Source organism: Mauremys mutica, chromosome 20, assembly GCF_020497125.1.
Source record: "Mauremys mutica isolate MM-2020 ecotype Southern chromosome 20, ASM2049712v1, whole genome shotgun sequence".
NCBI classification, from domain to species: domain Eukaryota; kingdom Metazoa; phylum Chordata; order Testudines; family Geoemydidae; genus Mauremys; species Mauremys mutica.
In genome coordinates, this window is record NC_059091.1 from 18,192,709 (window position 1) to 18,440,110 (window position 247,402).

Here is a 247,402-nt window from a genome sequence, read left to right on the forward strand (position 1 = left end):
CATGGTTAGGGGCAGGGAGGGTTGTGGGGCATGGAATGGTACCCCTTCGCATACTGAGGCAGGGAAGGATCCTGGAAGGAGCCTGGTGCTCCGCTCTTGGGCGCACCTTCAAACATTTTGTTTGGGCCCCGCTGATGGTTTGGGGGTGACCCTGCCAGCAGGTAGGGGATCTTGGGGGACAACTACTGCACTGGTGGGGTGCAAAATAAACTTTATTAAGAAAATGCAAAAACAGGGAAAATTCAATAGTGAGGGGTATGGGGTTTGTTAAGGTAGATAATTGGGGAGGGGTTTCTTTTAGTAACTAGTATAGGGGGTTTCAATAGTGGGGTACAATACAGTGGGGTACAATACAGTTGGTAACCAATTAACACTGAAGTATAAATGTAACGGGTAGCTAACAATTTCTATGTAAAGGGTGTGTCACAGCAGCATATAACCAACTAACAGTTATGGATAAAATATGTTAAATAGCAAACAATTTTAGGTAAAAATGTGTCACAGTGGTGTAAATGTAGAATGTGAGGTGTATCAGAGAGAAAAAGGGTAACCAATGGGGTTTTATGCTAGATTGGGATGGGGGAAGAGGAGCACGTGGTGGAACAGAGACCAAAGGCAGAGGCGCTGCGGAGGGAGATTTAAACTCGGGGAGACACAGAGAGCAGACAGGCTGCAAGTTTAAACAGCAGAGAGACTGCAATGAGTGACTGGGGAGCTCGGGGGGAGACACGGGCAAGCTCGGGGGGAGGGGGGTTAGGGCAGCGGGAAGACAGACTTAACCACAATTATACAGAACACAGCAAAATCTTATCTATGATCTAACTTAACCAAGACTACACAAATTAGCAAGCAACAGAACACAATGCAACAACTTTTTAAACTTAACTTACAGAGCACAATACAAACAATTCTCTAAACCTAACTTAACCACAGCTATGCAAAATGAAATTACAACTTATCTAGACTAAAGGCTAAACCTAACCTAATGGGTGCACCTTATGCTAGGGGTAGTTTCAGAGGGCCGAGTGGTGTGTGCCCAGGATACAGCCCCAAGGGGGGGGGGTTAAGGTGGTGACTGCAGCAGTGGGATGACTGCAAGCCTGCAGCCCAGGAAGGCACAGCTTAGCAGCGGCACAGGCTTATTTCTAGCAGCAAAGGCGCTGCGGAGCAAGAAACAGATTACAGATACAGACCAAGGAGTTAGCTTGGGTCTGTCTGCTGGGGAAACAAGGCCAGCAGCTAGGACAGGGGGAGTTTGCAAGAGGGAGTTCTTACCAATCCCCAGGACAGCAGCAAGCACAGAGACAGGAACAGCAGTTTCAGCATCAGAGGACACAGAGAGGACTCAATTCGCTCACAATAATCAGGAGATCTCCAGGCAAAATTCATTGTTCGTGGGAGGGGAGTTTAAAAACGGGGGTACTCTCAAAAACAAACGAGAGCGGGGAGAGGGCCCCCCAAAGACCCCTAGCTGATCAGACCAGGTGGCAAAGCAAGGACCTTCTCCGCGGTCTGATCAGAAAATGTCTGGTTTTAAAGGCAAACTCAGGCAGTATCCCGCCAGTAACTTTGATTGGTTCCCCTTGTTAGAGGGGAGGAGAGGAGACTGCAGGTGAGCACAGAACATGTCTGGGCAAGTTCTGAGTCACAGGTATGACTCATATACTCAGTTATTTGGCTACTTTAGGTCTTGCATACCTGGGCAGAGCACCCTACACCGAGCCGGGTCCGAACAAAGAAGCTAGACAAAGGAGCAAAAAAGCCCCCCTCCCTGAGCAGATCAATGGCTCCAGTCAGTCTGCACAAGCCATCCCCAGGACAGCAGGGCCAGGCTGTGACTTTAGTTAGCACAATGTCCGGGAGGGGCGGCCACACAGGACAAACAGAAAGGAGAGGGGGGAAAAGGAATGCAGCAGGGGGACAGCTGTAACAGACGGGGAGACCCTGGTTCTGGCCTGTCTGTGGACCAGACTGTCTCCGCCTACCACCCCAGCCACGTCTCCTAGAGAAGTCTTGTCTCGGCTTGGGGTTAGGGTAGGTGCGCTGCAGTTGGGGTCGGAAGGGCCTACGTTGTGTCACCGGGGTATGCATGCCCAATGAACGCATGATGGCTCTGAAGCCTGGAGTCCGTCTTCTCTGAAAGCAGACTCTGGCCATCAAAGAGTAGGCCCTGTATGGTCTGCTGGAGTTCCTGTGGGAGACTGGAGACATGTAGCCACAAGATGTTGCTCATAGCTACGCCCAAGGCTAGAGTCCTAGCTGCCGAGTCTGCCGCATCTATTGAGGGTTGTAAAGATGTCTTGGCTAACTTCTTGCCCTCCTCTAGTAGGGCCCCGAACTCCTCCCTGGACTCCTGAGGAATAAGCTCTTTGAACTGCTGCATCTAGTTCCAGGTATGATAATTGTAGCGGCTCAAGAGAGCCTGCTGGTTAGCCATTCCGAGCTGCAAGTCGCCAATGGAATAAATTTTGCGCCCGAATAAATCCAGGCATCTAGCGTCCTTGGATTTAGGAGCAGGAGCTTGTTGGCCGTGTCTTTCCCTCTCATTAACGGACTGTACAACTAGGGAGCACGGCTGGGGGTGAGTATACAAATACTCGTAGTCTTTGAGGGGGACCAAATACTTCCTCTCTACCCCTTTGGCGGTAGGAGGAATAGAGGCCGGAGATTGCCAGATTGTATTGGCATTAGCCTGAATAGTCCGGATGAAGGGCAAGGCTATTCTAGTAGGTGTGTTGACAGACAGAATGTCCACTACCGGATCCTCTACCTCTACCACCTCCTCCACCTGGAGACTCCTCCACCCTGAGGAGTAACTCCTGGTGGGCACGGAGGTCTATAGGTGGGGGGGACAGAGGAGGACATACCCGCTATTGCCTCATTGGGTGAAGACAAGGAGGATACTCCTGGAACTAACGGGTCCTGGGGAAGGTCTTGCTGGGGAGGGTCCAGCTGCCCTAGGTCTACCATGCTAGGGACATGGGCCTGAACTGGTGGCAGGGTCGTCGCCTCCAAGCCACCTGGGGGAGGGTGACTCACAGTGGCCTCCGGTACCACGGGCTCCGAGTGGGCAGAGCGAGAAGCCCCCGAGGGGACACCCTGGGACTGATGGCAAGCCCAAGGGGTCCAAAAGGACCATTGTGGAGGTCCCTGACCAGGATCCTGGCCCTCATCCTGCCACTGACTAGCACTGTCCACATCTTGGTCCTGGACATGGTAGCCACTTCCTGCTTGGGACGACCTCGAGGCGGAGCGGGATGGCCAAGGTGGAGCTGAGCGCATTTGCTGTGTCACCTTGTCGTATGGTACCACACTGTGCTGTTGAGATGGAGATTGGCACCATGGTCTCGAGTGGTACCGCGATCCCGATCAACAGTCATATCGGTGCTGGGAGCCAGATCTGGACCTCAATGAAGATCTATAGGTGGAACAGTGCTGGGATCAACTCCGAGTAGATCAGTGCTCATACCAGTGTTGGATCGGTTCTGGGAGCTGGACCAGTATTGACCGTACAGAGAAGTAGATCTTCGTGAGGCGATGCGGCGCCAAGATGGTGATTGGTGCCGGGACTGCAAGCGGTGCCGTGAACGAGACCAGCATCTGGATCAGGATGGTGACCTGGATCAGGACCGGGATCGGTGCCATGTTATCTCACTCTGCGACAGAGGGCGCAGCATGGAAGGCTTTCCTTTTGAGGGAACAGCCTGTACCGACGGTATCGAAGGCTGCAATGGTCGTGGGTCAGTGAGCGCAATTAGGTCGCGCGCAGGGCCGGCTCTAGGTTTTTTGCCGCCCCAAGCAAAAAATTTTTTGGCTGCCCCCCCCACCCCCAGACATGAGCCCCCCCCGCCCACCAGTACCCCCCACTCACACCCCCTGTTGCCCCAGCACTGGCCTCCCCCCCAAATGTGGGATCCGCTACCAGCACACTGCAGCCGAGCCCTGGCCCAGCTGCGACTCCGTCCCCATGCGGGTGGAGCTGCTGGGCAGCACAGAGCGGGAGTACTTCCAGGTGGCGGCACGGCTACGGGGTGGCGCAAAGAACACGGCCCCATCCCTGGGCTTCGCAGCACTGCTGGTGGCCAAGGTGGATCAGTTCGTGCTCACCGCCCTCACCCTCGACATGCTGGCGGCCAAAGACCTGGAGAGCCCCCTGGACCTGCTGCTCTTCAGCCTCACGGTGCCCTGGCCCAGCCCCGGCAGGAGGGAAGGCAAGGATCTCCGGCTGCGGGGCTACCTGCTCAGCACCGACGAACCCAGTCGGCCGCTCACCTCCTCACACACTGCAGGAGCCCCTCGCCACCATCGCAGCCCGGGCTCGGCTCCAGGGGACCCCGTTTCCCTTCCTCCCCGGCTCCTCACACACACTGGGTAGGGCCGCCCAGAGGATTCAGGGCAAAGCAATTTTGGGGGCCCCTTCCATAAAAAAAAGTTGCAATACTATAGTAACATGTATTTGGAAATGTAAAAAATAACTAGTGAAAATTAATTTGTAATAATTTGAAAATACACCAAATACATTATTTAAAAACATTAAATGCTTTAATGGTCTGTATACATTTGCAATTAAAAAATGGGCTGTTGCTGGGTGATGGTGATGGTTGGTGCCAATGGGCTGTCACTGCCTGGAGGTGGTGCTGTTGTTGCCCAGGGCTGGGTGGGGAGCTGGGCTCTGGGGGGTGCCCGGCTCACAGGGGCTGGGCTCAGGAATGTGAGGAGATGGGGTCGGAGGTTGTCTGGCTCAGATGGGCTCGCCTCAGAGCTGGGGGTCTGGGGTGGGGGGATGGGGTCGGAGGGTGCCCACCTCAGAGCAGCTGGGCTCAGAGCTGGGGGTCAGGGCAGTGGGGGGAATGGGGTGAGGGGGGTGTCTGGATCAGAGGGGCTGGGCTCGGAGCTGGGGGTCAGGGCAGTGGGGGATGGGGTCAGGGGTGTCCGGATCAGATGGGCTGGGCTCAGAGCTGGGGGTCAGGGCTGTGAGGGGAATGGGGTGAGGGGGGTGTCTGGATCAGAGGGGCTGGGCTCGGAGCTGGGGGTCAGGGCTGTGGGGGGAATGGGGTCAGGGGGTGCCCAGCTCAGAGGGGCTGGGCTCAGAGCTGGGGGTCAGGGCAGTGGGGGATGGCGTCGGGGGTGCCCAGCTCAGAGGGGCTGGGCTCGGAGCTGGGAGTCAGGGCTGGGGGGGGAATGGGGTGAGGGGGGTGTCTGGATCAGAGGGGCTGGGCTCGGAGCTGGGAGTCAGGGCTGTGGGGGGAATGGGGTCAGGGGGGTGTCCGGATCAGAGGGGCTGGGCTCGGAGCTGGGAGTCAGGGCTGTGGGGGGAATGGGGTCAGGGGGGTGTCTGGATCAGAGGGGCTGGGCTCAGAGCTGGGGGTCAGGGCTGTGAGGGGGATGGGGCCGGGGGGGTGCCCAGGTCCTAGGGGCTGGGCTTGGAGCTGGGGGTCAGGGCTGGGCCTGGGGGGTAATGGGGTTGGGGGGTGCCTGATAAACACCTCCCTGAGACCCCCCCAATCCAACCCCCCTTCCCTGGCCCCTGACTGCCCCCCCCCAGAACCTGTGCCCCCTCCCTGCCCCCGGGACTCCCTGCCCCTTAGCCAACCCCCTTAGCCCCGGCTGCTTACCCCAGGCTGCTTACCCCGGCTCACCGCGCGGCAGTCGCATGGCTCCGGAGGGGGCTGAGCTCTTCCCCGCTCAGAGCCGCGTGGGGAGGGGGCGGGGCCGCAAGCTCCAGGCTCAGCTCAGCTGCCTCCCCTCGGCCCGGAGCTTGTAGCCCCGCCCCCTGACCACGCAACTCGGAGCGGGGCGGGGCTCAGCCCTGCCCCCCCCCCAGCCAAGCTGCTGCCGGGCTGTTTAGGACCCGGGGAACAAGCGGAGGAGGAGCGGCCCGTCCCCTGCAGCCAGGCGGGGCCGCGCTACCGGTAAGGGCCCCCCCCTCCCCCAAGCGGAGCCGGTAGCGCGGCCCTGCCCGGCTGCAGGGGACGGGCCGCTCCTCGGCTCGCAGCGGCAGGATGAGCTGGGGCCCCAGCCCCAGCCTTTTGCCGCCCCCTATATTTTGCCGCCCTAGGCAGCAGCTTGTTTTGCTGGTGCCTAGAGCCGCCCCTGGTCGCGCACCGTGGAGAATGTCTCCAGAGTGGACGGCAGCCCAAGCTTGACCACGGTACGCACTGGGGAGCTTACATGAACAAGACTCGACGGCCCTTGGGGCGCCAGAGTCAATGGTACCGGGATTGGTGCCTTTGTTGGACGCTCCAACACGGGATGGGGCTCCGAGGGAGGCACAGGTGGCGCTGGCAACTGCAAGGGGACAGCAGATTGCTTGTGCTGCTTCTTCGGTCTGGGAGACAGGGAGCGATGCCGCACTGGTAGGGGTGCCGGAGACGTCTGGTGCCGGGAGTCCTTGCCAGTGTCCAGACGTGGCACTAACCCTTCTGGTGCCGCAGGCGTGTGCCGAACAGACGAAGTCGATGCCCGGTCTCGGCGCGGGGCCAAGGACATCAGGCTAAGTGCTGCTTCTATAAGGAGCTGCTTCAGGCGAAAGTCCTGCTCCTTTTTAGTCTGAGGATTGCGGCACATGTCAGATTGATGGGATTCCCCCAGGCACTTCAAACAGGAGTCGTTGGGGTCTCCCGTAGGCATGAGTTTAAGGCAGGCTGAGCACAGTTTGAAACCCGGAGCCCTAGGCATCAGCCCGGGTACCGGGAGGGAGGGAAGGGGAGAAGCCCCTTACCCCTAACTACTACTATTTACACTAAGAACAATAACTATTAAGTACTACTAAAGAACTAACAACAACAACTACTTAAAACTATTTACAACTATAAACAAGTGCTACAGTAGAAGCTAGGGAAGTGGAGTTCAGCTAAGCCGTGCTCCACTGTTCCAACGACTGTCATGGGCGGTAAGAAGGAACTGAGGGGGGGCTCTGGGTCGTCTGGGCACCATTCCAGGGGGCGCCTCAGCCGACCCACCGAGTGTTGCTATGGCAAAAATCTTCCGACGATCGTGCACACCTAATTGGAATCGATATGAGCAAGCGCTTGAAGAAGAACCATAGGTCTTGAACTGAGGTCCACTGGACTCTTAGGTGCTTGTAAGTGCCACCCAGGGACCTGCTAACAGTTGTGAGGGTAGAAGCTGAACCCTGACAGAGGACTCCAATCCTAGAACCTGATTGGCAGACTGCTGGCGGCCCTGATTGGTCCACAGCTGCTATATAAACCCAGCACAGGACCAGGAAGCTGTCCATGCAACTGGGATTCATCCTGTGCTGTGTGCCTCTTCCTCCTGTGCCCTGGGCCTGACTTTCTGGCATCCAGCTTGCAGTTCCAACCTCTGGTTTGTCTCCTGCCTCTGACCCCCTGATATTCCAACCCAGCCTGGTTACTGATTCAAGTTTGCTGTTTCTGATCTCCTGGTATCCTGACCTGGCTGACTCTTGACTCCCATCCTGTGACTGTGGACCCTGGCTCTGACCATTTGGTCTGGCTGCCCATGACCTGGCTCTGATAGTCCCGTTCTTTCAAACTATCACTCAACACTCTAAGGTGGCATGGTCATCTGCTCTGAATGCCTACCTGCTGCCCTGTGAGAATCATCTTCAACTTTGACTCTATAGCACGGTCTCAGTTGGTCCGCTGAGCTGCTGGGGGCACGGCAGGGAGCTACTGCCTCACCGAAAGGCCCTGGTCACACCTCTGTTGACGGCGAATTAGCAGAGGGAGGTGCGACATCACAGTTGGTGCAACATGGGAGTGCTGGCAAGAGTCTGTGGCATGCCTCCCAGGCAGGGGAGCACCAGCAAGAGTCATGAGCGAGTTTCAGGACCGTCCATCGATGAGCATGTTGGGTCCAGACTTCTTGAGTCTCAGTCAATGCAATAGAGCCAATCGTGATTCAGTTCGAACCTAGGCGATTGGGTCGTGCGCTGGGCCTCAACGACCTCACTATCCACCTGGGCCAGCTGCTCATAGGCAACCACAGTGTAGGGTCTTCCCTTTGGTCTCGACTAAAGTCTGCAAGGCCGGTAGGGGGATCAGTAGCATCCAGGTGGTCCCGATCAGGTGTGGGAGCTGGGGTGACTCCAGGGTCAGACATTGTGTCCAGGGCTACCTCTGTCTTGTGTGGCATTCCCTCGAATGCCTCTTCTGTTGGTGGGGATCGGACTACCTCAGTGAAATTCGGCCAGTCACAACCCAGAATAACCAGATAGGCCAAAAGGGACGCCAGCGCCACAGTAATTAACTGGGTTGCCCCGTTTACCATGAGAGAGACCCAAGCCATGGGGTATGGTTTCACATCTTCATGGATGCACTGCATCCAGACCTCTCCAATGGTCTGCTCAGTGTCTGAGATGAGTGCCTGGCAGACAAGGGTCTGCCCACAGCCTGAAATCAACTAGGCCAGTAATGTGGGTCCCTGCAACTTCCATAGGGGCCATCAGCTTTGCAGTGGACTGGTGACGGGCCCGTGACTCCCTGGTGTACACCCGGCCGAAGTCGCAATCCATTGTATTACATTCTAGCTACAGATGTCCATACTCGCTACACTGAAACAAGGCCCTACCTCTGGATGCCCCGGCTGTGCCGGGGCATCAGTTTGACCCTGAGGTTGGCTAGGGCCTGGTACCTGGGTCAAGCACCCAGACATGGTGCAGGCTCTGGGCGTCAGAGAGGTCGGTCCTGCCGCCCTCTGGTCGTCGAGTATGGGGCAGCCCATCAGGTTTGGGTGTGGGCCCCTTTTGGGGCTTCTGTGTGCTTGGTCCAGGGGGCGGGGAGGCAGGCTGCTGGTCCTATCAGGGTCCGCCACTAGGAAATCCTCCATAAGCATGATTGTGGGCTGGTGCCACAGAACCTACACCCTCCCCTGGATCGGGAGGATGTGTATGAATTGTTCGAGGATGACCTGTTCAGTCATGTAAGCCGCTGTCCGACCCTCGGGCTGTAGCCATCAGCAACAGGTGTCCTTCAACCCTGGCCCGTGGCCCAGGAATTAGGCACCCAGTGGGTAGACCTTCTCCTGAAAGCGTTGCTGAAAGGTCTCCAGGGTAATGTCCAAGGCGTCCAGAATCGCCACTTTCAGCTGGGGAAAAAAGCGGGCCTCATCATCCAGAAGTCCCCGGTAATTCCTCTGAGCGGGCCCCCTCAGATTGAGCCCCACCTGGGCCAGGCCACAGGGCTGTGAGTTTCTGGAAGCATTGTTGTTGTTGTTCACGGTGCTGGGCCGCCAAAGTCTGAAGCAACTGCTCCTGTTGGGCGCCCAGCTGCTGTACTAGTTATTGCTGCTGCTGTTGCTGGCTCTCAGCCAGGAATTTGAGAAGCTTATCCATCTCCATGCTTCGATTAGGGGAGCTTCAGAGGCCACCTCGTTCTAATCCCTTACTGCAGGGATAGGGTCAGCTGTCCACATTCTCCACCACGTGTAGCATAGTCTCAGTTGGTCCGCCGAGCCGCTGAGGGGTGTTGGGGAGCTACTGCCTCACTGAAAGGCCTAAGGTCACACCTCTCTGTCAATGAGAAATTAGTGGAGGGAGGTGTGACGTTGCAGTTGGCGCGACACAGGAGTAGTGGCCATAGTCCGTGGCACACCCCTCCTGCCGGGGAGCACCGACAAGGATCCGTGGCGCACCTCTCAGGCAGGGGGAGCACCGGCAAAAGTCCTTAGCACTTTTTTGGGGTTTTGCCACCCAGAGGCGGGGTGGCAGGGGTAGGGGAACGCAGGCCCACCCAACTCCACTGCATTCCAGTCCAGGGACCTGACAGTGTCGGGGGGTGGGATCCTGCCCTGGGTCATCAGGGATCTATCTGCAACACACTGGCCAAACACCAACTCATCACACTGTCCAGTTCTGCCCCTGGGCTACTTCCTACCCGGTCTCTCAAGTGGGTAACTCTGGTTCCTCCAACTCATCAGGGTATTCAGCCGCCAGTAGCCCTGGTAGCGCCAGCTCACCCTCAGCATCGGGCTCAGGTCGCTGCCCAACTCCTCCAGTTCCTTGGGATACTCTGCAGCTGGCAGTCCTGGTAACCCGAGTCCCTTCTCTGCATCAGGTTTCCCCAGGTCCAGGGGATCCCCTGGGTTCAGCAGCAGGGTCCACAGGGAGCAGCCAGCAGCCTATGTCTTTCTCCCTCCCTGGTGCTCCCCTGAATGGGCTAAGGGCTCCGCCTTTTGTACTTCCTGTTCCACCCCTCCCCTTCCTGGGGGTGGAGCTTGATCTGGCTCCACCCACTCAGGCTGAGAGAGTGGCTCCTCACCCTCTGGTTCAGAGAGAGACCACACCGGCTCCCTACAGACCCAATGAATCATTATTAACGTGTCCTTACGACAGCTGTGGAAGTTATGGAATAAGCATAATTAAAGATTGTATGGTGCTCAGACACTAGTGTAATAAGGGCTCTCTAAAAACCTAGGTTAGTAGGGCAAATGTTCTTAACCTTGAGATAGCTGCCACTCTGTCTTTCCCGTATTGCTGAAAGGTGGGGGATCCTACCAAGATTGGGGAGGGGTTCTGTGGTAGGGTGTATCTTCATTTGGGATAAGGCATCCTGGTATGGAAAAGACTGAGAACCACTGTACTAAAGTAAATCTTTGATTGCGTTGTCATGGATCCACAGGATCTGTGCTATGTCCCAGCTTTTAACAGTCCCTTGGAGGAGCCCCATCAATGTATCAGGCCCTGAAGGGTCCAACTCTTCCTTAAGGGTAGGCCATGCAGTCTCACCACCTCTGAGACTGGGCCTGTGGACCCCAGTGAATCCAACTGAGATAGATTCCTGTGCTGAGACATTTTGCCTTCTACAGGGGTCAATATACCTCAGCAAGTATTTGCAGTGACACTAGGCAGCCTTTTCTAAACAGAGTAAAGTTTATTAGTCAGCTGGAACACAGCATGGAAAAGTCCTTAGGTTAGTAAAGTAAAGCAAAGATTAAGACACAGTTCATACTGGCCAAACCAGTGCTCCCTTGAGTCATGCTACTGAAGGAACCATCTTGGTTTCCGCTCTATCTATCTCTCTGTCCCTTTGTCTCTCTTTCTCACTCAGTCATAGATGAGAGCTGCCTATTTCTCCCAAAGGCCAGCTCTTATCCTATCCTCCTGTCTATCTTGGTCCGTTGTCTTCCTCCTGCAGACTCATGATGAGCTCACATGTTCTGCTTGCAGGAGTTTTCCAGGGATAGGTATCCATTGTTCAGTCCTTCAGGTTCCCTTTCCCATTGTCTTTCTGGATTCTCCATTGATAGGGGCTGGTTTCAACCAGTCCTTTAACAAACCATTCATACCAACCCCAACAGTTACACGAATGCCTCATGTCTCCTCCTTTGCCCTAAGAGCAGCTTCTAACCCTTGTACAAGGGTTTGCCAGGGCTCGACCCACTCTGGGGTGGCAGGGAGCCACACTGGCTCACTAGTCGCGGTTGACACTTGGGGAATTAGTCTGTTCACGGGGGTCTTCCTCGGCAGCCCTTGCAGTACAGGAACAAACACCGTAAGCCCAGGCCCTGGCTCAGGGCGGGGCAGTGAAGAGTCTGGAGCTCAGGCCCTTGGGCCGAGCTGAGCAACAATAGTACAATTAGTAGCAAGCCCAGGCCCTAGGTCAGGGCGGGGCAGCACAGAGTCAGAATTCAGGCCCTCAGGCAGGGCTGAGCAACAATAGTAGGCCCCAAGCCTCCAAAGGCCTGAGAGAGGGGGAGACTGCCACCCACGAGTTGGGTGGCAGGGAGGATGCAGGCCCTCCCACTCCACTGTGTCCCAGCCCGGGGCCCTAGCAACAGCAGAAGACCCGCTACTTAGTCAGTGGAGATCCTGGCCGCAACACACTGACATGGGCTCTGGCAGTGCTGCAGCCAGATGAGGCTCCACTGGGCTACTTCCAGACTCCCCCTCGGTTAGTACCTGGGTCTGGGTGGTGTCCTCTGGGGGGTCCAGCACCATAGGTTCCTCTGGGTAGTGGGCAAGTGGCAGGCCCAGAAACTCCTCCAGGTAGCGAGTGTAGGGCAAGTCAGGCCAGTCCTGGCCTGCAGCTTGGGCCGCAGGGGTTTCCCAGTCACGGGCTAGACTGGAGACATCTGGCCTCTTCAGCAGCTGGGGCCTTACTGAGCTCTGAGGGCGAGCCTTTATACTTCCGGGTCACTGCCTGACCTGCTGAGGAGCGGGCTCAGAGCTCCCTAGCTCCGCCCACTCCAGCCTCCAGATGGGCTCAGCACCCTCTGGGGCGGTGGGGAGCCACACTGCCTCACTACAACCCTTTACATATTCCTTGCACCGCAATGCAAAGCATAAAGGAAATGAAGGCACACATAGGAATCATAAAAAAAAATACCAAAATTCCATCATTCATCACGTGTGAAATCAGGGTACCCAATTTTGCTTATTCTCCCTGTGGTTTAATTGTCCACCTGTAACACTCTGGGAAGTATCACAACACTTGGGGGAACTACCATGATCATCCCAAAGTTTCGGATGAGCAATTGAGCCACCTGAAGAAATAAAAGACTTGTTCAAGGTGACAGAAGATGGTGGCAAAGCCAGGAAGTAAATCCAGGTCTCCTGTGTCACACCCTATTGCCTTGGCAACACCACACTTTTTTCTCTCTAATTTTGCAGTGTTACCTGGCTCTCAGCCACGCTGTCAGTGTCACTGTCTCTGTTGTCCACCCCCACACAGTAGCAGGAGTCCTGTCCATTCATTCAGTGCAGCAGAATCTTTGTGTGCTCTACATTGCCCCATTCCTAGGGGGACACGTTCTGCTGATGGGCTGAGACATAATGAGCCAAAAGGGGGCCAGCGACGGGTCTAAGGGCTGTGAAGTTTCAGGGCAATGGAAGGGGGTGCAATTTAAGCTCATACATACCATGCCTCACAACTGACCAACTTTCAGAGTAGCAGCCATGTTAGTCTGTATCCGCAAAAAGAACAGGAGTACTTGTGGCACCTTAGAGACTAACAAATTTATTTCAGCATGAGCTTCCGTGAGCTACAGCTCACTTCTTCGGATGCATAGAATGGAACACACAGACAGGAGATATTTATACATACAGAGAACATGAAAAGGTGGAAGTATGCACACCAACAGGAAGAGTCTAATCAATTGAGATGAGCTAGCATCAGCAGGAGAAAAAAAACCTTTTGAAGTGATAATTAAGATGACCCATAGAAGGTGTGAGGAGAACTTAACATAGGGAAATAGATTCAATTAGTGTAATGACCCAACCATTCCCAGTCTCTGTTTAAGCCTAACTTAATTGTATCTAATTTGTATATTAATTCGAGTTCAGCAGTCTCTCTTTAGAGTCTGTTTTTGAAGTTTTTTTGTTGCAAAATTGCCACCTTCAAGTCTGTCACTGAGTGGTTAGAGAGGTTGAAGTGTTCTCGCACTGGTTTTTGAATGTTATGATTCCTAATGTCAGATTTGTGTCCATTTATTCTTTTGCGTATTGTTTTATTCTGTCTGGTTTGGCCAATGTACATGGCAGAGGGGCATTGCTGGCACATGATGGAATATATCACGTTGGTAGATGTGCAGATGAATGAGCCCCAGATGGTGTGGCTGATGTGATTAGGTCCTATTATGGTGTCACCTGAATAGATATGTGGACAGAGCTGGCATCGGGCTTTGTTGCAAGGATAGGTTCCTGGGTTAGTGTTTATGTTGTATGGTGTGCGGTTGCTGGTGAGTATTTGCTTCAGGTTGGGAGGCTGTCTATAAGTCTATAAATTGACCAACTGTTGCTAGTTAAAGGGCAGAATTAAGGTTGTGTCAGGAGAGAAAGGGCTGAGGAAATGCTTGGGGCCCTGACACTCCTGATCCAACCCCCTATGGGCTCCTTGGGGATCCCCCACGTTCTCTGGGAACCCCCACCACCCCTCAGGGCCACCTCCCCCAAAGCTCCCCTGCCACCCCTCAGAGCCCCCTCCCACAATGCTCCCCTGCCATCTCTCAGGCCCCCTCCCCCATTGCTCCCTAACCCCCTGCCACCCCTCAGAGCCCCCTCCCCCAATGCTCTCTGGAAACCCCCTACCAGCCCATCCATCTCCATCCTCTGACGAACAGAGGCTAGGGACACCATTCTTACCCATCCTAGCTAATAGCCATTTATGGACTTAGCCACTATGAATTTATCCAGTCCCCTTTTAAACATTGTTATAGTCCTAGCCTTCACAACCTCCTCAGGTAAGGAGTTCCACAAGTTGACTGTTCGCTGCGTGAAGAAGAACTTCCTTTTATTTGTTTTAAACCTGCTGCCTATTAATTCCCATAATTAATTGTATTACGGGAATAAGTAAATAACTTTTCCTTATCCACTTTCTCGACATCACTCATGATTTTATATACCTCTATCATATCACCCCTTAGTCTTCTCTTTTCCAAGCTGAAGAGTCCTAGTCTTTTTAATCTTTCCTCGTATGGGACCCTCTCCAAACCCCTAATCATTTCAGTTGCCCTTTTCTGAACCTTTTCTAGTGCTAGAATATCTTTTTTGAGGTGAGGAGACCACATCAGTACACAGTATTCAAGATGTGGGCGTACCATGGATTTATATAAGGGCAATAATATATTCTCAGTCTTATTTTCTATCCCCTTTTTAATGATTCCTAACATCCTGTTTGCTTTTTTGACCGCCTCTGCACACTGCGTGGACATCTTCAGAGAACTATCCACGATGACTCCAAGATCTTTTTCCTGACTCGTTGTAGCTAAATTAGCCCCCATCATGTTGTATGTATAGTTGGGGTTATTTTTTCCAATGTGCATTACTTTACATTTATCCACATTAAATTTCATTTGCCATTTTGTTGCCCAATCACTTAGTTTTGTGAGATCTTTTTGAAGTTCTTCACAATCTGCTTTGGTCTTAACTATCTTGAGCAGTTTAGTATCATCTGCAAACTTTGCCACCTCACTGTTTACCCCTTTCTCCAGATCATTTATGAATAAATTGAATAGGATTGGTCCTAGGACTGACATCTGGGGAACACCACTAGTTACCCCTCTCCATTCTGAGAATTTACCATTAATTCCTACCCTTTGTTCCCTGTCCTTTAACCAGTTCTCAATCCATGAAAGGTCCTTCCCTTTTATCCCATGACAGCTTAATTTACGTAAGAGCCTTTGGTGAGGGACCTTGTCAAAGGCTTTCTGGAAATCTAAGTACACTATGTCCACCGGATCCCCCTTGTCCACACGTTTGTTGACCCCTTCAAAGAACTCTAATAGATTAGTAAGACACGATTTCCCTTTACCGCCTGGTGAAAGGTAACTAAGGCAAGGCAAAATTCCCTTCAGCAACGTGACTTAAGCTACTCGATGCCCCATAGGTTGAGACCCTTGTCCGTCTCCCGCTCGCTACCAATTAGACTCTTCCCCAGCTCAGAGGTCAGCGACAGACCGGGACAGCTCACGCTTCACAATCCATTGGTTTGCCGAGCTACCACTCCGAAACCTCCCTGTAACTGATCAGTTTGGGTACCTGTCAATCAAAACTAGACTGCTAACGTATTGGCCCTGGGAGCAAGAGGTGGGGATTATTGTCTTCCATCACAGAGCATGGCACGCCAAAGCTTTTCTGCACTTGATAGGTGAAGAGACCTGTCTGTCAATTCCTCTTGCGATTCCTATTGGTCTCTGGAACAAGGGGAGTCCCGCTCCCTGTATCCTGCCATTCAACGTCTTTTTCAACGTAGTAGGTGGGAAGTCTTGTCCATTAACTATCCTCGGTGTCTATTGGTTAATCGTTTAATAGGCGTGGCTTATATCCCCGCCCCCACGCCCTCCTTCCCCTCTCGGATCCGCAGTTCATTCCCTCTCCGGCTGCTGGTGGGTGCGGATACGGTCCGGTTGTCAGCCCTGAGCTCCGATTGGAGGATGTGGCTCGGTAGGCGGGCTCTGAGTGTACTTTCTCGGGGCGGGGTTGGTCAGTGGGGCGGGGAGGAGGGCGGAGCCGCCTGTCAGTCAGTCCGTCTGGTCCGGGCAGCCGGCGGGGGAGGTGGCGGTTTCATGGCAGCTGCGGTGCCCGGCGCCCCCGCCCCTCTTCATGTGGTGACTCGGGGAGAGAAGGCCGGGCCCGCGGGGTTCGGTCCCCCGCCCCCCTGAGGAGGCGGCTGGGGAGCCGCTATGGCAGCGCCGCACAGGTAGGAGGAGCAGCCGGGGGCTTCCCCCCAGCCCGGGGGCGGCTGGTTCCCAGTGCCCTTCCCCCATCCAGACCCCCTGATCCCTGTGTGTGCGGGGCCCCACCCACCCCGGCGGGGTGCCTGCTACCCCGCCCCCCGCTCTAGTCTGATTGGGTCCGGCCACCTCCCCCCCCCCCCCAACCCCTGTCAGAAAGATGGAGGGGGGTGTCTGCTCCCAGACTCCACCTGCCGCCCCCAGCCAAGGCAGGCCCCCTCCCAACCAGCGGGGCCTGTTCCTTCGCTCAGCCCCGACTGGGATAGGAGTGATTCACCCAGCCCCTCCTGCATTGGGTTCTCCCTCCTCTCCCAGCTAGGTGAGTGGCCTCTGTAACCCCCTCCCATGACATGCCCTCCCCTCTAGGGAGTGTCTGGTCACTTGCCCAGAGACATGGATACTCCCTGTTCCCTAGTGCCCTCCTTTTCCCCCACCCACCAGGAGGATTTCACATACGCCCTGTTCCCCCAGGCACAGTGTTACACCCATCCCAAGAGGTGGTGGTGGTGGTGAATCTGCCCACAGCCCTCATATCCCTGTGAGATGGGCATAAGGAGAGGAGAGTGCCAGATCCCCTCTGTTTCCAGGGAAAAGATGGTAGGAGCTGGCACATCACTAGCTTCTGGCCACTGAAGATGTGTCTCTGTGATATGAGGTTTTCATTTGTCTCTGTGTCCCAGTCCCAGAAGCTACCATCTTCTGGGTTAAAAATATGTAAATCTAGGCCAGGGTGACTTGGTCTGTTCTAGAAGGAGCCCTCCCCTTGCATCCTTTTCTGAAATGGTATCTGCTGCTGAAACTGAGATATTCACTCCCCAGTTCTAGCTGTTGGGCGGGCCTTGCTCCTTTTTTGGGCTGTTAGGCCAGTATCCAAAATCCTTTAGTTGATGGCTTTGCCGAGCCGAGCACAGACATGAGGAGTTGTCTCAAGGTCTAACTCAGTAGTTCTCAACCAACGGTCTAGGGTTCCCTAGGGTGCCTCAAGCAGATTTCAGAGGGGCCTCCAAGCAGGGCCAGCATTAGACTCTCTGGGACTGAGGACAGAACGCTGAAGCCTAAGCAACGTGATTTCGTGGGAACCCCTGAGGCAGGGGGCCCCAGGCAGTTGCCCTGCTTGCTACCCCCTGATGCCGGCCCTGGCTGTTATATGCAGAAAACCAGTTATTATGGCACAAGTGGGCCATGGAGTTTTTATATTGTGTTGGGGGTGGGGGCTCAGAAAGAAAAAGGTTGAGAACCTCTGGTCTAAAAGGATACCACTTGGCAGGTGTAATGGCAGCATCCACTGAATTGTTCTATAGCTGAAGGTTTGTTATTGTGCCCATTGTGTTCATTTTTAGTGGGATTTAGTAACCGGTGTAGAAACCTTGGACACAGCTTGACCCTCTTGATATAACTTTAAAAAAAAATACACTGCCAACTGACTACCTTTGAATGAAAGGTTGCCAAAATGCTGTTAAATGCTCCACTCTTTGGGTTTAAAATTTCTCTATTCAGTATGCCCAAAATGGCTAAATTACGAAAAGGAAGATATCTGCTGTGACTGATTTGCTTGTAGAGTATTTCTGAAAGAAAATGCCTCAAAATGGCCCAGATGTTTGTTAGCTGCTTAGTAGGTTGCTTGCAGGAAATGAAAATTAGGTTGATTTTGGTGTCCATGGGACTTGCTGTAGTCAGTTCTGGATCAATGCAAAGAAAGCACTGCTAGTCTGAGATCTTGCATATCACCAGACTAGGTACCAATGGAAAACTTCTCAAGGATATAAAACATTTGTTGTTAGCCTTAGTTGCAACTTATTGGGACCTTTTAAAAAAATCAAATTATTTTGATCACCATCCTGTGTTGTCATTCTCCACTTGACTTTAGGGTGCATCTGCACTTGGAAAGCTGGTACCTGTTTTTAGCAGTGACACAAGCATTCGGGTAGATGGGGCTTTAAGCAGTTTTACCACTCTTTCACAAAAGCTCACTCTGAACTTTGACTATGGCATTGGACGTTCACCTCCATCAGTGCTAACAGTGTTGAGAGCCCTAGTGTAGACAATCCTCCACTGCCAGCATGGCTTTGAAAACTATTGCTCAGACTTGCTGTGGGCAGATCCCATGAACAGTGCATAAAATGATGTTGGCAGCTGGCAGGCTATTTGTGTAGACGAGCTCTTAGTGTAAACAATTTGTTTGTGGTAAAATGGGCTATGAATCTGGCCCATGCTAGCCTGCCACAGTCTGTCAGTGTTGGAGTGGTTAGAGTGCTTTAGGCCAATAGCTTACCATTTCAGTTTGCTGCAAACTAATTGTTCTTGTAGAAAAGGCCTAAGGTATCTTTTCCGTAGTGTGGTCACCTCCAGCAAGCTTAGCCGATGTAGTAAAACTGCCAGAGGCTAGCCTACATTAATTCATATACAGTTGCAAAAAAATGAGTACTAACTTCTGTAAAATAGATAGGGCCTTAGCAGTTAGAAACTGGTGCCATTTACCATTTGAAAGTAGCTTGGTGTCTCAGCCTTCAAGTAGTGTAACAGTGAACCGCTGACATTGGAGATTATGAGATGTCAGCTGCTGAAATCATGTCAAAATTGAAGTGGAAAGAAAAGAGAATTTGAATGATGTGACTTTTTTTGGTCAACTGATATCAAGGTTTCCAGGATCAGTTAATGCTTCCAGATATCCTTCCTGGACTAGTGAGCAGAAGAGGGAAATTTTTGATCCATGGCTGTGGAGTTTCTCTTCACTATGCTTTATTTTTTTTCACATTAATATACTTATTGATACTCAGAGTATAACAGCCAAGATATGAAGTCACATCAATCTAATACATGACATACATACTGTTGACAAAGTCCTTGCCAGTTGTAAATTATGAATGGACCTGGTTTTGCAGTGGCATCTCCAATGGAAAAACAACTTCATATTTGAAACAAAATTGTTTTTCTGCTTAGTAGTTGAATCTTGTATGTCCATTTGTGAATTCCTCTGATGGCAACATTTTTGTTTTAGAAAACTTCAGAAAAGTGTGCTGAAAATTTCACGCATCAAAAAAAGTCCCCAACCCTCCAGAAAAACCCAATAACATTTAAGTTTCGGATTTTCAAAGGAGGCTAAAGAAACTTTAAAGCATTATTTACTTTCACATTTAGTAATAAAGTAATCAAGTCCCGGGTTGCTTGTGACATTGATCTCAATGGGACTTTATAGGTGTGCTTAGGAGTAATAGATTCTTTGGTAAATACTGGCAGCCAAAGACTGAGAACTAAGGCTTCCTCATAACCTTGAGGTTTTTCTGAAGCATACTAGCAACATTACATCATTCTAATGTTATAAAATGTATATTTAAAGGTGTTCTTTCTAAACTGACCTATATGTGGAGTCCTGATGTATTGACTCTGGCAACACTTATAATTTGTCATGCCAGGAAACTTATTGAAATTGGATTGCCTATACTTGTGAGATGCTTAGCACAATGAAATCTTTGCATACATACAAAGACTGACGATCTGTGTTGAAAATGAATTGTGCAGAATGAAATTGGGAGGAAAAGACTTTGGAATCAGAGAGTATTAGGTGGTAGACTGTTCATTGGCTACTTAGGTGGTTGCCTTAAAGGACAGTTTTTACAGCACCAATTCAATTTAGCTTTGCCACATGCTGTTTGAACCAATGCATCTTGCTGCTGCCCTGAAGAGAAAACCTTTGGGCTTTAGAGTTCAAGACCTGTTGTTCACTCAGTCCTCTAAGACCTCCTACAACTTTGGGAGTTTGGAGGTATTGAGGGCAATTTGATTAATAGGGATTATGCCATCAGAGTAGCTGTCCTAGCTATATAATTCTAGTGTGCCTGTACTGTGGTATTTTAGCACCTTGCAAGGCTAGTGTGGTAAGGCTTTGAATGAAAACACTGATGGTGTGTTCTGAATTTTTTTTTCCCCTCTCTTCCATACTTTTTGGCATGTTGTTACTCAGAACTCCCACTGAAGTGAAGATGATTCTTGCACCGTAGAGTTCACTGAGTTTTTGCCTGGCAAGTCTAACATAGTCATAATGCTAACATTTAGTCATATTACTAGAGCTGCTTCTGTGTCTGACATCAGCATTGTTGCATGAGCAGTTCGACACTGGATACAGTCTCGGTTAAATCAATAAAAACAAGAAAACTCAGACCTAGGGCTGCCATCGTATTCCCTCTGCAGAAATATAGATTTTAATATAGCATTTAAGATTGCCCATTGTTTAGATATTGTTTTGAGGCTCATTACAAAGTGAAATGACTCTAGTGAATGACAAACATGAATTGTCTTTCCCCTGGGTCAGAAACCAGATTCACTCCACCAAATGAGAGTGTCACGAGTCCTCAAACCACCTGTCTGAATCCCATGGCACTTTTAAGACTCCCACCACCCTCAAGCATCCCACATTGTAACCCCTGGCTGGAGTAGCATGTAGCTTCCTTATTGAGCCAGCCAACAAATGAACATTAGAATATTAGGGTTGGAAGAGACCTCAAGAGGTCATCTAGTCAAATCCCCTATTCAAAGCAGGACCAACACCAACTAAATCATCCCAGCCAGGGCTTTGTCAAGCTGGGCCTTAAAAACCTCTATGGGTGGGATTCCACCATCTCCCTAGGTAACCCATTCCAGTGTTTCACCACCCTCCTAGTGAAATAGTGTTTCCTAATATCCAACCTACACCTCCCCCACTGCAACTTGAGACCATTGCTTCTTGTTCTGCCATCTGCCGCCACTGAGAACAGCCTAGTTTCATCGTCTTTGGAACCCCCCTTCAGGTAGTTGAAGGCTGCTATCAAATCCCCCCTCACTCTTCTCTTCTGCAGACTAAATAACCCCAGTTCCCTCAGCCTCTCCTCGTAAGTCATGTGCCCCAGCCCCCTAATCATTTTTGTTGCCCTCCGCTGGACTCTCTCCAATTTGTCCACATCCTTTCTGTAGTGGTGGGACCAAAACTGGACACAGTACTCCAGGTTTGGCTTCACCAATGCTGAATAGAGGGGAATAATCGCTTCCCTCGATCTGCTGGCAGTGCTCCTACTAATACAGCCCAATATGCCGTTGGCGTTCTTGGCAACAAGCACATACTGCTGACTCGTATCCAGCTTGTCCACTGTAATCCCCCAGGTCCTTTTCTGCTGCTTAGCCAGTCAGTCCCCAGCATGTAGCAGTGCATGGGAATCTTCCTTCCTAAGTGCAGGACTCTGCAGTTGTCCTTGTTGAACCTCATCAGATTTCTTTTGGCCCAATCTTCCAAGTTGTCTAGATCAATCTGGACCCTATCCCTACCCTCCAGTGCATCTACCAGTTGAACAAAACTGGCCCTGGAGCACTCTGCTTGATACTGGCTGCCAGCTAGACATCGAGCCATTGATCACTACCTGTTGAGCCCGACAATCTAGCCAGCTTTCTATCCACCTTATAGTCCATTCATCCAATCCATACTTCTTTAACTTGCTGGCAAGAATACTGTGGGAGACTGTATCAAAAGCTTTGCTAAAGTCAAGATATATATCATCCACCACTTCCCCATTTCCACAGAGCCAGTTCTCATCATAGAAGGCAATCAGAAACATTAGTTTCTCTGCAACGGATTTGTTTTTTGCAAAACTATGCTGGTAGGATAGTGAGGGTGAGCTTAATCACTCCTACCTCTGTATAAATAACAGGCCCTGCTCTCCCCCATAGGATGTGTGTGGGGGGGGACCAATAATGTGGGCTTATTAGTGTCCTGCTGGTAGCTGGAGTGACCTGTCTCTACAGGTTAGCCCCCTGAATTGTTTAAAGTGAATTTACTACCATGGAAGAAGCCAGATTGATAATGTCTTTGAGACTTAAGTCCGCTGTCTATCCCCAGGACAATAAAAGGGCAATCTTTGCCACATGCTGCCTGCACCAATGTACCTCACCTCTGCCTTGGAGGTAGCGCTGGGTGTTCAATTTGTCTGTCTGTTCAGCCCTAGCCTCTCTGAGACTGTCTACAAACCTTTACATAGCATCAAATGTGATAGTGGCTTGATACAATGCCAGGCTCCTGAGAACTATACAGACCCCCAGCTCATTTCATATAATCCCCTAAACAGCCTTCAGATGGCTGTTACTTTTGGTTACTATGGTCAGAAATGGATTTGAACCAGCAACCTAGAAGAGCCTACATCTTGGATGATGTACAGTGGCTAAATTAAGACGCTGTAAACTTCAGAGCTAGGAAGAACAAAGTGGGTTTTTTTATTTTATTTTGAGCACTTGTGGCAATGTTAGATATGTGGATTGGACAGTCATACTAAAATGAAGGGTTTATTATATTAAATATATTCTTCTCCTTCTCCTTGCCTGAACATGTGATAATTCAACCAGGTACTAAATTAACTTCTGGAATTGTGGGTGGTAGCTGCTAATGGTTAACTGTACTGGTATGAATAAACCAGTAGCCGTTTAATCTTTGCATACCCCACGCTATAGAATTCTGATGTCCTTGCCATGGTGGAAAATTTGAGGGAAATTTTTTTGTGTGCAAAAGGTCATGTCGTTACTGTAGAACTCTAGGCATTGCAATGAATTTTAAGCATGTTATCAGAACATAAGAACATAAGAGAGGCCGTACTGGGTCAGACCAAAGGTCCATCTAGCCCAGTATCTGTCTACCGACAGTGGCCAATGCCAGGTGCCCCAGAGGGAGTGAATCTAACAGGCAATGATCAAGTGATCTCTCTCCTGCCATCCATTTCCAACCTCTGACGAACAGAGGCTCGGGACACCATTCTTACCCATTCTGGCTAATAGCCATTTATGGACTTAGCCACCATGAATTTATCCAGTCCCCTTTTAAACATTGTTATAGTCCTAGCCTTCCTAACCTCCTCAGGTAAGGAGTTCCACAAGTTGACTGTGCGCTGCGTGAAGGCTATCACTTGCTTCTGAAAACATGTGTTTTGTTCCCTAGAGATATAAAAATAAGGTCTGTTCAAAACAATTTAAGGAAGATTTTATAGGCTGGCTGAATCTATGCAAATTTACTTCAAGACTATTATTTCTTAGGCATCACAGAATAGTTCAACAGAACCATAGAAGTGATCTTTTTCACTGTATATGATATTGAAGACTTCACAGAGAGCTCCGTGAAGTCTTCAGTATGGCTCTTCTGCTTTTAATTATTTTTGAGCATAGAATTTAATAATTCACAGAAAATCGTAACTGCAATGGAGCAAGAGTAGTAGTGTCAGTTGTACGGGACCAGTCTGAAGCAGATCATGGAGTTGGAAGCAGAATTGCTCAACCTTAATCTAGGTCTTGGGGTTTTTCCTTTTTTTTTTAAAAAAAACAATTACTAACCAGCCCCTTTTAATGCTGCCACTTCTGTTAACAATTTAATTCCCATCTTTCCTCTAGGGCCAAGTAGCTGTGCCCTTTAGACTTGAAATGTTTTGGTTAAACTTTGCTGAACTTCAGAACTATTAACCTATATGGTAACACTATATTCCAAACTGAAATAACTTAAGTTATTATGAGGTGTTGTCTTACTTATCCACTCTTTCTGTCTGGCTGTTCCAGGTTTTTAGTGTGTTTAGTGTGCCCACTTTCCAGGGCCGGCTCTAGGATTTTTGCTGCCCCAAGCAAAAAAAATTTAGGCCGCTCCCCCCCTTTTTTTTTTCATGCCCCCCGGCCCCGCCCCAGCTCCACCTCTTCCGAACCCCTTCCCCAAATCCCCAGCCTGGCCTCCTCCCCCAGGTGTGCTGCATTTCTCCCCCCATTGCTTTCTGGGGGTCCCCACGACCTCCCACCCTAGCTCACCTCCGCTCCGCCACTTCGCTTCTTCCCCCCTCCCTCTCAGGCGAGGGATGGGAGAGAAGCAGAGCGGCGATGCGTTCAGGGAGCAGGCGGAGCGGAGGTGAGCTAGGGTGGGGGGCACGCAGGAAGTAACGAGGGGTAGAGGAACCACTCCTTGCTCCAGCTCACCTCCGCTCCACCACTGCCACCTCCCCCAAACGCCCCACCGCTCTGCTTCTCCTCCCTCCCAGACTTGCTGTGCGCAAAACAGCTGTTTCGTGCGCAGCAAGCCTGGGAGGGAGAGAGGAGAAGCTGAGCGGCAGTGGCGCGCTATGGGGAGCAGGTGGAGGCGGAGCAGAGGCGAGCTGGGGCCACAGCGGGGGCACTTTTTCCCCATGCTCCGGAGTCAGCACCTATGATGGCCGGTGCCAGAATGCCGCCCCTAGAAATGTGCCCCCCCAAGCACCTGCTTGTTTTGCTGGTGCCTGGAGCCGGCCCTGCCACTTTGCTTCTGATGAAGGGTTGGAAGCTGTATAAAATGCTGCTCCCTGACTAGGATAGTCAGTTCAAAATTATAGCACAACTTAATCCTTCTTGAAGGAGACCAAAGCAAGCATCTTTCACAATTGGCAGTCACTTATTCCTATTCTGATGGCATCTGGTTTGCATTGAGATTGAATTAAACCTGATGCAGGTAAATAAGGCATATTAATTATTAAAAATACCTTGTCTTCCAAAACCCTGTTTCTCAGGATGGTTTGGTTGTTTCTCCTCTCAGCTCAGAGCTGTTTATAACATTTCTGTTACTGTTTTGTCCACTGGTAGTTACTGCAGGTTGTCCTTACTAGCAATAGGCACCATCTTGTGCCAGGAATCAAATTAGGGCCCTGCAAGCTCAGTGCCATTCCCAATGTAGCACTGTAGCTTTTGAAATGTCATGATTGATTTGGTTTTCAGGTTGCCTTTGTCATGTGTTCCTGTTTGTTTATGACCTTATACTATTCTGTAAGGCTGAAAGTGATGCCTTTTCAACCACACCTTTTGAGCAGTGCAGGTATCTGCTTATACCTGTCCTTCTCAAAGGGTTGTTACCTGTAACAAAACATACTTTATTAATGTTATAAACAATTAGCTAATGAGTCCTGACCTCTGATTTATAACCAGCTACATACTGTGCTAGAATCTGTCACCTAATCATACTCCTTGCATAATGCCCATTTTTGTAACAGTGAATTGTGTAGTGATCACGATTATTCAGAGTTCATATGGAAACATGAAAGAGGTGTTTGTGTTCAATTGATTACAAACATGAGTGGGTATAATTATGAAGAGTCTTGGTATCCTGTATAATTTCCATTGTTATTAGGAGCTGTTAAACTAGATTTGCTCCTTGAGCTCCTCCCCGGAAGAAGACTGAGAAATGTACAGTGGCAGAGGCATTTTTGCATAGTGACAGGGAAGAGATGGTCAAATGCTTCACACCCAGCAAGCGTGTTTGCAGTGAAACCTTTTTAGATCTAAGAATGAGAAGCAGGATTGTGGCACTGATTGCTACAGTGTACCTTGTCAGTGCCTCTTCCTTGCATCCAAACCTGCACATAGCTGCCAGTTGCCTGTTGTAACAGGGATGCTCAGAAGAGCTGGGTGTGAAACAATGCTCAATTAACCCAAAAAGCATAAGAGATCACTTATTTAATAGGCACTAGAAAATGTTCCCTTTTAAAAGTGTCTGGGTCTGTTAAAACAGGCAGAACTGCTGCATTGTTCATGGTGGTAAAATTAACTTTGCGTTTTTCAGACATGGAGCTTCCAGTCTGTGGATAATAGTTGTAATTTTACAGTAATGCCCTGGTGTCAGCAAATAAATGCGGCTGAGATTTATAAGAACATGTCATACTCTTCCTGTATTAAGGGAAAGGGGGAGAAATTGAAGCACGTTACATGTTTGCAGCTGACAAATAGCTATAAAATTAGTAGGAGCCAACATAATCATTTATCACTGATTAATCAGCCCTATTATCATAACTAGGACAAGGCATGATGGATTTCTAGAGGACTACACATTACTGGACAGAGGTTGATACAAAAGATGGAGACACCAGTTAGGTCCAGAACCAGTGCCTTACTGAGAAGCTCTGCTCCACCACTTCCAGCTACTGGAGAGGATGAGGGGAGGTCCTTCCAAGGACTCATTTATTTATTTATTTATTTATTTATTTATTTAATATACATCTTTATTTTTCATACCACATTTTGAAGCCTCTTGCTTTCTGCACTCTCCACAGATCCCAAGCTACTGGAAGAGATGAACTTTCTTTCCCCTTCCACCCACATTCCAAAGTCTCCTAAATACTAAGGAGGGGTCTCCTGTTCTATCCTTCCTCTAGCCTCGGTGGTGGTGGTGGTCTTTTTTTGGGGGGGGGGGGGAAAGAGGGGGAACGATGACAAGGAGGATGGTTGTCCCTCACAAATAGTATCACTGCTTGCAGCTACAACAGCCTACATTTTAATTTGATATTATCAGTTTACTGGCTGCCTAGAACAACCATGATGAAACTAGGATGAGTCTTGTTAATTTCACTTTGCTGCTTGTTTGGAAAGCAATGGGCAGGGAGAGAGGTACCAGATCTCTGTCTATAGTCTCAGGGAAACAGCCCTGTATGGGTCCACTTTTGGAAGGTTCTCCACAATAAATGCAAGCTAAAAGCCTTGTGACCTGATTTTCAGAAGCACTGAGCACCTGCAGCTTTCACTCAACTCAGTGGGAGCTGTGGCTGCACAGCACCTGTGCAAATAAGATTGATGTGTGTGGGTTTGTTTTTGTTTTTTTTCTTTAAATGTGTGTTTGTGCTCAGCAGAAATTGATGCTTAGGTCCCCTTTGCCCACCAGGGTCTGCCACTGATTTAGATGCATCTCAGTGCTACAGACCTGATGCTTCAGTGTAATATACGAGCCTCCTTGGCCTTATTTCAGTGTTTTATCCCCAGTATGAGAACAATATACTGAGCACCTTTGTTGCCTTCTGTACTCCTAAGCAGTATTATGAACCTGCTGTACTTACAGAAACTTTTCAGTATTGTGATGTCTTTCTTTCCTGAGGTATTCATATACTCTATTGGTCTTCTCAAGTTGAGCTCAGTATGCCAGACTCTTCATCCTAATTGGTAGGGTGGCCATATTTTCCCAAAGGGAAAACAGAACACCCTGAAGCCCCCCTTCCTTCCCCATGCTTCCCCGTGCAGGACCAGCCTGAAGCCCTCTCTCTCCCTGTGCCCGGAGCTGACCCGAGACTCCCCGTGCGGGACTGGCCTAGCATAAGCTGCTCTCTTGAGCCCTCCCTCCTGCAAGGGGCTGCTGGTGTCACTCCTCCCGCACCCCACCCCACTTTTTTGGCAACACTGATGATCAGTTGGCAAGAGCAAACAGGATAAATGCCCAATTTTGCCAAAAAAGTTGGGACGGCCGGGATGAGGTTTAAAAAATGTACTGTCCTGGCCAAAATGGGATGTATGGTCACCCTACTAATTGGGTAGAGGTAGCCAAATTGCAGGTTAGGGTAGGGCAGAATGAGATCCTCTAGCATTCCTTATGTAGTTCTGTCCGAGTCTAACATCTTGGATCTTCATGTGTGATTTTCAATGCCTGTTTCAGCAAGTACCTTTTGCCATAAAGTTAATACAGGCACAGGCTGCACAAAGTGTTGATACAGGAGTATTCTCTTCCTAAAAAGGTGTAGGAAGTGATAGGGGAATTGTAATGGCAGGGCTACCAAAGACTTGACTGTTAGAAGTTGTCAGAGAGAGGGACAGCAGCCCTGAAAGCATTTTCCTGTCAGAGCCTTGTTCTGATTTCCCCCCACCCAACCCCATCTGTCCCAGTGGTGGCTAGTACACTGTTCCTCCAACTCTTTCATTCTGCAGACCTCTTTGACTTGTGGACACATCTGCCTTCCAACCATCCCAACCCCACACTCTAGCTAGTTTTAAAAACATTTCACTCTGTATGCCATGAGGAAAGGCCACTTAGTTAGTTGACTACATGTGGAGTGTACTCTTTTAGATTTCATATGAGGGAGACTTGTTGGAGCAACATTGGAAACCTCTAACAATCACTTGGCGGTCAAAATACCTTACTTGGTTCCTGTGTGGAATGCCCTCAATGGTTAACTCAGGAGACATTGATGCAAGCTTCTTAGAATAAGAGCAGCAGCACAGAGGGTTTAAAAATATACCTGAGCAGTGGGTCCAGGTTGAAGGGATAGCCATTTGTGTCCCTGGAAAGTGCAGTGCTCTGCCAGCTTGAGATCAAACTTAAGAAAGCGTATGTGAGCATGAGGAAATATCCTTCTGCATGCTACTAATGTTTGTGACGTACAAAGTAGACTCTGTGGACTGCTCTGTCTCAATCACTCTAGTCTTGCCCTCCCCTGGGAGGAATTCTTCTGTAAAATATTGTATTAATACATAAACTAAACCACATTTTAGTAACCTGAAGGCTGACAGCAACCAATAAAATTAATTCATAGCTAAGGCTGCTGTTGTCTGTCACTTTCCAACAAATCATTTCTGAGAAACTTGACTGAGGTTTTTAAAATTTTAAATTTACAAAATCCATAGATGGAAGAAATGCTGTGGGTGGGTATAAACTAGCTGCATGTGACTTCCCTCTGTCTTGAAAAACCTAATTCAAATTCGCTTGCAAACACTATCCTATGTCACAGAAGTGTTAGGATAAATATGCTAACTGTTGAGGGGCACTCAGATATCATGGTAATGGGAGCCATCTAAGTACCTAAAATAGTACGGTCTGCAGCCATACATGAACTTGGGCTGTAATCTTGTCAGATCTTGCAAGTAATGGGAGTCAGGCCTGGTTAGTATTTCGGTGTAAGCCATCTATGGAAAACCCATAGTGCTTTAGGTCCACCAGTAGAGGTGCTGTCCCCTCTGAGTCCATGTCCTACCAGGATGCTAAAACATTGTCCATATTCAAAGTTGCACCAGTTTAACTATAAGTATGATTTAAAAAAAAAAACTAATTTAGTTAAACCAGTGCCATCAAGAGTTAATACTCTCAAATCTCAGGATTTTATCTATTTGTGAAAGATAATCTAGAATAAAATAGGGTGAGAATTTAAAGCAGATTAACTATTCCTGGTTAACTCCATGTGTGGATATTGTTATTCTGGATTTAAGACTGCCTGATTCCAAATTAGCTTAATCCAATTCAGAGAAACTAATTTGGAATCAGGCACTCCTATTCCAGAATAAGGGTGTCCACACATGGAGTTAATCAGGAATAGATATTTCAGAATAACTCTTTGTGTGGACAAGCCCTAAATCTGGTTTATTGACTTGGCTTAATTAAATTAATTATTAAGTTAATCTTAATAGACTTTAAACTGACTTAAATTTAATCGTGGCTTATGCATCAATTTATGTAAATTGGTTTTTAAACAACATAAAATTAAACCTGTACAAAGGGGCAGTTTGTTGCTGGAGATGTGGTCCTTTCAGCTCACCCTAAAAGCTCCCTTATGGTGAAAGACTGCAAAGAGTGGGTGCAAAGTCTGGAGTCTTGGGCCTGGGAGAGACCATGACAGAAGGCGTTGGATGAGGCCAACATGGACATGAATCTCTGCAATGGGTAGTTGAGCGGTTCCTAATGGAAACAAAGGAGCATGAGACTAGACCTGGAGTGCTGAGTTGAAGATAATCTGCTTTTCAGTCAGTACAGTGTTGGGTTAGCATTAGGGCTGTCAAGCGATTTAAAATCATAATTGCGATTAATCGCACTGTTAAACAATAATAGAATACCGTTTATTTAAATATTTTTGGATTTTTCTACATTTGCAAATATATTGATTTCAAGTACAACACAGAATACAACATGTACAGTGCTCACTTTATATTTTTATTACAAGTATTTGCATGGTAAAAACCAAAGAAATAGTATTTTTCAGTTCACCTAATACTTAGTCATCCGGGTTAACGTTGTTTCGATGTTAAGTTGCTGATCAATTAGGGAACATGCTCGTTTAAAGTTGTGAAATGCTTCCGTCTAACGTCATTTGGCAGCCGCCTGTTTTGTCCATTGCTTGCAGGAAGAGCAGCCCATTGCAGCTAGCTGGTGGGTGGTTAGAACCAGGGTGGACTAGCAGCCCCCCAACTGCTCCGCACTCTACTAAGTTCCCTGTGCAGCAGCTGTCCCTCCCCCCACTGCCTTGTGCTGCTCCTGCTCTCTGTCTTGGAGCTGCTCCCAGAGACTCCTGCTTGCTGTACGTGGGGAGGGAGAAGAGAGGGCTAATGTTAGGGTGTCTCCCCCTCCCCCCTGCTCCTGTACCCTGCTTACCCCATTTTCCATAGAGCTGGGAGGGGGGGGGGAACACATGTCGGAGGGAGGGAGCTTCTAGGCAGTAGCTGCAGTCTCAGGTCTCAGCAAACTGATTTAATTAACAAGGCATTGTACTTAAGCCTGGGGTCAGCTACTTAAAGGGGAAATGCGCATTTTTCTCTCACACACAGGGTGTCTCTCTCTGTCTGCCCTCCCTCTTTTCCTGCTGCCTTGCAGAGTGTTGTGAGAGTTACCCCTTCAAGGCTCAGTCAATTGCTAGTTCATTTAGCAGTAAGGCATTCCCTGGGAAATATCCCACCTTCTGACTACTCCGCCTCAACCAAGCTTCACAGTCGTCATCACTGTGTACCAGTATTAAATTGTTTGTTTAAAACTCTGTGTGTGTGTGTGTGTGTGTGTGTGTAAGGAGAGAGAGTGTCCTTGGTGAAAAAAATTTCCCTGGAACCTAACCCCTCCCCCCATTTACATTAATTCTTATGGGGAAATTGGATTCACTTAACATTGTTTCGCTTAAAGTCACATTTTTCAGGAACATAACTACAACGTTAATTGAGGAGTTCCTGTATAGACTCTGGTGCTGTCCATGTGTATTGATGCTGCTTGTTCACTTCCAGATGAAACTTTGACTTTCCTGAAGGGTGTTCCTGTGGATTTTGCGAATGAACATCCCTGATACCCTCAGCTTTCCTGAGATGGCAAGTCCAGCAGTCAGCCCAGACTCTTCCTCCCACGAGGCTCTTTCTTCTATCAACTCTGCGCCCACCTGCTCCCCCACCTCAGATTCAGAGAACCTAAGCCCAGATGAGCTGGAGCTGTTGGCAAAGCTGGAGGAGCAGAACAGGTGAGGGAAGCTTAAAGTTCTAGTGTATCCTTGTTGCTGAGGAGGCCAAGGCTAATAAGTGGTAATTTATAATCCAAGGAGTCTGTATGTGCTGTAGTGTGCAATGCATCATCACCTGTATCTGAACCGTAGTGTGAAACCACCAAAGAACAATACTGCTAAAGTGCTCTAGCAATGTGTCTCAGCCCTGACCTGGAGGGATTGCCTCTTCAAGTGAAAGGACAGCTTGGCTTGTAAGGCCCATACCATCCTTAGCCTCACTCCTGACTATCAGTAAGACATCAATTGCCACTAGCACAAGACTGTGTCAGTCACAAGTGTATGCAAGCTTCCTTCCCCCACACCAACGGATCACTTCAGAGATCCCCCTACAGCCAGAAGATAAATGGTAGTGACCAAGAGTTTTTACTAAACTGGGTCACTTTTGCTTCAGTGATCTAGAGGTGATATATTTCAGCCAATCACTTGAGTTACTCTGTTCAGCGGATCTCATTCTTTCTGATGTTTCCTCTATCTTGAGGTGCCTACCACTTGCTCCATAGTAGGTGTCGTTCCAGTTGGGTAGCTGTTTACAGAACACCTCCACCTCACACAGTGCATCGTGTCCATAGTAACAGACAAATTATCTGATCTACAAAACTGGGGGCTGGACATCTTTTCCCAGTCTGCCTCTTAATCTGTAGCGTGAGGCAAGTCATTTCACCATTCTGTGCCTTGTTTTACCCATCTTGAAAATGGGAGATAATAATACTTACCTTCCCCAAAGAGGGGTTGTGATGCTTAATTAGTTTGGGCCAAGTTCTGCCCTTGGAGACATGCACCTGAGTCCCCTTAAAGTTGGCAGATGTTACCTCTGAGCATCCAAGGAGAAAAATTGGCCTGTAGCATTTGTCCTGGGACAAAAGATCTCTGGAAGGATAAAGGCAATGGTGTCCTATTTCCTGATTAATTTAATATCTGCCTCATCTTCAGTTTCTGATGGGAATGATTCCCTTGTTGGTTCTGTGTTTTTATAATACAAGTGAACATGTTCTTTAACATCTGACCCAAACACGAGAGGTCTGGATGCTGGAAGTGTAAAGAGTCTTGCTCAGCTCAAGTTTCCAAAACAAAGGGGTAAGGGAAGGCATCAACTTCCCTGTGAGATGTGGGTGTTTCCACAGCTTGTTTTTTTTAGAATGGGGAGACTTTAGTGTTTACACTCATGGTAATCTAGCTCATGGCAGCTGGAACTTCTTTTGTCAACTGTCCATACAAACAGTCGTCGATGATTCTCTGGGAAACCAAGCAAATAGCTGCATTTTAACAAAGTACAAGAATGTTGCTGACACCTTGTAATCTGCAGCCTGTTGGAGATAGGGATGTAAATATTGTTTTAAAATGTTAATTATGTACGTGTAAACGATTAAAATTGTATCTAGGCCTGTCAAGCAATTAAAAAAATTAATCATGATTAATCATGCGATTAAACAACAATAGAATACCATTTATTTTAAATATTTTTGGCTGTTTACTACATTTTCAAATATATTAATTTTAATTACAATACAGAATACAAAGTATACAGTGCTCACTTTATATTTGATTACAGATATTTGCACTGTAAAAAAGATTAAATTGTATTTTTCAATTCACCTCATGCAGATACTGTAGTGCAATCTCGTTATGAAAGTTAATTCTATATTTGTAAATTCATGTACAAAAAAACTCTGCAGTCAAAAATAAATGTAAAATTTTAGATCCTGAAAGTCCACTCAGTCCTACTTCTTGTTCAGCCAATCAAATATGTTTACATTTGCAGGAGATAATGTTGCCCCCTTCTTGTTTACAATGTCACCTGAAAGTGAGAACAAGTGTTCTCATTGCACTGTTGTAGCCGGTATTGCTAGATATATGAGCAAGATGCACTAAAGAGTCAAATGTCCCTTCATGCTTCAACCACCATTCCAGGGGACATGCATCCGTGCCGATGATGGGTTCTGCTGGATAACAATCCAAAGCAGTACAGACCGACACATGTTCATTTTCATCATCTGATTGAGATGCCACCAGCAGAAGATTGATTTTCTTTTTTGGCGGTTTGGGTTCTATAGTTTCCATGTTGGAGTGTTGCTCTTGTAAGTCTTCTGAAAGCATGCTCCACACCTCGTCCCTCTCAGATTTTGGACAGCACTTCAGATTCTTAAACCTTGGGTCAAGTGCTGTAGCTATTTTTAGAAATCTCACATTGGTACCTTCTTTGTGTTTTGTCAAATCTGCTGTGAAAGTGTTCTTAAAACGAACATGTGCTGGATCATCATCCGAGACTGCTATAACATGAAATATATGCAGAATGTGGATAAAACAGAGCAGGAGACATACAATTCTTCCCCCAGGAGTACAGTTACAAATTTAAAGGATGCATTTTTTTTTTTAATGAGTATCATCAGCATGGAAGCATGTCCTCTGGAATGGTTGCCGAAGATGGAAGGGCCATACGAATGTTTAGCATATCTAGATTGTATATACCTGGCAACAGCGGCTACAAAAGTGCCATGCGAACATCTGTTCTCGCTTTCAGGTGACATTGTAAATAAGAAGCAGGCAGTAGCTCCTGTCAATCTAAACAAACTTGTTTGTCTTAGCGATTTGGCAGAATTAGAAGTAGTACTGAATGGACTTGTAGGCTCTAAAGTTTTACACTGGTTTGTTTTTGAGAGCAGTTATGTAACCAACAAAAATCTGCCTTTTTAAGTTACACTTTCAGGATAAAGAGATTGTACTTCAGTACTTGTATGTGGTGAATTGAAAAATACTGTTTGTTTTTGTTTATCATTTTTACAGTGCATATATTTGTAATAAAAAATAATATAAAGTGAGCACTGTGTACTTTGTACTCTGTGTTGTAATTGAAATCAATATTGAAAATGTAGAAAAACATTTCAATTGGTATTCTGTTGTGTGTGATTAATCACGATTAATTTTTGAGATAATTGTGTGAGTTAACTGCGATTAATTGACACCCCTAATTATATCGGTTAACCGCTGAGGCTGGTGCGGTTGGGGTTGGGGCTGCTCCAGCTGGCCCACGGCTGAGGTTGCTCTGGCCGGCGCCAGCTGGGGTTACTAGTTAGAGCAGTTAACCTGTAAGACTAATGCTTACCAGTTAACCGTTTACTATCCTACATCCCTAGTAGGAGACGGAGGGAGTTAGAATCATAGAATCTCAGGGTTGGAAGGGACCTCAGGTGGTCATCTAGTCCAACCCCCTGCTCAAAGCAGGACCAAACCCAACTAAATCATCCCAGCCAGGGCTTTGTCAAGCCTGACCTTAAAAACCTCTAAGGAAGGAGATTCCACTACCTCCCTAGGTAACCCATTCCAGTTCTTCACCACCCTACTAGTGAAAAAGTTTTTCCTAATATCCAGCCTAAACCTCCCCCTCTGCAACTTGAGACCATTACTCCTTGTTCTGTCATCTTCTACCACTGAGAACAGTCTAGATCCATCCTCTTTGGAACCCCCTTTCAGGTAGTTGAAAGCAGCTATCAAATCCCCCCTCATTCTTCTCTTCTGCAGACTAAACAATCCCAGTTCCCTCAGCCTCTCCTCATAAGTCATGTGCTCCAGCCCCCTAATCATTTTTGTTGCCCTCCGCTGGACTCTCTCCAATTTATCCACATCCTTCTTGTAGTGTGGGGCCCAAAACTGGACACAGTACTCCAAATGAGGCCTCACCAGTGCTGAGTAGAGGGGAATGATCACATCCCTTGATCTGCTGGAAATGCCCCTACTTATACAACCCAAAATGCCATTAGCCTTCTTGGCAACAAGGGCACACTGTTGACTCATATTCAGCTTTTCGTCCACCGTAACCCCTAGGTCCTTTTCTGCAGAACTGCTGCCCAGCCATTCGGTCCCTAGTCTGTAGCAGTGCATGGGATTCTTCCGTCCTAAGTGCAGGACTCTGCACTTGTCCTTGTTGAACCTCATCATATTTCTTTTGGCCCAATCCTCTAATTTGTCTAGGTCCCTCTGTATCCTAGCCCTACCCTCCAGCGTATCAACCACTCCTCCCAGTTTAGTGTCATCTGCAAACTTGCTAAGGGTGCAGTCCACACCATCCTCCAGATCGTTAATGAAGATATTGAATAAAACCGGCCCCAGCACCGACCCTTGGGGCACTCCACTTGATACCGGCTGCCAACTAGACATGGAACCATTGATCACTACCCGTTGAGCCCGACCATCTAGCCAGTTTTCTATCCACCTTACTGTCCATTCATCCAGCCCATACTTCTTTAACTTGCTGGCAAGAATACTGTGGGATCAGGAGTTCCCAAACTTGTTACTAAAATGACCCACTAACTGCATCTTGCCTTTTTTCTATGACCCACACAGGATCCAAATTCATGGGAGGGCCAGTATCATAGGCCAGCATTCTTCTACTCCTCTGCCAGTTTCTCCTCCTCCTTGCCCCACTGAGGAGGCACTGACCACCTTCAGCAACACACTCCATCCTGGCACTGCAACCCTAATCCCAGTCAGGTGCAGAGGGGAGGCCCCAAAGGCAGGGTTGGATTAGAGTGGTAGGCCACCCACACTCACCTCACAGCCAGGCCAAACCTGAGTGGCACTGCAACCCCATGCAACAGCTCACAACACCCAGAGCAGAGTGCCAGGTTCACCCCCATGGGACAGGAGCGGCTCTGAGGTGAGCATAGCGTGGGCTTATTCTCCTCTTCCCCCCCGCCCCCCCAGGCCTTCTCGTGACCCATTAATGGGTTGTGACCCATCATATGGGTTAGAGGATCTGTTGAAGAGGACTTTAATAAAGTTATTTCCTTAAAGTATCTGCCAAGGACCATTTGAAATAGCATCATGTGCTGCATCTTACCCTGGTAAAAGATGGTCCAGATAATTCTTGCTTCCAAAAAAAATCCCATCTCCTGTGCTTAAATGCAAATTTCAAAGTTTAAAAATAATTAGTTTAAAACTTTGATCTCCACTGTTAAACTTGTAGTGGAGATGAGTTAAGCAAGTAATTGATTATCTTCTACTCTGCCTTGGCAAGAAGCATATCCTGCTAACAGGAGATTCTGACCAAGGGCCCAGCACTACACCCCACGAGAACAAATGTGAATCCCTGTATGTGCATTCAGTATCAACACAGCACAATGGCCACATTGCCAACCTGAGTTCCATCCCCAGGCCTCTTCTCATTCTCTAGGTGAGATTATTTTTTTTTTCCTGAATGTAAAATGAATGGTTTTGTTAGTGAGGTCTGTTCTGATAAAACCATTCTGAGGGCACCAGAGTTGCTCTGAGGAAGTTCTGACCTCCTGTATAACACAGGTCATAGATTAGGTGATCACAATGGTGCCTGTTGGCTTTGCATAGTTCCAGCCCTGACCCTATAAATGCCATTTTCCTTCCTTTCATCATGAGTGGGAGGCTAATCTTCCCTTTGTAAAAGGAGGGAACTCTAGCAAACAATTCAATCTATGATTCTCTGTCTTAAAGTATCCAGGCCACAAAAGCAAATGCTTCTCCTAGCTCTCTGATTGCACTATGGCAAGGATGCTGCTGGAGGAGGTTCCTATCAACAGGGTGACATCTGGGGGATGCAGTTTGTGGTGGGGAGGGGGAGGAATTACACGGTGTGAAGAAGAGGATGGAGGACACTGACCTTGTCAGGTACTGATCATCCTGTTTCCTCAGACTTCCCTCTCCCTGTTCCTCAGCAGCAGCCAATCAATCAGTCCCTGATTTGATGACACTGAATCAAAAAATGACAGCCAACCTTGCCAGCTGAACTTGAAAGCAGAAAGGTGCAGCTGTTGGTAGGATGAATTGATATTCAGAAAGGCACCAGATTCAATACCCTTTCCCATCTTTTAGAATGTCCCCTGAAACTATACTGTATCCCCTGTGCACTGAAACTGCCTCCATTCTGCTTCTCTGTGTCCCACTCAACCCCATAATATGCCACATTCTTTTAATCAAGAAGGTGACTTTTCTTAAAGTGACGTTGAGCATTTTTAGAAAGGGAGACTCCTTTTCTGATCAGATTCATTGCTGAGCTTAGTGCTATATTAAGGGTAACTATTAGTCTCAAATCAGGAAGTCGCTCTACACAGCCCTAGCTTGTGCTGCAGATAACAAAAGCCACTTTCATTGCCCATTTCTGCCCCAACAGGCATCTGACTCTGTAGGTCAGTTGTAGATTTCCTTCCCTCTCCGATTGCTCCGAGGGGGTGCACCTGGGTGTCCCTGAGCACATCCCATTTTAGTTGCTGAATGTTTAAAAGGAAACACAACCAGCTCTAAGTTCTATTGTCTGAGTGACTGGAGGGAAAATGCAGAATCCTGATAAGGGTCCAGCAGCTTTGAACAATGACTCTGTCTTCAGATGAAATGGAAAGCAGAGGTCCTGTCTGCTTGTGGTGGTTGCAGATCAATGGTAATTCTAGCAAGAGTGGGGGTGATACCTCTGTTGTCCTGGCCAGATTACAAATTGGGTTACTGTATCTTGCATGCTTAAAACTCCCTGTGCAGTTTAATTTAGCTCATCTTCATTTCCTGTCCTAAACTATAACATGGTGTTGCTGTGTGCTGTTAAACACCTGCTGTGTCCCATCCCAGGGGTGGTAGCATTTCGCTGAAAGATGAAGAGCTCTCTTCTTGCTTTGCCTTTCAGTTTCCTTGTAAGAAAGACAAGGTGGATGAGGTAATAAGACCAACTTGTGTTGGTGAGAGAGAAGCTTTCGAGCTTACACGGAGTTCTCCTTAAGATCTGGGAAATGTACTCAGTGTCACAGCTAAATACAAGGTGGACCAGATTGTTTAGCATAAGCAGCTAACACATTTCAAGGGACCATTCAAGGTGAAGTGGCCTGTTTACACCTCTCCAGTCATGGGGGAATAGGAGTTGTAATAAATCCAGTGTCCGTTCAATCCATGATTTTGTTTGTGTTTTGCAAAGTTATGAATTTGCTTAAATTTCCCAGCCCCGAAGAAGAGCTCTGTGTAAGCTTGAAAGTATTGTCTCTCTCATCAATGCAAGTTGGTCTTACTACCTCACCCACTTTGTCTCTCTAATCTCCTCGGACCAATGCAGCTACAGCAACACTCTGTAAAACACTTCTGTATCCTGAAATGTAGGGCCAGAATTTCAGCTGATTTAAATTGCCCTGTTGCTATTGACTTCAGTAGAGCTATGCCGATTTACACCACATAGCCTGCAATTATATTAAATGGCCATGTGGTGGCATCAGAAGGGAATAATGATTTAATGCTACAGTAGCCCCAGCCAGGGTTGGGGCCCAATTGTGCCAAGTGCCATGGACACACAGAGTGAAAGGAGCTCTGATTCTTCTTCTGATTCTTGCTAATATCTCCTATATAAGGTCTCCAGACATCTTCAGTTATCATAACACCCTGTAGTCCAGGGTCATCACTTTCTGAATCATTCACCTTTTAGTCTGATACCTTCTAGTTTGATCTCCAAATCTTTGATTTTCAAAGTTTCAAGTTTGATCAGAATTCCTTCAGGCCAGGGCATGAGAGTTCAGCAGTGGAGCAAGAATACATAAAGCCACAGAGGAGCATGGAAAGTATGTTCACTGATTAACTCCAGACTTCTGTTTTCCTACGCAATGAAATGCAAAGGCCCCTAGCATTAGGGTTGTCAGATCACAGGCCCAGGAATAAGTGAACTTGGCTGTGTTGTACATAGGCTGATGTCAGTTTATTCTTTCCGTTATGAAATGTAAACTTTAATGTGGTGTGTTCTAACAACGTAACATTAAGGTTTACATTTAATCTATTTTTAAAAGTAGTAATGTGCTGAATAGCCCCCTCTCCCCACCCCCCGCTAGATTAAGAGGGGTATCAAAACAGATTATTAAAGTGACTTGCAAAAGGTGACATGCTGGAGTTCACATTGCCAGTTAATTCTGACTGTATTTAAAGGTTGGTATCTTCCTTTGAAACAGAAGACAAGAAGGGTTAAAGAGCTTAAATTGGAAATTGACAGATTCTAAGATCCTCCCACAGGAGTACAGAGGGTTTGCCTCTGATTGCACTCCTTACCCCTGGGGGAATTCTGCACCACTGCACAATGCAGAATTTTGCAGAAATTAATGTTGTGTGTGCAGAATTTCCCCCCACCTCCCCAAATGGATTGCAGTGCTGCTAGCCGCCTCTAGGGCAGGGGCGGCTCTAGGATTTGCGCTGCCCCAAGCAGGGCGGCACGCCGCGGGGGGCGCTCTGGTGGTCGCTCACAAATAGAAGACAAGGCAGTGGGAGGGAACTGGAGGGTTCCCTGCAAGCCCTGAAGGAAGAAGGCAGCGGTACGCAGGAAACTGTGCAAGCCTGGGACCAGGGCCGGCACTTCCATTTAGGTGACCTAGGCAGTCGCCTAGGGCGCCAGGATTTGGGGGGGGCGGCATTTTGCCGGGAGGGCGGCAGGTCCACCGGAGCCGTGGGACCAGCAGACCCTCCGCAGGGACGCCTGCGGCAGGTCTACCGGAGCCGCGGGACCGGCGGCAAAATAGGTAGAGCCGGCCCTGCGCCTAGGGTGCCAAAAACCCTGGCACCGCTCCTGCCTGGGACCCAGCATCAGGCTGTTTATCCTTCTGGATCCCTGCGCTCTAGGAGTAGAGGGTGTGAATGCCTGGGCTGGGGCAGGGGGCACACAGTGTGTGTGTCTGGTCTGGGGGGCAGGTTGCAACTGGGCTCTGGAGGGGAGAGGGTGTAATTGTCTGGGGTGTGGGGGTTGCCCTGCAGCTGGCCTCTGGGGGGTAGAGGGTGAGAGTGTCTGGATGGGGTGGGGTGGGGGGTTGCAGCTGGTCTCTGAGGGGGTGTGAGTGTCTGGGCTGGGCCATCGCTGGGCTCTGGGGGCTGGGGAGGTGTCTGGCCCCCTGGCTGGGCTGTGTAGGGAAGGGGGCAGAGAAACAGGATCTGCGTTGTTGTAGGAGTTTAACTCTCTACTCCTGGGGGAAATTTTGTGTGTTTGTGTTGTTACAGACATACTTGCTGAAATAATTGAAACTGGCATGATTATATAGTGTTTTGCAATTAAATTTTGCAGAATTTTAAATTTTTTAGCGCAGAATTCCTCCAGGAGTAACTCCTGGTGTAAATTCCCTCTCAAAAAGCTCTATTGCAAGTCTAGTTAAACTTTGTTCTTAAAAGATCCCCTGACAAAAAATGTCTGTGTTCCATGATGGAATCTTTGAGTCCGAATCACTTCCTGGAACACACAAACTTGAACTCTTATTTTTAAAAATAAAACGTAGTAACACATTAAATGCTCCCTCCTGTTTCTGCTTTTGCTGCAGAGGTTGGTGACTTTAATAGCTCTTCTTCCTGCAGAGGAGCTTTTCTTTGGATGAGGAGTATTAGCTCCCTGCATGTGACGTAGAGCACCGAGGGGACAGGCTTGCTCTGGTGGTCTTGCTACATGGCTTGGATGGTTGCTTGGTTGTTGCCCTTGTGGCTTTGCTTCGTGGAACCTGGAAAGGGGTGGCAGTAGCTCTGGTCTCACCATGGTGGTGGCATCTCTTGCAGGCTGCTGGAAGCAGATTCCAAGTCCATGCGCTCCATGAATGGCTCCCGCAGGAACAGCGGTTCCTCCTTAGTCTCCAGCTCCTCAGCCTCCTCAAACCTGAGCCACCTCGAAGAGGACACCTGGATCCTATGGGGGAGGATTGTCAATGAATGGGACGAATGGCGGAAGAAGAAAGAAAAACTGCTGAAGGTGAGGAAAGAGGGCAGATTAGTGAGAAATTGAGAGGCTGATAGCACAGACATCCCCACCCCCACCCCTACCCCATGCTCCTCCCCAGCAAAACCTGAGATCCTTTTCAGGATCAAAGGTGGTTTGATTTCCTCTGTGGCAAGTCCTAGGACAGGGTTAGAGCCACAAACATACTTTCCCTACTCACCCCCATATCTGTCCCTCTCAATCACAAGTGAGAAGGGATGGGCCCTTTTCAGGGCTCTCTGCAGCATCCCAAACCCTTGCCAGCAAGTGCATCAGCACAAGCTCATGCAGAGAATTGAACCCCACTCACCCCTTGTGGCACAAAGAGGGGCCATATAAAATACCAGGATTTTGAAACGTTCTCCCATGCTGCCTCATGATCTGCCATACCTTGCTTTTCGCCAGGAGCTCATACGGAAAGGAATCCCACACCACTTCCGCGCCATCGTATGGCAGCTGCTGTGCAGTGCCACAGATATGCCTGTCAAGAACCAGTATTCAGAGCTGCTGAAGATGTCTTCCCCCTGTGAGAAGCTGATCCGGAGGGATATAGCCCGCACATATCCTGAGCATGAGTTCTTCAAGGGACAGGACAGCCTAGGCCAAGAGGTCCTTTTCAATGTCATGAAGGTAAGAAGGAGCCACCTGTAATGATCACGTTGGAGGGCAGTATCTAGCATATGAGCAGACTGTGTATGTGAGCCATGGCAGCATATGATGCAAGCACTGCACTCAGAGTGGGTTACAGTCAGAAAAGTGACTCGGTGGAAGCTACATAAATTCCATTTCACTGTTTTGAACGCCAGGTCTGTGACAGAGTAAACTCTCATATTGTGGGGGGTGGGGTGAAAACCCCAAGACCTGTAAGGAGCAAGTCTTACCAGGAAGTTGTCTGAAGAGAGTTTGTGCCTACCTCAGGTTAGGGTGTGATCCATCTCATTTCACTCACTGTTAGAACAGGGGAGGGAGCCTGGGCTATTATTAGTCTTTAGCAAAGCATGCTGGGAGTCAGAGGAGTCTGGGCCCTAAAAAATACAGGTACTTCCTAGTCAGGAGGAGGGAGAGACAGCACCAGAGAAAGGGCTGCTTGCTAAGGGAATGCTTAGAGGAGTAACACCAGGAAGGGGACACTATCTGAAGGATTTGGGAAGATTAAACCTGTGGGTATGTACAGAATAAGGGGTTGGAGAGGTTCTCTTGTGTAAAGCCTGTATTGACTGTGTATCAAAGATGTTGGAGGGCCGGTATCACTGAATACTTCAAGAGGACTGGGCTACAGAGCGTTCTCCAGAGAGTATCCTCCATCTGTCTTCCCCATCATTTTCATAGTGTCCTGACCCATCAGTGAGAAGGTAGTGACTACTTCAGCCAGGGAACTCTCTTCCTCCAACCCCTCATATCCTCCCCAATGATGATGTCTGACAGGATGAGGAAGACTTGTATCCAGCTGGCTCTGCTGTAACTTTATGGGTCTTGCAGGCCTAACAGGAACCTGGGTAACTGGTCAGTTTCATCTGACTTAGGGAGATCGTGTAAGAAGGGACCATGTATATCAAGTTGTACTTCTAGCTGTGAAGGCGAATTAAATGAAAACACCCTATCGACTGCAAATCACTGCAGCATGTTTTTCCCCTTAAAACCCTGTGTGTGTTTTTGCCTGTTAAAGACACAGTATGAAAGACATTCAGATAAGGAAAATGGGCTTAGAAAGAGGGGGCTAATAAAACACCTGAGAAATGAGAGGCAATTTCCCTTTTAATATGTTTCTCATTGCAATCTCAGGACCTTTGCCACAGCCTGGGTGTCAGTTCTTATCTCTTGTTGCATAAATACAGTGGAGGGCTGTATACAGTGGTTTAACGCTCTTCAGTTTTCTCTGGTGAAATTATGGTTTTGGTGGCACATCAGTAAAGTGTCTCAATTATTAAATAATGGATGAAAGCACATCCATTCCTCTGGAATGTAAAGGTGTTGGAGTTTGAAGTCTTCTAAAGCACTTTGAGATCTATGATGAAAAGAAGAGCTAGATATTATCTCACCAAGAACGGGTACGGCCCATGGGCAGCCACCATACAAACTTCCCCTGCCAATATGCTGCCTTGTTCTAGAAGGACTCTCGAGGGACTTCAGGATCATCCAGTCTCCATAGCCCATAGTTGTCTCTGAGGCTCCCAATCAGAAGGTCAATTGCAGTGATGGTTTGTGGGTGCATGGTAGTCTACGACAAACCAATTGAGCCCACAAACTCACTTCCTGTGGCCTTGACACAAATCTGAGACTTCTGTGGAAACAGCAGAGTCCTGAAGGAGCCAATCCAGCTATGGGAGAACAAGCTGGATTCTGCCTCATGCCTGAACAGTATTATTTGGTAAATTCCAACTGTAAAATCTCTGTTACTGGGGCCAAGGGTGGAGGCAGGGAGAGCCCACTTGAACGTCACCTCCCAGTGAGAGTTTGCCAGCACTGGTGGTTACAGAAATCTTAATAAACTTAGTGCTGGGAATTGAGCAGTTGTGATCTGGGAGCCCTTGAGGGACAGTAAATACAGCATCTCACATTTATAATGCACCACTCTTCTTTCTGTCCTTTAGTAGCCATTTTTTTTTCAGCCCTACCTCCCAGAGGCTGCCATGCATTAGTGGTGTCACAAACGTACTGACCATTACCCGGGGCAGCTTAGATAGGCTAGTAATATAAAGCTTTGTCTCCATGTGCATTTCACAGCAATTCTCTTCAGCTTTCAGGTTGAGAATCTGACTTTGAGCTGCTTTGCTATGCAGCCAGGTTTCTTCCCTTACTGGGACATAACTCCTCGTTCTCATCAGTGGCTGTGAGGGGCCTGGCTTAAGGAGAGAACGGAATCCTTTAAATGTTAATGGGACCTAATCTTTGATTATGGCCTTCAGCTTGTTTGTTCTTTTCTATTTAGTTTTTCTCATGTCTTTGAATAACTGTTGTGGGAAAGGCATAGATTGTCCCCTCCCTTCCATTGAAGTTTTCTGTGGATTTAATTTAAATTTGTAGTGATAACTTCATTACATTCCAAGAAATCAATTCTTATGCACCTGCAGAGAGCGAGAGAGAGAGCTGTTTGTGCTATGGTTCTGTGGCTGGACTCTCATTAGAATACACCTCTGCCCCAATAAAATACTGTCCTCGGGAGCCAAAAGATCTTACCGTGTTATAGGTGAAAGTGTTATATCGAACTTGCTTTGAACTTGCAGAGCGCGCAGCCCCCCCCCCCCCCCGAGTGCTGCTTTACCGCGTTCTATCCGAACTGGTGTTATATCGGGTCGCGTTATATGGGGGTAGAGGTGTACATATGGCTGCAGTGGAGGCATATTAGAATCTGTTAAATGTCCCATGTGTGTTTGGCAAGTGCACTCTTTCTACCCAGTTGCTTTTCTGACAGTAACTGGATGTTGATATAAGTTCTGTTTCTTACCAGACCCGGCTATAGACAGTTAATGCAGCTTTATGGTATTTAAAGCACTACGTTTGCTGGCTGCAATCCCTGGGCACAGGAGAGTACATTGTAGGCAGGCAGTTTAATCTGAGATACAATTCTCTGCATGTCTGTGGGCGGGGGGGCAGGGCGCGCTGCATAGAAACACTTAAGTTACTTCCTGGTCCTAAAAAGCAGCATCCTTTCCCAAGTTCCTTCCTCTGGCCTCCAACCCCCATGACCCTTGGTTTTGTCGCCTTACTCCTTGCCCTTATGTTCTCTATTCTAAGTAATTCTCGCTTGTCTCAGTATGTTCCGTCAGAGCTCTTTAGCTCCCCTGCAGGACTCTAGAGACCGCATCCCTGCCTGTGTCACACTTAAGCACTCTCTCTTCCAGGCCTATTCCCTAGTGGACCGTGAGGTTGGATATTGTCAGGGCAGCGCATTCATCGTGGGATTGCTGCTAATGCAGGTTGGTGTGAGTGGAGATCATATAGCATGAGATTATGCAGCACCTGTCCCAGCAAAGTGGCTACCCCAAAGCTCTTCCCAATTCAATTAAATGCTGTGGAAATGCCACAGGATCTTTAACTTCTCCCCCCAAGACTTGGCAGAAGGGACTTAGTTTAATGGCTCACTCAAAGGACCCCTGCTGCTTACTGCACTGTCAGTACAAATGCAAACCCTGGGACCAGAGTTAGTGACCTTCTGGACTGTGAATGCAGCCAGCTTGAGCTGTGCTGACTCGTTTCTAGTTCTCTGCCATTTCTGGAAAGTGTCCTCTCTCAGGTGCCAGAGTGCCTTTTTTAGGGAACAGGAATTTTCCATTGACATTGAGCATAAAATATGGCATCCTTCCTGCATTTGTGTAACAGAGCAAAGCCTGTTTAAAAGCCCAAATCCACCACCTCACTCTGTGAAGCACATGCCGTGGAGGGTTTTAAGGAAGGACTTTTAAAGAAGAAAAGCTAAGTACAGTACTTGTTTTGTCATGAAGCCCTGCTGGAAATGCCTCTGAAACACTTCACAGGTGAATCAACACACTTAATGCATCTAGCCAGGAATTTAGATGCTTCCTCTCATAATCAGCAAACCACTTGGCAAATGTTTTGAATATTCCTTTGTTTCCTCTGTGCTTGTTTTGACCCTTATCTCACACTAGTGATCCCTAAAATTGGAATGAAAGGGGGTGAGTGGAGAAAAGTCATTGGGCCTCCCCTTCACCTTTTTAGAACCTCTCTGGATCAGACTAATCTGTTTGTAAAGTCCAGCATAAATTTACTGTATGCTTTGTACAAATGACACACAAAATCAGTGTAGACCTACTGGGGAGAAGAGGGCCCAGCATGGTAAGGTACTAGTCAGTATGTGAGTGGGATTACATTCTCCACTGGGAATGTGTTTTATGTAAGCAGTCGCTGGCCAAGCTATTTTCCTGCTGTTTCCACGTGATCGCTGCCCAGAAGTGTCAGGAATCAAAACCAAATGCAACGCATTGTTCTACGTAAAGCTGCTCCACCTCTCGTAACAAGTGTTTGTCTGATCTATGTTAGAGCATCGTTCTGGGGTGGTTCTGTGCCGGGTTCTGTTGCGAGACTAATGTGGGATTTGTCTCGTTTTGAACCTGTAGATGCCGGAAGAAGAGGCTTTCTGTGTGTTTGTGCGACTGATGCAGGAATATCGATTACGAGAGCTATTCAAACCAAGCATGGCTGAGCTGGGCCTCTGCATCTACCAGTTTGAGTACATGCTGCAGGTAAATACAGTGAGGAGACCAGAGTGATAGTAGCTTAGACAATGAGGCCATGTGATCCAGAGTAGTAGCAGGCTAAGTATGGGGAACTGGCCAGTGGTTTCTTTGTGCACATAATGGTCTGTGAATCCAGGCTGGAGAAGTCTGGCTCCTTTCCAGATTCCCCTGGGAGTGTTAGAGAAGACCGGGGCTGCTAATGGAATTGGTTCCTGCAATGGAGTCCTTAGCTCTAATAGTTGAGAGCCTCCTCTGGCCAAGAGACTCCCATATCCCAGAGGGGATGGTGGGACCCAGTTGGCTGTAATTATCAGCAGTAGTAAAATATCTGCTGTGTCTTTCTCATATTTAGGAGCAGCTGCCTGAGCTGAACATCCACTTCCGCTCCCAGAGTTTCCTCACCTCCATGTACTCGTCATCCTGGTTTCTCACCCTCTTCCTCACGACCTTCCCTTTGCCTGTTGCCACCAGAGTGTTTGATATCTTCATGTATGAGGTAAAGTGCTTTATTCCAGGACGACTGGGGGCATGAGCATGGGCTCACAGGGATTTCTGATATTGCTTTTCTCAGTGCAGTGTTCAAAGGCAACGATGCCAACATCTGGGAGGGATTAAGAACAAGATAAATCATTTTAAAAAGACACAGCTGCATTTTCTGCTTGAATAGAAGAACCTCATTAGATCTTGCTTAGGCTGCCTTGTAAAATAAGAAAGGGGTTTCCCTGCTACACAGTGCTTAACATGTTTAAAAACCTGTGTCCTGATTTTCTTTTTTCCAATGACCCTGAGCACCCCAGACTCCCATTGAATCTCTTTTGTTCCTGGGCGACTAGATGAGATTACACTGAAAATCAGCAATGATTAGCCCTGATGGACCAACAAGGGGAACAGCTTAGTGGCAGGAGCCCTATACTGCACTTCACTGAGTCTGGCCCTATTGGCTGAAGTATCCTTGGGCCATATGTGTATGGCTAGCTGTTGCGTGTGTAAATTGGAGTCATTTCTATGCTAGCGGTGGCCAAACTGCAACACATGGAGTTGTGGGGAGATAAGTCCTAGTCAGGCTTCTTGAGCTGAGGAGTCTTGCTAGGGTGACCAGACAGCAAATGTGAAAAATCAGGACAAGGGTGGGGGGTAATAGGAGTTTATATAAGAAAAAGACCCCAAATTTGGGACTGTCCCTACAAAATGGGGACATCTGGTCACCCTAGGTCTGGCTGACCAGACCTGCACTCAGGATGAGGTATTTGCATATTCCCATTTTCCGCAAGTTAGTTGTTTGCCCTCCCTGAGCCTGGCAAGTTGCCTTTAGGGACCATTGAGCTGGTCAGAGTTTGGGTTCCCCACACAGTATGTGCAGATTTGAGATGTAAGCTTTAACTTGTAGCTGATCCTAAGGAAACTGACACAATTTTCCCCCAGTGAGGCTTTTGTGTGACCCACTAGAAATTCAGGGCCTAATTCCCAGTTATGCTAAAGGCCCCTCTATGTGGCTCTGGCAGTGAAGTTCCTGTATCATCATTGCTTTGGCAGAGTAAAGGGAGCTTAGTGTGGGCATAAATTACATTTACTTTAAGGCTCTTTTTATTGCCAGAGTGATGTCCGGGCCCGGTTGTAAATGAGAATCAGGCCTTGGGTGCCTTTGCCTGTCCTCCTCCTCCTCTCTGCATCTCAGAGCTTGGGCACCTAATTTTTATTGCACTCTCAAATGCCACATGAGCCTTGTGTCAGGGGCTGAAACTTCTCTGTACTTTGCCATAGGGGCTGGAGATCGTCTTCCGTGTGGGGATGGCCCTCCTGCAGTTCAACCAGGCAGAGCTGATGCAGCTGGATATGGAGGGGATGTCGCAGGTCAGAGCAGCTCCGCATTGCACTCAAACTGCCCTCTAGGGAGGGATTTATACTTCAGCCATGCAGTTGTGGTAGAAAGAGCCCCACCAAATTCACGGTCCATTTTGGTCAATTTCACGGTCATAGGATTTTAGAAATCGTAAATTTCATGATTTCAGCTATTTAAATCTGAAATTTCACGGTGTTGTAATTGTAAGGGTCCTGACACAAAAAGGAGTTGTGGAGGGGGGTTGCAAGGTTATAGTACGGGGGGGGTTGTGATACTGCTACCCTGACTCCTGCGCTACTGCTGGTGGCAGCACTGCCTTCCGAGCTGGAGAGCGCTGGCTGCTGGCCAGGAAGTAAGGGTGACATGATATGGTATTGCCACCCTTACTTCCATGCTGCTGCTGGCGGGGGGGCTGCCTTCAGAGCTGGGTGCTTGGCCAACAGCTGTCACTCTCCAGCTGCCCAGCTCTGAAAGCAGTGCAGAAGTAAGGGCAATAACATGACATGCCCCCTCCTAAAATAACCTTGCAATGCCCCTGCAACTCCCTTTTGGGTCAGGACCCCCAATTTCTCCTCAGTGAAATCTGTATAGTGCAGGTTAAAAGCACACAAGACCAGATTGCATGAGGGGAGCCAGATTTCAGTCTGTCACATTTTTCATGGCCGGGAATTTGGTAGGGCCCTACCCATAATCCTGTTGAGCTCTGATTGGCTGGCCATGCCCAGTGTATAAGTAGAAGGTGCCCTGTATAACTCCCCAGGTCAGCCCATTTCCTAGTGACTGGCCCATGCATCAGCGCAGAGTGGCCTGGAGCTCTTGTGGGGTGACACTGCTCTGTGTAACACGGGTGTGCTTCCAGCCTGGAAGAGGCTCATCCTGCCATGCTTCGGAAACTCAGTGGGCCAGGAGTCTGAGCAGCCTCTCTTACATCCTGCCGCCCTCTAGTCCCAGTCTAGCCCAGAACCTGAGTCCAGATCTTTGGGAAAAGTGAGTTTAAGCAACTTCTCCAGGCGGTTTCCTTTTTCCTCAGGCACAGTGTCAAAGGTGAGATGGGAAAGAATCCCCAGTGATATTCTCACTCTCCAAACGGTGAAATAGTTGCCTGCAATGTGTAAGATTTATCCCCGCAGTGCCATGCACAGGGTTAATCTTACAGCCCTGTGACTCTTGTTCTGCTTAGACTGCAGATGATGCAGTACCAACCTCTTGGCTGCGTGGGACCCACTGCTGAGTCCAAGCAGTTGGTGGGAAAGGCGAATAGAACAATTGCATCACAAGAGAATGCATTACTGTGTTCAGTACAATTGGGCTTTGTGAGCCTGGCCCAACAGCAGTTACAGCTCTAACTCGCTGTGCTGTCCATGTCATGCACCAGCCAGAAGGTGAAGAAGCGCTTTCAGGCCTACTTAGACTGCAGAGTAATTTTCCTTTCAGTCCCCCTGCAGCCTGGGCACTATGAGGCATAACTTTCAGTTATTCTGTTGGATTTGAGATGTCCCAAGACCAAACACATGAACATCCTCTGTGTGTTTGGAGCTGACAGTATTAGATAAGCTCCTGTGCCTGCCTTGTGCAGGAGCTCGGATCCTACAAGTCATGTCAGCGGCCTGTGCCTCAGTTTCCCCTAACTCACCCCTCTGATGTTAAGATAAGAACTATAAAAATGCCAAGAGTGGTGCATTGTCCGTGCTGCCCTGGGAGCCTGTCCATGATCCTGGGCCATAAATGGGGGAAGGGGTGTAATCCCCTCCAGAATTCCTAGAAATACCCTCCTGTTTTTATCTCTTCCCCCCCGCCCCTCCTTACTGACTCCAGACATCCAGCTTCTTCTCATGCAGCTGTGCTCCCTGCACTTTTCCCTGGCTGCTGAAGCTGGAACTTTGGAGACTTTCCAGATACTGAACATACCCAAGTGCTGCTCAGGAAGAGTCCCACATTCCACAGGTGCACTTGAAACACTCAGGTCTGAAACCCCAAGGAACTAATCACTAGTAAGAGACTTCTAGTGATTGCTCAAGAAGGTCAGAAACCACTACAGCCCAGGTAGCACAGGGAAGGCAAGTTCCTGGGCTGTCTGCTCTGGCTTGAGAGTGGAAGCAAGTACTGAATGAAGAGGATGGGAGGAGATTTGGGGAGAGTGGGTAGAATTTGAGTGCTCAAAAGGGACTCAGAGAAATGCATCCTGCCCTCTGCTCCCTTCCCACAGTATTTCCAGAAGGTGATTCCTCATCAGTTCGACAGTTGCCCGGACAAGTTGATCCTGAAGGCATATCAGGTCAAATACAACCCCAAGAAAATGAAGAGGTAAGTTTGCTCCCTCACCCTGTGAAAGATCCTAGACAGGGGACTGGCAGAAAAATCCCTCCCTGGTCTATGCTGTTTCGAGGATCCTGCACTAGACTTAAGCAGGAGGACAGGGAAAGGGAGTGCGCATTGCGGGCTCTTCTAGATAGTCATTAGAGCCGCACAGCAAGCAGCAGTGAAAATAGAGAAGAGATGAGTGAGTGCTGTGCGGGAGGACTCACTAATAACAAGGGAATTACTGCCTTCTCTGACAGCAGGTCTGATGGGCTAGTGGGAGGCCATGAAAGCTTTCCCGCACTGTAGAGACAAGGCAGGCTGATGGCAACAGAGCTGCTTGGCCTTGGCAGGGACTCTGGCTTTGTTAGGAGTTGGGGGGCATTTTGTGTATCCAAGGAAGTGGGTATAGCTCCTGCCCCAAACTTCCATCTCCCATTATGCAAGCAGGGGATGCTATGACCACCTGTCTTCCTCTCCTGGAAGATAGAAACCTGCAATTTGAATCTCTTAAGTGGGGACAGTCATCCTGACACTTGGTACGAAGGAGGGTGCAGAAGATGGAAAGATAAAGATCAGGCAAAATTGGCCTATTCCAATTTTTCTTGTAGTTCAGTTAAGGGACTAGTTACTTCCTACCCCCGTGGTAGCCTACAGTAGCTGGTCTGCCTTATTGTAAATTGCCTGAATGACTAGTGCCCTTCAGTCAGGCTGGGTCTCCCCAGCTCTGACGGGACTGTGTAGTGAGCAAAACTGTCCCCTTCCCCAAAAGATGGGACAGAAAGGAGAATCCCTTTGGGAGCACACAGTACTGAGAGACAGATTGTTATCCAACAGCAGAACCATGAAACCTAGCCAAAGGGTTCAATCGGGGGCAGGGGAGGATTGCTTGGAGAGGTGAGTTTAAGGAATGGTATTGGGGACACTCCTAGGCGCACAAACTCTCTGTTCCTCTTGTGCTGCTGCTCACTCCTCACCACAAATCCTGATCCTCGGCCTGTGGCCGCCCACTGTGCTGCTCATCAGCTGATCTGGATGCCATGTTCTCTGGGATTGTGGCTCCAACTGAGGAGCAAGCAGTAGGAGCTGAGGAGCGGAGTGTGTCAGTGGTAGGTCTTTAAGTTGATTACGAGTGTGTAAGACCTCCACCCTGCAGCTAGGGGACTTAAAAATATAATACTTGGGTGAGGCAGTGTTTGTTTGTAGAAATCAGCATATATGTAAAACCCCCAATCCAGGGTCACTAATTTGCCCCATCATGCCCAGAAGCTTCAGTATGTATGGCTTGTTGCTGCATGGGCCTCAGCACAAGGCACTGCAGGGGAGGTGTGGTGTTAGCCTAGATTGTTAGCTCCTGTCCTTTGCAGGTGTACCCACTGACCCTGAGCACTCTGCTGGGGGGAAGGGGGATGTGGGTCTGAAACAGGTTTGATCCAACCTGGCTTTCATGTCTGTCTCAGGCTGGAGAAGGAGTATGCTGCAATCAAAAACAAAGAGATGGAGGAGCAGATTGAGATCAAAGTAAGTCCTTTCTTTGCTCCATGCCCTCCTTGCTCTAGTGTTGTCTGTATCACAGCAGCACACAGAGGGAAAGGTTATGGGAGCCACCTTAGTTTAACTCTGAGAGCTCATCAGATCACTGCCTCTAATGCTTCTTATCGGTGCTCACCGTTATCCAAAGTTAGACCTGTAGGGACAGAGATTACAGCTTTATAGACCTTTTCCCCTGAAAAAGATCCCATGTGCTTCTTATAAGCATAACACAGATGCCCCCTCTCCCATCTGGCCTTTCACATTTGTGTAACTAACTGCACTTGGGTACTGAAATTCCCCCAGCAACTTCAGTCAGATGTCCCCTTCATGTTTTGTGCAGTGGTGCTGCTTGCTGTTAAACAGCTGCCATGTTCCACCCCAGAGACAGCTGCACTTCAGAGATGACCGAGGGGATCCCTATATATACTGTCTGGGTTCCTAGGGAATGAAAGGCACTATGTAAATGTAAGAGATTACTCCTGCTTCATTCTTATGGCTGAATTTAGAACTTACCCCAAAGCACTGGCAAAGGGTTTTCTGCACCCCAGAAGTTCTCTCTAGGTCTCTGGTCCATCACTTGCTGTGATTTCAGTCTCTTCCCAGTAGAGGGCAGACCCAACCTATTTAATAAGGCCAGGCTTGCGCACAGGAAGCTCCTGTTGATGTCTCGCTTCTTCCTCTGCAGAGGCTCCGGACTGAGAACCGCCTCCTGAAGCAGCGGATTGAGACCCTGGAGAAGGTGAGAGGCGTGCCGGGCCGTGTGCGAATCCACCTCCTCCACTTCCAGACTAGCTTGGCTTCCAAAAACGAGGCCTTGCACAGCCGCCTGTCCCAGCTCACTATCAACATGCCCAGGAAAGGCAACCATTAGGCCAGGCCATGTAGGCAGCAGCATAAGCTCACACCCCTGCCTAGCATGTCAGTCTAATGCACTGTGGACAATAGTGATGGCTCCTAAAGGAAGGCTTTGGAGCTGGGTCAAAGGGCAGGGACTAGACATATGTTCAGGGTGAAGTTTTTGTGTTCAAACGTTTTGCAAGCTGGATGAGATGATAAAGCACTTTAAATCTTACTTGCCAGGTCACTGAACTGATGCTTAGATTGTGTTTTTTTTGTTTTTGTTTTTTTAAATCTTCAGCTGCAGAATAAAATGTATAGAGCCCAAGTCCTGAAGATATGCTGAGGTCACTTGTAAAAGGGTATCTCTGGAACTGAGCAGAGTGCCTGATTTCTTTTCCCATGTGGCATTGACCATACTTTAGTGTGGCTTTTAAAACTTATTTACTTGGCCTGCAATTGATTTGATTGCCCTGCCGTTGTGTTTTGTACCTCAGCCTCACACTGTGAAATACTTCAAACTGCTTAGTTCTTGTGTAAAAAAACTTACAAAATAGATTTAAATAAAGCTTAAAAGGAAAATCTACAGAACCAGAGAGAATCCCTGATTACCCTACGGCCTCCTGGCCCCATGCATGACCAAGGGTCATCTACTAGCCTATCCGCACCGCTGTCCTGCACTCTAGCACTGTAGTCCTGAGCTTCAGAGGTGCTGAGCACCTGCAGCTCCCATCCACCTGCGCGGGTAAATGTGTGTGTTTGGCACCTCTGTAAAATCAGGCCCTAGAGGCTAGGTCCTCTCTCTGACAGCACTTGCCAAGCTCAAGTATTTAGTATTATTTTTCCAGCTGGTAAGGACTCTGGCTCTCATGGATTTTTCCATTGCTAATTACTACGATCTTGTAGGGCATCACTGAGAACATCTTCAAGGTCTGCAGGCAGCATATGGCCCTAAAGTCTGTCATAGCAGCTCTCTATCCCTCTGGAACTGAAGGGTTCAGACCCAGCTAATCAATGGCAGCTTTATTGCTAGTGAACACAACGAGCAATAGCCTTCTATCGAGGGAGACACTTGTTGGACAAATTCCCATACAGATTTGGGGTGGCTTCTGGCAGGCTGCCACTGTTTACAACAAAAGGTAGTCGAGTGAAAAAGTTTGGACCCCCCCGCCTTAGCTGATCTGGAAGACTTCGCTTCTTGGGTGCACTTATCTCACTGGGCTCTGCTGGGTTCTCCTCCTCCTGCTGCTAAGTCTTGCTGTACTGTGTGCTTCTAGCTGTGGTTGGAACGCATCTGCAATGACCTTGTTATTGTCGTGTCTTTTTTTTTTTCTTTTTTTTCTTTCTTTCCTTCTTCATCTTTCCTTCCCTGTCTGGATCTCCACTAGGAGAGTGCTGCCTTGGCAGATAGACTGATCCAGGTACTGTAAAACCTTTTATTTTCATCTCTCTTTTCTTGGTTTTACCTTTCAATCTAGAAACAAAACAGCTGCACCCACTCTGTGTGTGACTTGCATTTGCTCCACATCTTTTTATGCAGGGTTAGAGCAGCACTCCCACGCCAGATTCAAAGGGTTACAAGTGAATCCTTCCTTTATCACAAAGCTTAAGAAGTCCCTTCTCCCACCAAAGATCTCTGAAACACAAACTTGAAAGAATTTTTGGGGCCAGAGCCTCAGTTGCTATAAATCAGCAAAGCTCTATTCAAATAAAAGGGCCAGTGGGTGTAAATTGGCATGGTGTGTTTGACTTCACTAGAGCGCTTTCAGTTTATACTAGCTGAGGATCTGGCCCTTGAGGCAGACATTCAGGGAGTGGCCCCGCTACGAAAATTATTACAGCCTGACTAGATAAGGCAGGCAAATCCTATCCTTGTTTTGCAGCTGGGAAACTTGAAGTGACTTGCCCAGGGTTCCACAGCAAGCGTGGGGCTAGAGTGGGAACTGGCACTCAGACCTCCTGAGTCTTCAGCCGCAAGACCATTCTTGCTGCTTAACTGACACCACACTGTAAGTTATGCATGTTGGCAGTCTTCAGCCAAGCATTGAATAGGGCAGAGAAGGTCATTCTGACAGCCCCAGAGCTGGCCCCTCCACATCAGGCAGGAGCCAGCGTGGGGTGTGGGAGGGCAGTATATAGACAGCACCATCTGCTACACCTGGCTAGAGGATTCTAGAAATGTCCAGCTGCTGTAAAGCATATTAGGGTCTCTTTAACCACTGGGACACAAGGGTGGGAGTGGGGAGTGCCTGAGCAAAGCGGGTCCCTGCTATAACTGTGGTTCCTGCAGGACTTACCACTGTAACTATGCCACTAGTGCAGGAAGATCTAAAGTGCCCTGCAGGGGCAGGTGGTTCTGTCTCAAATTACCTCTATATACATCCATGGTACGCCCCCATCTTGAATACTGTGTGCAGATGTGGTTGCCCCATCTCAAAACAAGATATATTGGAATTGGAAAAGGTACAGAAAAGGGCAACAAAAACAATTAGGGGTATGGAACAGCTTCAGTTAATCACACTGGGACTTTAAGAGATAACTAAGGGAGGATATGATAGAGGTCTATAAATTCATGACTGGTGTGGAGAAAATAAATAAGGAAGTGTTATTTATGTTTCATAACATAAGAACTAGGGGTTACCAAATGAAATGAATAAGCACCAGATTTAAAACAAACACAAGGAAATATTTCTTCACACAATACACAGTCAGCCTTTGGTAAGTAAGTTAATGGAGGAAAGGTCCATCAATGGCTATTAGCCAAGATGGGCAGGGATGGTGTCACTAGCCTCTGTTTGCCAGAAGCTGGAAATGGGCAACGGGATGGCTCACTTGATGATCATCTGTTCTGTTCGTTCCCTGTGGGGCACCTGGCATTGGCCACTGTCAGAAGACAGGGTACTGGGCTAGATGGACCTTTGGTCTGACCCAGTGTGGCTGTTCTTATGCAAGGTGGCTCAACTCTTGTGTGTGCAGTATACAGCTCCTAACTCTCTAAGCAGCCCTTGCGTGGCATTATCACCCTTCTCCCCTGCCTTCTACGTGAAGGAGCAATGAGCCTTATTTTACTCTCTGTCCTAGTCCACTCTAGTTAATAGCAGTCCTTGGAGCAGTGTGATGAAGAGGAGACCCACAATGCTGTGCGACGAGGGTGGGGGAAGACTCTTACTTTGATACCCATTGCCCCTGACTCCTAGAACTAGAAGATGGGATGGACCCAGCTATGCCTCACTTCAATCAAAACAAATTCAGGGTTGGAAATGCCCACCTCCCACCGCGATCCCCACCTGCAGTCACTAGGGGTGTCTGCATTGCCATCTAAACATTGGGCCAGGGTATTCAGTGCAAAACGGACTAAGGTGGGGCAATGGAAGCCACTGGCTAACAGCATGAGGCTTCTGAGGCCAACTTCCTGATTATATTGCAGCTCCCAGCTTTGCTGCTTCTATGGAGGCTGTGAGTGAGAGCCACTAGATCACGCTAACATTAAAAGTAGCAGTGGGTTTAGCACAGCCACTTCTGTGCATTAAGTATGTTGCAAAAGGCAAAGCTACGAAGCTAAACTACTACAGCTTAGTCTCCACACTGGCTTTACTCAAGGGGTGATGCTAAACCAGTGCAAACCCCCGGGCAGGCACTTAAATGTATGTAAACCTGGTTTGTATCAACTTAGCTTAAGTCAGTTTTTTCCTGTTTTAACCTATATTGACAAATTGGGTTTGAGTTACGTTTTATGAGTGGCTACATAACAGGTTTGCACTGATTTAACTGAAGTGGTTTTAGTTAAACTGAGGATACTGAGGCCAGTGTTCACACTGGTGTGCATTCCTCTTCTGGGAGCAGGGGTTGAGGGCTTTGAGTTCGTCATGCTATTCTTTAAGTGCCAACCATTCGCTTAGTGCTGTAGAAGATGCAAACTGAAGCGAGAAAGCAAAGTCACAGGAAGGACAAGGCAGGAATAACTAGAAATTCACCCTTGTGTAACTAAACTGCTGTAATTAAACCACTGCACACCTCTGTTGTGATGCAGTGCACCTTAATCTGGTAATTAACGCCTGTGTTAGCACCAGTGCTGCATACCATTAGTGGTTGTGCTGGTGCAGCTACATTGATTTATTTGTATTATTGTAACACCTTGGAACCCCAGTCATGGCTCAGACCCTCATTGTGCTAATTGCTGTACAAACACCCAGCAGAATGATGGTCCCTCTCCCAAAGAGCTCCCCATTTAAGACAGTGGTCCCCAAACTTTTGAGTCAGGCCCCTCCTTCCCCCTGTCCATCCCCCACTGCCCCTCCAGGGCCAGGAGCAGGGCTGCGGCTCTGGGGGGAGGGGGAAGCAGACAGAGTAAGGGGGATGGGGCTGGGGCTACAGCTAGGAGTAGGTCTGAGGCCAGAGTTGTGGCCAGGAGTTGGGCTGGGAGCAGAGCCACAGCTGGGGATGGAGCCATGTCAGGGGCAGACATGGTGCTGGGAGCAGGGCTGGGTGGCGCTCCCTCCTTGCCCCCTGTGGAGGCTGGCCTGGCCCGCCTTGCCCCTACGAACATTCCTCCGTGCTCCCCTAACGGGGAACAGCCCGGAGTTTGGGGACTTCAGATCTAAATAAGAGCCAGCAGATGAATACCAGCCAACAAAGCAGTACAAGGAAACAGGGAGACAGTACTGGACAGCCTGATAGGCAGTGGGCTCAGCACACCAGCAGTCTCCCCAGTGTCAAGGGTTTTGTAGAATTGTGGCAAAGGAGTGTTTGAAGGAGGACAGTGGCTTTGTGGGTATTTACAGAGAACTCCTCCTAAGCCTGGGGGTGGGTGGGGGAGAAAGGGGCTTGCTGTAGTGATCCCCCTCAATTTTGGTTGTGTACAGCCAGCCTCAACTAGGGCCACATTCTCATTTACTCCAGCGCCCCTTTACACCACTGAGGGTGCTCGCTTCATGCTGCCAGCACCGTGTTCAGCAGAGTCAGCCCCATCAGCTCTTCTTAGCTAAGAACTCTCCCTCTTCAGGGGTAGCACAGCAGTGGGGAGTCTGTCACGAGACCACTGGGCCACCCTTGTGGGGGTGAAGGGAGGGTCATGGACTCTTTAAGTCAGATCATGAAAAGTGTGACTCTTGGCTAGAGGAAGATAAAAGTCCCAGGGCAGTTTTCCTGGGCAGTGTCTCTCAATGAAACTAAACAAACCCAACCAGAATGACTCTTGAATTACAGCCCTCAGCCCCAGTGCATTCCTCAATGCCAAGTCCTCTGCCTAAGCCAGGGCTTGCTCAGGAGTCTCCTCTGCTGGAGGAGACCACTATGGCTTCCCTCACCTGGGAGGCTGTAACGATGCTGGTTCTGGCAGAACCCAACTGAAAGTGCCAGTTCAGGACAAATTGCTTAAAGCAGGGCAGTTACAGCCCAAGGCTGGGGTTTTTCCACCTCTAAGGCAAACCAAACCAGCCAGACAAAGAGGACTTTGGTCTCACCCCACTGGCTAACCACAAGTCACCCAAGCAATTCCGTTAGACACTCACCAATGCCACTCATTATGGGGACAAATGGTTATGAAAACCAATACCCCAGTAAAAGAAAAAAGGTTCTCCTGATCCCATAGGACCAAGCCCCAGACCCGGGTCAATATACAAATCAAATCTTACCCACAAATCACACTGTTGCCAATCCTTTAGAATCTAAAATCTAAAGGTTTATTCATAAAAGGAAAAAGATACAGATGAGAGCTAGAATTGGTTACATGGAATCAATTACATACGGTAATGGCAAAGTTCTTGGTTCAGGCTTGTAGCAGTGATAGAATAAACTGCAAGTTCAAAATCAAGTCTCTGGAGTACATCCCCCACTGGGATGGGTCATCAGTCCTTTGTTCAGAGTTCAGTTTGTAGCAAAGTCCCTCCAGAGGTAAGAAGCAGGATTGAAGACAAGATGGAGATGAGGTATCAGCCTTTTATAGTCTTTTCCAGGTGTAAGAACACCTCTTTGTTCTTACTGTGGAAAATTATAGCAAAATGGAGTTTGGAGTCACATGGGCAAGTCCCTGCATACATTGCTGAGTCACACGGTGTATCTGCCTTCTCTCAATGGGTCAATTGTGTAGCTGATGGTCCTTAATGGGCCATCAAGCAGGCTAGGCAGAGGTGACACCAACTTGGCTGGGGTGTCACCCAGAGGCATAGCAGAAGTTTGAAATACAGACAGTATAGATCCAATATTCATAACTTCAACTATAAAAATGATACACATATACAGATAACCAGCAAACCATAACCTTGTCTTAGACACCCTATTTGACCCCTTTTATACAAGATTTGGTGCCATTACAGGACTTTGGTTGCAACAATGATCTATATGGTCCCAGTTCATGTCAATAACGTCACAGAGGCCCAGCTATCAGTACCTCCTCCTATCAGCTTAGCAAGCCACAGCTCACATCTCCTTACCCTGGCAGACCAGCTTCCTTCATTGTGGCCAGAGAAGAGGTTTAACCCCTTCCTGCATGTCCCACACACCCATGTCACATGTGAGGAGAGGTTTGAACCAGGAGAAGGGGCAGTGGGTAGGTGAACCAGGCTGGAGGGTCTGCTGCATACAGAGATGGGAGTGGGAGGAGACGTGGGGCATGAAGGCTGGCATCATTTGTTGAGCTGGTGTGATAAGGTGTAACGTAGCGGTCATCTCGTTAGTACTAATGCTTTACATTTCAAAGTATTTCTCATGCCAGCTGCATACAGCTCCTCTGCAAACACAGCCACCTCTGGGGTGGACAGAGGTAGCTAGGGCAATGAGGGCAAATGTTGGCTAGAGACTGTCACTGAGCCCACTCTTGGTGAAAAGTGCAGTGGTTCTCTTCACCAAGTAGAGGGGACCCCGTGTCTGTACCCTGGTGAACACTAGAGAACCCGATTGCCCTCAGAGAGACAGGGCTAAAGCAACCGTGTGGAGCTGAGAACAGAGGCTTCGAGGGAGGAAACTGAGCTCATCCACCAGGGGCGCAGGCACTGCCAGCTCTCAGCACCATCATGATGAGAATTTAACATTTAGATGGTCATAGCACCTGGAGCCCAATCACATTGGTGCCTTATTACGCTAGGCACTGCACCCACCCACATGCAGAGTAAATGACTCCCATTGGCAGCGTGTACACACCCAAAAATGACCACGCAAAGTAAATGGCCCCATGCACATGCATATGCAGAGTTTATGATCTGCATTGGGTGAGGCAATTTGCACATATGCACAAGGTAAATGACCTTTTGTGCAAGTTTTGCACCAGTCCCTCTGCCCAATACAATATTCTAGGGCCTTTCGATTTCTTACCCATCAGGAAGTCACCAATGCCTGATGTGCATTCTTAGGATCTCTGGAATAGAGGATCCTCCAATCTGGTGACAGAGAGTCAGTGGGAGAGCCAGGAGCCCCTGATTCTCAATCCCTCCCCTCTGCTCTAAGCACTACACCATGCTGCCCCCCCCAGTACAATAAAAGCAAGTCAGGTGACCTAGTTCCCTGTTCTAACCAGTAGAGACATTGTCTCCCAGCGTTGGGAATAGAACCCAGGAGTCCTGGCTCACTGGTGGCACTCATCCTCTTGCTAGCAGGGTGTTCACAGGCCAGTCTGATTTGGAGGGGGTGTTTTGTCCAAACACATCAGTGACCCAATGGACAGGACAGGGTGCTAGGCGTGAGGTCCCCTCTATGTTCTAATCCTGGGCTTTCCACTGACTAACAGTCACTTCCCCCCTGCCTTTCTGTGCCTCAGTTTCCCTAGCTGTAAAATAAGGATAATGTCATTAACTCACTATTCTAAAGCACTGTCTGGCCTGTGCATGAAAACGGGTCTAAAAGGGATGAGCGTTAATATGTTGTATGCCTCCTTGTAAAGCAGGCAAGCGTTTGTGCCAAGGTCAAAGTTGTGGAACCCCAGAGGTCCCCCACTCTCACCACTAGACTGCACTCCCCTCCAAGATCTGAGACTCTAATCCAGGTGTCCTGAGTCCCATCCCTCTGATCTCACTCGATCACACTCTTCTCCCAGAGCTAGAAATGGAACCCAGGAGTCCTGACTCCTATCTCTGTATACTTTAGCTGAAAGACACTGTGGCAAGTGGTAGCCTTATACACAGAAGGGGTAACTGGCACTGAAGCATTGGCAGCGGAAGGTTGGGCAGCTGCTGACAGAGCTGTCTGAGGCATAGGCGGCCCCTTGGGGAATTCACTTCTTTCTAGTAAATCTGATCCCACCAGGCTGTGATCCCAGCCACTGCATGAGGCCCAGAGAGAGAATTCCCATGCAGATGCACATGGAGCATGTTGAAGGTGTTTCCTTTGACATTTTCTTTCCCTCTCCTCTTCCCCCTCTCCCCGCCAGGGCCAAGTCACCCGCGCGCAGGAGGCCGAAGAGAATTACATCATCAAGCGAGAGTTGGCGGTGGTGAAGCAGCAGTGCAGCTCAGCCACGGAGAACCTGCAGAAGGCCCAGAGCACCATCCGGCAGCTGCAGGACCAACAGGTGAGGAAGCAGGCTAGGGTGGGACCATGACACAGGGTGTCAGGTGGCACTAAAAATGCAGGCCTGGGGATTTGCCCTGCTTACTGGAACCCCTGGACTAGACGGGCAAAGCAGCTGTAAGCCCTGATGTGCACCCGCGCAGCTTTCCCTTGGGCAAATAGCAGCTGAGCCCGCCCATGCTAGTGCAGCTGCACATATAGCTGGGTACGATTTAGCCACATGATGCCATCTTGGGATCCTGCATCCCAGATGTTCAGGGAGCTGCCATTTAGCTGCAGCAAGAGAATGTAATATTTGTATTAGGGTAACACCCAGAGACCCTGACTAAAATTGGGGCCCTGTAGTGCCAGGCACTGCACAGACAATCCCTGCCCTGGAACTTACACTCTGATGATGCAAAGGAAGGATTAATAGTCCCATTTTATACCTGGGGAAACTGAGGCACAGAGCTATGCCCCAGAAGCCTTTGGTAGAGCTAGGAATTGAACGTACATCTCCTGAGTTCTAATCCAGCACTTTAACCACAAGTCCATCTTTGGTCTCTGGACAGGGTTTATGGTGGATTGATTTAAATCAAAGTGATTTAAATAATTTATTTTAATCTTGTTTTGGGTTTGCACTTTTTAGTTATTGTTCTAAAGAGATGTTGATTCTCATGGGTTGGTAACCATTAAAACATGTTGATTTGCACGAAACTATAAGCTTTACACTAAACTTGGAACTTCTTTTTGCTAACCAGCAGGATACACTATATTTATACACATTTATTTACACAGTTATAGAGCTTAACATTCATTTATTCAGTCTCTTAATGTTTACTTTTTTATAATGTTATAAAATGGTAAATGATGCATTTATTTTCTACATGATTGATTTTTTATTTGTGAATTTTGTCAAGCTCTATTTGGATAGAAATTGGAGTTTAATTAAAAATGTGCAAAAAGAAGCATTTTAAAAAAAATTAGTTAAATAAAACTACCTTAAATGTGCTACATACATAAGAAAAACAAGTTAATCAAAACACATTTTGCATTTAAAACTAACTGATTTATTGAACAAAGAAAGTATCTGATAATGAGTTGAACTAACTGCTTCTGGTAAACATGTCCTTCAAGATTTTAATATGCAGTGTATGTAAAGCTTGTCTCTCACCAACAGTAGTTGGTCCAATAAAAGATATTACCTCACCCACCTTGTCTCGTCGAGATTTTAGAACCAGTAGATCTCATCCTCTAACATCTAGTTTTTATTCATAGTTTGAAAAAGGTAAACAAGCTTTCCTCCTTTTTCAACTCCGAATTGGTTTCTTAACTTTCAATGAACTAGTCCTTGAACTGAACTAGAATAAACTGAAATCAAGAAAATATTCTCTTTGCACCTGTAGAAGAAGCTACTGCTGTCAAAAACTCATTTAGCACTTCAGCAAACTCTGGTTGCAGGTGCTGAGCCAAGTGTCTTCCACCACTTCAGTGGTTTGACTTTCTTTAAAACTTTAGCAGCAAACTTGTACTGCTTAATTTAAATGTTTTATTTAATTTAAACTATTTTAATAGATTACAGTCAGTTTAGGCCTTAACATATATTGCTATAACTTCAATTTTTAATTTTAAATAGGTTCATTTTTAAAAGGAAAAATATGTACTTTAAATTTTTAAAAATGCAATATATGTTTTGAAAAATCAGTTGGTTTTTATTTTTATTTTTTTTAAATCATTGTTGGTGCCTCTGCTGGTTCCACCTTGGTCACTGTTGTCTATAGTCAAACACCCCTTCTTGCAAGAAGCAGTGGAGGTGAGCTTGTGGATTTCAGCAGTGGCCCCGGAGATGAGTGATGTAGCAAAGGTTGCTTTGGTGTTACACTGAATCCAGACCAGAGCCGAAATTCAAAGCTTACCCTAACAAACAGCTGGAGTGTGCCCTTCAGCAGGGAGTCCCCTCTCGGGGACTGCGCTTGCTATAACACAGTTAATATCCGTACTGTGAAAATAACTAGAAAGGAATGACGCAGGACGGCCTTGTAGTTAAGGCCCTGGGCTGGGACTCGGATCTAGATTCCATTCTCAGCTTTGCCACTGACTCGCTGTGTGAGCTTGGACAAGTCCTTGCGTGTCTCTGGGCCCCAGTTCCCCACCTGTAAAAGATGGATAACAATGCTCCCTTCCTTTGTCTGTTCAGGCTCTGAGCTCTTTGGGGCATGGACTGTCTCTCGTTCTGTCTCTGTGCAGCAATGGGGCCCTGATCTCAACTGAGCTTTCTAATTGCTGCTACAATAACTTGGGACATGTACTGTTGACAGCTGTGGGCATTAGAGCTGCTGCGAAGTCAGGGCTGAACCACTAAGTGGAGGTTACAGAGATGAAAGCAAAAGCAAAGCAAAAGCTAAGTGTGTGTGGGAGGGGCGCTTGGTGGCTCTGATGGTCTCACTCACACACACACTCCCATGTAAAGGTTACCATGTGCGCATTGCTGAGAGCCCAATCTCTTTGCCACCTGTTGCCTGTCTTCGACAGAAGCTTTTTGATCAGGGAGGGCTTCTTATGAATCTCACAGGTGTCCTTGCAAGTGGGAAAAACGGCCAAGCAGTAGGTTGTTTTTTCTTGGGTGGGGGGAGGGCTTTGAATCCCCCCCTTCTGTGTGCAACTGAAGTCTCTGGTATTTTACCCCATCAAAAAATACAGAGCTCTCACCAAATGGAGCAAACAAACAGTGAAAGCTCTCCAGGAGAGAATGCAGGGCTGTGTGGTTACAGGGAGAACAATAGTGCCTAGAAAGCAGAGCTGCCTACCGTGGATGGGCAGAAAAAAAGAACCTAGAGGTTTGTCTGCTTCATGAGCAATTCTGATTCATCCAAAACAGGTTCTTTGTGGGAAGAAAGGGCTGGTCTTCTGGTGAGAGCACGGAACTGGGACTCAGGACTCCTGGGTGCTGTTCCTGGCTCTGCGTGGGGAGTGGGAACTAGTGAGTTAGCAGGGGCCTGGGAGGTAGGACTCTTGGGTTCTATTCCTGGTTTTGCCACTGACTGTGTGACCTCAGGCAAATCTCAACACCTCTCTCTGCCTCAGTTTCCGCAGCTGCAAATGAGGATAACAGTTCTCTACACAACAGGAGCATTGTAATACTAAGTTACTTAACGTCTGTAAAACATGTTGGGCTGTTGGAGTGGGAGACAGGCAGTGTGTTGCTGTTAAATGCGGAGTGTGTTGAAGCACAGTGTTACACTAGAAATGTCTCTTCCATTCCATGTGCAACTGACTCATTTCAGAGGTACAGTCCTACAGAGGAGAAGTCTGATGGAAGCCATAGACCCCAGGGTAGGGAACTGATAGCTGGAGAGGGATAACTGTTAGCCTCTGGGCATAAACCAAAGGTGCCAGTTCACATGGACTGTCCCATATCAGAAGTCTTTTGCAAATGGGCTGAGTGAAATGAGGGAGTCTCCTCCCACCTGACCTTTGTGCGTCAGAGAGCTCTTCTCTCTTGGGCAGCTCCAGGGACATCTCAGGCTGCTAAGCAAAGCTCCAGACCATCCAGGGGAAGAATCCTACACTAGCTGAGGGGAGGATGAGAAGCTGTGACCCATCTTTAATTCGCCAGTCCTAGGGGAATTCACAGCTAGATTGATTCTGAGTTCAGCTTCTGAGAAGACAGGGCTTTGCCACACCAAATCAGAACATTAGCCCATCTACTGTGGCAGAGGCCACTACACGAGGCATCAGAGCAGCCTCTCCTTTGGACCATCAGTGGTGACAGCCCTTCCTGGCAGTTCTTTTGAGATCCAGATGGTGGCTGAGGAGGGGAATTGGAAGTGGGGAGCTGGGTCTCCGGAGACTGAAAGAACTGGAGAACCACAGCTTCATAGAAAGCGGAACCATCTCACACACACCCCCATGCCTCCTGCCTCCTTCCTCCTTAATGCACCTGGTCAATTCCACAGTGCTGCAGATGCGTGGTGGTGGGAGATTCCTTCCTGAGCCCATACCGGTAATCAGTGTGTGTCCCCAGCACAAGATCTGATAAACCCCATCATCTCCGTTCACATGGCAACGGCCGCAAAACTCTCCAGCCTGTCTTTAAACAAGCTATGCTATCAGGCTGTAACCTCCCCCTCCCACTGGCTGGAAATATGCAGGGTGATCACGGACAAGCCCTCCTAGGGCCCATCTAGTCCATCCACCCATAGAGGCCAGGGCAGGGGACCGAGGTCCCCATATCATGTTCCCCTTGGCAGGGACGGTTCCCTCCCTCACCCTAGCAGCATATTCCTCTCCTGTGGGGTGCTCTCATTGCAGTTGCAGTCACTCAGCATGAGGGGAACTGGTTGAGGAGGGTTCTTGCTTCACTGATGGGGGATGACGGTTCTGCCATTCAAGCTTGGTGCTGGGTAGGGTTGGAGTGGATCTGGGTTAAGCTTTGAGGCCAAACGGGTGCCAGGGCTAGACCTCAGATGCTACAAATTGCCACTGACTCTGATGCAGAATCCCATCAGCCGGGGATCTGGCCCTATTGACTCCAATGGAGTGATGCTGGTTTATACACCAGCCGGGGATTTGGCCCCATTGACTCCAATGCAGCGATGGCCATTTGCGCCAGGGATCTGGCCCTAAAACTCTGATTCCAGGGTGCTGAGATCTCACCCCCTGCTGGCGCAAGTCTCCTGTCCCAACCAAAGCAGAACCGGAAATTAGGCCGCTTTTGGTTTTGGATCCAACCTAAAACCGCAGCTACAGAGGGGTGGTTTTGAATGCGAGGCCTCCAATCCAAAGCGCTCCAAAATTCAAAGGGTGTTGGGTTGGAGGTTGCATCTGGTTGCAAGGAAGGGTCTCCACCCCTCCTCCCATGGGCTGGATTGGATCGCGTTTAATTCCCCCCCAGAAAACAAGCTGGTGTTTATCTGATGAACTGCCAACAGCTGCGATAGCACAGACGGTTACAGTGGGTAGGAGCTGTGCCAGCGCTCCCCCGGCCTTTCCCCCAGCGGAGGTTGCTGTGGTTGAGGCGTGCTCTGGAGAGTAGCACTCTGCTCAGATTGGGTGGGGTGGGGGGTGAGATTGAAGAGCCAGCTGGATCCCGCCACAGGAGAGCCTACAGCAGCCAGCAACGGTATCCCCGCCCAGCTACCCTCCTTGGGGCCCCAGGGTGTCACATAAGCAGCCTCATGGCCTGCCGCCTCCTTGGAGCGTGCCTAGTCCCCGCCAGAACTGTGGCCACTGGAGAAAAGGTTCAGAAGAAGATCTAGAGCAGCCACCACATTCAGGTGCTAGGTGTCTAACCCCATCAGGCAGTGCACAGTACAGTGACGGGAGTTGGGTCCATTTGTTCCCACAGGTCAGCAGGGATTGACAAGGCAGCAGTCAGCTGGCTCTTAGGAATCAGCTGCCCAGGTGTTATGTTAATGGGCCCCCAGAAGCTGAATCCTGAACAGTTTGGTCCAATGTGAAGCCTTAAGGAGAAATCTCGGAGCATGCTGCTAGGGGATACTGTGCTGGCCTTCCACGGGCTACCTAGGCACTCTAGATTTTTTGATGGACGAGAACTTAGAAATTAGCTGACAGGAGCACTGCATCTAATTCCTACATCAAAGAAAGAAAACACATATGCAAACACCAAGTAAAGCCGTATTTTCAGTGTATATGTAAATTTAGAACAATCAGGGAATAATACAGCAAGATATTCCCAATCCGAGCCTTGAGGTGGAGTCGAACTGTTCGGCTGTGTTCTGCCATTAAACCAGTGGTCCCCAGCCTTTTCGTCCGAAGGCTTATGGACATTAAAGATCCTCTGGCCCTTTCTGCAAAAGTGGGAGCGTTAACTCTGGTGCCCAGCTTCATTCACCTCTTACAACCTTCAGCTGTAGCATTGCTGTACATCTGTTACCCAGTGCCACATACCACCCCAGAGCTGCTGCACTGCAATGATGGGCACAGTAGTCACTTCAGAGGGCACGTCTATAGGAAGAGAGACTCCAGATCTGGGCAGCGAGTTGGGGGTGTCTCAAAGAGTGGCAGGGAAGGTGAGCAGAGCTGTCTGATCATGGGTGCAGCTTAACATTGCGCTGGGCCCCCAGAGTGCAGATCTGTGTCTGTAATCCTGCAATCTGCCTTCCTTCCCCCCCACCCATCAATGCTCCTCGGCCCTGCCCTACAGGGCTGCAAGGAGAGTTCCTTCCAGCGGCCTCTCACGTTGTCCTGCACTGAATATGGGGCGCAATTGTGGTTAAAAATTGGCGCTGTGTGCTTGAGCATGTCTCCCCCTAGAGGCTGGCCCCTTCAACGAAAACAGCCTTGCTCTCGCTAGAGGAGTCCCTCACTTGGTAGAGGCCTGTGGTTTCAGTGCTAAAGATCCCCTCCCTGGTTAACAATGCCTGGTTTGGATTTTTTTGCTTCCTCACAGGGAAACCCCCGGTTCACAGAGGAGTTTGTGAATCACCTGGAAACAGAGCTGGAGCAATCACGTCTGAGGGAGACGGAGACACTGGGCGCACTCAAGGAGATGCAGGACAAAGTGCTGGACATGGAAAAGGTGTGTGTGGAGAGGGAGAAATCCCTGCTCCAGCATCGTTTAAATATGCAGTGGGAGTCATGGGGGGAGCAGCTTGTGCCCCTACAACTTGCTGTGGGTCTGTTATTTTTATAGCATGGGTTGTAAAACCGAGGCCTCTGATGGCTTCAGGGTCATTAAAGATCCCATGATGCTTTCCATAAAAGTGGAGCTGTTAGCCCAGCCCTCCTGGGCCAGTACCATAGAAGGGTTGGTTTGAGCATTGGCCTGCTAAACCCAGGGTTGTGAGTTCAATCCTTGAGGAGGCCATTTAGGGAACTGGGGTAAAAAACTGTGTGGGGATTGGTCCTGCTTTGAGCAGGGGGTTGGAGTAGATGACCTCTTGAGGTCCCTTCCAACCCTGAGATTCTGTGATTCTAAGGATTCTGCCTACGTAGACCCTCTCCTCCCCGTAGTTTCAGCTGGATGTGGGATTTTCCATCCTCATCTGATCTGTAGTTAAATAGCTGCTGTGTCCCCCGAGAAATGGGCGTATTTCAGTGGGGAGTTAAGTGAACCCTGTGTAGTTTGCAGAGTGCATTGGGGTCTTTCAGGGTGAAAGGCATAAGGGATCAGATGCTCAGCTTCTGTAAATCAGCATAGTGCCATTGACTTCAGTGGAGATAAGGCAGTTGATGCCATTTGGGGATCTGGCCTGAGATATTCACTGTGGTGCTACTGATCTGTGCCATGTGGATTTAGGCTGGTGAAGTACATGGCCTGATGTTTAATTGTACTTCACAATCCTAAGCAAAGGAAGTCCTGAGCTAGACTCAGCTTTCCTTTTAGTGGGACCTGAATCAAATTGACAGCAGCTGCTGTGCGTATCATAGTGATTAAAGTGTGTGGGGGGCCTTCAAGCATTTGCATGTGCATGAGGAGTTGAAGATAAGCTGTGTTCCCAGAGGGCAGGGGTTCTCAAGCTTCATTGCACCGCGACCCCCTTCTGACAACAAAAATTACTACACGACCGTAGGAGGGGGGACCGAAGTCTGAGCCCAGCCAAGCCCCACCACCCCAGGGGTGAAGCCAGAGGGCTTCAACTCCAGGTGGGGGGGCTGTAACCTGAGCCTCGCCGCCAAGGGCTGAAGCAATTCTAACGCCAGCCCTGGTGACCCCATGAAAATGGGTTTGCGACCCACTTTGGAATCCTGACCCACAGTTTGAGAACCGCTGCCTGAGTGCCTTTCAGCCTGAAGGATCCCACAGCACTTAGCTTCGTGTGCAGAGATCACACCTACCCCATTGAAATGCAGCCACCTTTTGAGGGTGGAGCATTTGTTCAATGGCACCAAGCAACACTAAGGGAGAATTTAGGACAGGAAGTGAAGAAGAATCCCAGTCATGACCTGTGCAGCCTCTGGCACAATGGGGCTCTGATCTCACCTGGGCTTCTGAAAGGCAGTGCTTCCATTGGTACAGCGCCCCCGGGTGTTCCTTGGTGGTTTCCCATCCAAGTGCAAAGTTGGGCTGATGCTGCCTGACTTGATCACAGCACAAGGCTGCTTGTGTCTGCTTTTTGTGACTCTTACTTTATTTGCCTCACTCAGGCTGCAGTATCTCTAGTACATCTTCTGTTGAATCCATGTCACTAGCAGAGAGAGGCAGTGTGGGCCATGCATAGGAGGAGTCAGGAGACCTTTGAGCGTTTTCTCAGCTCTGCCACTGACTTGCTGTCTGGCCTTGGGCAAGTCATTTCCCCTCTCTCTTTCCGTGGGATCCCTGAACTCAGTCAAGACTTCTGGATGCTGCTATAAATTAGTAACTGGTGGCTGTTTTTGCTCAGCCTGAATCCTCTGCTGAGAACAGGGTTGTATCACACACACCCTCCTCGACTGTTTGGGGGTCATATTAAGAAGGCTTCCGACCCTGCACAGCATCCATCTGGACCCATTCAGTGTCCCCATGGACACTGAACCCAGGCAGGGATCTCATGCAGACAAGATTTTATGCCCACGTTTCTTTTTCCTTGGCCATCCTGCAATAAGTGATTGTACATTTGATTTATTTTTTCCTTTGCGGTCGCAACTGGGATTAGATTTGAAAACCTCTGAAGATGGTTATCAGAGCGTGATTAAAAATAAAAGCAGCTAGATAAACCCTCCCCTTCCAGAAAAGGCCTTGCCTTGTAACCATTTCCTTCCTGCATGGTTGTAAGTTGCACGCCAGCGCACTTTTGTGCTTCGCAAAACCAGACCAGGTCTGTCTGCAAAGCCTGGCAATGGGAAGGTTATGCATCTACTGCCGGGTCAGTTTCAGGCTTGGGCAGTAATCTTATGGGAGCAGGAGAGGGGCAGTTCAGAGGGGGAACATGGTTCTAGTGGAACTCTCACACAGCAGACCTGACCCAAAGCCAGCAGACTTAACTACTGAGTGGGAGATTGGTGCAAATCCAGTTTATATCACAAAACCCACCTGTCGGCACTAATCTGCTCCCTCTCAAAGAGCGTTGGAAGAAAGGCCAAGAGCTAAGGGGCCAGGGGGACAGAGCTCCCCTTGCATCAGGGTCACCGGTTACACCATGACCTGCTCACTGTGTTGGGGCCAAGCCCGACCTGGTTGCAGATCTGGTTAACATGGCAGAATACGTGCTCCCTGGCCGTTTGCTGGTGCCGTTCTGATCCTGCTGAGAGCAAGGGCGGTAGGAGGGAAGGAGTTAACTATCCAAGGCTTCTTGTCCCAGGCTGGGGTTGTCTCCTCCAATGGGCTCACTGAGGGGGATAGGAGCTGGCTGTATTGGAGCTGGCACGATCAGACTGGAGTATACAATAGTGCTCCGCCAGCTGTACTGTGCAAATTCAGGTCCCAGCCTCCCCAGTCCAGTGGGGTCTGTAATGTTCCCGAATGCACTCAAGCCTCCTTTCAGGGGAGAGTAGGGGCTGGGTTCAGGATATGAAGCCTTCAGCGTTAGTGGGAAGGGAAAAAGGCGAGGAGTGGCCTCCTCAGCGGACACTTAGGTCTGGTCTACACTACGGGGGGGGTCGAACTAAGGTACGCGACTTCAGCTACGCGAATAGCGTAGCTGAAGTCGAACTACCTTAGTTCGACTGACTTACCCGTCCAGACGCGGTGGGGGCGAACTCCGTGGCTCCAAGGTCGACTGCATCACCGCCGTTCGCGGTGGTGGAGTTCCGGAGTCGACCGGAGCGCGTGGGGAGTTCGAACTATCGCGTCTTGATTAGACGCGATAGTTCGAACTCTGAGAAGTGGAACTCACCGTGTCAACCCGCGCGGTAAGTATGGACCTACCCTTAGTAAAGCGAAGCAACCTCAGCTAAGTAGGTTGAGTCCAGTCCTGTACATGGGACTCCCCCATTGGATGCAGATGGGGCTGAATGCCACAGAGACTCACAAGAGGGTGCCAGGGGTCACAGCCCAAGAGCCAAAGGTTCCCCTCCTCCGCCACACAGCATGACTCATCCATCAAGGGCCCCAATCTGAGCACCTCACAGTTACCTATTGAATTAATCCTCCCAGCACGGCAGGGAAGGATCATCATCCCGATTGGCCTGAGGTCACCCAGGGAAAGCTGGGAATTGGCGTTTCTATTATTAGTATTATTATTTTTTAGGTATCGTACAGTAGCATCTGTCATGGCCCAGGACCTCCTTGCCAGGGGCTGTACAAACACAGAACAGAAAGACAGTCCCTGCCCCAAAGTTGGAAATCTGCTAAGTCTCAGTCTAGCGCCTTAATCGTAGGACCATCCTTCCTCTCTGCCTTGCAGCCTTGCTGCGATCTAGCCAGAGACTGGGCCCAAATAACCCCCCCTCCCCCATTATAAGTCCTCCAGACATTGGGGGTGCTTGAAGTCTGATGACAGACCTGGATCTAAATGCTGCAAAGGATCCCTGTCCTTATAGCAGGCTGACCCCAATGCCAGATCCCCAGCCCTCCACTTTTGGGGGTGGTCTGCCCGGATCTGAATTTCTGTACCTTACATCTAACCTCCAGCTTCTCTAGCTCAGGCTGAGCTGATGCTGGAGAGCCTCATCTTAGCTGATCAGCGCTGTGAGAATCAAGTCCTCCCACCCTTTTAACACCCCGCCAGGCCCCGAACCAGCCCTTCCTGCTGCAGCTTGCACTGCTGCGACCACACTGGAGCAGCATGTGAGAAAGCCCATGGGGGCTAGAGAGCTCAAAGAATGACTCAGGGCCTCACCCTCCACCCAACACATCAGTGTGAAAACCCCTGAGGCGTGGGGTGAGGAAAGAGCCGGACCACATGTAGCCCCATGTGTTTGTGTGTGACACTACTGCTGGGTCCCCATTTGTCCTAGGAACAAGAAGCCCCCAGTGTTTATTTGACTAACGGATGTTGCAGTCTTACCAGACAGATGTGTGATTGCTCCATTTTAAGTGAGGTCACCACTTCCCCCCTCTCCCATTACACACACACACATCTGTCCTCTCTCCCGATGGTCCCATGAAGCAGAGGGAGAAAGAGGAGCAGCTGCTTCTGCTCGGGACAGACCACTTTGCACACAGTTGGTGGCAGGATGGTGTTTTCTCACTGTTGATTGATACTATGGATTGACCTACAGGCTGCAATCGGTGACCAGGGCCCCATTGTGTCATGCGCTGTGCACACACAAGACTAAGATGTGCAGCACCTAGCACAATGGGGTCCTGCTCCATGCCTGCAGCTCCTAGGTGCTACCGTGGTGCACCAAATAAATAACACCACCTGTCCCTGCTCCTAGGAGTTTGCCATCTAAGTATAAGATGAGGGATGGCAGGTATATAGAGAGGGACAAGGGGGGAACCCAGTGACACTTGAGGTGGTTATGATTAGTGTCATGAGACGAGATCAGTATAAGCCAGGGAGCTTCTAGGAGTATTCAGCCCAGGCAGGTGAAGGGGATGACTGTGATTGTCTTCTAATGTGATATGAACCCCAGGGTTCATGGTGGGTGCAGGGCCCGTGGACCCCCCAGCACCAGTTCAGAACAGATGAACTTGCAATCACTAAATTTTACCCGGGCTCCCCCCCCCCCTTGCGCTTCCCCTGCAGCTGCCAGCATGTGATTTCTGCTCCAGCAGAGGTGAGATAACACCTCATCTGATTGCTTTCCTGCTGAGCGTGGGGGCGGTATCTGAAACCCACTGGAAGCCTCCCCCTGCCTGTGCTGTGTATGTGAATCACTCAGCAGTCACAGAGCTCCTTGGGTGGCTTTGTCTGCACTGGCAGCCAGAGCCTCCGCTGCTGTAAATAGGTGCAGCTCTATGGACTCCTATGGAGCAGCCCTGATTTATACCAGCCAGGGATCCGCTCCTGGGATTTCAGCCATGGGTTCAAACCCAGCATAAAGATGGTTTCCACCAGCACAGCTCCCCCTCGTGTAAAGCCAAGATGAGCTCCACCAGGTCTGCCCTTGTGATCCACACTGTTGCAGCTTCCGCAGGCTGAAACCACAGTGTAGACAAGTCCTCAGCTCACTGCTCCCTAGCGTGTCATAGAAAAGCCACTTGGTTGGCCACCCTTTCCAACAGTGCCCAAGGGCTGATGAGAGTTCAGAGGGGCGCTGCTCGGGCTGGGCCTTTTTCCTTCTGTAGCTGGGGGTTTGCAGAGCGCGCTCGGCCCTGCTGCAGTTGTTATAGTCAAGAAGTGGGTGTAAACGTGAGCCCCTTCTTGCTACCCAGGCTGGCTTGTCCCTTTACAGCAGTGGGGCTCTACGGACTCCAGTGGAATTCCATCATTGTGAGCAGAGAGCCAGACCCCAGGTCTCCGGCCCACTCTGATCTCCCCACTTTGTGCTGCTCCGGACAAATCCCAGGAGACAACATCTGTCCCATCTAGAGCCTGTCCCATCTCCTGAACCGTCAGCCAGTGGTCTGGCTTCTCTAGAACAGCCACCGTGTTGGGGACTTCGCTTCCAGCAGGGTCAGGTCCAAACTTGGCTCTCTCTAGATGGGACCGGGTTGTGTCCCCACCATGCCAGGGCTAGAGCTGCCCATTAGGCCATGCTGCTGTCCCTTCGTGTCAGGAGATCCCACCAGTAGGAAGCTTGGAGCCACCTGGGATATTCTTCTTTGCCCTCTGCTTACAGCCGGGGTGGAAGTGGGGCCTGCTGAACATCAGGGGGTGAGGGTGGCCTTGGGGTTTCAGGGAGCTGCTTCCAGGAGCTAGCTGGGGGTCACTCAGAGTAGCATGTCACTCTGCACCCCTGCAGCACTTGCAAAGGCTCCAACCCTAGCCCCAGATTATCTGAGTGTGGGGCTGTGGAGCTCGTTCCCTGCCCGTGCCCACAGAGCCTGGATGTGGAAAGGTGAGCAGCACAGTGCAGTGGTCAGAGCAGAGAAGCCTGTGCTGCTGAGGTCCCAATCTGACTCCCTCTGCCCTCACCTCCCTGCAGAAGAACAGCTCGCTGCCCGACGAGAACAACGTGGCCCGTTTGCAGGAGGAGCTCAAGGCATTGAAGGTACGCGAGGTGGCGGCGCTGAGCTCACTCAAGGACCTACAGCTGCAGGTGAAGGATCTCAACGACAGCTGGCAGGTAAAGCCCCCTTCCCCATCGGCTCCCCTCAGCACCAGGCCAGCTACGCATCCCCAACCCCAGCACATGGGCAGAGACAAACCCCCACCAGAGATATGTCTAATTAGCGAAAAGAACAGGAGTACTCTAAGGTGCCACAAGTACTCCTGTTCTTTTTGCGGATACAGACTAACACGGCTGCTACTCTGAAACCTGTCTAATTAGCGATTATCTTTGAGAACTCATGGAGGACAGAGGAGGTCTCAGAGGACAGGAGAAGGGCTAACACAGTATCTGTCTTTAAAAGGGGAACACAGAGGACCAGGGAATGATAGAACACTCTAACTTTGGTACCTGGAAAGATACTGGAACAAACTATTAATCAATTTGTTAGCACCTAAAGGATAATAGGGTAATAAGTAATAACCAACAAACAGTGCCAAACCAACCTAATTTCCTTCTTTGACAAGGTTACTGCCTAGTAGATGCAGGAAAGCTGTAGACGTGATATTGTGATGGGTTAGACCCCCCCTTTGGGATGTCACCTGATGTACTGGGGTCTCACTGAGCCTCTCCTGCTCCACCAGCCTGGATTTCCTCTCCCTGTTTTGCTGAATGAGGCTCTCCGGCCTCTTGCAGCACACACACACACACATAGATGGGTAGGACCACCCCCAGCTGCAGACACCGACTGAAGTCAGCTCTGTGTGAGAGGATTCACCCACCACTCACGTGCACACTCCTTGTGGGGGAATAAACCCAAAACAATACGAAGATTGCCTACTATCTGGCGGGCATTCCCCCAAGTACACATGTAGTTGTAATTGTTACATAGTCAATATTCCTAACTTCAGGTACAGAAACGATACGTACGTACAGATTGGATAATCACATTCAGTAGATCATAATCTTTCCAATGATACCTCACATGAACCATCTTGCATAAAGTATATCGTAATCATGCCATATTTGTTTCATAACCATATTTCTATGAAGAGTATGGGGTGTAACATCACAGATATGTCTTGATTTTAGTAAGGCTTTTGACAATCTCAAAAGGCATTCTTATGAGCAAACTAAAGAAGTGTGGTCTAGATGAAATTGCTATAAGGTGGATGCACAAGTGGTTGAAAGACTGTAACTCAAAGAGTAGTTATCAAAAGTTCACTGTCAAACTGGGAGGACGTATCATGTGGGGCCCCGCAGGGGTCAGTCTTGGGTCCAGGACTGGTCAATATTTTCATTACTGACTTGGATAATGGAGTGGGGAGCATGTTTATAAAACTTGCAGAAGTCGCCAAGCTGGGAAAGGTGGCAAGCACTTTGGAGGACAGGTTTAGAATTGAAAATGACCTTGACAAATTTGTTGAAATCCAACCAAGACAAGTGCAAAGTACTGTACTTGGGAAGGAAAAATCAAACACATAAATACAAAATGGGGACTGACTGGCCAGGTTGTGGTACTACTGAAACGGTTCTGGGGTTTATGGTGGATCACAAATTGAATATGAGCCAACAATGACTTTGAGGATGTCAAGTATCAGAGGGGTAGCCATGTTAGTCTGGATCTGTAAAAGCAGCAAAGAATCCTGTGGCACCTTATAGACTAACAGACGTTTTGGAGCATGAGCTTTCGTGGGTGAATACCCACTTCGTCGGATGCATGTAGTGGAAATCTCCAGGGGCAGGTATATATATGCAAGCAAGAAGCAGGCTAGAGATAACGAGGTTAGTTCAATCAGGGAGGATGAGGCCCTCTTCTAGCAGCTGAGGTGTGAAAACCAAGGGAGGAGAAACTGGTTTTGTAGTTGGCAAGCCATTCACAGTCTTTGTTTAATCCTGAGCTAATGGTGTCAAATTTGCAGTTGAACTGAAGCTCAGCAGTTTCTCTTTGAAGTCTGGTCCTGAAGTTTTTTTGCTGCAGGATGGCCACCTTAAGATCTGCTATAGAATGGCCAGGGAGGTTGAAGTGTTCTCCTACAGGTTTTTGTATATTGTTATTCCTAATATCTGATTTGTGTCCATTTATCCTTTTCCGTACAGACTGTCCAGTTTGGCCGATGTACATAGCAGAGGGGCATTGCTGGCATATGATGGCATATATTACATTGGTGGACGTGCCCGTGAATGAACCGGTGATGGTGTGGCTGATCTGGTTAGGTCCTGTGATGGTGTCGCTGGTGTAGATATGTGCACAGAGTTGGCATCGAGGTTTGTTGCATGGATTGGTTCCTGAGTTAGAGTTACTATGGTGCAGTGTGCAGTTACTGGTGAGAATATGCTTCAGGTTGGCAGGTTGTCTGTGGGCGAGGACTGGCCTGCCACCCAAGGCCTGTGAAAGAGTGGGATCATTGTCCAGGATGGGTTGTAGATCCCTGATGATGCGTTGGAGGGGTTTTAGCTGGGGACTGTATGTGATGGCCAGTGGAGTCCTGTTGGTTTCTTTCTTGGGTTTGTCTTGCAGTAGGAGGCTTCTGGGTACATGTCTGGCTCTGTTGATCTGTTTCCTTATTTCCTCGTGCGGGTATTGTAGTTTTGAGAATGCTTGGTGGAGATTTTGTAGGTGTTGGTCTCTGTCTGAGGGGTTAGAGCAGATGCGGTTGTACCTCAGTGCTTGGCTGTAGACAATGGATCATGTGGTGTGCCCGGGATGGACGCTGGAGGCATGAAGGTAGGCATAGCGGTCGGTAGGTTTTCGGTATAGGGTGGTGTTAATGTGACCATCGCTTATTTGCACCGTGTTGTTAGGAAGTGGACCTCCCGTGTAGATTGGTCCAGGCTGAGGTTGATGGTGGGGTGGAAACTGTTGAAATCGTGGTGGAATTTTTCCAGTCTCCTTCCCATGGGTCCAGATGATGAAGATGTCATCAATGTAGCGTAGGTAGAGAAGGGGCGTGAGTGGACGAGAACTGAGGAAGCGTTGTTCCAGGTCAGCCATAAAAATGTTGGCATATTGTGGGGCCATGCGGGTGCCCATAGCGGTGCCATTGGTCTGGAGGTATATATTGTCATCAAATTTGAAATAGTTGTGTGTGAGGATAAAGGCACAGAGCTCAGCAACCAGTTGTGCTGTGGCATCATCGGGGTACTGTTCCTGACAGCTTGTATTCCATCTGTGTGTGGGATGTTTGTGTAGAGAACCTCTACATCCATGGTGGCTAGGATGGTGTTTTCTGGAAGGTCACCAATGCATTGTAGTTTCCTCAGGAAATCATTGGTGTCACGGACATAGCTGGGAGTGCTGGTGGCATAGGGTCTGAGTAGAGAGTCCACATATCCAGACAGTCCTTCAGTGAGAGTTCCAATGCCCGAGATGATGGGGCGTCCAGGATTTCCGGATTTGAGGATGTCAGTTACTTAGCCAGAGGTTATGGGTCTGTTCCAGGAGTGGATGGGTGAGGTTCTGTGGCCTGCAATGTACAGGAGGTCATAGGTGCTGACTTGGTTTTGCCAGTGGGTGCCCCGTCTGGGCTCTGCCCCCTTCCCCAAGGCCCCACCCCCACTCCACCTCTTCCTGCCCCCGCTCTGCCCCATCCCCCTACACCACCCTGAACGCCTCCTGCCTGCCATCCCCCTCCCCTAAATGCCTCCCACCTGCAGCTCACTCCTTTCTGCCCCCTCCTGCCTTAAGGGTGAGTTGAATGTGCTGGAGGGGGGCTCTGCCCGTTTTGAGGGGAGGCTATTTTCAGCATATTTAGACACTTTCATTCTAGTTACTGAATGTGTGTCTATCATTGGTATCTCCTGATGTTTCCCACTTCTTGCTCTCCCACTGTGTCCCTTTTCCCAGCTCTCTCTCTGCTCCCCATCTCCTGGTGGCTCTGTTTAGTGCCAACTCCCTCCCACACACTCAAAGCAGCTCCGTCTCCCCCGCTCCAACCCCCTCCTCTGCGGCCAGCCCAGAAACTGCCCCCCTGAGACAGAGAGAGAAATGTAATTCAGCAGCCCAGCATAGAAATGGCCCATTCATTCATCCTGCTGTGTGGCTGCTGTGTCGCTCCAGCTCCTCCCAGTCCCCAGGGCTGCAGCCCAGCCCCGCTTTGAAGCTCGCTCCTGACTCCCTCACACGCGTTGCAACTTTTGTGGGAGGGGAGCCCCTGGTGGGACCATGGCCAAAGGCGAAGGGGTGGGAGTTGCTTCCTCCACCGGGCTGCAGCAGCCCAGCACCCTGAAGCAAGAGGAGCTCAGGTGTACCAAGCTGAAGCAAGGCAGCATCTCCCGACTTGAAGCTGATACAGGGGGATGGATGCAACGGAAGGAATTCCCTGGGAGCTGGAGTGCGGGGGTGGATCCCGGGGAAGGAAATCCATCCTTCCTGATGCGGGGAGGAGAAGACGCTGATCTGGAGCAGAGGGGGATAAACTTCCTCTCTGGGAGGAAAAGCGCCTCAAGCAGGCTTGATCTGGGCAGGGGGGATAGCTGTGGGCTGGGCAAGCATTCCTTTCCCAGGCATGAGCCGGCCATGGAGACAAGCCCGTGGGGAGGATGCGGCTAGAAGTACTGGTGGTAGGTTGCCCCTCCACACACCAGGGAAGGAGCCCCGGGACCTGTGTCAGAACCGGGGTTGGGAGCTCTCAGAGACCGTGGGGGAGGGGTCAGGGTCCGGGCTGGGGGAGGCTGCTCATGTGCACCTGGGGCTGCAGTGACGAGCCCCTCTCACCTTTGGCTGCTGCCGGGCGCACCCGACTGGCTGGACGGAGCACAGGGAGGGGGCGAGCTGCTGACCCCAGCCCAAATTCACTCATCAGACACAAGGGCAAACTTTTCTTAAAGGAGGTATGTCCTTTGGTTTGTCCCCCTGCCCAGCACTAAGGGGGTCTGCAGCTGGTTTCTCGTGGCTGGAGGGGGGCACAGATCCTGGAGGAGACACCAGGGTGGGCTGAGAATGGCTGGTTCAGTCCTCAAGAACCCCCCAGTCCGTACTCCTCCCCCCCCCCAGCAACCCTCCTGTGGCCAGTCGTCTTCCCCTAGCCCCCTGCCAAGAAACTGCCCACCCCTCCGCAGCTTGTCCCCCTAGCCCTGCTCCCTCTGTCCTGAAAATTAAAAGGATTCACCCCTGCCTGCAGTGGGAGGTGGGAGCCCGCTGGGAGCGTTAGCAGCCGCAGGGGAAACAGCTGATAGGCTGGGACTTCCTGCCAAACAGCTGATTGGCCGCGGCCAGCCAAAGAGCTGATGGGGGCTGCTGCGCATGCTAAATAGCTGATTGGGAGTTGCCAACAACTGATCTCCCCGGTGGGTGCTAAGCACCCACTAATTTTTTTCCGTGGGTGCTCCAGCCCCGGAGCACCCACGAAGTTGGCGCCTATGCAGACGGTCAGACTAGATGATCATGATGGTCCCTTCTGGCCTTAAAGCCTATGCGTCTCCTCTGAGTGTAATGTGATGCAGTTACGAAAACAGCTCTCATCATTCTGGGGAATGCTACCAGCAGAGTTGTGTATAAGACTTGGGAGGTAATTGGCCCCTTCCGCTCAGCACCTGTGAGGCCTCAGCTGGAGTCCTGTGTCCCAGTTTGGGGCATCATATTTCAAGAAAGATGTGGACAAATTGGAGAGATCTCAGGGAGACCAACAAATAATCAAAGGTTTAGAAAACCTCACCTGTGAGGAAAGGTTGGCGAACTGGGCATGTTTAATCTTGAGAAAAGAAGGCTGAGGTGGGGGATGTGATAATGGTTTCCTTTCCCAGTCCCTTTTGGGTCTCTCCATACCCAGCCCTGCTGCCCACAAACTCATCTGCCAGCCAGCCTGCACACCACAGATCTTTAGGCGTTCTGTCCACTGACCACATTTGAAGCTCATAGGGGCAGATCTCATAAAGTTTTTCCAACCCAAGCAGCATGGTGAGCCCTGCACCCTTACCCTATTTGTGGAGATATTCTCCCATCAAGATGCTGGCTTTCATTTAGGTCACACCCTCGGTCTTTTGCACACCCCAAAACCTTTTCCTATCAGCCTCAGGTCAATTCACACTTAAGCAGCAAAGCCATATTGATTAGTTCCTAGTCCCCAGTGTCAACCCCATCCATCTGGCTGCACGCCTCTATGGCTTTGGGACTGGCAGTGCAGGGATCATGATCTGACCTCATGGGAGTGCAGTGGGGCTGAACAAGGCTTGGGAGGTGCTGTGGGACCCTGGTTGGAGAGGCCCCTGCAGGCGAGGAGCAGGGAGCTCCGCAGGTTGGTGTGTGAATCCTGACATGGGGGGGCACATTCACCCTGTGCACCCCTCCACTCCCCTAGGCTCATCTGTCGCGGACAGGCGGGCGCTGGAAGGAGTCCCCCCGCAAGAACACCATGAACGACCTCCAGGACGAGCTGATGACCATCCGCCTGCGGGAGGCCCAGGCCCAGGCAGACCTCCGTGAGCTGCGGCAGCGGCTGGTGGAGCTTGAAACCCAGGTGAGGCAGTTGGCAGGGCGATGAGCCAGCTGGGTCTGGAGCGCTCCCATGGGAGATGGGCACACAATCCCGACGTACCCCCAGGCTAGGACCCCTGACAGCAGGGAGCAGTGGGGAGAGGAGTGGGGTTGGAGTGTAGTGGTGTGGGTAATGGGTGTGGGGGGAAGCATGCAAGTAAGGAGGCGGGGGTGTTGTGGATGAATAAGGGGGGCTGCAGTTGAGGATGGGATGTGTGTGGGGTGTGTGCTGTGTATAGAGAGGGGAATGTGGGAAGGGTGTGTAGGGAGGGAGATGTGGGTGGGGCATGGGCGGAGTGAAAGGAGGGAGATGTGGGTGGGGCGTAAGGAGGGGATGTGAGTGGGGCGTGTGCGGGACATAGGGAGGGGATGTGGGTGAGGCGCGGGCAGGGCGTAGGGTGGCAATGTGGGCGGGGTGTAAGGAGGGGATGTGGGTGGAGCATTGGGAGGGGTGTAGGGAGGGGGATGTGTGTGGGGCATGGGCAGGGCTTAGGGCGGGGGTGTGGGTGGTGCATAGGGTGACGTGTGGGCGGTGCCTAGGGACGGGGATGTGGGCAATGCATAGAGAAGGGGGATGTGGGTGAGGCGTAGGGAGGGGGAATGTGGGTGGGGCGTAGGGAGGGGGAAGTGGGTGAGGTGTGGGTGAGGCGTAGGGAGGGGGATGTGGATGGGGCGTGGGCGGGGAGTAGGGAGGGGGATGTGGATGGGGCGTGGGCAGGGCGTAGGGAGGGGGAAGTGGGTGGGGTGTGGGTGAGGCGTAGGGAGGGGGATGTGGGTGGGGCATGGGCGGGGTGTAGGGAGGGGGATGTGGATGGGGCGTAGGGAGGGGGATGTGGGTGGGGCATGGGCAGGGCATAGGGAGGGGGATGTGGGTGGGGCGTCAGCGGGGCATAGGGAGGGGGATGTGGGTGGAGCGTGGGTGAGGCATAGGGAGAGGGATGTGAGTGGGGCATAGGTGGGGCGTAGGGACGGGGATGTGAGCGTTGCATAGAGAAGGGGGATGTGGGCAGTGTGTAGGCAGGGGGATTTGGGCAGGGCATGGGTGGGGTGTAGGGACAGGGACATGGGCAGTGCATAGTGAGGGGGATGTATGGGGCATGAGCGGGACATAGGGAAGGGGGATGTGGGCGGGGCAAAGGGAGGGGGGATGTGAGCACTGTGTAGGCAGGGGGATGTGAGTGGGGCATGGGTGGTGTCTATGGAGGTGGTGTGTGGGCGGTGGGGGCATGTACTGTGTATTGGAGGGGAATGTGTATCTTGTGTTGGGGGAGTGCGGGGCGTGTACAGTATATTGGGGTGGGGCGTGTACAGTGTGGTTGTGTGCAGAGTGAGGAGAAGTAGGTGAGTGTGTGGGCATGTACCGTGTGTTTGGATTGGGAGGTGTGTACAGTATGTTGGGAGTGTGGATGTGGGTACAGTGTGTTGGGGGTGGTGAATTTTGCAGAGCATGAGCAGCGTGTTGGAGTATATGGGCATGTGTAGTGTGTTCGCGAGTGGGTGGGTGGGTGTGTGTGTGGTATGTATTGAGGGGTGTTGTGTGCACATGGAGTGCAATCCTGGAGCGTTGCGGTACTGGGGGGGTGCGCTAGGGGGTGACTGTTTGGAGCGGGTGCACTGAGTGACTGTCAGAAGCTGGGGCTGGACAATGATGGATCACTTGCTAATTGCCCTGTTCTATTCCTTCGCGGTGAAGCATCTGGCACCAGTCACTGTTGGCAGACAGGCCACTGGGCTAGATGGACTACTCAGTACTTATAGGGATGGGAGTGCAGTTGGTGTTGGAGGTGTCTGCAGGGGATGTGGGCATGTATTGTGTGTGCATGGAGCGTGGTGTGCATTGTGTAGGGGTGCAGATGGGATGGATGTTCGCAGGCTGGGAGTGTGGGTGTGGTGGGTATTTGGGGGGCTAGGGGAGTGGGTGTGGGAATGAGGATGCAGTAGAGGTGCAGTTGTGGGGCGTATTGTGGGGCTGCTATACAGTGGGGGGATGCAGATGTGAGGAGTGGGTGTGCATTGCATATGCATGGAGATCAGTTATGGAGCATGGGTGTGTATTCTGTGGGGGATGTGGGTGTTTGCAGGGTGGGAGTGGGGGTGCAGTTGGGGATGAGGGGGTGTATTGGGTGTTTAAACACACACACATTGGGGGTGCACACACCTAGCCATGGGAGCCATAGGGCTGGAACCCCACGTGTGCTGCGAGCAGGCATGGTGGAATGCCCTGTCCCCTGAGCGCTATTCCCTGTCTGTCTCCCCCCGGCACCCCAGGAACAGATTCACAGTAATCTGCTGAACCGGACGGAGCAGGAGTGCCTAGGGCTGCAGGAGAAGCTGCAATACCTCACTGCCCAGAACAAAGGGCTGCAGACGCAGCTGAGTGAGACCAAGCGCAAGCATGCGGAGTCCGAGTGCAAGGTGAGCGCCAGGCTGGGGGGCGCAGGGCCGACCTCACCCATACGCAAAGTACACAGCTGCGTGGGGCACCAGGAAACTTGGGCACCAAATTTCTAGGTGCCCTGCACAGCTGCATGCTGCTCCAGCCCCTGCTCCGGCTCTTCCCAGGCCCCCTGCCTCTGCCCGACCTCCTCCCACCCCTGCTCTGCCCCTGAGGACTGCAGCAGGGCCGGGCCTGAACTCACCGGCGGCGGGAAGTGCAGGGACCGGGACCTGACCCCAGCTGTGCCGCCGGTGAGTGCTGGTGGGTGGTTCCCCCCTGCTCTCCCCCAAGCCAGCCCACCCCCACAGAGGCCTGGGGCCAACCCTCCCACCCCCACAGAGGCCTGCCCCCCCCACGGGGGAGGGGGCTGCATATTGCCCCAGAATAGCTAGGGACGGCCCTGGAGGGGCGGCCACAGCAATGCAGTGGGGATGGCTGCTCCAGCCCAGGAAACTGTCCCCTGTGGTGCCCTGCCCCGCCCTGCCCCAGCCAACTCTGCTCTGCTTGGCACTGGGTGAAATTCACCTGGCTGCTTTTCAGGGCTAGGTGGCAAGAAGCCAGCACCATCAGCCCCCAGGTGTGGCCTCCAGCCAGTGAGTCTAACAGCAGCTGGTGCAGAAATCTCTCCCCAGACCTGGGATTCACAGCCCCCGATGCGCTGACTCAGGAACCTCTGCTGCTCTAGGGATGAGCTCTGAGGGGCAGAGATCAGGTGGCCCACATCTGAGCTTCCCTACCTGTTTTGAACACAACCCCACCTGTGTAGACTTGGACCCAGCAGGACAGACATGGTCATAGTGCAGCCTGTGTGCAGGTGGAGGGGGCTGTATCCCAAGCTAACGCAGATGAGTTTCCGGGCAGCAGAATCTGGGTGGTTTCTGCAGCTCTGACACACATTGGGGGTTCGTGGTGTCTTCAGCAGGGGCATGGCATATCCTCGAGCTGGGTCTTGGCAGATTTGAAGCCTCCCCTTGCTGAGTCCTGTTGTTCCCCCTGCTGTTGCGCTGGCACTAACACCATGTGTTTGACACCACAGAGCAAAGAAGAGGTGATGGCGGTGCGGCTGCGGGAGGCCGACAGCATGGCAGCCGTGGCAGAGATGCGGCAGCGGATCGCTGAGCTGGAGATCCAGGTGAGGGGAAATAACCAGCTCACCCAGGCATGTGTATCTGTGTGAGCACAAAAACCACACGTCTGCTCCAGGGCCTCTCCTGATCCCAGCTGGGGGTCAGGAAGGGATCTCTGAGTGAGATGGGAAAGGGAAACGACTGTCGCCTCGGCATCCCTGTCCCATCTCTGTTCCCAGTCGCCTTTGGACCAAGCCTGATTCTCTCCCCGCTCCCCACAGAGGGAAGAAGGGATGATCCAGGGCCAGCTGAACAACTCGGACTCCTCCCAGTACATCCGGGAGCTCAAGGACCAGATTGATGAGCTCAAGGCTGAGGTGAGTGCAGTCCCCACCCTGAGTGCTGTGTCCATTATGGGGGCAGGGAGCGACTTACCAGGGTCCCCCTTGGCCAGGGTCCTGCCAGACCATCTTGGTCCCCTGTGCCCGAGTTTAGACCTTGGGGTGAATAGCAGTGTCCTTCTTGCAGGATCCCTGAAACCACTTTCCGAATGGGGGATGCCAGACCCAGCTTCCTTCTAGTTGATCCCCCCTCAGCACAGTGGGTAAATCCAGATCCAGGCTTTTGGGCTGGCCCACAGGAAGTTGGGGCTGTTGACAATTTTTTGACCTGGATCGAGCTCTGGATTTGGGGCCGTTGAGACCTGGGCTTTTGTCTGCAGCCCATCTCTAGTTGCAACCCATATTATCACAACTCTCTGTCTCTGCCTCATTGTATGCGTATGTAAGGCACCATTCCCATAGACTACTCAGCCCTCTGTGCTGCGTAGCACAGAGCTTTGGAAGGGCCAGGGAAAGGCAGTGCCCCCAGCTCAGACCTGTCCTTGCAAGCGCCCTCTCTGCTGGTGACTTCTGGCTGCTGATCCCCGTCTATAAGACATGGGCGTAGTTTGGGAAGGGCATGGGGGGCGTGGCCCCCCCAAACTGCAAACCTCTGGCAGGTGCGGAATTTGGCCCCCACGCGCAGTCCCGTTGGCCCGGCTGGAACTGCCCTCCCAAATATAGAAGTCAAACTATGCCTTTGTCGTGAGAGCTAGGACTAGGATGGCACAGTGGTTAGGAACTCAGGGGACCTGTGTTCAATTCCCTGCTCTGCCACAGACTCTCTAAGTGACTTTGGGTAAGTTGCTTAGTCGCTCTGTGCCTCAGTTTCCTTGTCTGTACAGTGGGGATGATAGCCCTGCCCCGCCTCACAGTGGTGTTGTTAGGATAAGTGCATTAAAGTGCATGAGGTGCTCAGATACTACAGTGCTGGGGCCATAGAAGAAGCAATATACCCATCCCACATCCCCAATCCTCTGTAGCAGAGCCAGTAGCTGGCGGCTGTTTGTTCACCTCTGCAGCCTCTACAGGTGGCTGGACACATCTCCTTCCCCGTGAAAAGCCTTTGGCTTCGTGAGAAAGGGAGGTGGGGGGGCCACAGTGAGGCTGTCAGTGCTGCAGTGGATGGGGCAGAGCATTCACTGGATTGCCCTGATAGAGGGCGGGGCGGACATGTCATCGCGCAGATGGTGGGGTTTGAAGGTCCTTGGCACTGGGCTGTGGAGAGCGATCAGAATCCAGAGGGGCAGGGGGAAGAATCATAGAATTGTAGAATATTAGGATTGGAAGAGACCTCAGGAGGTCATCTAGTCCAACCCCCTGCTCAAAGCCAGACCAACCCCAACTAAATCCTCCCAGCCAGGGCTTTGTCAAGCCGGGCCTTAAAAACTTCTAAGGATGGAGATTCCACCATCTCCCTAGGTAACCCATTCCAGTGCTTCACCACTCTCCTAGTGAAATAGTGTTTCCTAATATCTAACCTAGACCTCCCCCACTGCAATTTGAGACCATTGCTCCTTGTTCTGTCATCTGCCACCACTGAGAACAGCCTAGTTTCATCCTCTTTGGAACCCCCCTTCAGGTAGTTGAAGGCTGCTATCAAATCCCCCCTCACTCTTCTCGTCTGCAGACTAAATAACCCCAGTTCCCTCAGCCTAAGTCATGTGCCCCAGCCCCCTAATCATTTTCGTTGCACTCCGCTGAACTCTCTCCAATTTGTCCACATCCCTTCTGTAGTGGGGGACCAAAACTAGATGCAATATTCCAGGTGTGGCCTCACCAGTGCTGAATAGAGGGGAATAATCCCTTCCCTCGATCTGCTGGCAATGCTCCTACTAATACAGCCCAATATGCCATTGGCCTTCTTGGCAACAAGGGCACACTGCTGACTCATACCCACTTCTCGTCCACTGTAACCCCCAAGTCCTTTTCTGCAGAACTGCTTCTTTGCCAGTCGGTCCCCAGCCTGTAGCAGTGCAGGGGATTCTTCCTTCCTAAGTGCAGGACTCTGCACTTGTCCTTGTTGAACCTTGTCAGATTTCTTTTGGCCCAATCTTCCAATTTCACAGCTGTATCCTATCCCTACCCTCCAGCGTATCTACCTCTCTCCCCAGCTTAGTATCATCTGCGAACTTGCTGAGGGTGCAATTCATCCCATCATCCAGATCATTAATGAAGACATTGAACAAAACCGGCCCCAGGACTGACCCCTGGGGCACTCTGCTTGATACCGGCTGCCAACTAGACATTGAGCCATTGATCACTACCCATTGAGTCCGACAATCTAGCCAGTTTCCTATCCACTTTATAGTCCATTCATCCAATCCGTACTTCTTTAACTTGCTGGCAAGAATACTGTGGGAGACCGTATCAAAAGCTTTGCTAAAGTCCAGAAATAGCACATCCACTGCTTTCCCCTCATCCACAGAGCCGGTTATCTCATCATAGAAGGTAATCAGGTTGGTCAGGCATGACTTGCCCTTGGTGAATCCATGTTGACTGTTCCTGATCACCTTCCTCTCCTCCAAGTGCTTCAAAATGGATTCCTTGAGGACCTGCTCCATGATTTTGCTGGGGATTGAAGTGAGGCTGTAGTTCCCCGGGTTCTCTTTCTTCCCTTTTTTAAATATGGGCCCTAGATTTGCCTTTTTCCCCAATCGTCCGGAACCTCCCCCGATCGCCACGAATATTCAAAGATAATGGCCAATGGCTCTGCAATCACATCAGCCAACTCCCTCAACACCCCTGGATGCATTAGATCTAGGCCCAGGGTCTTGTGCATGTCCAGCTTTTCTACATACACTTCTACCCCGATACAACGCTGTCCTTGGGAGCCAAAAAATCTTACCACGTTATAGGTGAAACCGCATTATATCGAACTTGCTTTGATCCGCCGGAGCGCGCAGCCCCCCACCCCCAGCCCCGGAGCACTGCTTTACAGCATTATATCTGAATTCGTGTTATATCAGGTTGCATTATATTGGGGTAGAGGTGTAGTCCTTAACCTGTTCTTTCACCACTGAGGGCTGCTCACCTCCTTCCCATACCGTGCTGCCCAGTGCAGCAGTCTGGGGACTCACATTGTCTGTGAAGACCGAGGCAAAAAAAGCATCGAGTACTTCAGCTTTCTCCACATCATCTGTCACTAGGTTGCCTCCCCTATTCATTAAGGGTTCCATACTTTCCCTGACCACCTTCTTCTTGCTAACACCCCTGTAGAAATCCTTCTTGTTACCCTTCACATCCCTTGCTCGCTACAATTCCAGTTGTGCCTTGGCCTTCCTGATTACACCCCTGCATGCTCAAGCAATAATTTTATACTCCTCCCTAGTCATCTGTCCAAATTTCCACTTCTTGAAAGCTTCCTGTTTGAGTTTAAGCTCACCAACGATTTCACTGTTAAATCAAGCTGGTTGAACACAGTGTATATTAGCTCCCGGGACTCTCGTACTAGTGTCTTTGTGGCAGACCACAGCCCCCTACGCATGGTAACGTCGAGTTGAGGAACAGCCTATGACTAAGGCTTCCAAGTCACTGATTTCCAGGGGAGCTGATAGAGATCAGAGGTTTGCTTCTGAGTCAGCCAGCCAACACCTTCAACAACACCCAGAACAAGCCCAGATGGGGAGCTGGGCTCAGCAGAGACTGTAGCAGCTGCTCTGTCACGCACAGATCTTGGTAGGCTGGAGTCTGACAGTGCCCAGTATGATGGGTCCCCAATCTCAGGCAGGGTTTGGCAGCGCCCAACACGACCAGGCCCCAGTCTCAGGCAGGGGACCCCAGTCTTGCTTGGGGTCCATGCAGTGCCCAGCACAGTGGGACCCTGGCACTGGTTGAGGCCTCTAGATGCTACCATAATTCAAACAACTCTGATGTCTCCTGTCCCATAGTCTGATGCCTCACCTGCTGGGCCATGCTCGCTGTGTGTCTGAGTTCTCTGATTCGCCGTTAACCTGTGCTGGACTGCTCTGCTGCATGAGCCCTAAAGGCTTTTGGGATTCACTGCTTGGGGGAGCCTGTCTGTCACAGTGTCACCCCGTGTGATGCTTTGTGCACGGAATTGTCAATTTCCCAGGTGACCGAGGTCACCAGACTGCATTGGGCCAGATCCTCAGCTGGTGTAAATTTCTGTAGCCCCATTGACTCCAGTATAGCAATGCTGATTTAAACCAGGTGGGGATATGGTCCACTGACTCCCATAGAGCCCTGCCCATTTACAGCAGCTGGGGATCTGGCTGTACATATTGAATCATAAAGGCAGCACTTGTCCCTGCTGGGGATCTGAGTCAAAGCACTTTGGAAAGAGGAATGAATTCAGCCCCACAATCCCACCCTGGGAGGTGGGGCAGCACTATTAACCCCTGAACAAACAGGGAAACTGAGGCACAGAGCGGGCATGTGACTTGCCCAAGGTTGTGCAGAGCCAAGACATTCTCTCAGTCGAATTTCTCAGCCACAAGATCGGCTCTGTGGGTAAGCAGCCATCCTCCTATGTCCCATGCTGGGGAGCTGTGTCTGCCCTATGCTGTGTGGGGCTCTCTGCTCCTCCAACTCCCCCAGAGCTCCCTATGTCCCATACTGGGAGGGGCTGTCTCTGCTCCCCTTCCCCACAAGCTCCCTCTGCCCCACACTGGGAAGAGGTAGTCTCCATAAATGTAACCCAGTCAGCCCTCTGCTATCTGAGGGAGCTGTCAGTACACTCTTTTTTCTCTGGGGGAATGGACGGCCGGATCCCCCAGTGTATTTCTGAGCTCCATCGTGCCCTGCCCCTTCCCATCCAGGCTAGACAGGCAGGGATGGCGAGGGTGCATGCACCAGCCCTGTCACTTCTGTTCCTCACCTCCGGTTCCCTGTGCCCTCCAGATCCGGCTGATGAAGGGCCAGAAGCCCTTTGAGGACTCCATGGGCTTTGATGGCATCCACATTGTGAGCCACCTGGCAGTGGACGAGGACTCGCTGCACTCCTCAGATGAGGAGCTGCTGACCAACCCCATGGTGGTGGGCGCGCTGCAGGACGTGTTGTACCCGCTCTCACCCTGCAATGCTCGCTTCCTGCGGGGCATGGAGAGCTCCGGCAAGGAGAGCGACGGCTCCACGGACAGTGAGCCCGAGGACCCCACCTCCACCGCGGAGGCCGACGGCGAGATGGAGCCGCAGATCATCTTTGGAGAGGCCCTCAGCAAGTGAGAGGAGATGCCGATGCCAGGGGGATCCTCCCATCCACCAAATGGGCACTGAGCGCACAGCCCGGAGAGAAGAGACTCCTCTCCTTGGCGCTCTCAGTAGCGGCAGGTGGGGGAGATCATAGACCCAATACAATGGCTGGGCACTTTGATTGTTGTCTGCACTGCCTTTCTCCTGCTCTGTCATCACCAGTAGTTACACTCCGACTCCATTGAGTAACCCTCATTCGCCCCACCCCGCCCCTAATGCCTCCTTCTTGTATTGCCCTCCCCCAAAAGTTTGCACACTTGAGAACTCAGCTCAGTGTCATTGTGAGCAAGGGTGGAAGCAGCAAGGCCACTGGATATCCAGGCCCAATGACCATCCACCAAGTCTGAGCACCTGTGGGCAACTGGCCAACAAACCATTCCCTCCCCTCCACACACAGAGGGCGGGAAGTTGGGTCCCTTTTCCTTTTATTTAAATGTGTGTCCCCGATGATCCCGAGAGCATCTGCTCGGAGAGGGGAGAGTTGGAGGCCTTCATATCCCTATTCCCAAGGGAGCTCTCCCCAGGATGGGAAGGGCCCGGTGCGGGGGATTCTGGATTGAGGAGCCTGCTTGGTTACGTGAGAGATTATATTTTATTTTTGTTCTCCAGATGTTATTTATTTAAACTGTTATGATGCCAACTGGGCTCCCCTCAGGGAGCTCCACACTAAGCTTTAAGTTCTAGGAAATTACACTGACGTGTCATAAGGGAATCTGTGGGAGCAGCGTTCTGCCCTGCTGCCTTCCTGTCCTCCATCCGTAATGGAGCTGCACCAGTCTCCTGCACCATTACGTTCTCCAGAAGGTGTTGTAACTGTTGCCTTTCTCTTCTGCTCCATATGGCAAACTGCAGGGTTTCCAACCTCCCTGTCTGGAGAGGGCTATGTGGAAACAAATCCCCTACCCTGAGAACCACCTGAAACCTCGTGTCCCGACCAAGATCTGTCTGGTACACAGCAAAGGTGCCGGGTAAGCAGGAGCAATTTTGAGAGGAGCATAGAGAGGAGTCCCCAGCTGGGAATCATCTGGAGGACGTTTGTTTCTATGCATGATGGGGCTTCACCTCCCTCAGGCAGCCTGGCCTGTGTTCCTCTGAACTGGCTCTCCCAGCTCTGCAGCTGGCACCATGTTTCCATAGCCCTGTGAGATGCCCCCAGTCTGCCAGAGCTGTAAGGAGATTTGGAGTGATGGATGAAGGGCATGCGCAGCCCAGCAAGTCCTGGTCAGATGATGGAAATGCCCACTCCTTGGAGTAGCCCTTAGTAGAGAGCTCAGCTCCTAATCAGAGAGGAAACCCAAGCTACTTATCTCCAAATGGGCCACCCTGGGTCAGAATTGCTGAACCATTCACCACTTCGAAGCCTGCCCGGTGATCAGGCAGCAGGTGAAACAGCTTCCTTGGGATGGAGCCAGTCTGCAAACGTGATCCCTGTTGAAGGAATTGTCCAATTAAGCTCTGCCTGCGGTGCCCCCACCTTGGCCAGCAGCATCGTTCTTGGCAGCAGTGCCCATCTAGTATCATTTCTATGGAAGAGCCGGCCAGGCCCACCACCACAGCCCTTCACCCAAAGAGCTTTGCTTGCAGTCTGCAAGCCAGCTCCTCAGCTGGTGCAAATCCCCAGAGCTCTGCTGCAGTAAATGGCACTACACTGATCTACACCAGCACAGGAGCTAGTCTGTTTTGTCTACAGCTCTGACTCCTAATTTCCACTACAAAAGGGTACAGATTGCGCTTCCATTTGTTTGTGACAGAGTCCGAGTATTGCATCACGTCCTGCTGGTGGAGAGATGCCATGGAGCTGCAAGCACCTGAGGCTGTAGTGTCGGGTCATTTCCACCCCCTCTGTGCAGCAGCAGCACAGCTCCATTCTAACACCCCTTCGGGGAGCACAGATGGAAGATGAAAGGCGAGATCTCCAGGACTGGCTGCTCCCACCAGGGATGGAAGATCTTGGGTGGCTGGGATGAAGGCTGAATTTCCCAGGCACCTGGATGGCAAACAAAGGCAGTGGGGCTCAGGACCAGAGTTCACGTGGTGCTGGGACATGGCGGGAGGGCCCTTTTGGGGCCATTGTCATGTCTCTGGGAGAGACTGATGCTGCTAGGCACCAGTGGCTGCTTTAAAACCTTGAGCGCATGGGATGCTTTGTTGCCTATTGGCTGTTCTATTTATGGAGAGCACCAGCCATCGAGAGCAGCCTGTGCACAGACCTGCTCAGGCAGAGAGAAGAACGATGCAAGGGGTGTGGAGCTGGCTGGATCCATCAGTCCCCGCGGAGATTATCTGGCTTGCTCTCTTATGGACTTGAGTTTTATTTCCTCTGGCCCTTTCTTTCTTTCTTTCTTTCTTTCTTTCCATCCTGCCCCTTGTATTTCCCTTGTGCTCTCTGAATTCAGTAAACCCGGACATCCAGCAGCTGAGGAAAACCCATTCCCATGGGTGGCTTGGCCTGATTTCCTCTCCGGCCGATTGCAAACGTCACTTTCAATGGACTACACCTCCAACCCTCCCCCGCCAACAGGTATTTCCAGAGCTTTCCCCTTCCCCACTGGCGTATTAAGTTCACTCGGTCTGTTTCCAAAGGAGGGATGCCGTGGACCTCCCAGCTTGGCAGAACCTTCCCCCATATCCTAAACCTTCCCCTTCTGAAATGGAAAACAACAGCCCCAGTGGACCTGAATGCTTGGACTGAGCCCCTCACCGTTCCATCACGTCACTGGACTGGAGTATTGTGTATACTTATATAAATATGCCTGGGAGGGGCTTTGGTTGGGTATTTATAATCTGTACATTTTAATATATATATTATATATATATACATGCTGCACTGTATTGCCAAATCCTTGTGATACCCCTTCCCTCCCAGAGAGCAGCAGCATCCCACACGAGCTGAGGGTGATTCACATGCAGGCCTTTCTCTGCCATCGCCGTTAGCTCCCGATGCCACTTTCCTGTGCTGAGGGCCCTGTTTGCAACAGAAGATGGCTGGGGAATCCATTTGCTGGTTATGGAGCTGGTCATGCGCGCCGCCTTGTTGTTTTATTTATTCTGTATAGCGCCAGCCGAGGACTAGCAGCTTCACAGAGCAAAGGCCCGAGCCCTTCTGGATAAAGGGTTGATTTGGAGCTCCTTCCCCCATTGATTTCAGTGGAGTTGCTTCAGATTAACGCTGGGATAACAGATCATAGGGCCAAGTCCTTCCTGTTCTCGGCATTTACCTGGGCCTTACCCAGCCAAGGGGCTGAGAGCTTTGCCTAAGGAAAGGCTTTGGCATTTGGCTCCTGTTAAAGGACTCTGCAATACTGTTCCTAAGTACTGCAGCTGGGAGCAGTGCTGGGGCCGCAGCTGGAGGACACCGTGCTACATCTACTACTAAGAGCAGTGTGTCTGCACCGATCCATAGCTAGTGCAAAACAGCATAACCCCATTGACTGCAGTGCACATACGCTGACTTACACCAGCTAGGGATTTAGCCCGTTGGCTCCAGCAGAGTGACACTAATTTCCACCAGCTGGAGATCTGGCCCTCAGTACGTAGGCAAAACATGTCTTTGAAATCAGTGGGAGCTTTCTGGAGTACGTCCTGAGTAAACTGAGTAAATCCTTCCCGGCCTCTGGCTTTGGCTCTTTGACTTCGCTGGGAATTTTGCTTTAGTCAGGATCAGGCCCTTATTTTCACACCCTTTCTGAGACAACGGTCCCCTCGGGCGGCAGAGACTTCGCACGTCGCACCTTGTGATTGGGCGTGACCCTGCTGTAGGGAGCAGACACTAGCCCTGCTGGGCTGGAATCCTGTCCCTACATGGACCAATGGTTTCAGTGGGATCACACTGGAGTCAGTAATGGCAGAATCTGGGGTGCAAGACACGTGGGCCCCAGATGCTCCCTTTCTTGCTGCATGCCCACGTCCACAGCTGCACACTGAGCAGTAAGGTGTTCAGGACCTGCCCCCTGCCCACCCCCACCCCCCATAAGGAATCAGCTCTCAGGGAGACCCAGACCCTCCCTAGGACAGCATCCCAACCACAGAGGTGCTGGGCCATGAGGAAGGGGGGGGAGGGGTAACATCATTCCCCCTGGACACCACCCCAAGAGGTGGCATGAGCTGACTGCCAGTTTAGCACCCCTTCTTCTTGCTCAGCGGGCGGGGAGGGGCTCTTCGATAGGGCGCTGCCTGCAGCCCACAGGAGGTCCCTGGTTCAAGTCAGCGTTGCAGCAACCTGCATGAACAGAGCCAGATTCCGCCATTGCAATGCCACTGCAATGGGTGGGACTGCGTGGGTGTAACCACAGGCTGGATTCCAGCCCAGCAGAGACTGCTGCCTACAACAGGCCACTGGGTTACTCCTTGACTGCCCTGCCCCCGGGGCTGGACCTGGAGAAGGCGTGGCTGCAAGGCGTGGCTGACCCCCCCCCCCCATTGCTGTCGGTCCGATGGCGTGGGAGCATGGGCTTGCAAATGACAAAGCTGTGCAGTGTGGGTGCCTTGGTGGGAAGGCTCTGGGTGGCTTTCCATCCACCATAGACAGGACCAGTTCAGCTGCAGGTTCCTTCCCAGGCGCTCCGTGCAAGCGGGGCAGCGGGGTCTCAGGTAGCTCTTCTGCGTGGATTAGTGGTGCAAGTTCAAGGCATCGGAGAAGGGGTTTTTTGAAGGCTCTCATTGCCTGCATGGGAGTTTGCCCGATTAAGGATGTGTTGCTATCGCCTCCATGACACGGACAGTGCCTGTAAATCCCACCTGCAGTGCTGGCTACTGTGGCACATGGAAGGGGTTGGATCATGACTAAAGCAAACTGACCTGAGTTTAGAAGGGAAAATCCACCGCCTCCCCCACTCCCTGCGGCTCTGGCGAGGTTCATTCTCGAGCTGCTCATGTTGGGGGTTTTGGTTTGGTTTTGTTTTTTCCTGTATGATTTTTGAGTAGCAACTAAAACAAGGTGCCTGAAGTTGACCGGCTCAGTGCTCTGAAGTAGGCTGCAGCCACATAGCTGCGAGAACACAGCACCCAGGACAGCAGGGCGCGCCTGCTTGGTGACACTCATGCATGTCCCTCCCCTCCCTGGCAATAGCATAAGTACAGCTCATCACGCCATGGGCAAACCTCAGCCAGACCTTTCCCCCTTCCCTCTAGCTGCCCCTAACCTGGCAGCTTTGGTCCCCTCGCTGCTGCTTCAACTGGCTGCCCACTGCAGGAATCCGTCTTCCTCTGACGTAGCTAGGACTGGCCAGTTGTAGACAGGCCTGGGTAGAGCACTAGGTTGATCCACTCTGGCAGCCCCTGTGTGTAGCACAGCCAGGGCTGTGGGGCAGGCTGCAGGCAGCGCCGATGAGAATGCATAGGTAGGGAATGGGTGCTGAGTAGCTGTTGGGGGCTTCACCTGAATTCTGTCCTTTAGGAAGGGGGAGGCATGGTCTAGTGGGTAGAGTCCGGGACTGGGAGGCCGGGGTCTCCGTGTTCCAATCCCAGCTCTGATTCCAGATCGTGCAATGCAAGTCACTTCCTCCTCCTTTCTGCCTCAGTTTCCCACTCTAGTGTCAGGATGGGTAACTCGTTATGTTTGTGGAATGTGCTGGATGTGTTATGGCAGTGCCTAGGGGCCCTAACAGATCGGTGCTGCACAGACCCACTTAGTAGGAGAGAGCCCCTGCTCCAAAGAGCTCACAGTCTAGATAGACGAGATGGAGGGCGGGAGGGAAACTGAGACCCACAGAAGGGAAGGAACTTATCCAAGGTCACCCCATAGGGAAGTTCAGAGTGGGCTTTAAACTGCTACTACTTTATTGAGTTCAGGACTCAGAGAGAAACGGAGAAGGGGGAGCAAAGTTAGAGCCTGAAAGTTCAGCCTGAACTCCCCCAGATTTTGGGGCACTTGGAGCTAGGGCTTGGGTTCAAACCCACCTCTAGGAAACACATTTTGTGAAACCCCCGAAGTTGGGGAAGCCTCAACATTTAAGAGCAAAAATGTCAGAATTTCTACAACTCAAGATCTCCTGCCTGTCCATTTTGTGCCATCAGCCTGCTCTTTAATAGAGGCTATAAAGCCATTGTGCTGTTGGGGCATTAACAGCTCCCACCCAGCCCCCTTCAGTTCTGCCCCACTTCTTAGCGGACAGTCCCGCAGGGGGCAGCCCGAGAGAGAAGAGGTCCACAGAGTGACCAGGCCCTGCCAGGATCTGTGTCCTAGGACTCAGCTGTCACACGGATTGACACAGGTTCAATCTCCCCACCTGCCTGCCAGAGAAGAGGGACTAGCTAGAACCTCTCCGTGCCCATCCCCATGCTGAGCGAGGAGCGGTGCTGATGGGGGTTGAATGGGAGACCCTGGAGGCCAGGAAGCAGAGAGCGTAGAAGATTGAATGGAGGAGATCATAAGGAGTTACAGATTCCAAGGACAGAGGGGACCATTGTGATCATCTAGTCTGACCACCTGGATAACAGGCCAGAGACCTGCCCCCAATAATTCCTAGAGCAGAGCTTTGAGGAAAACATCCAGCGTTGCTTTAAAAATGATCTGTGATGGAGAATCCACCATCACCCTGGTAAACGGTTCCAATAGCTCCTCTGGGAAGCAGGGGAAACCCCCAGACCCGTGAGGTTAGACCAGAGGATGTTGGCCTGTACTAAGACACAGAGAGGGATAGTTCACCCACTATGGATCAGCAATCACGGGACCGGTCCCCAGCTGGTGTGAATCAGCGTCGCTCCATTGGAGTCAATGGGCCTGATCCCCAGCTGGTGTAAATCAGCATTGCTCCATTGGAGTCAATGGGCCAGATCCCCAGCTGGTGTAAATCAGCATCGCTCCATTGGAGTCAATGGGCCAGACCCCAGCTGGTGTAAATCAGCATTGCTCCATTGGAGTCAATGGGCCAGATCCCCAGCTGGTGTGAATCAGCGTCGCTCCATTGGAGTCAATGGGCCAGATCCCCAGCTGGTGTACATTGGCCTCCCACTGGAGTTGCAAAGTTCCACCAGCTATGGAACTGGTCTCTCCAGAGAAGGTAACAGTGAAATGCGAGTGAGACTGAGGAGGGGACCTGGCAGGGCTTCCCACCAGTGGGCAGAGTTATTACCAACACCCCACCCCACAGGGAATACAGAACACCCGGGCGCCTCCCTCACTGGCAATCAGCATGCAAAGGCATGTCAGATTGGTGCCACCTCCTTGGCTTGGATGCTGCCTTCCCGTGAGGTGCGCATAGCTCAGCCATGGGGAAGCCCGTTTGGCTCCATATCCAAGAAACGCACTCAGGTTGCAGTGAATTTTGGTTCATTTTGATGGTACTGTAACTACCCCCGATGGTCTGACCGCTCCCAAACTCGTGTGTCTGGTGTATCCGTGTAGCGGTGACCCCTCCTCCTCTCTGACTGTAACCTTCGTCCTCTTCAGCCCACACCCATTTTAAAAAAAACAACCTGACTTGTGCAAAAAACATCTGTACTTTCAAAAAAAGAGAAAAAAAAACATCAAAAACAATAAACTATTTACACTGTCTTACTAACCTGTGCCTCTGGGCTCTGTAGGACGCTTCTGCTCCAGGATTGGCCGGGGAAGGCTAGCAGGTCAGCTCCTCTTCCTGAGTGCACCTGGAAAACGTCAGCACGTTAAAAATATTCACAGATTGGCCAGAAAAGACCATTGTGATCATGTAGTCTGGCCAATATACCATAAACCACATAGAACCGCGCCCAGTGTCTCCTGCAACCAGCCCATGTCTTGTGGCTGAGCCAGAGCACATGCACACACACAGAGGAAGATATAGCCACTGCTGAGTTAGTCTTCCAAGTGATGGAGAATCCACTGCACCTCTTGGGAAATCATCCCAGCAGTTCATTTCCTTCTCCATTAAAATGCACATCTTATTTCTAGCAAGCCTGAATTTATCTAGTTTCAGCTTCCAGCCAGTGGATCTTTTCTGCCTTTGTACTCGGGCTTGGATTATCACGCTGACGGGAGAAGGCTGCTCTTACAACTAGCAGCCAAAGGCATCATGCAGTCCAGTGGCTGGAATTTAAAGCCAGACAAATTTAGACTGAAAATGAGGTGCAAATGTTGAATGGTGAGGGGTGACTGACCACCAGAAATGACCTGGGGGCAGGGTGGATTCTCCAGCACTTGAGCAGAAGTGTTTTTCAATGAGCTGCAGTAGCTCAAGCACGAGTTATGGGCTGTGTGCTGGGAGCCCTGGGTGCGTTGCTCTGGCCTGGGTTATGCTGGAGGGCAGACATTGAGCATAGTGGCCTCTTCAAGTTTTTAACTCTATGCAAGGGAGTGAGGGGAGAACTGATATGGGACCTAGAGGGCCAGATCTTTAGCTGGTGTAAATCAGCATCACTCCTCTGACTTTAATGGGGCAATTCTGATTTACATCAACTCAGGATCCAGCCCAGAGCCTTTGCCATCTTAGTCACTGGTTCAGAGCCAGCCCAGCTCAGGGAGTGAATATTGATGGTGGCTGTTTGGTGGGTCTGAGTCCCAGTTCTTGTAGGGCTGCTGTCCATCTCACACAGACCAGTCCTAGTTGGCAGCTGCGGGACCACAGAGCCGTGACTACACCATAAAGGAAGGATAGTGGGGTAAGTGCCCCGTCATGGCCTCTCTGGAGGGCTGTCAGTCCACCCCCTTTCCCAGGCCCCGAATCCACTTTGCCCACCCCTAAGAATAACTCACACTAAGGGGAGATTCCCAGCACTCACATTCTGAGTGATTGCCCTCGCCCCCATGCTGAGCGGGCTCTCACCAAAGTCAGGCTGTCACCGGGGTGACCCCGGCCAGATGTCCCTTTGCCCCTTGCCAGGGCTCCTGAATTTGGTCATAATTCCTTCCAGGACTCCAACTCCTCACCCTGTGGCTGCGAGCCACAATCTGGCCCTACTAGCCTTTTGCTTGAGTTTCCCATTAGCAGGGAGCCTGCGAGCTTCCCCTCCATAGAGACGGGCAGAGCAGTGGACAGTGCATGCTGCTGCAGTTGGGGCCTGAACAACAGGGCTGGGCAGATGCCTCAGCGGAAATAGTTTCCCTCTGGCTGAGCTGGGGGGATCTCAGCTGCTTTAGGCTGGAATATCTAGTGAAGCTGAGTTGCTCCCCACTGTCAGTGGCCATACCTGCCAGGCCCCTACCCCGCCAGTGGGTGCCCAACCCCCCTCTGCCCCCAGCCCCGCCCCGACTCCACCCTGTCCATGAGGCCCCTCCCCTGCCCCCATTCCAACCCCTTCCCCCAAAGTCCCCGCCCCAACTCTGCCCCCATCCTGCCCCTATTCCGACTCCTTCCCCAAATCCCCGTCCTGACCCCGCCTCTTCCCCAGAGTGTGCCATGTTCACGCTCCTCCCCCTCCCTCCGAGAGCTGGCTACGCCGCCAAACGGCCCGGTGGGAAGCACTGGGAGGTAGGCAGAGGAGCGGGGACGCAGCATGCTCAGAGGAGGCGGGGCGGGGAGCTTGGCTGCCAGTGGGTGCAGAGCACCCACTAATTTTTCCCCATGGATGCTCCAGGCCCGGAGCACCCACAGAGTTGGCACCTATGCTCCTACCAGGTCAGCTGCCCCAGTGTTTGAGAACATGAGCCAACCTTTAGCTAATGGTTAGGTAGAAACTTCCCCTGGGAGCCAGTTATTCCATTAATGCCCACTAGGGTGCATCCTCTGCAACTGGCGGTGCTGGACACTGCCGCAGGTGGGATACCAGGCTAGATGGGCCCATCAGTCTGAGCCAGGCTGGCAGCCAATGGCAGATGGACTCACTGCACGCACCAGATGTTTGTGACTTGCCGCTCATGGGAAGGATTTAGCAGAGCAAATGCATCACCCATACTGCCCGTTCAGTTCCCTTCAGTTCTTGCACTGAGCCATCCTGCCCAGCCCAGAGCGAGATCTGTGCAACCAGCCTCCCAGCTGAGACAGGAAGTGGGCAGGGGAATCGGGGCTTCCATGAGTCAGAGCAGAACCAGACGGCAAAGGAGTGAAACTGGCACATGGCTGACACGGTGGGGAGGATGTTCAGAGGTGCACGTTGCAGGAGCTGCTTGGGGGATTGAGAGCTGGACCTGGCAATGCCCCATGCGGTCAACTATCATCCAGGCAGGTGGTTCGGAGCAGCTGACTGCAGGTGAGGCATTCTGTCAAGATTTTAAAGCCCTGGCTGTCTGCGTGTAGCCCTTAAAGATCCCTCTGCAATAGCAGTGTGTGTCCTGCCCAAAACCTCCCGCCATGACTGTGATTCAAGCTGGTAGCTCCACCCCAGAGGTGGCTGCATTCTAACAGTACTGGGTGTGCATCAGTTGGGATAGAGGGGCTGCTCCTGCCTTCTTCCCTGCCCTCTCTGAATTTCCGGGTCTGGAGGCGTGGAAGAGGCAGCAATTCAGGCCTCTTACTGTTCTGTTTGCTGGGGCCCATTCAGCACTGCTCTCATCCCCCATCCGTATCAGCCATCCCCGTCCATTGCAGGGCTGGGCCCATCCAGCGCTGCTCCCATCCCCCATCCGTATCAGCCACCCCCGTCCATTGCAGGGCTGGGCCCCTCCAGCGCTGCTCCCTTCCCCCCCCATCCGTATCAGCCACCCCCGTCCATTGCAGGACTGGGCCCCTCCAGCGCTGCTCCCATCCCCCATCCGTATCATCCATCCCCGTCCATTGCAGGGCTGGGCCCCTCCAGCACTGCTCCCATCCCCCCCCATCCGTATCAGCCATTCCCGTCCATTGCAGGGCTGGGCCCCTCCAGCGCTGCTCCCATCCCCCATCCGTATCAGCCATCCCCATCCATTGCAGGACTGGGCCCCTCCAGCACTGCTCCCATCCCCCATCCGTATCAGCCACCCCCGTCCATTGCAGGACTGGGCCCCTCCAGCGCTGCTCCCATCCCCCATCCGTATCAGCCATCCCCGTCCATTGCAGGACTGGGCCCCTCCAGCGCTGCTCCCATCCCCCATCCGTATCAGCCATCCCCGTCCATTGCAGGACTGGGCCCCTCCAGCACTGCTCCCATCCCCCATCCGTATCAGCCATCCCCGTCCATTGCAGGGCTGGGCCCATCCAGCGCTGCTCCCATCCCCCATCCGTATCAGCCACCCCCGTCCATTGCAGGACTGGGCCCATCCAGCGCTGCTCCCATCCCTCCGACCGTATCGGCTGTTCCCATCCATTGTGGGGCTGGCAAATAGGATCCACAAAAACCAGCACACTAGGGGAGGAGCTGCCTAAACTAGCCAATGGGGCAATGCTGATAAGAGGGGTGTGTCTGAAGCCCCGCCCCTCATGGAATTCGGTACAAATCAGGGCTGCTGGTAGGTGCCTCCACCCAGTAGCAATCCACAGCTGGGAAGCCCTCCCTGGGGGCAGGCGCCCCAGCTGTTGTGGTGAGCATCAGGGCGGTGCCTGCTTCACCACACGGCAGGAGGGGTGCTGGAGCCCCCTTACACCTTTGGCCCAGTGGCTTGAGCACTCAGCTGGGATGTGGGAGACCCCTGTTCAAATCCTCATTCCCCCACAGGCAGAAGGGGGATTGAACCTGCGTCTCCCACATCCCTGCTGAGTGCCCGTCCACTGGCCTAAAACATTGTGGGTGGTACCACTGCCTTCTCTGGCTGGAGTTTGAGTGGGACCTGATCCGGTGGGTGGCCTCCGAGGCTGACTATCAGATCGGGCCCTGCGGTTGAGGCAGGCACGCCTCTGCTTATCTTCCCGCGTTCACAGACGTCTGGTGCTTAGGCATCGGTCAAGTAGAGGGAGGCAGCAGTGCACATGCCCAGAGGCTGAAACTTGGTGCCAAAGGAAACTTTACTCTGAAAACACAGGTGCCAGGTTTAGGTACCTACAAGGTTTGACAGCAGCCAGCAGGGGTTTTGTGGATCACAAGGATGCATAAAACTGGGACTTAGGTAAGCGGCGGGAATGGTCCCGCTATTGTGGGGGACTTTCCTGGCTTATACACAACCCTGGTGGAATGGACTGGTGAAAGGATCCCACTTCTTTACCCAGAGGCCTGTCTGACCTCGAGGGCTCCCCTTCCACTCTCCTGTGTGGCAGAGTCCTCAGAACCCCAACAAGGCTGGGCCCAGGATTCCTGGGGGGCTCGACCCCCAACCTTGTCGTGGTCACTTAGGGCAGGGGCTAAGCAGGGTGTCTCCACTCCGGGGTGCTCTCTCTGCACTGGAGGCTTCCCTGACCCACTGATGATCACATATAGTTCAAAGCAAATACAATTTATTTAACACCAATCCATTTTTAAAATCCAAGGTGATCACATGACTCCACTCTGTGGCACAGGGACATCACAACCAGCCGTCTCTGGAATGTAAGGGCAGGTCACAGTCTGTCCCCCACATGCCCCAGGCCTCCTGCTCAGGCCCTGGCTGTGCTGCAGGGATGCTGTGGGTTGGACACTTGCTCTGGCAGTGGCCACATGCCCTCTGGCTCTAGGTGGCAGGATCCTTCTTCCCAGAGTCAGTCCCCCCCATCAGGGTTATGATCCCCCTCCAAGTCTGGCCTGCAAGGCCTCTTGGCTGGGGGCATCTCCCTGTGCTGCGCCCGCTGCCCAGGTTCCCCCTGGCTCCAGCTTCAGCCCCAGCACTGATGCTGCTCTGCCTCCAGCTCCCTGGGCTGCTTTTCTGGCCCCTCTGGCTCTGGTTGCTGCAGCTCTGCTCCCAGCACAGGTCTGCTCCCTGGGCTGCTTCTGTGGCCCTGCTCCCAGCACGGATCTGCTCCCTGGGCTGCTTCTCTGGTTCTCTCTGGCTCTGGCCGGTGCAGCTCTGCTCCCCAGCTCAGCTCAGGCTCCTGCTCTCTGCTTAGCTCAGCCCCACTCTGTACCAGGCAATTTCAGCTCACATGGAAAGGACCCCCCTGGCCTCCTGACACCCTCATTAGCCTGCCCTGCCTTGTCAATCTGGCTCACCTGGGATATTGGCATCTTCCCCATTGCCCCTGGAGACTGTCAGTCTCAGGGTCCTGATTTCCCATCGACCCTTCCCCTTTCTTTTGGGACGGGGAGCTAGCCAAGCAACACCCACCCACAAGAGTTTTAGTAAGGGGACAACAGTCCCCTTACACTTAGACACCTGAGTATCTCTGTGAATCTAGGCCTCAGTTTCTCGGCTGTAAAAGGGGGATTTTACATCTCTCCCATCTATTTAAATTGTAAATTCCTGTGAGCAGGAACTGTCTGTCTCGCTAGGCGTCTGTGCAGCACCCGGCATGACAGTGAGGGGGCGCGATCTCCAGCGCAATGATGTAGTTGGACTCGAGCTTTGCTTGGGCCGGAGGTTTTTGTAGGCTCTACACAAAAGCAATTCCTCGTGCTCCCCCTGCTGGCCCTGCAGTGAACTGCCAGTGTTCTCAGAGCACAGATTTCTGCCCAGGTTGGTACGTAAAACAGAGATGCCGTGCGTGCGTTATGGGCTGGCAAAAAGAGCCTGATCAACGGATGGACGCGGTCTCTAAGCTGCAGCATGAGGACAGTCTGGGCCCATCGCCTTGCCTTGGGGCAAGAGAGAGTGCGCCTTATCTAAGGCCCTTCTGCTGATGGCCCCAGTTAACTGCAACAGCCCCAGCTCCCTGCTGAATGCACAGCTGGATCAGAGACTGCTGCCACTAAACTCCCCCGCCCTCTTGCCTCCAGCCAGTGGTTTCTGCCTTGCAGCTGGCAGTTGGGCGCCTGTTCGGATCAGAAGGAAGCCAGCTGTGGTTTGCAGCAGAGAGCGTTAGCCCCCGTCCAGCAGCCTGATTGGCTGCACGTCATATGGGTGCTCTGCCCTGCCCCTGCTCTTGGGCTGAGATGGCAAAGGTGGTGGAATAGCCACCCGCAGAGGCTCCCCCACAGCGTGGAGGCTGCAGGTGAGTGAACCCTTGGGGGTGCAAGGTCCATGCGAGTGCCTTGCCACGGCTTCCTTGCTGCCGATGGATTGTGTCTGTCCAGACTGGGTACCTTTGGGGCTTCCACATGGCAGGAAATAGCGTGGAGATTAGACACATTGGGGTCCTTTCAGGCAGCACACCTTGCAGGGATGGGTGCCGGGAACAGAACCCAGGTGTCCTGACTCCCAACCCCCAACCTGTAACCACTAGACCCCACTGCCCTCCCAGAGCTTAGAATAGAACCCATGAGTCCTGCCGCACAACCCCCCCCCCGCGCTCTACCCACTAGACTCCACTGCCCTCCCAGGGGAGAGGATGGAACCCAGGCATCCTGTCTCCCAGCTCCCCACCTGTAACCACTAGCCCCCACTGCCCCCCAGAGCAAGGGATGGAACCCAGGAATCCTGAGCCCCAGCTCCACCATGCCTTAACCCACTACAGCCCACTCCCCCTACAGCCCACTCCCTACAGCCAGTTCTTTCTATCCCACCATCCTGACCAGCTGTGGCTCCGTGACCCTGACCCCACCTGACCCACACTGTGCTGGCTCCGGCTCTGCCCCTGGGGGCGCCGTGTCTGGAGCTGGTGCTCTGCAGGGGGCTGGCCCATAACTTGCTGGTGCCACTTACTCTATCGTCTCCCGCCCCGGGGACAGTACATACGGTACTTAGAGGCTCTAAAAGCAGCCAAGCCCCCAGCTCCTGGGGGCCAGTGTCGCTCAGCGGGCGCTGGGATGGATCCTGCACCAGTTTTATGTAGGAAAACTTCCTGCAGTACCATGGGCCAGATGCCAAACTGGGGTCACTCCATTGGCGTCATTGGGGCCAGATCCCCAGGCGGTGGAAATCGGATATTTTCATTTGGAGCCTGGTTGATTTACACCAGCCGAGCTCTGGCACATTTGTACGACACCTCTTGTGGCTGCTGTCTGAGGCACAGCTTGGATCTAGTCTACTGTTTCCAGGTGAGTGAGGGGAGTGGGTTTAGCAGCTAGATGGGGACTGGGAGTCAGGACTCCTGGGTTCATTTCCTAGCTCTGGGAGGGGAGTGGGGTCTAGTGGTTAGAATAGGGAGGGCTGGGAGTCAGGACTCCTGGGTTCTTTTCCTAGCTCTGGGAGGGGAGTGGGGTCTAGTGCTTCGAGATGGAGGGGTGGGCTGGGAGTCAGGACTCATAGGTTCCAGTATCAGTTTTGGCACTGTCTTGCTGCCTGATCTCACAACAGGTTTCTTCACCATCCGTTAACTGGGATACCCTGACCTGCCTCTCCGTGGGCCAGGCAGGTGTCATTATGACTAACCCTGAATGGTGTGAGGTGGCATCTGATTGTTCCTGGGACAGGCTCGTCAGCCCCATGGTTTATCGGGCACCCTTGTGCATGGGGCTGTACAAACAAATTCAAAGCCTGGTCCCTCCCCTCAGTACTGTCAGGTTCAGGGCAGGAAAGGGCGTCTGGAGCTCTGAAGTGAAGCATGTCACAGATCAGAGGGGTAGCCGTGTTAGTCTGGTTCTGTAGAAGCAGCAAAGAATCCTGTGGCACCTTATAGACTAACAGACGTTTTGCAGCATGAGCTTTCGTGGGTGAATACCCACTTCTTCAGATGCAAGTGGTGGAAATTTCCTGGGGCAGGTATATATAAGCAAGCAAGAAGCAAGCTAGAGATAACGAGGTTAGATCAATCAGGGTGGATGAGGCCCTGTTCTAGCAGTTGAGGTGTGAAAACCAAGGGAGGAGAAACTGGTTCTGTAATTGGCAAGCCATTCACAGTCTTTGTTTAGTCCTGAGCTGATGGTGTCAAATTTGCAGATGAACTGGAGCTCAGCAGTTTCTCTTTGAAGTCTGGTCCTAAAGTTTTTTTGCTGTAGGATGGCCACCTTAAGATCTGCTATTGTGTGGCCAGGGAGGTTGAAGTGTTCTCCTACAGGTTTTTGTATATTGCCATTCCTAATGTCTGATTTGTGTCCATTTATCCTTTTCCTTAGAGACTGTCCAGTTTGGCCGATGTACATAGCAGAGGGGCATTGCTGGCATATGATGGCATATATTACATTGGTGGAAGTGCAGGTGAATGAACCGGTGATGTTGTGGCTGATCTGGTTTGGTCCTGTGATGGTGTTGCTGGTGTAGATATGTGGGCAGAGTTGGCATCGAGGTTTGTTGCATGGATTGGTTCCTGAGCTAGAGTTACTATGGTGCGGTGTGCAGTTGCTGGTGAGAATATGCTTCAGGTTGGCAGGTTGTCTGTGGGCGAGAACTGGTCTGCCACCCAAGGCCTGTGAAAGTGTGGGATCATTGTCCAGGATGGGTTGTAGATCCCTGATGATGCGTTGTAGGGGTTTTAGCTGGGGACTGTATGTGATGGCCAGTGGAGTCCTGTTGGTTTCTTTCTTGGGTTTGTCTTCCAGTAGGAGGCTTCTGGGTACACGTCTGGCTCTGTTGATCTGTTTCCTTATTTCCTCGTGTGGGTACTGTAGTCTTGAGAATGATGTCACAGATGTCACAGATGTTAATGAACAGAAGGGGCAGTTGAGGCACAGAGAGGGGAAGGGACTGGCTCAAGGTCACACAGCAAGTGAGAGACAGGCAGAACCCAGGAGTCCTGACCCCCCGTCCTTCCCCACCCCCTCTCAAACCATGAGACCACACTCCCCTCCCAGAGCTGGGAACTGAGCCCAGGAGTCCTGACCCCAGTCCCGTCTGCAGAGGAGAATGACTGAGGGGCAGGGGACGGGAGGGGTCACTTAGCGACTTGCCCCTACTGGGACCTGCTACAGACCAGCGACAGGTTAGGCTGGTCCGGGCCATTCCCCACTGGCTCAGCGCCCGCCGCAGGCCCCATGGGGCAGGGGCTGGGTCGGCTACATAGTGATGCCGCCTCTCCCCATCCCGCAGCTGCCAGGATGCCGCGCTCCTTCCTGGTGAGAAGCAAGAGGGGCCCAAACCACCCAGGGCAGCGACCGGAGGGTCTTGGCGGTGAGTGGAGGGGTGGGGGAAGGGGTGAGCTGGGGCAGCAGGTGAGGGGAAAGTACCCGCAAAGGGAGAATGCGGGGGAGGGGGCAGGCAAGGGGAGAAGGTCGCCCTCTACTGGAGAGCAAGGGAGGGGCAGGGAATGGGAAGGGTGGGGCTGGGTGAACATGGAGAGAACCCCCCCAAACACCCCCATGATCTCACCTGGAGGCCGGGGGTTCGCCTGCCCTGCCCAGCCCAAGGTTGGGGGTGGAGGGGAGGCTCAGGGAATCTCACCAGCAAATCCTTCTTCCAGACCCAGCCTGGGAAGCGCCCCGAGCAGGGCCGGCGCCGGCCCAGCCCCCCGAGCTGGGGCAGGGGGCAGAGGAAGGGAGCAGAGCCCATCCCAGGGCCTTGGAAAGCTGTGGGGTGCAGGATGGGGAGGGGGCAGCCAGCCAGCCGCAGCGCAGCCCCCCCGCCAAGACGGACTTCAGCCGGAGCTGGGCCTGTCGGCCCCTGCCAGGTAACCCCCCACCAGCCCCATGCTCCTCCGGGGGGAGCCCCTCCCAGTCCCACACCAGCCCATCACTCCCAACCTCCCAGCCTCCCTCTCCAGGGGCAAGTTCCATGCCCCTCCCCACCCTGTCTGAACTTGCCCCTGGGGGGCAGTGGCAGGCAGGTGGCCAGTTCTGTGATGGGGGCACGTGCCCCACTCGGAACTGGACTGAGACCCACCAACCTCATTTTACACAATGACAACTACCCGTGTCCCGTTCCCCACCCTCGGAGCCAGCCAGCCCCTGGGGCCAGATCCGATCAGAGCCGGTGCCCCACGGAGGGGAAAGGCTCCATGTCCCAATCGCTGGCCCCCTGAACCAGCCGGAGCTGGCGCCCCCTGGAGGGGAAAGGCCCCATGTCCCAATCGCTGGCCCCCTGAGCCAGCCGGAGCCGGCGCCCCACGGAGGGGAAAGGCCCCATGTCTCAATCGCTGGGCCCCTGAGCCAGCCGGAGCCGGCGCCCCCTGGAGGGGAAAGGCCCCATGTCCCAATCGCTGGGCCCCTGAGCCAGCCGGAGCCGGCGCCCCCTGGAGGGGAAAGGCCCCATGTCCCAATCGCTGGGCCCCTGAGCCAGCCGGAGCCAGCGCCCCCTGGAGGGGAAAGGCCCCATGTCCCAGTTCCCCACTTGCTGTTTCGCCGTAGGCGTGAGCAGCCCCCTAGACGTGTCGTTCAAGCCCTTCTGGAGCAGCTACCGCAGCCCTGAGCTGCAGCACCTGGTGCAGAGTGTCCTGCCGCCGGCGCTGGGCTCCGGGAGGGAGCTGGGCGGGGACGCCGAGGGGACCTCTGGCCTCCTGGGATCTCTCCTGCTCTTCTCCAAGCCACCACACAGGTGCAGCTGCTGTGAAAAGGTAACGCCCCCCCTCCCCCCCCCAGCAAAAGGGACTGGGCTGAGCCCCTCGCCCTGCTGACCCTGGGAGCTGAGGCCTCCCTGCGTGATCGAGCTCCGGGAGCTCCATCCCCCTCCAGCGCTTGGCCTCCCCTCAAGGCTGCCAGCAATGGGGCTGTTCGGAGGCTCCTGCCCCTGGGAACTGGACGGAGAATCCTTCCCTCCTCACTTCACGCGGGCGCCACTGCCTGCCAGGGCAGGATCAGATCCAGCGCCCCCTAGAGGGGCAAGGCCCCATGTCCCGTTCCCAGCCCCCACCTTTAAACAGAGCTGAGTGAAGCCCTCTCCCCGCACCCAGCCTGGTGCTTCCCAGTGTGGGGCTGCGCTGCCCCATATGCCAGGCTCTGGCACTGCCCTGGGGCACATTTACCAAGCTGCCCAGCCGCTCCTGCCATCTGTGTGCAGTATCACCTGGCCTATGGGGCACTGTCACTGGGGGCACAGGGGGTGACCCATCGGGGGCCCGATACCCAGCACCCTTGGCTCAATGATGCACCTGGGGGGTCAGCGGGTGAGGCCTCAGCTGTGGCCCCATCAGAGCAAATGCAGCACAAGCCTTTCACCCCAGCAGGGCCAGCTCTGACCCCACTGAGTCCGACAGCCGAAGCCCTGCTCGCACTCAGGGGGTTGGCTTGGGGCTGTGAGCTGAGCCCAGCTGCTGGCTCTGTGGTGGCCCCCGTGAGTGTCATGAGTTTGGGGCAGGTCTGAGCCCCTTTCTCGGTGCATCTGTATCATCCCAGTGCCATTTCCCGGCCCCGCTGGCATTGTGGTGGCCGAACTGCCCCACCCCACAGGATGCTAGGGGTCTGTAAGCAGAGGGGACAGCTGGGAGGGGGTCTCTGGGGCAGGCAGACAGCATGGCCTAGTGGACATAACACCAGACTAGGACTTGGGGACCAGGGTTCTCTGATCTGCTTGGGTGAGTTCTTCCCCTCCCGCTCTGAGCCTCAGTTTACCCTTCCAACCTGTGTCTGTTTAGCGTGTGACCAGGGAGTGTCGCACTCTGTGCAGGGCCCAGTGTTGGTGGCTCTGTCTCCATAGGGGGCGCTCGGTGCTGCCGTGCTGTGTAGTGGAAACTTGCCCTGCTTGGGTGGAGGGGGCTGGTAGCTAACCGAGCCCCGTCCCTGCCAGGGGCTGCCCAGCTGGCCCCTTGTCCCAGTGTCGGATGGTGGGCGGGGGGGGGGTAATTGTGAGGTTTCCCGCTCAGTGTCACGAGCGGGTGGCTGTAGAACAAAGGGAAGCGACACAGGCTGGCCCCAGCAAACGTCCAGGCACCAGACGGGCTGGGTTCCGTCACTGCTGTGATGAGTTTGGGGAGGTCTCAGCCCCGCCCTACATGGCCACCACCAATTCCAGCCCGTACATTTGGGGCAGGCTCCCCATGTTGACCCCATTTCTGTCCCCACCCGCAGGGCCTCCCTGCAGCCCAGCGCCTCGGCAGCCACCTGAAATGCTCAACGCTCTGCAGCCACGTGGCCCCATGGGGGATGTGTGGCCACCCGGGCGGCCTGCAGCACCAGCCTGCCCCTCCCGGCCTGGGCAAAGGGAAGCCAGAGGTGGGTGAGGCCTGGTGGGTGGGGTGGAACGTGATATACAAATGGGGGTTTAGAGGTGGATCTTTTGCAGCAGTGAGGGGCTTTGGGGGGCTGGATGAGCATCCATTTGGGCAGGGGGCAGCCATGGGGCTAACACTGAGGGGGCCTGGCAAGGTGCCATGGGGTTGGGGTGAAAAGGCTGGGCTCTATGGGGGAGGCCACTGGAGGAGGCCGGGGGGTTCTGCAGTCCCCTGTCCCGTCCCGTCCCCCCCAGACCCCAGCTGACAGGTCTCCCTGCAGGTGAGGAGCTTCCCCTGCCGGATCTGCGGGAAGCAGTTCAAGCGCTCGTCCACACTCTCCACACACCTGCTCATCCACTCGGACACACGCCCCTTCCCCTGCCCCTTCTGCGGGAAACGCTTCCACCAGAAATCCGACATGAAGAAACACACCTTCATCCACACAGGTGAGGGGCAGCCGGCTCGGACTCCCCCAACCCTCAGGACAGGGCATTGGCAGAGATTTGGGGGGGACCTCACAGCTAGGACAGCAGGGTCTGCAGGTCAGGATTGTGGGGCGCTGGCAGAGTTGTGGGGGGAGCCCAGGGCTGGGACTGCAGGGGCTGCGGGTCGGGACTGGGGGGCACTGGCAGAGCTGGCGGGAGCCCAGGGCCGGGACAGCAGGGGCTGCGGGTCGGGATTGGGGGGCACTGGCAGAGCTGGCGGGAGCCCAGGGCCAGGACTGCAGGGGCTGCAGGTCGGGATTGGGGGGCACTGGCAGAGCTGGCGGGAGCCCAGGGCCGGGACTGCAGGGGCTGCGGGTCGGGACTGGGGGGCACCGGCAGAGCTGGTGGGAGCTCAGGGCCGGGACAGCAGGGGCTGCGGGTCGGGACTGGGGGGCACCGGCAGAGCTGGCGGGAGCCCAGGGCCGGGACTGCAGGGGCTGCGGGTCGGGACTGGGGGGCACCGGCAGAGCTGGTGGGAGCTCAGGGCCGGGACAGCAGGGGCTGCGGGTCGGGACTGGGGGGCACCGGCAGAGCTGGCGGGAGCTCAGGGCCGGGACTGCAGGGGCTGCGGGTCGGGACTGGGGGGCACCGGCAGAGCTGGCGGGAGCTCAGGGCCAGGGCTGCGGGTCGGGATTGGGGGGCACCGGCAGAGTTGTGGGGGGAGCCCAGGGCTGGGACAGCAGGGGCTGCGGGTCGGGATTGGGGGGCACCGGCAGAGGTGGGGGGCAAGAGCCCAGGGCCGGGACTGCAGGGGCTGCGGGTCGGGACTGGGGGGCACTGGCAGAGCTGGCGGGAGCTCAGGGCCGGGACTGCAGGGGCTGCGGGTCGGGACTGGGGGGCACTGGCAGAGCTGGCGGGAGCTCAGGGCCAGGGCCAGGGCTGTGGGTTGGGATTGGGGGGCACCGGCAGAGTTGTGGGGGGAGCCCAGGGCTGGGACAGCAGGGGCTGCGGGTCGGGATTGGGGGGCACCGGCAGAGGTGGGGGGCAAGAGCCCAGGGCCGGGACTGCAGGGGCTGCGGCTGCGGGCCGGGATCTGCTGCCTGCCTGAACAGCGGCACATTTGCTGCACTTGCCTCCAAGTCCTGCCCTGGACAAACTGGTCCCTCGCGCCTGCTCCAGCCTCCCGTCCCGCCGCCGCGCAACTCCATGGAGCCACAGCACCACCTGGTGGCCTGATCAGGGAATGGCAGGTGAATGGGGTCACAGGGGTGCAAGCATCGACCCCATGACCATAGATCCAGGCTGAGCTGGGCCCATGGCCGGCCGGGTGGGTGGGGGCCCTGGGCCCGTGGCTGTCTGGGGCCCTAGGCCCATGGCCGGCCGGGTAGGTGGGGGCCCTGCTACTCTAGAGTCCTTCCAGTCCTTCCCTGAGTGAGTTCTGGGGCTCTCTGCTGCGCCCTGAGGGATCCCAGCCCCCACCCCTAACCTCTCCCCCCCGCCCCCCCGCAGGTGAGAAGCCTCACAAATGCCAGGTGTGCGGCAAAGCCTTCAGCCAGAGCTCCAACCTCATCACCCACAGCCGCAAGCACTCGGGGCACAAGCCCTTCGCCTGCTCCCTGTGCCCCAAGGGCTTCCAGCGCAAGGTGGACCTGCGGCGCCACCAGGAGACCCACGGGCTCTTCCACAGCCCCGGGGGCAGCCAGGCACCGGGCGCCCTCCGCTAGGGGCCGGGCAGGCGGGGCCCGGGACACCCGGCCTGCAGGGGGAGCTGTGGAGGAGAAACCCCAGAGCTGAGGGGGCTCCTGGATCATCCCCCAAGCTGCCATCATGCCCCGCCCCCCCTCGCCTGGAAGGTGCTGCGGGGGCCCACAGCCACCATGTGACGGAGCCGGCAGGAGGACTCAGCTGCCTGCCCTTGGTGGGCCCCTCTTGCCAGCCAGACCCTGGGTCCCCCCATGGCTGAAGGTGGGCACAGTGGGACAGTCAGGGGCACTGTTTGGGGCGAGGGGGGAGCACCAGTCCGGTTGCCCTGGGGCTTCACTGCATCTGGCTCCCTGCATGAGCATCTCCCCGGGGGGCTGGGCTGGGGAAGAGAGAGGGGTGAGCTGTGGGCTGCACCCCCCGACCCAGCCGCAGGGGAGAGAGGTGAGCTGAGATCTGTCCTGTGCCCCAGTAAGCAGAGAGGGCTCCTCAGCCCGTCGCTGTAACCCTCCCCCGGCTGCCGGCAGAGAATTAAAGGACGTGAGCGGAAAGCAGCCTGTGTCCGGGCCCCTGGCAGCAGCGACACCGCGAGCAATAACACACAGGCAGCACCGGCACGTCCTCTGCAGTCACATTTATACCCTGAAAGCGCAAACACTAGCCACAGCCCCGATGCCACGCGGCCTGCCCCGGGGCCCCTTCCGGCCTGGGCGAGGCTGCCGCCCGCTGGCTGCCCGTCACAGGGAGGGGGCCCTTCGGGCCAAGTGGAGAGGCCCTTCCCCGAGTGGCCTCCCTGGTTGTGCTGAGCAGAGTCCGATGGGCTGCTGATCCCGGGAGCCGCAGGGCCGGGCGCCTGCAGGTGGTGACAGTGGGGCTGGTGCCAGCGTATTCCCAAGAACACGGACAGGGAGGCCCCTGTGAGCTGCCAGAGGCAGACAGATAGATGGGTCAGTGGGGCGCCCCCCCCCATCCACCCCATGCTCCCATTCCACCACCACCCCCCATGCTCCACCACACACCACAGCTCAATTCATCCCACACGGCTCAACGTCCCACCCTGCGGCAGGGAATCCCACCCAGGCTGGGGGATTTCTCCATACTTGCGGGACCACCTTCCTCCACTGGAGGGGGGGTATTTCCCAGGCAGCCCCTGAGGGGGCTTGAGCTGCAGCGTTCTCTTTTCTGTCCCTAGTGCCTGCTCTGCCCCAGTTCACCCCTCCCCCCAACCCTGCCCCCTGTGTGTCCCCTACTCCCAACCCTCCCCCTTGCTCCCATAACCGTGCGCCGGGGTATGCCTGGCAGCCATGCTGGTGTCTCCGGATTGTTCTCATTCACAGTAGAACCATCGAATCCCTCCCTGAACCCTGCTAAACTCCCAACTTCACAGAGCCCTTGTGGCAAGGAGTTCCACTGGCTCACAGCAAGGAACAAGGATTAAGACTGAATCCGCTGCCTCTCCCATCCTTTGAGTGTCATCTGCTGCCTGGATTCATCCCACACTGCCTTTGCCACCCCACTCATTAGCTACAGACAGCCAGTTTTATTTGACACCAGCTAAGCCCTTAGACCTCGTGGCAGGGAGTCCTGCAGGCTGTCTGTGGAACTTGGCACAAGACAGACCAAGCGCCTGGGGGAGGCTTCACTAGAAGGAAAGGCCCTGGTGTGAATCCTGGGGCCAGGAATGGGGCTGGCAGAGCTTAGGAGAAAGGGCTGGGGATGGCAGAGTGCCAAGGGGCGTTTTTGGGATGGGGGCTAGGAAGCAGGACCCCTTCGACATCCTGACTCTGTCTGCTCAAACCATTAGCCCCACAGGAGTCCTGGGCCTCAGCCCCTCCCTGCTCTAACCCACTAGGTGCCACTCCCCACCCAGAGCTGGGACAGAACTCAGGAGTTCTGGCTCCAAGACCCCCCTCCCCCGTCTCCTCCCAGAGCTAAGGGGGCTTTTCCCTGGGGCTCTGGGGATGTTGGTAGCTTTAGACTCCGGGGTACAGAGAAGGATTCCTGTGGAGTCCCCTGGTTCCCCCCCCCCACACACACACACACGCATGTGACACATGACAAGCCCACTCCCACCCCCAAATGTATTGGCTAGGAAGGAACCACTGGTCCAGCGGGGTGGGGGGAGGTATGGGCAGCAACTGGTTCAACGGTGGCACCATCCATCTCCTGACCCCCACCTCAACCGACGGCCACTCCTACCTGTCCTGGAGTGAATGAGCCAGAGCCCCCCAGTGAGAGAGACGCCGATGATGAAAGCTGAGAAGACGATTCCCACCACGGTGGGCAGCTCCAGGCCCTGGGGAAGGGGGGCTGTGGGGAATGGGGAGAGTGAGCCCCACAGCCACCCCCAGGAGCAGATGCAGAGCCAGTGCTGGGGTGGGGGAACCTAGGAGTCCAGGCTCCCAGACTCCTCCTCCACCCTGCTCTCACCCAATAGCCCCCCCGCCCCCAAACAGGGAATAGAACCCAGGCATCCTGCTTCCCAGCATGCCCTCTGTTCCCACTGAACCCCAGGGGAGCTATGTGCTCTCTGCAGCTTGCAAAGCAAGTGGGCCACCAGGTGGCTTGGGGGGGGTGATATCAGGAGGGCATCTCTTACCAGGGGTGTCTCTCCCTGCTCTGGCCGGGGTGCCTCCTTCAGCGCCTTCCCCCTCCTGCCAGCCAGAGGAAAGGGCACCGGAAAGGGATCTGCGGGGAGAGGACAAGGAAGCCGGAAACACTTTGAGAGACCGATGGAGACAGCCCCTGATCTCCTCTAGGGGGCGCTCTCCCCTGGCAGTCAGCGCTCACCCCAGTTCCCAGGCCAGTGCTAGGGGGCGCTGCACTGCAGGGCGATTGCGTCAGGGCCTTGGTGTGTTGCAGTCTCTGTGCCTGCTCCCATAACCAGCCCCAGCCCGTCCCAAGTCTCACCTGTTCCTGGGGTGGGTTTGGTGGCTCTGGCCAGGCGCCCCACGGTTACGATGATGGGCTTGGTGAAGGTGTGCTGGAACCGCCCGCTGCCCGGCTCCCCCACGCGGCTGCTGGGGCATGCCCCGGCCTGGGGCCCACACTGAAACCGACAAGGCTCAGACAGGCACCTCCTCCCAGTAGTGGATGCTCACCCCTCCCCCAACCTTCCCAATCCCAGCCCCAGCCCCTCCCTCCACCCTACTGGTCCCAGCCCTGGGGTCCCACCCCCTTCCTGAGCCCAGCCACGCTGGTTCTAATTGGTGTAGATGGACACTGATTTGTCCCAGAGAACGTCTGCCCCCCCACCCCCAGCTGCTTGCCAGGGGTCACAACTGTGGCCAAGAGTCCTGACTCCAGGGGAATGGGAAGCCAGGGGGCCTAGACTCCATTCTCCTCCCAGAGCAGCCCCTGCAGCGTTGGCCCCCTGGGGCACCTCCCCCCCAGCAGGGATCATCGTACTGGCCTGGGAGATTCAGCCCCTGTCCTCCAGGTGCTCCCAGCATTGCCTGCAGCCCAGGGTAGAAATCCAGCCTGGGACACAACCCCTGGAGGCCAGGATAGAACGGGCCAGTTCACGCTGCCGCCTGAGCTAAAGGAGACCCCCCTTTGCTGCAGCAGTAGCTGGGCTTTTATCCCCCCGGTGGCCTGCAGGCTAGAGCCACACACAGTGGAGCAGGCTGGATTCCATCCGGCAGCGTGGTACAGACCTTGGGGAGGGCGCCCCCATAGGCCCCAGCCTGGCCCTGGGGCTCCTGGGTGCAGAGGGCCAGGCGGCAGTGCAGGAATTGGATGGAGTCGTTGTAGAGGGGCCGGAGCAGGAAGCTGAGGCGCTGCAGCTCCTGGGAGCCGGGGGGCAAGGCCGGGCCTGCAGCCCCCTTGTGGGGTGGGTGCAGAGAGACGTCGGGGTGGGCCGGGCAGCCCCCCCGCACCAAGGTGTAGGGTGAGTCCAGCGAGGAGGAGGAGCTTGGCGAGAGGAAGCAGAGGCGGATGCTGAAGCTGAGCCGAGGATCGAAGGCAGCCAGAGCAGCCTGCACAGAGGGTTGGGGAGAGCTCAGGAGGGGATGGGATGCCTCAGGCCAGCTGGGTCCCACTCCACAAACATGATTCACCCCCAAGCCTGGAACCCAGGAGTCCTGGCACACACACCCGTTCTAATCCCTGATCCTGCTCCCCTCCCAGAACTGGGGATAGAACCCAGGAGTCCTGTTACCCACCCCCATTCTAATCCCTGATCCTGCTCCCCTCCCAGAACTGGGGATAGAACCCAGGAGTCCTGCCCCCTGCTCTAACACCACCAATCTCACCTCCTGCCAGGTTAATACTGTAATTTTCTCTACAGCTCCTGCCCCAGAGCCTGGATCAATCCCCCTGTGGGTTTTGAAGAGGCCTGGGGGACAGGACCCCACAGCTCCAGCAGGTTAACCAGCCTGGTGGGGGGGGGGGAACCTGGCTAGCGCAGCCCCTCAGAGATGTGCCCTCCCGTAGGTGATGTGGCCCTGGGCAAAGCCCCAGGCTTGCTGGGGCAGAGGGGAGGGGGATCCCAGTGCCATGGGGCTGGATGGTGCCTCCCCGCCAGTTACTTCCACAAAGACGCGGCTGTTGGCCGGCACCGTGCAGGGTCCCTGGGCCTTGGCGAAAGCCTCGGAGCTGTAGACCTCCAGGCTGAGCAAGACACGGCCCAGGTGGAGGGGCAGATCCGGGATGGGTTCAGCAGAGCGGGATGGCTCACTCAGGGCTGGGGAGGAGCAGGAGAACTGTGGGAGAGAAGCAGAGGGTGTGGGGGGGGATAGGGGGCATGGGGACCAGCCCTCAGAACTCCAGTCCCAGAGACTCCCCAGTTATCCCAGTCTTCCCAAACCCTAGGCCACCTCCCCAGCCAAGACTCTCCATCCCCCCACAGCTGCTGCCCAGTCCCCACTGAGCCAGGAGCCCTTGGGAGCCAGGAACCCCCAACCCAGCTCAGGGGGTTTGGAGCGGGCCCAGCGTGCTCCCCCACTTTGAGCTGCTCCCAATAGTTTGGGAGGGAACCCACCAATCCCAGGTCCTCCCCCACTGAAAGGATCTGAGGGCCCCGCCCCACAGCGGCGCCAGAACCGCCTGGCCAAAGACGCCTCCCCTCCCCCCTCGCCCACCTCAATGGACTCCGAGCTATCTTCAGCCTGTCCCACCGGGAGCGGGGGACCCCCGGGCGCTGCCCCTGGCCCGCTGCCCCAGAGCACCACCTGGGGGGAGGGGAAAGTGGGGGGAGGGGTGGGGCGCAACCGGCACAATCAGAAACATGGGAGCATCAGACGAGACCCCAGCGCCCCAGGATGGTGGGGGCAGAGCCAGGACCAATTCTCCCAGCCCCACAGAATTCCAGTTCCCCCAGTCCTCCCATTAACCTCAGCCTTCCCAGTCCTCATTTCTCCCACTCTTCCCCAGTTCCAGTCTCCCAGAGTCACCCTGTTCTCCAGCCCCCATTGGCCCTGTCCTGCTCCCCTCAACTCCCCTAACATTCTAGCCCCTTTGCAGACCCCCAGACTCTTTCACTTCACATCTCCCCCCCCCCATTCACTCTCAGCCCCACATTGTGCCCCCTATCCCCCGGCTCACCGCGTTCTGGTACCGCCCGACGCCCGAGGTGGGGTCCAGGGCCGGGATGCGCAGGGCGCCGCAGCCGGCCAGGGGGGACTCCAGCAGGAAGTGGGTGCCATTGGACTGGGCTGCACAGCTGGGGTCCCGCAGGGTCACTCGGGCTGGGGAGAGTCTGGCAGCCTGGCCGAGGCAGGTGGGGGGAGACTATGAGACTGATACAGCCAGCACTGACTGGGAGGGGAGAGCGCCCCCTGCTGAGCCCTCCACCTGCTCCCTGCAGCACAGCGCCCCCTAGTGCCGCCCCGTGGCCAGCACTGACTGGAAGGGGAGAGCGCCCCCTGCTGAGCCCCCACCCGACTCCTCACAGCACAGCGCCCCCTAGTGCCGCCCCGGGGCCAGCACTGACTGGGAGGGGAGAGCACCCCCTACTGAGCCCCCACCACACTCCCTGCAGCACCACGCCCCCTAGTGCTGCACTCAAGGAACTGTTTATACAAGGGGATTCCTCACCTGGAGCATGTCCTTGTTGACATAAATGGCCACCCTCTCGCTCAGACACGCCACAGACAGAGCTCCCGCCAGCCTCACAGTTCTCCCACCTCCTGGGGCTGCCCGGCTTCTCTCCCAGACCATGGGGGAGATCTTGGCGGGTCTGGGGAGCGGGATGGAGGGGTGGGGGGCCTTGGCGTCCCCTAGCAGGAGAAAACAGAGTGAGGGAGCAGAGAGGAAGAAGGAACAGGGTAAGGGGACATGAGAGAGAGAGAGCAAGTCTGCCCCCTGCTGGCTGGATTGAGAACTGCCAAGCTCTGTGTCCTAGTCCCCATATTCCCACCCCGCCCCTCCTTTCACCATGGCACTGGGGTTTTAGATGTAATGGTGCCCTGGGAGGGACAGACATGCCAGCCCTGAGGGCATCGTCTGGGGCATGAGCCTCTCCCACCACTGGGGGCCACCAAGGGTCTGTCTGTGTCTGGGGAGAGGGGGCCACAGGGCAGAACTGCAGCTCCCAGCTCCCCCCGCACTGGAGGTGGGGCAGGGTCTGAGTTAGGTGGGCCCCCTAATGGCCCTCCCATGCCATTGCACCCTGTGCCCATTCCCTGCCCCTAAGGAGTCACCTACCATCTAGCCCTAGAATGACCAGGAACCTGTTCACCTGCTCGGCCTCTGTGTAAGATGTGACCCCAGGCAGTCCCTGCTCCATTGCCCAGGCCATGGGGTCACTGGCATAGGCCAGGCCCAGGGACATGCTGCTGCTCACAGCCAGGTCCGGTTCTGGTTCTGTGCCGCTGACCGAGACCTCGTGGGATGCCTGTAAGAAAATGGGGGGCAGAGTGACAGAGCCCAAGGCCAACCTGGACCCTGCTCCAGCTCAGGGTGATCAGGCTGAGGCTGGAGCAGGGCATCATGGGTAACGCTATACAAATGAGCAGCACCAGGTGAACAAGGTGTCAGCGCAAGGAGTGGCTGGGAAGTTCCAGAGAGGGGCAGCTCCACCCCAGCCACTGAGTCAGGAGCCAGGGAGCTTGGAACCGGCGGAGCTGGGCTGGGCACCAGGACTCCTGGGTTCACCTTGGCAACAGGGGACACCAGGCCAGAGGGGGCTGGGTCCGAGAGGAGAAACCAGATGAGAGGTTAAAGGTCATGATGGCTCAGAAGATGCCATGGGGCAGCAGGCCAAAGGGTCAGGGTCAGGGGGGAGAGACTGGGAGGGGGGGAGGGAAGGGTCACAGGGGAGCATGTGCATGGAGGGGTTGTGGATGGGGGGGCTGTTCCTGGCCCTGTAACCCCTCTCCTGTCCCCAGGGAGCCCTTCTCTTACCAGGACTCGCAGGCGCCCGGCCAGGTGGGGGATTCGGACCAGCCAGCTGGTGGCCGCCTCACTCTTCAGCACCACGATCAGCTCCCGCCGGGGGGAGCAGCAGCCTCCGGGCGCTTGGAGCTCCACAGTGAGATGGGCTGGGGGCCTGGAGACACAGCAGGACCCGCCCCCATCAACTGGGCTGGGCATTTCCTGCCATAGGGCTGAGCAGCAAAAGGGGTGAAGGGCCCCCCCCAGCTCTGCCAGTGCCCTTCTATCCCGACCCAAAGCCCCCTCTGTCCTTGCTGTGGGCTCTCCCCCAGCCCCCCTCAATCCTGATGCGTAGCGCCCCCCCTCCAGTTATCCCAGCCCTGGGCTCCCCCCTGCTCCAGCTTTGCTGGTGCCCCTCCATCCCGACCCGCAGCCTCCCGCCATCCCAGCCCCGGAGGATGCTCTGATGTAAGGTTCGTACCGGGGCCTGGCTCCTTTGGAGAGGATGACATGAACTTCAGGGTCTGAAGGGGGGTCAGAGGTCAGGCAGCCCCACAGGGGCCGTGGTCGGAGGCCGGAGGCAAAGTGGGTCGGGGAGAGGAAGTTCCTGCGAAGTTTGCAGACGCCTGGCGAGACCCCATCTGGGAGCGAGAATGCAGAGGGGCTGGGGAGGTTGGGGGGTTAACCCCGGAGGTCCCTTAAGGAATGGGGGATTCCTGGGGTAAATCCCCCAACATCTCCCTGGGATTCCCTCCCTCGGGCACATGGGGCTGGGTCCAATGCCCGAGGTCCCCTCCCCCACTGAAATGGGGTCTGATCCCAAGCCCCCTGCGTCCCCTCCCCCCATTGACATGAGGATCTGATCCCCACATCCCCTGGAGCCCCTCCCCCCATTGACACGGGGGCCCAATTCCCAGCCCCCGATACCGTCTCCCAGCTGCACATAGACCATGTTGACACCCCGATATGCAGCCAGGGAGCTGACCCCGCCGTGCTCCTCATGGGCCCAGCGCAGGAGCCCTCGGGGGGTCTGGGGCAGCCGGGTCTCAGTGACAGTGACACCCCCAAGGGCCGAGACTCTGGACCCCGGGGAGACCTGTAAGGGGGGGCATAAGGGTGAGGGGTCGCAGGGAGAATGGACATCCCATCCCCCGATGGGGTGCCACAAACCCCTCACTCCCACCTCAGGTCCCCATCGCTCCCAGCCCCCACAGGACTCCTGGGTTCCTCACATCTCCTAGACCCAGGGGTAACTGTCGGGGGGAGGATTCTCCAACCATCAATACCTCGGCCTTCCCACCTGTGCCCCCACCCCCACTGCCCCTGGCCAGAACCCCCCAACCCTGCTGCCCCTTGGCCTGAAAGCCCCTCCCCCATCCAGCCCCCCTCCACCCACCCCACTCCTCTGACTGCCCCTGGGACCAAACTCCTCTTCCTCCAAAAGCTCCCAATTCCCCATCCCCCACCCTGCCCCTCTGCACCCCATCCCCTGCCCCACATCCAGAGACCCTGCTCCAGCCCCAGTCCAGAGAAGTGACCTCCAGCCCCCCCTTCCCACCCCTCCACCACCCCCACTGCTCACCTGCCCCTGCCACAGCTACCTCCATCCCCCCACATCCACCACAGCCCTCCCCTCCTCCAATCCCCATTGCTGGCCCCACACTTCCCCCCACACACCTGTGCCAGCTCCGCTCCCCACCTGCCCCAACCCTCCCATACCTCCTCCACCCTCACTGCTTGCCCCACCCTCCCCCAACTGCCCTGATGTCCCTGTCTTCCCCTCCCAGCCCTTTTACACCCCTTTCCCACCTTCCCCTTCCATAGCCCCCCACACCCAAGCCCCACAGCCACCACCACCCTCACCTGGAAGGTCCATTGCTCCCCAAGAGCCACCTGGGCTGTTTGGAGGCTCCAGACCACGGGCGCCGGGGAGCTGAGCACGAAGATGGGGGCTCTGCCAGGGGGGGCTGGGCCCAGTTCTAGGCTCACCTGGGAGGGAGCAGAGGGCCCTGCATTAGGGGCTGCAGGCCCATAGGGGAGGGGCCAAGGCCATGGAGCTGGGGGCGCAGGGAAGGGTGTGGGGGCTGCAGGGGAGGGGAGGTGTGGGGGGCACGGGCAGGCATGTAGCTGGCTGAGGGGCTGGGGCACCAGGGAGTGGGAGGCGAGGCTAGAGGAGAGGGGGCACACTGTGGGGGAGGGCAGGGGGTGAGGCAGCAGGATTGGGGGAAGGGGTGTGGTGGGGGCGCAGGCCAAGGGGTTGGGATGGGGGGTGGCCGGGACAGGAAGCAGGACTATGGCGCTGGGGACAGGACTGGAGGAGGGGGCATGGGGCACAGACTGGAAGGGAGGCATGTGGGAGGCAGAGCAGGGGGCAAGGCTGTGGGGTGCAGAGTGGAGGGGCAGGAGGCAGGGTGGGAGTACAAGATGAAGGGCAGGAAGCGAGGGGGTGGGGCAGAGGGAACGGGGCAGGGTGGGGGTACAGGGTAGGGGCAGGGAGTGAGGAGGGGTGAAAGGGCCAAGGTAGAAGGTAGGGGGTGGGGCAGAGGGAAGGGGCAGGTTGAGGGGCACAGGGTGGAGGACAGAGACCAGGAAGGTGGGGCAGACGGAAGGGGGCAGGGTGGAGGGCAGGGGGTGAGATGGTGGAGTTGGGGTAGAGAGCAGGGAGAGGGCACAGGATGGGGCTGAGGTGGGGGGCCCAGGGTGAGGCTGGAAGAGGACAGGGCAGGGTCACCCCTTCCCACCTACCTGTCTGGCCCCCATTCTCCCCACTGGGCCCCGTAGGATGAGTACATGCACCTCCCGGCCCGAGGCTGAGCGCCCCCGGCTGGCGCAGCCCGAGCCTGCACGGATCTGCTCCCAGAAGCCCAGCACAGGGTGGCGAGCGGACAGCAGGCCGGGCCGGCACAGGGCCCAGTGCCGGGCGGCTGCAGAGGAGAAAGGGCCCGGTCAGCAGGAGCCAGACAGGAGTGTGGAGCCCAAAGTGGGGGCAGCTGGTCTGTGCCCGGAAGGGGAAGCTCCTGCCCCCCAGAAATGAAAGGAGTGGGGGGAGCTGGAGCTCATGGACAACAGCAGCCAGGACTCCTGGGTTCTATCCCCAGCTCAGGGAAGGCAGGGCAGTCTAATGGTTAGAGGACAGGGGCTGGCAGTCAGGAGTCCTGGGTTCTACCCCCGGCTCAGAGAGGGCAGGGCGGTCTAATGGTTAGAGGATAGGGGCTGGCAGCCAGGACTCCTGGGTTCTATCCCCAGCTCAGGGAGGGCAGGGCAGTCTAATGGTTAGAGGATAGGGGCTGGCAGCCAAGACTCCTGGGTTCTATCCCCAGCTCAGGGAAGGCAGGGCAGTCTAATGGTTAGAGGATAGGGGCTGGCAGTCAGGACTCCTGGGTTCTACCCCCAGCTCAGGGAGGGCAGGGCGGTCTAATGGTTAGAGGATAGGGGCTGGCAGTCAGGACTCCTGGGTTCTACCCCGGGCTCAGGGAGGGGAGTGGGGGCTAGTGCAGCGGTTCCCAAACTGGGGGTCGTGAGCCCTCAGCAGGTTACAGGGAGGTTGGGAGCTGTCAGTTCCACAAGGCTCACAGTTACCCCCTTTTTAATTTATAAGGGGGTGACACTCACGGCTCGCTGCATGAAAGGGGTCACCAGTACAAAAGGTTTGAAACCCACTGGTCTAGGTTAGAGGGGAAGCAGGGCACTGGGGGACACATTAACCATTTGATGACACCTCCTCTCCCCCCATCGATCTCCCAGTGGGGCCAGACTAGCTTCCCCATTCCCCTGGCACCCACCTGCTGACTGGCCCCACAGCAGCAGCAGCAGGAGGATCAGGCTCCAAGCTGCCGCCATCCCCCGCGGTCCCGGTGTGCGGGGTTCCCCGATCTGACGGGGGGATGGGGGAGCTGGTCCTGGGCAGGGAGAAAGAGAAAACTGTAGTGAGTCCCGGGGGTGCTCCAGGGTGAGGGAGGGGGCTCTGGGACCCAGGGCAGAGGAGGCTGTGTTGGGGAGGGGCCATGGGGCTTCAGGGCAAGGGGGGGCATCCAGGGACCCAGTCATTCACAGTGTGTCTGGGATGCAGCACGTACATCCCCCATCCCCACACGAGTGGGTCAGTATTTCTCCCTGGCTGAGACCTGGGATCCTTCCCCCCCACAAGAATCCAGATGGGGGGAGGCATGTGAAACAAGGACACCCCCCAGGAGTATTCCCCCAAGTGGCACGGGGGAGGGGGGCTGCTACAGGGCAATAATGAGATTTCCCTCCTGGTATTTAGACACCTCCACCTTTATGGGACCCCTAGGGAGGGTGTCCCACTATCCTCCCAACTACCTCTTCCTGCTTAGCAGGGAACCCCCATCACCTGCTCCCAGACTCCCTCCCCCCCCCCGATTACCCAATTTGGGGTGGGGTGGGGGAGAAGGTTTACCTACACGATTGATGCATCTCAGAGCATTTTGCAGAGATTAATTTTACCTCCCAACTCCCCAGGCAAGGAGCTTCTTGCCTTTATTGCTATTTTATATATAGGAAAACTGAGGCACAGAGCAGGTAAGGGATATGCCCAAGGTCCCACTGATTTCCAGCCCCCCTGCTCTAACCACTAGACTCCACTTCCCTTTCCAGAGCAGGATAAAAAACCAAGGAATCTGGACTCCCAGCCCCCAACCCCCCTGCTCTAACTACTAGACTCCACGTCCCTTTCCAGAGTAGGGTAAAAAACTAAGGAATCTGGACTCCCAGCCCCCCTGCTCTAGCCACTAGACCCCACTCCCTTCCCAGAGCCAGGGATAAAACCCAGGAGTTCTGGCTCCCAGTGCCTCTTCAGTCTTGTTCCATGCAGAAACATTCCCCTTCCCTCCCCATTCCCGCTACCTCTGCCCCTCCGTGACATGCCGAGGGCCTGACTCGCTCCTGGGGTACCTCTTCTGGGACTGCCACACAGTCTGATCTGGTGCCAGCTGGATCCAGGACAGATGCAAAGTTGGGAACGGACCAGACCCCAATCCAGCCCCGGATCACATTCAACACCCGTGGAACAGGTTCATTGCAAACCCCACTCACGAGCAGGCTGCCGGGGGCACCTTTACCTCACAGCAGCGTTGATCACAGAACAGCAAGGAGGCTTGGGAGGGGGGCGGTTCAGGGAGCCAGGACTCCTGGGTTCCAGGTGGTTGTGGGCACAGGATGCAAAGGGATCTTGGCTCTTTTATGCCAGTCCAGGAAGCAGTGGGTCCCTGGGGCTTAGAAGCCCATGGCCATCGGGTCCCTTTGCTCTGGCTGGATTCATTGCTCCCTGCAGGGAAGTTAAAAATAATTGGAAGAATACAAATAATCTGGCTCAATGGGAGGTTTAAAAATAACAACTCCCCAGGGTCAAGTTACCGGAGCGCAGGGGAGGGGAGGGGAGGGGTTAGACTCCCAATGATTGCTTTTAAGGGAACAGAACCCAAGAGTCCTGGATCCCAACCTTCTCCTCCCAGAAATGGCCATAGAACCCAGGAGATCTGTATCCCAGCCCCTTCCCCTCACACACACACTCAAAAAGATGCCAGCCCCTGGTAGGGCACACAGAGAGAAATGCTCTTTAACAACAAAGTGACACACACACACACACACACACACCCCAGTCCACTGTTGATGTGCCTTACCCCAGAGCTGGATGCAAACTCCCAGGCTTGGTCTCCCCAGCGTAACTCCACTCGTCTGCCTGTCTGTAACCAGGCAAGCAGGAGGTGAGCCTCTGGCAAGGCTGAGCCCTGTTGCATTCATGTCGCCCTAGATGTTGAGTGCCAGGAGGTGGGAGGTCCCAATCTCGCCCATTGTCCCTGCCCCGGATGGAGGCCAAGAGGAGAAAGAAAACCAGCTGCCTAAAGGGGGAGTTTGGGTTGCCCCAGAGGTGGGTGGAGTTATGAGGCAGGGTGGGAGAGGTGCTGGGTTCTGGGCTATGCACTAACCCCCATGCAGCCAAACCCTGGGTCGCTGTGACCCGCTGCCACCCACACACGTGGGCGAGGGGGAGGGCTGCAAGGTGCAACACAGGTAATTTGCAGCAGCTTTCATGGATCGCTGGCTAGGACAATGAAACAACTCACACCCTTTCCCAGCAGCCTGGGCCTATCGCGTCTGCTTCACCCACCCAGGGCATCTCCCAGGGCCTGCTCACTGACACCAGCCCAACAAGCAGGAATGTGCGACCCCCAGGAGAGGAAAATGAGAAACAGGATCCAAAGGCCTTGGCCGAGGTCCCCCTGCCAGTCAGTGGCAGAGCTGGGACTAGGAGCCTTGAGTCCTGGTTCAGTCCCTGGCTCACGGCTGTTGTGTTAATCTAGGTGGAATAGAAGGGCCCAAAGAGTGAAAGATGTTAGCATGACCCTGCCCGTTTGACATGAAGCTTTGGGGGTTGGGAACCAGAGACATCAGCCTGCTTAGTCCCACAGCAAACAGCCCATTAAACACCCCTTTGCCCTTTTATTAAAGACGCAGAAAAGAAAGAAAAGCAGGTGATGCATTTGCACGTTAAACACATGCAAGAGTGGAGAGAAGACGCAAGTGATGCAGCTTCTCCTTCTGGCGTTGACTCTCACTTGCCACCTCCCTGCTGGAGAAACAGAGTCACAGCAGGGACTGATCAGCCACTCTGAGACCTGGCAAACTTGTACCAGCGTTGGGCTGTTTAGGGCATTGTTTTGAGCTGCCTCTGGCCACAGACTCACAGCAGCGTTGCAAAATATAGTCTTTGCCGGCTCAGGCAGAAGGCGCAAGGAGGGAAGAGAAGATGATGGGGAAGGAAAAAGACATGGCGGGGAAGGGGGCAGGTGAAGAAATGGTCTCACATCCCAGGTGGGGTCGGGATTTAGCCGGAGCCAGTGCAGGTGACGATGTCGTCTGGGTCACGCTCTCTGGCCCGGACATCTCTTAGGAGCAGGACAAGGAAGGCCCAGTCGTGTCATGGTGCATCTCGGGCAGGGGTGGCAGCCATGACAATGAAGTTCGCTCCTTCCCCTCAGCACTTGTTGCACTGTGGCTCCCTCTTCCACAACCGTATTTCCCCAAAAAAATCCTTTTTAAGGACTCCCAAAGGGAGACATAGGTGGCCTAGCCCATCCCCTCCGGATTTTGTTCCCCCACAAAGCCTGATTTCTGACACACCAATTTTTACTTCATTGACGTCTGGTCCCACACTCCCGTTGTTCACCGGGCATGATCGTAACAAGGTCCTTGAGTGGTATCAGGAGGCTTTTTTGTTTGGACTAATTCTGTCTGTCTGTCACCCTTTCGCAGCTTTTCCCATCAGCCTGAGTTGTTGTAGGTTGTTGTGACACTTCATGAACTTTTATCCACTTTCCCAGTTAGGCTCCCAAGAGCGGGAACTTGTAGGCCCAATTATTACTACACTGCTAGGACCCCCAGCATGCACCCCACTCAGGAGCCCTGGCTCAATCTGCTAGACCACACTGCCCTCCCAGAGTCCTGTCCGCCAGCCTATTCCCTCCGCCTCTAAACACTGGATCCACCCGCCTGCCTGCCCTCCCAGAGCTGAGAGAACTCAGGAGTCCTGACTCCCAGCCCTGCGCTTTAGCATCCACTGTCTCCTGTTGCTCTCTGGACCCTGTTGCTTCTAATTTTAGGCCCCAGAAGTTGTTTTGTCAAAGGGGATTTTCAAACCTGGCAGGAATAACAATAAAACTTGGATTTTTATTAAAAGCTTCCCTGCAGGGTCAGGAACCGTCACTAACAATTCTATCCTCAGGAACCCCTGTGCTGCCCCCCTCCCCCGATGTCCCCAGTAACCCCTGCATGGCCCCATTGCTATCAAGGGTAATGCACAGGGGCAACTGACAGGAGCAGACTCCAGATCACTCTCCTGTAGCTGCATTGGCTCTGCAGTTTGTCACTCTAGGCAGCAGATCTGGCATGGGCAGGAGCCCAGCTGGGTGTTAGAAAGGGTCGTTTCTGCTGGCTCATCTGTGCACAGAACCACACTGACACAGAGGTTAGAACTAGATGGGAGAGAAGGAAACCAGCTGGCCTCTGCCCCTGGAGCCTGGATTGGACGGGAACACCCTTTTGTCGTGCATCTCTCTGCCCAAGTCAGGCCAGCCCCGCTGCATCTAGAACAAGTCTGGGGGTGTCACACTTCAGCTACTGTCAGCTGGGCAAATCTCAAATTCGGGGCATTCCTGTCCAACAGCTCAAGATCTCACGGAAGTAGGAGGGGAAAAGGACTATCCAGCACAGGGAGTGAGGGCTCCGTCCATCTCTGTTCGCAGCCATAGCAGCCGCTTCACCTAGGGGCTGAGGCATGGTTATGTTTCCTGCATCAGGACAGATGCTGAAGCCTCTGGATTGGGAAATAATTTACCAGGGTAATGGAGGAAGTAGAATTCACAGAGGTTAAAGCCAGAAAGGACCGTTACATTATCTGGTCTGACCTGTATAGCAGAACCCATTGCGTATTTCACCCATTTACCGCTGAGCCCAAGAACTTGAGTTTGGCTAATGCACCAGCCAGCAAGGCAGCCAGTCTGGACTGAAAACTTTGGGAGCTGGAGAATCCACCGCTTCCCTTAGGAGTTTGTTCCATGGATCAATCTCCCTCCCCGTTAAAAACCTGCCTTATTTCTATTTGGAATTTGTTCGGCTTTAATTTCCAGCCACTGGTTCTTGTTCTATCTTTCACCACTGGACTGAAGAGCCCATTAGAGCCCAGTAGGTTACGACATAATCAAGTCACCGCTTCCTTTTCTTTTTGGTGAGCTAACCGGACTCTTATTTTCCACTGCTCAGATCGCTTTGGTGGCTCTTCTCTGCACCTGCTCCAATTTTAAAACGTGGACACCAGCATTGAAGCCTGCAGCTAGGAAGGAAGACAGACAGTTTGGGACAATTTTAAAATTATGGATGTTTTCCCAGGGCTGTTTAAGGACTTGATCCTGATTGGGACTCAGTGCTGGATCGGGCCCTGATGAACAGACTGCATTTAACTCCTCCAGCAAAACAAGCCATTGCAAAAAAGCATTTCAGCTAAACCCCTCTCAAGGCTTCTCCACCTACCTGTGCTGCTCAGCAGCTGCTGCTACTGACTAAAAGCTTAGGGCTCTTGACAACTGACACCCTGTTGCCACAATTTCTGCACAACATGCATGTTTCCCCCCCTCCGATGCTGCCTAACAAGGGAGGCCTCCGTTGATGGCACAGTGAGAGGCAGACACCCAAGCAAATCTTAAAAGAATCTCTGTTTGCAAAGGGCTTTTTGTGGGATATATGGAGGGTGCGCACAAGCCCCCAGCAGCCCCCCCACGTGACACTTCTGGACAGGTTCTGCGCGCCCCCACGTGTGGGGAAAACTGGCCCCGACTGTGGATGCTTTTTAAAGTTCCGAGCAACTCCCTTTAACAAGACAGATCAGCATCATTCCCTGCACATGCCCAATTCGGCAAGAGAGAAATTGAGGCACACTTACCTATAACCACATAGTGATGCAGAGCCAGGAACAGAACCCAGGAGTCTTACCTCAAAATCTTGGGCTCTCTCAATTGACCCATTCACCCCTTTGGAGAGACCCAAACATGCTAAAAACTAGTGCTGAAACTCTCAGGATTTTGTCATGATCCTTGCAATATTTGGTGCTTTCCTTAAAGCCCCAGCTCCAGAGGCCAGGTGATTGAGTGAGGATCTCAGTTTTCATTTAAAAAAAAAGTTTCTGGCCCTTGTGGTTGAGGAGAAAAGCTTGAAAATATGACCTCCTGCTGGCTCAAACCCCAGAAGGCAAATCACCCCCGTCAAACATTTATTATTAAACACAACCAACACCTCTTGATTTTTAAACCAATCACCTGATTTTTCAGGGCCTGACTCATGCTTTTTGAACTTTTGAGATTGGTAAGACTGAAACTGAGCACAGAGCAGTGAAGTGACTTACCTACAGTGGCACAGTGATGCAGACCCTGGAGTAGAACCCAGGAGTCCTGGTTCTCAATCCCATGCCCTATCAACTGGCTCCTCCATCCCTTTAGGAAGAGGCATGAGAAGGGTAAAAAATGTACATTTAAATCCCTCTGATCACAGACACCCGCACAAACCAAAACCCCCAACCAATCAAACAAAAATGTCACTGGAAAGGTAAACTGTAAATGATTATTTTTGCACCAATTTCTGTGTTAATTAGCATGTAGTTATTTTTGAAACAAATCAGTTGGAAGCCCCACCCTCACAGGTAACAGAACATTCGTTTGTTCCATGAACAGAGCTGTCATTTTAACGGACAGTGCGGGTCCTCGGCAGGGGAACAATGTCTGGAAATGTAGCAAAAATCTATGTAGCTGCCCCAGACATTGTGTAACAATGGTTTTCCGTTTTAGCACTTTATCAGCTCTGACCTTTAATTCAACTAAACCTCTCCAGAGATAGTTTTATTTTTAAACCCAGAGGAAGAACATTATCAATTCCCTGGTAAACAGGCTTTAGTCTTTCCAATGAAACATAAAACCAAGGTCCTTGCTTAGGGTCAGTAAGGAGCTCCTGGCGCTATCCTACTCAAGATTAGTTAATCCCGATGTCTGGGTTAATTCCAACATGAGTAAATTACCTTCTGTCACCCTAATCCCCACCCCCTTCCATTTTCGAATCAAGCCATGATTCTTCACCTTTTGACTTGCGTATGGTTGCTAAGCAACTGTTAAACAGCTGCAGCATCCCACACCGAGGCAGCTGCATTTCAGCGCTGCATGAGTGATTCCTGTGTGCCATTAAACAGCTGCTGTATCTCAGCTGAGAGGGGGCTGCATTTCAGGGCTGCCCATTGTGGAGCATCACCGTGTGCCATTAAAATAGTAGGGGCATCTCACCCAGACATGGCTGCATTTCACTGCCAGGCAAGGAGATCCCTATGGATTCAATCACTTTGGGAAGAAAGAGGTTGTAGAAACAGAAGGTTTCATACTGGAGACATTTGCTGAGTGGAAAGAGACAACCATTTAGGGAAAGAATTTTTTTATTTTCAAGCTTCTAAGAGGGTTTCTACAAACAACAGAGTAAAAAAAACTATTAAAATAAGCAACAATTTCCTTTTAAAATATTTTGTGGGTTTTTTGTTCTCTTTCTTTTTTTTTATTTTAAATCCAAGAAACCCATTGAGATTAACCAGACCAGCTTGGTTGGTAGCAGAGGGACAAGCACCTTGACATATCATCTGGACTACAACTGAGGGAGAAAAGGGGACTTAAGAACCAGTAAAGTTACAGCAGACACCTTGGGAGAGCCAGGTAAGATGCCCATGCTCAGGAATAACATACACAATTTGTGAAAATGTCAACATGATTCCTGGATTCGGAAGGGAGAGCGCGCTCCTTCCAAGCTGGGGACTGGTGCTCCACAGGTCTATTATCCCAATGAGCTCCATCAGTTAATAACATAAGAATGGCCATACTGGGTCAGATCAATGGTCCATCTAGCCCAGTACCCTGTCTTCTGACAGTGGCCGGTGTCTTCACTAAGAAACTAGGTGTGTTCTTACTCCATGGTATGTAAGATCCTAGGGAAGACAAAGCACTGTGTAGTTTTCACACAAACCAGAAGGTCGAGGCAACCCCCTCAATCTGCCAACATGTGTGAAAACTATAAGCTGCTGGGATCTTATTTAACATGTGTTAAGACACCTTGTTTGCTAGGGAAGATGCAGCCTTCCACAGGAAAGTTTAGCAAAAGATGCTTTTTTAACAATATCTGTGCAGGAGATTCCGCCCTTCCACCACCCCTTTGATGCAGATTCGCCCTTTTGAAAGTCATGAAGCACACTTAACATTTGCAAAAAGGGGAATGAATGTTGCACGACCCAATGCTGCAGACTGAGAGTTTGCCTCCTTCAAGATCCTGGGATTTAGGAAAGAATTCAGCATCGCACAAATCGCAAACCATCATAACAACCACACACACACACACAAAGCGAAACTGATCTCGTCACAAGGCCTAGGAACCCAGTCGTCCTGACTCCCAGTCGTCCTGCTCTATGCTATTTTCCTCCCAGAGCTTGGAACAGAACCCAGGAGTCCTGACTCCTACTCCTCCCTTCTGCAATCACTAGAGCCCAGACCTGGGGATAGAAGCCAAGAGTCATGACTCCCAACACTCCCTGCTCTAACCATTAGACCCCATTCTCCTCCAAAAGCTCAAAACAGAACCCAGGAGTCCTGACTCCTAGTGCTCCCTTGCTCTAACCACTAGACCCCACTCCCCTCCCAGAGCTGGGGACAGAACCTGGGAGTCCTGACTCCCAGTTCACACAGGGGTCAAGTGTGACTTTTGTGATTCTGAGGCCTTAAGCCAGCACTGTAAGAGGAGATCAGCTTCACACCTGAGAACATTCCTCTTCTTGGCCAACAGGAGGCGCAGTTTAACTCTTCCTACCCTGTCAAGGGGGTGGAGGGGAAGAGGGTGGAGAAATTTACACTGGACAAAATCCAAGGCAGTTTTAATAAACCAGGCTATGCCCTGAAAATGCCCCGGTGCCACTTTCTTTACCCCGCCCCATTAAAATCTTTAAATGCTTTGGCATTGCTAACACATTTAGATGCTACAAAATGAAACAAAACAAAACCAAAAACCCCACCCAACCCCTATTTTAATGGCTTTTGTTCAACACCGGTGTAAAATTAAATCACAGCGTAAAAAAATACACTACCGAAAACGCCCTGAACATATGCTGGGCTTGCCAGAGAATGGAAGTGGGAGCGGGTGTTTCCTGCCTCAAGTAAAGAAGGGGGAAACCCATCAGAACCCCCCGCCTTCCCTCCCATGGCCTAAATGCTGGATCCTGGCTCTCAGCATTCATTACAGTCCCAGCTTGGGGACGTAATTTCCCTGCCTAGACACCCTTCTCGTGGATTGCACGGATTGCTCCTCCTCTGGCCCCTCCCACACATCCTGGCCATGCCCAACCCCCCCAGCTCCTCCCACTTCCTCACTCTTGCTCCTCCCTACTGTCCTCTAGACCTGCTACCACTGTTTCCCGGCCCTCATTCACCGCAGGCCAGACCCAGCGCCCATCCCACTCAGTGGGAGGCTGGCTCCCCGATACCTCCCCTCCCCCTTCTTCTGAGCAGTCAGCCTGTAAGCCGCTCAGAGCGTTTCCAAGGCAGGAAGCAGATCCCATGTTCCATTCAAGCGCCCCCACATCCATTCACGGCGCTCTAGGAAAATCTTTTAAGGGGCAAAGATTTTTGGCTCCCAGCTATGATAATCATTTCTTTAAAATGTCACTGCACAGTGAGAGAATACAAAGAAACCATCTGACTTTATCTGTAGAGCTGCCAAATCACATGAGAGAGGAAATCTCTCTCCCGAGTTTTTGGATGCTCAATTCCCCTCAATAAAATTCCACCGACCTATTCCTCACGCCACATACCAGCTCTAAGCAAAATATATATCTCAGCATATATATCTGGGTATATTGATATTTATCTCGTTCTCTCTAGAGAGAGCGAGATAAATATCAATTTACCCCACAAAAAGTAAAGGGGGAAGATTTTAAAAAAAAATACAATACATTTAAAGGACACATAAAACACAAGCAAAAAGTTTCTGACAGCCAATAAATAATCTGTAAGGTTTTGATTTCCTGCAATTACTGAGAGTGAAGAGGGAAGGGCAAAGGGATATTTGAGCAAACTTAAAGCTAAACAGCCAGCCAGTGAGAATCCTGGTACAGCTGTAACGTTAACGTTAAAGGGTGGATTTCGATGCAAGAATCGGCCAGCTCTGCAAGAAACTTAAAGACACAGATTGGTGGTGCCCCCCGTACCCTGAACTGATTTTTGCTGTCGTGATCTAGGACTGCCAGTCACTCTGCTTCCAGACCTCTCTGCTCAACTTTGGCCAAATGACACCTTTTGAAAAGACAACGGGTTCAACTTTCAAAAGCGCCTTAGGAGCCCATTGACCTTCAATGACGACAAGGCCTCTAAGTGCCGAAATCACTTTTGAAAATAAGACTTAGGCTCCTGGGTTATTTAGGTGCTTTTGAAAATTGCACCCAAGGTTTTTTCTTTTCCATTTTTTTGGTGGCTACTAAAAGATACAAAGCCAGTAGCCCCACCTTGGTGAAACTACTAAAGCTTATTAGATTCAGGTCAGCTCTCCAAGGATCAAGACAGATGAGCGACCGAATGTACAAGCGATCAAAAGCTAAAGTCTCTTTCCATATAAGACAGAAGTTACGCCTATTAGTTTTTAACATGCGAATTTATAATAATAATAATAATATAATATCATATATAGATAATATAGTGAAATGCTAATGTCTAGAATATAATTGTCTATCCAGCTATTCTCTGCCCTACCTTTGGCATGAATTTTTTTGTTTGTTTTTTGTTTTCTTTAAAATCCCCAGTTGAATGCATGCACACACCTGCCCACACACACACACACACACACACACACCCCACGCGCACACAGAAAAAATATAATAAAATAATAAGAGCAGATGTCAGGTCTGCGATTAAAAAACACTTAACCACCCGGATTAAAATAATATTAACAGAGATTTGTTCTAACTTAAAACATAAAAAAATAAGTTAAAAAAATGCAATAAAACTGCATTTTTCTACCCTCCCTCTTCCCCCTGCAACCATCCTGGCAATTATTCTTCTCCTTGAAAAAACATCCCAACGTTTAAACTATTGAAAAAGTCTTTCTCGGCCACCCCATCCCTACCCATGGGGTCTGTGTTCAATCTAGGTTATATCACTGTGGGAATGTCAGAAACATTGAGTGAAAAGTGGGGCTGTTTCCCCTTAAGAGGCAGGGCCTGATCTCAGCTGAAGTGAAAGGGGGTGGGACTGCGTCCCCTACCGGTCAGAGATTCTAAGACAACTGGAAACAATTTTGCAAACTCTGAGGTTACAACCCCTCATTGGAAGCCAGTACTTTCGCAAACCCCTGCCGGTACAAAACTGTGATGCCTTTCAAAAATCCTGGATCCAATCCAGTCTCAGCATTTAGCCAATAACTGCTTTGATCTAGCAACCCTCACTCAAGACACCAGTTCAGCAGAGCCCTGCAGCGCCCAAAACCAGCCAGATCCAAGCATGCATTGAACTGCTCTGCGGCAGAGAGGCCCATATGAACAGCCCCATTGAAATCACACACGTCAGTGAGGCAGGGTCAGCCCCAAGGGTAGAGCTGGAAGGGTCAGATTCTAATCGGGGCACTGGAGTGGGGTTCAGGAGGTCTGGGTTCTACTCCTGGCTCTCTCACTGACCTGCTGGATGTCCTTGGCCCTCAGTCTCCCCACCCACCTTTTGGCTATTTAGACTGTAAGGTCTTCGGGGCAGGGACCATCTCTCACAATGTGTCTGTGCAGCGTCTAGCAAAACAGGGCCCCGAACCTGAGAGCCAAGGGGCTCCTTTCAAAAGAGCTCAGCTCTCATGTCAGCACTGAAATGAAACATCTGGATTTTCCAAAGGTCTCATCACCCAACAGCATCCATGGAACAAGTGGTCATGTCAGGTAAGTGCCTACACAGGTGCTCTGATGAAGACTTGGGCCTGGTTTGGGGGAGCTGCGCACATGAAAAAAATCTGACTCTTAGTAGTTAAAAATCAGAGACAGATTCCGCCAGATCCCGGCTGGTGTACACTGGTGTCGCTCCACTGCAGTCAATGAGGAAAATCTCCAGCTGGGGTAAATGGCCATCATTCCATTAGAGTCAATGGGGCCAGATCCCCCACTGGTGCAAATCAGCATCACTCCAGTGAAGTCAATAGTGACGCTGATTTACAGTAGCTGAGGATCAGGTCAGTGTTGTCAAGTCCCGTATTTTTTTTGCAATATTTGATATCTTAAAGCCCCCAGCTCCTGGAGTCCTGTGATTACATGAGAATCTCCACTTTTTTAGGCATTTTTAGCCCTAGAAAAGCTTGAAAGTGAGACCCTCCCCAAAGGCTCAAAAGCCAGAAGGTAAATGAAAAGAAACCCAAAATGATAATCTGATTTTTAAACTTATCTCATGATTTTGAAGGGCCTGATCCATGTTTTTTGAACATTAAGAGTTGAGAGTAGTGGACTCTGGCTCTCTGTCGGCTGAAATTCACATACAATCGAATCCTTGCACGCCTAATGTCACTGTGTTGAAGACTTCTTGGGCTGTCTGGTAAATGAATATTGACCATCAGCATCTGTCGGGTAGAGCCCACCCACTGCTGTGGCTGTTAAACAGAGCAAGAGGGGTTTGAACAGCAACAAGAAACCAACCTGAAAACCTCTGCCTCATCAGATCAGGTGGCTGTTCTCTGAGTGGCTGTCAAATTCGAAGCTTGCCTGGTGAGGGGTTTACAGCCTCTTGCGGCGTCTTGAGGTTCCTTGAGGGATGATTTTGCAGCACCGACAGTGTTTGCTGCTCTGCTGTTCATGGTACTGCTTGGATCCCACCAAAAAGCTCTCTGCCATAGCATCCGCCTAGATGCTTCATTAGATACACAGGCACAGAATTCCTAAATGCTGGATCTGGAGACGATCAGCCATGCCAGAGGGTATCGCTAGTTGAATGTGCCAAAGAAGAGCCAGATTCCAGCCACTAACACTATTCTGTGGCAACTTCCTGCTAACGCATTTTAAACCATTTCCCCAAGAGTCAACTACAATTACTTCTCCACTAATCCCTTCTCTACTTCTGCTCACCATCTCCACTTTATCCTACCATCCAAAGATACATTCCGTCCCCGCTGCTCTGCCCTGTACGGGCTGCATTTCACTCGGCGTTCTAACCCAAACCTCTGATTGTCACCTCTGCTCTCCACCCAGCCCAACGTGCCTTGCCAAGCTGCAGCAAATCCCCACTGAACCAGTGGAAGGCTGCGTGCTGGGCCTCCCGATCCTCGCCCATTTGCAATCTACTTCCCTTTTGGCTATTCATAGACTATAGGGCAAGATGGGACCATCAGATCATCAGACCATCCGGCAGAGCCTCACCCAGGGATTCCTGCATCCAGTCCACTAACTTGTGGTTGGGCTTGAGTGTGTCTTTTAGATGGACATCCAGCCTGCAATTAGAGACTCCAAGTGATGGAGCATTTATCTCAGCCCTTGGCAAGCTGTTCTACTGGTTAATCCCCATCACTGTTAAAAAGTTGGGCCTTGATTTCCACTTGGAATTCTTCAGCTCCCAGCCGTTCTCTCTCATTCTGCCTTTGCCTGCTACATTAAAGAGCCCTCTGTTCTGAGAAATCTGCTCCCTGAGATGGCACTTATAGACCATGGTCAGTCACCTTTTAACTTTCTTTTCGTTAAGTTAACGAGACTGAGCTTTTTACACCTTCCCTTCAGTGGTCATCGTGTGTGGATAACCTGCTGGATTCTCCGGAGGATATTTGCATTGTAAAACTCCACCTCTTCTGCTACAAAGGCCCATCCAGGCCACTCCAGTTCCACCGTAGATGGACCTCCAGTCAACATGTCCTGCCTGGTCCATGACAATCCTCTTCTCTCCTTTTCATGCTCTCCCACTTGGCAACACCCTCAACAGCTTTCTCCTGACATCAAAAACAAATGCATCCCCTTTGCAGAGTGGCCTTTGCTTGGGTTTCTTGGGTGCATGTGGCAAATGGCATGGAAGATGTTATGTGCATCATATGGAAAGGTAGCTCCAGGGGCAGGCACAGCCAGTGTGTACCAATAACCTTCCTGGGAGTCCCTGGAACATGCTAATGCCAGGGAGTGACGGCCACTGGCCAAATAGCTATACTGAGTTCCGTACTTAACGCTCTCTTCTGTCACTCAAACCCACGACTTGAAACATCAACTGCCGAGGTAAATAAGTGGTTTGATTGTCACTGACTGACACTGGGCCAAGAGTTGGAGCAAGGCACAAGTGCCTCCCAACCCGTGGAGGGTAAAACATGGCTTTACATTCCATAGCTTCCTACTGGGGACCTGCTGGGTTCCCCTACAAGACTATGCTCCCTGCCCGGGTTTAATCTCCCTTTTGCACAATCCTCTCTGGCCTAGTTTGCGCTTCAACTTTTGAAATTTCCTCACTAAGCTGAGACTGCAGATCCAGCGCTACCTGTTCCGCCTCCAAACCAAAGCACCCCTAAAACCCACCGCCATCCCCAACATACTTTGCTTCCAAGTTCACCAACAGCCTCCCCGCACCTTCCTATTTACAGTAACAAACCCCTCCGACCTTCTGTGCTGGAAATCCTCTCTCTTTCCTTTTCCCTCAACAATGCTCTCTCCTTGCCCCTCTTTCACTGTCATCCCATGTCTCATCCCCATCTGTCTTGTCTTCCTTAGACTGCAAGTCCTTGAGGCTAGAGAACTAGTTCCCTTTACGTCTTGTAAGGCACCACTACACCAATCTGCAGCAGCTTCTCCAAGTGCCACCAGAGGCCTCTCTCCTTTCGCCCTGGGCCTAGCACAGAGCAGTAGAGTTGGGACCCTGTTGAGTCTATTCTGCATCTACACTGGAACAAAAGTCTCCCTGTTTGGACTGAGGGCCTCTTCCACACTTAGAAACAGAACAAGCTAAAATTTATAGCTCCTAGGACTTAGATTCCTGAGGATACAGCTGGTCCCATAATTTCCATCTGCAGCTAGGAAATTCCATGCCAGCCGCATTGTGACGATGAGTTAAACTGTATTGATCTAGCTGCTGGATGCTCTCGCAAAGGTCCACTGCAGTGATTGGTGGCAATGGTGACTCTTAGCAGGAGAGATGCGAGGGAAAATAGACTGGCAGGACCAAATTCAACACCAGCAACTCCCTTAACACCTCACAAGGGCTATTTTCTTTGCAAGGATGGAGTAGAGCTGGCTTGGCAGTGCCATGCTTTTCTGCAATGCCAGGCCAGAGGCCCCAGCTCCTCAGAGCGGTGGAATGGCTGTGGCTGATGGGTTCCACGGGAAGTCTTCACTGAGCCCTTTGTGAAGAGATGGGAGGTGGTGGCAAAGGAGGGCTTGGGCCAGGGCTAATCTTCAGAGAATCTTGAAAGCCAGCCAGAAATTGCCACACATGGTATCTTGCACTGCGTTTACAGCTTCTTTGACAGCCTGATTTTGCTTCATGTGCCAGAAGCTGAGGGCTCCCCTCATTCCCTGTGCCAGCTGCTCTCCACTCCTCCTCTGTTTTATTAACAGCCATCCACCACTGATGATTCAAACAGCTGTAAGCTCTCCCTGGAGACCCGAAAAGGAGACATGCCCCTGCTCCATAAGGCAGAGGGGCTCCTCTTCCTCCCATCCCAACAGTCTGACGGGTTTCCTTGCTGCCACGTTAGTGTGGGGGTGTCTCTCCCATCCAGCTCTTGTTTGTGGGGAAAGAGGGGCTCTGGGGTGTATTGTGCCAGAACTTGCATTTGGGTTTGAAGATCCTTCCTAGCTCCCTATCCTGCTGACCTTGTGGGGACAGCAGAATGTTGCGTTGCTGATGCCCGAGATAAAGCAGGCACTTTGCTGGTCTCTGTGCCCAACCTCCTGCCCCGGACCAGCAGAGCCAGACCAGCAATCCCATACCCACCCAATATACACACTTTCCTTTACCCAGATGCTTAACTGCTATCCCAGGTCCGCCTCACCCAGGGCAGAACAGAGCATTGTGCAAGGCACTGCCAGGCAGCTGTGTCCATGTTTCCACCCACCCAGGCTCCACCTACCTTTCTGAGAACTATGGCCATTGAGTGGTTTCAGTGTGCTGGATAGAAAACACCTGGCCTGGCAAGATGGGTGCTGCCACCCTGCAGCCTGGGCCCCCTTGCTAGGAGGTTTCTGTCTATTGCTGGACTGGAGGAATGGGGCCAACAGTGCAATATGGTTCTCAGCTGCCACTGGACTCAGGATCTCAACGAACCTTGCAGCCCAAATCTGCTTGGCACCTGACCTTCTTCGGGTCACTATTTTTTGGTTGGGATTTGTAAAGCAACTTACCCATCATGGTAGGGTCTGAGCACCTGGGGCATGGTCAGAGCGGCAGCAAGGGCAGTGCAGAGCCCAATCCTGCCCGGAGCTACGAAATGGTGAGCCTAACCCAAAAAGCCTGGAGAGGAGCCCATGCCACATTCCCCTCCGGCTGGGAGAGGAAGCAAACACAAGTCCTTCTGGAGGCAAAAAAACGAAATCTCTGCTAAAAATGGGCTGAATGTCAACCGCAGCCCCTGTGAGCTGCACGGTCTCATTCGGAGGCTGAGTCAAGGGAGGTTGGAGACTGGACCTCATCCCACAGGCTTTCAGGATTACGCTCCCCACCTCCTGCTTCCCAAAGCTGCTGAGGGCACCTGCTGTCCCCAGCGAATCAGAATGAACGTGAAAAATCAATCAATCAACAACCCCCCCCAAAAAGCTCTGACCCCCCTCCCCCAAGACACCCCCAGGCTTCCAAAGAGGTGACATGCTACCAATTATCAGCCGAATCCTCAGCAAATGTAAACCGAGGAGACTGGTGGAGCCAGGAGGAGACTGGTGGAGCCAGGCTGACCTCCTCCAGCCGATGTCAAGCATGGCTGCACTGATTCACATCTGCTGGCATACACCTGCCTAGCTCCGGCAAAGCCAGACAGGAGCTTACAGCAGCTGTGCTGAACCAACACCGTGCCACTGGTGGCCGCTATGCCCTTCACACCAGCTGAGGACAAGCCTGAATAAACCCAGGGCTCTGACAAGACTGAAAGGAAGGAGGAGGTGGGAAAAGAACAACTTCAAGTTTCATTAGTGTCTTTGATTTTTACAACTCCGCAGCTGCCGCGGTCGGAGGAGATTGCAGGCTGCAAACACTTGTTTTTGACCCCTAGAATTCATTTCTTTTTTTTTTTTTTTCCACTTTCACGCCCTCCTTTTAAATAGCAAAAGAAAACTAACATGCAGCCATGTTCTCCCAATGCTCAGCAGCCCAGTGATCACTTTGGTAAATACAAAGCCACGGACAGAAGAAAAACAAAAAACTTTTGTTCTCACTCCAAGGGGGGCAAAAAAAATAAAATAAAGGAAACAGGAAAACCCCTGAGATCAAAAACAGAATTAAAAAAAAAAAATCATCAGCATAAATCACTTCAGCTGAGCTGCTTCCGGCGAGAATAATCCCCTGCCCCACCCCTGCCCCGCCCCCAAGGAAAAATAAAATTAACAGAAAAGAGAGCAAGGGCTGAGCTCCTAGGTGAAGTCTGAAGCCGCACACCCCGGGTGCCCCCTCCCCCACCACTTCCCTCCCCTGATACAATCCCAAAACACGAGAGAAAAGTAAGAGACATAAAACAACAACGCAGATGGCTGGCGGACGGGCATGGCAGGGAGCCCGCAGCCCCGCAGAGTCCAAACTTAATAAATAAGTAGTAAAAAAAAATGTGTGTGTCTTTGTTCACAGTGCGTGAGTGAGGGTCCCAGCCTCCCTTCCCCATTCCCCAAGTTTCTTGGGGGGCAGGAGGGGTGAAAAGAGAGGCATAAACGGGTGATGTGCCGCCCCTCAGGGCCAAGGGAAGTATGAGGTTCCCAGCAGAGCCTGCTTGTCTGAAGGAGGTTGCGGGACCGGGTTGGGAAGAGTCCTCTCTTCTCCAGCTGGCGGCGCAAGCCAGGGCTGGAAACAGGCTTCTCGCGCCCAGCCAGCGATGCAGGGCCAGGACTGGAACAGGCCTCTCGTCTGGCTCGAGACATAGGACCCGTCTGGAAGGGAGCATCTCTCATCCAGCTGGAGATGCAGGGCCAGGACTGGAACAGGCCTTCTCTCATCTGGCTGGGCTGCAGGCTCTCGAGCAGCTGGAGATGCAGGGCCGGGGTGGAAAGGGCCTTCTCTCACCCAGCTGGAGATGCAGAGCCAAGTTGGAAAGAGTCTTCCCATCCCGGGGACATGGGACAGAGATAGAGAGGGACTTGTCTTCTTCGGCTCGCTGGTGCCCGAGACACAAGGACTCTAGCGGAAGGGAAGCAATAAACCCACACTCCAGAGAAAACAACCAACCTCCCACTTCCCCTGACGACACTGGAGGAGAGAGCGAGGAGGGCGGGTGAAATGAACGGTTCAACCAAGCCTCAGAAGAGTTGCTTTGCAAAGGTGTGGGGGGGGCGGCTGCCATGGGTCTCCTCCCCATCCCCACCCTGTGGCGGTGACCGGCCGTAAGCTCTCGCTGGCATGGCCCCCTCCCTGGCTCGTCATTTTGGCCGTGTGGCTACCTGGTGAAGAAAGGCAGGTGGTGCTGGCTGAGGATGCTGCTCGTGCGGGGCGACTCTGTCTTGGCCATGACGTCTTTGAACCAAGACGCCACGTCCACTTCCAGTGTCTCGTAACGCTTGATGAAGTTGTGTTCCTGGAAGGGAAGCCAGAGGGACCCTGAGCATAAACACCCATAGGAACGGGAGATGGTGGGGAGCTGGGGGGAACACAGCATCTTGGGGGGACAGGGCTGGAGGAGGGACACAGCCCGCTAGCAGCATGGAGACACACACTCACACTCCATGGGGGGAAGAAGGAGTGAGGGACACACACACTCACACACCCCCTATGGGGGGAATGGACTCACAGAGACACACACACACACACGCCATGGGGGAGATGGACTCTCAGAGACACGCACACACACACCCTATGGGGGAATGGACTCACAGAGACACACACACACACACATGCCATGGGGGAGATGGACTCACAGAGACACGCACACACACACCCTATGGGGGAATGGACTCACGGAGACGTGCACACACACACACACATGCCATGGGGGAGATGGACTCACAGAGACACGCACACACACACCCTATGGGGGAATGGACTCACGGAGACGTGCACACACACACACACACACCATGGGGGAGATGGACTCTCAGAGACACGCACACACACACACACATGCCATGGGGGAGATGGACTCACGGAGACGCGCACACACACACACACGCACACACACACCCTATGGGGGGAATGGACTCACAGAGACACACACACACACACACACATGCCATGGGGGAGATGGACTCACGGAGACGCGCACACACACACACACGCACACACACACCCTATGGGGGGAATGGACTCACAGAGACACACACACACACACCCTATGGGGGAATGGACTCACGGAGACGCGCACACACACACACACACACACACCATGGGGGGAGGAAGGAGTGAGGGACACACACACACACCCCATGGGGGAATGGACTCACAGAGACACGCACACACACGCCATGGGGGAATGGACTCACGGAGACACGCGCACACACACACACACACACACACACCATGGGGGGAGGAAGGAGTGAGGGACACACACACACACCCCATGGGGGAATGGACTCACGGAGACACAAACCGCTTGGGGGAGAGAGAGTCAAAAACACACAAGTCCTCCTTACAGGAGATGGAATCAGGGGGACAAACACAGATGCTCCCCCCGCCCTTAGAGACATGTAATCAAGGACACGCAGCCACGCACACCACTTGAGGACATGCAGAACACTGCCATCTGCCAGTGCTCCTCTCTGCAATGAGCTTTGCAGCACTGTAGTGGGCAGTAGCTCTGAGTGAGTATGTGGGGGTAGGCGGGTTTGGGGGGGGAGGGAAGCAGGACTGCACAGTGGAGAGAGGAGGGGGACTTCATGTTAAAGAAAAAGAACTAAAATATGAGTAACACCAAGGCAAAGAGAACACGCTTGGCCCAAGGCATTACAAAAACTCAGTGGGAGAAGTGGGAACAGAACTCAGGACTCTCAGCCCCCTGTTCTAACCACTAGACCCCACTCCCTTCCCAGAGCTGGGGACAGAAGCCAGGAGTCCCAATTCCCAGCCCCCCCAGCCCTAACTGCACTCCTCTCCCCACATCAGGAATAGAACCCAGGGATCCTGACTTCCCATCCCCCATCTTTAACTACTAGACCCGCGCCACTTTGCCTCCAGGCACCGCCCCCCGCAGCTCCCATTGGCCGGGAATGGGGAACCCTAGCCAATAGGAGCTTCAGGGAAGGTACCTGGAGGTGCAGCAAGGGCAGCGCATGCAGAGCCCTCCGCCCCGCCTCCCCCAGGGGCCGCAGCGCTTCCTAGAGCGGCGCGGGGTCAAGGCCGGGGCCGGGGCCGGGGCCGGGGCCAGGGCAGGCGTGCAGGGAGCCTACCCTGGCCCCGGTGTGCACCACTGCCACCCCGGAGCCCCTTGAGGTAAGCGGCGTCGGGCTGGAGCCCAAACCCCTCCTGTACCCCACCCCTCAACTCCCTGCCCTAAGCCCCCTGCCTGCACCCCGCACCCCTCCTGAACCCCAACTCCCTGCCCTGAGCCCCCTTGTACGCCCCGCACCCCAACCCCCTGCACACCTCCTCTGCCCCAATCCCTTGCCCTGAGCCACCTGCCTGCACCTCGCACCCCTCCTGCACCCCAACTCCCTGCCCTGAGCCCCCTTATACACCCCGCACCCTTCCTCTGCCCCAATCCCTTGCACTGAGCCCTTCCTGCACACTGCACCCCCTTCCACACCCTGTACTCCCTCCTGCACCCCAACCCCCTGCCCCAGCCCTGCATACAATTTCCCCACCCAGATATGGCCCTCGGCCCAAAAAGCTTGCCCACCCCTGCCAGAGCTGGGATTAGAACCCAGGAGTCCTGACTCCCAACCCCCTACTCTAACCATTAGACCCCACTCACTCAAAGTGGAAAATACTAAATTTCATATTTGCTGCTTATTCAGCTTGATGTAGAGGCGCTGCAGTGGTGCAAGTGTTTAAACAGAGCGACTGATGCACTGCAGCCTGACGGCTGGCTGAGATCTCCCTGCAACCCACAGGGCCTCCCCCAGCCCTGTGTGCAGTAAGTGGTATCACTGCTGCTAGGCTCACCCTGGTACAGCATGAAATGGGGCAGGGGGATCGCAGCGGGGGTCTTATTTGAGGTGTTTCTCCCCACAGCTCGAGGAGACGGGAGGTTGGATTTCTGTGTCAGATACTCACAAGTAGCTTGTTGTACTTTGGTCTCTTCCTGTGATCTTTAGTAAGGCTAAAAAGAGAGAAAACACACATAGAGTCTTGGCCATCTCCACGCGCAACCCTCTGGGCTTCGGACCATCAATAACCTCAGCCACGAGGGGTCAGTCAAGCTCAAGAAACTTGTTTTGTCCCTTATCACCGGAGTGATTGTGAGAGCTCCCGAGCACCCAGGCCTTTCCCACCAGCCCAGAACTGTCCCGAGCACTTAGGTTTCTGCTATTTCCCTTGGGAGGCGCCTCGCCTGTGGCCAGCCAGGCGGTGCAGGCTTTGCTGCTCAATGGCCTGGTGGTAGAGAGGGGGACCGAGCAGCTTACGAGGCCGAGTGCCCAAGAACCTGGGAATTAGGGAGCTAACCGCGTCCTGCAAACAGGACAGGCCGGGGTTCAGTGCGGATGTACAGAGACGTCACCTCCTCCAGGCCCAGTGCTTAGCCGGGCACCTCACAATCCTTTTCACACATTTATCCTCCCCCTCCCCCCGGAGGAAGGAAGTGTTCTTACCCCATCATGCAGGGCAGGCCCAGAGCCTCACTCAAGGGAGGCTGGGACAGAGCAGGGATTTGAACCTGGGGGTCCTAGGGCCTAGGCAAGTGCTTTAACCCCGGACCAAGCATCTGGCTAGGAAGAGTCACTGCCAGTCGGTCTGACCAGATGTACCAGTCCCAGGCGCCTTGTGTGTGCTGAGGAGGCTGGGCCCTCCCAGAGCCCAGTGCTGAGCATGCCCAGGCTCCTGGAAGGCAGTCGCACCGAGGGCCTGAACGGTAAGGCAAGGAGGGGCGAGCCTAGAGCGTCCAGCGGCCGGGGCATCATTTCAGATTGGGGGGAGGGGAGGACTTTAACCATGATTCCAGGGGCTACCTAGGCACTCTAGGTTTTTTTACAGATGATAACTAAGAAATTAGCTGACAGGAGCACTGCATCTAATTCCTACATCAAAGAAAGAAAACACATATGCAAACACCAAGTAAAGCCGTATTTTCAGTGTATATGTAAATTTAGAACAATCAGGGAATAATACAGCAAGATATTCCCAATCCGAGCCTTGAGGTGGAGTCGAACAGTTCGGCTGTGTTCTGCCATTAAACCAGTGGTCCCCAGCCTTTTCGTCTGGCGGACCCTGGCGGCGGTCGAGCATCCGCCGAAATGCCGCCGAATTCCGGCGGCATTTCAGTGGATGCTCGACCACCGGCCAGGAAGTGGGGCACATTTAGATGCCCCTGCAGGCGCCACCCCTGCATTAAACCATTCAGACCCTTGTCCAGCTCAGCTGGTGGCAGGGAGGAGCCCATTTCAATCCCCATGAAAAAACTCCCATATGAGGAGGGGGTGCTGCAGTCACTGAGGGGCCTGTTGCCCTCGGGAGAGAATTCTGGATTTGGGAATGACATAGTAAGCAGTAGCTGTAAGATTCCATTCAATTTCACATTCATTCATACACATGCAGGTTCTGCAAGGTTGTTATCACAGTTACCAGCCTTAGAGTTGCTCGTGCCAAGCCACTGGCCAGGTGGCCTGGACACGAGAAGGGAGCAGGGCCTTGTCAGATTCACATCTGATGCTCCTGGAAGGTGGTTTGCAGTGTCTGTTCTTATAGGGATCCATCCTCGTGTATTTGCCTTGTCGTGCTGTTCTCACGTTTGAAGTGGTAATCAATGACTGTTCTCACGTTTGAAGTGACAGTCAATCACACAGATGGCACAACAATGCTGGAATGTTATCATCTTGTTCTTGGAGCAAGTATGCTCTCAGGGTTATCGGGCTATCTCATTCACTGTGTTCTTCAGCCAAATGGTCTTATTTTAAGGCTGGCACCTCAATCTTTAATCTTTCATTCCTCATTCAATCACACATACACTCACACTCCAATGTGTATCCTGTCACATCTGCACTGTATCACGGACTCATCCTTTAACAGAACCATTCTAAAATCAGTGGGACATGGCAGACTTCAATACGTCTATTCATCCCACTTGTTACATCTAAAAGGAAACAAACCAGATAAGCGTGCAAGAGTAGGGGGTTCACAAATCTTATTCTGGAGTTCAGGAAAACAAAGTTGTACTAAGCCATAAAGGAACAGCTGTTATCTTGTTAGTTTTAGAACAATCTCTTAGTCTCTGGATGTGCTTCTACAATTAACACTGACCTTGTAAAACTGACAGGCAATTTCAATCAACACAGACTCAGCAGGGTGGCTGAGAAACATATTTCTTTCTAATGCTCAGGCCAAATTCTGGGGTCTGCTGTGGAGTCACGTTTCCCATATCAGAAATATACCAGTTATCAATCTAGTCCAACATAATTATAAAATACACCAATTGACAGAGAAATATTGTACTTACATTTCAGTGTACAGTGTATAGAGCAGTATAAACATATTGGGTGTTTGAAATTGTAGTTTGTACTGACTTTCCTAGTGCTCTTTATGTTGCTTGTTGTAAAACTAGGCAAACATCTAGAAGACCCTGTGCGACCCCCGGGGTACACCCCCCCCTGGTTGAGAACCACTGCACTAGAGGGGGTTTGGAATGTAAGCATTTCCCTGTTGACAAGCCAGCACGCTGAGCCGCCCAGCTCTGGCTCTTGGGAGGCCTGGCTGAACATCGCACTGACACACACCCACGGGGCACAGCTCAGGTCACTCGCAGGGCCAGGACCATGCCGGGGCCTTTGCCGCACGCAGCACTGACCTCTGTCCCTTGGCTGTTGACTGACCTTTGACCCTGACACAACTGCATGGCGGTGGCAAGGAGGGAAAGCCTCCTAGAGCCCCACATGGCAGAGAGCACCCCTGGCACTCCCGCGGGAACTGAGGAGTCCCAGGCTGGAATTCCAGCTGAGGGGTCTGGAGACTCAGGTCTTTCACAGCCCCTGTCACTCTCATGGATTTCAAATGGCAGTGGCCAGCTTCTATCTGACCCTGTTCTACACTGCACTGAACAGCTCACTGGGATGGCGAAGGAATAACCCAGGGAGGTGCTGCTCTGTTGTGACAGTCCCACTGCCAGCTGGAACTGCCATGTGCCCCTGTGCTGCACACAGCAGCCTTGGAGAGCTTCTCAGCTGCGGCAGAACCCCCGTCGCCTGCACCAAAGCACTAGGCTGTGATGCCTGAGTTAACGGAGAATCTCTGCTGTTAGCAGTGTAAGGCCCAGGACAGCCAGAGGAACCACAAGAGGTACATGGTGCACATACACACCAGCCTGTTCATTACACCCTTGCCGAGATGAACACAGCTGGCCCTCAGAACCAGCCGTTCAGCTCGTACTTCTGACATCAGCGTAAAAAATCCCTGTGCACCAAGTGCTTCCACCCTGTAACTTCCACAGTCTTTGCTTGGGCTTGTCTGAGATGGGATCTTGGGACCTGTATTCACAATAAATGTGGCATATCGCCTTATCTCCCTGAATAAGATCCTGCTGGTTTTTATTTTCTTGGGATAACCATGATATGGGGGACATGGCAAAGCGAGCAGTTTTTCAGTAGTAGTGCGGCTGTGACACTTGTATTTTCATGTCTGATTTATAAGCAAGTAGTTTTTAAGTGAGGTGAAACTCGGGGTACGCAAGACAAATCAGCCGCCTGAAAGGGGTCCAGTAGTCTTGAAAGGTTGAGAGCCACTGCTCTAGTGGGTACAACTGGTGATTAGCATCTTTAATGAGAGCCTTAACCCCAGGTGCCCGCGCTCCCCCAGTGCTGGGAAGGGCCATGCCCCAGGCTGGCGACACTGCTCTGCCAGGCTTCAGCCCTGCACACGGGTTAGGGAGTGTGACCTCGGGTTTGGGAAGGCAACAGCTCCACCCTGAGCTAACTGCTGACATGGACCCTTACAGCACAGATCCGTACAGCACTTTGCACGTCACATGGCCCTATTGGTGCACCCATTCTGCTGATGCATGTGTATCCCCATCTCCCCTAAACTCCCTCGTGGCCCTAGCCCCCGGCACTCCCTCCCCATGCCCCCTGCCCCGCCAGGCACTCGGTACGGCCCGTCTCCTACCTCCAGCTGCTTCACGTAGCTCGCCGGGACCCAGGCATGCAGCCCATTCTCCTGCCCTTCCCACCAGCTGCCATCCAGCACTTGCAGCACCGTTATCAGCTCCCCCGCCATGAAGCGCAGCCCCAGCTGGAGCCGCTCCCTGGAGAAGGGGCACAGGATCTGACAGTGCAAGCCTGACATGCTGCGCCGTGGAGCTGGCCTGCAGAGGTGCCTTTTAGGGAGGGCATGGGGGTACCCCTACCAAAATCTGAAGTGTGGCCCTGCTCTGCTGTGATACAAAACAAAGGGGGAGCAGGTGCCCCCCTCCCTAAATGGTGCCCCTGGCCAGGGTATGGGGGCCCCTGTGCCATCTACTTAGGAAATAACTCATTGAGTCACATCTACTGAAACATTACAGGCTCATGGGCAGTTTAAGCTCTGACCAAGGCATGGTTCCTCAGCAGCTGACACTGCCCCATAGATGCAGCGGATTGGTTCTCCCCTACTGGGCTCGGGGGCCCACGAACGGGGCCTCAGCTCCCCAGCAGTGTGGCCGTCACTCACCAGTCTTTAACGAAGGACTGAAAGTCCACGGAGAAGCTCATGTTGTTTGGGAGCAGGGGAGGATCTTCCTGCAAGACCTTGGTGAGCACCTCAAAGTCCGTTTTACAGTTCTTGTAGGGAAACTGACCGGTAGCCAATTCGACCTGCAGGGAGGGAGGTAGGAAAGCAAGGGTTAAAATGGAATCAGGGAGCTTAGAGACAGTCCATGTGCTCTATCTACGATGCTGTGCTACTTCCATCAAATGCAATGAGATTTGTGGGGGCTCAGACCTCTGGAAATTAGGGGCCTAGTCATTACGAAATTACAAAGGTATCCAAGTGCCTAAAATGCAGACAGCGGCCTAGTGTAATTCATAGATGTATAGATTCCCAGGCCAGAAGAAATCTAGTCTGACCTCCTGTAAAACACAGGCCACAGGACTTCCTCAGAGTAAACCCTGTTTGAACTAGAGCAGGACAAGCCAATGCAGATCCAAAGAACACCCAATAGAGAATCCACCACGGCCCTGAGTAAGTTGTTCCCTTGGTTAACCACCCTCACCATTAAACATTTGTGCCTTGTTTCCAGTCTGACTTTGTCCAGCTTCAACTTCTGGCCAGTGGATCTTGTCAGAACTTTGTTCGACAGAAGAGCTCGATACTGTCAAATTTCTGCGCCCCACATAGGTACTTACAGACTCTGATTGAGTCACCCCTTCTCTTTGTTAAGCTAAACATATGTTTGGCATTGGCTCACTTATTCCTAGGGATTTAGAGGGCTGATCTGACTCCCACTGAAATAGGAGGTGTCTTCCTACCGGGCTAGCTTCAAGCACCCTGGTGTGAAAGTTTTAGTTCATGTTTTTTACCCCGAGATTATCTGAATATCTGTTTTTTTTCCCTACAGATTTGTCCTGTTGCGTTTCATTTAGCTTAGGCACTGGCCCTAGCCAGGTTTGTTTAGCTTGATTTCTCGTCAGTTTCGCTTTCTGGGCCTAAGGCCCTAGTGACAAAGGCGTGTGTCCTGGTTTCACTGATGTGAGGGGAACTTTTTATCTTAAAAAGATATTAACACTTCCAAAAGTAGGTTAGTAGGAATATTATGGTGGTGCCTAGGCCCCGCTGAAACTGAGGCCCCATTATGCCAGGCACTGCACAGACACAGAGTGAGAGACAGTCTCTGCCCCCAAAGAGCTCCCATGCTAAACATACAAGGCAGACAACAGGAAGGGTCATTATACCCATTTTGTGGGTAGGAAACTGAGGCACAGAGGGGCGATGTGATTTGCTCAAGGTCATATAGGGAGTCAGTGGCAGAGCTGAAATTTGAACCCAGGACTCTTGAGCCCCACGGCGCTGCTCTAGCCACAAGACCAGCCTATCTTCTGCATTCCTCTTGCCGAGGCAATTCCTTTTAAGAACAGGAATGCCCAAAGTTTATGACAGATCGCAGGGCTGTCCGAGAACCTGCATCCCTCACCCACGCAAACCAGCTACGGGTTTGTCCTTGTATCTTCCTCAATAGACGAAGAGACATTGAGTTGGCCAAGGGTAAAAGCAGAGCTGGTTGGGCTAGAATTTCCCAGACCAACATTTCAAATTTTTTTCTGAACCTGAATCAGGACAAAAAGCTAAAAATCGCAAAATTTTTCACAAACTGAAAAGCTGAAAATAACTTTGAAACATTTCACTTTGGTTAGGACCGTTTAAATTTACACACACACACACACACACACACACACACACCATAAGTTTAGAAACAAAAAGCCACTTGGGCTGAAAGATCAAAATGGGACATTTTGCCATTTTCAAAACTTTTTTTGTCGTGGGTATTTGGGGGGCGGGGGCAGGTGGGGGGGTGTTGAGCCCGACATGGCTGCGTGGGAAGTTTCCATTTTCATGAATCAGTATTTTCTGACAGAAAAAACATCCTGGTGAAACCTTGCCAACCAGCTGGAGATAAAACCCAGCAACCGATCATCCCTGCCCTTACTCCGCTGTGACCAGGAGAATGGCCAAGGGACTTTGGCTGTCTCAAGATCACTGAGCCCCTAGTGGCAAATCTTGGCACCGAGTTCAAAGCAGCATTTTGCATGAGAAAGTAAAGAAGGGACTTCACTCACCAGCGAGATGCCCAGGCTCCATACATCCGCTCGGATATCGTAGTCTGGTTTGGTGGGATCAGGAGGGTCTATCCTTTCAGGCTGGAAAAGAAAGGTCAGTACACTCTCAGTCCAGTGGCGCTCACCTGGAGGCGAGGATCTTACATTACAGCACATGCCTATTACAGACGGAGATTATGAAATCACGCCATTCTCTACTGATATGCAGCCAGCTCTGGGGTGGAGCGAGGCAGCTGTGTAACAGCCACACAGCAATGCTGCAATGTAGCCCGGGAAGTGACTCTATCTACAGATTTCTAATGTGCATATCAATGAAGTCAACAGGACTCATTTAACCAGTTTAAAGTTTGGGCTAACGGGGGGAATTACCTGGCTGAAATTAGGCCAAGCACACTGGGGCACGCGGAGGGGGCCAGATCCCCAGCTGGTATAAATGGGCCACAGAGTCATTAAAGACAGTTCCATGGCTCGCCTAAATCAGCACAGATCCACTGGAATCACCAGAGCTGTATCCATTCACACCAGCTGAGGATCCAGGGCAGGAGTCTTTAGATCTTGGCTCACTTATGTCATCTCAAGCAGGACAGCACCCCCTAGAGCCACTCTGGAGAGCTGCTTCAGCTGGCCACTCTTCAGAGGTCTCCCATCCCAATACGGACCAAGCCTCACCCTACACAGCAGGCAAGATTAAAGGGGATCCCGTCCCAAGATACCACCCATCCCTGGGGCTCAGGCACCCACAGCTGCCAATTAGCGCACAGGCAGCCTGAGGCCCAGCAGCACCCTCTCCAAGCCACGGCACGGCCCAGCCCTCACCGCCATGTACGCCGCGCAGCCCGCACTCCGGGTCTTGGCCTTCGAGTCCACCAGCCTCCCGCTGATCCCGAAGTCACACAGCTTGATCTGCCCTCTCTCGTCTAGCAGAATGTTGGAGGGTTTGACGTCCCGGTGGATGACGCCGTGCTTCTCCTTCAGGTAGTAGAGCGCCTTGACGATCTGAAAGGACACGGCCACCCCATGCTGATAGAGACGGCGTCTCCCAGGGCCAGCCCACTGCACCCACCTGCCCCCCGGGCTCACCGCAGGAGGATCAGCAAAAGGAGGGGCCAGCTAGAAAAGCCAGAGATCCCAGGCGCGATATGCAGCAGGGAGGGGTCAGCCCCTTTGTACACAGCTCTGCAGAGAGCACACCTGGCACCGAGAGCTCAGTTCTCGGCCCATCAATCCCAGAATTCCTGTCCTGGAGAAGGGAGGAGCCAGCCCCTCTCACACTGATGAGATGGGATTGCAGGACCAAGGCCCCAGGCGTGCATGGGCTGCTGTGCAGAGATCAGTGGGAACAAGCCCCTGAGGCGAGAGATCTCTCCCTCTGGGAGCCCCTTTCCCAGCACAGACCCTGTCTGTGCAAAGCCAACCCAGCTGCCAAACGGGAGAGGCCAGTGGTGGATCGGGTCCCTCCCAGCTGCTCACGTGGGAGAAAAGTTTGGCAGGTGCCCATCACTCTGCATCCAGCCCCACTTGCCCTTCCCCCACCTCGCTCCACCAGAACTCACCGCCACCGTCATCTTCCCCAGGATCCTCTCGGGGATGGGCCCCTGGATGCGTTTCTTGAGCTTCTCCGCACATGTGCCCATCAGCTCCATGGCAATGAAGACGTCTGTCTGTGTGGGAGGGAGACCAAGGCCAGGTTACCAGGGGGCGCGACGCGCGCTTGGCTGTCTGGACAATTGTGCGGAAAGGAGGTGGTGGCTTTGGGTAACGTCGCACCACTCTTCGGGGCAGCGGCGGAAATCGAACCTGGGACCTCTCTACAAGTACCAGCCTCAGCGGCCTGAACTGGAAGCCCCAGCTCTGACAGCTCAAGGCTGTGGCCAGGGCATGCAGCCACAAGGGGGAGATGGAGAGCTGCAGCGTGAGCGCAGGGGGCTCTTACATTGGTGATGAAGGTCCCGAAGCACTGGACAATGTAGGGGCAGTCGTGGCTTTTCAACACCACATCCAGGTCCATCAGGATCCTCTTGTTCTCCTCCTTGTTACCTGAGCGGCGCATTTGCTGTGGGGACCAGACAAGAAGTGGGGATTACAGAGCGGCTCTATGGGCTGAGAGCCGACTGCAGGGGTGAACAGTGACACCTGCTCTGCCACACAGGGGACCACATAACCCTTTGTTAATGAACGCGGATGATTCCCCACCCACATAGGGCAGCGTTATCTCCAGTTCGGAGGTGGGGAAACTGAGGCACAGACATGGGGCATGACTTGCTCACGGTCACACGAAGGCAGTGGAGTCCTGGCTTCAAGGCCCCCCTCTTCCAACCTCTAGACACCACTCCCCAATGAGAGGCAAGAACAGAACCCAGAAGGCCAGCCCTGGCCCCGCAAGCTCTAACTACCAGACCCCACCCTTCTCCCAGAGCTGGAAATAGGACCCAGGAGTCCTGACGTGTAGCACCGCCCTGCTCTGGCCACTAGACACCACTCCCCTTTCAAACTGGGAACAGAGCCCAGGAGTCCTGAGCCTCTGTTCTCTGCTCTCCCCATTCAACACCACCCTCTCCCTTCCTGATGGAACTATTCCCCCCTTGCTCGGTCTGTTCGTAAGGCCATGCCCCCAGTGCTCACCTTCACGGCTATGATGTGTCCCGTTTTCTTGAACCGCATCTTCCACACCTGACCGCACGTCCCGCTGCCGATCTCGCCCAGGTTCTCCAGGTCATTGATCTCTGCTTGGTATCGCTGCACCAAGACACATACGCACAGGGTTACGGGAGGGGCCGTACAGCAGAGCCCACGTCTAGATGCAGGGGACCAGGAGACAACCCTGAGCTAGGACAACTCCCCAGGGTAACCTCCATGGTAGGTGTGCCAGCTAGTGGGGTACCAGGCTTCGCTGACCGGCACACTGGATTCCCCCTGGCCCCACATTGCACCCACCTTCCTGTTCTCTAACCCACAATGGAGATCGAAAGTGCAGGGAAACCTCAGTTCCCCTCTCCCTGCAGGATGGGAATCCCAGTCATGGGCAGCATATGCATGTGGTGGGGGGACGCTTGCCCTCATGCAGCCTGTTCTGGGGCAGAGGATTTTGTCTCAAGCCAGAACGAAACTGAACACAGAACAGCAGCCACTTCTGGGACACTGCACAGGAGCTGTTTAATAGCTGCACGGCAACACCACTGGGCTCACTCACCCAGACGTGAAATGCAGCCACCTCGGGGGTGGGACTTGGCAGCTGTTTACCATGCAGAGCAACAATAAACAGGGAATGCTTGCCCAGCACTGAAATGCAGCCACCTTTGGGATGGGACTTGGCAGCTGTTTAAAGCACAATTCCACACAACAGTTTAGGACAGGAAAACTGATACAAATCAGGGATACTCTGCACTAGTTGGCACCTACAGTTCTACTGATGGGGCAGCACTGAGAATACGATCCCTTTGCACTTTTTCCAACTCACCTGCCCTCCTATGGTCAGGTAACCCGTTTGCTTCATGATTTCCTGCAGCTTCTGGTCTATCTCTATACTAGAGAGACAAGTGGAGAAAGTTTGGATGAAGACAACATACCAAATCAGGTGACTCTGGCTCTGAGGAGGAGGAGCTCCCCTGACAGTTACCGGGGGCCAGGTCAGAGTCCAAGCTGGGCACTGGCTGAGGACCCCAACCTACCTGTAACAGCAGGTCCATCAAGTCTAGTGCCCCCCGTCCTGTGGCACTGGATTAGCCATTTGCGGGCTAGCCCACCAGAATAAAGTCAGGCAAATCTCACTGGCTCGACCTCATTGTCCAGGCTAGTGGGTCTGCTCCACCTCATTGGCCGAGCCAGCCGGCCCGCTCCACCTCATTGGCCGAGCCAGCCGGCCCGCTCCACCTCATTGGCCGAGCCAGCCGGCCCGCTCCACCTCATTGGCCGAGCCAGCCGGCCCACACCACCAGTTTATAGGACATATACACAAAATAGGTGATTGGTGCAGCAGCTGCATTACACGCAGTACCCTGTAGAGGGAGCCAGCTAGCCAGGCCAAGAACAGCAGCCCCAGGGGTTTCCTTAGTTCAGCCCCATCACCACCACTTGGGAGGTGGCAGCCTTTCCCCACTGCTTACCTCTCCATGCTCCTGGGGATGGGGAAGGACGGCTGGGGCAGGCCCAGCAGGGGGCGGCGCGGCTGGTGCGTTTGATGCTGGGGAGAGTTCTCCGAGGAAGAGGAGCGGCTGCTGCCATCGTTCGCCAGGGGGAGCTGCAGGGCTGTGGGAGTGAGCAAGAGTCAGGCACTCGGATGCCTGGGTCCCTTTCCACACTCTGCTCCAGAGAACCCCCCTGCCTGCTGCATCTTATAGCCCCAGATCCCTATCTGTCTTGCATGGGGTTGTGGGGGCCTCGCTGAAGGGGGATGCAATACCTACAGCCAGCACCCTGGCTTCCAATATGCCCCATCGCTGACACTGTGCCCATCACAGAGCAAAGCCACTAGCTGCTGGAAAGCACAGCACCAACCCTTCCCCTCGCCCGGGCCATGCCACCCTGGAGCAGATTGTAGGGAACTATGTTGAACTGGCCTCCATGGGGTGACAGGCCAGGTAAGACATAATAGGTCTTCTCGGCATTTAAGTTCCATGGTTCGACAAAGCAGATTTTCCCACACAGACTGCAAACGCCTGGTTTTCTCTCATACTAGGGTTGCTCACCCCAGGCCTCAGCAAAGTGGTTAACAGCTGTTGGGAGTGATTGTGCTGGAATCCCAAGTGCTAGATGTACACGGACACACAGGATACAGCTGGGTTTGGTCTGCAGATTGGTCACTGCAAATGATCCTGACCCTTCCTTAGATCAGCTAATCCGGGTGGGTTTATAGCCTAGGCACTGAAGCAGAGAGACAGAGGCAGCTGGGTGATTTATCCGAGGCCACCGCAAGTTAGGGCAGGGAACCCAGGCATCCTAGCCTAGGATTTAACCACACGATGGGCGTTGTGTAGCTAAATCCCCCTAGTCGCTTTTGCAATTCTCAGCTCTGACTCCCAGCCTGCTGCCCACACTCCCCGCTATGCCACGGCATGGTCTGCTGTAATTCAGCCAATTGGCACAGACTGGCAGCACACCTCAAAGATAAGGAGTCCCTCGAGTGAGATTTAAGGAAGTGGTCAGAGACGGAGCTTTTTCAGGTGTGTCAATTTCCTGGATCAGTTTCAACATAAACTGTTTATCCCCATGTTAAGGAGGGAGCTCTGCCTCCCAAAGGCTGGGAACCTGTCAGAATGAGAAGAGAAACCAAGGCCCATTGTTTGCCCTTGGAAGTTTGAGGCAGTTTTACTGGGGCAAGTCCACGAACATGCAGGGAGGTTGCTGCGGTTGTTACCCGGCCGTACCACATTCGATACCACACTGGTAATGGGGAAGAACCGAATCCTCCACAGGCTTGAAGTAAAACAGCCCCTCCCACATACTGGGACAGGGGAACCACGAGAGGCACAGAGAGTAGCTGGTGCACACGCTCAACAGCTCAGAACATGTGTGGGACACCCCTTCTGAACTTCTTCCCACTCACGTGCCAGAAACACAGCGCTATGGCCTCTGCTTGCAGGAGGCACCTGTAGTTCACATCCAGACCTCACTGCCCAAGCGGGAGGAGCTGTCCTCTAGAGACTACAGATTCCAGCATACACTGCTGCCAGGTCTCCGGAGAAGGTGGAGCACAGCATGCTGGGACATGTAGTCCCTCCTCCACCCACAGACTGTGCCCTCTTGTTGAAGGTAGGGAGCTGACTGTAGAACTCGATGGGTTGCACTTTGGCTAGAAAGTTGCTGCCACATTCTGGCCTCCCTCTGCCCCAGGCATCGCCCCAGAGGTGAGTGGAGTTACCGCAGCTCAGCAGAGTGGAATCTGGCCCTCGGTACTTAATATTATGCAGCTTACTGCAAGCAGGAGCTTGCTAAAATCATCCCACCTCAAATAATTTCCAGTAACTCCCCACGCCAGCTTTCAGTGGCCAAGCCAAACTACCCTGTGCTGTTAACCTGGGCTGAAGGGAACTCCCCTCGCCCCAAGGGCAAGGCCACCTACGGAACGGCAACAGCTGGCAACCTGGGACTGCAGGGCTATTAGATGAGGGTTCAGAGCATGTTGTGCCCAGGAGGGAGGGACTGCAGCTGCCTGGATAGGAGAGCTGGTGAAGGGACCCTGATCCTTTCAAACAAAGGCATCTAATGCCCATTTACTGACCCAGAACCCAATTCCCACACACAGGTCAAAGAACCATTTTCCCCCATTGCCCCGAAGCAGCTTGAATCTGGTCAATTTCAATAGCTTGAAGAGTCTTTTACCAAACAAAAATACTTTACGCTCCTGCCATCAGAGGATCTCAAAGCACATCGGCAAATCAGCTCTGACAAGCCGAATAAGTATTATCCACCTGGTGCAGAAGGGCCAGCAGGGAGAGACTTGCCCAGCAGAACCAGAAGTAAAACCCAGGAGTTCTGGCTCAGTCTCTTTTGCTGAATTTGTTCTAACCACAAGTCAATGCTCCCTTTATAAATTTGCTCCCACACTTGCTGGTGTATCCAAGTGCTGCAATACTAGAATGGAGAACTGCCCAAGCCAGGGCTTGAAAACGCTCCGCTCCCATGTGAAGTGATCCAATTCCTCCTGGATCTTTAAGATCACTCAAGGCTCACTTTGAAAGGTCCCACCTCACTAAAACTATAGGGCCAAACCCTCCAGCGGTGTAAATCCGGGTAGTGCTATTGATGCTAGCTGGGTTACACTGGCTGAGGACTCTGCTCACTGGTTTTTAATGATAAACCACGTTGGCATGTTCCCTCTGGCTTTAACTGCTGCTTGTCAAGATGTGTGAAGTTCTCTCCCCATCCATGCAAGCAACCACCTCCCCTCCACCATGTCATGATCCAAAGTGTACCACAACCCAAGGACTTCAACAGCATCCGATTCCAAGCCCAATTAACTTAAATTAAATCAACTTGAGTGGACTTTGGCTATGACAGAGTGGTGCAGCAGCTAGGGCAGCTGGAGATCTGAGTTCTGTTCCCGGCTCTGCCACTGATTTACTGCAAGGTCCTAGACAAGTTACTTCCCCCTGTCTGTGCTTCTGTTTTCCCTTCCACCCTTAGCCTGTCTTGTCTGATTAAACCATAAGATCTCTGTGGCATAGACTGTCTCTGCATGCCGCGCCCAGCGTATGAGGGTCCTGATCTCAACTGAAGCCCCGTGGCACTGATTGTAATATAAATATTTATTATCAATTCTGAGCTCCATAGAAAATGCTCCTAGTTCCAAGCAGTTCACACTTAGCTCTTCCATTGCACTTTCCACCAGTAGATCACAAGAGAGGGCACTATTATACCCATTTCACATATGGGGAAACTGAGAGGGGCCATGGTATGCTCAAGGTCCCAAAGCAGAGCACAGATGGGACTAGAACTTATGCCCAGGACGTGCTGCAGTCAGCCACACTTCCTCCCCAACTCAATAGGAGCGCTAGGTACTCGAAAACTCTGGCCCCAGCTGAGCCTGGAAGGGACCTGGTTCCCAAATGCTGGGCTGTGAAACCACAGTGCAGATTGCAAAGGGAGTGCTAGTGCTTGGCGCAGAAGACGGGCAGCCAGGACTCCTACCTGCTCCGCCACTCACCTACTGGGCAACAGTTGGCAACTCATAACAGCTCCCTACCAGCGTTGAACACCTCCCTTCCACTGCCACAGGGAAAGCCCTGGCTCACTGCGGCTACGAGACCAGAGACAAAATGCCGCTCTCTGTTCTTCCCCGGTTTATTTGCTTTGTGCATCTGACATCACTTTCTACCTGCTCAGGTTCAGAAGTGTCTGTTTCCACCTTTGTTTGCCTGGGTTCTTCCAACACACAACAGGGGAAGGGCCTGTGCTGAGTGCTGCACAGACCCCAGTGAGATCGGGGTCCCATTGGGTCAGATGCTGTAGATCCCCCTTGTCCCCTGATCAAGCTTGGGGCCCCCATCATGCTGGGTGCTGCAGACACATGATGAGAGACTTTCCCTGCCCCTGAAAGCACAGTCTAAATAGAGGGGAAACTGAGGCACAGAGCAGGGAAGTGATTCACAGGTCACACAGCAGTTCAATGGCAGAGTGGGGAACAAAACCCAGGTGTCCTGATTCCCAGGGAAGTGGCTGATCTGCTGAACCACGTGCTATAAAACCACAAAGCTTGGCAGGAGGCCTTGGAGAGTCTGCCAACGCCCTGTCTACAGTGGGTTTGCCCCAGTTACTGCACCACTGTGTTGACAGCCCGAGTCCGGTTCACACCAGGTCAACCCGGCCTGGCACTGAGGAGGTGGGGGCTGCGTCAGTGGTTTGCTGCGCTGCTGCCAACCAATGGCTGAAATCCCCACTTGTGGAAACAGCCTGAAAATCACTGCTTTTTAAACACAGACCAGGTCTGAAACTGTCCCTTTAACCGCATCTCACCCAGCTGTCCAAAGGGGAGAAGATACTACCTCACAGGGGGGCTGGCTAGGAGATCTAATGTCGGAGGGGTGGCACGCGGTAGCAGGTTAGGCCTAAGACCAGAGCTGGGATCTAAGGCCTAGCTCTGAAACTGGCCAAAATTTGCAGATGTGACTTGAATTTCAGCACCCCCAATTCCACTTAGGGTCCATAGGGCTAGGGGCAGCCAGCACCTCTAACAAAGGAGCCTTCTAGCATCTACCAGCCCCAGTCAGGGATCAGGACCCCATTGTGCCCAGTGCTGTACAAACACAGAAGACAGACAGGCCTTACCCCGAAGAGCTACGTCCAAGCGACCTGCTCTGAGCCCCCTCCATTTGTCTAATTTCCTCTGGAAGCTGGTACCACAGTATTCTGGGTTCTATCTCTTGGCTCTGGGAGGAGCCATGAGACCGAGGAGGTTAGAGGTGGGGAGCTGGGACTCAGGACTCCTAGGTTCTGTTCCTCGCTCTGGGAGGGGAGTGGTATCTACTGGTTGGAGCAGGGGAATGATACTGGGATTCCGGATTCTCATCCCACCTTCCTGCTGCAAGACCATGGAACAAGTCCCCTTCTCCACCGGCTGAATGAGAATAACCCTCATCTAAGTCATCTCAAAGTTGGCACCCAAAACCACCAGTCAGTTCTGGAAGAGCTGGCCTGACTGCATGGCCTTGGGCAGATCGGTGGCTTGGTTACCCACCAGTAAAACAAGGATAACGCTGCCCTATAACCCAGCCTCCGAGGGAGGCAGTCAGAAAGTTTGCCAAGTGGCATTACTGCAGAAAACTTTTGAGCCCCTTGGTTATAAAGGAAACACAAGAGGAAGCTGCTGGGCAAATCCCTCGGGAATCAGGCCACGATGGAAACCGAGACATCCCACCGCTTATACTATTTTAATGGAGCTTTAGCAAACAGGATTTGATGCACTGCCTGGGTAATCTGGCTTCACAGCCTCCCCTGAACCTTTCGATTTGCTCAAGGAATAGCTGCGCTATAGTGCAACTCCTGAACAGCATCGGTTTCAATGGGATGCATTCCACGGCTGGCTTTGTAAAGGAAACAGGAGCAGTATTCAGTAACACAGAGGCAGTCTCTTTCTCCTGACACACAATCTGACTGTACTGGACGCTGCAGGATTAGCATCCCTGAAAAAGACACAGCCCAGGACAATGTAGAGAATCTGACACCCATTTTTCTAAGCAGGGCAGTTTTAGGAGTCCGAGGTTTGTCCCTGTAGCGGGTTCTCTCTCTCCAGGGTAAGCTGTATTCCTTCATCTTTAATAATGTCTCCTTTAACACAAGCCACGTTCTAATGAAGGCACAAGGTACCATTGTAGCGAATACAGTTACAAAACAGGATAGACCCATTGGGCCCAATCCTGCCTCCAGGGAGCCTGTTGAGAATTTTCTGACAAAACGTTTTCTTGTCAAAACTGAAAGTGTGCACGGGAAAGGCTTGGTGTCAACGAATCTCCTGCTTCAAAATATCTTGGGGGGGAAAAATCAAAATTGTTGAAAGGTCCCTTTTTACAGTTCAGTTCAAAACGACTTTCTGGTTCAAAATTTTAGTTAATTTATGCTACAAAGATTTAAAAGGCTAAAATCAAAATCAAGCATTTTGCACTGATCGAAACAAAACACTGTGATTGACACAAACCAAATTGTTTCCCCCAGGTTACTGAACATTTGTGAAAATTTTCTCAATTTTGACTTTTCGTCCTGCTTTGGAACATGGAAAAATGCCAAAATCTTGAAAACTCTCAGACAAGAAAATCATTTCCCGCCCAGCTCCAGTGCTGAGCATGCTGGATCTCACCCAGCAAAGACGATGGGAGTTCTCAGCACCTTGTAGGACTGAACCGCTGGAGGGCACAACGAATTGTCCTTAAAAGTACCTGGATTTTAAGGTCACAAGGGACCAATGTGACCATCTAGTCTGGTTTCCTACATGACAAGGACCCTTACATGTGTTTACTGACACAAGATGACTGGCCCCTTTAAGAGGGGGCGAGGTCCAGTGCCTCCGGACTGATACTTGCTTCCCAACGGGGCATAAGGGAAGGCACGGGGGCCTTGTAACACGTCTGTGCAGGAGCCTTTATTCCCCCCCCGTGTCTGTAGGCCTCTGTCAACACCCACCTGCATTTATACCACCCAGGTGCCTACCTTACACCCAGCTGGGAAGCAGGTATCAGTGCAGGTGCCCTGGAACCAGCCCCCTCTTAAAGGGGCCAGTCACCCTATGACAGTTGCTAAGTTGATTAGAACAAAGAATGTTTCAGTCTCATTTTGCTTTTCACCATTTAGTCCATGTTCCTTTTGGTGTCTCACAGACAGTGAAACTGAGCCAGTCAGTTTCAAGTGGCATTTTTATTTTGTTAAGTCAGTTTCACTTTCTGATTGTGAGCTAGGAGCACATCGTCGCTGCGTTTCAGTCTGACACAGGGGACGGTTTTAGAAGGTTTTCTAGTCTGAGCTGCTGCATAACAAAGGCTGGCGAATTTCACCCAGTACAACTGGGTATCAAACCTAAACTTAACACTTTAAGGAAAAAGAAACTCAGACGAAAGCAGCTGTTCGACCTCAGCTGGTAGAGCCAGTTTTTCCCACAAAACACAAATTTAAGACCTAAATTCCCTGACAGACTTTCTAGGGCCCAAGACTCACACGATCCTGTAACGCAGCTAAAAGCTTGGTCCTGCCCCATTGGAATCATTGGCCAGGGACGTCAAACGGAGACAGGTTTGGGGTCACAATGCTCTGCAGGCAGCTATATTTGCTTGAGATGGGTCTCCACTACCAAATTGTAGGCAAGTGTCCGGATCCCCAGCTAGTGTAAACTAGCATCTTTCCACTGGAGTCCATGTGGCCAGATCCCCAGCGGACATGAACTGGGATCTTTCCACTGGTGTCAGTGGGTACAGGTCCCCAGCTGGTATAAACTGGAATCTGTCCACTGGAATCAATGAGGCCAGATTCCCAACTGGTGTAAAGCAGTCTCAAATTATTGGAGTCAATGGGACCAGATCCCCAGCTGGTATAAACTCGTGTTGCTCTACTGAAAGCAGTGGGCCAGCTGGTGTAACCTGGCCTAGCTAATCTGGGTTCCTTCACTGGAATCAACAGATTTATACAAGTCAAGAATCCGGACCAAAGTCTCTTCAGCACTCGAGTCTGATATGTGCTCCCCATCCATGCACAGCAGTGGGAACGCCGAGGACTCATGTGCTGCTGTCCAGGTAGGAGAGAGCTCTGCCCCAGGGGCTCAATCCTGCCAGCAGCTGAGCGCCCTCCGCTTCCAATGACCTCAGGGGTTGCCATCACTCTGCACAATGGAGGAGGCAAGTTCCATATAAAACGCAGCAAAGGCCTCTAGCCACACAAAGGGGCTTTCCAATCCAAGGCTGCGAGGACGCACTTGTGCAATGGTTAGTAGGGATTCTGGGAAAGACTTTCTGAAGTGCCCAGGAATTCAGCAGCACTGCTCCCACTTACTTTCCAGGGGGTTCATGCACCTAAATCCCTTGGGCACATATCAAATCCCTCCCCCGGCTTCCTGGACTCTAGTCCCCCAGGACTGTGTGAATGGGGCACGGGAGTCCATACTGTATAATCCAAGGTGAATCCTGCACATACAGTCAGGATTAAAATGATCACCCAGGTCAAGGGCTGGAGGGAGCTGCCCTCCATGCCAAGAACCATAGGCTGGGATGTGTCAAGGGTATTTAGGGAGCACAAAGCGGGGATCATTCTGGATCAGAGAGCCACACCCCCAGTGACACGTTCCCTGCAGGGCTGCTTGATGGGGGCTGGGGAAGGAGTGGAACTCCACACTCCTGCCCATCTAACGAACTGCAGAGTAACTGATGGAGAGAAGAGCCACCAGGATGCTCCAATGTAAGAGCAGTTGGGCATTTTCCTGATTAAATCGCCTGTGTTAAAACAGAGCACGGGCTACAGGATCTCCTACATTTAGGAACCGTACTGCCAGAAGGGGCCACTGTGATCCAACAAGCCGACCACCTGCATGACACAGGCCAGCCAATTTCACCCAGCCACCCCTCCATTCAACCCGTACCTGGTGGTTGAGCTAGAGTCTATAATTCTGATCCCCGTGACCACAGGTTTTATTACCATCTGTATCTCTTCACAATGTGGTTCAGCGTGCAAGACCCCAACACCAATCCCACCCCCACCCTCTGGTTGCTTCAGCCTCCCCACTCCCCAGGATTCAAAATCAGACTCCTCCCACCTGCCCTTCCCCCATTCCACTTCTACAGCACACGCCTTGCTCATGCTCTCCATTCCAGAAGCCTGCATGCTACTCTACGGTCCGGGCATGCAATCTAACAGCTCCCCGGTTTGTCGGATGGAGAACCAACAAGGCAGGGAGGGGAAAACATGCTGCAGGCAGAGGTCAGCCACTCCAGTGTATGCTCGGAGGGGTTAAATTAAAGGGGAGTGGTGTGGGGGTGGGGGTGGGGGTGGAAGAGAAAGGAGGCAGAGGGGGAAGCAGAGAGGCTGCCAGTGAACATAAAACCAAAGGGGTGTGCGTAGGACAGGAGGGCAGAGAGAAAACCACCATTTAGGCCTGGTCTACACTTAAAACGGATACTGGAATAGCTGTGTTGGTCAAGGGTGTGACACCCACTCACCCCCCCAGCAACAGAGCTATGCTGACAAAGCCTCCAGTATGCACGCAGCCCTGGTGAATGAAGGGAGCTTCTGGCGGCAGAACTAACACGGTTTGGGAGGCGGTGGTCCTACAAGAGCAGACTCACTCCTCTAGAGACAGCCTGTGACTGATCGCATGGGGGGGTGCAGCTGCAGGCAACTTGGGCTGTTGGTGACACCCAGACCTGCAGGAATTGCCCATGGGCTGGGCTAAGTGCCCAAAGCAGAGGATGGGTGCTGCATACTGGCCAACCAGACCTGGTCTCTGGGTGAGGACGGCCGTTAGAGGCAGCCACAGGAGGTCAAGAGAAGCCGTCTTTCCGCAGGTCACTTGGGCGTTACGGTGATGGCCGAGGTCTTGTCTATTTGTCCCAATCCCACCACTGGCACAGGCTGGCAAAGCCGTGGTTTGCACCGGTGCAGCATGAACACAGGTCAAACTGTGTCAAGGCCAACCAAGGCTTGCAGCAAGGGGTTTCCACTGGTGGCTGGCATCACAGCAAATCCCCAGCACTGGCAAAGCAGCACAGGGCATGGCCAGGGAGAGTGACAGGATGAAATGCATTAAGGAGGAATTTAGGCTGATGATGAGAAAAATGGTTGCTGACAGTTTGACCTATTCAATGTGGAATGGTACCTCCCGTTTCCCCACACACACACACACACATTTTTGTTTGGGATGTTTGAAACGGGACTGCCCAAAGGGCCCTGTAGGAAACGATCCTGCACTAGGCAAGGAGGAATTAACCTGATGTGTCTGACTAGGGATTTTGAGGCAGTTCCTCAAAGTATTCAGGCTCCTAACATCCAGCGATGGGGCCCTTTCCTTTCCTAGCAGGCAGGAAAGACAACTCTTTTTAGGAGGGCACTGGGTGGAAATCCCACGTTTGAGACCCAGTTATCAGTGAATGTGGGACATATTTTATCACGTCTATTTTAGTATCATCTAGAAGCCCCAGACATGGACCCCACTGTGCCAGGGGCTGTACCATGTTCTGCAGGGTTTAGGCGAGGATTTCCAAAGGAGCGAAGTGGCCAAATGCCACTGAAATTCAGTGAAAGTTGGGTACCTATTTCCTTTAGGATCTTTCAAAACCCCAGCCTTCACCACTGCCTGCTCTGCAAGTACAACCAGAGAGACGGACAGCTGAGTGCTGGGAGACTCCCCCATTGCTGTCCGGGGCACAAAAATCAGAGGCTGCTTTTGAAACAAAAACATCAGGAGGTAAGGGTTTTTCAAAGGTGATTTTAGTGCACAATTTCTGCAATCTTTAAAGGGGTCTGATTTTCAGAAGGGAGGGGGTGCTCAGCCTTTTGTGGAAAAAAAAGGCTCAGGCCCATTTAAGGTGACTCAGGTTGCTTGCCCCCTTCCCCCAAATGGAGTCGCACAAAATCACCAGCCACTTTGGAAGATCTCAGCCAGGATCCCTCAATACTAGATTGGAATTGAGAGGGAGATGATGGCTGATTTGCAGCCCACCTGCACTGCTGCTACTCTAGAGTCAGATGCTCTCCTGGTCCACTTTGTCAGTGATCTGGTTCCAGTCCTGGATGATGTGCCATGGGGTTTCCTTAGAAATCAGGCAGTTTCTGAACCCATCACCCATTATCAGCGTTTAAGCACCAGGGAGACACGCTCCATGTGTTGTCTATTTGCTAGCTAGTTTTCAAGGTGGATTTTAATTAATGAAGATTGTTGGTACTTCAGCCACCCCAGCACCGAGAGATGCCCACACCCAGTGTCAGGGCCCCCATCTAAGGGCTGCGAGGCCTTGAGATCAACACAAAAAGGAAGGAACTGGCAAAAGAAATGAAAGAGAAACACACAAAGAAAACTGAGGTCAAACAAGGAGTAAAAGGGGACATTAAAAATATATATATATACCAGGATGGGGGCCATCTCTCTCTGATGGAGTGAAGCTACAGAGAACTGGGCTCAGAGTCCTTGTGGGCTGCATGGGCTCAGTAACCCCACCAGGACTACAACTGCACTTCCATAGGCATCTCCTAGGAGCAACTGGCACCCTCCAAGCAGGCAGCAGAGGTCGCGTCTCTGCAGCTGCAGAGGTGCCATGAAAGTGACCAGAAGTTCCTACCTGCTTCAAGCAGAGGGAAAAGTGGGGTGTGACTGTGTATTGTGCATATTGTGCCCCTTGACTTCGGCAACTTCAGGAATGTGGCAACAAGCAGAGCTGCCTCCCCAGCAGGACTAGCGCAGTCTGGGCACAAATAAAGCCATGCCAGCTGACATGGCTTAACTCCCATGGCAGCTCCTCCCAGGACTGGGGCTCTGGAGTCTGATCTGACCTTACATTGCAGATCTGCTCCAGCTGAAGGCGTCCAATCATACATGAGTCAGTAGGGAGCAGAAAAAATAACCTAACTCTTCTCTCCACTCCTCACCCCACCACTACTACACTAAGCCCAAACTCATGGCAACTGAAAGTGTGCACAGAAGGGTTGGTCTACACGGGGAACTTACATCAGCACAGCTCTGTCTCAGGGGTGTGAAAAATCCACACCTCTGAGGGATGTAGCTATGCCAACCTTACCCCGGGTGTAGACACCGCTAGATTGATGGACAAATTCTTCATAAAACTAGCTACCACCTCTCGGGGAGGTGGATTACCTACCCCTCCTGTCAGCGTAGGTAGTGTCTACACTGAAGACTACAGTGATTTAAATGTAGACATACCCTAGGTCAGTGGAGTGCCTTTAGTTATGGGTGCATTGTCAATTTAATCTGGACTTCCCAAATCAGTTGTGAAAATCCTCACCCCACGCCCAGATAGTGTGTGTAAGATATTTGTGCACAGGGACATTTACAAATGCATTAAAAAGCCCATTATGAAGTTGCACAAGAGTCAACTGTACCTTTTTAGGGCTTTTAAACAATTGGGCCTAGTATCCAAGGATCACAAAGTGCTTTGCAACAGTCACCCTGGTGAGCTAAGGAACTGGCTACAATTTTCCAGGTGGGGAAACTGAGCACAGGAAAGTGACTTGTCTGAGTCAGTGGCAGGGCTCGGAATAGAATCCAGGAGCAGAGACAGCAGGTCACATACAGAAATCAGTGGCACAGCTGGACACAGAACCCAGCAGTACTGACTACATATCCCAGCCTGGTCAGATCAGACCACCCCAGTAAGCAAGGATCATTCCTGGGATCCTGGCTGATTGGGGTGGTCTAGGCTGACCAACCTGGGATATGTAGTGTCTGTATTATAAACGTTTCTGCAGGAATCTGATTGGCTCCTAGACAAACTGGGTGGTGACAAGAGTCACTGTGGGTCTAAACAGGACAAAGCTGGGAAGCCCTGACATTAACTAGTCTCTCACCATTTTGGAAACTCTTATTTGATGAATCAGAATTTCAATAGCAAATTACATTCCCCCTCCTGCCAGTCAGTCACCTTGCATGAATGACTTCCTGATTAAAGCTTTATGGGACGCAACTGAGCTGCTTTGAAACAACAAGCCTGCAGCCAGCAAACAAACTTAGGTCAAGTTAGGTCAGAAGCCCCAGGGTGTGACAGAGGTGCTCAGTACCAATCCCAATGCCACAGTGTGGCAGTGCTGTGCTGCAGAAGTTGCTGTCATTTGAAAACATCCTGACCATTTGTACTCCTTAAAAATTCCATGACACTTCCCCTAGGAGGGAGGTTGTGTTTTAACCCTAGTGTCCTAGCAAAATTTCAATCTGAGCAGTTGCAGATGGCCTACTTAAAAATCCTCCTCTTGACTTTTCAGCTGGATACAATAATGTAATTTCTCCCTGCAAACAATTATGCTGTTAAAGTGCTGCAGTGTTCCACCCCAGAAGTGGCAGCATTTCAATGCTGGGTGAAGCAATCCAAACACATCCATCACCTGCGTCCCAGAGGGGCCTGAGAGGGTTAAATGGAGGAATGTTTATGAACCATGTTGAGATCCTTGGATGGAGAGCGCTAGAGGGCCAAAGTCCCTCTGTCTCTGTTTTCCCTCTGTGTATATTTCAACTGTAAGCTTTTGGGGGAAAGCACTTTCTCTTCCTCTGTGTTTCTACAGCACACTGGGCCTCTGGTCTCGCTGGGGGCTTGCAGGTGCTAGTATAATAAAAATAGGTCAAATTTTTCCAAGAAGCCCAAGGTAAATGGGACCCATATTCCACTGAATTTCAACAGCTGCCTAATTCCCAGCTAAAATAAATAACACTAACATATTTGGGATTTAAAAGTGAACAGTAAAGCTTTCTAAAGATAGACTGCCCCCACCAAATCAGTGACACAACATAAGGCGCAGACATGCTGTCTATAAATCTACCTAAGTGTCTGACTCTGCTACCCATCCCCCTAGTATCTGGGTGCTTTCCACATTAAATCAATAGCAATGGGGAGTCTTTGGCACTTATTTGCAGAGTCAAAACTGCTCATGTTTCTGATCTGTTTATTTTTAGATGTTATTAATTTCTTCTTTTTTCTTGGTGGGAGGGTTGTGAATGTCATTCTTAATTCATCGCCATACAGCTGTTGTTAAACGTTTAGGTTCTTACAGACCTGCCAAGACCCAAGTCCGGCATTTCCCGTGACCACAGTAGCAATACTGGGAATTAAACAGTTTCCCTGTCTTAAGGGCACATGATGGCTCAATGATTTTCCAGCAATGGACGTTATGAACTCTGGCCCTGGCAGACTAAAAAGCTTTTCAGTTCCCCCTTTAACTGTGAACGTGGTGGGTTTGAATGTGACCCTTACAGGCATGACACACATGGATGGCATTGCTTCCCATGGCAAAAAGCTACATGAAAAGTGCACAGAGGCTTGGGTTTTAAAGGCTGATTTTTGAGCCTCAGTCTTACCACGGTCTGAGGCTCTTGGAGCGAGGAACTCTCTGATCCCCAGCTCTGGGAGGAGAGTGTGGCCTAATGCTTAGGGCAGGCCACTGGGAGTCAGGATTCCTGAGTTCTATTTCCATTACTAAGGTTTTAATAACCTTCCTGGGCTACTGAGCACCTTGGTGGCAGGGGAGCATTCTAAAAGAACAAAATGAGAGACGGCTGTATAAATAATACAATTAATAGCCACTGGAGACTCTCAAAGCGCTTTGCAGTGAATGCTTCTCTACCTAACGAAGGAGGGTAGCTCCACCTCCATTTGAGAGCTGGGAAGAGAGGCACAGGGAGGTGAGGGACTTGGCCAACGTCACCCCAGAGGACAGGAGCAGAGCCAGGAACAGAACCTAGGTGTCTGGATTCCCAGACTGCCGCCGTAATGGGGGCAAATGGATATCTTCTCTACAAGCAGCAAAAAGTCCTGTCCGACGAAGTGGGTATTCACCCACGAAAGCTCATGCTCCAATACATCTGTTAGTCTATAAGGTGCCACAGGCCTCTTTGCTGCTTTTACAGATCCAGACTAACATGGCTACCCCTCTGGTATCTTCTATACAGATGCTTCGAAAAGCCTGGGTCAAAGGTAGGGTGGTCACCAACAGGAGGCTCAGAAATGCAGGTGGGAATCGCCCTGGCATCTAAATTTCTGCCTGCTGCAATGAAAGCATGTGTTCACTGCACTGTTTCAGGAATGGACAGTTCAATGCAATACGTTCAAGGCTGGGAATCAACTAATACTGTATTCTTTTTCTGGCCTAGAAAAGACAATTAAAATTTTTAAATAAAAATAAATACTATTTCATAGTTCACTGTCTGGGAAATTCTGCACGACATATCTGCAAAGTCTATCAGCATAGTGTTACAATCTGACATCGGTGTGTGGGAGAGATGTAAAACACAGAAGAAAAAATTGTCAGATGATCATTGTATATTTAAACTAAACCTTTCATCCTGAAGGATCCCAGAATGCTAGACTAACCAGCTGCAAAAAAAACCCAACAGTGGGACTGCTTCACCTGCCACTCTCAGATGCAGCTGACTCTGGGATCAGCGCAACAGCTGCTTAACAGTGCACAGCAACGCAAATCACTGCAAAACAATCCAATGTTGGGATTGCTTCACTGACAACAGTTAAATGTGGCTGAATCTGGGGTGGAACGCAAGAGCTGCTTAACAGTGCACAGCATCTCTAAATAACAGTTTAGGGCAGGAAGTGAAGAAACCTGTTCCCAAATGCAGCTGCAAGGGGAATTTAGGCAGACTGGATGTAATGAACAGAACTGGAGAGTGGAAACCAGGACTACCCCTCAAATCTCATAAAGAGAACAGGAGATCTTTAATGACCGTAAGAAGTCGTAAACTCCTTTCTGTGTGGTCAAGCTCCAGTGTTCAAATATTATGAGTCTGGTCCCAACAATCATGAGACTGGCTTTAAAAAAAACAAAAAAAACAGGATTTTTTTTTTGGAATAAAATAATTTTTATGTTATTCAACATTTTATTTGCTTTCTGATTTCTGAGCCTTTAGGATTCATGTTTTTCAGCTTCTTTCTGCAGCCATGAAGGCTGAAAAATTATTTAAAAAAGAAAGCTGAGATCCTCGTGGAATCACATGACTCCAAGAGCTGAGGCTTTAAGAAACACACCCAATAATGTGAGACTCAGGATAAAAGTGTAAGAGCTGGGGACAAGGCCAGATGGGCATTTGTCCAGAAGATGGCCATTCTAGCAGCACATCACGTGCAGAGAGCACGCTGTGTTCAGAACTGACTCAGTGAGAAGAGTACCCCCTAATAAGCCACTAACACCACCTCTTGGGTCGCCCATCCAAGTACTGACCTGGTCTGGTTCTGTTTAGCTTAGGAGATACAAAAGACTCTCAGCCCAGGATGGTAAAAATTGGGAAGGGCCACTTCACTCCTCTGAGAGTCAGACTCTCGGGGAAGCTGTCTGCTCCAGCCAGAGAGATATGGAGGCCCATACAGCTCGAGAGTCGTCTTGTGGTTAAGGCATTAGAGTGGGACTGGCGACCATAACCCTTCCTTTCACACCCACACAGCTATTTAGACTAAATTCTTCAGGGAAGGGACTCTCGCACCTGTGTGTATGCAGCTCCTGGCACAGTGGAACTCAGTTGGAGGTCTCTAATACAAATAATAATCATACTTTAAGATTCCTCCAGAGGTCCCGGGTGGTTCTTCAAATGGGAATGTAAATGTTTTGGGGTTTGTATGTGGAAGGCAGATAAAAATACCTCCTGCTTCTGTGCTAAGCCACCTGGTGGCCATACACCATATTTAATTCACACCTGTGCCATCGACACAGTATCTAAGCCTTCCCCAGAAATCCAGCCCCTCGTGGCTATCAAGGAGTCCACAGCACCCAGAGAACAGGGATGTCAGCCCAAATGTCCTGACCGAATTTCAACATAGAAAAAATTTGCCTTCCCCTACCATTGCTGCGGTAGTTTCAATTGGACACGGGATTCTTCTTCACTTGCTAGCTTACAATGCTGACAGCACACTGCTGGTGTGTGCTGTTCAATGGCTGCTGCGTTCCAGCCCAGAAGTGGCTGCATATCAGTGGTGGAGGCCAGGACTGCCTACCTATAGTCTGGGGGGGTTTAATACTTACCTGCTTCTGGAATATGCTTTGAGAGCCTCAGATGGCAGGTGCGGTGGCCAAAGCTATTCCAGTGGTGGAGGGACAGGAGAGCATGTGGGCAAGTAAAGACATGTTCCTATGGGAGGCCTTACCTAATGCTGTTCCTAGCTGTAAATGGTCATGTACGCTGGATCAATGGTGGTGGTAACAGGTGGGTATGGGACAGACGGGGGAGGGGAGGAGGAGACAGACAGGAGGGAAGTCAGACAGGTGGCATTTCTATGCAGTTGAAGGAAGCGTTAAGTAAATGATGCAGGAAATCCAAGCCGCGATGATAAAAAGTTTGGTACCTGCTCGTTGGGACGGAGCGGGAGCAGGGCTTAGAGTGATCACAATAACTGGATTGGGAAAAGGAAGAAAAAAACAACACGATAAATCACAACAGAAACAATCGAGTCATCAAAAGAAATCAAATCATATTCCAGGCGGGGGGCGAACTGATTCCAGGGTGAGGGATGGAGAATGGTGAGAAACCAACAGAGGGCGACAGACAAGGTGAAAAATGGGATGCACCATACAGTGAAGTACCTCGGAGCCCTGGGCAGCCATTCCCCAAGTGTCTCAAATGTGCAGGCAGCAGCTGTTCCCTTCCCATCTCCTTCCACTGCAGCAAACTCTCTGTAGACCATTCCTCTACGCTGGTGCCCCGGCCTCCCCTCCAACCTACCTGGGCCATGTCCCTGTTACCTCCCTCCCATTAAGTCAGGCATGTTCTGCCCCATCACAGTGCTTGGGCTGCTTACAATTTGGAGAGGCTCATGATTCCACCTCCTTCCCAACAGAGTCTGCAGGATTAATCTAAATCCTGAAGGAACTATTGTGATCATCTGGTCTGACCCCCCTGAACAACAGAGGCCACATTTCACCCACTCAATCACGCATCAAGTCCAATAACTTCTGGTTAAGCTAAGGCAGGATCTTTTAGAAAGATGTCAAATCTTGGAATTATAGACTTCAAGTGACAGAGAACCCACAACAGCCTTTGGTAAATTGTTCCAATGGTTAATTCCGCTGCACCTTATCCTAGTCTGAATTTATCTTTCAGCCACTGGATCAAGCGATGCCTTTGTCTGATAGATTAAAGAGCCCTCTACTATCAGAACTCATCTCCCCACTTATAGACCATGATCAAGCCAGCTCCTAATCTTTCTGACGATCTATGAGAGATTGTGCTCCTCATATCTCTTCCAGACCTTCTTCCCGATTCTGAACCTTTTCCAATTTTCAACATTCTTTTTGAAGCGTGGACATCAGAACTGGATGCAGCATCTGGCAATGCTCTCATTAATACTGTATACTGAGGTAACACCATTTCCCTACTCCTACCTGATATTCTCCTATCTATAAAGCTAAGGAGCGCAATAGCCCTCAGCCACAGCACCGCACTGAGAGCTCATGTTCAGCTGATCATCTCTAATGACCCAGAGTCCTTTTTAGAGACCCTGCTTTCCTGGATACAGTCCCCCATGCCATTACAATGACCTACATTCTTTGTTCCTAGGTGTATGATCTTCCATCAGGGTGTACTAAAAACACATGTTGCTCAAATGAGTCCAGCTCACCAAGAGATCCTGACCACTCCGTATAACTGACCTGTCCTTACCACTACTCACCATTAAACCAACCCTTGCATCGGCTGCAAATTTTCCCAACACACATTTCATCTTCTAGATCACTGACAAATAGCACTGGGCCAGGAACATTGGGCCAATTACTTTTGGAGATCTAGCAATTACCCAGCTTCCAATCCATTTAATACTGGCTGCACTGATTTCATACAGTACCAACATGTTACTTACACAAAGCACAGCGGGGGTCTCTCAGATTCCAAGGCCAGAAGGGACCGTTGTGATCATCTAGTCTGGCCTCCTGTATAACAGGCCAGAGACCTGCCCCAAAATCATTCTTAGGGCAGAGCTTTTACAAAACCATCCAACCTTGATTTAAAAATCGTCAGTGATGGAGGATCCACCACAACACTTGGTAAATTGTTTAATGGTTAACTACTCTCTTTGTGTAAAATATACACCTTATTTCCAATCTAAATTTGTCTAGCTTCAACTTTGTTCCTGGCTGCTTAAAGTGGTACAGCAGCAAAGAGTCCTGTGGCACCTTATAGACTAACAGACTATTGGAGCATGAGCTTTCGTGGGTGAATACCCACTTCGTCAGACGCATGCACGAAGTGGGTATTCCCCCACGAAAGCTCATGCTCCAATAGTCTGTTAGTCTATAAGGTGCCACAGGACTCTCTGCTGCTTTTACAGATCCAGACTAACACGGCTCCCCTCTGATACAGTTGCCTGACAGGATTAAGAGACAGTAGCTCATCACCGAGTTCACCAGGTCTGGAAATTTTGCTTGAGACTCTCTCCGACGGATGTAGGCAGGCGTCTGTCAAATCATTCGCTATAATTACAACCCCGGAAGGCATACGCCTGACTTTTCCACCCCTCCCCCAACCTGAACAGAAGTGGCCACCCCCACCTCACATCACCCCTCACTTCCCAGCTCAGTGAGCATCTTGTAAAAGGAGAATTAACTGAAGCGCAGAGAACTGTACAGAATCCAAAACTGGTAGCAGATGCACACGTAGGCACAAAGCACAGCTCTGCTCTGAAGAGCACCTTCACTTACTCCTCAGGCCTGCCTCTGTATATGTGCTGGAGTCCGATCCACTGACAAATAACTAAAATAGAATTTCCCTGCTTTTTACTCCTCCTAGCCCATAGGGAGCGCTGCATTCGCTTCCTTCTTGTGCATCACCAGGATGGTTTAAGTTCCAGTCAGTTATGCCTGGACAAATGCACTAAGGGGACAGGAATCACCAAGGGTCACTTGATGCCCAAGGAGGAATGGATCCAGCTTGACACAGACCCCAGGCTTAGTTTGTAGCACTGGAAATTAAGGGACGGCCACGCCCATCTGACTGGGGACCACTGAGACACAATGAACATATAGCCCCCTGCCTCGGGGCCGTTTGGACAGTCACTTCTCAGTTGTACTCCAAGTGGACGTGAACACATTTTCAAATAAGAAGGTGAACGTCAGCAGCTCTTTCATGTCTCTGCCAAAATCGTAGTTCAGGGGCTTGAAGCTTCTCCTGCTCCACGGGCAGCAGAAGCCTTAGGGTTAGGTAGGGTCAGTCCCTGACCCGAAGAGCTTACGGTCCAAGATGCAACGAATGCAGCCTTGCCAACTGATTTAACTGCTCTGTAATGTTCCTTCAGGCCCCACTCTTGGGAGTTGTGTGTGTACAGGAGAGTCTCCTCTTTCATTTTTAGAAAAGAAAATAAGTTGGGGGGGGCTGAAAAACATGACACCCCCCAAAAACAGCTCCAAAAACAGAAGGCAAATAAGAAACATCAAATTCATATTTTTTTCCAAATCTCATGTTTTTTATGCCAGTCTCATGACTGGGGGTGGGACTGGCCTATGATTTTTTCGGCAGGTGGTACCACAAACCACAAGCTCAAAAACTGGGAATAAGAACAAAGGTTAACATAGGCCAGATGTGGACACAGCTGGAAGGCGCTGTGTTGGTTTGATTTCTTTTATATGTAAATAAGAAATATACAAGATCAAGAGCAAAAATCTCTGCTGGCTTTCTACCTACTGGTACCAAGGCCGGAAATCACCACTGTGATCATGTAGTCTGACCTCCTATCAACACAGGCCACAGAACTTCCCCACCATAATTCCTTTTGAAGTAGAACTGATCTTTTAAACAAGCATCCAATCTCGATTTTAAAATTGCCAGTGATGGAGAAATACAAGAAAGAAAGAAAAAATAATGCAAACCCAGGCAAGGTTAGTCCGACCTACAGGTCAACCACCCACTAGATGGCAGGAATGTCATGGCCAGGCTCGGCTTACGGGAAGAACAAGCCATGGACAGGAATGAATGGTAATGCTGTACTGCTCCCAGTGTCTGCAAAGATGCTCTGGGATTAAAAGAAGAAAAAGGGATGGAGAATCCATCGCAGCCCTTGAAAAGTTGGTCCAATGGTTAATTACCCTCACTGTTAAAAACTCTACCCCTTATGCATGTTATACCTTTGTCTGCTAGACTGAAGAGCCAATCATCAAATATTTGTTGCTGATGTAGGTACTTACAGTCTGTGATTAAGCCACCCCTTAACCTTATGTTTGTTAAGCTAAATAGATCGAGCTGTTTGAATCTATCAGCTGGCATTTTCCTGTAGGCATCTCTGGATCTCAAGGAGGGATCTGAAGCAAAACTGGATTTGCAGACAAGTTTAGAGGGGCTGTACCATGCCTAGGAGGATCAAAAATGTTTGTGGGAGAAGTGTTCACATCAACCTTTTAAGCTCATTTCCTCGCCCCCCGCCCCCCATTTCTTCACTCGCAGCGTCTAGTAACAGACCTGCCACTTTCAATCCATTAGAAGAAGTATATCCAGGGCAAACTGCTTCAATCATTTCATTGAACCGTTCATTTTGTGTGTAGTATTACTGGCACAAAAGAAGATTCTCTGCCATCTGATAGTTGTTATGCCATAATCACTCACTGATCTTCGTCCTCGTCACAAACGGCAAACTAAGACCATTTGTGAATGAAGAGAGCAGGGACTTACACAATCACTGTGGCTACGGTCTTGACACCAGCAACCTCAAAAAATGCCTTGCTTCAGGATCAAGCTCATGTATGTTTTGTTCATCCATTTCAATAGCAAGAGTTTCATTAAATGGGACATTTGATCTTAAATCCGAAGAAACCAATTTTCTAGTCTTTTAGAGATGGGCACAAATCCCTTCTCTCTTGTTGCTCAACAACTCTTGGCAATGTTCACACTTTATTTCAGAAGAATGATCAAATTTTGTGATTTCAGCCTATTTTGATTGATTGCTTTCTACCCTTTCCTTCAATACTAGGCAGGTCCAGTCAGAAAAACTCACGCTGATGGCTACAGCATCCATTTGCAGCACTAATCAGTGGTTTTCACATTTATGACAGAATAAGAATAGCCTGGAACAGTCTTCCAATAGGAGTAAAGGGAACTAACTACCTAATTCGCTTTAAGATGCAGCTTGATGAATTTATGAACAGGATGATATGCTGGCGTTGCTTGCGACAGTAGGAGACTGGACTTCTCGAACCAGGAGGATCCTTCCAGTCCTATACTCCTAAACCACCCTCAGCACTGATGACAGAGAAAGTAAGATGAGCTGGCTAGCTTCATACTGAACCACATCATCAGATCCACCTCCCTGCAGTTCCTAGATGCTAATAAACCAAAACCCACTAACGGTTCACTCCCATCTCTTCAATATCCCCTGATTCCACCCCTTCAATCCTTCCCCTGTATGTTTCTTGACAGATAATTCTCCACTTGTTTCTTAATAGATCTAATAAGTCTCTTAATGTTCTCAAAGCTTCCCTTTAAAATAGCAACGCTTTTCCTTTACAGAAAGCAACTGGAGCCTGATGTTTCAAAATATCTCCCTCACTGATGCTAGGTTCAGAGAAATCCTTCACAGGGAAAATGCTGTTTAAAAAAAAAAATGAAAAAAACTAAAACACCCAAGAAATTCACTGGGCTGAACTGGTTTTTGTTTTCTGGTTTCTTCACCAGAGCACATTTCTCTCTCGTTTACTCAATTTAACCGAACAGCAGAAGGGAACATCCCAGTAGCAAGTCTGTTTTAGATTGTGAAGTTACATGGGAGGGATGGGTCTCTGGTGTGCTCCACCCACCACCTGCAAACTGGTCACAGAATTCAGGCCCTGCAGCTTTAAGAAAGACCTCAGCTGAGGAAGGAGAAATAGAAAACTGAACTCAGCACTGGGTGGTTTAATAAGCCCTTCGATACTGGATTCAGTTAAAATGCAGCAATCTACACATCCTTCCGTTAAGATTTGGGCTTGATCCTATAAGCCTCCCTTTACTGAAGTGTGCAGTCCTGCTGTCTTCAATGGGATTACTCACCCGAGTGCAGGCTGCAGGATTAGGCCCAGCAAGTTACTTTTGTTCACCTTCAAGCACAGACCATGCTCCACAGGCAACAAAGCTTAGCTGCCCAACAGGTTGGTGCTGGAAAGAAGTATCAGCTTCAGCTAAGGCTATAAGATGCGGGTGGCTGTAGCAGCAAGCCTCCTATTCAGGCCTCCGCCACAGTGCATGCAGTTAAATCTACCACTTCAAGAGTTTCAAGGCTATCTGAGAAAAAAGACATCACGAACAGAGCAACCAAAAAGCACAGTCACCTCTGGGGGAGTCTCTCATAAGACTGATCAGCATTATGCAAACTATCCCAGGCAACACTGTTCTTGGGAGAGGCAGGCATCATTTCACCAGTCACACAAGAGCTGTTCACAACTCTCGCCGATTCATTTAGCCCAAATATAAAAAGGCAGCATTTCTGCCAGCAGCTATTGATGCACAGCCTGCGCGAGTCACCAGAGGGCAATGCCGACGGGCCAAACATCTCTCAATCCTGGTTTCACACCATGGAATCTCAGCGATCTCTGAGGACAGCATCAGTATCCCAGAGCCCTCTACCTGGAGCGGACAGATTCCCTTAAGTTGTTATTCACTGGACACTATTTCACAGCGTTTAAGGCCAGAAGAAGCCAATTCAATCCTCTAGTCTAATCTTTTCGCCTATCACAGGCCATTAAATTCCATCCAGTTACTTCCTGTAATGAACTCAATACCTTGGGTTAGACTAAAGCATGCCCAGATGATCCCAGCAGGCAATCCACACTCTGTACAGCTGAGAAAGGTGAAAAAACCCCAAGGTCCCTATCAGAGGATTCAATTGTGTAGCCTGCTTACAAGACAATGAAGGGAGAAAGAGGGTTTGCCTGCCAGAGGGGAGGAGCAATTCAAGTGGCACATGGCAGCCATGAGATGAAACAGAAGATTTAGCTTGATTGGTGGGGGGACAACTTCCCAACAAGAAGAGCTATTAGACTGTAGAAGGGTCTTGAGGAAAGCAGCAGAAGCCTCAAATTTGGGACATTTAAAATGAAAATTAGCAAAATTCCACGAGGAACAATCCTCCACTGGCCTCCCTAGGGAGTTGGAAATTTTTCCATATGTGACCTAGCAAAGCTCTTTCATCTCTAAGGCACTGATCCATCCAAGGGACTCAACACAGGCATAAGAGTCTACTCGTACAGATCTTTTAAAGACCATAAGAACGACCATACTGGGTCAGACCAATGGTCCATCTAGCCCAGTATCCTGTCTTCTGACAATGGCTGGTGCAAAATGCTTCAGAGGGAATGGACAGAACAGATCCATCCCCTGTCATTCTGTCCCAGCTTCTGAGAGTCAGAGGCTTTGGGACACCCAGAGCATGGGGTTTTGTCCCGGATCATCTTGGCTAATAGCCATTCATGGACATATCCTCCATGAACTTATGGATTTTTTCTTTTGACCTGAGTTATACTTTTGGCCTTCATAATGGCCCCCGGAAATGAGTTCCACAGTCTGACTGTACGTTGTGTGAAGTACTTTCTTATCTTTGTTTTAAACCTGCTGCCTATTAATTTCATCGGGTGACCCCGGTTCTTGCGTTATGTGAAAGAGTAAATAACACTTCCTTGGTCACTTTCTCCGCACCATTCCTGGTTTTATGGACCTCTATCAGATCCCTCTTTACTTGTCTCTTTTAGAAGCTGAACAGTCCCCAGTCTTTTTTAATCTCTCCCATACAGAAGCTGTTCCATACTCCTAATAATTTTTCTTGCCCTTCTTTTGATGCGCCAGGTTGTAAGATACCACAGGCAATGTGTTGATTACAAACGGGAACTGTCATTTGTTCAGATTTAAAGGGACAACAGCCGGCCAAGAATCATCCTGTGCTGGATTCCTGACACACACCTGAGATCATTAAAGGCTATTTTTTCTTTCCAATGCTTGCGTCTCCGCAATTTGGCACAAACTGAACTTCAGACTGGTCAGTTTCACTTTTGTTTGCAGTTGGTTTCACTTTTCGGTTCGTAGGTAATAATTGGCGATATACCAATCTCTAGAACTGGAAGGGACCTTGAAAGGTCATCGAGTCCAGCCCCCTGCCTTCACTAGCAGGACCAATTTTTGCCCCGGATCCCTAAGTGGCCTCCTCAAGGATTGAACTCACAACCCTGGGTTTAGCAGGCCAATGCTAAAGGGGTGTGTTGTTGAGCTTGCACACAGGGAGATATTTGCCATCCAACGGGAGGAAAATATGTTTTCTTTTATTTAAAAATAAACCACAACAACACTTAATAGAAGATTTAGGGATTTTTTTATAATCACCAAAAATGCTTCTAGACCAGTACTGACAAGTGTCTCTAAAAACTGTTTGCAGTAGAAGAGTTTAGTGTATAGACAAAGCCATCTGAACCCTTTTTTTTTTAAACTGTATTTTATCCTCAGACACCACATTCTCTAGGCAGCATGGTACAGTGTGGTACAGTGGACAGCAGATGGACTGGCACTTGGGAGATCTAGGGTCTATTCCTGGCTCTGACACTGACCTACTGGGTAATCTTGGGCCTGTCACTTACCCTCTACATGCTTCTGTTTCACCTCCCACCCTTGGCTGTTTAGATGATAAACTCTTCAGGGCAGTGACTGTCCCTCACTATGTGTATGAACAGAAACCAACACAATGAGGCTCCTTGCTGGATAGGGCATGTAGGTACCACTGGAATATAAATAATACTCTAAAAATTGTTATTTGGTAAATAAGCTCATTTCTTTTTTTGTCACTAACGCTACCGGCGCTTATAACAAATGAGATGATTTTTAAAGTCCAATTTACTTGTCACTATTTATGCTGATTGTTTTCGTATTTAACTCAACCTGGGCATTGAAAAGGCAACTACAGCCTGTGTCACTCACAGATTCTCAGCCTTGGGTTGCAGACACTCCATGTTCAGACATGAGAGTCCCCACTGCAATTTTAAGCCAAACACTGTGCTGTTTTTACAAAACTGACTTAGAAACCAGATCAGTTTTCTTTATTCCTTCATACTCTCCCTCGTTACTGTGCCAGCTCAATGCACTAGCATGGCTGTCATCCAGAACCAATCTGGACAATTGTTCTGGATACTAACCCTTCAGAGGGCAGATCAGCATTCTGGCTGGGTTCTAGAATTCCCAGGATATGAAGCCGCCTTGAACCACAGATCAAGAATGGCAAATCAACAGTGCCCAGACATGGATGCACCCATTGCCTGTGTTAAGTGGGCTTCCTGAGAGCCCTTTAGACATTTCCGTGAAAACCCTCTTTGCTGAGCTTCTCGAATAAGCACAACTATGATTCTCTATCTCGGCATTTCCAGTTCCCTCACATAACAAGCCAAGAGAGCCGAGCCAAGCACCAACTGGCCAGCACCAGGGCCTGAGCTTAGCAGTCTGCGCACCCTCGTTACTGATTTTCAATACCAGGGAAGCAACATGCCAATGAGCTTCAAAAAGGCAGGACACAGCAAAGCCTTCCTGCTCTTCCAGCCCAACAGATGAATCCAAGGAAGCTGGGCAGCCAGGCCAGAGATCTCCGAGGACCAGTTGTGGGTTGTTTCATTTGGAGCAACAGAACGGTGGGAGCAAGGAGGAAGTGAGCAGCTAAGACAAGCCCAGATTTCACTACAGGATTTGGTCCTGTCTCCAAGCAGGATAAAAGCCCCAATAGGTGCTTCTCATCTATACTCATTGGGGCCCAAATGCAAGACTGCTTCCTCCAGTACATTCTCCGAGGCTCTGTCCAACCTAGTGTCAATGTCAAGGGGACTTCTACCATATTTCCTTGGTGAAGCCGTTGCACAGGCTAGTGCACTGGTTCTCAACCAGGGTTACGTGTACCCCTGGGGGCACGCAGAGGTCTTCTAGGGGGTACCTCAGCTCATCTAGATACTGGCCTAGGTTTACAACAGGCTACATAAAAAGCACTAGCAAAGTCAGTACAAACTAAAATTTCATACAATGACTTGTTTATGCTGCACTATGTACACTATACACTGAATTGGAAGTACAATATTTATATTCCAGTTGATTTATTTTATAAATTATATTGTAAAAATGAGCAAGTCAGCAATTTGTCAGTAATAGTGTGGCTGTGTCACTTTTGTACTTTTGTGTGTGATTTTGTAAGTAAGTAGTTTTTAAGTGAGGTGAAACTTGGGGGTACGCAAGACAAATCAGACTCCTGAAATGGGTACAATAGTCTGGAAGGGTTGAGAGCCACTGGGCTAGTAGATCTCACAGGCAGGAAGTCTTCCCTTAACATGCAGCCTATTACTCCAAGTCATGTTCTGTCGAAGCATCCTAAATAACAATTCTTCTTGGTACCTGCACCCTTCAAGTCCTTATAAACTCACAAGCCCACCCCTTAACTGCGGTCTTGCAAAAAATGAGCAGTACTTTGTCAAAAGGCTCGACAAAAAGGATTGTTTTCATCCTCATTTTACAGCTGGGGTAACTGAAGTATGGAGAAATGACTTACCCAGCGTAACACAGTAAACCAGGTTTAGAACCCAGGAGTCCTCAACTGTTGGAGCCTAGCCCTAGGTGTCTATTCATCAGTGCCTCCGTTAAATGAGATGATATCCAAGATGAACACCTATCCCCTCACCACAGCATGGATCTTCTCATACAAGAGCTGAACTGGCCTTGGTTCAACTTGAGTTGGATGGAACCATTTTTGACCAAATGAACTTTCATCAAAGCTAAAACATTTTGTGGAGATGTATTGGTTTTGACAATCATCTGGAAGGTTTTTTGGTCCAGGACTTGAAAGACAGAGACCCTCACGCTCTATAGCCTGATGGCTAGTGCACCAGCCTGGGAAACCCAGGTTCAAGTCCTCACTCTGCCTGATTTAGAATGATCTGGGATGAAGAACTCTGCTCTGTAGCAGGTAGAGCAGGAACTAGAACACGGGTCTCCCACATTCCAGCCAGTGCCCTAACCACCAAGCTATATAGCATGAGACATCCACATGCTTCTCCCCCACCCCTCCACCTATGTGGACCCAAAAACCTCCCTGAATAGAAAACCTCAACTTTTGATCCAAAACCAGACATATCAACAATTTCATGTTCACAAAAATGTTGGAAAGGCTTTGCTTGTGTTCCAACATGGAACAAAACTAAATTTCAAAAGATGCCACAACACGGAATCATCGTCCTCCTGACACTAGAGCCATCTACACTCCAACCTATGCTGATTGCTGCCAGTGAGCCTGATGTTCCAAGGTAACAAGTATCTTCAGTTGCCATTGAAGCAATGGGAATCCAGGATGCTCACCGCCTTTCTCTGTCTTACAGTCACTAAGAGAAAGCATTAAAATCTCTCACTCAAATACAGTCCATGTTTAGTGCATACAGATCAGCCTTTGAAAGTTCTACTTGTACTTGGCAAGGAGATAGTTGATTTTTCATCATCTCCATGGTAGAACTGAGCAAGTAGATTGGGTTACTAGATAGTAAATTCCTATGATGATTTTCTGAGGCTGGTATAGATCAGCTTAAAATTAATTTATTAGTTTTTTGGCTTAAAACAAAACACACTCAGGATAGCACCCAGCCAATGAACAGTTTCAAGGTGGTAATACACAACTAACTGGGGAGATGGACACCAACTCTGTGCCATGGAGGAAAAGAAGCGAAGCAGCTGCTAAGAGCCTGCTTGACGAGTATCTTTTGAAAACTCATCACCTTGCAATCGCTCTCCAGAAATTATTGCCTGATAGGTAACTGGGCCAGCAGCAGAATCTAGTACTCCCAAGGCTTGTTGTGAGCATATAATCATATGATCATGTAACCATCATTTCATTACACAATTCACTTTCTAATAATTTAAAAAGCCCTCATCACGATATCTGAGCTGCTCATACTCATTAAGGGACTTTACCCTCATAGAAGCCCTGTCAAGTTGGGTGGTATTATCCATATATTACAGATGGGAGACTGAGGCACTGGCTAGATTAAGTGACTCAGGTCTGTGCCTAAGGCAGTAATTGAACTCAGGTCTCCCAAGTCCTAGTCCACTGCCTTATTCACTATTAGAACATGCTTTCTACCCTCATTCCTTCACACAAGGCTTCAGAGATAAAAGCACTGTTCTTCCTCTCTAGCTGACTAGCCTGAACCCAAAGCAGAAAGGAGACACAAACATTTCCACATCTAACTATCTCACACAATTATGCAACTGACTGACATTTGCCTTTTGGTAGCCTCGAGTGTGCCACAAGTCAGTTTGCACAGACACACACATATTCCCCACATGCTGCAAGCTGAGATGACAGGATAAGAAGAGACTGGCATTTCCACCCAAATCACTGCATGCTCAGAACATTAAAAATCAGACTCTATCCCACCCATAAAGATCATCTAACTTATTCCCACACCCACCAATCCAGGGTCTTGCACACATACCCTCTCCTAAGGCCTCAGTAGATAATCACCCCAAAAGCACTTTCATCATTAATGTTGACAGGTCACATATAGGGAACCCCTCATCCTGTCTCCAAACAAATGGGATGCCACATACCAGGCAACCTGATCAACTCACTCTCTCCTCACTCACCCTGCATAGCCAATGGTCTCTCCCTTCTCCTCCTCGTATAGGCCTGGCGGTAGGGGGCAACCCTGGTTCTTGTCATCTCTACCTGAACATCCCTCTCCCACATACACAGCAAGCAGCAATCCCTGCTGTACTGTACCCCATGCCTCTTGGGGAGGTCCTTATTCACCTCACCATTCTCTCTTCGCCTAAAATATGGAGAGACTCCCAATCATCCTTCCACCCCTCATCCCCCCCCCCAACCCGACTGTGATCCCAGTCCCACCTATTCTCCTCCTTCCATCACAAACAAAACTGTCACAAAGAGTGGGGTCCCATCTGCTGGTCCCACACCCTTCTCACCTCCATCATGGCCCACTACGCTGCTCAACTCCAAAAAACAACCTCTTCAGCCCGGATCCCTCCTTTTCCCTGGAACAGTCCTTCCCCACCACCCCAACTGCAGGCCCACCTCCATCAGATTCCAATCCCCCTCCCCACCTAGGGCTCTCCCTAGCCCCCTTCTCCAACCCTCCAATTCCCCTCCCCAGAGCCTCACCTTTCCCCCTGTCCCTGCACAGATCCCTGTGGCTACTCTCTCACCCCACCCCCACCTGTCATCCCAAAGGCCCTTCACAGCCCTTACTCACGAGCCTCAATCCCCTCCCCCTCACTAACACCCCCCGACCCCTCCCCTCCAGAGCCCCAGTCCTCAATCGCCCCCTCCCACGGGGCCCCCTACCCCCACCCTTAGACCTCAGACTCCTCCCCTCGCGCTCCTGTCATCCCGGGTCCCTCCCAGACCCCCAGAGCTCAGACCCCGCCCCGGGGCCCCTGTCATCCCCCAGGGCCCCTCCTCTCGCGGCCCCCCCTTACTGGGCCGGGCCCGGGCTGGGCTGATCTCCAGGTTCAGGTCGATCTTCCGCCGGGCCTCCCGGTTCTCCTGCTTCAGCTTGGCCTCCAGGCGGGACAGCTTCTGCTCCAGCGAGGACGCCGCCATCTTCCCCCCGGAGCCAGCGCCGCCTCGCAGCCAGAATACACAAACACCGCGCTGCGCAGGCGCGGCATGAGCCCGCCGAGCCGCCGTACCTCCTGGCGAGCCGCGCTGCGCAGGCGCGGAATTGAACCAGCTGCCCCGCCGTAATCCCGCCACACACCCACCGCCTACGAGGGGCGTTTGTACGCATGCGTCCGCGCGCAGCTCTCCGACAGTGCCCCCTGCGCGTTGAGGCGAAGCCCTCGGACTGAAAAGGGACCGCATGCGCCGTGATGATCACACAGCGTCACCTGCTGGCAAAGTTCTCGCACTGCAGGAGCCGCAAAAGTGTAATACACATGCGCATAGCGTCCATGGTCCCCAACGGCTATAACCCTTCGAAGGCTCCGCTGCGCATACGAGTCTGGTGCCCTCTTGTGGTTGTTCGTGGGTATTTCAGCCTGCGTAGCCTGTCTTGGACAACTCGTAATGCGCATGCGCTCCCAGCCAGATGGTTGGAGACTCTGGGCCTGGGTTTTAGGGAGACCCTCCACCTCTACCCCTCCCAAGGGAATCCTGCCCCTCCCCCTCCTCCCGCAGCATGGGGAACCTGCCTCTCCCCCAACACTCCCTAGTCTAGCAGTTGTGCCTCCCGCCAACATCCATCTGATCTGGGAGTCCTGGGGACTCCCCGTCGGTCCCATCTGCTGACTCCTAGGGAGCCCCTGTGAAAATCCCCCCCCATTCAGGGGCCACCCACCTCCTCTGAGTCTGGGAGCTGGGCTCCAAATAAACCTCGTGTCCCGCCGGCGGAATGGAGAGAGCGACAGTGCACTCACAGCCTTGCACGCTAGCGGGATGGGTTGTGGCTCAGGGCCCCAAAGCCAGGGCCAGGCTGGAGCAGACCAGGCTAAGAGGGGCTGGGGCATAGTAAACCTTGGGCCAGAGCAGGCTGAGCTGCACCAGACTGGGGATGTGCTCACCCCTGGGGGGGCGCTATGGTGCTTTCATCCGACAGAGAGACGGATGTGATTGCAGAGCGGGTGGATGGTAGAAGAAGTGGATCCAAAACTCACAGCAGGATAGAAATGAGTCATCTGCTGTGAGCGGGACGGCCCACCCGGCTGCCCGACGCTTCCAGTGCACCCACGTGTGGGCCCGGTGGCGTCTGATTGTGCTTGTTAAAAATGTGGCATCTCCCTCAAAGGAGCCACAGAAAGTTCTAGCTGGGGCTGGTTGTCCCATCAAGAGCCAGATTTCACTGCTCCCTCGCCCAGAATGGATTTCCCCCCATTCCCCCTTGTGGGGCTCACCCCCCCCACATAGGGGCCAAGTTCTCCCCTGGAGCCTACTCCCCACCCATTAGGACCCAGATGCCCCCCTATGGCTCATCCCCCCCCAAACTGGGGGCCCAGATTCTCCCTGCCCCAGAATAGCGGACCCAGTCCATCCCCATCCCGCTCAGTGTCCAGCAGCTCCCATCGTGGCACGTGACAGCCAGCTTTTCAAATGAGCTCAAAACACCCGTGTTCAAGGGCGCTTGAAAATCTGACCTTGCATCCCGCAAGCCCCTGATCCTGCACTGAGTTTTGTGGGATTGGATCCTGGTGCAGGATTGGATCCTGGGCTGCTCGCCTCAATCAGGGGAGAGCTCCAAAAATGCACTAAAACAGGGGTTCTCATGACCAATTTTTGGGTGGCCTAGAGTGCACCCACTAACTCTTGCTGGTGGCTGCACTTACACTTTTTCCTAAAATTATTTATTTTTCCTAAAGTTAATTAAGTAATATGCACATATATACATCCAAATCATTGTCATTTATTTATGTAAGGTTGGAGGAGGGCGGTTGCAGACTCAATAATAAAAACATGCACCGTTATCTCTATTCTTTACTGGACCTAACAGAATAGAAACACAAATAAGGTGCTTTGCATGTTCTTGTCTTTTTTTATTATTGTTTCTTGTGCTTTTTTTGGTAAAAGAGGTTGTCTGTATAACAATTCTGAAGTAAATTTAAAAATGCTTTTATATACTAGAAGTCCAAATAATAATTAAAAACATATCTGGATGGCTTGGGTCTGGGGAGGAGAAGAGAGGGGAAGAGAGGCATGGCTGCGACTAGCCCAGGGCTCCTCCAGGCAGGTGGCGGGGATCAGGGCAGGGCTTTGGCCAGTCCAGAGCTCCAGACGAGGGGCCAGGGGCACTCGGGGCTTCGGCCAGACCAGGGCTTCTCCAGGCAGGTGTGTGAGGGGGGGGTCCTCAGGGCTTTGGCCAGCCCGGGGCTCCTCTGGCCTCTCACCTCCTCACCCCACCCCCGCTTGCTTCTCACCTCCGCACCCCACCCCCGCTTGCCTCCTGCCACCTCACTCCACCCCCACTCACCTCCCGCCACCTCACCCCACTCCCATTCACCGCTCGCCTCCTCACCCCACCCCCGCTCGCCTCCCACCACCTCACCCCACTCCCACTCACCGCTGGCCTCCTCACCCCACCCCCACTCATCTCCCGCCACCTCACCCCACCCCCGCTCACCTCCCACCTCCTCACTCCACCCCCACTCGCCTCCCGCCTCCTCACTCCATCCCCACTCGCCTCCCGCCACCTCCCGCCACCCCCACTCGCCTCCTGCCTCCTCACCCCACCCCCGCTCGCCTCACGCCTCCTCACCCCACCCCCACTCACCTCCCGCCACCTCACCCCACTCCTATTCACCGCTGGCCTCCTCACCCCACCCCCGCTCGCCTCCCACCACCTCACCCCACTCCCACTCACCGCTGGCCTCCTCACCCCACCCCCACTCGTCTCCCACCACCTCACCCCACCCCCGCTCACCTCCCACCTCCTCACTCCACCCCCACTCGCCTCCCGCCACCTCCCGCCACCCCCACTCGCCTCCTGCCTCCTCACCCCACCCCCGCTCGCCTCACGCCACCTCACCCCACCCCCACTCACCACTCACCTCCTCACCCCACCCCCGCTCGCCTCACGCCACCTCACTGCAGCCCTGCTCGCCTCACTCCACCCCCACTCACCTCCCGTCACCTCACCCCACCCCCACTCACCTCCTGCCATCCCACTCCACCTCCGCTCGCGGATCGCCACCTCACCCCACCCCTGCTTCCCCCCCCCCGCCACCTCACTCCAGCCCCACTCGCCTCCTCACCCCACCCCCGCTCACCTCCTGCTTCCTCACTTCCCCGCTGGCAGCCAGACCCCCACCCACTGCCACTCGGCTCCTCACCCTACTGCCGCCTTCTCACCCCTCCTTGCCGCCTCACCTGCTCCTTAAGCATTGTGTGTCCCACCTGTGTCTCCAGAGAGGCAGCGCCTGCAGGAGCCACGGGGCAGAAGGGGAAGGGCTGATGCTGCACAGGAAACCCCCTGGTGGCTGCACTGGAGAAATGGTGCATTAAAACATGGCTCGTTTTATTTTTAGGTTGGCTTAGAGGTTCCCTCACTTGTCCTCATCCCCCTCCCCCTCGCACTTTAAACATGTGCCTTGTGAGGCGCTAAAATCTTGCTGCTCCCTGATGAGCCCGTGGAACTCACTGCCACAAGGTCTCACTAAAGCCAAGAACAAAGCAGGATTGGGTGTTTCCACGGGCAACAAAAACATCCAGAGTTAGAATAGCAAATATTACAACCCAGTGGAGTTTAGGGACAGATTTGCTGCTACAGGGCCTGGGCTGTTGGGGGCTAGGAGGAATCTTGGAATCTGGGCTAGATGGGCCCCCTGCTGCAATCCAGTCGGGCTATTCCTGTGTTTCATGTGAGGATTGCGAGGGGCTGATGTCCACACTGATTAATGGAGCCCCCTCTGGCTCAGAGTCCCATGGTGTAAAAGGAGGTAAGGAGCTTATCTGTGCTGACTTGAGTCATGTCCTCATTGCTGCCTCATATCGGGGGTGGGAGCACTGGGTATTTTGGGGAAGGTGTCATTCCTCCTCTAGGCCACAGAGATGGGCGTGGCGAGCATCTGCTTCACTTGAGATGGCAGGGTCTCAAAGAGGGCGTTGTCCATGCTCAGCCCGGTCTCCTTAAGCAGGGGGCAGCAGCCTAGCTCAAGTGGGAGTGACTCCAAGGGGTTCCCTGTCAGCTCCAGCCTGGAGAGTAGCACCAACCTCCCGATCTCAGCCGGCACCGTGGTCAAAGCGTTGTCTGCCAGCTGCAAAGACGTTAGCTCCAGGCAGGCAAAGAGCTGGCTGGGCAGTGCCCTGATCCTGTTGCCGGTGATGGAGAGTTGCTGCAGCGTCCCCAGCTGGCCAATCTCTGCAGGGAGGAGGCGAAGGAGGTTGTGGCTGAGGTCCAGGTGCCTGAGTCTTTTCAGGGCAAACAAGGTGTGGGGCAGAGACTCCAGCTCGTTGTGGGATAGCACCAGCTCCTCCAGGCTGCCTGCTGCCCCAATGGAAGCGGGCAGGGTAGCGATGCGGTTGTGCCACAGCTTCAGGCAGGTGAGCTGTGCCAGATGCTGGAAGCCAGCCCCCTTCTCAAGGCTGCGGATGCCATTGGAGCGCAGATCCAGCCTCCGCAAGCCAGTTAAGCGCCAGATTGTCGGCGGGATCCTCTCCAGCTGGCAGCAGAGCAGCTCCAGCTGCTGGAGGCTGCTCATCTTCTTCAGGACCCCCAGTGCCTCCAGCTTGGTCCCGTCATTCTGGATACAGAACTGGCGGAGGTGGGTGGACATAGAGCAAGGAAGCTTGGTCAGCTTGGTCTGGAGCAGCAAAATCTCCAGGCTCCGGAGCTCCCGGAGGGACTCCAGGGCCAGCACATTGGAGCAGAGGTGGCTGGAGAGGTGCAGCCGGCGCAGGTTCTTCAAGGAGTAAAGCCAGGAGGGGATCTCGGTGACATCAGTGAACTGGACGTGCAGCCCCCTGAGCCGTTCCTGCAGAAAGGCCAAGGCCATGGGCTCTATCGTGGCTGGGCAGTGATGCAGCTGCAGCTCAGACAGTGCTTCCATCTGGGCCACCTTGGCGGAGAGCTTCACCTCCGCCATGCACTCCAGCCGCAGCACCTCCAGGTCTGCCATCTGATAGACAGCCTGGGGCAGGGCTGGAAGGGCACAGAGCCTCAGCTCCAGCCGGCCCCAGGTATCCCTCCTCACCTGCCGCCGCAGCTCCTCGTAGTCCCCACGGTGCTCCTGTCTGATCTCCAGCAGCTGGCTCTCGCTGGCGGTGGAGAGGAAGATGGCAATCATCTTGGAGCAGAGCGGGTCATACTGGTCAGCCATGTGCAGCAGGAAGGCCAAGTCATTGTGGACATTGGGGATGGCCCTGACGCTGCTCTCTTCGCTGGCCTGCTCGAAGGAGTACTCCCTGAGCGGCCTCCGGAGCAGCCAATAGAGTGTGTAGACCCCCACCAGCCAACTGAGCAGCACCAGGGCCAGGTAGCTCAGCAGCAGCTTCTGCAGGATGTAGGCCAGACTGTGGGTGCAGGAGAAGGTGGCGTGGCCAGCAAGGTCCCCCAGGCCTGGCCGGCACATGTGCCTGAAAGCAATGGTGCCGGCAGAACTGGAGGCGTAGCCCAGCACAGCCAAGAGCTTTACCACCTTGAACACTGTCTGCCCCACATAGACCCAGTAGAGGAGGCTGGTGGCTTCAGTGTGCTCCCGGAAGGTGCGGATCTTCTCGAAGAGCGCCTTGGCCTGCTCCCCGTCCTTCCGGTCCAGGATGGTGGCACTGGAGAAGGACACCTGCTCCGCCTGGGAGCCAGCCCCAGCCTGAGAGATCTGGGCAGAGCAGAGTTTCATCCGGCCAAGCTTGCCTTCCAAGGGCTGGCAGGCTGTCTCTGAGAGAGCCTTGGTTGTCCAGGGTGACTGGAAGCACTTCCGGAGGATGGAGAGGAACAGCTCGATCCTGGAGGAGGTCTTGGGGTATATGAACCAGAAGTTGTTACAGACCATCAAGAGCAGCGCGTGCAGGAGGGCCAGGTAGGGGGAGTACTTGGAGTGCCACGGCAGCGCCTGGTGGTAGCAGATCTGGCCAATGTACAGGTACTGCTGGTAGTCAAGGTTGGTTGGGTGTCCGTTGTTGGCAGCAGGAAGTTCCCTCCTGGTGCCGACCGGAGTAGTGTCGTGTTCTGGGCCATCCAGAGGCCCTAAGGCAGGTCTGGGAGCCAGGGACTCACTTGCAGCCATGCTGGTCCTGCCGACAGGCAGACACACCACCTGATCTGTGGAGATCAGCAGGGTCCCTGCAATGATGGAGATGGCCAACATTGCCAGAACCAAGTAGTCTGTGAAGACGTCCCACCAGGGCTTCAGAGTACTGAACGGGGCCCGGCCGTCACTCAGGGAGGCCACTTCCGTCAGGGAAAACATGGCTGGTGGGAGGGAAAGAATAAGGGTCAGTGGCTTAGAGGTGTTCTGAGCCTGAGTTGGTCCTTGGGAAGATCCTGGCTTTGCCACAGACTCCCTCTGGGACCTTGGTCACATCACTTCATCTCCCAGTACCTCATTTTTTCCATCTGTAGAATGGGATAACGATCCTTCCTTTTGTCTATTTAGTCTGTGAGTTCTTTGGAGAGACTGTCTCTGACTGTGTTTGTGCAGCGCCTGGCACAACGGGGCCATGATCTCAGCTGGGACAGGGACTGTCTCTGACTGTGTGTCTGTGCAGCACCTGGCACAATGGAGCCTCTATGTGCTCCCATAATACACCTAATAGAGAAACAGCTGATGGCATAGAAAGCCTTGAATGTGGCGGTTCACAGTAGTGAAGAGACATGAGGGGTGGGTGCTGGGCTTTCCCCAGGGTCCCCTGCCCTTGTGCCACCCCCCAGACGGGGGCAGCCAGAGGTGGGACGACATGCTGCTTCCATGTTTGCTCAGTGATGAGGTCCCACCCTTCTCCTCTTGCCTCTGTCTTCTAGGAGACACTTCACGGCCTGCTGGTCAAAGAAGCTGAGAACCCAGAACTCAGCTGGGGCCCTGTGATGAAGTGGGAATTTTTTGCTGTGTGTGCCTCAGTTTCCCTCCGTACTTTACATCATTAACCAGTGGGGAAAGGGGCCAGCACACGAGCCCTACGACGTGTGTCTCCCCTTGCTGTCTGGGGTGGAGTGACTGGCTCATTGAAGGACTGGCTGGAAACCAACCCATATCAGTGGCAAATACTAAAAGACAGTGGGAACCCCAGCAGCCAGCATGTCCACAGCCAGCAACCAGGGGGGAGTTCCCCACGTCTTCACTTGCCAGTCCATGGCCCCAGCTCAAGAGCAAAGAGAAAGGGGGCAGGTTGCGGGGCTGTAGCCAGGGCTCTCACCTGGGTCTGACAGAGAGCGAGCCTGAAATGGAGCCCACGGCCGCTTGGCTGGGTAGGGCGCTGGCTTGGCGAGGTGGATATGTCTTAACCTTTGCTCCTCTGTGCTCACCTAAGGACTTCCCGTGCTGTGTAATAGACCCGACTGTTTGTAAAGGCTGCGTGGTGTCACTGCAAATCCTTCCCAGGGTGCCCTGGATGCTGAGGAGTGGGCAAGTCTCTGGCCTGGCGTATGTCCCAGTTGGACTCTCCAGGCAAAGCTCATGGGGTGAAGCAGGAGGGCTGGAGCCTAGGGGCTCAGTCTCGGAGACGGGGAGGCCGCGTGGGCTAACCTAAAGGAAGAGTGGGACCCCTTGGGGGCTCTGCCACACTGAAGGGGTCCTCCAAGGCCCTGTTTAAAAGCTGGGGCATAGCAGTGCCAGCCTGCAGTCCCGCCGGCCACCCACTCCCGGGCTTGGTAGATTCAGAGGCTAGCTCTGGACCAGGTGATCCCCTTAATAACCACCTTGCCGCTGTGGCCCTTTTCTCTGCCACCTGCCCACACGATCCTGCCCAGCAGACAGAGGGATAAACTTGGCGGAAGGGCTGCCCTGCGGTTTGAATGCACAGGAGTGTCCGAGAGGAGGAAATGACACAGCACAGGAAGGGTTAAACGTTGCACTCTGCCTATGGAGCGGTGCCCTAGCGCTATGTCTCAGGGAGGGTGGAGCAGTCACCGTCCCATGACTGCTCCCACCCAAGGGATAAAGGACTTACTGCCGCTGCTGGCTCTGGGAGTGGCTCCCTTAGCTCATGAGGCAGCCACCTGGCTTTGCGCTGCTGTCGGGCTTGGGGGGTTCAGTCCAGGCTCTGCGTATGAATCGCTGCTCTGTTCACAGGAGGTGGATGTGCGAAGTGCCAAGCTCTTCCTGGCAGAACCAGCCCCCTCTCGCGTGGGGCACCTGAACCCAGGCATCTCGTCTCTTGGGAGCCGGAGCCAGCATCAGGCAGCCAATGGAGGAAGGTATTTCACCTCCCAGAGTCTGAGCTTCTGCGCACCCCATCCCTCCCTAGCGGGGCTGAGAAGGACCAATGGAGCCTTGACAGTCTCCCTGTTAGTTCCCAGGCTGCCCTAGACTTACGGGTCTTCTCCTGCCTTCTCCGCCCTCAGCATGAAGGAGATCGCTCACTTCGACCCCTGATTTCCCTCCATCCTACTCAGATCCACCTCGGTCTCATGCCGGGAGTGTGACCCACTGATATCTGAAAGGCTAGATCTTAGATGGAGTGGTGTAGCCTAGAGTCAGGACTCCTGAGTTCTATCCCCAGCTCCGGGAGGGGAGTGGTGTCTAATGGTTAGAATGGGGGGGCTGCCTGTCAGTACTGTTGCTGGGACGGTTATTGCTCCAAACCACATGAAGGGCAGTTGGGGGTGAGAGTATTAAATGCAATTCTAACAATTCTTGGCCCTCTCATTAGAAAGAGTTGACGATGTCCCAGCCAGGGGACGAATCCCCGCGCCGATCTCACCGTGGGCAGCCCAGAGCCATGCTGTGACGTGCCCAGCCTCACACAGGGACGGGCTGGCAGAGCCAGGACTCCAGAACCACAGGCCAATGCGCTAACCACACAGCTGCCCTTGGCCATCTGCTGACCTGGCCCAGGCATGTAAACCAGCTCGGATCCCTGGCCCGTCCAGTGCTCTGAACAGGATCGTTTTCCCCAGCCAGCCAGCAGCTCCTACCAGCTGGAATTATCACCAGCACCCTCCTCCCTCCAAAACCTTTCCCAGCACCCAGGCTGGTGCAGGTGCCTCCCCGCCCCGTGGCGGGGGAAACGGAACCAGATCCCCGTCTCCATGGGGCCGGATCCCTGTCACCTTGGGACACCCTCTCCAACAGTTGGCTTTGGCTCTGGCCCCCTTTGGGGTTAGCCCAGGGATGCGGGTGGGGTGGGGCGGGGGAGAATAGAGAAGGAGAGAGAGAGCATGGGAGAAGGAGAGCAACAGCCCGTGACCCAGAACTAAACAAAGTTTTCTCTCCCGGCAGCTAACTAGCTTGAGTTCTTTATGACCCCTCAGCCCTGCTAACCGCTCCCTGCCCCACACCAATCCTGGGGGGAGCCCCTGACTCATACCCAGCAGCCTCCCCACCCGCTCAGGCCTGATCCTGCCTGGCAGCAGGGGGTCTGGCCCCACTCTCCGGCCCTGGGAACCGCCCCAGAGTACCTCGACCCCTTTCCTTCCCACCTCTTGCCTCTCCTCATCCAGGCCCCGTCCCCTCACCTGCTGCTCAGCTTGGGGCTGCCGCCTGCCCTAGATCCTTGCTCCACCAAGTCTCTTCTCTACTGGGAAGAGTCTCCTCCGGCCCCCCCAGTCTTGGCCGGGGGCCCAGCTTGTCCCCAGCCAGAGCCCTTCACATCCGGCCTGTTGGAGTGGCTCTCTCTCCTGTCTCCATGGCAGCTCCAGGGAGCAGGGGAAGGATTGTGGAAGGAGGGAGCATGACTTCCTCATTTGTTTCATGGACTGGCTGGGGAGAGCTGTGTTAACGAAAGGATCCAGCCAACTCTAATCCGAAGCACTTCCCTCATTAGAGCCGCCGCTGGGGTAACGACCACTCCTCCCCTTGGACAGATGGGGAAACCGAGGCACAGAAGGCTGAAGGTCACAAAGCATGTCAGCGACAGAGCTGGCAACAGGATGCAGGCAGTCCTGAATCTCAGCTCCCCACTCTCCAGCCACCAGACCAGGGCCTGGGAGGCAGGCTTTCCTGGGTTCTGTGCCCAGCTGTAGGCCCTCAGTGGTCAGTGCAGGGAGAATCAGGACACCTGAGTTCTATCTTTAATGCTGGAAGAGGAGTAGGTTCCAGTGGTTAGAGCGGAAGAAGAGAAGGATGAAGGCTGGGAGTCAGGACTCCTGGGTTCTCTTCCTAACTCTGTTGTGGGGGTGGATCCAAGGGTCTCTTCTGGATTGTTTTTATTTCCCTCCCATTTATAATACAACAGACACAGCCTGTGGCATCCTGCCCTCAGCTCCCAGTAGATCCAAAGGGTAACGATTCTCTGCCGAGGCCGGCAGTGGGATTGAGGGACTGTAGAAAGTGCTTCGGGGTGGCGCTGCTGGGATCACGAGCCCAGTCCTTTGGCTAATGGAAAAAGGACTCCAATCCCTGAACGCGCTCCAACACAAACCCAGGGGTGGGATCCAGAGCGGTGGAGAGCTCCCGAGTTCTGATCCACAGACACCAGGGAACAGGAGACGGGGCTCTGGGTGCAGCTCACACAGCGTTGGCCAGCAGATGGCGATGGATAGCCATCTCCAGGGCACCCCAGGGCATGGAAGAGCTAGTGGGGGGCAGGGTCTATTGGGGAGGGGGTGGGGTGAGGTGGTATGTGTTGAGATGGATGTGTGGGGTGTGTAAGGGCTGTTGGGGGGATAGGGAGCTTGTGTGTCTATAAGGAATGGGTTGTGTTGGGGGGTTAGCACCTCAATTCCTAACCCCCCCCCCACCCCCAGCCAGTGGCAAAGTGCCCCCTAGGCAGCCACCTTGGGCCTAGGTTGAGATGCACCCTCAACCCTGGCCCTAAAGCTCCAGTCCTCCATCCCCAGCTTCCCCCAGCGCCTTCCTGCCGGTGACTCGGAGCCAGGGCGGAGCAGGAGGCAGTGGGGCTGGGCCTTGTCCTGGAGTGTTTCCTGGCCGGTTGCCACGCGAGTGGGGTGTGGCTGGTTCCTGTCAGATCTGCGGCCTGGCCCGGGGCCCACATGCAGCGTGGGGGAGGGAGCGGCTGAACCCCCTGCCCCTAGTCAGATGCCCGCTGAAGGGAATTTGGGATGCAGACAGGGCTGGATGGTGGCGGGGGAAGGGGGGTGTAATGCCCCCTGGGTATCCTATGGGGTTAGGGAGGAAGACTGGGGGAGAAGGGCTGGGATTAGGGGTGAGCAGCAGGATAACTGACGGGAGGCTGCGGGTGGAGGGAGGCTACAGGGGCTGGGATGAGTTGGTTTTAAGAGGGAGCTGGACACACTGATAAGGGCAGTTGTGTGATGGGGTTGCTGGGGATGGTGGGGAGCAGGGCTCAGCACTCCTGGGTCTTATGTTCCTAACAGCATGTGCCTCAGGGTTACAGCTGCCCACCCGCAGGGCTCAGGAAGGGATTCCTTCCCCACCGCCCCCATGGATTCTGGGAAGATTTTGTTTTAATCTCCCTCCTCTGATGCATCAGGGCTGGAGACAGGCAGTGGGCAGGGTGGGCCAGGGATTCTCCCTTTGTCTGGTGGTTCTTGTGCTCCAGGTCCCGGTGATGGCCATATGTGGGGTGAGGGAGGAATTTTCCCTCAGGTCAGATTGGCAGGGACCTTGATGAGCTTCCACCTTCTTCTGCAGCAGGATGATCTGGGCATAACTCACTTAAACATCTCCCTGCCATCACGGAGGCCTCGGGCCCTGGTGCACCTGAGTCCCTCCTCTCCTCTGCCTGGCCCCGTGGCACGCAATAGTCTGCAGCCTGCTCTCCTGTGGTACTCCGGTGTCATTACGCGGTTGGGTTTGGTGTGTGGGTTCTGGTAGCCTGTGATAGACAGGAAGTCAGACTAGATAGTCCCCTCCGGCCTGAAAATCTGCACCTCTCTGAGGAGGGGCAGGGAGGTTGGTGACCCCCCCCCTTTGAATCTATGGGATTAGATGGAGGGGGGGGTTAGGGAGAAAGGCCAGGATTAGTGAGAGCGATGGCACCACGGGCAGTCAGCACCACGGCACAGCCATTGAACTCAGAGGAAAGATCCCATTGCCGTTGCTGGCTCTACTGAGGGACTTTGGGGCTCTGCTGAGTCAATCCAGTTGGAAAGTTTCAGCCCCCGCTTTTCACATGCATATCCCGCTGCAGGGGACAGACCCCGACCCGGTCAATTTCCCTTCCTGGCTTTGGTCAATTTCAGCTTCTCCAGGCTGTTGGATTCAGGAGCCCTGCATTGGGGGGGAGGGGGAATTACCACCTATTTGAATTGATCTTTAACAGCCATTCCAAACCCCGTGGCACCTGTGCTAGTCCCAGCTTCCCGTCAGTCATCCCACCCTCACCCCCAGCCTACATGCAGGCTCTACACCAGGTCTCTTCAGGCTCCTCGCCAGTGTCTTGTCCCCAAGCTACGACAATCTGCAACTCACCCACAACCGGGGGAATTATGCCGTTAGCCAAAGCACCTCCCCGGTGGGTCTGTAGCTCTGAGTCATGCAGGGATCTCCCAGGGTAGCTGGAATTCTTGAAATCCCACCTACCCAATTATTACCTTCTTAGAGTAGAATCTCTTTGGGCTGGGACTGTCTTTCTGTTCCACGCAATGCCTAGCACACCAGGACCCTGATCCCTCACCAGGGCTCCTAGGCAGTACTGCAATACAAATAATCAATAATCGTTTATATTCTGGTAGCACCTAAAAGCCTCAGCCAGGTCCCAGCTCCATTGTGCAAGGTGCTGTACAATCTTATACAGGAACATGGGACTTGCCGGACAGGATCAGAGATGAACCCCACAATCAACCCCCCCCACCTCCAGCAATGAGCACCCCCAAACTGGGAGGCAGGCCAAAGCTGGATCCACATCCCAACTTGGCTGAGGTTTGGGGTATGGTGACAACTGGGCATGCTGCTCCTCAGCTTCCCCTCTGAAGAGCTCTGTGGAGTCACCACATGCAGAGGTCGGGGAGGAGAAATCCACTCCCTGTTTTACACCCTTCCTGTATGGCTACACTTGCACTTCAAAGCGCTGCCGCAGCAGCGCTTTGAAGCGCTAAGTGTAGTCAAAGCGCCAGCGCTGGGAGAGAGCTCTCCCAGTGCTGTCCGTACTCCACCTCCCTGTGGGGAATAATGTACAGCGCTGGGAGCCGTGCTCCCAGCGCTGGGGCTTTGACCACACTGGCGCTTTGCAGCGCCGCAATTTGCAGCGCTGGAGAGGGTGTGTTTTCACACCCTGCTGCAGCGCTGCAAATTTGCAAGTGTAGCCATGGCCTAAGAGGTCTTAGTGAAGGGAGCATTTCCACTGCAACAGATCTGGGAGTCCTGGGACCACTCCTCTCTCTACATATAAGCAGGGAGCTCCCTTCCATCTAGAGTGACCAGGTGTCCCGATAAAATCGGGACTGTCCTGATATTTAACCCTTTGTGCCGATCAATGTATGATCGGGACGCCATTTGTCCCAATATTCAGGTAAGGAGGTGAGCGGGAGGGAGGCACCGACTCCATGGGTGCTCCAGGGTTGGAGCACCCACAGGGAAAAATTGCAGCCAAGCTCCCTCCTCCATGCCTCCTTCTCTCTCCCCCCCAAGTGTGCCGCATCCCCGCCCCCCCCAGCACTTCCCACTGCCTAACAGCTGTTTGGTGGCGCTTAGCGCTTTCCAGGAAGGAGGGGGGAGGAGCGGGGACATGGCAGGCTCAGGGGAGGAGGTGGAGAAGAGGCAGGACAGGGGCGGGGACTTGGAGAAAGGGGGCGGAATGGGGGTGGAGCGAGGGCGGATGCTTGGGCGGGAAGAGGCGAGCACCCACCCAGAAGAGAAGTCGGTGCCGTAGGGGTGAGTGGCGGGCAGGGGGGTGACGAGACGAGGGGCAGGCGGGAAGGGTGAAGAGGTGAGCAAGCGAGCAGCGGGCAGGCGGGGGGGTGAGGAGGTGAGCGGTGCGTGGGGGGCTGAGGAGGGATGCAGCAAGCCAGCAGGGGGCCGGGGGATGAGGAAGGGCATGGGGGATGGGGTGAGCAGGGAGGGGGCAGGACCTGGGGCAGAGTGGGGGCGGAGCCTGGGAGGAGTGGGGGTGGACTGTGGGCGAGGCTGACCACACCTCAATGTGTCCTGATATTTTAGTGTTGTGATCTGGTCACCCTATTTCCATCAGTGGGGTTCAGGGGGTTTACATGCCAGACGCAGCCTTGCTTAGATACCAACCAGCCTCAGGGAGGGGAAGGTCTGATACACCAAGTATAGCCAGAGCGATCACAAAGAGAGAACACGGGTTTTCGGACAGAGCCTTGCCCATGCCTCTCAGTGTAACCTAGTGAATAAGGCACTGGACTCGAATTCGGGAAACCTGGCTTCAATTCCTGGCTGTGCTGCTGATCTGCTGTGTGACCTCGGGCAAGTTAGTCCCTTCCCCGTGCCTCAGTTTCCTCTCTCACCCTTTGTCCATATGACCATGCGTTCGTTGGAGCAGGGACTCTCCCTCACTAGGTGTGTGTGTGCAGAGCTTGATGCAATGGAGCCTCTGATCCTGGACAGGGGGCCCCAGTTGTGCCCTTGGGGAAGGGGTCTGTGCAGTGGCTGGGGCACAGGGGGCCCCGATCGTGGGGGAGGTGTTTGTGCAGCAGCCAGCACAATGGAGGCTCTGCTCTGTTGGGGCCTTTACCCGTTACTGTGATAATACTGACATCGGGTCCGGCCCATATGTCCTCTGGCTCCAGGACAGAGCTGATGGGGGTTCTCCCATAAGTGCAGAGTGCCGTGCTGCTGGCTACCGGGCAAGAAGGGTCCAATGTTGGAGTTCCTAGGAGTGTTCCCCCGGTTCCGGGAGCAGCTGCCAAAGAGGCTGGGGCGTTGCTCAGACTGGGGTTTCTTGGAGTGCTGCACCCAGCTCAGTCCAGAGATAAAGGCTATTTGCACAGGTCAGATTTCAAACTTCTCCCCTCCAGCTGCACAGACCTAGGGCCCTGGTTCAGGCCCCCTGCTATTAACAGCTGTTTGGATTGCCACTCCCCCCGTACATCCTTTAATATAAAAATAAGGGCTCGATCCTGAAATCCTCCTATGACCTTTGCCTGAGTAAGGGCTCCAGACTCGGGTACATGCAGCACAGGGGAAATCAGTGCCCTAATCAAGACCCATCTGGAATCCAGCCACAGAGAGGTGGGACTCAGGGGAGGAGCCCATGAGAGCCATGTCATTGGTGGAGAAAACCATGCCGCAAGGAGGAGGCATGTCACAGCAGGAGAAGCCACACCCAAAGGGGGAGGGGTCAATGGGAGCCACACCCACCCATCTAAATTTGTATGATAAGCACATACCACACCTAGTGGCAAAACCAGCTTCTCTTGGTACTGTAAATCCATTAGATGCTTCAACTCGGTAACACTCCTTCCCCTCTCCAGGGCAGATGACCTACAAAGCCAGCTGCAACCTTCCTTGGGAATGTGGTTACAGCACAATGGGTGTGGGCTGCCGAAATTGAGACGTGACCAAACACTAATGAAATTCAATCCTAATGAGATCTTGGCCTCAGTGACATTTTGTGACAATGAGTTCCACTGGCTAATGATGCCAAAAAGGCATCCCTTTGTATCAGTGGAGTGGGTGGAGCTGTGGAATGAGGAAAGACTCTCCCATGGTTAAAGCCACAGCAAAATTTCAGTCGAACACCCACATTTGCATCCTCTCTAGATTACCCATCAGATTGGCCTGGAAATTCGTAGGATAGACTGTGGGATGGGGTCTATTTTATGGGGCAGTGACCAAGGTGTGCCGGAGATCTAGCACGTTAAAACATGAGCTATTTACACACACAAATTGCCCTTTTTTAAAAGCAATAAACGTTGCTTGTTAATAACACTAAAAATAAGTATAAATAGAGTCATTTCTCCCCTGCAATCCAGGATACAACATGGCAACCCTGACACAGAGGATCACTGACTGTACAACAATCCTGCCGTACAGGATCACTGACTGTCCACATTTGCACTGGGATGAAAAGTTGAGCCCCTCCATAGCCATGGCCAGGGGGGACGATTCTTTGGTAAGACTCTTGGTGGGAGATCTCCCAGGTGCCTTTGCAGCTCCGGCCTAGGAGCAACACGTGCACTGGAGAGGAACACACCAGGCACTTCCCAGCTCTAGTCATCCGGGAGAGTCTTTCTGCAGGTGACCAAAGAGCCTGCCCCTGCTGCTGACTGTCCCCTCTTCTCATTCACTCTCCAGCCTCTCACGGATGTCCGTGGGCAGCGTCTCATAGAGGGTGCTCTCTACCACCAAGCCGCTGCGCTTGAGCACCTGGCACCGCCCGATCTGAGGCGGCAAGGCCTCCAGACGGTTCCCCTTCAACTCCAGCTTGCTGAGCAAGGAGAGGTTGCCCAGGCGGTGGGAGAGGGTGGAGATCTTGTTGTGTCCCACCATGAGAGTCTTCAGCTTCTTGCAGAAGAAGAGCTCATCGGGCAAGGTCTCCACCGAGTTGGAGGAGATGGCGAAGTACTGGAGATTCTGGAGCACACCTACCTCCGGGGGGATAACCTGGATGCCGTTGTTGGAGAGGTCGAGGCAGCGGAGCTTGGTGCAGAGGAAGAGCTGGGAGGGCAGGGTCTCTATTTTGTTGCGGTTGAGGTAGAGCTGCTCCAGGCCCTTGAGCTTGCGGATGTGCTCGGGGATATAGGCAATGTGGTTGCTCCAGAGCTTAAGGCAGACGAGCTTGCGGCAGTGCTGGAAGCTAAGGATCTCCTCGATGGAGCGTAGCTGATTGTCTTTCAGGTCCAGCTCCTGCAGGTTGACCAGGCTGAATACGGCATGGGGGATGCGCTCCAGGTTGCAGTTGACCAGCTCCAGCTCCCTCACATTGACCAGCTTCTTGAGGTTGTTGAGCGTCACCAGCTTGGTGCCGTCGTTGAGGATGCACAGGCGCTGCAGGTGAGCTGAGACGTCAGTCACGCTGGGCGGCACCTTGGAGATGTTGCTGTGCAACGAGAGCACCTTGAGGTTCTTCAGCTCCCGCAGGCTCTCCAAGCCGGACGCCCTCCCCAGTTCCTGGCTGAAGAGGCCAGAGAGGTGAAGCTCTTCCAGCCCACGCAGGCTGTAGACCCACAGCGGCACATCCTTGATCTCATCAAAGGTGGCCTGCATCACCTTGAGGTGGTCCCGCAGGAAGACCAGGGAGGCAAATGGCAGCTTGACGGGGCAGTTCAGCAGGGAGAGCTCCTGGAGGCGGACAAGCTGGGCCACCAGTGGTGGGAAAGTCACATCCTTGAGCATCTCCAGCTTCAGGGCCTCCACCTCGGTCAGCTCGAAGACTGTGTCAGGCAAGCCGGACAGCATGAAGAGGTGGAGCTCCAGGCGTCCCAGGGCATTCCGCTGCAGCTTCTGACGCAGCTTCTCCTCCGTCCATTCATGGTTGAGGTTGAGCTGCTTGAGCTTGCTTTCACTGACCTCGGAGAGGAAGACAGCGAAGCGCTTGGAGTAGAGGGAGTCATACTCGTCGATCAGATAAAGCATGAAGGCAAAGTCATTCTTGACGTCGGGGATGTCGCTGATGCCCGTCTCCTCCCGCACATAGCGGAAGGAGTACTCTTTCAAGGGCCGGTGGAAGAGCCAGTACAGCGTGTATAGGCAGGTGAGGCCGTAGACGCCCAAGAAGCAGATGTAGCAGATGGCCAGCTTGGAGAAGAGGTGAGCCTTGGTGTGGTTGCAGCAGAAGTGGTCATAGCCTGTCATGTCCTCCATCTCCACGCTGCAGGGCACGATGAAGCGGATGTTCTGCACCAGGGCGGCATTGTAGGCCGTGATGATCAGGAACTTGAAGACCTTGAGAACCGTCTGGCGGATGTACATGGTATAGAGGATGTCTCCCTCCTCCACGTGCAGCCGGAACTTCTTCACCTTCTCAAACAGAGCCTTGGCCTGCTCCCCTTCCTTCTTGTCTAGCAGGCTGACCGCAGGAGTCTCCGCTACCTTCTTCTCGGAGATGGACTGGACGGGCTGTAGAGCAAGGTGGGGCTCAGGCATTTCGTCCTTGATGCCCTTCCTCCGCCGGTCTTCCTTCTTTGAGCTCGTCCCTTCTTGGTTCTCCCCAGAGACCTCGGAGAGAGCCCGGGTAGTCCAGGGTGAGTCAAAGCACTTGCCGAGGATGGAGATGAAGTGCTCGATCTTAGAGCTGGTGCCGGGGAACTTGAACCAGAAGCTGGCACAGACCATGAAGATGAGGGTGTGGATGACCACCAGGTAGGGGAAGTACTTGGCGTACCAGTGCAGGGCTGTCTCGTAGCACATCTGGTTGATGAAGCTGTACTGCTGGATGTCCAGGTTGTTGCGCACGCCGCTCATCTCCCGGGAGGACAGGGGTGTGTCTGGCTCCGAGGCGTTGAGGCTCTTCCTGGCGAAATTCTGGCACGTTTCATCAGAGAGTGGGGCACCAGCAGGGGCATGGTTGGGAAGGCAGATGATTTTGTCCTGTGTCACCTGGGGATATGGCCACAGAGGGGAACAGGTGAGGAAACCATGGGGGATGCTGATTCACACCAGCTGGGGATCTGACCCCACTGATTCCAATAGAGCAATGGCTGATTTACATCTGCTGGGGACTCCCATGGATCTAAGGCCAATTGACACCCGCTGGGGGTCTGGCCCTGTATGTCATGCAATGGTCCATGCACAGTTCTGCCCCCTGAGCACCGACTGCAGGCTGCATTCACGCGTATGTCAGGGCAATAGTGATAACAGGGGCACCGAAGCCTTGTCCAACCCAGGAGCCCCAGGGGTAGCTTAGACACTCCAGCACCCAATGCAATATCCATGAGACAGAAGCCAAGGGTGGCCCCTAACTGCTGCCCAGAGCAGGCTGCAGCCCAGCCAGCACACCCTCAGTGCAGAGGTTCACCTTGGGAACACTATGGGTTCAGTGACACTTGGTGTGCTGGGAGTTGCAGTCTCAGGGGGCTGCGCCTCTGGAGCAGCAGTGGGCATGACCCATTCTGGCCCCACTTTGGCTGCCCCGGGACAAAGGAGACAGTGTCCAAGAAGCACAGTTGGTGGTGAGAAAGCATGTCTAGCAGTTAGAGCTCAGGTGCTTGGAGTTAGGTTCTATCTCTGGCTCTGGGAGGAGTGTGGGGTCTAGTGGTTAGAGCAGGGGGGGCTGTGAGCAAGGTCTTCTGGATTCTCTCCCCAGCTCTGGGAGGGCAGTGGGGTCTAGTGGCTTAGACCAGTGGGCTGAGGAGTCAGGACTCCTGGGTGCTATCCCCAGCTCTACCACTGATTCTCTCTAAGACCTTGGGCTGCTCTCTTCAATCTGTGCCTCCATTTCCACCTCCATAAAATGGGCATTATACCAACTCCAGGGAGGTAGCAAGTTTCGAAAGCACCTGGGGAGGCTGAGACAAATGGGACTAGAGAAAAGCAATGAGATGCTAGTTCACGCCGGCATCTTACCCCACAGCTAGAGAGCAGAAAGAGCGTCCCATGAGCTCAGCCTGTGAATGCGTGCGCTGCACCTGGCACACACCAACCCCATGAGGCGCTCCTGTGATTCAGGGCCCATGCTAAGCCAGGCCCTCGCTAATCACAACCCAGGAGTCCTGACTCCGATGGGAACAGGCCCCGCCGTGATGTTGTTAGGTAGGAGAGCAGGGGAGGGCGGGTGGCAGGAAGCAGAGACGAGCTGATCAGGGTGCTGTAAAGAATTATTGCTCCTCATTCTGCAGAGCCCAAGCTGGCCCAGTGGCATGCAAAATAAAATCCCCCAGCCCCTGGTTACTGCAACCCCAGGGCCATGTGACTTCCTGTTACAGAAGCTATCCTTCAGCCCCTGGTTCTGAGCAAGAAAAACCCACCTGTGCAGTGCGGGTGACATTCCCCATCTGTGGGTGACCAACCTCCTACTGTGCCAGCTGATGGAGCTGCTCCTTCAGCTCAAGCAATAGAGTGCTGTGCTGATGGTCCCAGTGTCAGCAGGGTCTGAACATATGCATGCAGGGGATTTGCTTGAGGTCACTCCAAAAGTCAGTGGCAGAGCTGGGAATGAAACCCAGGAGTCCTGCCTGCCATTACTGCCGCTCCTCTGCCTTCACCATGCCTAGATCCCATTCCTCTCCCAGAGCTGGGGATAGAACCCAGGAGTCCTGACTCCTCACCCCACTGGTCTAAGCCACTAGACCCCACTGCCCTCCCAGAGCTGGGGAGAAAATCCAGAAGACCTGGCTCACAGGCCCCCCTGCTCTAGCCACCATCTCAAGGGGATTTCTCTGTACTTCCCTGGCAGATCCCACCACCCCCTGGCGTCTCATTGGTTGGCAGTGTGGCAGGTGCCTGAATGGTTAACTCAAGCGGGGGCCAGCAGGGAGCTAATCTCACTCCCGTCCTCCTCCCGAGTGGCCCTGGAGCTTTGCCTATGAGACTCGTTGCCTCGGATATTCTCCCTGTTGCCACAAGAGACAGATAATGTAACAGGGCTGCTGCCTTGGGCACCTGCTGCTTGGCTTCTGTATGGACAGACTCCTCCCCCCAATATTGGGGGGACCGTCATCTGGGGGTGACCAAGCACCTCCCCAACCCAATGAAGATGACAGACCAGCCTAAAACAGGGCTGGGTGGAGGAGGGGTAGCTCATGCAGGGGGAAGAGATGCGGGGGTCATTCTCCCATCTCCCCCCGTTCCGCCCCAGAATGCAAGGCTTGCTGGCCCATCAGCTAACCACTAAAATTCAAGTCTGGCATTTATGAAGTGGGGTCTAGTGGTTAGAGCTGCAGGTGGGGTGGGGTAGGAGTCAGGGGTTTGTTCCCAGCTCTTGGAAGGGAGTAAGAATAAGGGGGAGGGGATGGGAATCTGGACTCCTGAGTTCTATTCTCAGCTCTCTTTTCCCCCACCTGAATCAGCCCACTGGGCCCTTCTAGCTCAGCAGCCTGTCTCTGATCAGGCTCACACGAGACGGGCTCATCTCATCTCAGCCCCTTTCATTCCTGTTGCTGAGCCACAGCCTTTGCGCCCCACCTTCCTCCCATTCCCCAGGGCAGCCCACGATCCAGCCGCACCCCAGACATGCTGGGGCGAGCTTCCTGCCTGGGCGCGGATCCCCTGCAGCGGGGTGGCAGCACCTGCACTGATACAATACCTCCTGGGAGGACTGGCAGCTCCAGGGGAGGCAGACACCTCCAGATCGGGGGAAGGGTGCAAACTCCCTCTTAGGATCTGTATTGATGGCCCTTATCCCCTGCTCCCCTTTCCCTTGAGCCCTGGGCCAACCCTCTCCTCTCCCAGCAGGAAGGTGGCATTCACCCACCCAGCCGTTCAGAGCCGAACCCCAGAGGTTCTGATCCAAAGTTCCCAGTTCCCCAGGGGTGCATCTTCCAGCTGCCTCACGTCACACGGCCGAGTGCCTGCTGGGATGTCCCTCCCACAATGCAACAGGGCATCCACTGTGGACAAGGGACTCCATTTGCCCCAGCAGTAATTTGACAGGCAGAAGGGGGACAGGATAAGGGGTGTTCTTCCCAGCCAGCTGGCTTCTCCTCTGTTTTCACTCTTGCCCTTGGCCGGTTTGTGGGGTCTGCATCATGCTATTATGGGCACCGGACTGACCAGCATGAGCACATCACCTGGCTGCTGGGGATAGAACTTTCTACTGCTGCTGCTGGAGATTCTCCTTCAGCTCCAGAGAGAGGAGGATCTAGAGGTCCCAGGTCCTATCCCTGCTGTTGCATGGGTGAGGTCTCACAGAGGGTGGTCCCAGCCCATATCCCAGCCCAGTACCCACCTGCAGGGTGCAGCCAAAGACCCCGATCATGAGCATGGCCACCGTGATGTATTCAGCCAGCACATCCCACCAGGGCTTGAGCACCTTGAAGGCCGGTTGCTGGTCCGTAAACTGCTTGAACTCAGCTACAGGGATCATCCTGTCTGCAGAGAGAAGATGGGGTTAGGCTGGTGGAGGCCTCTCCTCCCTAGAGACCCCAGTTCAAATCCCAGCTCAGGTCCAGTGGAGCCACCTCTGGGGTGGGGCACAGCCCCCCAACAGCCTGAGACAGGAGAGCCCTGTTCTGAAAGTGGAAGTTCCAGGGCGGGAGGCAGAAGGGGATTACTCATGTCGGAAATTGGGCAGGACACCAGGGGCCGCACCCTGACTCCTGGGAAGAATGGCTGGTCTGATAACCACAAAAGGTCAGTGCCTCAGTCTCATGCTGCAGTGCAGCTTTGGGGCCAGAGCTGACTGCGAGGGGAGAGCCCCCCTTACTGAGCCCCCTCCCCGCTTCCTGCAGAACAGCTCCCCCTAGTGCAGCTCTGAGACATCGGGGTCAGCACTGACTCCAAGGAGAGCCCCCCGCCCACACACACTCCCTGCAGCACAGCGCTCCCTGCTGGTCACCTACACCACTTTCTCCCCACACTGGTCTCACTGAGCCACCTGTCCCCTCCTGCCTGGCTTTGTTCCCTTCAGACACAGGACGGGGGTTGCTCACAGAGTCATTGGGAAGGTTGATCCGGGACATCAATATGGGCAGGGAGTGGGATCTTGGAGAAGGCCAAGGGGAGACACTGGGGTCCCAATTCCCCCCCCAGGGTCCTTTTGAAAACTGATCCAGCCAGCTGTAGATTTCACCCCTCTGCTGGCTCAGGGTGAGCCCAATCACCTTCCACCAAGGGCACTGGGTGGGGCTTAACCGCCCAGCGATGCGGGAGCCCCGGCCAGCCCAGGCCCTGGAACCTGCCACCTCGGAGCAGGGGTTCCAAGCACCATAGCAACGCCCTGTGGCCTCCCCCAGGCAACAGAGATGGGGTGACGCTCGCTGAGGGTTACAGGAGACAGATGGGTCGATGCTGATCCCAGTGCTGGGTTTTACCTACCCTGGCCCAGTAACCCAGACTTGGGGGTGGGGGCAGTAATCCAGACTCCAGTCTGTGTTGTGCAGCAGGGAAAAAATCTTAATTTATCCCAGGAATCCTGATTTCCAGCCTCTGCACCCCTCTAACAAACCCCCTAGACCCCCCCCCACCTCCAAACGGGGGATAGAACCCAGGAGTCCTGACTCCCAGGTCAGCCTGCTCTAACCACTAGATCCCATTTCGCTCCCAGGGTGGGAATAAAACCCAGGACTCCTGGTTCCCAGCACCCTATGTTCTGACCCCTAGCTCCCACTCCCATCGTATAGCTGGGAGTGGAACCCAGGAATCGTGTCTCCCAGCCTCCCCTGCTCTAACCACTAGATCCCCCTCCCCTCCCCAATTGGGAATAGAAGCCATGAGTCCTGGTTCCCCCCTGCTCTGATGCGCTAGACCCCACCCCACTCCTGGAGATGGGAAGTTTAACAGCCCCTCTCCATCGCACTGGCCCTACACTCCCCCGAGTGCTCTCAGGTGTGTCCTGCACCCCTCATCCTGCCTCCCTTTGGGGGTGTTCTCTGCACAGTGACCAGATATAGGGTCTGCAGCTCAGATTTATCTCCAGTGGGAATGGAGCCAGAGTTTGCTCAATTGGTGCCCTACATGATTATTAATCGTTTAGCTCTTGTGAAAGCATACCCGTAACCCGATTGCCCACGGTGGGGTGGCTCTTCATGCCCCCCCACCCCAGCAGCTACACCCAGGAAGCAGCTCTGTGAGCCCACGTACCCACCCCAACCTCCTGCCAATGCATGTAACCCCTCCCCTCAGAGTACACCCTTAGGGAGGAGTCTTTGTGGCCTATTCAGTCTTTGTTTTTTCCATCAACATTCCTGGATCCTAGTCCCATCATTGGGAGGGGAGCGGGATCTAGTGGTTAGAGTAGGGGAGCTGGGAGTCAAAACTCCTGGGTTCCAGACTCTTCCACTGACACTGTGTGATCTTGGGCAATTCCCGTCCCTTCTTTGTGCCTCAGTTTGCCCAATTCTAGGGGACAAACAACCCTGCATTACTCCTTTCAGGGCTTGTGTGGCTTAATCACCTTTGCACAGTGCTGTGACCCATAGGCAGGAGGCAGAGCATGATCATTTTATTGCACTGACTGACGGACGGGTGTTATATGGGGACTGACGACCAGCGGGGAAGCTCATGGCTCTGCCTAGACATTTCCCCTCCAACCCAGTCGGGTGCTACTCCGGCTCCCCAGAGGAAATGCCTTTCCCTTTGCTCAGGCTGGAGCGTCCCCCAAGCCAGCTCTTACACAGGGGATGTCATCCCTGCAGCTGCTTCCCTGTGGTTTGTCTGTGTGCCTGCATGGCGGAGTAAATGTTTCCATGGACAGCGCTGGGCGGCAGACGGGGAGTGGGGGAGCAGCAGAGAAAGCTGAAGGCGGCTTGGGGCAATCTGGAGAATTCAGACACTTACGGGAATTTTCAGAGCAGGGTTGGAACTTTCCAGGGAAAGCTAAAGTTCTAGTGGGAGAAACTCTCTGCTCCGACTGCTGGTCCACACTCCCCATGCAGAGCTGCAGATAGAAGCCAGGAGTCCTAATTTCCAGCCCCCTTGCTCTAAGCTCTAGACCCCACTCCCCTCCCAGAGCCAGGGCTGCCCAGAGGGGGGGGCAAGTGGGGCAATTTGCCCCAGGCCCCACAAGGGCCCCCCACAAGAATATAGTATTTTATAGTATTGCAACTTTTTTTTATGGAAGGAGCCCCCAAAATTGCTTTGCCCCAGGCCCCCTGAATCCTCTGGGCAGCCCTGCCCAGAGCTGCGGATAGAACCCAGGAATCCTGACTCCCTATCCTGTCCTCTAACCACTAGACCCCACTGTTGTCACAGAACTGGGGCTTGAACCTAGGACTCCTGCCCCCCCTCTAACCAGTAGACTCTACTCCCCTCCCAGGGCCAGTACTATCCTTCTCCCCAGCTAATTTTTATAGTATAAATTGCCTAGGAGTGGTGGGACGGGGAGGCTGGCACATGGCACAAGGTACTAGCGCCCAAGCACATAACCAGGAACCCCTAGGTTCTACTCTCAGCTCCGCCACTGACCCGAAGTGTAGCCTTGGGCAACTCCCTTCCCCTGGGAAAAGGCAAAGAGCTGAGCACTGGTACAAACCCACTGCCGACTAGGGCTTGGGGTGGGGGGGTCACTATGCTGCAGAGCAGAGACAGATCCCATATCCTTCTGCTCTGATAGAGGAGAATCACCATTAGCAATACAGTATAGGCCTTATGACACCCTGATTCCATTCAGCAAATTCCATTCAGCAAAGTGTGACAGTGGGTATACCTATATAACCCCATATCCCACATACCCCACACACCCCAGTGTCATTATATCTGAGATTCATGTTTGGCTAAGCCCGGCGTTACTAGTGAAATAACACCCAGAACATAACAGCCTGATTCCTCCAGCATCCCTGGAGCTTACAACCAGCTGGATCTCTCAGGGATCCTGACACTGGGAAGGTCCCCACAGGGGAAGGAAGAGGCATTGGTAGCTGGGACAGCCAAGGTGTCCTGGAACAATTTGTATAGTGGGGGTGCTGAGAGCCATTGAACCAGACTGTAAACCCTGTATATGATGGGAACCGCTTCAGGCCAGGGGGTGGGGGGTGTGGCAGTACCTGTGGGGGCAGCCCCGGAACCCTTGTCCAGCATGGGCAGCTGTGAGTATATGATCACCCCCTCCAGCCTCTAAGGGGCAGTTCAGGGGGACCAGTTAGCATCTGCTAGGCCCTGCAGGGATCAGGACTCATCCAGCACCCCTGTCTCGCTGCAGTCCTTAGAGCCTCCCTCAGACCATCCCAAAATGCATCAAAGGGCAGAACCCAATGGATTTTGGGGAGATCAGAAAATCAAAAGGGGGGACCCATGCAGCCCCTGCCATCTCTGCAGCACAGCCACAGCCTCCAGCACCTCTGTGATTGTCTGTCTCAGAGAACTGGCTGATGGCCCCATTAATGACTTTCCCTCTAACACCCCAAGTCTTCTCTGTGCATCCTCCCCCCAGGTACCCAGCTGGCATCCCGAATGCCTGATCTCCCAGATAGAAACGGGGGGCTGGGTGCACACAGCCCCTGGCATCAGTGCAAGGGGACAAGGGGGGATACACACAGAGCCTCTGGCATGGGGGGGGCTGGTATGGGGGGAAGGGAGGCTGGGGGAACCTGATTCCAGAGCAGGAGGCCCCACGGCCCAAGCTGCTCCCGGCATGCAGGAGCCAAGAGGTTCATTCTGCAAGCAACCAGGGGCATTGCTGCCCAGGAGGAGCCTCCCCCACCCTCACCTGTATCGGCCCCATTGCAGCAGGGGTGATCAGCGAGTCCCAGGGGCTGTCTGAGCGCACACCCGCCCCCTTCCCCCTCTCAGCCTGGGCCAGGGAGCGAGCACCTGGGACTTCCAGAGGAGAGTTCTTCTTCCTTCCTTCCTCGCCCTCAGCCCAGCCCAGGTCCCTCATCCTCCCAGGTATCCCGGCAAGGCCCAGGCTCCAAGCAAGCCATTCCCAGTCCCAGTCCCCCTCCCACATGGTCCTGGACACCTCCAGCCATGCCCAGCCCCCAGGCACCCCCTACCCATCCCAGTCCCCCCACCCCATTCCTGGGCCCTCCAGTCAAGCCCAGTGCTCAGGCACACCTAGCACCTGTTATCCCCAGGCACCTCCTACCCATCCCCTTGCTCCCCGTTTCTGGGCACCCTCAGCCATGCCCAGGGCCTCTACCCATTTCTGGGCACCCCTACCCAGCCATACCCAACCCCCAAACACTCCAGCCCCCACTTTTTTACATATGTTCTGGGTTGTGGCTTGGGGCCTGCTCCTCTCTTGGGGGGCTGGTAGGGATGAGGGGAAGTGAAGTGGGGTCCCACCAAACAGGCCATGGTGGGGGGCAGGATGCATTTCCTGGGGAGATGCCACATTCTCCTCCTCCACCCCCAGAGAAAAATCTGCACCCCGCCAAAAACCTCTCCCTCCTGAGGCAAACAAGCACTTGCTTACCCCCCCCCCCACCCCGTACAGGTGCAAACCGTTCCAGCCCTTCTGCCCTCAAGTAAATCCAGATTTCCCTCCCCCCCCAAAAATGGTCCCCTTTTCCTAGGGATGAATTCCCCTCTCCCCCTTCCTTGGGGATCCAACCTACCCCCTCCTTCCTGGGACCAGCCCCAACTGCCCCATCTCACCCAGGGGCAAATCCAGATCCCACGAAAGTTCCCTTCCTGCCCCTGAGTATCAGGGGGTAGCCGTGTTAGTCTGTATCCACAACAACGAGGAGTCCGGTGGCACCTTAAAGACTAACAGATGTATTGGGGCATAAGCTTTCGTGGGTAAAAAACCAACTTCTTCAGATGCATGGAGTGAAAATTGCAGATGCAGGCAGAAAGCTGTATGGGCACATGAAGAGAAGGGAGGGGAGAGAAAGTGCCAATATAGCTCTTCATGTGCCAATATAGCTTTCTGCCTGCAGCTGTAATTTTCACTCCTTGCATCTGAAGAAGTGGGTTTTTTACCCAGAAAGCTTGTGCCCCAATAAATCTGTCAGTCTTTAAGGTGCCGCCAGACGACTCCTTTTCTCCCTGCCCCCACTGTTCCTCCTCCCTTCCTGGGGAGTAAATCCGGATTCTCTCTCTTCTCCCGCCAGGTGTAAATTCAGATTCCCCCCCTTCCTCCTGCGGGAGGGGATCCGGATTCCCTTCCCCCCTTTTCCTCCTCCCATCCTGGGTGTGTGGAATCCGGATTCTCGTTACGCGGGGGGTTCCCACCCGCTTTGCCCGTGTAACTTACCAGCTCTCCGTTCCCACTGTCCAGCCTGCTGCCTCCCCGGGGCTCAGCGGGGCGCGATCCGGGGGATCCCGCTGCGCCCCCCGCCCCGCGCGGCGGTGACGGGCTCCTCCAGGGCTGCCGGCTGCCTCGGCTCCCTGACACGCACCCCCGGTGCGGGAGTGACTCACCCTGCCTGACGAGCTCCGGCCCAGCCCCGGCACTGGGCTGGGTTTGGGGAGGGAGGAGACCCGGGGCAGAGCAAACACGCGGCTCCTCCACCAGCACCAGCCACAAAGCGGCAGCGACCTACACAAAACAGAACAGCCAGGGCACAGCTGGGTCCCGCGCCTCTGGGTTCTGTCCCCAGCTCTGCGAGGGGAGTGAGGGCTAGTGGTGAGAGCAGGGGGGTGGGAGCCAGGACTCCTGCATCTCTGCCAGAGTCTCACCAGCCCCCCGAGGGGCATCCATTCTGCTCTCTCTGCCTCCGATTCCCCAGCTGTGCGTGTGGGCAGCACCACTCCCTTTTGTAAAGGATTTTGGCTCGTCAGGTGACAGGAACGGTAACTGCACATTACAATTATTTGATTATTTAATCTCTCACCGGAATTGTGGTTTGAAGTCAGCCCATGGCTGTTGCTCATGAACCGGAGAAGATTTCAACGTCTGCGATAACAATCTAACATTTCTGCAGCTTCTCCCATGCCAGGTACTTTGCAAACTACTTATAAGGATCACTTCATTCCCCGAAAATGAAACGTATGCAGCCACTTCTGGGGTGGGAAGCAGCAGGTGTTTAACAGACTCTATACAGGGATCATTCACACAGCACTGAAATGCAGCCAGCTCTGGGGTGGAACAGGGCAGGCTTTTAACAGCACACAGCAACACTGCACAAGAACAACTGTGCGACCAATCATTGCATTGAAAAATGTTCAGCAAGGTGGGTTAGAAGCCCTCTGGGAGCTGTGCTAAATGCTGGGTTTTGTCATGGGAGGAAAGGGGCTTATTAAAAAGCTCTTGTTTATGTTCTCAAGGAAGTGGATCATTGCAGCAGGCAGAGGCTGTAATGGTCTCAAAGCCTGTTATTGTCTGGGTGAAATTCTACCCCGCAGCTACTCCGCACAACTCAACTCTGGAGACAATCCGATGGGGCGGGTGAGCTGGGATTCATTCAACAGGGATGTTTGGATGTAAATCAGTGGAGCGGGTGTTTGGGAAGGAAAATCCCCCCCTTTGCCGCTCAAATATCAGAGCCTTGTGCAGGGACCTGAGATTCTGGGATTGAAAGTGCCGAGGGACAAAAAGCCCAACCTGCTACCCCTTGTTCCAGGGATCTGGGATCTACAGCAAGGAAATGAACTATTAACTATCCCGTACTATTGGTACTCACGGGGTGGAGGGCATGTGGGGGGATGGGTGCCTGATACCCACAGCCGGGGCTGCTGGGACCTGGCTCCCTGCTCGTCTCACTCCCCCAATGCACAGAGGACGTGGACGGGGCCCTGTGACAGGGCCAGGATCAGGACGGAGGGTTGCGAAAGCTTCACCCTGTGTGTTCTGGCCCCCTGCCCTGCATTGCATCTATACCCCAGAGCCTGCAATCAGATCCTAGATCTGGAAGGGAAGTGGGGTCTAGTAGTTAGAGCAGGGTAGTTGGGAGTCAGGACTCCTTGTTTCTGTTCCTGGTAGGCCCATCAAGAGAACTTGGGGCTCCAGTACATCATGTTCGCTGGGCCCCACCCCCTCCCATTTCACCCCAGTTACAGATGTTTGGGGGGGCAGTACAGTTGTCCCCCCCTTTCCACTGCTCTTATCAGCCCTGATTCCTGGCTCAGGGAGGGGAGTGTTCACACAAAGGGGGCTGGGAGTCAGGACTTCTGGGTTCTATTCCCGGCTCTGGGCAGAGAGTGATGTGTCTAGGGCTGGGGTGGGCAAACTATGCCACGGGGGCCAGATCCACCCCATGAGCTGTTTTAAGCCAGATCACAAGCTCCCGCTGGGGAGCAGGGTCTGGGGCTTGCCCCGTTCCAGCCAGGGTGCAGGGTCAGGGCAGCACCATGCGGCTCCTGGAAGCTGCGCATGGCCCCACTCCGGCTCCTAAGCACTCCAATGGGATGGGGCAGTGTGCAGAGCCGCCTGGCTGTGCCTCCACGTAGGAGCCGGAGAAGGGACATGCTGCTGCTTCCGGGAGCTGCTTGAGGTAAGCACCACCTGGAGCCTGCACCCCTGAGCCTCTCCCCACGCCCCAACCCTCTGTCCCAGTCCTGATCGCCCTCCTAACCCCTCAGTCCCAGCCTGGAGCACCCTCCTGCACCTGAAACCTCTCATCCCTAGCCCCACCTCCAACCAGAGCCCTCACCCCCTCCCACATCCCAACCCCAATTTATTGAGCATTCATGGCCCGCCATACAATGTCTATTCCCTGATGTGGCTCTCGGACCAAAAAGTTTGCCCACTCCTGGTCCAGTGGTTAGAGCCAGAATGTGGGGAGTCAAGTCCCCCGAAGGGGACGTCAGCACAGCAGCTGGGAGTGTATATTCAGGCAGCTACCCCATACCGCAGCCTGTGCAGCAGTGTCCACACTGCTATGTCCAGTGCGCTGCCTCGAGAACAGCCAGCGCGTCTGCCTGGGGTCACTTGGTGTCCTTCACTGAAGGTCTCGCTCTGGCGGGAACCCAGGCCAACCTTCAGCAGGTGCCTAGTACCAGCCTCTCCAAGCAGGGCACACTGGAAACACCGCAGATAGGCGCTGGGTGTGCCAGCTGAGACGGGCCAATGGAATCTACTCAGGGCTGCAGAGGGATAATAGTACCTAACCATTGGACCCCACCCCCGCCCAGAGCTGGGAATGGAGCCCAGCCCTGGCCTCCCCCACTCTAACCACTGGACTCCACTCCCCCCTTCAAGTTGGACGAGAACGCCTGAGTCTCTGCCCCTCTCCTTTGCCCCCTCCCCCCAGCCTCTCCATGCCGTGTCCCCCCGTCCTGTCTACATGCCTATAACTAGGGGTGAGTGAGCTCACCCGGCCACAGCAGGCAGCCTATAATTATCTGGAAATAGTCATTTCCTGCGATGCCCACAGGTCCTGCGCCGGGACTGGCAAGGATATTTAAAGAGCCAGTGCACCCATTCCAGTGGAGACAGTGGGGCCGGGGGGGTGTCAGAGACCAAATCTGCAGATGAAAGCCTGGGAGAGCCCAGGGGAAATGCAGGGAGGGGGGTGGGGCCTCAGCTTGGGGGGATTCCCCGAGTTGTTGGTGCTGAACCTAGAGCCCCTGTGTGGCACCAGGGGTCGCTGTGCTGCAGGGAACACTGTAGGGGCTCTGTGGGGGATGAGCTCCACTCAGTGCCAGCTGCAATGCCCCGTGTGGCACTAGGGGGCGCTGTGCCACAAATGCTGTAGTTTGGATGGACTCTTCTTCAATGTTGGTGCCCCAGAGATGGCTGCATCTCAGCACCAGCCGAGGGATCCCACATTCCTCTGCACCCCACCCCAGAGGTGGCTGCATCTCAGTGCCTGAGCATCCACAAGCTGTACAGACCTTGGGTCCCCTGATATGGAAGGAGCTAGTGAGAACCCCGTTTTTCTTAACACAAGTCATGAATTGGTGGAGGCAGCTGGACTGGGGGGTGTTGGTCTTCCAGGTGGGGGGTCCCAATGCTTAGTGTGGAGTCCTCACGGATGGGTCTGGTCCCCAGCCCCTGTGCTTCTGCCCCCATCCATTCCCCCCTCTGCTCCAGAACATCTTGCCCCAGGAATCCCCCAACAGTGTGAGGGAAGGGGGACTGGAGTTTATGGGGTGGCTGGGAGGTGCCTTATTGGGGTACCCATGGGAGGTGCTAGAACTTAGTTCATAAGCACAGTCCTGGTTCAGCCCCTCCTCCCTGGGCACCCCAGCTGGAGGCTGTGCTCTCCCCTTCAGCAGCGGTGCCCGGGACCCTAGGGGCAGCAAGGATGATGAGATCCCCCCCCACCTTCCACTCATCTCTGGCTGCCTAGTGATGGCTAGAAGCAGAGTCATGAGCCGGAAGGCAGTGTGGGGCCACTTGAGCTTCAAACCAGTGCAGCTACCCAAGCCCCCTCAGGAGCCCCCGGGGCCAGGATTCCTGGAGCTACTGGCTAGTCCCTTCCCGTAAGAAGCCTCTTGTCCCCCCTCCACCCACTCTACCAACTGAGAGAGCAGGGAGGCCCCTCCCAGTTCACACACAGGTGGGAGAGGGCTGTGGCTGGCAGAGGTCACCCCAGGCACTGGCTGAGAGGGAAGACAATGCTGGGAAGGGAAGAAGGGGATCAGAGTCCATGGGAAGGAGCAATATATGGTAAGATAGAGGGGGTGGACGGGGATAGGTAGATAGCACAAGGGGGGTGGATGGAGATAGACAGGGTGGATGGGGATGGCTGGGTGTCCAGGGTGCTCTCCATATGGTCCAGAGACTTTGAGATTCATGGCTCCCTGTCACCCATGCTTCACCCTCATTCCAGCAACACAGAGTCAGCCCGGCCCCTGTTGAGGATCTGGCTAGTCACAGTGAAATCCAGGGGTCGGCAACCTTTCAGAAGTGCGATGCCGAGTCTTCATTTATTCACTCAGATTTAAGGTTTCGCGTGCCAGTAATACATGTTAACATTTTGGGAAGGTCTCTTTCTATAAGTCTATATAATGTATAACTAAACTATTGTTGTCTGTAAAGTAAATAAGGTTTTTTAAATGTTTAAGAAGCTTCATTTAAAATTAAATTAAAATTCAGAGCTCTCCGGCCCGTTGGCCAGGACTCAGGCAGTGTGAGTGCCGCTGAAAATCAGCTCGCGTGCCGCCTTGGGCACCCATGCCATAGGTTGCCTATCCCTGGCAACAGAGGACACTGTTGGGAACCCCCACTAGGGGGCGCAGCACACACACGGTCACAGGCCTTATCCCAGCCCCAGGAGCTCAGGAAGGGGTCAAAGCATCCAGGGTCCTGGTTTGCCTGGGGACAGGTCTAGTTGTTCACCCGATGTCCCAGCCCCCCCCAGGAACTCCACATCCTGGTCTGCCATTTCCTCAAGCAAACTAGAACGTTGCCGGCCCCAGCCATTCAAAGATCATGAGTAAGGCTAAGATTTTGTCACAGATATTTGTAGTAAAAGTCACGGACAATAAAGTAAAATTCATGGGAGCCCGTGACCTGTCCTTGACTTTTACTAACAATATCCATGACAAAATGGGAAGCTAGGCAGCTGTGGGGGCCTGCTCGGAGCTCCAGGGGCCCCCACCACCCGCAGCGGCTTGGAGCTCCAGGGTCCCCCTGCCATGGCCCAGAGCTCCAGGGTCCCCCATCCAGCCACCATGGGCAACGGGGGGACCCTGCCGCTCCTGGCCGCCGCAGACTCTAAAGTCATGGAGACGGAGGTCCCTGAAAGTCACAGATTCCATGACTTCTGCAACCGCCATGAAAAAAATGTAGCCTTAATCATGAATCACGAGATCAGCTTGAAAAATCATGGGATCGGCTTCAAAAATCACTAGATTTTTTTAAAATTCAGTTTCAGTTTGTTCAACTTCTGGGGTTTTTTTTTGCTGTCAGGGGTGGGTGGGGTGGGGTCCCTGACTCTTTAAGGATTTTGTCAGACCACTGTAGGCCTGCTGAATTGAATTAAGGACAGGAGCTACTTCCCACGAGGGCTAGAAGCTGGTTTTTTTCAACGGAAGCTGAGAGATTCTCCCTCAATCCTGGCACTCCAGGACTTGAGTCACATGTTGCGTGATTTGTGATAAAACCCCCATTGTTGGAAACACTGAAAATACTTGGCTTTTAAAAGGAAAAGCGATAAAATCGAGCCTAGTTTAAAAACAGTCAAACATTTGCATTTAAAACCTGCAGATGCCAAACCAAGTTTCGTTCTGTTGGTTTCAGAATGAACGGTTTTCATTTTATTGGAAGTGTTTGCAAAACTCAGTTTGTGTCCCCTCCCCTCCCCTCCCAGAGCTGTGGATAGAGCCAGGAGTCCTGACTCCCAGCCCCCCCTGCCTAAACACTAGACCCCACTCCCCACCCAGAGCTGGGACTAGAACCCAGGAGTCCTAAATTCCAGGTCCTCCTCCTTGCTCTAACCACTAGACACCACTCCCCTCACAAAGGCAGAAATAGACTCCAGGAGTCCTGTCTCCCAGATCTCCCCTGTTCTAACCACTAGGCCCCACTCCCTTCCCAGAACTAGTGTCCAGTTGCAGGCTCTGGTCTCTAGATGCTGTGCACGGCAGGGGGCTGTGCCCAATTCTGGGTGTGGGTCAGCAGCACCCCCTGTCTATCCTGCACTGTCTATGTGCTTCAGTGCCACTCACAGCACCGCAGCGCCCTGGTGCCAGATAGATAGCAACACCTTCGTTCATTTCCTTGCTGCAATTCCATGGGAGGGGAAGTCAGAAAATAGGGAAAAGGTCAAAACGTTCATGTTCGGGCTTGGTTAGGAGGGAAAAGAAACATTTTAACAAAAAAAAGACAATTTTTATGAGCAGTTTCTATCAAAAAAGGCCATTTTGCTGTGGCAGCATTTCACTGATCCCATTCCTGAGAGCTCAGGTACAAACTGCTGGAGTCAAGCTGTCTTGCTCAGTGTTTGCGAGCACAGCCCAGCAGAGCGTTCAGCCCGAGGGGCAGCGTCCGGACTGGAGGAGATCTGGACAGGCACCGGCATCGGCGGCTTTATGATTATTATGATTTATTGGGTGTATTACGGTAGCACCTAGGCCCAGTCATAGCCAAGGCCCCCGGAGTGCTAGGTGCTGTACAAACAGCCAGGCCCTGCCCAAAGAGCTGCCAATCTGGGTATAAGACAAGAGACACCAGGTGCAGACAGATGCGGGAGCACAAGGAGACAGTCACCAGAGCTGACCCTTTGCAGGATGAATCTGAACTCAGGGTTTCATGGTCGGCTCATTCAGACGCTAGGGACTGGCTGGAATCTTCTCCCCTTGGAAATTTGTCCACCCTAAATCCTAGCTACTAAAGGGCATTTTATTCTAGCAGAGAAAGGCAGAACACGAGCCCATGGCTGGAAGCTGAAGCCAGCCCAATTCTAACTGGAAATAAGGCACAAATGTATGACAGTGCGGACGAGAGACCATTGGCTCTAACGCCCAAGGGACAGGTGGATTCACCATCTGCAGATCCAAACTAGCTGCCTTTCTGGAAGGTGCGTTAGCCAAGACAAGTTACCGGGCTCAGTACCGGGGAGCTGGCCTGGGTGATGTTCTCTGGTCTGGGTTGTACAGGAGGGCAGATGATCGAATGGCCCACGCAGGCCTTGAAATCTGTAAATCTATGACCGCCTTTGAGGCAGCAGCTGGGAGCAGCGACACTTGCACACAGTGAGTGGAGGTATGTCTGGGGGGAGGGGGGTCTTGTCTTTTGTATTAATATTTCAGACCCCCTAAAAAATGTCTCAGCAGTGTCCCACTTTTGGATGTTGAAAATCACATAGGGATGTCTCACCCCTTCCACTGAAATGCAGCCAGCTCTGGGGTGATTAAAGCTGCATCACGCATGGCTTCTCAGCCCCTACTGATCCCCAACCCACTCCCTGCAGTGTCCCTTAGTACAGCACTGGGACAGTGGGGCCAGCAGTGATGGCAAGGAGAGAGCGCCCCCTGCTGAGCACCCTCCCCCTAGGAGCACCCAGTCTCCCATCCAAGCACTAACCCAGCCCTGCCTAGCTTAGCTGGAGCACTCAGGGAAGCACATGAGAGGCCAGCAGGGAGCCCTGACAACTGGGAAGGAGCCAGCCCTGGACCCCAGAGCCCCCTGCAAACCCTGCCTGGACCCTCCTGAGAGCCAGAGCCCTGAGGGCATCATCTTCCCAAGGGCTCTCGGCAGCTGTAACCCAGTAGCACCCCCTGGTGGGGTCCATATCTAATAACACCCTAGCCCTAATTTCTTTGGATTGCTGAAGAACCAAGCTGGACCATCATGGATCCGGGAGGGCCAAGAGACAGAAGTCAGGGAATGGGACATAGGGCCTTTCCCCTCACCCATAGGGGTGGCTGGCTCCAGCCCGGCCCCAGGGCAGGGGCTGTCTGGCTTGGGGAATGGGACATGGGGCATTTCCCCTCTAGGGGGAGCTGGGTATTAATCCAGTTCTCATCAGGCAGGGGCATGTTGTGGGGCAGAGAACAGGGGTCGGGGAGAGAGCTTGCCTGGCTGCTATCTGGGCTATACCGGGGGGAGGGGAGCTCCAGGCTGCGGGGTTGTTAAGGGCATGAATCCTTCCAGCAAGGGCCCCTCTGGGGCATTAAATCCCCTGGGGAGGGGAGCGCAGTCTGAACAGGGTGGGGGCCCTACCCGCTAATCAGTGGGACTAAATTGGCCTGACCAACTGAGCAAAGGACCAGGCCCCAGGGATCGTGACCTTCCTGGCCAGGGCACCCGGGGATGGACCCCCTGGGTCTGTGCCCCTCCCCCACCTGGCCATGGGTGGCCCTATAGCATGGTGCCTGCTCTGTCTGCCCTTCCCCTCCCCCAGGCCTGAGCTACCCCTGTGGCTGGTTCCCTCACGCTCTGCTCCCAGAGGGAGCAGCTAGGAGGCGGGTGGGGAGGACATGTCACCCCCCACCCCACCTAGCCACAGGAAGCTCGCGGGGGTGGCCACGAAAACTCCCATAGCCTCTCCCATCCCATACTGGGGTGGTTTCCCCTCTCCCTCCTCCCCCTAGCCCCCCTGCCCCATACCGAGAGGGGCTGTACCTCCCTCTCTTCCTCCTTGCCCCATACTGTGAGGAGCTGTCCCTCCCCCTCCCTCCCTCCCAGGCTCCCACCAGCCCCACTGAGAAGGGCTCTCTCTCTATCCCTCTGCCCCAGAGCCTCTTCTGCCCTATACTGTGAGGAGGGGGCTTCCTTTCTCTGGCCAAAGGATGGACTTTCCAAGAGGCAGCGTTGGCTAGTGGGTTAGAGCTGGGGCTGGGGACTGGATTCTCTCCCCCCTCTGGGTGGGGAGTGGGGTCTAGACAGGTAGATCCAGGATTGGGGGCGTCAGGACTCCTGGGTTCTGCCCCTCCTGGGGGGCTGCTGTGTCCCAGGCAGACTCTCCCTGCTGCTATTAATAGGCGCTGTGTTTGTCAGGGCTGTTGATGCAGGTGGGATCGGGTGTCGGGCCAGGGAGGTAATCGGAGTCGGTAATGGGATCCCAGCGCACCCCATTTATCCATTTGTAGGAAACCCCTGAACACAAATACTGCAGGGCCTTTTTTATCATGGGGGTGGGAGTTGGAACGCTAGGAGCATGCAGGGGACTGCCCCCCAAACTCTGCTGGTGCCCCTCAATCCTGAACTGCAGCTGCCTGCTGTCCCAGCCCTGTGCCCCCCAAGCCAGCTCTGCTCATGCCCCTCACTCCTGACCCGCAACCCCTGCTAACCCTCATGGGGGGGGGGGGCGCTGCTTGCACACACCCCGTGGCAGAGGTGTGGAGAGGGGAGCACACAGGACTCTTTGTCCAGCCAGGGCTAGAGGAAGCTGCCTGAAGCTTCCACAAACATCCCTGGAATCCCTGCTGGGCCAGGCCACTCCAGCTGCTGGGGGTGGGGGTGGGTGTCTCTTCCCCTCTCCTGGGCAGTATCCAGGGGGAGCCATCACAGGACTAAATGAGACACACACACACACCCCGGAAGGTTTAGGACCCCTGGCTTCCCTCCAATCTGGATCCAAATGGCAGGAGGGCAGTGCCCAGGGTCCAGATCCCAGGTTCACAGCTGGCTGCATCTGCAGGGGAGAAGGGAGAGCAGCCCCCCCCCCGCCACGTCCTTTGTGGCTGAGCCACCCCCCTCAATTTTGGGGGCTCGGACAGCCAGAGCCAGAGCTTCTCTCTAGGGTTAGCTACACTGACTGAGGCTTGAACCCCGGAATTCTGACTCCCAGCCCCTACCCCCCATTCTAACCACTAGGCCCTACTCCCTCTCCTAAACTGGGAACAGAACCCAGGAGTCCTGGACTCCTCATCCCCCTGCTCTAACCTGCTAGACCCCCGAAGAGCTTGGGAATGCTGGGGGGTTACACAGCCCCCGAATAGCTGTGGGGCTATTTTCATCTTCTCCCATCACCCCCAACCCCCGGGGCTGTGGCTTGGAGCCCCTCCCCACAGTGGGAGCATTTATGGGCTGGCTCCCTCCCTCCTCAACCAGATGGGGTCCCTGGTGCCAGTGCCTCTGCACCAGTCCCCAGCAGGGTCCCCCCATCCACAAGGGCTGCCCACCGCTCAGCCCCCCCACCCCGCAGGGTGTGTGGGGAGGGGGTTAGCTCAGTCGAGTCCCTGGAGGCCGGGAGTGGGGGGCAGGCGGGGTGCACACAGGGGCAGGGAGGATGGTTCAGCAGCCTGAGCTGCAGGTTTCACATGCCCAGACTAGCTGGAACCAGCAGCCCCCCCCCCCCATCACATGCCACCAGCTGTGCCCAGCTCATCCTGTGGCACCAGCTCTGACCCGACCCACCGGGACAGGTTCCAGGGAAGCTGGCGGGTAATTCCAGCAGGACAGCCCTGCCCTTAGCTTGGGGGGGGGGGGAGGGGAGGGGATTAAGCTCCAGTGGTTCCCATCAGTCTGGGTTCGCACAGAAGGAGGCTGCCCGGGGCCCCCAGAGGGTCCCTACCCAAGTTCCCGGGGGGTCCCATGGGGCTGGACTGCTCCCTGGTACCAGCATGGACCTATGGACCCAGCCAGCTCTGTATCTGCCCCTCCTTGCCCCCACCTAGACTGGACCCATGTGCTCATCTAGCTCGGTTCCCCCCGCCCCCGTTGCCTCATCAGCTCCTGTGGGTCATTCCCCCCATGGGCGAGATACAACCCCCCCCCGCTGAGATACAGGCACAGTTGGAGAGGGGCCCAACCTCCAAGGCCTCTCTGGATGCTCCCAGGGCAGGAGTGCGGCTGCATGGGCCCATGGTGCGGGGGCGGGGGGGCGGGGGGGATAATGGATTCATCCCTCCAGGAGTCACCCGTGGGAGTGGCGCCCGGATGCAGGTTCCTTCCCATTGGCTGCCATCCAGCCTGGAGGCGTTTGTCTCCATCCCAGTTCCCAGGAAACCCTGATCACCCAGCCCCCATTCAAATGTGGAAATTAACATCACAGCCCCCCCCCTCCCCACAATTCTGTCCCCACCCACAGACGCTCCCCTCTGCTGGTGCTCCCCACCTAGCTGCACCCCTTCCCCCACTCCAATCTGCCTCCCCTCCCCTGGGCAGACCCCCCACACACACCATGTCATATGTGCTGGGGCCCACTGGGAGACATCTTCCCCCCAACCCCAACTCCTAGAGCTGTGGGTGCAGAGGTGCGCAGAGGGTGGGGGGAGAGAAGGGGGTGGGGTGCCCAGAGGAGGTGGAGGAGATGAGTAGGGGTGGGGGTGCCCAGTAGGGGGAGGGGAGCAGGGATGGGGCTGCCCAGAGGGGGTGGAGGAGATGAGAAGGGGTGGGGGTGTCCAGAGGGGGTGGGGGAGCCCCACAAGGTGCTGGGGCCTGGGAAGATACCAAGGATATTTCTCATTCCCAGAGCGCAATGTTCCCTTGTCAGGCCCTGCCCCCCCCCTTCCCTCCTTTTGGGGTGTGACTTTTTTAACTCTGGTCCTGCTTTTCCCTGGGGGCGGGGCGAGGGAGCAGTGTCCAGGGCCTGAATCGGGGGGGGGGAGGGGGGGAGGGCTCAGTCACAGTGCACACCTCTCTGTGTCTTCCACATCCCCTACTCCTCTGCCCCCCAACACTCCCAGGAACAATGTCTGAGTCCAGCACCCTCCCCAGGGCAGTAACTTCACCCATGGGCCCAGGCCCTGCTCCAGCACTCCTGGGCACAGCAGGGTTGGGTAGGGCAGGCTGTGGGTGTGTTTCCTCCGCTTGGGGGCAGAGAGACGGCATAGACCCCTTGGGTCACCACACCCCTTTGGGTGGGGGCGTGTCTGGGGAATAGGGCGTGGCCAGGGAATAGGGTGTGAAGTGCCCCAGGGGTCGGTCTTGGGGCCAGTTTTGTTCAACATCTTTATTAATGATCTGGATGATGGGATGAATTGCACCCTCAGCAAGTTCACAGATGACACTAAGCTGAGGGGAGAGGTAGATACACTGGAGGGTAGGGATAGGGTCCAGAGTGACCTAGACAAATTGGAGGATTGGGCCAAAAGAAATCTGATGAGGTTCAACAAGGACAAGCGCAGAGTCCTGCACTTAGGAAGGAAGAATCCCATGCACTGCTACAGACTAGGGACCGACTGGCTAAGCAGCAGTTCTGCAGAAAAGGGCCTGGGGATTACAGTGGATGAGAAGCTGGATATGAGTCAGAAATGTGTCCTTGTTGCCAAGAAGGCTAACAGCATATTGGGCTGTATAAGTAGGGGCATTGCCAGCAGATCAAGGGAAGTGATCATTCCCCTCTATTGGGCACTGGTGAGGCCACACCTGGAGTATTGTGTCCAGTTTTGGTCCCCCCACTACAGAAGGGATGTGGACAAATTGGAGAGAGTCCAGTGGAGGGCAACAAAAATGATTAGGAGGCTGGGGCACATGACTTACAAGGAGAGGCTGAGGGAACTGGGGTGATTTAGTCTGCAGAAGAGAAGAGTGAGGGGGGATTTGATAGCAGCCTTCAACTACCTGAAGGTGGGTTCCAGAGATGATGGAGCTCAGCTGTTCTCAGTGGCAGCAGATGACAGAACAAGGAGCAATGGTCTCAAGTTGCAGTGGGGGAGGTCTAGGTTGGATACTAGGAAACACTATTTCACTAGGAGGGTGGTGAAGCACTGGAATGTTACCTAGGGAAGTGGTGGAATCTCCATCCTTAGAGGGTTTTAAGGTCAGGCTTGTCAAAGCCCTGGCTGGGATGATTTAGTTGGCGTCGGTCCTGCTTTGAGCAGGGGGTTGGACTATGTGACCTCCTGAGGTCCCTTCCAACCCTATGTGCTGTGGCTATTCCCAGCTGCTGCAAAGGCCCCAGAGGCAGCCGAGAGGACTAGGCCCAGAACAGGGGAGGCACAAAGCATAGAGCACCCACTGCCACTGCTCAGGTGCCTGGATGAATCCAGGCTAAGAAATCCAGGCCAGGATTTGCTGGTCACTGGTCCACATAAGACCTACACTGTGGGGCATGGCTGGAGGAGCCATTGATCAGCGGAGTCTGTGGTTCCCAAACTGTACCAACCTGTGACCCCCTTTCACTAAAATGTCAAGTCTCGTGAACCCCCTCCTAAAAATGAACATTTCAAGGGATTTTCTCCTTTACCTGAGTATAAGTTATAAAAGCAGTGATCTTGGAAATATTCAATTGGTTTTTATGACATGCTTATTACACACTATTTATAATTAATTATTATGTATCATCACAGTATTTTTATCACATTGTGAAAACGACACCAGTCTTCCAAGATCTCACTTTTGTAGCTTGTATCACTTTGAATAAGCCTGTTATAAGACCAGGCTCCTATGTTTCATCAAGGAGTGTCAGATGTGAAACAGCAAGAAGGGATTTACGAAGCCAACTCAGAGAGTTCCTCCTACACAAGCATTCAGGGCTTGAGCAGTCCAGGCAAACAGCGCACGTTACAACAAAGCTTAAACTTGTTCTTGATAATAATTTTAAAAACAAGACTAGCTGCCTATTTCAGCTAGCTGCTTAGCTCTTGGAAGTCCAGGGGCTCTGGGCTGCTGGCCCCATGCTGCCCAGGGTCCCTAGGGACAGCTCTGTCCGCCATTAGGGAATTTTTTTCCTGAAACCCCCCTGTAACATTTTGTGAACCCCAGTTTGGGAACCACTGGGTTAGAATAAGGAGGAAACATGGACTGGAATTCTGTCCCCCTGGAACGGAGTCTTGGAGCAGCATCCTCCAGGAGGAGGGGAACCTGGGCTGGTTTTCCATGCCTCTGGAATGGACTTCGGTGTGAGCCATTCCTTTCCAGATGGGGACAGAGTCTTCAGCGCAGAGGGGCCCTGGTGGGGCTGTCGGCTCGATCAGGGCATGGCTTAGGGATAACCAGAATCTCCGGGTTGATCCAGGAAAAAAAAACAGGGGTAGGCTCCAAACGCAGAAGAAGGGGCAGCGGAGGTGGCCTGCAGTGATGCTCTCTGACCCATGTGTGTCCTGCCAGGCCTGCGGGCAGGGCCCCCCATGGGCAGAAGAGCCGTATAACACCTGAGACAAAGGGGGCCATGCCTAGAGGAACTTAGGAAGAGGTCCGGATAGAAGGATAGATTTGTAGGCTTTATGGCGAGAAGCCATTTGATCACCTAGTCTGACCCACTGTATAACCCATGGTGGAGAATTCACCCAGTTCCTCTGTACTGAGCCCAGTAACTTGGCTTTGCCTAAAAGCTTCTTCCAGAAAGGCCTGCAGCCTGGACGTGAAGATGTTGAGAGATGGCGAATCCACCATTTCTCTTGGGAGTTTGTTCCAATAGTCAGGCAGGTCGACATCTGGGCCTGGAATTTGTCTGGTGCCAGCTTCCAGCCATTGGGACTTGTTCTGGTTTTTCGCTGCTAGACTGAAGAGCCATTCGGTACCTGGGATTTTCTCCCTGTGAAGGTACAGATACACAGCGATCAAGTCGATAGAGGACTTTGTATAGAGGGATAGACAAATGGAGATAGAAGGATGGACTGATTGGTAGCAAAGGAGTTCAGAGGGAGGGATAGATAAATAGAAGAGTGGATGGATGGCTAGAGGGGTGTGGATGAGTGGATGGATGGATAGAGGGGTGTGGATGAGTGGATGGATGGATAGAGGGGTGTGGATGAGTGGATGGATGGCTAGAGGGGTGTGGATGGATGGCTAGAGGGGTGTGGATCTAGGAATAGATAGAGGGGAAGAGGCGGATGGATTGATGGATAGGTAGTTAGAGGTATGGTAGAGGGATTTAGATGCAGGATCTGCATGGCTGAGTAAGTAGGTAAAGGGATTGGGACAGAGGGGTGGGGTAGGTAGAAATGTAGGTAGAGGGGTATGGATGGATAGAGGGGTAGGTGGAGGGGTGTGGCTAGATGCACAGAGGGGTAAGGGTGGATAGAGGGGTAGGTAGAGGGGTGTAGATGGATAGAGGGGCAGGTAAAGGGGTGATGGAAGGACAGAAGGATGTGGGTGGATAGAGGGGTAGGTAGAATGGTGTGGAGGGATGGATGGATAAAGAGGTGAAGGTGGATAGAGGAGTAGGTAGATGGATGGATGGATAGAGGGGTAGGTGGAGGGATGCACAGAGGAATGGGGTGGTAGACAGATAGGTGGAGCAGTGGGTGGATAGAGGGGTGTCGGTGGATAGAGGGGTAGGTGGAGCAGTGTGGAGGAATGGATGGATAGAGGGATGTGGGTGCATAGAGGGGTAGGTGGAGGGGTGTGGCTGGATGCACAGAGGGGTGGGTGGATAGAGGGGTAGGTAGAGGGGTGTGGAGGGATGGATGCACAGAGGGGTGTGGGTGGATAGAGGGGTAGGTGGAGGGGTGTGGCTGGATGCACAGAGGGGAGTCGGTGGATAGAGGGGTAGGTGGAGGGGTGTGGCTGGATGCACAGAGGGGTGTGGGTGGATGGAGAGGTAGGTAGAGGGGTGTGGAGGGATGGATGCACAGAGGGGTGTGGGTGGATAGAGGGGTAGGTGGAGGGGTGTGGCTGGATGCACAGAGGGGTGTGGGTGGATAGAGGGCTAGGTGGAACGGTGTGGTTGGATGCACAGAGGGGTATGGCTGGATAGAGGGGTAGGTGGAGGGACGGTTGCACAGAGGGGTGTGGGTGCATAGAGGGGTAGGTGGAGGGGTGTGGCTGGATGCACAGAGGGGTAGGTAGAGGGGTGTGGAGGGATGGATGCACAGAGGGGTGTGGGTGGATAGAGGGGTAGGTGGAGGGGTGTGGCTGGATGCACAGAGGGGTGTGGGTGGATAGAGGGGTAGGTGGAGGGGTGTGGCTGGATGCACAGAGGGGTGTGGGTGGATAGAGGGGTAGGTGGAGGGGTGTGGCTGGATGCACAGAGGGGTATGGCTGGATAGAGGGGTAGGTGGAGGGACGGTTGCACAGAGGGGTGTGGGTGCATAGAGGGGTAGGTGGAGGGGTGTGGAGGGATGGATGCACAGAGGTGCATAGAGGGATAGGTGGGTGCATAGAGGGGTAGGTGGAGGGGTGTGGCTGGATGCAGAGGGCTGTGGGTGGATAGAGGGGTAGGTAGAGGGGTGTGGAGGGATGGATGCACAGAGGGGTGTGGGTGGATAGAGGGGTAGGTGGAGGGGTGTGGCTGGATGCACAGAGGGGTGTGGGTGGATAGAGGGGTAGGTGGAGGGGTGTGGCTGGATGCACAGAGGGGTGTGGGTGGATAGAGGGGTAGGTGGAGGGGTGTGGCTGGATGCAGAGGGCTGTGGGTGCATAGAGGGTTAGGCAGAGAGAGGGGTTGCACTAGACACAGGGTGCATGGGGCGCAGCCATGAAGGAGATCAGGATTGGGGAGTCATTTCCATCACCCAGGCTGGGTCACCCCTATGCAGGAGCACATCTGGAGCAGCCTGGCTCCCACCAGCACATTCACTCATGGTGAGCAGGTCCTTCCTGGGCCCACCCGGCTGCAGGGTGAGTAATGCCAAGGGCCTCTTGCAAGCTGTCAGAAGGGCTGAGTCATAGACCCGGCAGCTTTGCTCACAGGTGTGGGAGGATACAGACCTGTGTGTGCACCCCCACCTCACCCCACCGCTCCTGAGCCATCTGGGACAGAAGGAAATAATTGTGTTGTGACATCAACTGTCTCCTGAGCCAAGGGAGAGGAGGCAGCTATACAGTCCGGGGGAGGGGGGCAGAAGCTCCCTGAGCTGCCCCCCTGTCTGTACTTAGCCCCCTTGTCTCGCCCTGGCTAATGTGCGGGAAGGCCATGCAGAGGGTGGCCCAGGTAAGCTGCATCTCCAACGTGTGCTACACTCAAGGAGGAGGAATGGGTCAGTGAGGGACATGCCAGCCGGCAGAGAGCTCAGGGCACAAGGGCCAGCACAGGGTCCTTTCTGCTTGAGCCTCTTGGGCTAGGAACGCACAGTGGGCTGGAGAGGGACTCCAGTGCTTAGTGGGGATATCATAGAATATTACGGTTGGAAGAGACCTCAGAAGGTCACATAATCCAATCCCCTGCTCAAAGCAGGACCAACCCCAACTAAATCATCCCAGCCAGGGCTTTGTCAAGCCGGGCGCTAGAAACCTCTAAGGATGGAGATTCCACCACCTCCCTAGAGAACCCATTCCAGTGCTTCACCACCCTCCTAGTGAAATAGTGTTTCCTAATATCCAACCTAGACTTCCCCCACTGCAACTTGAGACCATTACTCCTTGTTCTGTCATCTGCTACCACTGACAACATCCTCCTTGGAACCCCACTTGAGGTAGTTAAAGGCTGCTATCAAATCCCCCCTCACTCTTCTCTTCTGCAGACTAAATAACCCGAGTTCCCACAGCCTCTCCTAATAAACCATGTGCCCCAGCCCCCTAATTATTTTCACTGCCCTCCGCTGGACTCTCTCCAATTTGTCCACATCCCTTCTGTAGTGGAGGACTAAAACTGGACACAGTACTCCAGGTGTGGCCTCACCAGTGCCCAATAGAGGGGAATAATCACTTCCCTCGATGTGCTGGCAGTGCTCCTACTAATACAGCCCAAAATGCTGTTGGCCTTCTTGGCAACAAGAGCACACAGCTGACTTATATCCAGCTTTTCATCTACCGTAACCCCCAGGTCCTTTTCTGCAGAACTGCTGCTTAGCCAGTTGGTCCCCAGCCTGTAGCAGTGCATGGGATTCTTCCATCCTAAGTGCAGGACTCTGCGCTTGTCCTTGTTGAACCTCATCAGATTTCTTTTGGCCCAATCCTCCAATTTGTCTAGGTCACCCTCAACCCTATCCCTACCCTCCAGCATATCTACCTCTCCCCGCAGCTTAGTGTCATCTGCGAACTTGCTGAGGGTGCAATCCATCCCATCATCCAGATCATTAATAAAGATGTTGAACAAAACCAGACCCAGGACCAACCCCTGGGACACTCTGCTTTAAACCAGCTACCAGCTAGACATCGAGCTGTTGATCACTACCTGTTGAGCCCAACAATCTAGCCAGCTTTCTATCCACCATATAGTCCATTCATCCAGCCCATACTTCTTTAACTTGCTGGCAAGAATACTGTGGGAGACTGTAGCAAAAGCTTTGCTAAAGTCAAGATATATCACAGCCACCACTTTCCCCATATCCATAGAGCCAAGTATCTCATCATAGAAGGCAATCAGGTTGGTCAGGCATGACTTGCCCTTGGTGAATCCATGTTGACTGTTCCTGACTGGGAATGTCTGTCTGAGTGATAACACCTGGGTTCATTCCCCAGCTCTGAGAGGGGAGTAGGGTCTAGTGGGTAAAGCCAGGCAGCTGGGAGCCAGGACTCCTGTGTTCTATGCCCAGCTCTGAGAGGGGAGTAGGGTTTAATGGGTAGAGCCAGGACTCTTGGGTTCTCCCCCTGGCTCAGGGAAGGGAATGAGATCTTGGACTTTTGGGTCCAGGCTCCAGGGTCTGTCATTAAGACCTGGGGACTTTGAGTTGCATTTGTACCAGCACACATGTCCAATGATGCCCAGGCCCAGCACTGCAGTTGGCAGCATAGTCTTCTGGGTAAAGCACAGCATTGTGGGATAGATTTGGACAAGCCAGCTAGAACCAAATCAACTGCTGCCACACTTACTGGGAGGCAACTCTTGTCACCTGCAGTGATACAGGCCGGGAACCTGCGGGGTATCGCCATTGTGGCTGGACCCAAAAGGCCACTCTGGCAGTGTAAAGAGGGTGCAATCCTCTCTCCTGCAGAGGGTCCTGCCTGGCTGGCATAAGGACTCTGCACCCACCCTGCTCCCAGCACAGGCATGGGATGGATCAGAAGCATAGCCAGAGCACACTGAGCTGTGGCTGTTCTCTGAGCCCCAGGAGCCATAAGAGGAAGAGCGTGAGTTAGAGCAGCCACAAGGCAGCTCTAACTTACCCATAGCTGCCAAGTTTTGTGCAGCTCTGCATGTGATATTTTATGCAAATGATCTCCTGAGTTAATCTGCATGTCTTCAATGAATTTGCAGGTGCTAATACTTCCTAAGGGTGTGTGCATGGAGCCAAACCTCATTGGGCAGCTATACAAGGCTGGGGCAGGGCAGGAGGGTCCTGGCTCACAGTGACAGAAGGAACAGCAGCTGAGCCATTGTGTGTGAGATTCAGGCAGAGCAGTGGGCAGGTGTGATGGGGGCATATGTGCCACATGGGGAGCACTGAGAGGCAGGGCCCCAGATATGGGGGGTTTAAAGCTGCCTTAATCCCAGTGAGGGCCCCGTTATACAGGGCTTGCAAACTCTTATCTGCAGCTTGAGGGTCTGGTTTCCAGTGGGAGCCCAGAGACCCCAAATGTCAGGTCCCTTCGCAGCTAGCACAGGGTCTGCCAGCTAGCTAGCACCTGGTCCCAGTCCGAGCCCAGGACTCCACTGACGCCTGCCCCTGGGGCTGCTGGGATATTAGCAATGTCTCCTCTTCCTCCCACTCAGTCAGGGTGAAAAACAGATCAAGGTGAAAACCCCACCCAGACCCTGCTAACCAAAGAAGCCGCTGCAGGAAATAACAGGCAGGAATGTCGAGCTATAAATCGTTCCACCAGCGGATCACAGCTCTGAAGCTGGCACAGGGGGAAATCCCTGCTGTGGGTTATTTCCCTCTCTGGATGCTCCCTTTATACACTGGGGACTTATCTAGCTGGGAGGAACAGAGAGTTATTTAGCTACCTTTGGAATAAGCCAGGCAGCAGCTGATTAATTCTCCTAGCCTAGGAGTGGAGTAGGACTGGCCAACATCCCCTAAAAAAATTACTTGGCCAGATCCTCATCTGGTGCAAATTAGTGTCACTTCACTGAATGGGGATCTGGCCCCATTGACTCCAATGGAGCAAGTGCCATTTACCCCATGTGGGGATCTGGCCCTTTGTGTCTGGGCCCCTGAATACAAAGCTAATCCCCACTAGATGATCCTTGGTGTACCTGCACTGGGGATGAGTGTCCTCTCACTCACAACTGGTGCAAATCAGGAGTCTCTCCGCTGGGGTTTGTCAAGTGTTAATCTGAAGTGAGATGAGAATGGGGCCCCTTGATTTCACTGGAGCTGCTCCTGATTTGCAACCCAGTGGGAAGGCTTCTTCTCTCAGTTAGGCTGGTGTAAATCCTGAGTAACTCCCCTGATACTGATGGAGTTACTCCAGATCCACACCAGCATAGCTGAGAGCCATCTAACCCAGTAGGAGGAGAAACAGTCACTTTTGTTCGGAGACTCACCTCTCCTTGCTCACCCTTGTGTGAGTCCAGAGTAACCCCACTGGAGCGGATTCTCCTCTTGCACCAGTGTGTATCTGGAATAACTCCCTGGATCCTGATTTCCCTTTCACTCACTCCGGTGTAAATCCAGAGTAACTCCAGGGGGCCTGATTCTCCTTAATATGGAGATTCACCTATCTCATAGAACTGGAAGGGACCCCAAAAGGTCATTGAGTCCGGCCCCCTGCCTTCACTAGCAGGACCAAGTACTGATTTTGCCCCAGCTCCCTGAGTGGCCCCCTCAAGGATTAAACTCCCAGCCCTGGGTTTAGTAGGCCAATGCTCAAACCACTGAGCTATCCCTCCCCCTCTACCCTGGTGTAAATTGGGAATAAACCTATTGCACCCAGTCCTGTCTGGTGGCTCCCGCACAACTCTTCTGGCTTCCAGATTCACACCCAGAGAGCTGAGCAGGGGTGCGGTCTCTGATTTCAGTGGGGGGGACAACTTTGAGTGGTGCTGCAGGAGCAATGCCCCCATTCTTCAGAGTGGGGGGGGGAAGCCCCCGAGGGAGGCATCGCATGACAGGGGGCAGCTGGGCCAGATTTGAGTGGCATTGGACCTCCTGCACCAGGTCACAATGCCACTCAAATTTACCGTGGCCGGTAGGTAACCCGGCCCCAATCCTTAGCTGAAAATCCTGCTTGCACGTCGGGCTCAAACACTGGGGGCGCGGCCCGCTTTCCAGGGAGCTGGTCAGTCAATGGGCTGGTAGTCCCTTGGGGCCTTACCCTCGATGAATGATGGGGGACAGCAGAACCTACGGGCCCGTATAACCCAGTGCTTCCGAGCAGCGGGGGAGGCGTGGCCAAATGCCCCCCCCGCGCCCTACCTTCGTGACACCCCGAGACCTGCTCCTACCCCCCCCTTTTGATGCGCCCCCCTGAGAGCTCAGCCGCGCCTGGCTCGCGCTACCACCCGCGCGCTGTTTATTTTCCTTTCTCCGTTTTCCGTCGCTCCTGCTGCCGCCCGCTCGCCCGGAGTTTGTTTTCGTGCATTGCAGGGATGGTTGCGGCCGGCGCTGCCCCTCGCCCTGGTATGTCTGTGGCACGGGGAGCAAAGGCGGCCAGGCAGGGCGCTGCATTCAGCCGGCAGCGCCTGGCTCCGAGCGGAATGCGCCGTTTTCCACGCGCGGCCCTGGAACGCACCAGCGCCTCTCGTTTTATGAATGACTCTATTCATGCGGCCCCTCCCACCGCCGCAGGCCCCGCCCCTTCCCCTGGAATGTCTGGAAGGGCGCCACCCTTGCTATTGGCCGGCCAAGGCAGGTGGGCGGGGCGCTGGCGGTGGCCATATAAATGGGGAGCCGAAGGGGGCTGGTGCAGACGTTGTCGGGGTGGTTGGATGATGCATGTGGTGTTTGTGTAGGTGGCGGTTGTTGAGCCGCGGCGGCGCTGCTAAGGTTGTCTGGCTGCTGGGATCAGCTGTGACTCAGTTCCCCTGAGCCCCTCTGGGCAGTTCTTTCCTCTGCCCCGTTTAAGTCCGCGATGGAACAAGCGTCTCTGCTCAGCTTTGTTTTCCTGCTGCGCGTTGCTCTGGTGAGTGGGGAATCTTCCGGCTTCGGGATCCCACCTCCCCCTTGGGGATGGACGGGCGGATCCTTAGCTGGTGTAAATCAGTCGCGGGAGCGAGGCTGATTTACACCGGCCGAGGGGGCTCGCTTTGGGGGTCTAAAGTCTGCGCCCCTGTCTAAGGAGCCCGTTCCCATATGGAGTAACTTCTGAGCGATCCCAGCTAGGGAACTAGATCCTATTGAGACCTGACCGGGCCTTTCAGAGCCTGCTCGCGTTGACTTCACGTGGCGCCGGGTGGTCTGCAAACCTGGCTACTGACTTTTTTCGTTTAGGTGCCTAACTTTAGGCTCCTGGATTTGAGGATTTTTCTCCTAGATGCTCCGCTCCATCAGTGGGTGTGACACTGGTTTAGGCTAGCTGAAGATCCGGCCTTCACTTGCACTGGTATAAACCTGGAGTAGGTTGACCTGATTTTTCACACTTGCTGTCTGGACAGGGGGTGGGAGGTAATAGGTGCTTGTATAAGACAAAACCCCAAATGTCCTGATTTTATAGGGCCAATCCTGATATCTGGTCACCCTAACCTGGAGTCACTTCCTGTGCTGCTGCTCTGGATTTAAACCCTAGTGTAAACAAGATCAGGAGTAACTCCAGTGGGTCTTGCGCTAGCCTGAGAGTAGAATTTGATTCTGAGATGTTTGTTTTTTCTTCTATTACTTCCCTGAATCCCTATCTCTTCTCTTCTCTGCCTGTCTCCATGGTCGGGACTTTGATCCTGGCTGGATTTTTATTGTTGTGATTTAATGTGTGGGTGGGGGAATGCAGATCCTTTGAGAAATGCAGCTGCACCTAGGAAACTATTTTAGTGCCACCTCCTATAAAAAGAGGACTGGCTCATCCATCCCAAAATAGTCCCTTCGTTGAAGTGCTTGCCCAGCATGTCTGCTCATGGGGGGGGGGGGGAATGTTTGGACTCGGCAGGGCTTGCCTATTTAAAACTTGCAAAACATTTTTGTAGGACCTACAGAAATGTTATTCTGTCCCTATTCCCCCCCACCAACATGGTGTCTATTCAAAACCAGCTGTGACTCACTTTTTTTCTAGGTCCTGCCAAAACTTTATCCCTCATCTGTGGGGTTTCTTTGCCTGTAGGTGGTGTGTCGTTGCCCTCTGCAGTGTGTTTGCCCCCCCAGCCCACCCCATTGTGCTCCCGGGGTCAGCATGGTGCCTGATGGCTGTGGGTGCTGCAAAGTCTGTGCCAGGCAGCTGAACGACGACTGCAGCAAGCACTGGCCGTGTGACCCCCACAGGGGGCTGGAATGCAACTTTGGGGCAGATCCCTTGGCCAGCAAGGGCATCTGTCGGGGTAAGCAGGTTGCTGGGACTGGCACGGGGGTGGGAGGGGCATGTCCTTGTTTACCTTCTGTCTGCATCTCTGGGGGGGTACCCTTGCTCCAGATCATCAGGGAAGACTGGGGGGCAAATACCCCCACCCCAATATAAACTCTGCTTGTGACAATCCTCCCACCCCAAAAGAGTGAGATGAACCCCTACATACAGACCCTGCTGGCAACACCCTCACCCTGGTTGTTGAGCCAAATAAAAGGATCTTTTTGGGGGCAAAGAATGTAGGGGGCCATGAACTCCTCCCCCCAAGTCCAACAGATCTAGCTCCTGCCCTAGCCTAGGGAAGGCGCTAGTCAGGTACCAAATTGGGGGGAGGGGGAGGTGTCCACCTGACCTGGTGAAATTCCCATCCCTGGGGCAATGACAGGGCCTGGGGTGTCTCCTGGAACCTCATTGTTAAAGAGCAAAGTCGTGTTACTGTAGGTCCTTCAATAACCATGTCCAGCTGATGCACTGTACAGGGCTGGTGGCATCTATATACAGAGAGCTAGTGGAAGGAATGTGCTGCCTCCTGCCCCCCATTAAGGGAGCTCTGGGGACAGCCAGCTTGGGGCATTCCAGGGCTAAACGGGGAAACCATCCCTCCCCCAGTGGCGATCTAATGCTCGCTCCCTCGGGGGGGCTCTAGGTGCAGGGGTGGGGGGGTGGTCAGGGTGGGAGGCACAGGGGCATGGCAGGGCTGGATGAGGTGTGTGTCGGTAGGAGGAGGGAGGGGAGAGGAGCCCAGGACGGTGGAGGGGACATGTGTCACTGATGCTCCACCAGCCCCAGTGATTTACACTTCCTCCCCCTGCTTGGAACAGAGCCTGGAAGTCATGTTAGTGCTGGCAGGGCAGGGGGAGCATGTTAGTGCCAGCCCTGTGGGGTAGTGGGATGGGTTAGTCCAGCCCCACAGGAGTTCACAATGGGTGTAAAGAGGGGGCAGGGTCCCCCTTTGAGCTCTGACTGGCTGAGAAGTCAGTTGGGCTCAGTGTGTTTTGAAAACCCATCTCCAAAATGCTGATGCCTTCCAGGGCGCCCCCCCCCCCCACACGCCTGCCATGCCGGAGCTGACTGCCCTGGGGAGAAGGCAGCAGATCAGACTGTCTCCCTTGACCACGTGTGTCATTAATACCGGGGGGGTGGGGGGAATGGAGAATGGACGGCTGGCTTTGGAGTGGAGACAGGTCATATGGGAAACTGTCGATACACATGTGCTTCTCTGGGATTCAACCCCATGTAAATTTTTTTTGGGGTGTGTGTGTGTGTAGGGGGGGCAGCACAGCACAGAGCCCAGAAAGAGGAGTGCATCCAGCAGCCCACTAAAGCATAGGGAGACCATGGAGCAAGGGGGGGTGTTGGCTTGGGGTGGGAGAGCATTGCTAACCTGTGCCCCCTGCCCCCAGTGTGGGCTCATGCCTGGGTCCGGGGGGGAAGCTGGAGCCTGTGAGCTCAGGGCTCAGGAATGTGTCCAGGAGAGTGAAAAGCTGGGCCAGGGATCCAGAGCCAGCCATGCTCCTGCCGGGATGATACATTTGCCCCTCCATCCTTGGAAATCTGCCCCCACCCACCCTTTTTCTCGGGAGTGGGGGGAGAGGTATTGTCCCCCTGGTCCCAGCAGGTGAGGGAACCTGGATCCAGCATGAGGGTTTGTTTGTTTTAGGTTTGGTTGGTTTTTTTTGCTGCTATTGCAATACGATCCATTCCTGGCCCTTGTGATCCCGACCCACATCCTGTTTTCCGAAGCTATTTAAAGCTGGGGCTCCTCTCTAAAATCTCCTGCTCCTGGGCCCTTGGGGGGAGCAGCAGCCTTAGTCCCCGCTCCAACACTTGGGTCTGGCCCAATGCTGCCATCTAAGGATGAAAGACCTGGATCCCACCTCCCCCCACGCCCCCTGAGATCCATCCAGGTCCTTCATCCCCCAAGGTCACTCAGCATCAGCAGCTCCCCTTGGCCTCGCCAGGGCCTGGGCTGTGCATTACCTTAGAGGTGAGGTTCCTTCCTCATTTGGGGGGCACCCTAGTCACCAGCCTCAAATGACCCATGCCCCAGGAGGGGGCTCCAGCCATGGACCTCTGATGGGAATGGTCCAATCTTGAGCTGTGTTGTGTCCCCCCCATTAAGGGGCTTGAACCCCAAGTTCTCTCTGTTCCCCTGTGCATGATGCCCCTTCCCCCCAAGTCTCCTCTGATCACATCTGATGCCTGCACAACAATCCCTAGCTGGGTGTAGGTCTGTGCCAGGTGGGATGCCCGAGCACCATGCCAGGGTGCTGCTGACCCCCGTTCCACATGGTGCAGCTGATGATGCAAGTTGTCTGGCCACTGCTGTGGTTCTGCCCCTCTCCCATAATGCAGTGCTTCTGAGCAGCGAAGTACCCAGAGACCCTTGCTGCTGTGGGGCCATAATGCCAAGCCAGCATGTGGCTGGGAAAGGGGAGGGGGGTTAGGAGTCAGGCAGACCAGCAGTAGGTTCCTAGGACAATTGATATCTTGATGTGGGGGGGGATCTGCTAGGGAGCGGGGGTCCCTCTTGGGCAGCTGACTAACAAGACCCTCGGGGGCCCTGCTGTGTCCCCAGCCAAACAGGAAGGCCGGACGTGCGAATACAACGGGCGGATCTACCAGAATGGTGAGAACTTCCAGCCCAGCTGCAAGCACCAGTGCAGCTGCATCGATGGTGCCGTGGGCTGCCTGCCCCTCTGCCCCCTGGAGCTGCCCCTGGCCTCCCTCAGCTGCCCTGACCCACAGCTGCTCAAGGTGCCCGGCCAGTGCTGCAAGAAGTTCGTGTGCGGCAAGGGGGCCAAGAGGTTTGGGGAGGTCTCCTTTGAGGGCGGGGAGACCAAAAGCAACGAGCTCATCTATGTGGGCAAGGACCAGCACTGGAAGAACCTGCTGGGTGAGTGCACCAGATAAAGGGCTAGGGAGGGGATGCTCACCTACCTAGGAGCCCAGGATGAGATGCCAGGGCTGGGCAAGAAGTGGTGGGTGCGGTGGGATAACCCCTGATTTGTAGGGTGCTGTCACCAGCTAGCACCAAGCTCAAGTCTGATGTACTTGCCCTGGTGGGGTGGCTAGGAATGGTGCTTTTCCCCCCACCACCTCAGGCTAATGCTCCAACTCCTCCTGTTGTTTAGCCTGATTGTCCATTCTAGGAGAATCTCCCCTCCCTCCCACCCTACTCTCCCACCTGCAGGGAACTTCCTCAACTGGCAAAAGGGCTCTGCTCTCTCAGTAGGGAATGAATCAGGACACAGCCAGAGCATGTTCATAGAATCTCAGGGTTGGAAGGGACCTCAGGAGGTCATCTAGTCCAACCCCCTGCTCAAAGCTGTGCTGTGGCTATACTCTGCTCCCCAAAGACTATAGAGTGTAAATTAGAGCAGCCTCTAAGCTTCCAGTCCAGCCACAGATGTGCTGTTAGAGCAGCCATCTTTGCCTCCAGTCCTCCCTATATTGCATGAGTTGGGCGCATGCGTCCATGGCCATTTAAGTTAGACTGGGACCCTGCTGGCTGCAGTGGAAACATAAGGCTGGAGGCTAGTCCCTGCCCCAAAGAGTTGGCAATCCACATTGGGTGTTGGAGTGCCCAGGAATGGCAGCTGCTGAGATCATTGGCACCCAAAAGGCTCAGTTCACAGCTGCCTGGAACCAGTAGCAAGGGGAGCAGGGCATGGCAGCCTTTAGGGATACGTGTGGCCACTTTTCAAGTGGATTATGCAATTGACAGAAGGGGCTGTCCCCCCCACCCCATCCCAATTTTCACATGGGGCTGGAGAGTGCACTTGCCTGGCAGCAACAGTGCATGTCCCCGGGGCTGGGCTTTGCTCCAGCTCCCTGCTCCTGGTATTGTGATGTGGGACACAGGGTCAGGTGGTGCCCCCCCATCATCCCTGAGGGCTGGTGGGGCCAAACCTGCATGGCGCTGCAACACAGGAAGCTGGGCCTGGCCCCATGGGCAGGAGCTCCTGCAGCTGGGTCAGAGTGGGGTGGGCTCGCTCTCCAGAACCCCCCCATCAGTGACCTACTTCACCCCCAGTTACAAATCCTGGCTTGGCCACTGCTCAAGAGGTGGCCCCACTGGCCACCAGCTAAATCCCACCCCCCATACTCAAGAGGGTAGCAGAGGAAGCTGAGTAACTGGCCCCAGAATCCAGGGCTGCTGGGTAGGCAGAGTCTCTGGGGCAGTGCGGGGCTTTGTGTCTCATGTGAAGGGGTGGTGAGCAGATGGCACTTCCATTCTCACCTTCTAGGACCAGCTCTGGCAGGAATGGGGCAGGACAGATGGCAGCGTTTAGTCTGCCATCGCCCTATGAGGGTCTCATGCCACCTGGGGTTGTTGGGAGACTGGTGGGGAGGGGAACAACCCCTGGCTGCCAGCTGGTGGCAATGAGCATGGGTCCACCCTGACACAGTGGCATCAGCTAATATAGCTTGATTCCTCAGCGGGCGAGAGGGCAGTGGCCTACCCAGGCCTACCAGCTGGTGCTACTGGCCTGAACAGTCTCCTGCCCTCAGCTCTGATCTGAGCTGGAGGACAAGAGGAGCATGGATCTGGGGCAGAACTCAGCCACCTGCCTGGCTATAGAATAATGGACTGGGATTGAAACCAGAACATTTCCCAGCATGCCTTGCAGCTCATGCCTGGCTTTGGTGGGGGGAGAGTGTGACTGAAGGGTTACCTGAAATTCCCAGTCCTGGCTTGATGGCAAGCACCCCCTGCTGGTGAGCCTGTGTATTAACTGAGCTCCCTCTCTCCTTCTCCAGCCTGGCCACCTCTGTTCAAGGCCCATTCTGTGCTGAGGAAATGCCGTACCCAGACCACGGACTGGTCTCCCTGCTCCAAGACCTGTGGCCTAGGTGCCTCCACCCGGGTCACCACCAACAACCCCCAGTGCAAGCTGGCCAAGGAGACGCAGCTGTGTCAGATCCGACCCTGTGGCCAGCCTGACTTCACCAAGCTGAAGGTGGGGCTGTGATCCCGGGCTGGGGGGCAGTGGGGGGATCCTTGCCAAGGGAGGTGGAGACAGCCTCTGGAAGTTGTGTTGGAACAAGGAGCCTGCTACCCTAGCAAAGGACTCTGGGGGGGTGGGGGTGGCTAGAGCAGGAGTGGCTGGGAATCAGGACTTCTGGGGGTCTATCTCCAGCTCTGGGGGGAGTGGTGTCTAGTGATTAGAGAAGGGGGTGGGGAGGACTCTTGAGTTCTCTCTGGTGCTGCCACTGACTTGCTGTGACCTTGGGATAGTCCCTTCCCTTTGCCTCAGTTTCTCCATCTGTCAAATGGGGATCAAGAGGCTTGCTGAGGCCCCATCTCCACATGACAGCTGCATCCAGGGCCCAATACACCAGTTAAGGGAGGAGTGGGGGGCTGGTGAAGATCTAAGGGGTTGATGCAGAGTCAGGCTGGGCTGGCTCCTGCCATGCTGCAGCTTGGCAGCTGGCTGGGGGGTGGGGGCCATGAGGGTCTAGACCCTCTGCTGCTATAAATGGCTCCATGGAAGTCCAGGCTTCCCTGCTAGGGGTCTGGAGCCTTAGTCCAGCCTTTGAGTGGTGGGTTGGGTCTCCACCAGTGCTGGGAGTGTCTCTTCCCACAGCCAAACTGAGCTGAGCCCCAACACACCCATTCCCAGGATTCCCTCCTCATGTCCCATCCCCCAGACACAGCTGAGGCCTGGCACACTCACTCACTCCATTCTGGATGCATCCAACTGGGTCCCCCATCCCCCTCTCTTGGCTGAGACCTGGCAAACTCATGCCATGCTGCAGCTGTAGATATCAGGCCCTTGAAGCTGTCTGACACACAGGCAGCTCCAGCCCCCACCATGTTCCCTCCCTCCCCCTCCAGCTGCATCTAACTAGGGTATTTCTCCCCTTCCCCCCCGCAGAAGGGCAGGAAGTGTCTCCGGACCCACAAGGCGCAGGAGCCGGTGCATTATACCTACGCCGGGTGCAAGAGCCTCCGCAAGTACCAGCCCAGCTACTGTGGCTCATGCCTGGACGGGCGCTGCTGCGTGCCCCTGCACACTCGCACCCTGGCCGTGCCCTTCCGCTGCCCTGACGGGGACTCCTTCACGCGCAGCGTCATGGTGATCCACTCGTGCCAGTGCGGGCCGGCCCACTGCCAGCCCCTCAACGAGGCTGCCATGCACCCCCAGCACCGGCTAGACGGAGACACGCACAAGTTCCTGGAGTGAGCGGTGCTGGCACCCCAGAGCGGATGGGGGTCCTGGTGATGGTGTGGGGGGAGGGTTACCCCCACTCAAATGACACTTTAAGGACTTGAATCTCAGCCATAGATTGGGGGCTTCTAAGCTGACAGGTGGGGGGCAGGGGTGGGGAAGCTATTGACCCACATGGCAGCCCCTGTCTAGCCTGTATTTCTACCCGTGTCCCCTCCTGCCCTCCACTTCCTGTCCCATGGTGCCTCTTTCCTCTGTGTCCCCCACTTCCACTTCCTACCCCATGGAACCCTGCTGTGCACCCCCACTTCCTCCTGGGGGTGGGGGAATCTTGCCCACATCTACCACCCCCAACCTTGCTACCTGGAGTCCCCTCCAGAGCTGTCTGCCCCTGCCTTGTGTGCACTCACTGCCCCCTGGTGGTGAGCCCCCCATGGACACGCTCTCCATCCCTGGTGGAAGACAGTAGGTGTCATTTGAACCACCCTCTAATAATCCAAAGGGCTCTTCTCTCTTTCCCCCCCCCCCCCAGCCTCATTAAAGCACTTTTAATTATACCCTGGATGCCAAGAGGTAAGGGGCTGGCGGTCCCATGGGAAGGATGCATTGGATTCATGCCTGCTCTATCACCACTTGCTGGGTGATTTTTATACCTACAGGCACAACAATGTTGCACTGGGGGGAGAATTGTTTGTTTCTTTGACACACACACAGCTTCAAACTCAGCTTGGAGTGAGGGCTGTTGGGTTTGTAATGAAGCCCATCTCATCTATTCCCCCCTTCTCGCTGTCTTCCCCACCTTGTTTAAAAAAAAAATCAGGTATAGTTAATTCTCTCCCCTTCTATCTTCTCTCTCCCTCCCCCCCCGTACTGTTTATAGTGACTGTTGCCATGATTGCAAGTCCCTTCTCTCTCTTGCTGGCGGGTATAATTGCCTTGTGAAGGGAGGGGCATTCCCAGACACCCTGCAAACTCGTATCTCCATCAGACTGTGTCCTACTCCAGCCCCCCTCAAATAAAAATTGGGAGTTTAGAAGCTGGTCTTCTGCTCCAGTCCCTGGCTAGATTGCCAGCTACAAATGTCAGATCGGGATCCACCAAACCCTCTAAAGTTTATTGGTCTTTTGAACTGCCCCACCAGACCAGCTGTCTCTTCCCTGCTCCAGGAAGGCCAGTTCTCTGCTTAGTTTCCGTTAGAACAGGAATGGCATATGAGGGGAGAGCAGCTCTGTTTCTCTCATAAATACCCCCCATCCCAATCCAGAGGAGTTTATCCAGGATCCCCCCTTCAGTGCATCTAACTAAGCTTGGCAGCATTTGATTTTAATTTCAATAGATGATGGTGGTTTGGTGTCCTTTTTTTTTTTTAATTTTCCCAGTTGTGGGACACTATAGGGGGGTCAGACACTAATTAATTACAAGTATCAGAGGGGTAGCCGTGTTAGTCTGGATCTGTAACAGCAGCAAAGAGTCCTGTGGCACCTTATAGACTAACAGACATATTGGAGCATGAGCTTTTGTGGGTGAATCTGACGAAGTGGGTATTCACCCACGAAAGCTCATGCTCCAATATGTCTGTTAGTCTATAAGGTGCCACAGGACTCTTTGCTGCTGTTACAGATCCAGACTAAGTGGGTATTCACCCACGAAAGCTCATGCTCCAATATGTCTGTTAGTCTATAAGGTGCCACAGGACTCTTTGCTGCTGTTACAGATCCAGACTAAGTGGGTATTCACCCACGAAAGCTCATGCTCCAATATGTCTGTTAGTCTAAGGTGCCACAGGACTCTTTGCTGCTTTTAATTAATTACAGTAGCTGTTGAGATTCCAAAAAGTTAAAGCTTGTTCACTGTTAAAACACAAATGGCCAACACCCCCTGTTAAACTATACACAGGAAATCGCCTTAAATCAAAGTTGGAGAGTGAAGCAGCATTTTTCAGCCATGGCCAGTCATCACTGGTAACTGCCATGTACCGAAGCAATGTTTTTGTGGCTGGTGCAATTCATGTTTACTGAGACTTACTGATGGAAATCGAATCCTTCCAAGCCTACGTGTAACCCACCCTGAGCAGCCTTGTCACCCATTCGTGCCTCTACCATGTAGAGAGGCTCATACATGCTACAGAGCAGTCAGAGTAGATTCTCCTGCTTCTAGATTCTCTGGTGCCATCCCTGCTGGGGACATCTCAGTAGAGGCCGCCTCCACCTTGTCTTGAGAGGTTAAACAGCTACTAAAGAGTTAATTGAGCTTGGTAGCCCTGGGGGGGGGGTTAGAATGTCTCTGTTCTATGTCCAGGTCAGTTGCTACCTCCCAGCACAGCTGTTTCTGTGTCTAAAGTGTACAGTGCCCTGTTTATAAAAATATGTATTTATCACAGTGTATTCTAGATGTATTTATCACAATAAAAGCAGCTTATTTTTTTTATTTTTGGATATAAATAACAGTGTCAAAGGTTTTTGGAAGTTGAGTGGGTTTGTTTTTTCTTTTACTCAATAAAACAGAAGTTTATTGTATAGAAAACTCAGCTGGGGCTAGTTTTGGGATTTGCTTCCCCCCCCCCCCCCCATGGGTGTGCACGTGAGGCAGAAAGAGGAGCGGGCACTTCTGGCCCACAGCTTAGCCAAAGGATCAGGACTGTTAGGCTTGGTCTAAGCACAAAGCTGGACTGATTGATCACATTCATGCTCGCAGCACTTCACCCCTACTCTGTACCAGTACTGTACTCCCAGAGCACTGCTAGTGTGCATATGGCTGGCAGTGGGGTCTACTGGATGGAGCACTGGACTGGGCCACAGGATGGCTGGGTGCTGGTCCCAAATCCACCATTGGCCTGGTGGGTGACCTTGGGCAAGTCCCTTCCTGCTCTGTGCGTCAGTTTCCCCATCTGTACAATGAGGGTACCGATACCAAACTACTTTGTAAAGCGTTTCAAGAGCTCCTGCTGGACAGTGCAAGGTAAGTTGGGGGTTGCTATACTAGCAAAGGGTTCCTGGTATGGCTGCAGCAGCACCGTGCACTGTGCTGCTACAGTAAAGCCACCCCCCTTGACCAGAGCAAGCTATCCCAGTCACAGGGCAGCTCTGTGGGCAAAGTGGGTCTGTACTAGGAGCTCATGCCAGCAATGCTCTGTCCTTACCATGCCCCTGAGTGATGCCAGCAGAAGGCCGTAGCGTAAACCTGGTTTAATTCTTTGTATTATAGTTATGCTTAGGAGTCCTGCTGTGGACCAGGCTCCCAGGGTGCTAGGTGCTGTACAGTATCAGGTGTATTACAGCAATGCCTAGGAACCCTGCCGTGGACCAGGGCACTAGGCGCTGTATTACAGCAGTGCCTAGGAGTCCTGCTGTGGACCAGCCCCTCCGCGGGCTAGGCATTATACAAGCACAGACCAGAATGATGCTCTTTGCCCCACAGAGGTCACAGTCCCCATAGAGTTTCTTCTGTCCCCAGTGCAGGCGCTTCCTGGGCGATGCAGCTTTCACACTGCAATAGGAGCATGCACATGTGGGGGTTAAATCCAACTGGTGTGACTCTGCCTGGATACTCTTTTTAGATAGGTTTAAATCTAGCACAGGCCTGATCTGCCCAGGGTGCTTTGTATAGCGGGGAGGGGGTGTTATACTGAGCTCATTCATTGATAATCATTCCTAGCCCTTTCCAGGGGTAGAGCTCAAAGTGCTTTACAAAGGAGCTCAGTGCTATCCCCATTGTACGGATGGGGAACCTGAGGCACAGAGTGGGGGAAGTGACTTTTCTGAGGTCACCCCACAGGCTGGGCAGTGCCAGGCCAGCACTGTACCCACTAGGCCACTCTGCTTCCTCTGAGTAAGGATGCAGTTTGAGCAGGATAAAGGTGCGTTCAGAGATTCCAAGGCCAGATGGGACCACAGCGGTCACATGGTCTGACCTGGATGGCCCTAAATTAATGCCCACGGAAGTGCTATAGCTGTGGTTAGGCTGCAGCACGTCTCTCTTGATTTAAAGGTTTCCAGTGAGGGAAAATCTGTTCCAGCCCTGGGTGAGCTGTTCCACTGGTGAATGACCCTCGCTGATAACAAAAACGGTGCCCTATTTTTGGTGTGAACTTTGTCTAGCTTTAACGTCCAGCCGTTGGATCTTGTTAGATGTTTGCCTGCTGCACTGACGAGCCCATTAGCAAATTTCTCTTTCTCCTGTAGGTACTAAGAAATGACAATCAAGTCACCCCGTTAACCATCTCCTTGGGAAATTAAAGCGAGTGAGCTCCTGGAGTCTATCACTAGAAGGCAGGTTTGCTAATCCTTTAGTGCAGAGGTGTGGGATGCACTCCCCCCCCCCGGGGTGTGTGGAGGAATGTTTGGGGGGTGGGGCAGGCCCTGATCAGCTCCCACAGGGGTGGGGAGGGAGCACCACCCAGCCCTGCCCCACCCCCAGCTCCCATCCCCACGCGTGGCTCTGCACCGGCCGAGGGCCTAGCTGCTGGCGCCCACTATGGCCTGGCTGTGACTCTGCTCCTGCCCCCAGCTCCTGGCCAGGGCTCCCTTTCCTGCCTAGGGCCAAGAGTGGAGCGGCACCTGGCTGCTGCTGCTGCTCCTTTCCCATCCCCAGCCCCCTTCCCCCAGCCGCGGCCCTGCTCCCGACCCAGGCCTGGGGTGGGGGACATGGACGGGGGTAAGGAGGGGTGCAACCCTCAAAAGTTTGGAGCCCACTGCTTTAGTTGTTCTCCTGGGTCGTCTTGAACTCTTCCGCCTTAATCCACAACCTGCCGTCTCAAATCAGGGCCACCAGAACTGGCCATGTTATTCCAGCAGCGATCACACCGGTGCCAAACAGAGGAACTGAATGTCCTTGCTATGGATCAATACTTCCTGTTTGCACAGCCAAGGGATTGCACTAGCCCAAGTAATGCGCTAAGCTATACTGGTGCATTGGGTTGCCAACTTTGGTTGGACAAATTCCTGGGGGTTCCATCACATGACATAATTAAAGATTAATTCCTGGATACTCCAGGACAATCCTCGAGGTTGGCAACCCTCGTGGTACAGCGGGGCCCATACTGGGGGAAGTTGTATCCCAGTGCTATGGAGGTAGCTGGCTCGCTGGCAAAGTGCTTGTACCCCGTCAGTGAGCAAAACAGGCTGTACGGGCAATGGCAGCTACACTGGTGTAGCTGTGACTACACTAGGGCATTTGCTGGTCTAGAAACACCTTTCCCCACCCCCAACCGATGATGCTATATGGGCATACGCTCCTACAATAGACCTAGCTGAGGGCAGGGCCCCCGTGCTCTTCGCTAAGCAGCTCCTGGAGTAGGAACGCTCCCCCCCAGAGGGGACGCATAGGCAGTGAGAGATGAGGAACGTGTCATTCCTCCCTGCCACACACCCACTCAGATGAAGAATGGAGCAGGCAGGGCAGATGCTCGATGCACGGCCGGGGGCACCCCAATGCCGTGGTGATGGGCCTGGTCTAAGGACCTGTCGAGACTAGAGTCCTTCTTGGGTTGGGCCTGAGCTAGGGTAGTTGGGGGTGGGATTAGACCCCCCCCACCCAGGGGAACAGCTCCCACTAGCACCATTTTAGTCCTGTGACACCCCCTCCCAGAGTGGTCCTCTGGGCCTCTCGAGTGGTGGTGGGCCTGCTGTGCCTGATGCAGCCCTGGCCAGCAATCCTGGCTCTTAGCCCAGGCCCCAGAGGCTCATGTGTTAAGAGCCAGAGATCCTAGGTTCAGCTCCTGAGGGAGGCCATGGCCCAGCTTTGGCCCAGGGGGGATGTGCCCCATGGCTTGGCCTAGGTCATTCCGAGGGGTGGT

The 247,402-nt window shown here is 53.1% G+C and overlaps 7 protein-coding genes across 19 annotated transcripts; 3 read left to right on the top strand and 4 right to left on the bottom strand.

Annotated features, from left to right (window-relative positions):
* The first annotated feature begins 15,706 nt into the window (after nt 1–15,706).
* On the top strand, nt 15,707–92,422 carry EVI5L (ecotropic viral integration site 5 like). Of its 5 annotated transcripts, none has more exons than XM_044994847.1 (20): nt 15,707–15,807; nt 30,898–31,124; nt 40,677–40,866; nt 41,278–41,502; nt 44,715–44,789; nt 45,948–46,073; nt 46,420–46,563; nt 47,829–47,918; nt 50,114–50,211; nt 51,666–51,726; nt 52,424–52,477; nt 53,964–53,996; nt 60,935–61,075; nt 67,466–67,594; nt 73,969–74,109; nt 80,331–80,489; nt 82,775–82,921; nt 83,980–84,075; nt 84,292–84,387; nt 89,254–92,422. In XM_044994847.1, the coding sequence occupies exons 2-20, from the start codon at nt 30,943–30,945 to the stop codon at nt 89,575–89,577; spliced, it is 2,511 nt and encodes an 836-aa protein (XP_044850782.1). In that variant the 5' UTR covers nt 15,707–15,807; nt 30,898–30,942; the 3' UTR covers nt 89,578–92,422. The 5 variants fall into 5 exon arrangements, with proteins under 5 accessions (XP_044850782.1, XP_044850780.1, XP_044850783.1 ...); XM_044994845.1 differs by having other exon boundaries at nt 15,717–15,865; XM_044994848.1 differs by having other exon boundaries at nt 15,745–15,865; nt 30,921–31,124.
* A 15,136-nt stretch (nt 92,423–107,558) lies between these two features.
* LOC123353808 (zinc finger protein Gfi-1-like) lies at nt 107,559–111,908 on the top strand. Its single transcript, XM_044995221.1, has 4 exons — nt 107,559–107,798; nt 109,249–109,392; nt 109,672–109,837; nt 111,326–111,908. The coding sequence occupies exons 1-4, from the start codon at nt 107,559–107,561 to the stop codon at nt 111,538–111,540; spliced, it is 765 nt and encodes a 254-aa protein (XP_044851156.1). The 3' UTR covers nt 111,541–111,908.
* Nucleotides 111,642–115,686, bottom strand: TGFBR3L (transforming growth factor beta receptor 3 like). The gene is made up of 7 exons (XM_044995222.1): nt 115,681–115,686; nt 115,174–115,617; nt 114,428–114,566; nt 114,117–114,205; nt 113,717–113,827; nt 112,136–112,439; nt 111,642–111,775 (listed from the first exon to the last, which is right to left on the bottom strand). The coding sequence occupies exons 1-7, from the start codon at nt 115,684–115,686 to the stop codon at nt 111,642–111,644; spliced, it is 1,227 nt and encodes a 408-aa protein (XP_044851157.1).
* Nucleotides 115,608–184,634, bottom strand: MAP2K7 (mitogen-activated protein kinase kinase 7). Of its 4 annotated transcripts, XM_044994614.1 has the most exons (22): nt 184,492–184,634; nt 171,386–171,433; nt 154,520–154,661; nt 153,874–153,940; nt 153,039–153,152; nt 152,350–152,469; nt 151,970–152,077; nt 151,233–151,412; nt 150,417–150,497; nt 148,315–148,457; nt 143,737–143,782; nt 140,973–141,106; nt 122,614–122,730; nt 121,577–121,755; nt 120,695–120,820; nt 119,313–119,472; nt 118,862–119,006; nt 118,163–118,352; nt 117,554–117,735; nt 117,062–117,223; nt 116,599–116,688; nt 115,608–116,220 (listed from the first exon to the last, which is right to left on the bottom strand). In XM_044994614.1, exons 1-22 carry the CDS (start codon nt 184,613–184,615, stop codon nt 115,930–115,932), a joined length of 2,949 nt encoding a protein of 982 aa, XP_044850549.1. In that variant the 5' UTR covers nt 184,616–184,634; the 3' UTR covers nt 115,608–115,929. The 4 variants fall into 4 exon arrangements, with proteins under 4 accessions (XP_044850549.1, XP_044850550.1, XP_044850551.1 ...); XM_044994615.1 differs by lacking the exons at nt 115,608–116,220; nt 116,599–116,688; nt 117,062–117,223; ... (2 more) ...; nt 118,862–119,006; nt 119,313–119,472 and adding an exon at nt 119,769–119,927; XM_044994616.1 differs by lacking the exons at nt 115,608–116,220; nt 116,599–116,688; nt 117,062–117,223; ... (5 more) ...; nt 121,577–121,755; nt 122,614–122,730 and adding an exon at nt 140,072–140,712.
* A 3,343-nt stretch (nt 184,635–187,977) lies between these two features.
* On the bottom strand, nt 187,978–194,188 carry LOC123353845 (volume-regulated anion channel subunit LRRC8D-like). Its single transcript, XM_044995261.1, has 2 exons — nt 194,112–194,188; nt 187,978–190,910 (listed from the first exon to the last, which is right to left on the bottom strand). Exon 2 carries the CDS (start codon nt 190,906–190,908, stop codon nt 188,539–188,541), a length of 2,370 nt encoding a protein of 789 aa, XP_044851196.1. The 5' UTR covers nt 190,909–190,910; nt 194,112–194,188; the 3' UTR covers nt 187,978–188,538.
* Nucleotides 194,189–198,601: 4,413 nt separating this feature from the next.
* Nucleotides 198,602–212,906, bottom strand: LOC123353343 (volume-regulated anion channel subunit LRRC8E-like). Of its 6 annotated transcripts, none has more exons than XM_044994352.1 (3): nt 212,793–212,906; nt 206,306–206,448; nt 198,602–203,019 (listed from the first exon to the last, which is right to left on the bottom strand). In XM_044994352.1, exons 1-3 carry the CDS (start codon nt 212,830–212,832, stop codon nt 200,761–200,763), a joined length of 2,442 nt encoding a protein of 813 aa, XP_044850287.1. In that variant the 5' UTR covers nt 212,833–212,906; the 3' UTR covers nt 198,602–200,760. The 6 variants fall into 6 exon arrangements, with proteins under 6 accessions (XP_044850287.1, XP_044850289.1, XP_044850291.1 ...); XM_044994354.1 differs by lacking the exon at nt 212,793–212,906 and adding an exon at nt 212,213–212,674; XM_044994356.1 differs by lacking the exon at nt 212,793–212,906 and adding an exon at nt 207,180–207,254.
* Nucleotides 212,907–233,867: 20,961 nt separating this feature from the next.
* On the top strand, nt 233,868–243,111 carry LOC123353350 (CCN family member 1-like). Its single transcript, XM_044994366.1, has 5 exons — nt 233,868–234,067; nt 235,196–235,409; nt 238,011–238,328; nt 240,197–240,396; nt 241,315–243,111. Exons 1-5 carry the CDS (start codon nt 234,017–234,019, stop codon nt 241,621–241,623), a joined length of 1,092 nt encoding a protein of 363 aa, XP_044850301.1. The 5' UTR covers nt 233,868–234,016; the 3' UTR covers nt 241,624–243,111.
* The last annotated feature ends 4,291 nt before the right edge of the window (nt 243,112–247,402 follow it).

Coding starts and splice junctions, on each gene's coding strand:
- EVI5L (XM_044994847.1), top strand. CDS start 30,943: ATGAACATCCCTGATACCCTCAGCTTTCCTGAGATGGCAAGTCCAGCA. Junction 50,212..51,665: donor AACCCCAAGAAAATGAAGAG/GTAAGTTTGCTC, acceptor TGTCTGTCTCAG/GCTGGAGAAGGAGTATGCTG. Junction 74,110..80,330: donor ATCTCAACGACAGCTGGCAG/GTAAAGCCCCCT, acceptor CCACTCCCCTAG/GCTCATCTGTCGCGGACAGG.
- LOC123353808 (XM_044995221.1), top strand. CDS start 107,559: ATGTCCCAGTTCCCCACTTGCTGTTTCGCCGTAGGCGTGAGCAGCCCC. Junction 107,799..109,248: donor GGTGCAGCTGCTGTGAAAAG/GTAACGCCCCCC, acceptor CCCCACCCGCAG/GGCCTCCCTGCAGCCCAGCG. Junction 109,838..111,325: donor ACACACCTTCATCCACACAG/GTGAGGGGCAGC, acceptor GCCCCCCCGCAG/GTGAGAAGCCTCACAAATGC.
- TGFBR3L (XM_044995222.1), bottom strand. Junction 114,567..115,173: donor ATGGGGGCGCCCTCCCCAAG/GTCTGTACCACG, acceptor TGTCGGTTTCAG/TGTGGGCCCCAGGCCGGGGC. Junction 112,440..113,716: donor GCTCATTCACTCCAGGACAG/GTAGGAGTGGCC, acceptor TGCCTCTGGCAG/CTCACAGGGGCCTCCCTGTC.
- MAP2K7 (XM_044994614.1), bottom strand. CDS start 184,615: ATGGCGGCGTCCTCGCTGGAGCAGAAGCTGTCCCGCCTGGAGGCCAAG. Junction 153,941..154,519: donor ATCCCCAGGAGCATGGAGAG/GTAAGCAGTGGG, acceptor TTGTCTCTCTAG/TATAGAGATAGACCAGAAGC. Junction 117,736..118,162: donor GGTCATTCTAGGGCTAGATG/GTAGGTGACTCC, acceptor TTCTCCTGCTAG/GGGACGCCAAGGCCCCCCAC.
- LOC123353845 (XM_044995261.1), bottom strand. CDS start 190,908: ATGTTTTCCCTGACGGAAGTGGCCTCCCTGAGTGACGGCCGGGCCCCG.
- LOC123353343 (XM_044994352.1), bottom strand. CDS start 212,832: ATGAGCAACAGCCATGGGCTGACTTCAAACCACAATTCCG. Junction 206,449..212,792: donor GACTTCAAACCACAATTCCG/GTGAGAGATTAA, acceptor TTCTCTCTGCAG/ACAGGATGATCCCTGTAGCT. Junction 203,020..206,305: donor TCTTTGGCTGCACCCTGCAG/GTGGGTACTGGG, acceptor CCATATCCCCAG/GTGACACAGGACAAAATCAT.
- LOC123353350 (XM_044994366.1), top strand. CDS start 234,017: ATGGAACAAGCGTCTCTGCTCAGCTTTGTTTTCCTGCTGCGCGTTGCT. Junction 238,329..240,196: donor GCACTGGAAGAACCTGCTGG/GTGAGTGCACCA, acceptor CTCCTTCTCCAG/CCTGGCCACCTCTGTTCAAG. Junction 240,397..241,314: donor CTGACTTCACCAAGCTGAAG/GTGGGGCTGTGA, acceptor TCCCCCCCGCAG/AAGGGCAGGAAGTGTCTCCG.